This window comes from Vanellus vanellus (assembly GCF_965231255.1).
Source record: "Vanellus vanellus genome assembly, chromosome: 15".
NCBI lineage: Eukaryota > Metazoa > Chordata > Aves > Charadriiformes > Charadriidae > Vanellus > Vanellus vanellus.
In genome coordinates this window covers 8,048,999-8,302,224 of record NC_138920.1, presented here as the reverse complement: position 1 = coordinate 8,302,224, position 253,226 = coordinate 8,048,999, and the positions used below count along the sequence as shown (strand labels likewise).

General features: G+C 40.9%; 2 protein-coding genes across 4 annotated transcripts; one reads left to right on the top strand and one right to left on the bottom strand.

The window, feature by feature from the left end:
- Positions 1–15,024: 15,024 nt before the first annotated feature.
- ZMYND8 (zinc finger MYND-type containing 8) lies at positions 15,025–64,674 on the top strand. Of its 3 annotated transcripts, XM_082491363.1 has the most exons (21): positions 15,025–15,222; positions 29,300–29,448; positions 33,859–34,077; positions 34,958–35,071; positions 36,822–36,914; positions 38,084–38,171; positions 38,809–38,864; positions 39,642–39,719; positions 40,589–40,704; positions 41,805–42,286; positions 44,248–44,388; positions 47,331–47,483; positions 48,335–48,838; positions 51,194–51,568; positions 53,597–53,787; positions 54,847–54,927; positions 56,021–56,099; positions 57,880–58,119; positions 58,289–58,446; positions 59,871–59,960; positions 63,152–64,674. In XM_082491363.1, the coding sequence occupies exons 1-21, from the start codon at positions 15,099–15,101 to the stop codon at positions 63,251–63,253; spliced, it is 3,633 nt and encodes a 1,210-aa protein (XP_082347489.1). In that variant the 5' UTR covers positions 15,025–15,098; the 3' UTR covers positions 63,254–64,674. The 3 variants fall into 3 exon arrangements, with proteins under 3 accessions (XP_082347489.1, XP_082347491.1, XP_082347490.1); XM_082491365.1 differs by lacking the exon at positions 59,871–59,960; XM_082491364.1 differs by lacking the exon at positions 63,152–64,674 and having other exon boundaries at positions 59,871–62,228.
- A 7,768-nt stretch (positions 64,675–72,442) lies between these two features.
- Positions 72,443–198,515, bottom strand: EYA2 (EYA transcriptional coactivator and phosphatase 2). The gene is made up of 16 exons (XM_082491333.1): positions 198,434–198,515; positions 133,409–133,527; positions 129,252–129,300; positions 128,500–128,642; positions 125,509–125,625; positions 108,498–108,565; positions 106,377–106,554; positions 104,598–104,725; positions 104,013–104,096; positions 89,201–89,290; positions 82,372–82,430; positions 80,187–80,347; positions 79,019–79,133; positions 78,279–78,400; positions 77,335–77,435; positions 72,443–72,628 (listed from the first exon to the last, which is right to left on the bottom strand). The coding sequence occupies exons 2-16, from the start codon at positions 133,515–133,517 to the stop codon at positions 72,548–72,550; spliced, it is 1,605 nt and encodes a 534-aa protein (XP_082347459.1). The 5' UTR covers positions 133,518–133,527; positions 198,434–198,515; the 3' UTR covers positions 72,443–72,547.
- Positions 198,516–253,226: the final 54,711 nt, after the last annotated feature.

Here is a 253,226-nt window from a genome sequence, read left to right as displayed (position 1 = left end):
TCAGAGCCTTAAAAGTGAAGCCAAACTGCAAATTTAGTGCATAGAGGAGCAGGAAATAGGTTAAAAGTACGAGTGATACAATCTAAATCTGCAATGGGTTGTGATGAGATATAAGCCTAGGCGAGATGAAAAATCACTGTAATAACAGTATGTTTGTAATTCCATCACTTCACATATTTGGTGTGAGCTTTAGCTGGTGGAGTCTTCTGTGAAATAATCAGCTTTTATTAAAAAAACAAACAAACAAACAAAAAAACCCAAACAAACAAACAAACAACCAAAATAACAAAAAAAGTTATGAATCTCAGTACTGTTAACCAAGTGATTCCTGAATGTGACAAAATCAGAAGAGAAAAAGAAACCATAGTAATAGGACTAGAGTTTAGCATTAGCCAGACCTGGTCCTAAATAATTCTTCCCTAACAGTAGTGACTTTCTTCTATTTTCTTGGGAAGGACCTTGATGTTAGAATAAGTGCTGTAAGCAGGATGTCTCTCACTTGGGCATTAGAATCCCTTGGTGAAACACAGGATTTTCTACCTTGTTCTCATGCAGGGTATCTACATTCCCATAGCCACAGACCGTGCATGTGCAGTGAGTTGGACTCCGTACCGTGTTACCACAGAGTAGGCATGACAAATCCACTTGCTTGCTACACAGGTGCAGTTCAACTGCATGGTGGATATGCTTTAGGTCTGACATGCAGGGTAGTCGCATATGTCTCCCAGCTGGTTTCCGTGTAACTGAAAAAGTATTTGGCTGCATATGAAATATGAGATAAATTATATCTGTTGGGATTTTAATACAGAACATATAATTTAAATATATAATAATGAAAATCCTGTTTTATACAGGGTATCCAACAGCCCAGCTCCCAGCTGTTAAATTGTGAAGAGACTGGTTCAAACTGCAAGGGTAAGGGATGAAATATATGGGCTTATGCCTTAAGATAATACAGGCTGTAGCACCTCTTTTAAAAAGATAGAGCTGCTAAAGGAAAGGGCTCAAGGGTGCTTTTTTTTTTTCCAGGTATTTTTGGCAGATGACTGAACATGAATGGAGATTTCCTTTAGAAGGAAATGTACATAGGGCAGTTGCACAGCACACTAAAGATGGCTGTCAAGAGAAACTTTCATAATGCACCAGATATTCAGTGTATATTACAAACAAAATCAGCTTTTTAATCTGCAGACAATGAGTGACCATTGTGATTCATAACAAGCAACACAAACCAAAAGTATTCAAAGATATTGTTCAGAAGGACAAATGCATGCATGCATCTGGCCACAAAGCCTTTTAAGCTTATGGGCAAATCAGCTACCTACTGGGTACTGTTTATACACATTCTCCGGTAGTTTCTGATAATTTTCAAAATTACCATTCTTCTTAGGTCACTAATTTTATCACACAGGCTACTTTTAAAAATTCAGGAACTGCCTTTATAGACATTTATGGTTGGATTTTGTATCAATTGGAAGTCTTATCTTCTGGTCTTTAAGCAGTTACTGATAATTCGGCAGGTTCAGGGTAAAGGAGAAAAGGTGGAAAAAACTCTTAAAAGGAAAGACACTGAATTACAATGTTTCATGTTCTTATTCTAGAAATTAGTGTTGTCAATCAGTGACTTGGAATTTCAGGACTAACCTACAAACCCTTAATGCAACTTCTTTTCCTTGTTTCTTTGGTGGTTAGTTGTTGGTTGGGGTTTTTTTTTTTTTTTCATTTTTATTTATTTATTATTATCCTTGGAAAGTATGACATCCCCTTTCTTTTTGTATATCTATTCAAAATGCTATTTTTCAAGCTCTGTCTTCAGTCCATCACCTACTGTTCCCTCTCTGCCAGTGATGATTTACTCCCTATAGGGGTATATATCCAAACCCCTGTTTCTGTCATACAGGTAAATCTCTTCCTTACTAATATTTGTTTAATTTTGAGGCTTTCAGTATGTATTAAGTAGTATAGTTCCTTACAACACTGTGGTGCTTGGTGTGCGCACTTTCTGGAGATTCTGCACAGCGGGCAGAATTCTTTGCAAAGAACTCTAGATATAGTAGGTTGCACTTCTAACACTGTTGTCTTTCAATTTCCTTTTGACTGAATTCGTGCTTTCCATCCTTTGGTTTCTTCTCTTTAGCCCTTTTTTTTCCTGCTTCTCAGCCCTGTTTTCCCTTAACATCTCCAAAGCATTGAAAAGGACAAATACTATCTAATCTAATCTCTCTGCCCTCACTTCTGCTTTAACAAAGCTTTTAGCTTCCCTGTCTCTCTTTGTTTTCTTTACCTTTCTTTACCTTCCCCCTCCAAAAAATCACAACTCCTATGTAAAAGAATTGGTCAAGCTGCAGTAGGGCGTGCAATCAATCATTGTGATTTAACAGACAAAATCATCTGAATTTTCCAGATGTACCTGTGTGTCATTATACCAGACTTTTACCTCCTGTTGCAAAATATGTGTGTGGACAAGAAAATAAGGAGAAACATATTTCAAGCTTTCCTGATTCCTGACAGAATTCTTTTTTCTGTTTTAGCAGAGTAGCCTAGTGGCTGAATACAAATGCTATATTCTATCTGTTATGCTTTCTAGGCTTTTGCTCTTGCTAATGACTGAAGGTTTGTAATTGTTTCTTTTGAATTTGGGCCACTGTTTCCTTGAATCAAGAACATAGGACCTTAGGCCTTTTCTAAGGCTGCTTCTATCTATCTGCTGCACGCTGATTCTCTCTGATAGGTTCAAGTGTGTCAGTTTGGCAGTGTTCCCAGTCACCATCAACATTACTGCATTCCCAGAGTCGGGTCTTGGTTAGCACAAAGCATTGATAAATTCAGTGTATTTAGTTTTGCCCCCTTGCTGTACTTCATAGGGATTAGGATTTTTTTTTTTTAAATGAAAATATTAGAGTAGAGCAGTCAAACAATGAAAATAAGTGTTAATGACTGACAACCCTCGCATTTACTGCATGGAGGAATCCAAATTTGGATGTTTGTTGAGGGGGTGATCTCTCTGAGTGGCATAGGCCTTTAGGTATGAAATTAAAAAGAAACGTATCTTGAATGGTTTGAACTGTTAAAACTGATGCAAATATGCACTTGAATGTCATGCATTTCCAGTGTGTTCTTGCTGCTGTAGTGGGCTGTACAATTCCCTTTATAGCAGCACTCTCTCTAGTTTCTGCTACATTCCTAAAACAGAACAAACTGCCAGTGTAATCCATGAGCCTTCCTGCTCCCTGCCCTGAAAAACGTTGCCAAAGCTAAAAAGGGAAAATGCTTCCAGCAGGGACTCCAGAATTACTTATGAGATGAGAATTTATACTCTGGGCTGTTAATCCGCTGTTGCAGCCTAAAACGCAAGAACACAAAAATCGTAAGCACAGTGACAGGGTAGTTTGCCAGTTTTCCTGTGACAATGGTATCTCAGGAAATAATCTGAATGCAGGGTGGGACAACGCAGAGTAGGATTATTAATTTTACTGAGTTGCGTAGTTATGAGTTATGTCAGCTCTGTAGCAAAGAGGTTTGTGTGGTAAAGTAGTTATATCATGAAAGATGCTGGTTGGAGCAAAGGGAGGGCATTAGTTTTATTTGTGGCGATTGTTTCTGGGATCATTAGCACTTGAGTAAAGATAGAGCGAAGTGCGTATTCTGTTTGCAGCTGGCCTTGATTTATGGGAGAGGGTTTTCTATAGGTGGTTTTGCACAATCCTAGATCTTGCATGCTGTATTGGAAGAATGTTTATTTTGCTTTGGTTATTTTAGCTCATTATTTAATAACTATTGTTTTATTATTAAACCTCTCCCTCTTGTACTCTATTTGGGGTTGTTTTGGTTTTGTTTTGTTTTTTAATAAATAATCTCTTTGATTATATGTGATAAGCTTCAGAATCACCTTTACATCTGTGGTTTCCACTGCAATTTGTTGAAGACTATAGAATGATAATGCTGAGCTACCAAACAGGTGCAAAATTTTGCACAAAAATGTAAAGGCTTGTTGGGGCCTTTCTAAAGATTTGGCCTTTTAAATCTTCATCTGGAGTTAAGACTTTCTTCCTTCCTGGCATAGCGAGAAATCCGCCCACTTTCAATGCATTAGGGAAGAGAACTGAATCACGTTTTTTAATTGAATGCTTGGGAATTGGCCCGAGATCAAACTAGTTGCTTACATGCCGTTTTCTCGTTTTGTTTCATTTGTGAGATTTTAATAAAAGATGAAAGGTAAAGCAAAAACATCCGAGAAGCTATATTAATGTTTTTGTGAAAGCAGACAGATAACTTGCCACATAGAGAAATCTACATCTTTTTAGGGCCTGCCTCGTATCTTAAAAAGTGCCAAGTCCTACAGGGTTAATGGACAGGAAACTGCAGCTGCAGCCGGCTAACACGGAAGTCAGATTTTTGTGTAACAGACAGCCTGGGCAGGAGAAAGGTGGGGGCCGGGAGGGGGGGAATTTGAGAGTACAGTATCTGGTGGGGTACTGGTATTTTCGGTTATGCTCTGCAGCGTTTTTATAAACAGGGAGGGCACGCACTGAATGGCAGCAACCCTCTGTGATAATGCAATTTCCCTGGTATCATAGTTTTTGTGGAAATGGACATGGAAATTTTTCCTATTTAAGGCTCTGCTTATCATAGTGTCTAAAGAAACCACACTGTCGGTGTATGGTTGCTACGGTAGGTGTTAATATATTTAAATTCTGGAATAGGAGAGTTCTCTGTGAGTTTTCAGTTATTAATTTCAGTCCTTCCTGTGCATGTTCACTTTCGGAACGTTGTGCTCTATTTCGGTGGCCTTGCTTTCTCCATGCAACACATCGCAGAACACCAGCAAAGTGAAATTAGCGTTTTGTTTATAAAGAATAGCTTTTGTGACCTGGGTGAACTCTTCCTCCTTCAGGTTTAAAATATCCAAATGCCTTCAGCAGTGGCATGTTGAGACACATTTGCTCAGGCAGGCAGTTCGCGATCACCTCCCTCTGCCTGAAAATCTGTTTATTTTATACGGGGAGGGCACATTAGGGGTTTCTTTTCAAGTTTCTTTTGCTGAAACGGGCCTAGCTTAGCCTGTCTTCTCTATGCACAGGATGGCTCCTGCTTGCCAGAGCTGCACAAAGATAATCGCTCAGGAAGTGTTTCAGCCAATCCCCTGAAGCTTTACATTCAGATTTACCAAAGTAGCCAATCCGGGATTAGCTTTTATTAGGAAGACAGATCATCAAGCTGAAGTGCCAAGCCCTTTCTGCCTGAGTACTGAGAGCCTGTCCTCCATGTTTTATAAGTATTGACATAACACTGTGTTAACAATGCATCCACAGAGGTAAGCCTTACTTTTTACATTTTTTTTTCTCTAAGGCCTATGAGTTGTGGGTTGAGAGTGTGATTCTCTGTGATTTGTTGTGCAAAACTCACACCACAGCACTTTATTAAGTTGGAACTGTTTAAATTTGCTTTCTTGGGTCACATGGTTAGTAGCCATTAGCCACAGCTTTATTTTGCAGACTGGCAAAACCTTGGCATACCTACTTCTTCACAGGAGGACGGTGCTTTTAGAGTTTATCAAGATCCTGGTATTCCAAAGAAGCTTTCTCTCTCTGAGCAGTTTGCCAGCACTATTGTCTGTTGTGTCACATGCCTGCTGAAGAGAAAATGGAAGCTAGGGAGCAGATGCATTTAACTGCCCTACAGGGAGTCAAGCAGGGATAATGGCAGACAGAAGAACAGGCAAGTTTACCTTTCTAAACAGTGAATGGAATAGCTAAGATAAGTTATCTCTGAGAAAATACGGGATTTTTAAAAACCTAGACATCAGCAAAAAGTGCTAATGGCAGATTGTAGATATTGGGCCTAGGTGGTGGTGTGCTGTTGCATCATGTTTTTTATGCAGCTTATCTTAACTTAAAATGATTATTGAACCTTTTTTCTTGCAGGAATAATTAATCCAACGTGTTTCTCTTTCTGAGGGGCAATGTATGGTTAATATTTTGTTCCTTTAAAAGGGAGTTTTTGTGCTGCAGGTTTTGGAAATGGGCTGCTGCTCAATAAAATGCAGCAGTACATCTGTTTACAAATCTGATTCTTTATGGAAAATGTTTTTGAACTGTTAGATTTCTTGTTTTACATAGTTCAAATAAACTAATGTACCTTTTATCTGTGCCTTTTTGTTTTACACTGTATCAGCCACAGTTCTGTGTTGTGGAGTCCAGAGGATATAAAATCATGTGTGGTTCATGGCAGTAGTACATATTGTTCGTTCTTGGGTTTTTTTCCTTTTTTTTTTTTTTTTTTTTTTTAACTTTTGGTTTAATGCTGCGTAATTATTTCAAGAAATTCCTTTTTGATCAATTCCCAAATCTGCCAGCCTGTTGTATCTTCTTAACTGGAAAAATGAGATGGGTGCTTGAACAGTTGGTAAGTAAGCAGCATGCTACTCTGAACATTTTTAACAGTTTTCCAAACATTTTGTTTTTACTAGGTCAGTTAGTCCAGTAGATGAAGTAATGTTAGTGGTTAGTCACATAAAAAGTCAGATTTGCTTAACGTCCATTTTAAGGGGCTTGTATATGTAAACAGTTCCAATTTGAATGCACTATTTTTTTGATAATTTGCCTCTAAAGTTTGAACCTTATACTTCCTGTTTACCTTAGGCCAGTGAAAAATATTCTACTTGTTGTTTGTTCATAGATCATTAATTACCATGTTTGTAGGGTAAAGCGCATTTTCGTTGTTCCTTAGGCTTTTGAGGTGTGATGAAAGTGCTAGTACTCAGCAATGAAGTGACCTTATGAAGTAAAGTAAATAAAGCTTAATGAGCATACGTTTCTGATACTATACAAAGTATAATCTCAGACAAACTTGCTTGATTTATAACTAATTTAGAACATTTTGTGCCCTTTAAGATTTTAATTGTAGTGCTTGCATGTTTGTTTTAGCAAGCTGTTTTTCAGTGATCACCAGTATTGTTACAAAAGCAGTAGAAGGGTGCTCTTTTGTGCTTTTAATATGATTTTTGCACTTGTTTTAACAGTCCATACACATTAATGATTTTAGGAAAGAACTTAGAGCTAAACTAGATTTGCAAATGATTGCACCGAGGCACAGTTACATGCTAGCTTTTTATAGAAGGTTGCATGTATTTGATAACATTCTGTAACGTAGCAATTTACCTGTGGTTACTTGTTTGCCAGTATGAGTGTCTTACTTTGAATAGCTCACTTTGCTTAACAGCCCCCCCCCCCCCCCCCCCCGCCCCAAGGATTAGATTATAAGAATGTCTAGTTCAGTTTGCAACGTGAAACACTGCTGGGTTGTACCCCTGAGTTTCATGTGATAGCGTTTCTGTATGCAATTTTAATGCATTTTTCAGCATACATAAAAGTGCTAACACAGCTAAGAAGTTACTCTGGTTTTTGTTCTTCAGCTGCTAAATACAGAAATTACATTTGGACGTAATTTTCCTAGCAGTAGTTTATACACATTAGCAGTTTACTTTCAGTCTTAAATAGTGCACAACATAATATTTGTTTAATATGAGGAAGCAGGAGTAAGTGATCTGCAATCAGAAAGCTTGTATTAAAATGGCTCCCACAGGTTTTGTTAAACTAGGATCTGTTTCAAATCTGCACCTCCAGACACACGGCTGACAGTGAAGCATGTTTGTATAAGCTGCCCTTGTGCATGTAATGAAACATCGCATTGTGAGTCTGTTAAAGTTCACTATTTTTAATCACTCAAATATAATTCTTTTATAGTTCACAAAAAATAAATGTCTGCATTGCAGCAAGATGTCTGAGGCAAGGTAGAGACAGCAGTGTTGTTTTACAGATCAGCCCAATCGCGCTGCTCCATGGAGTACTTGAGCCAATAGAAGCAGAGGGTAGGTTAAAGATTGACAATTGCAGTGGCAAGACTGAGAAAGGCCTTCTGGAAATTTCTACCATCTTTGTTCCATCTAAGTAAAGCAAATTCAGCCAAGCTGAAGAATTTCATATATTTTTGGTGCTTTGTCAAGGTATGATGTTATCACTCACTTTCATAGATTGCATAATAAGCAGCACACCGTGCTGTTTTTTCTACTGTTCAGGACAGATGGAATGTGGGGTTTTGTTTAAGTGATAGATGTGGGGAAAAAGAACGTATTCCTTCTACCCAAGATTTTACAGGACTCGATCTTGTTAATATCACAATTAAACAGGACATGTATGAAGCAATGTAGCTGAGCTTTATTCGGCTTGTAGCAAATGGCCATTATTCTAATGTAACTAGCAGTTAATCGTATAATTGCAGTTTAAGTTTTCTAGCTACTAAAGAGTAATTTGAAGTGCCCAGGAAGAATATGATTAGCCATTATTATCTAGTGGCAACATCCAGGTACTTTTGTAGTTAACTGGACAAAAAATGCAGTGGGGGAAAAACAAAGGGGTGATCTGGATTATAAATTATGATGAAAACAGTAGCTTTTAAAAAGCTACATGCCTCTCATTCTTTGCAGGCAAACTGTTTTAGTTGGAAGCTAAATAGTGGTAGGGAAAAATTGAGTGATTTCTTTAAACAAATGACACTACTTGACATACTGAAAATTAAAAGAATGCAGAGTATAAACCACTCTAAACGTGACATTTTCCCCCCCTCACATCAGGCGGGAGTATTGAAATGTAGGGGAAAACCTACATTGCTCCTAAGGAAGCAGGTAATAAAAGGATCTCCATGGTCAAAAATCATAAATAGGTAAATTACATTGCAAATTTAGGCCTTTTTATCAATGTCCACAAACTTCACTTGGCTTGTCTTCCTGAGCTGTCTTCCATTTTGTGATACCACTTTTGCCTGGGTTTTTTTTGGTGGTGGTTGGAGTTTTTTGTTTATTTCTCCCCCCACCCCCTCACCCCCCCTCCCCGCTTGCTTTTGTTTTCAAGTGTATTTGCCATGTGGATCCAGTAGTTGAAAAGTGGTAGGTCATGGTTAGTTTTCCATAGCAATGGTGCCACTCCAGCATAATTGATTAAAGGCTGATAAATCTCAGTAAAAGCTCTCTTCTCCTCTGTCTGGAATTCCGAGTATTAATTTGAATCTCCTGAATATCTTGGAAGTTGAACATAACCCTTGTCCGTGTGGAATGTAGTAGACAGCAATTTTCAAATTTTCTTATTTGTGGATCCCTAATATTTTTCCCATGGGTGCATGAATCCCATTATAGTGAATTTAAGCCTGTTAGACTAGGTTTGATTTACTTAGTTATTGTTTCCAAACCCCTTAGTAGTAGTACACTGGCTTTGAGGGGTCTGCAAACCACAGACTGAAAGCCGTTGTAGTAGGCCATCAAGCTTGGCCCTTTAAATTGTATTTAGAAGGTATTTTAAATGTATCTGTTAATAAATGTGTCTTGTATTCATGGGCTAAAGTCTAATTTAGAAATAGCTACATAGGAACTGAGTTTTATTGATCTGAGGGTTGTCTGTCATTCTTACATTAACCCTTTATTGCTAGTTGTCATAGCATCTGTGTTTCATACTGTGAGATTAAAACCCTCCTGTAGCAAGATGTTAACATCCTTAATTTAGCCAGTATAAACCTTTACTTTCTAATATGATTGTTCTTAAATTATGTTTTTAGCATCTGAAATCTATAGCTATTCTGTTTGCCTTGCTTGGGCCTCAGCTCAATAGTTTATAGTCTTAAAGAAGACGCTGTGACACCGAGGATCTCCCTCCCTCCCCTGATTTTCTCATTTGTGGAGCTGTTTTTAATGCACACTGAGTAAAAGTAAGGTTTTAAAAATAATCTAAAAGTTCTTTAAATTAAATATATATACGTATTTACTTCACTTGTTACCAGAGGTAACTAGTTTAAACATTGCTGTATGTAGGTATCTGAACAAGCATTTTGTGTATGTTAATTGCTTAATACAAGTTGAGCATTTTGCAGGGAATTCTGTAAAAGGAAATGTAAAATATGAGGTGCTCAAACTGGAGAATCAATCTAAAATTGAGTGATTTCCTTAGTAACCTGTGACTTTACAAAACTCCCTATCTTCTGCCTTTTTAGTTAAACATTTGGATGTCAGGTGTTCCTTTGTCACACTTCACCATTTCTGATATTTAGATGCTTGCTTAGAATATATCACTGCTGTTTAAACAAGAGATACTGTTATTGAATAAACTGCTACCATTTTAGCTACAGTACAGGAATGAGGCAGTGCAGTGCTGTCAGACGCCATTTTAAGAATCCTGCATAAATAGCATAGCTACCGATGAGTAAGAGACTGTTATAGGTGAGTGCTTATACAAAGCTGCTATTTATTCAGCAATGGCATGCAAATATTTTTTCAAATTTTTATTGAATGCAGTTTTTTGAAATCATTATTTAGAATTGCTACTCACAAATGTGATATAGGAGAGGCAGGAATTATCTTAAGGATGAAATTCAGTTTTAGTGCTTATAGTCTTAAATCAGTTTTTTTTTGTTTTGTTTTCTATTAACTAAAAGGAAAAATTAATTCAATAAATATATAGTTCTTGGTTTTAAATTAATGTGTTTATTCCCTGATGTAGATCTAGGTTGTGTATGTGGGCATTAGTTGTTTTGAGGGGTTTTCCATATCTGTCAGTTTTTCTTGGTTAAATGTCAAGGTGCAGTAGTTCATCTGCAACTTTTAATTGCTCTTTGTAGTTAATATAGGTTAGAGCAGCTTTAAATATTTTTGTATATGTACATTTTTTCAGGTAAGTACAACTACTAGTACAGAAATTATTTACCTAAATTGAAAAGTCAGTATTTTATTTACTCTTCTGAAATTTTAAAAACTTAATTTCATATTAAAAAACCCCACCCTTTCTTCAGTTTAATAGAGAACATTTAAGAATTAGGCAGCTAAGGATTTTTTTGCATTTTTACCTAAGTATCAATGAATCTGGTATGTTTGCAATCCTTTTTTTTTTCCTGCCCTCAACTATCCCCAAAGGAATAACCTCCACCCCTTCTCCCCTCATTCAGACATGTTAAAATAATTTGTATGAAACAAATTAGTTTAACATTTTAGAAAACAATTTATTCTCTTTTTTTTTTTTTTGTAAGTTTTGGCAATACGAGTAGGGAAGTTTTAAATGATTAATTGGGGTTCTAGTCAATTGACAGTGAAACTGGCAAAGCTTAAATTTCTATTGTGTTCTTAAAATATGTTCCTGTGTTCATTCATCTTAATGAGGAAGTAAGAGTAGCTTTCAGTATGACATACTGTATTTATTGTATCTAGGTACTTAATTGAGTATATACCGGTATCATTTCTGATCCGCAACGTCAGAGCATCACATTCATAGTACACATGCATGGTAGTAATGTATGCTATCTGAAATAACAGCTCTAAGCCCTGCAAAAATGAATTCTCAAAATAAAACTCTCTTGAATAGTCTACTTGATCACATAGTTATTGTTTCTATAGAACTAGATGCTTGTTCATAATTATTTTGCTGCTGGTTTTAATTTTCTTTTTATTTTGTTGTGGGTAATAGTAAGTTACCTGTCATTAAGGACTTGTTTTTCTTGAATTATTTACTTTGAAATATTTCACCAATGAAACTTCTGTGTTTGGAAGTTTGTCCTTTATAAAGCCTTTTCAGAATATTGTTTATATTGATGGAAGATGCAAAGGTGGAAAAATCTGTCAGCTTTAGTACAGTTACTGTAAACTTGCTGTGAATTGCTAGCATGTATTTACAAACTTGAGTCTTAAAGATTACCACTACAATCATCACTGCCACCATTGAAACAATGTCATGTTGTGCAAGCAACATTACAGCAAATGAAACAATGGGAGATGCTTCTGAAGAGCTGTGAATTTTAAGCATCTTTTATAGCTATGTCTAATATGCTTATTTAACTCTTCCCCCAACATTTTAATTTTTTTTCAGAACAGTCTCAGTGATTTTTTTAAAGTAATTAAATGTTTGTGCCCTTAAAAGATTGAGCAAGATTAATTATAGTAGAGAATATGGAGATGCAATATGTTCCTCTAAGGCTCAGTTTTCATAACATAGATAATTGCTGAATTTTGTTTTGCTTGTGGGTGACGCACAGTGTGCATATGAGTATATAGGATATATGCACCTCCGTTGCTAAGAAAAATGAAGAACCTTTGTGTCAAGTGGTGAATGCATTTTTGACTGTTCATTTATACTTCAAATCTTCGGGAAAGCTGTCTTCAGGCATCTTTTATGTGATGTATCAGAGATGTGTCAAGTTGAGATACTTTGTTCATCTTGGAACTGCTTATGAAGAATGTTTTTCTTGTCTCTGTAGATTTATTGAAAGAACACTGAAAAGGTTGTTGGAGGAAACTGGCTGAATTCGCTAAATTTAAACTCATTAGATGGGGAGAGATAGATTAAAAGCTGAAGAAACCTCATATGCTGTAACTAATACATAGCAGTCCTGACCTGTAACCCCCACCCTGCAGTGGGAGGTTTGGGCCCAGAGGTGCAGAGCATCTTCACTCAGCTCTGACTTCCTCTGCTACTTCGGTCAGGGATGTAGGAACAGTTCCTGCTACTGTGTTGTTGTACTGATACCTTTCTCAACTCTGTGTTTTTTAATACTAACAACTGCTGTATCTTCTTGTACCATGTTCCCCTGAGGTTGTGATTTGAACAAAATGGCACCAGATGGATTTGGATGAGTCTGGAATGTTATGATTGCTTTAATGTAACTTATATGCGAGCCCCTCCTAAAAGGATATTACTCTTTTCCCCCCTTCCCCACATGTGGTACACTCCCGTTTCCTCTTTTCTGCCCATCTAGCTGCACAGTGAGCTAGATCATTTTAACTGAATCAGTTCTGGAACATGAGGTTAGGCATTGGGGAAACCATACCTTTTAGTAGCAACCTGTGTAAAATGATCTTACGACTTCAACCTGAGTCTTATAAAGACTTGGATGTCCTAGTCTGTGGCTGAAACTGGATCTATATTTTAAAACCAGGTAATGTGTGCTGCCAAGTTATTTCATTCTTGACAGAATTAGTGTGTATTGTTACATATTTACCTGTGTGCATTATTAATTGTATATACATTATATTTTAAAAATATGGGGTTTGTTACAGTTTGGTGATACTGAAATAGGATTTTATAAGGGGAGAAGGGAAGAAAAAGTCAATGCAACATGGGAAGAGAATGACAAACCCATCCGGTGGGGCCATCCCTTCCATTGCTTAGGGAAGAGAATGAGCAGAGGCAAGTGGTGCATGAAATGTTTTGGTGTCTGCAACACACTGCCAGCTCCTCTTTGCTGGAGGCCCTCTGGGAAAGGGTGTAACAAATGTGCAGTATAATTGGTCTGCCCATGCATAGTAAGTCGGTGAGCATTGTAGTATGGTCAACTGTATTATGCATTTAATCTGCCTATGCAAAATAAATCTGAGAAGAATTGTGCTACAGTCAAATGTGCTACACATTTACCATAATTCTGGTCACCTGTGCGCCTTTCCTTGCTACTGGTATTATCAGCGTCGTCCACGAGCTGGGAGACTGGATGCTGGTAGAATACAACTTCTCTTCAGTGTTTTTATGACTTTAAAGAGCTAATTTGTAAATTATTGATATATTCAAATGACAAGGAAAGAATAACGATTTCTGGAGTTCACGGATCTTCTCAGCTTTTGGTCTTCTATACATTGAGCTTAGTTAATTTATATTTAAAACTTTTGCTGGCATAACTGTCCTGTTTAGAAGTATGAAAGGAATTGCAACCCAACCCCCTGGTAGCTGATAGTTGATTAAAAGTAGTTTTGACAAATACCAGACTAAAAAGTCCTTCTGCTGGTAAGTTTTACTTTGTTTGGGAAGCTGTTTTAACTTACACCAGTAACAAAACTCCTGCTAATATAAACTGTTTGTCAGGCTGAAGAGTTTCTCTGATATAAATGTAACCAAGTCCTCAGTGTTGTTTCTGAGCTCTGATTAGCTGTCTCAGGCAGGTTTAACCACAGTTGCTAAAGCAAAGGTCTCTAGCTGTCCTCTTGGCCTCTGTGGTAGAAATAGCTGTCCCCAGAGCTGGGATGGCTGAATGGAATCTCAATCTGCTCCATCACAGCAGTAGTTCACGGTCTGCCATATCAGTGTAAACTGGTATCAACAACAACTTACATTAAGAGACTAGACAGTAAGCTCTCACTACAGAGGAAAAGATCTACATCCTGCTTTGCTGTTGTGCTCTGGTGATATTAGTGGACAACTCTGATACCTGCTTCAGGCACCGTAACCTTATTTGTCTAATTTGTGTATCATTTTGAATTTGGGCTTGCTTCAACATCATCTGTTTTCTTTTGCCTTTCATCTACAATAATCAGATCTCCAAAAATGGTGTGTAACACAATATTCATTCTAGTTCTTTTTTTCTTCTTCCTTCCACCTTCCTTCTCCAAACTGACTTAACTAGCCAAATTCATTGAGTTATTTTCTTGAATGGCCTCGCTATAAGAAAGCAGAATATCAGCAAGTCAAATATAGTTTGTCATCTACTTAACCATTTAATCCTGCCAGGAGTGAATTAAAACTGTGTAAGATTGAATTGTTGAATGATAGTAGCAAGTCTGTTCTGTTTACTTTTTGTTATAGTTAATAATTGGTGGAATTGTATTGCCAATAAATTATAAATATTCCATTTTCTGTTATATAGTCTAGTTTCAAAATCTTTTAAATTATGTATTTAATAGGTTTTTAAAATTGCATGTTACCTTCTAATTTTGCAAGCTGTTCTGTGTTGCAAACTCTGTTACTTCAGCTAATCTGTTCACTGATGCTGGTGAGTGTTTAAATGTTAGCAGGCATCTGTCCATATAGATCCACAAGGAACAGAATTCCTGTCTGTCAGTCACATACAGTTTATACATACAGTGACATAATCTTCAGTACATGTTACAAGACTGTCATTAGTATGAAAACATTACCTTTGTATTTGGTAATATGCAGCATACATGTGTACCTGGATGTTTCTCTGCATGTTTTGGTCAAACAGCTGTTGTCTGGCAAACAGCAAACCTTTCATTTCATCAGAAAATTTAATATAGTTGTATTTGACAGTGTTATGTTGAATTTCTATACACAAAGTTAGACATGGGAACAATGCAATCTATAACTGTTCTAATTCACCTTTTTGAATCCTTCAGCTTGGCTGAAGAGGAAATAAAGGCAGAGCAGGAGGTGGTGGAGGGGATGGATATCTCCACTCGATCCAAAGGTAAGAAGGTGTATTTCATCTATGTTCTACAACATACGAATATTTGTAAACCAGGATAGTGAAACTTTGTAATCTACTATGAAGTTGCTCTTGAGTGAAGACTCAAGACTTATTGTATTTTTACAATGACTATTGTATATTAGAAAGTGTTTTAATTTTTGCATGGTTTTCATTATATGTCAAACCTCCCTCCCTCCACCCCACCCCCCCTTGTTATTTCTGGTGTATGAATAACTAACTTAAGTTAAATGATGAAACAACATCAGCCCCTTGTATCACCTCACTTATCATGGCTTCCTTTAAAGTACTTTTAGATTTGCAATGCAGGAGAAAGAAGTAGTAGTAGTAATGATAATAATCATAAGGTAGTATTTCCTACAGTAATGAATACTAATTTTCTTAAGAATAAACACAGTAACATTTCTCTTTCCATGTCCCTTGAGCAGTATGTATTTCATGGACACTTATGTATCCCTATTACCTTGATATGAATTAAACTTGGTGGTGGAATTGCAGGTGACAGAATTTCTGTCCTCCTAGTTTCTGGAGTTTTCCCTATGAATGAGTTATTACAGGCAAATGATGTTATCTCTTGGTATAAGGAAAGCCAAATATGTAACAATCTATATCAGTGTAAATATTCCCACTGTCATGTGGAGTGCGGGGACAGAAATGCCCTTCAATCAGAAAACTCCAGTTCATTGTAATTGGCTGCCAGCTGCTGGCGCGTCTCCTTTTGTACTTGCAGATGACTTTGCAGCTCAGTTTACTTGAAAGCCATTTCTGTAAAATGGCAGCAATGGTTACTAAGATCCTTTTTAAATTCTGGTACATACCCACTTATTCTTCATGTTTCTACTCCAGGGGTCATAAGTCTAGTTAACTCTGAATGTGCAAATCTAATTATCTTGAATGCATGGCACAGATCATCTGCATTCCTTTGTTTTTTAATGAGGTAGCTTGGATAGGTAACATGGTTATAAAATTGCATTTGGGTCTTATTTGTGCTAACAGACAGTAAATTTCTTGTTTCAGTTGTCATGGCATGGTTAAATGAGACAGTACATATGATCTGACAGCTCGGAAGAGATTCACTTGCTCCTTTTGCTCCTTCTCCCTGTCCTTTTCTCCCTTCTCTGCTTCTGGTCTTGCATGTCAGTCTCCATCACTGGACTGCTTTTGATGTTTACTTATCTCTGTGTTTCAGTTTTCTAAACCAGCAGAAAGTAAACTATTCTTTGTTTTCTTTAATGATTGCTGCTGAATGGGGTAAGCTCTCAGCTTTGTATTCCCACTGCTTACTTCCTTTGTGGAGCTTGTCAGATTCCAGCCATTTGAACTTTCTAACCAGCTTAAAAGCTGAAACGTTTTTCTGCTGTTCTAGTGACCAGTTTGTGAAAACAGTATAAGAACTTGATACAAGAGACAGTGGGTTATTAAATACATTTAGCTGCCCATGAAATCTCACCTTCATTTCTCTTAGAAAGACTCTGGCCCACATATTAGTACTAATAAGAATGTCACATGCACCAAGTGAGCTAAACTATTACTTATGTCACTCTGACATAATCAATGTCTAAAAGTCATTTATGAATCTGATACCTATTTATGTAGGTGTCTGCGTTTCAGTGCTGTTGCTTTACTCAGCCCAGAAACAGGTGTAAGTTGTGATTCCCTTACATTAATTCTAGTGCTGGTCTGACCTCAAGATGTCAGTGAATTAAGCCCACAGAAGACTTTTTACTTTTTTTTTTTTTTTTTTTTAAAGGGTTAAGATGAAGTTTCCTAGGACAGTGAGCTGATTTAATGCCTCATGGTTATTGAAAGGGTCAGTCTTTCATCTCCCAACCTTCTCAGCCACATGATCTTGCAGCTCCCCTTGCTTTGTGGGCTCTGGTCAATTCAGAGGGAGCTAACCTGTCAGAAAAAGACCCATGGTTTTATACTGAGTGAGTTTACTGTTGATACAACTCCCTGAATCAGCTCATAGACAAGCTCTGGTAGTGATTGAAAGGAAAGTGGTCTGGAAGACAAAGACAGGATCACCACAGTGCTAGTTCAGATTTGCTCAACTGTGATTGTGTGGAAGTCACTGGTCTATACACAGTAGGACTCCTAGTGTTCTAAACACCAATGAGAGTGATCTGAACAGCCATAGTAAAGATAATACTTAAGAGAGGTTGAATTAATTGAATAATAATAATGGAATTTATATTTATTTAAGTAGATACTGATTTGCTTTAATTGGTGTTTTAAATTTGACATGTATGTTGACAAAACCCATGCCAGCACCTCTCTGAGGGCAAGAATAACAACCACCCATGCCAAGGCCTTACAGGTATGTATGTTTTCCAGTGAAGAAGTGATGCAGCGTGTAAGGAAAACATGGGACTTGCCAGTAAGCCATCTTGCTTTGTTGTATTCCCAACCTAATCTATGAATTAGTGGTAGAACTTTATACTAGCTGAATTTGTAGTTTTGCGTAGAAAGTAAAAGGATCGTAAATGTCATCTGCTTAGTAAAAAAGTTGGCAGTATTGCAGACCTGCTGAAATTAATCTTTCTGGACTTCTGTTATTTGGATTGAGACAAGTTTCTCTTAGTTCAGTGCAGTGTTTCTGCAGCAGAAAAGTCACAAACCAGAATTTTAAAACTGTTGTTATACTTGTGTAAGGTAGAAAAAGTGCAGCAAGGTTCTAAACTGATGGGATAGTGGTAACGTTTCCTCTTGAAACATTAATCTTGTTCAGAATTTTACTTTGTATGTTTTAGAAAGGATGTAGATGAGGAAATTGACCCTATATAGAAAAACCTGTAGGGGAAGCATACAGGTCTTGGCCATGTCTAAAGAAAGTTGTAGGGAAATAAATTAAATTGCTTTAACATTCTTGTTTTGGTATAAGCAGTTTGATTTTTAACTGCTATAAATCAGTTCTAGTTTAGATTAAGCTAAGCTGAAACATGCATTGTTTAATCAATCTGTAACAAGGGTGTTAACGTAGCCTTTTGAATTGCTTAAAGTAAGGTGGTAGTTTCAAAGCAGCCTAAGCTGGTCAAACTGCTCGATGCAGCAGTTTTATCCACTTCCTTCCATGCCTAAGCTGGCAGGAAACTAACTGAACCGTAAAACATGAATAGTTTTCTATCTGTGCTGAAATGGCTTGGTAGACTGCCAGAACTGATGTAAGAGAGAGGGCAGGAATATACCAGTTGGGTGCAGGAAGTACAGAGCTTTGTCAGCCAGCATTTAGGTAGGGTTAGGCGGTAATGAAACCAGAGCTTAAAACCATAGCTGACACTTCTTACTTATGCTTCATAATGTGATATCTAAGAGTGAGTCTATAGTTGTGGTCAGACCTCCACACTCATCTTCAGCTGCAGTTTTCTACCCTTCTCCTTAGCCTGGCACTGATACTTATGCTATTGCACAGTAAGCTATATCAAGCTGCTGATCTAGCCGTAAATTGATGATTTTTTTGTAGTACTAGTTTTTGCCTGAGTCGTGAACTGATTGACCTTACTATTATACGCAAGTGCCTGTCTGCAAAATATTGTGGGGACAGACATCTGGTGAGGTGAGGAAGTTACTGTAGCAGTTATGATTTAGATCTGCTTGTAAGCAGATCATGTTCAGCTTTACTAAAGACAAAGTTTTAAAATCCACTACTCTTGGTCAGAACAAGAAAGCGTAAGGCATTTGAGAACTGAAAATGGGAAATGACAGCTTAAGGAGAATAAAAGGAGTGCAAAATCAGAAAATGGAGTCAGAAGAGGATTGCTGTTTAGTAAAGGGGAAAAGCCATGGATTAGATTATTATAATATTTTGTCCTCTGCATATGACACATTAACATGTCTGATAGAAACATCTTGTTATATTTCTGTTCCAGACTTATGGCATACTTTTTGCTTGTTTATTAAATATTTCAAGATGGGCCTTGCAAGGCTTTCTGGCGAATTTTCTGAGTATTTCCAGGTTGTGGTTCCAGAGCAGCATAACCAGCCTAATTGTTTGGTGCAGTACTGTCTTCACATGTACTTGTTTTTTTTGGACAGCAGTGAACACTCTACTGGAGTTATTAACCTGGAAGAATTTTATTTTATTTTTTTAATTTTCAGGTTAGTTTTCTGCTAGTTTATCTTACCTGCCAACAGGAGTTAGCTGTGGTGGCAGATGGACTTCCATGTAGGTTTCATATGTTTCAGCTAATTCTGTAACCATTGCCTGTCAAAAGGAGCTCTTTAACTCTCTTTTTCCCATCATCAGTCATACATTCCTTATATTTCCATTGCATCTCTGCTGGCTCTTAGCCAGTCCTCTTCTGAGTCAGTTAAGGACTTGGGTATAGAATTAGTTTTCTACCTCCTTATCTCCCTGAACCAGGTTACTAGTGAGTTGGACAGATGTCATCACTTGGAACAGGCCTGCCCTCATCAATGACAGCTAGTCGTTAGATGGTCTTAGCTTGTCATAAAATCATATACTGAGACACTACTGCTTAATGGTGAGAATTCTGATTTTTACAGCTTTTGCATTGCTGCAGGTTTGTGTTGAAGGCTTTGGTCTCAGCGGTAAGGCTTCTCTCAGTGGTAAAAGGTTCAGTTATTATGAATATAAATGCAAAATTACTAGTAAAATAGAATTGCCAGGATACATTATGTGTTTTGTAACAGTTTCATAGTAGTATATTCTCTATCAACTTTCTGTGCAGTGTTACCAAGTATTTAATCACATAGAGATGAGATTCTCACTCCAATGTGAAAAGTAATTTGAGAATCCTCCAGTGAATGGTAATATAGCCTGGGGCTTTATCTCTAGTGCAGAGCCCTTGTTACTTAGTAATCAACAGGGGGTCTTCAGGAGTGGCTTGGGGCAACAAGTCCCCCTGCAGCCAGGCTCTAGTTTATAAACAGCTTACATCTCTTACTGGAAGTTGTTGGGAAGCGTTTCTTTTTCTTTATCTTTCAAAATTCTACAATGAAGAAACAAGTAACTCTCTTTTTGTACTTGTGTAAAATTGTAAAGTAGTAGGAGTTCATCAGGATTTACACAACCATTGCTAACCTCTGTTATTTATTACATTAAGCAACTGGATTGGGTTAATTATATCAGTTGAAGTTTCTGGAATGTAAACAGGGCTTCAGTGGTTGATTGCAACTGCATCGTATTTCAAAATTCTGACATAAGATTAAAATGCCTCAGACGTGAGTGTAAGTTCTAACAGATTTATCCATGATTTTGTTAAGTGTTTTGAAGATAATGAGGCTTGCTGTAGTATTGTAGGTAATGGATTTGAAAAATCATAAATCTGTTATCAACCGTTCAGGATGATAAATATAACTGGGAGACTTCACAGTTCTGGAATCCATATAAATTATTAATTGAAGCCTGTTCTATCAAACCGGACTGTAATGATGCTGACAATGGAGTTAGTGTTGCTCTTTTTTCTCAGAATTCTCCATTGATTTCCCTCAACACCATTTAAAGTACATGCATTCAGAATTTTGAGGAGGAGGGAAGAAGAGAGAAGTGACCGTCTAGGTGGAAGTCAGTTTTCTGGTTTTGTTCATGCTCCTTCTAAAGCCATAGTTACACATCTCTCTGGGGTAATGACATCTTAAGCAGTTTTCAGTCACCTTAGTATTCTTGCACCTTCTATCACACTGCTTTCTTGTTTAAGCTAGCCTAGCTGTTTCTTACAGCCACCAAATGAATTCTTCATGAAAATGCTTTTATGAAATTTTTGTTCTCTTGTTCTGTTACATTTAATCTAATTTAATTCCTTGATGTGGTTCACCAAATGTTGGCAGAACTATTTGTGTCATAATAAAAGGGATAGCATGGAATTGGGAATTAATGTTAACAAAAGTAGCCTTGGGCTGGGCCTGTTTAAGTAACATTTATGCCGAGTGTCTTACACAGAACAATTGACTGGGTTTCTGGTTAGAAACAGTATTCAGAATTTTGCACGTTTGACACACTTGCATTAAGATATCAAAAACCTATTTACATCACAGAAAACTTTTACTGGTGTAACTAAGTCTCAGTTTACTGATATCTGATGCTATACCTGGAAGACTAAAATAATGCTTTCACTGAAAAAAATACATTGCTGTTTCTGGCTTCTGAAAAAACAAAATTACTGCTAATTTTACCATCTTTATCACAACTCATGTTGAAAAGCTTTTTTTTTTGGGTTTTTTTTTTTTTTTTTTTACTGTTTAAACAAACATTTCTGAGTGTCCCCCTTGTCACTTTCTGAAAATTTCCAGAACAGAAAAGTTTTGTTTTACAAGCAGTAGATATTACCATTTTATAACAGCTCATTTTTCGTAGAACATGCATTTAAAATGTAAGAAAATTAGGTACAGAATTTGAATAACTAATACGTTTCATGAAAGTATAGTAAACTTGATGTAGTTAAGATCAAGATAAATTTTTTTATTGTCTGTGCTTTATTTTGAAATGCAAAACTTTTCTTCCCTTCCACACCAGCTCAGCAAAAGTGTAATGTCCTGGTTTGAGGTAATTCTTTGCTGATAGTAAAAAGCTTTTATCCTGCAACATCCACACTTTTTGGAAAGGCTTTTGTTTTGTTTGCGTAACCTTATTGTGAGGCTGAATTTGAAAATCATGTTGTATAGTAAGACTGATTTACTCAGGCTTTTCTTAATTGGCTTGCTATCCATTGCACTGAGGATGCAACACTAAGGCAACATATGTTGATTTAAGTCAAACCTGCCATGCTGGAATGCTCCTTCATGTCCACCACACTTCCATTTGTTTACTTTATACTGGCACTGCCAATTTTGGGATTTGTTGGTATGCTGATTTAGCTGAAATTAATTTTTCAGGTTTTTGTTGGTTTTGGCGGTATCAGTTATCTCGACCATCTTGCTTCCTGGATGAGCAAATAACAGTGCTAGAGAAAGGAAAAGGCCAGAAGGTCTATCTGTGGAAGGGTGCTGTGGAACCTTAACGTAGAGCTGTGTAATTTGCTGTGGATTTCAGCTCTCATTAAGGCTCATTGGTAGAGAAACTAATGCAAGTGTAATAGATGCTTAGAAATACATGTGTAGATGCCATTTAATTTTGGTTTTAGTCTGGAATTGCTTTGATTCAATTTAATCTAGTTTTTAAATTAAAGACAAAAAAGGTATATGGAAAAGAAGTCATAAGGGGATGTAAGACATCAGTGTCAATAAGTGTTTGGTACTGAACAGTTTATGCTGTGTTCTTAAAGTAAGGCATGTTGATTGTTTTCAGGAAGAATTACATTTGGGAGAAGCAAGGAGAACAACGTTTTACTTTTACACATTTTCTGAGTTGGCACCTGCTTCCATTGAGAAAAATGAGACTTCTCAATTAGTTGCTATTGAACGTTTGCAGTACAGCACTTGCCAATGTATAGAACATAGAAGATACGGTTCTGGTCTATGCTTCATGTGCTGCAGCAAGATAAGATCCCTGATATACAGTAATAACATACCTTTGTTTTTATATTTTTTTCTAAGCTAAACTGTATTGTCACTATCATAGTTTATCTGTGTAAAAGCTGCATTACTATCATGTAAAATTGGACTTCTAAAATAGTCATCAAGTGAAATTAAGTTGCTTTAGGGTTTAAGTGTGCCTTTAAGGTTTAGTCTGTCTCCTGGGAGCGCTAGTTACTAATCTTTAGTCACATGATGGTATATTGAAACAAAGATTTTTAAACTTTAGGTGAAGCTCACCTTAGCTTGTTCCCCAATGGATACTTTGTGAGAGCACTCATAGGTGCTTATGTCAGCCTTGGCAACGTTACAGAGCAATTAATAATAACCTAGTGATGTAAAACCAGGTAACTTCTAATGAGAATTTAAAGACTTATTTCAGGTGTCTTTTTTTTCACTTGCTCTGGAAACATGGTTTTGAAATAATGCTAAGAAAGCAAAATCACACACTCAAAAATCAAGAAATAAGTGGAGTAATGTTCCTTGGCAAATTAATTTGTTAGTACAATTGGTTTATCAATGAAATGTTAATTTATTATTTTACTGTAATGCCCTTCATTTAGTACACAGAACATTTCATTTCTTATCACCATTCTGAGTGCTGAGTAACTGCAAGTGATTTCAGCCTTTTCAGTTAGAAAAAGTGGGTGAGCAAATTGATGCCTATCTGAAAAGTTTGGTTCAGGTTGAATGCTCAATATATGATAGGAATTTTGTAGAAAAAGCAGGGAGATTTCAGGGGTATGTGCTAACTGGTGACAAAGTGGCAGGGTGAGATAGCCTCCATTGTGAGACTATTTTTGCTCAATAAACACCTTTTTTAAAAATATTTGCTTGACATAGAAGAGATCACACAAATTCTTGCTGTCCCCTTTTGGAACAGAAACTTGAATCCACCTCGTAAGTAATTGTCCTAGTCACCAAGTTACTGCATAGTTTAAATTTGGTCTTTTTTGTTCTTTCCTCTTGGATTTGTTTCACTTTGTTCAAGTAATAAATATTAAGTTAACCTACATTGGGGAAGTGATCCAGGTTAAAAATTAACTTTCCTCCTGACGGGTTATTTTAACAGGGATAAATTTCTTGATCTGGTTCACATCACAGCTACATGTACTCTGCTAACACAGCTGGAATAGCCGAGGAGGAGGAGGCAGTGTGTGCCAAACCAGGCACTGCTGCTGAAAGGAATTCACACAAAATGCAACTTGACAATTTTTATCTTAATTAGAATTGCAAACGATACCTCAAACAATTTAAGTGGGTGCTACCATTCTTCTTTTACTTGAACTGAATGAAAAGATGGTTCGTATTAGTAGGTCCCTCACAGACTGGTAAATTGGCAACATTTAGCGGTAGTTAAAGACATTATCCTATTCCACTAGCACAACTAAATGTGAAAGAAAATGCTTGTGCATTGCTCTTTTCCGGTCTATTCCTTAATTTTTCCAGTTACGTCTTAAACTTCCTTAAGAAAAATCTCTGTGCATTTCAAGAACTTGCCAATTGGAGAAAAAAAAAAAGGTGTATTTCAGGTTAGTTTTTGTATGTTGTCTGTGAGTCACCACTAGTTTATGTGGAAATCCATATTGTGCTCAGGCTGGAACAACAGAGGAAAATTACACTAGTTTAAGTAGTTTTTGAGATCACTTTACCAAGCATATGTGTCTGTGTGATCATTTGATTTAATCCATCATTTTGTGTGATCAGTTGGTTTGATTGTACCTTTTCTGTTGAAGTGTAGTTTGGATTTGGCTGTGACTGAACTGTAATTCAGTTCTGGTTTAGCTAATAAGTTTAACCCTTTTCCTGACCCTGAATCAGTTAGGTGAGTAAAAAACCACATTTAAAAGTGAGAAGCATCACATTATGGGGGCAGGCTGATGATGAAGAACTTTACATCTGATTTTCTTTTTTCATACTTGGAGCTGAAGCACAATGTGCAGTGTCACAGGCAGCTTCTTTGTAATCCCCACAATCTGAGGCTGAAGAGCTGAAAGGAAACTGGTGTGCTCCGCTGGTGGCAGTTTTGTGCCTGGGAGTAAGAAATGGAAGACAAAGGGCAGAAACCTGTACTCTTCTGTTGCTCTCCTGGTTTAAGCTGTGTCTGCTATGTACAGTCTAGAAATAAAAGCCTAAGTCTCTTCGGTGAGTTATGGTGAGGGTTTTATTTGCTGGATAGAAACTCAGCCTCAGAGATCCTCTCAAGTACTTTGAGGATGTTGTTTGCTATAGAGAGACAATTCTGCAGATCTCTCTGCACTGGGAAAACAAGGATTAAGGCGTGGCCAGCACTTCACAATAAGAGTAGTTTACTTATGACTTCCTTTAGGAATGTATGGAAAGTCTCTGTTGCAAACTACAAATCATAATAAAGAAACAAAGGCTTATATTGTACATGCTGTTCTTAAGCCATGTGGTGATGGCAAGATGAGAGAAGATATGGTATGATGCTGTTTTTGTTGATCACTCTGAATTCAAACAGTTCCCATTCTGAATAAGCTCTGTTGTACTTTAATGAAAAAAATAGAATTCAGAGCTTATTTTGGCTTTAGGTTTGATCGCTTTGGTTAAGTTGTAGGTTTTGATATAGCTGACACTGATGCTGCAGTGTTTCTCCCAGGATAGCTGTATTGGTTTAGCTCTCTCCAGATACATGAAGCATATACCAGCCAAAGGAGTTCTTCTGCCACCTTCTGTGCGTAATTAGCTAAACTGAAAAAAGCAACCCTAGTCTGTCAGCATAGTTGTACCTGTTTTAGGGGTTTTATTGTCATAATTGCTTAAGGAGGGGAGGAGGCAGATACTATATTTTTCACGCATTTAGGTGACATACCTGGCAATTCTTTGTATTGTCAATTCAATCTAAATCTTGACCTGAATGGAGTGGGAGGCAGATTCATTTGAGTTGAAACAAGTCAAGTAACAATAAGGGTCTCAGACACCTTGTACTGGTTTAGTTCAGCCTAGGCATGTTGGACTATAATGGGTCCTAAGCGCTGCCTACAAGTATAAAAGGTGAGGGGTGGAAAGAAAAATACCCACACGTTTCTTAGTGTCAAAGACAACTCAAAACATGAAAAGTTTTTGTTTATTTAAACCAGCTTAGCTACATTTTACCAAAATTTTATAACTTATGTCAACAGAAAAATTTCTCTGAGAGCTAACAGTACATATCTGCTAGGCACACTGCTGAAATAACTGTGCCTCTATAAATCTAGTGGCATCCACTTTTCCTAGGATTGTTGAAATTACACGTGTTGTTAGCATGGTGCAGCTATTCTAGATGAATAAAATACAGAATGGGCAAATGCTCCTACATTTCTCTTCCTTCCTTCAGTTATACCTTCTTCCTTCTATCTTTTATTGTGTTTTTCATATGTTTTTATAGTTCTCTTGATTGGTAATTATTATCTTGACATGTTACCAAGCTCTTGGTCAATCAGAAGTCACCATATAGCACCATGTTTTCCGTAGAATTGTGTAGAAAGAAGTCAAAACCACTGCTTTTTTTGTGCAGTTATATATTTTGTGAGAAAAAAATTTAAATGCTTCAGGAACCGAAAAAAATTGTAATATTCACAGCTGATTAGGTAACAATTACATCTTTTGTGTGTCTGGACCCATCTGAAAAAAGTGTGACGCTAATTATAGTAGGTAAGATTGGTATTTTCACAAACTAACGTGGACCGGTACAACTTTTCTTGCACAGAAGTTCTTCCACTATACCTTTCCCATCTTTCTTTATATTTTCTTCCATACTTGTAAATAGCATGTTCATGAAATGCAGTTTAGTCTAGAAATATCTTTTCAGATCACTTCTTGAGCTTGCATCATGAGTGAGTTTTAGTGGCATCATGTTTTTTTTGAGAATATTTTTTCAAAATGTGTTAATAATTGTGTGGATTCTTGACATTTCACTCTTTCCACTAAATAATATATGATTGTCAATGAACTTAAGCATATATGCAAGCATTCCAAGGTTAACATCAAGATTACATTGTATGTATCACTCTTATTTTTACATCAGTATTGTTTGCCCTTTTTCGTGACAGAAAAAAAGTCATTTGTTCATAGTCAGTTCATGCTCAACTATTGTTCCAAATTTAGAAAAAAGTGCATAGGTGGTTAATCTTTATCTCCCTTTGTGCAAATCATTCTTGTACCCAATTTTTATTTCTCCTTGTTAACTGTTTCTAATATCTATTAGAAATCTAATCCAGGCTTTTATTGTGCCATAGATCCTTTAAGATTTGTGCAAAGTGAAAAGTTACCTTACTTTTGAATGATATTCAGTGTAAATTTTCACTTTGACAGGGCATTATTCTGAACACAGTTTTAAGCTAAATTGTGTTTTACTAGCTCACTTGTGAGACTGTCTAATGAGAAAGTGTCCCTGGCCATATTGTGTGTGAGATTCCTTAAATGTGTTAAAATCATTCCCTGAGAGGAATGTTGTAGCTCAACAAAATTGTCTAATTCAATAAATAGTTAAGTCAGATTGGGAAGCATTTGTGGGAGAAAGGCGTTTGTCTACGGCCTATGTGAAATGGTCTAGTGCTGTGGTTTTCAGTATTTTTCCATTTGAGGAACTTTTAGTATTTTTCGGTGGATCTTTTTATAGGTAATTTAATTCTGTTGACAACAGACATGCTCTGATAAGGTGATCCAGTTATTGGTGGTTGTTCTGGTACCTCTGATGTTCATTGGAGTCTCAGGTGAAGTGTTTCAGTGAGGTTTTGGTGACTTGGCAACCTGAGACAGCTCAGCCCATCACCCAGTGAGCCCTGGAAGGCAAGAATACAGATCCAGGAGGGAAGCGATATAGGATCATGGCAACCAGCAGTCTGATTGCCTTGGCTTCTGTCAAATAGCTGCCAAAACCTGTTGTTTGACTGAAAAACCTTTAAGGTGGCATTAATACCAAAAGCAGCATTTCTCCTTCTAGCTACCTGTTCCTGTCCAGTATAACTGCTTTGCTGAGCACATTACAAGCATTTTTTACGAGGGTTTTTGTGGTTGTAGAAAAAAAATGGTCAGAAAAAAAGGTATTTTTTAGACAGGTTTTATTCCTCAATTGTTTAGTGTGCAGCCACAAAATATTTGCACTAACACATGTGACTAGGGGATTGAAAATACGGGAATAACTTTGGGGAGGGTTCAGTTGTTTCTCTATAATATAGATGACTTCTGATCCCTATGGTTTTATCTATAATTTTGTTGTGTTGCATGCATTAAAAGCTTAAGGGAAAATTAAACATGTTAAATCAACTCTGAACTTTCATTTTTATTTTGTCAGATTGTTTTACTGTTATATGAGTGTCTATTACAGCTGATTGCATGCTTGTTTCTTCTGAAAAATGGTAGTAAGTTCTTTGTAATTGAGCTGAGCATTCCATATTCATTAGGAATTATTTAAAATTTTGTTCTCAGAAAATGATGTTGCAAATGCTCTTATTTTTACCTACGATATTTCTGATGAGCTTGTCAGTGATTTTTTTGAGGTGTATTAACCCTTTTAAAGCTGTAAATAATACCTTCTGAAAATTCTAATGAATTTAAAAAAAAAAAATCTGAAGAATTCAAATTATTTAGCATAATTGGAGGGGTGAAGCAGACTTGAAGTTCATCGTAATAGATACTAATTTGATAGAGCTATGTCTCAATTTCCTTCTAATTTTCTTAATATTTTTGTGCAAGTTTCATAAAATGCAGTTCAGAGCCACCAGGGCTGCTTAAGTTGCTAGTGTGATGAGTTTACACCATGATGATAATCCATGAGCAACTGAGACACAGGCATGTGCTCCCTGCTGCCATCTTTGTTGCTTGGAATAGTAACTTCAGGCATAGATGAAAGCTGTGACTTATTAAATTGCTCTTGTAGTCTGCTTGATTGAATGTGACAGCTCTGACTGTGAGAGGCACTGAAAAGTTACGTAACTTTCTGTTTGTTGGTCTATCTTGCTGTCAAAACTTGCTACTTAACTGGGAGTCTTGACTTAATTTTATCTTTTTATGGTTCAATTTAGCAGGTACTACAAATGACTGTGTATTTGAGGTAGCATATTGATTTTCAGACTACAGGACAATTTCATTTTTTCTTGACATATTTCAATAAGTTTATTTAAACATGAGAAACAAATGATGAGGACTGACTTTCCTCTTACCATGTTTTAACTTGTGTTGCTTATGTTCCTAAATTACGTGAGTGAAGCTGTCAGGAACTGTTACTGTTGTTTCTCTGGTTTTAAAGTGTATGACATAAATTAGCATAGCATTCTGCTAAACTACAGAAATAATTGTTGTTATACTTTAAAAGATGCTGAAATTTGTCATGAGATGAATGGCCAGAATGCTGTGGGAAAAGAAAAAAATATTTATTGTTACTATAAATTACTATATTGAGAATTCACTTAACAGTGGCATTACTTAGCAAGTCTGTGCTTCCAGTTTTGTCAGTGACTGGGTGAAAGACAATTGAGAATTTTTATTCTATTGAGTAAAGGAGTGTGAATGGCAAACCATAACCTTGTTTGTATGTTTTTCATTGATATGCGCTCTTCAACCATATTGTTTGTATCTGTTACAGATCCTGGCTCTGCCGAACGCACAGCACAGAAAAGGAAATTCCCCAGCCCTCCACATTCCTCTAATGGCCACTCACCACAAGATGCATCAACAAGTCCTATAAAAAAGAAAAAGAAACCTGGTCTATTGAATAGTAATAATAAAGAGCAGGTAAGAGAAGTCATGGTATTGTTATGCTAGAATATGAAACAATGAAGGATGTAGAGCCAGCTGATCAAGAGCTCTCTTCTCTTTAGAAAGCTCAGGTTTTGTACTTTAAGAAGAGGGTGTTAATTTTTGAATGCAGAGGGTGTAGGAGTTGGCATTGTAAGTTGGATTTGGATGTTTTTATTTGTGTTTTACATCTGTATGAGAAAGACGACCTGTGTCCTGTTTTTTTGATTTCATAAAGCTAATAAAATGTGTAACCAGTAAGTACAATTTTGAACAAAAGGATTATGAAGGAGTATAATAACAATAACAACAACAATAATAGCTGTTATTAATTAAAACCATTAAAAGGAAATAAATGTTCGGTGGCGTGATATCCTAGATTAAGAAAGATGTTAGTAGAAGTCACTTATCTGCTTTCAGTCCTACTGCCAATTATTAACAAAAGTCCAGCTCCTTCCTTGGTACTCTGCAGATTCCCTCCCCTTCCTTTAAATTACTGGGCAGTGTACACTCCTACCCAACTAGTTAAATCAAAGGATCACACTGACAAGTGCTTTTCAGTCTTCATGCTTGAAATCTTATTTTCAGTGTCTTCTGAATACTGAATTTATAGCATTTGTTGTAGTTCTTGGAAGAACTTGACTCCTGAAGACTTTGACAATTTCTGTTCAATGTGTGATGCGTGTGAAAGAATTATATGAATTGTATTGAATAGCAAATGCTGTAAAGCACTTGCATCATCTTGGAGGAGATTACGTGAAAGCAGTCTTAAGCCTCCCTGAAAGTATTTCTCATCTAATTTAATAATGACATGCCTGTGTATTTTTCAAAGTGCTCTTGTGTGTCAGTGCTTTTTACCAGGATTATATAAACACAGGATTAAGTTCCGAGGGTATAAAGCACTTTTTCCTGGTGTAACAGCATCCACATTAAATATTATACTAGTACAATGGCACTGGTTAAGAAAGGAAATTAAATTCCTAATCACTGCAGTTGTCCTGGAACAAAGACTGTCAATAAATCAGGCCTTGCCAGAGAACAGTCTTACAGTGTCGAGCATATTTTATTTAAGGATAATTGGGAGGTCTAGTAATAGCATGTGTAGGCGTGCTTGTACTAGTTTAATATGGCCAGTGTGGCTTTTACTGAGCTTCAATGCAGGCTGTATAAATTCCTTTACATCTGGACTTTTACTGAAGAATTGTTGCTCCACTGAAGTCTGAGCTTCTAACTGTGCAGTGTAGAGATAATCTTACAAACAGTGGAATTGAATCTTAGGGTATTAATTTTCACATTTTATTCATGCATTTAAAAATACATGTGAAAACACGATCGCAGTTGTTGAACTTGATACATTCCCCTCAGTAAATCCTTTTCTGTTTTCTAGGTATCTCAGACCTGAGTACAGGGTAGAGTAAAGTTGTATATCTAATGAAGAAGCAATCAGACTTGCTTATTTTGCTGTATTTGTTACAAGATAGCAAGAAAATATCATCTGTTTAGTTTCATTTAGCTTTTACAAGTTGTTTTTAATTTAATATTGTCTTGCATGTCAAATTTGAAATGGGCATGCCTGAAGGTGATTGTTTCTAAAGTAGGTGCAAACCTCCGCTCTATATGGTAGCAGGAGTTGTTAAAGGTTCTTTTACTGCTGAACAGATAAGAGCTAAGCATACAGTTACTTGTTTTGCTCTCAGGTTAAGTTTCAAGTATAATGTAGCTGATAGCTATGGTTCTGATTGGCTGATAAATCCATTTTTAAGGTATGACATCATCACTGGAAACTTCCAACTTAATATTATACATTACAAAGTGTTTTGTAATATTTGAGTATTTCAAGATACCATTACTAAAGTTATAGTTGCATGAAGCTTTGTATTACATTTTGTATATGCAGTAACAAATCCTCAGAATGATGCCAGCAGGTATTTACAGTGTTGAAATATAAGCAAAGAATTATGGAATTGTAGAATGTAGCAGACAGGTTAAAAAATTAGGAACTTCTGATAGTTAGTCGGTCAGTTATAATGTAAGTGAAGTTGTTAGCTTGTTTTACTACTAATTGAAGCTAAATATAAATAGTGATCTTTTTTTCCCCAAAACAACGCTATGATACTGTTGTTTTTTCTTCAGTTTTCTATGTCATTCTACAGGTCTTAATGACTTTATTAAAGACTTTAAAACAAGCTGCCGGCTCTTTGAGTTGTGAAACAGTTGAGAAATCAAAGGTTTTCTTTTATAACTGTTACATTTTAAACTCTTAAAATATTTTACTCTGATTAGAACTAGTGAAAAGGTCCTTTGATGCAGTTGAATCAGTCATTTTCAGTCCTTTAGTTTTGTTCTTTGGGTCTTTTTTGAGTCTTAGAACCTTTTCTATTTTTTGTTTCTTAGACTTGGCTTAGAAAAAATAAGGTGATAGATGTCTGAAAGATACAAGTATCCTCTAACAGAAAATTAATTCCTCTCACGCTTTAGCGAAAATGGACTTCTCTTCAGTTTGGATGTTATGAGCTGATTTCTGTGGAATAATTTCACAGGTTTTATATTTGTCTTAAAGCAGTATCTTTGATTCTTAGGAAGCTAGTGTGGACATACTGCTTATACCCACTTCAAAGTCAGAATATGTATTAAGTTCTGGTAATTTCCTTTATCTGCAATTGAGGAAATGCCCCATAGCTGCATCTCCACGTATACACTGTTGAGATTTTGGTCTTGCAGCTGTGGTGCATATAGCTGCATACAAAACATGTTTCTGCACTGTAAATTGCAACTTTCCCTTTTTCACTCTGGGTTTCCTTATGCCTTTGTATCTGTTTGAATGATTGTAGTAGTAATACATTTGAAATGTAGTTAAGGCCTTATGATGTCCCTCTTATTCCACAGGGTGTCATAGAACCTTCCTTCTGAAAGTCTTGTCATGTTATATGATTAAATACAGATGCAGAGAGTACAGCAAATAGCATTTTGCCCATTTCCATGGTGGGAACAAAGTATCTTTTTAGTAGCTGTATCATCTGTACTCTGGTGTATCTTTTGAGATATAACATCTCCAGCTCGGTTGTTACTTCTGCATCATCTAAGTTGACCTTGAAGATCCTCTACGCATACAAATAATTAGACCTTATCCTTTGTGACTTTAAAAACCTAGAAATATCACGGTCCAAGCTGGCATGCTGGTTGTTTCTGGTGACATTAATTTATACCCTGTGTGACTAATTTTGTACAGGATCTGCAAAGATATGGAACATGCATATGGTTGCACTGTTCCGTGAGTCACGTGGGCATGTGACAGCTCAAGGGTCTAAGAACTTGCTATGTGTAAATGTGTAGGATGCATGCAAAATTACCTGAGAACCAAAGAAAATGGTTCTGCAAACTACAAGCAGCCATTTGCATAGTTACAAGCAATGTCATGAGCAAATGCTTTTACATCAAACAAATAAATCACGGTAAATAAACTACCTAAAACTCAAGATTGTTTCCCTCCATGCCCTCCTCAGCAAACCACCCCTATAATTAACACCAAACAGAAACCAAGTTCACTTGTCATTGATAAATAGAATGTAGTTTTCCAATAAATGTTAGCAGCTCTTCAAAGCTGATCTAACAAACTTTAGGTATCTGAGGACCCATTTTAGCCATCCCAGGCTCTTCACTTCTTGTCTTTTGGAATCAGCTGTATCATCTTTGGGCTGTCTGGGGCTCAAGTGGAGGACTAATTCACAAAGTTAACTGTTAACTGTTTTCTAGTGCAGGCAAACCAGTGGAGACTGTGAGTCTTAAATTCTGTTATGCATTTAAATGGTGGATTAAATCTCTCCCTGTGTTCCTGCTCCTGTAGCAGAAGTGGCTGTTCAGGATGTGAATTTGCTCCTTTGTCAGCCTACTGTACAGTTTGCCTTATTAATCAAAATCAGTGCTGGCTTGTTTAACAACATTGTACAAAGTTGTGAGCTGCTGCAACTTAGGACAGATTTGCATGGTGTTCAACTTTTTGTTTCAGGACTAACTTCTTCAGTTGTCCCAGGTTTAGCCGCCACTAAATATCTCAGTATTTAGCTTGCACAGCCCCATGGAATTCTGAGTTTAGAGGACCTAATAGCTTCCATACAAATAATTTTTTCTTGAAGATAAGTGTTTACTGACTTTTGTCATGTCTTGCACTCGATGCCCTCACTTGCCACGAAAATTTTTTTCAGTCTTGAGTGTAAACTGGCATTTGACATCTGAATAAGAAGTAAAACTCTTTATGAATGAATTTGTGCAATGAGTAAGATACTGTGCTTGCTTAAATGTTAATCAAACTTTGTAAACTGCTGTCTGCTTATATATTATGAATATTATTATTTGAAAAAATGCAAATTTGTTTTGAAACCAAACCTGTTTTTCTTGCCTACATTTCAGTCAGAACTAAGACATGGTCCGTTTTACTATATGAAGCAGCCACTCACCACAGACCCTGTTGATGTTGTACCGCAGGATGGACGGAATGATTTCTATTGCTGGGTTTGTCATCGGGAAGGCCAAGTCCTCTGCTGTGAACTCTGTCCTCGAGTTTATCATGCTAAGTGTCTGAAACTGACAGCGGAACCAGAGGGGGATTGGTTTTGCCCAGAATGTGAGGTTAGTTTAAGGAGCGGCTTTCTTGTTTGTGAGACATAAGCAGCTTTTTTGTGTTCTGAAATGTTTCTGGTTTGTTTGTATGTTGCCTCTTGGTAAAGGTGCCAGAAAAGTTTGTACAGGGAGGAGGCATTCATTGCTGATTCACCACGTTTTCTGTGTGTACCTGGATTGTGTTTGCCTTCTTACCATGAGTCTTCAACTTCCTTTGTGTTTCCATCTCTAGAGAAGGCACTGTTTCAAAGCGTGATGTCTTCATCAGGCACCTCTAGTTCTGAAAACACTCTGCGGTTTTGACTAGTTTAACTTGTGCTGCTTCTAGTGGGCTGATCAGCTTTGCAGCAGTGCAGAAAAAAAAATTGCACTGTAGGGTCTACATAAACAAGTGGGTATTTTATTAATTTTTTTTTTTTCTGCAGGGCTGGGGAAGAATTTAATCATTCCTCTCCAATGATTCCTGGGGAGGGAATACTTAGCATCAAAGTATCTTTCATTAAAGTAAATTGATTTATCGGATGTTTTCCTTTGATCACTTATTGTATTAGAGCCCAGGTGACCTCACTCATTCACATTGCTGTGGGCCTACATCGTACTTGGGAATTTTATGTATTCACACATTCACTTTGTGTGATCTTGAAGATGATGGATAACCTTCTGGTCTTTTCCCTTTTTTTCTTTTTCTCTTTTTTTTTTTTTAAATTAGCATAACCAGAACAAAAACCAAGTAAAACAAGCATCTGAAGTACTTACACTGCATCATCCGAAATGTTTTGTTTCTTAGAAGATAGTTGTTATCTTCCGTTTCAATGCTAGAATGTTTCAGTGGAGAAGAATTTACCTAGAAATGTTTGCTAATAAAATATTTTTTAATCTTAACTTTTAGAAAATCACAGTTGCAGAATGCATAGAAACACAGAGTAAAGCTATGACAATGCTCACCATTGAACAGCTATCATATTTACTGAAGTTTGCACTACAGAAAATGAAACAGCCAGGGGTAAGGAAGATTTTTTAATTTTTTTAAAAATGCTTGGATCATATGTTTGTCATAATCATGAGTTTTGCTTCCTTTTGTGGGTTATGAACCTAGCTTATTTTATCATATTGTATGTGACAGCTTCTGTGCTGTCTGCCAGCTGTCTAGTACAGACAGATCAGTTTAGGCTGTACATACTGTTTTGGGAGTGCATTTAAAATGTAGTTCCTTAATGTAACTTCTGGACATAGTTTCAGTAGGTGTAGTCAAAATATAATCTGGCTTTCCAGTGGGACGTGGTGACTTCTCACTCGCCGAAAGTGAACAATGCTGTCTCTAAGATACAAGGGGAATGGGGAGATATGATCTCTTACATACAGTTATATGGGTAGGAACCCTAGGCACAGAAACTGTTACATTTTTGATTATACTTGTTGAAAACCTAGCTTCTATCTGTTAGTTGAAATTATTCTTACCACTAAAGTTAGTTGTATAATATACTTCTAAAATACTGAAGTAATTTTTGTGAGTGTGGTGAAAACCTGTGCCATTAACGTTCATACAGTATAAGGCTGCTGTTCTATGAATTTAATCACGGACGTAAAGTACTGATTTTCCTCCAACATGTACCTATCTCCACGTGTCTGTCTTAAACTCACTTCTCAAAATCACCATGCCTCAAAATTTCAGCTATTCCAGTCACTCATTCTTGCTTCTAAGTTTCAACAGTTCTGGTCAGTTTTCTTCACCATGCAAGCATTGCCTAGTTTCACATGTGTGAAGAAAACAGTGAATTAAAATATTATGGGATGGTTTACCAAGGGTTGTCTTAAATCCTGTTGCCTTCTTCTTCCCATATGTAAGTTAGAGCAATGAGAGTGTCTCTGTGCCTGCACTGTTGTAGTAAAATATACTGGGAAAAACAGATGTGCAGAATCACGGCCTCTCTGCAACTCTGATCTCTCTATGATAAGTATTTTATCAGAACAATAGTGGCAATTTCTGAGAAGATTACTCTTAAGTACTGACAGATTTTTAGCTCTTGGAATTGTTTTACTCTGGAGTAGTAAATACTGTCCTATTAGATGGAGCCATTAGAAGCTTTAAGTGCTGCTTTTCAGAAGCAAGCGTCAGTGTTTGTTTATATTGCATTCACAAAGTGTTCTGAAAATGTTCTTAGAAAGCTACTGTTTAATGAATGCTATTGAGATATTTTGCCCTTTAGGCATTTTACTAATAACCTGTTGTTTTGGTACCTGAGTACTTTAATTGGTTGTGTTCAAAGAATTTGCAGTCCCTCCACATTAGCAGATAAAATGTAGAGTGCCACTGATAAAGGTGTGAATGTGTTTGCATTGCCAAGCCTCCATTGTTTTGAAAGTTATGATTCTAATGAGAGTCTGAAAAAGAAGTATTTGTGAGTCTAGTGAGTCAGAAATGTATTGTGTCTTTATTCTGCTGAAAACTATTCATTGAGCCTCATCCCATACTCCCCACCAAAAAAACCTACTGTAAATAATAACAGTATGTTGTACAAACCCCCTAACTTTTGCAATTCGTTACTTGAAGCATACGAAAAATCAGTTAAATGAGACTTTTTAGTTCCTTTTGTTCTGCCAGTACTTTATGACTTCACAAAATTTTATAATTACTTTTAAAGAATTTTCTCTGACATCACAGTTGGAAGTAGTATTAGAAAAAGAACGATTACTGTGTTATTGATGAAACTGTCAGTGTTGATAAGCACTGTAATTTTGTTTTTTTCTAACAGACAGAGCCATTTCAAAAGCCAGTTTCACTGGATCAACACCCAGATTATGCAGAATATATCTTTCATCCAATGGACCTTTGTACATTAGAGAAGGTTTGTATGAAGCTAAGTTCCTTGAGTTTGATTGCTGTCATTAAGATTTGTGGAGCGTTTGATGGGATGGGGAGAGAGGTTGCTTGAAATTATTTACATGCGTGGGTTTTTTCTGTTGTTATTATAAATGCCAGTTCAGTTATAGCATAAAAACAATCATATGCCAATGGAACGAGTCCACTGTTTTGTCTGAACCAGTAACAAATGCTCAGGAAAAACAGTATGAAAAAGACTAGCTTACACTGATGACCTCCTATATAAATTAATCTAATTCCAGGAATGATCCTGTGGGGAGACTTCATTAACCAGAGTTTGCATTTGATCATCATGTTTGTAAGCTATTAATGGATCACTGGTCCATTAATTTGTGACCATTTGAGCGTATATATCCAGGGGTCATTCCAGAGTCTTCTGCTGATCATTCAACAAAGTGTAATCCACTGCACCTGATGTGTGGAAGAAAAAAGAAACAGTCAAGAGATGGATGATGGGACTTTCATTCTCAGTTCAATTATAATTTAAAGGTTTCAAATTATTAAGTTCTCCGTTCTCTGCTTAATGAAGAATGAAGCATTGCAGAGCTTTGTTCTTCTAGGACCTGGTGAAGACACAGCAAGTTTTCATTCTCCATGTCCTTACAGTGGAGGTTGATGTCTTTATGGTATAAAGGTGTAACAAATCCACATGACTGATTTTATTTAATCTAATTACTTTACCCAGTGGGCAGACTGGAATATCAAACATATTGTCTTATGTACTATGACCAATATTTTTTTCTGGGTCTTGTAAAAATAGAAAAATAAAAATGCTGTGGAGTGATAATATGTCAGTAGAAGAAATCAAGGGCTCAGTTTTCTGAAGAGGCATCGAATAGAACACTGTTTCAGTAAATGAATACTTTTTTTTGAAATGTTGAAGATGCTGATCTAAATAATTCATTATTTAGAGTTAATTTAGACAGTTCATACATTTTCAGGGCAGTCAAAAGACACCCTGAATTTGACAGATTTTTAAGTATTTAGAATCATAATTCTTACAGTAAATACAGTCAGTTTTCTTGATTGTATAACTGATAAAAACTGATAAAAAACAATGTTCAGGAAGAAACTGAAGCTGTCACTTTTTACTCATTTCTATTTCCTGATATATTCTTAATTGTTTCTTTACAGAATGTTAAAAAGAAAATGTACGGTTGCACTGAAGCATTTTTGGCTGATGCCAAATGGATTTTGCACAACTGCATTATTTACAATGGGGGTGAGTATTAATATGTACTTATGTCCTAAAATATGAAGCTTTGAAATGGTATAAGTCATAGAGCAATTTGTAGACTTCTAGTTGGCAAACGCTGAAACTATTTTCCTGTTAAAGACCATAGTGCCTGAATCCAGCAGATTTTTTTTTTTTTTTTTAACAACTGTCATACATAAAACTGTAGGACCAAATACAAACCATGCTTATTCCACCTTAAAAAAAAAATTCAACTAATTTAGAATCATAGAATAGTTTGGGTTGGAAGGCACCTTAAAGATCATCTGGTTCTGACCCCTATCAACTGTTTCAAACTCCCAGGTTGCTTTTGCATTGTGCAGCACTTTATAGGAGACCTAATTGAGGAGATGATACAGCATGTCCCTCACTGAGTATATCAGTACCGGGCAGGGTGCAGTAAGCTTCAAAAAGGAACATTTGGCATTGTTACTATGTTCTGTTGAGAAGAAAAGCAGCTACCTTCTGCTTTTGCATGCATGTAGTTTATACATACGTGTTTTACATCATCTTTTTAGATGTTCTCTTTTGTCTTTAATGTAAACTTTTAAATGTAAAAACTGTTGATTTTATCAGAATTCTAACATAACAATTTTTTGGTTAAAGCATTTTATTTTTTCCTCAGGAAATCACAAATTGACACAAACAGCAAAAGTCATCATCAAAATCTGTGAGCACGAGGTATTTGTGCCCCAATTAACTTAATTGTTCGATATTTTTAAAGTGTTCCGTTTCATGTATTCGTGGGTGAAATAATACGTGTTTTCTAATGTGTGTATTGCTTGTGATTTTATTTCAGTGGCAATCCATAATGTTTAATACCACAAAAACTTGCTATTCTAAATTTAATGTATTTGAACACTATGTCATTGATATAAATTATCTAATGACCTGACCCTTAGTATTTATGGAATTGCTTTCTCAATCCCCAGGTTGACACAGCGATATCCCTGATCCACATAAATTCTGAGAATTTATCAATTCTTAATAGAACAAAATACATATGTAACTTGAGCCTGATATTCTAACTAGTTTATATAATAGGAGCATAAGGAGTAAAATATTTTATTTTTGGTTCTGCATAAATTATGAAATTAAATGCCCAGTTGAGGTTATATTTTTGCCACTGGAAAAAATTATGATAAATAATTCTTTATCACCAGAATAAATACAACATCAAACAAAGGATTATTTTTTTTGACTGAAAAAAATGACAGTACAATTTGAAGAGGGACGTAAAAATGTGACTGATTTATTAACTGTAATGCATGTGTTACAGGGGTTGAAAAAGATGGGTGTCTTTCAAAAGTGTTGATTTCACAGCATGTAAATGTTAATTTATTACCACAAATTTGTGTGAAAATGATGCTAGCAAACTAGACAGGCTAACAGAATAATACTGGTCACACTTTGGACTCTGTTTAAGCTCCCCAATAACTGTTTGCTTTTTCTTTTCAGATGAATGAAATTGAAGTATGTCCGGAATGTTATTTAGCTGCTTGCCAAAAACGAGAAAATTGGTTTTGTGAGCCTTGTGTAAGTTAAGGAATATGGTAGTCTAGCTAATACATGAAAATAGCAGTTCTGATTTGACTGTTGCTTGCTATCCTTCCATTGTTCTAAACATGGTGGTTTCTGAGTCAAGGAGGGCTGCTGTAGTTTACCAAGTAGCTTGTGCTTGCTCATCATGCTCTTTGTGAAGTCAGACTGTCTCAAGATCTTTAGCTGTAAGATTGCATGCTTTCACAGAAGGATTGGTTCCGTCAGAAATAACTGTAAAGGTGTCAGCAACTAGATCGCAACTTCTCTATCCTCAAATATGGTGTCTGCTCCTGAATCATCTGTGCTTGCATGTGGTACTTGCACTCAGAGTAAGATTTCTGAAATGTGAATGCCTCTTTCTCTAGGTGTGGATCTCAGAATTTAGACTTGATTTTTCTTTCATGACCGATTAATAGGTTGTCTGTTTTTGTTTAATACTGCACCGAACATGGGAAGACTCCTTAAGATTCTTAAGTAGAAACGTCACTTAAGTCACTTGGACTTAAGTGAAAAATGGAGAATTTGAAAGACTGACCCTAGCCTAACTTACGTTATGCTACATATTTGGAGGGGACTAATAAAAACCAAATTAATTAAAAAGCGCAATTATGATGTGTTTAATTGAGATGCTTAAGGTTTTATGTTTTTTTTAATTTTTTTTTTAACTAGTTTGTTCTCTCAGAATTTAGTATGTATAGATCAAGTATACAGTTAAGTGGAGTCTTGTATTTGGCAAGTGCTTTGTGCGTGTTGGGTCTTTATTGAATCGAAGTAACACATACAATTAAAAAATAATAATGTTATCAGATTTGAATGTAATACTGCTTGTGACTTCTTACTGTGTATTTTGCCTCTTCCTCCAGAGCAATCCCCACCCTTTGGTCTGGGCTAAACTCAAGGGCTTTCCATTCTGGCCTGCTAAAGCACTGAGGGATAAAGATGGGCAAGTTGATGCCCGTTTCTTTGGCCAACACGACAGGTGGGAATGTAACCGAAGGATGTCTTTGGCTGTACTTACAAAGTTCTTGTTGCAATTTTGTGCTCTTAGAGTTTTTGGATCCTGTCTTTTGAACCTTGACACTAATAAATTGTGTAATATTGTAGCATATACAGTTTTAGTTTCTTACATGACGTCTGTAGAATATAAATTGTGTTTGTAAGATGAATACATATATAATCTCAGTGAGTATGCAGGTTAATTCCTGTGTCTGGTGTTGCGCTGCAGAGAACTGTAGTTCTTAAGGGTGGAAGAGGCCAATAAAGTTGTTTATGTGGTCTAAACACTATGGGAATAAACACACAATTGTAGATTTAAAAAATATAGAAAATATAATCTGTGTTGAAGACGCCAGTTTTACTCTGAAAGCAGTTAAGTTTTCTGTACTTGTGAACCCTCTGCTTCGATGGAGAAAGCCGTGATGAATATAAGTTGATTTATCATGAATTGAAAATAAAAATCTATACAGTTATAAAAACATGTACTTTAAAAACATGTATAGGGGCATGAAATAATTAAGTCAAAGTTTCTGGAATTTTAGTATCATGGAAGGCATGGTTTTAGGGTCTGCTTCATTTCATGATAAGTAAAATCTGTCCAATACTTGTTGATAGAACTTTTCCTGGCATTGAGGAGTTTGGGCACCCTGACATGGGGTGTAAAATAGAATATTAAGCTTTAAAGAATATGTTTGTGAAGTCTTTTTCCTGACCTGCTTTTTGTGTTTTTCTGCTAACTGTGACAGATAGAAAGACTGTTTAGTAATTGTCATCTTACAGTTACGTAGAGTGTTCTAATTAGGAATATTTTGTCCTATTTGATCAGTGTTTATTCATGGTTTATGTGTTACTGGGTAGAGTAAAATAAGCTAGTGATAATCTAAGACATGCAATTCACTTACTTACCAGAGCTAAGCACTGAACTATTAAAAGAAGAAGGTAGAGAAGGTCCTTTGAAATCATCTGAGGTATATGTATCTTTGATTGGGCTAAAATAAATTATATGTGCACAAAAGTTGCCAATGCCAGTCCACAGTGTGAAATGTAGTTATATTATCTTTTATTTTTCTGTTTTATGTGTAGGGCCTGGGTTCCAATAAATAATTGCTACCTCATGTCTAAAGAAATTCCTTTTTCTGTGAAAAAGACTAAAAGCATCTTCAATAGTGCAATGCAAGAAATGGAGGTTTATGTTGATAACATTCGTAGAAAATTTGGAGTATTTAATTACGCACCTTTCCGGACACCATATACTCCCAACAATCAATACCAAATGTTATTAGACCCTGCAAACCCAACTGCTGGAACTGCAAAGACAGACAAACAAGAGAAAATCAAACTGAACTTTGATATGACAGCATCGCCCAAGATTCTAATGAGCAAGTCTATGCTGAGCAGTAGTACTGGTCGTAGGATTTCATTGACAGATATGCCACGGTCACCAATGAGTACAAACTCATCAGTTCACACTGGATCTGATGTTGAACAGGACGCGGAGAAAAAAGCAACTTCCAGTCATTTTAGTGCCAGTGAAGAATCCATGGACTTTATTGAGAAAAATACAGGTAAAAAAAAAAGGGGTGGGTGGGTGTACAGGACTCCGCATTTGGTTGATGCACTAGTACTTTTTAAAGACAGACTGCATTATGATTCGTTTTATGAAGAAATTTTAGGGAAAAAAAAAAAGGGTTTAACTTTTGGTATCACAGGTAAGAAATAACAATTGTTTCTGATGCATTGAGAAGGAATAAATAACCTTGAAAAGTGACCAAACCCCTTCAGTTTAAATAGCAGGAAATAGTTGTAACTATCAAAATGAATGGAGAGTAGAAGTAACTACAAAAAGAGTTAGAATTATCATGATTAAGACGTATTCTGTTTAAAATTTGATAGCTCGTTTTCAAGGCAATGAGCTTAATTTATGTGTTCCCAACTAAGTAGGTAAAATATGATAAAACTGCAGTTCTATAGGCAGAGTGGGTAAAAGAGTGTAGAATACAGAATTTGGACTTCTCAGACTTAAATGTAGTCAAACACCACATGCTAGCTAATTTTGTGGCACTCAGGCAAATTACTTGATCTTAGTTTTTTGTCATCTGTAAAGTAAGTTCATCACTATCTGAAAAAAAAAGATGCAGTATATTAATTAATGTGAGTATTTTAAAACCGTTTTTTTGTGTAGAAAACTAAATCAGTATGTTCCGTTGCAGTTTTTAGATAAAAGGCTGTTATTGATTTGTTTGTTATAATCTTATTCTTTCTAGCCAATTAAAGCTAGGCTGTGAAGCTGCCTTTGTGTACAGAAGTGTCTTGTCATATGATCTCGTCCATCTTAAGAAAGTGATGAAAAAGTAACTGTATGAATTTAAATATGTGAGAATACTTGGATTTTTCAGTAGAGTAACAGGTCAAAAGAAAGAATTTATTTTATACATAAATTATCATATATATATTTGTGTGTACAGCTTTTATACATAAGATGTAGCTAACAGGTACTGTTTTGTGTCAAAATATAGAGCTTTTACTATACTTATTATTATTGCTTTATAGTACTGGAGGTAATCATGGAAAGTCACGTTAAAGTTTTTTTGTGAGATAAAGATAAAGGAAGATGACAGATTTTATCGTATTACTGTGGGTTCTTCACTATCATAGCAAATCAGGGGAATTTTTCTAACTGTTCCTCAGGCCTTACTATCATTTATCCTAGTGCACGGAAATGCTGAATTGGTCTTAACAGCAGTTAAACTAGAATATTCAGTTTCCCACCTGGCATTTCTACCTGTATATTGTTACAAATGTTAACTTTTGTAATATTTACTATATGTATAAACTTAGCTGTCCTGTTAATGGAATCTGCGTGTTTCAATCAAATGTAAACAAAACTACCTGTTTGCTGTAAAAAATAATCCAAGTGGTATGAATGCACTATCCTTAGACAAGAACATTTTTATTTGGATGCCTCTGTTGTGTATTTTGAGTGATGTGTAGAAAGTAACTGGGAAACAGTTACTGAAACAGCAGATGTTGCTACTGTTTAGGAATCTGAAAACATATAGACAATCGTGGATGTACTGGGGAAGAAAAAGTGTCCAGTAGAGAATTTAGGATGATGTTTTCAGAGCATTAAGCAGAGATTTAACAGACAAAAATTAGTCTCTTGCTGACAGAAATTAGTCCTTTTTTTTTTTTTTCTTAGGTAATGGCCTGCAGATGCTTCCCTTTCTAGACTGGTTGGTTGTTTCCAAAAGTTTGGTTTTGAAACATTATTTCGTGGAGATTTTAAAGGCTCAGGGCATACGATTTTGCTGAAACTCTATGGCTGCAATAAAATTATTTTCCTTACAATTTCTTTCTTTATTAAACTAAAATTAAAGGGATAGTTGTAATTTACAATGGAGGTATAACAGTATTGAAATTATGAAACAAAAATACTTTCCCTTCTTGTGTAGGTTTAAAAGCCATTTTGTCCCATTGAATATGGCTTTATAGTGTTTATTTTTAAATCTGTCTTTAATTTTTTCAGCTTCTCCAGCTCCAACAAGAACGGGTCAAGCAGGGAGCTTATCAGGCAGCCCCAAACCTTTCTCTCCTCAAGCATCAACGCCAATTTCTGCTAAGCAAGAAAGAACCTCCACTCCAGGAAGCATTCTGAATCTTAATCTTGGTTAGTCTTGACCTTTGGAAGTCTAATACTGTTACAGATAAACAAATTACAGTGATGTCAATGCATAATATGAACAAACTTGCTTGTATGTGGCTTTGAATTAACAAAGGGCTTTAAAGGAGGCACGGGTGTAATTATTGTTTCATCAAATATGCTTTTTTTTTTAATAAATGAAAATTTCTGTTATTGCTTCTTGTTGATGAAAGGAAGTAGTTAAAGGGTGATTTTTTTTTTTAGCTGAATTGTACAAATGAATATTTCTAAACAGTAGGTAAGTTTCTAAAGGTTGTAATTACATGAATATTGCTGCTCTTCACCCCTCAGACTCTCAAGTGAATTGCTGGCAAGGTTTTCTTGTGGTCTTTAGGATTTAGGATTTACTAGGGGCTTCTCTCTTGCTGACTTCACATCATCTCCTCACTGCCCATCCCTCTGTAGGGAGATAGATGGATGAAAGGAATTAGCAGATGTCTTGAAACTCCTTAGAAGTAAATTTTGGGATTCTGGAATTTTGAAAGATGGTAAGTACTAAGTTGGTAAAGTAGTTCTGAAAGCCAAACAGATGTAAATCAGTTTCCTCAGTCATGCTTTGTTCCTGTGAGTATTCTGATTCAGTTCTGGCTACTTTTTACCTCCACATGATATTACATGGAGAAACAGGATTCTGCTGTGTGGTGTTAGCCAAATGCTTCAGGAAAGCTTGAGCTCAAATGCTGAATTCATGTTTTCAGTGAGTTACAGATACACTGATATTCTGGATACAAGCTCAAAAGTATATTTTCAGTGTGTTAATCAGTCTGTGTGGACATGACCATAGAATTAATATCTTTTGCTGCACTGCAGCTGTTTATCTTACCGGAGGTGACAATGCGTTTGGAAAAACATTAAGAAATATGTAGTGCTGCAGTAGTTTGGGCCACAGGTGGGCGACATCAGCTGGAGCATAGAATATTTTGAATAAATAGTGTGGATCAGAAAATCCATTGTTATGGTCCAGAAGCAATACTATAAAAGTACAGCTAATATGCTTTCAAATAGCGTATCAGTCATTTTTTCAGCTTTAGGGGAGTTTCCATTGCTAAATGTACTCTTTGGTGCTAGGAATGAAAATGGCAACCCTTATTCATTTAATAGTGTAACCAGTGCCAAACATAGATTAATCTGTGGGTCCTGTGGTTTTCAGAGATGACTTACAGTGTCTCATTGTCATACATAATGTGAACAGGGCTTCTGTCTGAAAAAACAAGACACTTGTTACTTTGACTCTATGATCATCCTCCAGTTCAGCAACAAGGAAGGAAAATTAACAGAAATGAGCCATCTGTTACTGGCAGACTGGCTAAATTGAAAAATGGGGGTGTGAATGACCAAGCTATCCCCAGATTGCTTGGAAAACATACAGATCGCAGAAAGTATAGGACTTGTCCTTGTCTAACAGAGGCAGAAAAGGTACAACAAGAAGTTTAACCCAGTAAGGAGTGAAAATTTTCAGATCTGTAATGAGGAAAAGTAACAACTTTGTAGATAAGCACTTGAAGATTTCTCCACAGTTGGCCTGTCTGCCCTTTGACTCTGTTTTCTTTTTACTAATGATTTGTCGTTAATGAGGCAGATTGGAAATCCAGATCTTCTCAGTGAGACCTCCTTGTAGGTTACATAGAGGTTACGTAGGCGTTGTGAAACTTCTTTCAGATAGTAAGATGTAGGGTCCCCTGGAGAGGTATTATAGTGTCTTGTCTTCATCTTCCCCCATTCTCCGTTTTTTCTTCTGTTTGTATCCTGTCACGTAGTTAAGTAAGGCTACAAAGGCCTTGAATCAAATTCTATACGAAGGGTGATATAAAACCATTACTGCTGTGGAATTAGCGTGGATTGGGTGACATAGTTAGCACAGGAAGAAGAAACCTAATTTAGTAAACATTTCCAATACAACAAACAAATTTTTCAAAAGTATTTAAGTGATTAGAACCTTCATTTTTATTTTCAAAAATTACACTGCACTGAAAGTGATAGTTTGTATTATGTTTAGGTCACTTCCAGTATGAATATGTGACATGAGGAGTGTGAAATACTTTTATGACCATTTCACTGGGACTAGAAAGCGAGATTGAGTGTTATTTAGACTGAATTTGTGTATGCTATAATGCATATGTATTACAAGCCAGGATGATCCAAATTATAGCCTGTATATTTGGCTTGTGGATTGCACCACACGAGTTGCTGCCTCTCTCTAGGAAGAGATGAGGAACTGCTATTTTAGCAGTAAACAAAAGCTGCATGAATACTTGAATGGTTCCTTCTGTACCTGCTTTATCTGTAATGTAGTTTCTATTTACAACCTGATAGGAAGTAGAGCGGCCAAGCCTGATTGAGACAACTGTGCTGCTGAAGTTGAGTCATTATGTGCTATGGCTCTAAAATTTTAAATGTGAAATGTACCTTGATACTGAGTTCAAACTTGTGAAGAATGTCTGGTCAGCAGAATCATTGGCTCAGCCCTTCATATTTATTTGACTTTTCTCCGAGTTGTACATCAACAAAAAATGTCTTGTAAATATGTGTGGTGGGGTTTTTGTTGTTGTTGGTTTGTTGTTTTGTTTGTTTTTTAAAGTAAAATAAGGCAATACTGTGACATCTTTAACTGCTGTGGAATGAAACTCTGAGGCACAAACACACATTGTGCCAGTGTTGCCTTTGTCTTCTTCATGGCCTCTGTCCTTTCCCCAGTATATGGCACTGGCTCTTTTGATCCTACCCTGAGCCAGTTCAAGGAGATAAACTGGCCAAATGTAATTCTCTCTGTTCCTTCCCACTTCGTCATGTTTCCTTCCTCCTCCCCCAGACAAGCAACTAACTCCAGAGCAGTAAAATTTCTCTTATCTGGACAATGATCTCTTTTCTTTTTGTAAAATATTTTTCTTAGTTCCTTTTTCTTTTTCTAGATCGTAGCAAAGCTGAGATGGATCTGAAAGAGTTGAGTGAGTCAGTCCAACAGCAGACTACTCCTGTGCAACTCATTTCACCAAAACGACAGATACGTAGTAGGTTCCAGCTTAATCTTGACAAGACAATAGAGAGTTGTAAAGCACAACTTGGTAAGTATATCTCAGAATACAATGGACATCTGAAGGATACACTTGAAGAAATTTTGAATTGGAGTTTAAAAGAGGTTTTCAAATAGTAAAACCTTAAATATTTTATGCATTAAAACAAGGGTAGAGGATATTTGAACTCTTTGAGGGAAGTAGAATGCACGGAACTAGTTTAAATTAAGGTACAGTGAGACCTGATGTTTCAATTTTTTGTCAAAAAGCTTTCATCTTTTAATCTATTGTTGTACCATTCTGATGTAGATAGTCTGACAGAATTAGTCTTACTATTTGATTTGTAAATTGAAAAATTCAAGGACTGTACTTAACTTATGTTGGTTGCACAAATTAGTATATCCAGTCACATAGGAGCTAAATACTGTTAGAAGTCTAAGTGTTGTCTAGCACTTAACTTTCTAAGCACTAAAAAAAAAAAGATATTCTCCTCATAAAACTTACGCAGTCTAAAATGGATTCTGCAAACATGCATGCAAATAGCTTTAATCAGGTGAATAGTGTTACTGTTTTCAAGGTGGTTTCTTGTGGACAAAAATAATTCCTTATTGTATTTGCCAGCATTGGTCCTAAGTTGAAAAAAACAGCTTGCAGGTTGTGGGGAAAAAAAGCAGTGAAAGGAGGGCCATTGAATGAAATAAAAGTATGAATTGGAATATGTGGAACGTAATTCTTCTGCATTCTGATATTGAGATAGGGCACTAAGGGAAGTGTTTACAGCTTAAGGACTGACAGTTAAGATAATAGTATGTATACACTTTGTTTCAGTATGTGGAGTATTTTTTTGGTAATGTCAGTCAGTCTGATGTCAGCATGGAATGTATTTTTCTCCCCACAATTAGGAATAAATGAAATATCTGAAGCTGTTTATACTGCAGTAGAACACACTGACTCTGAAGATTCTGAAAAATCCGACACCAGTGACAGTGAATATAGTGATGAGGATCAGAAATCAAAGAATGATCAAGAAGATGGAGAGGACAAGGAAGGTACAAGAAGTGACAAAGAATCATTGAGCTTGAAAAAAAAACCTAAGCCCCCAGCACAGAATGAAGACAAGGAAGAACTTAAAAGCACAAGTCCAGAAGTGGAGAAGACAGATGACCCAGTCAAAGAAAAGGCAATTACAGACACTGAAAAAGAATTTTCTGAAAAGGGAAAAAGTTTACAGCATCCTGCAAAAGAAAAACTGAAAGGTAAAGATGAAACAGACTCTCCAACTGTGCATCTAGGTCTGGACTCCGATTCCGAGAGTGAACTTGTCATCGATCTAGGAGATGATCATTGTGGCCGTGAAGGAAGGAAAACCAAAAAAGAATCTAAAGAACCTCCTCCTAAACATGATGGTAGGATGAAATTCTTTCCTTCCTCTTTCTCTTCTGTACTATAGGGCTGTTATCGAAGCCAGAGTTGTTAGCTTTATTTTTGCATTAAGATGTTAAAAATATCTGCAGTAAACCAATTTTTTGAATGATTTTTCATTCTTTTTGACTATGAAAAAAGTTTTCAGTCCCCATTATGGTTTCTTGTTTAAATAAAATATGTTTCATTGAATTCCCTTTCAGCAACATAGAACTATGAATATCCATAATATTTGTTCTGTCATAAATTTAGAATCTGTTTTGCAATTTTTATGACTTTCAGTTGAATCTTTACATTTCCATAGGTTTCCCAAAATAGCAGGTATAGAAGAAGTTGGACCTTCCCAAACATACAAATTGCACAACATCCCCTTGAAATCAATGTAAATGCTCTTGGTAATAATCAAAAGAACAGCTAAATCACATGATTTGTCCTTGAGATTGCTTTCCCCTTTTAACAACACATAGAAACACTGTCTCAATTAATGAGTAAAGTGCTTTTGCTGAGCTTGTTCTGATGATAGCCTTTTGACAAAATAAAATAGAAAACCAGATTTAAATGGCTATATTGAAAAATATTTTATTCTTCATATACCTTTATCTTCTTGTCTATATTTTATAGCATGTTGGCTCAATCATTTTATGTAAAAATGTTACCAATCAATTTACTAAGTGTACTTTAGAAGACAACTTAATGTTTCTAAATTTTGAATCTTAAAATGGAATTTCGTGGATAAATATTGTTATGAGATAATCAAGAAAATAGGCTTATTAACTAAAAACAGAATTGTAATTTTGGGGAGGTTTATATCGAATGATTCTTGTTTAATTTAAAAATTTATTAAGCAAGGCAGCTTTATGAATTTCAAAACCAGTGATTCATAGAATCATAGAATGTTTTAGGTTGGAAAGGACCTTGAAGATCATAGGGTTCCACTCCCCTTGCCATAGACAGGGACACCTCCCACTAGACCAGGTTGCCCAAGGCCACGTCCAGCCTGGCCTTGAACACCTCCAGGGATGGGGCCTCAACAACCTCTCTGGGCAATCTGTGCCAGTGCCTTACCACCCTCAAAGTGAAAAACTTCTTCCTTATGTTCAATCTGAACCTGCCCTCTTCCAGTTTAAAGCCATTCCCCCTCGTCCTATTGCTACATGCCCTAGTAAAAAGTCCTTCCCCAGCTCTCTGGAAGGCTGCAATAAGATCTCCCTGGAGCCTTCTCTTCTCCAGGCTGAACAGCCCCAACTCTCTCAGCCTCTCCTCATAGGAGAGGTGCTCCAGCCCTTGGATCATCCTCGTGGCCCTCCTCTGGACATGTTCCAGCAGGTCCATGTCCTTCTTATGTTGAGGACTCCAGAGCTGGATGCAGTACTCCAGGTGGGGTCTCACGAGAGTGGAGTAGAGGGGCAGAATCACCTCCTTTGACCTGCTGGCCACACTTCTTTTGATGCAGCCCAGGATACATGTATTACTAGTGGCCTAAACCAGTGATGGTTGAAATAATAAGTAATCTTAAAATTTTACTTTGCTGTAGAGTCAAAAGAATAATACATATTCTGAGTGAACATAAAAGTGGATTTAAATATTCATATATATAGACCTATATTAATATTTTCTAGACATAATATGTGTCCTGTCCATTATTCCAAGGCTCCTACCTTTTCTTGTGGCCATCGGATACTAAAATGCCTTGGTCCAGAAAAGGGATCTGATGTGTGCAGATCCGAAGGTCTTTGCCCTTTTTCCAGAAACCTGTCAATGCAGCAGCCTTCTCTTTCAGCCATGTTTTTTCTGGCCAGTTCCTAAATTGATCTGATATGTGGAACAGTCAACTATAAACTCTGGAAGATTTTCAAGTAAACATAGATATCTTAAATACACTGTATATTTGGTTGTCAGTGCCAGTTCACCTTTCTTTAGAAAGTTTCAGTGTGCTATTCCTTCAGTTTTTGTTCGGTCATTGTTCCTTTTGAATGTATTTTTCTCCTGAAAAAAATTGGGATGATGACAGGTGTAGGTGGTAACCCAGAAACATCTTAACAGATGCTAACCTCTCACGTATCTTCCAAAGGAGGTCAGGCTGGTTTTCTGGGTTTTGTACCTTCTGTTTTGTTTTACTTAATGGCTAGTGCTTCTGAATTGCTACCAATTTCAACTAGACTGAAATAAATTTACAAGTACACTCATTTCAATATTCTACAAGTAGAATATCAATTACCTTTTGAGGAAAATAATTAAAAGTAGACTGGAAGGTGCATATGGCTTTTCCAAAAGTTAGATTAAAGTTATGAATCGGATATGTTGGTGAAAAGCTGGCATTACATTTTATGTTTGTTTAGTTGTAGGTAAAACTCCACCTTCCTCCAGTGCAAGCACCCAGCCTCTACCAGAAACTCCCGTACTTACCCGCTCTGCAGCCCAGACTCCACCAGCTGGTGTAACAGCAACTACTAGTACTTCTTCTACTGTTAGTGCTCCATCTGCAGCAACTGGAAGCCCTGTGAAAAAACAGAGGCCTCTGCTGCCTAAGGAAACTGCCCCTGCTGTGCAGCGTGTAGTGTGGAATTCTTCAAATAAATTTCAGACATCTTCTCAGAAATGGCACATGCAGAAGATGCAGAGACAGCAGCAACAGCAGCAGAGCCAGCAGTCTCAGTCACAGCAACCTCAGTCCTCTCAAGGGACAAGATATCAGACAAGACAAGCAGTTAAAGGTATACCCTTTCTAACTCAATGTGCCTGTGATGCCATAATCCCCCAGTAGTGATCTCAGTGCTCCAAGGCTGCCCAACCAGGAGTTCTTCCATATAAACAAAATCTCAAAGTGTGGTTCTACTCTGATAAGTGACTTTAAAATACAACAACATACTCACGATACCTGCTCTTTCTGGTGTGTATTTAGAGTCATGTCTCCTTATTTTAATGACAAAAAGTTTGTGTGTGTATCTGTATAAATATTTTTGCTATTCTTAGCCATCACAGATTTGGGAGAGTGAACTGAATTATTTTCTGGATTATATGATAAAACCATTAACTCTATTCCACTTGCATGATTTCCACTTGTCACCTCAATATCTACAAACTGGATCCAGTTTTATCTGACAAGAAGCTGATCTGTGAGGTTTTTCATAGAGTATAATTTGATAACAATTAAATTACCCGGGCTGCATGTGTCTTGGAAAACCCTATTGCTTAACTCTTAACAAGATTTTGATGCTAGTTTACTGACCAAACAGCCATGGCATTTTAGAATTTTTCCATAACTGTTTTCTTACCAGCCCTTTGGCTGGAGGTTTTGCTAGTAGTAGGCACGTGGTAGTATAAGTCCATGTTTCTATTGCTTCAATTCACAGATCGGCAACTTTATGCAAATGTAGTTTTATTTGTAATTTCAAGTTGTTAAACTGTATTCTGCATTCTGCTAACAGTGCTGGCAAGCCAGTAATTTCGAACTGAGGAGAGGTTTCGGTAATGGGTCACATACAAACATTTACCAGAGGCATGTTTCTCTGGTCTCAAACTGCTTTTCTGACTGTCATTTAGGAAGTGTTGAAGAATCAGTATCTTTCTATTTGTAGGCTGCACAAATTTGATACAGAAATATTCATTGAGAAAAATAAATGTGAAACTTGGTGAAGTCTTATTTTTAATAGAGTCATACTTAATATGAGAGCTTAATAATATGGAATGAACTTTAAATGTTCAGCCTATGAGTTTGTTTTATCAATATGTTTACTATTGAGTGCATCATGTGATAGAAATAAAAAACCCTGAAAAACTGAAAACTATAAAATCTATAGATCTCTTATATACTGAATTGGCATAAACAAAAATATAGTACATACAAACAAATCTAATAACTTTTTCAGTAATTCCTGTTTTGAGGATAGTGGCGACAAAGACATCTTTTATAATATGGATCATTAAAAATAGATTGAAAAGTACTGTCCTTATAAATAAATAAATAATATTTAAGGCAGATAAGTCATTAGGTGAAGGTCTTTGCATTTAGACTTGTACTCTTATTTTTTAATTACCCATTGCTTAAGATTATTTGAAATACTGACCAAAGATGAGAATTCTTTTCTTACCCTGTTTGAGTTAACACTATGAATAGCTTCTTTGCTTTAATGAGTTAATGTTGCATTCTTTGCTCTGCAGCCAAACAAAGGCTAATGTTGATCTGGATGTATTTATATTAAACACACCACAACACTAGTAATAATTAGTAGCATTAATAAAAAAAGAACGGGAATAACACAATAACACCAGGAGGTATTACTAAAGTAGGCTTTCTTCAACAGTGACTCACTAAAACTTGTTTCAAAGGGAAATAAAAAAATTCAATAATATGTTTCAAAATTATGGCAAATAAAATTGTCAGTCTGTTACGTGCATATGTATGGTATTAGTTGGGAGTTCTCCAAGTTGAGAGGTTAGGAAGTCAATTCCTAGGAAGTGGGGTGGAAAAGTCTGAAAATGGGAGGAATATAGATCTGAGGGGGACTTTTGCATTGGCCAGTCTAAAATGATGTTTCAAAGATGTATTCGCTCCATTACCTTTAAGCCTTACAGTCATGTACAAGTTCAGTGGCTGGATGCTGTATAATTAATTGATTAAATGGCACCATTGTATAAAGAATGTAAGTCTTGGAAATGGTTAGGTGTACACACTTAAGTTAGAAGTTTACCTATTCATAATTGTTTATGCGATTGATCCGCTGTATGTTCTCTTTTCTTAGCTGTGCAGCAAAAAGAGATTACCCAGAGCACTTCCACTTCCACTATAACCTTGGTTACAAGTACTCAACCTATTTCTATGGTTACCAGTTCTGGATCTGCAAGTACACTTTCTTCCTCAGTTAATACAGACTTGCCAATCGCAACAGCTTCAGCTGATGTGGCTGCAGATATTGCTAAATATACTAGCAAAGTAAGTTATTGAGCAAGGTTTTCTTAAAATTTTATTTTAAAGTGAACTTTCAAATTTTTGACATTTCAAATTCTGAAATAACTTTATTTTCAGGTTGTCATATGTTGCGTATTCATTCTACTAGGTAGGAACTGCTAGATTTTGATGAGAGTGCTGAACCATTGTTTTAGAGCTGGTTAAATGCTGCCATTCCAAGCCAGAATGCGTATGTGATAGGCTCCAGCTGCTCAGACACTTCAGGCTTTTTCCTTCTCCTGTTCCCCCATTGCTGCTTCTTATTTACGTTGCGTTGTATTTCAGACCGTTTTCTGTGTTTTCTCCTAAAGGTGTAGATATCCCCTCGGCATCATATTTACAGTAAACTTTAATATTTCTTCATCAGTGTCCAGTAATACATATACAAAAATGTACTTTTGTTTTAAAACTGTATAGCTTTATCAGATGATAATTTGTCGTAAGTGTGTATTCATGTATTAAACAGAAGCTAAGTTACTAAAGAGAAGATGTGGTGTAATACTTGTATCGTAGTGACAGTGAGGGATGGGACATTAGCTTTTCATATACTCTCTTAGATCTTTAAATTAAAAAATCAAGGTTAATACTATCTAAGGAAATAAAGTTGAGTACCATCTTGACTGTCACCTTTCAATGTTCTCAACCATATGGTTTTGGTGAGTTTGTCAGTGGTCAGCAATGTCAGTAAATGCCTTTTTTTTTTTTTTTTTTTTTTTTTTAATTGAGTTTCTGCCCGATAGTCATGTGGTTTTTTTTATTTTTTTGTTTGTTTGTTCATAAATTATATCAATGGCAATTTCTTGGAAAAGTAGAAGGTCAAGCAGTTCACCAATTCAGGACACTTAAAAATCAGAGTCCTGATCAAAAGCGTTGTGTTCTACCTTCTAAATAGTCCTTTAAAAGTAGACCCAGATAAATAGGTAGAGAGATATAGGGCATTGTTGTTAGTAATATAAGTTCACATTAGAGTAGTTGAAAGGAAGTGAAAGTTGGTATGTGTTAAAAATATATATCTCAATTTTTTTTTTCATTTTGTCTTTCCAGATGATGGATGCCATCAAAGGAACAATGACTGAAATATATAATGATCTTTCAAAAAATACTACTGGCAGTACTATAGCAGAGGTTAGTGTAACATTAAAAAGTAAATAATACTGATTGTATTTTAACTTTGAAGTTGCAAAATAGTATTTTTATACATAAAAGTACCATATAACTATACCTACAATTTATTATATATTGAGCCTGTCTAGAGATCCTAATTCCAATGCTGTTTTAGAAGTAATGATTAGAGTGATGGAGAAAAACACTGAAAAAAATTTCAGATGGGCTCTATAACATAAGCAGAAAGAAGAGTAAGCCATCAAGCCCAGATCCTTAAAGCTTCTGTCGAGGATTTAATTTTGTGTCACATTGTTTAAAATCAGAAATAAAGTAGGTTTTTTTTTTTTTTTTGAAAGTATCATTTTTTCAAACCAAGTATTGTCCACCAGAGGAAGATTTTAATTTACTTGTAGTGCAGTAACTTATTCCAGTTATGTGATTATGACCATAGTTTTTAATAACTTAAATACTTTTTGCATTATTTTTAGGAAATACTATACATTGCTTTTAATTGTCTCCAAAGATAGTACTTAGTATCTTTCAAGTGTTTCCTTTAAACTTGGAAAAAGCAGATTAAGCAGTGTAAACTCAGTACAAATGTGAACAAATAAAGCTTGGAGTTAAAAGTGTGGTGATTTGCTTGCTTGTTTTAACCAACATAAAGAAGTCACAGTTTTGAGCAATGATACTTGTATTCCCAATCCACAGTGAAAAATTTGCTTTCCTAAGCCTCATCTAGTTAAAAAAAATCAAATAAATGAAATGTCATACTAAAAAATGCAAACAAAACTGAAGAATAGGTTGCTGGTTCAGTTCAGAGAAATTGGAGACTCAACTAATTTTAGAGGAAGCAAAAGCAAGTTTAATAGAGGTGCTTTTTGTTTTCAAACAATCCTGTACATTTTATGGTAAGCAAATCTAGCAAACAAATACTTAGAATACTTCAGACTTTGATTTGGTGTTTGCTATGGTCTGTCCTCCTGTTAATATGAGGGAGCCTTGATGTAAGTGATGATCAGGCTCTTTGCTTTGGGCATGTTTATCTGTATAATAATTATGTATTGTACGCTGCACCCTGTTTATTATTACTAACTATTAAACTTTTAATTTTTAGATTCGGCGTTTGAGGATTGAGATAGAAAAACTTCAATGGCTACATCAACAGGAACTCGCAGAAATGAAGCATAATCTAGGTATGAAAATGGCAGTCCAAAATAGTGTTGTTTTTGTGTCCTAAGTAGAAAATCCAAATGTTTGTAGTATGTATTACCTTCATCATATGATACTATAAATTGTCCAAGTGAAGGACAGAAAACCTTATATAATGTGCTGTGCTGATGTTAGCAGACACCTTTTGAGTATGTACACAAAGTTACTTTATCTGTGCGTATTAAACAACAGGTGTTCAGCCCTCTGAGACAAATTTAGGCTAAAAAGAGCTTTTGATAGGACAGAATAACTATTTTATGCATCATTGGATAATCCCTCTTCATGAGTTATTTTATGCTGATTATTTTGTACTCATTCTCATATGAATCAGGTTCTGTTAATATAGTCACCGGGGTAACCCGCTTCCTCTGGTATCTTTTTAGATTGTTGCTGACATTTTGGTTCAGATCGGCTGGTGGTGTAGATAGTTATTTATTTAAAGTGAATAGATGACCTTGACTCAATGCCGGTGCCAGACTGTCAGTGGAATAAAGTCAAAATACTACATTAAACAGACAAAAGAATATTCTTCCTAGGAGAGGATTTTCATCGCTACATTTACTCAACAATACGGGCAGGAAATGAAACCATGATTAAAATGTGATTCCTCTTAAATTATCTTTTAAATGCACTGACTGTGGGAAGAAAGTTGCAATTGTGTGATCAAGTCTCCTTTAAGCTAGATGCAGTCCAAACAGCCTTAGGACTGTGGCATACAGTGTCCTCGTCCACTTTTTGACTCTCTTTTTGCGGAGCACATCTGGAATCAAAGTGAATTAAGGGCTGAATAACTCCATATGCAGACTCATGTCTTCAGTTTGTTAGTAACATTTTGTTCTTTCAAGTCAGGGTAGACCAGTTTTTCCACCGCTGCAGTCCAGTTACAGCATTCTGCAGAATTACATGAGTATGGCAACAACTCGTCTGCAACTCACAGAACTGAATGCCTAGGTGTGCTCAGAAATAAAAGAAAAATCCTTTGTCACCAGTCTTAAGCTACTGATTTAAATAAATACCTTTAATGGTGTTTTGAAAGTATGCCAACTTCAGAGTTTTTCAGAAGACTCAAAGGTTCATCCTGAGTCAAGGTGGCCAGGATTGGACTGCTTTATTTGTATTTTCCCACTTCCTTGAAGATTCTGTCAAGCTCTTTCGCTCATAGTGACTGAAGTGTCAGTTTATAACTGCATTAATAGCAGGTGGCTTTCAGAGCAATCCTGAAGTAAGGCTCAAATTTACAGCTTTATTCACGTGGTTTTTCCAACTCTGTCAGCATCCCTCTTGGAACTTTCACATTTTTCTTTGCAAAGAAACCAAGATATAATGAACAATTGATTTCCTGTTACTTATTTCTGAGACAAGAAAAGAAATATAATTCTCTGTCTTTTCTGAATATTAGAGCAGAACAAAAGTTTGGGCTTGTAAAGGCTTAGTATGTTAGCAGTAGCTGCATATGTTCTTTTTGTCTTTATGCTGCACCCTAGTACACCTGGATTCTGATCTTGTGTGGGACATCTAGAATTAAAGTGTTAAACAAGTGGAAGGTAATGCTTAAGGGTAAAAATCATGGTGCCAGAATAAGAAAAGAAGATGGAAGACTTCATTTGTTGAGTAGGTATGAAACAGATGCCCGAACTCAGGGAATGTTTTGATTGTTAGTTTTAATTTCATGTTGTCTTTAAACTCCTAAAAGTTACTGGTTTGCACCTTGCTGTTGGGGTGCAGAAAATGCAAAACTCCTCTTTCTTTCTCCATTTTGAGTAGAACTGACAATGGCTGAAATGCGCCAGAGTCTAGAACAAGAACGAGATCGTTTGATTGCTGAGGTGAAGAAGCAGCTCGAGTTGGAAAAGCAGCAAGCAGTGGATGAAACTAAAAAGAAACAGTGGTGTGCCAACTGCAAGAAAGAGGCCATTTTTTATTGCTGCTGGAATACTAGCTACTGTGACTATCCCTGCCAACAAGCTCACTGGCCTGAGCATATGAAATCTTGCACACAGTCAGGTAATCTTGCTCCGGGTTGCCTGTTTCCCCACTGAGGGGGGTTAGGGTGGGTGCAGTACACAGTGACTCAATATTCTCCGTTTGTGTGGGTGCAGATGTGCCTGTGAAGAGTGACTGTGGACTGGTACACACGAGTAGCGGCTACTCACGCTTTTTTCCTTTATCTTAGCTACTGCAACACAGCAAGAAACAGATACTGAAATTAGCACAGAAACATTAAATAAATCATCTCAGCCCAGTTCAAGTGTGCAGTCTACACCCACAGAAACAGCCAGCACCCCTAAGGAAAAGGAAGGTTCAGCTGATAAAAGCAAAGAGAGTGTTACAGTGAGTATCATTGTGGTCACTTCAAACAGAAATAGTATGTAAGATTTCTCTGAAACCTACCCCTAAAGGCTTCCCTGGATCACCCAGGAATTTATGACCATTTGCATATTTCAGAGTGTGATTTGGGGAGTGAAATAGTGAGTTGTGGGGTATTTTTCTTCATCTTGGCAAAAAAAAAAAAAAAATCTCCTTCTGTCCTCTGGGAACACCCTTTCCCCTTCAGTCATTCCTAGTAAAACCTTGTGTTGGCTTGACTCATCCTTCCAGCCAAAGGGGACTGGACCTCTTTCTCTCTCTCTCTCCAGGACCCATCAGTGTAGCTTCTGGTCTGGATCTTTCGATACAAGTTGCCTTCTGATAAGCAATACTGACTGCAGCACTTCCAAGCCCTTCTTGCCTGGGGGTTCAGAGACCAAGCTCAAGACCTGCATTCAAATCAACTTACTTTATCACAACAGACTGCCACTAGGGTACCACAATGTTCCATAACACTGATACAACAATTCACCTGGATCTACAGTTAACGGAGCAGTGTGCAGTTACGAAATCCTCCATAGCATCTACTCTGATAGTATTCAGTAGGCAAGGATGAGCAAATGCTCTAATAAAAGGGACTTAACATTGCATATATAGAAAATGTTTATAGAGAAGATTCTGCTTTATAGGTAGGGCTTGAATATTAGCAATTTCAGCATCATTTTTCTTCTGCCCTTGCAAGATTTATTAAATGAAAAATTTTAGGGGGGTCTGATCCTTCAAACCCTTACACATGATCCCCCACATCAGTAGGAGCCGTGTTGTATTTTAAAATATTAAAAGCAAACTAATTTTGTAGTATTGTGATTCCAGCATGATGTCTCATTGAGATAGTCCTATAGAATTGGGAAGCATAGTAAACTAGAGAGCTGTGTTCATTTCTTGACACTTTTGCTACTGTCTGGTGTTAGATCTCTGGGCTTGACATGTCATCTAAGGGAGTAACTTGGGAAACAGATTTGAAGAGGGGAAAAAGGATGTGCTGTTCCACCTGAATGCTTTGGTGAAGTTAGTTAAACTCTGGCTCAGTCGATCTTCATACGCATTGCCTGTGGCAGCACAACCTTTGTATTACTGGGGAAATAGGGAATGGGAGAAAATCAATTACTTAAAACTTCTGCCAGGGAATATTCCAGTTATACAAATCTGGAATTGCTTTCACATAAATGTTCTACCTGAAACATCATGCTGTATACATTGATCATGTTCATAATTTGAATTTCATTTTATTAACAAAGAAGTAACCTGTGAATTCATTAAGATGCAAATTTTTAACACAAACAAAACATCCAACATAAATTTCATATTACAATAATAATAATAACAACTAGGTGGAATTTATGTAAAAGCTGAGACTTCTACTGAGGTTGCCTGTGCTGTCTCTGCAGATAGCAACAGGTGTGACAAGCAACCAGCCTATAAAACTGGTCCAGGTACCGCAGACCACCACCTATATTCCAACTACTCAACCCACAATTGTAAGTACAATATCGTCATTTAAAGTCTGCAGTAGTACTGTTCCTGGCATTAAAATTTCTCAGTGTTTCTGGGGGGTTGTCTCCTTCTGCTGTTCTATCAAGATATGAATTCACTGGTATAGTCTCAACTTGCAGTGCAAAATGTCCTATTTTGCTGTGCAACATTCCACCCTTTCATTTCATCGTTCATTATTACAAGGATTCGGAAGTTGTCATTAAGAATAGTGGAGGTATTGAGGACAGTCAGACTTCCATTTTACATTATTATGTTAGTTATTTGTCCGTTTCATGTATATACTTGACCACAACATCAGTGTAAATATATTGAAGTCATTTAAAATATCTTTCAAATATCTTTTTGTCTATGGTATACTGAAGAGATATAATTAATTCTGAGCTATGCTTGATATTCCTGTGACATCTCAGTAACTATGAAAGAAAATAGCCAGTGTATCTCCCATGCAGTCTTGCACATTAGCGTTAAGAAATTATGAAAAACAGCATTGATCAGACCTGTTTTTTCCATTAAAGACTTAACCAAGGACACTTGAATTCCCTAGTGTCAGTCACAGGAGAGGGGGACAGAAGTGAGCTCAATTTTTATATTTTATGCACCATAATATCCCATTCTTTCAACTGGTCACGTTCTGCAGTGCTCACTTCAGAGTCAGCATGGCATCTGAGCTGACATTCCTCTTACCAAAAGGAAATAAGCTGATGTTGCGCTGGTAACTGAACGACACGCTCTGTCTTGGTGGTGGGTTCAACAGAGAAGCCCATGTGTGGATAACTTCAGTTCATTTTCTGTCTGAAGTTAGATAATTTATAATAGTAACTATCTACTAATTTAACAGTGTACCTTAATCACACTGTGATTGTGAGGCCTAATTTGCATAGAAGTTGCTCTGTCTTTCTCTCTCCTTGCGTACACACACGCGTGCATGCACGCACACCCCCCAGCTGTAGGATACATGCCTCTGTGTGTGTGTGGCTGTGAGTGCACGCATGTGCACACATACATACAGTATTTCATAGCCATTATATTCCATGCAAATGTTGTTGCTCTTAGTGGGGATCATGACTTTTCACATTCCCAGCAGCGTTAGAACTCAACTCATTTTGTCTCAGCTGAGAGCACTGTGCACCTTTGCAGCATTGGCCCTAAGTTGCTTGGACTGAATTACCATAACAACAAGGTTTTGTATGTGTTTTAAAATCAAGTAGAAACAACAGAGACATTAGGCTCATTTGTGAATAGCTGAGAGGCTGTAAGATCATGAGGTGGTTTTGTGTAATGTTCAGAAAAATGGCAGTTACCTTCATTGGTTTTCTGTAATACAAAGTGTATTGAGTTATGTAAAGCATAATTGGAACGTCTGAAAGGTTTCAACCTTTATTTGTGCATGTTTAGGACTTTGTACACATTTGCATTAGTCTTGCACAGCTACAGACACCTCTGTATTCTAATGACTGCACGTGCAATTTAAATAATTTTAAACCTTAGTGCATGTTTAATATGTATGCAAAATGTACATATGTGTAAAACTGGCAGAGGTGGAAAATTTACCTCTCAGGGAATGATCTTACCACATTTCAGGAGTCTCACACATTCCATATCCTGATCACTATAAGAACTGAAACTTAATTTTTTCATTTGTGTAAGTGTGTATATTTAAAGGTGACTGTGGCAACCGGAATTTCCCCACCTGTAGTACCAACAGTGACTTACGTAATGGCTTATTTAGGGTTCAATTTGCACTTTGTTTCCAACTAGGAATTTCTTCCTCTGAACAACTTCCAGCATATCTTCTGGGTACCATTTCCATTGAACCTCTATACACATCTGAAATCATTACAAAAATGGCAGTAATCTTGAATTTATTTAGCAGATTAATTCCATGTTTGGTTTTTATTCTTTCTGCTGTTAAAATAATGTAAAAATATGAATTCAGTGTCTTTGCATTCCAGGGAATGGAATGAGTAGGCTTCTGGAAGGCACAGACTTTGTCACAAAGGAGCTGATAAACACTCTAGGCTGTAATCCATCTCAGTAGGGATACTCGTGATCTTTGCTGAATACCATTAAGACAATAATGTGGTTTCTTAAAACAGTGTGGGGAAACATTGGGCTTCAGTGAATTTGTATTTCTTCTTCCACGTTCTCTTTGGAATGTCACACTACCATCGGGGGAAGATCTGTGCATCCCTTTCAGGTTCCTCAAACTCTCGCTTCCTGTTTCTTCCACAAGCTATTGTGAACTGAAATGGATGCAGTTGTTTGATCACCAGTTGTGCATCACTGGAATTGTATCAAAATATACTTGCAGTTTGTATGGTATAGACATTTCTAGACTTTCTCACGTCTTTGGAGGAAGGTTAAGATACAGACTTAAGATTCAATAAATCCTTTTCCAGATCTTCCAGAGTGATGTGACCTTGACCAGATTGTTTAACATTCTTGTGCCTTTGTCTCTGCATCTGTAGAATCAATTACCACCTATAGAGATGTCCTGAAACTTCATTTGTCGAGATTTATAAATCATGATCTGTATGATGGAAGTGAAAAGTTTATTCTATAGTAATATTTTTACAGGGTGTAAAAGACAGTTCCCAGTAATGCTGATGTTTTTGTTATTGATTTGTGCAAAAATTAACTTAAGTACTTTTTTGTTCAAATGGATGTTCTTTGTTCTCTTCCGTGTAGACTGAATGCATGGGGGAGTTCCTTTTGGGGAAAAAGATTTGAGTAATGTGTAACAAGAATATACTTATAAACAAGGGTATTTTTGTACTCCAGTTTGATTTGTCAAAACTTTTTCAAATGACAAAGGATTTTCTTAGCCCTTTTACCTCTTCCCATGTATTAGTTTGGGGAAAATACGTAACTGGAAGTAACTATGAAAACCTAACTCTCCAAGCACAGACAGAGTGTGTGTACAGTACCTGTAGGACCACCTGTCCCTGTAATTATATAGTAGTAGTAATAATACAGAAACCCTCTTGGCTATAGGAAAGTAATACGCCACTTTCTGCGCTGGAATGAGGTAATATTGTGGGTAATAAAGGTATTAATTCTTGCATAAAATTGGAACTTGTTCTGGATTTTCCCTGGAAAAGAAATCGCTATTTCTGTGGTCATGTTTATGTGACCTTTAACATAACAATATGTTTCTCTTGGTTTTAATCCACAGACCATTCCTGTAGTGGTAAGTCCTTCTGCTGGGACAGTGGCAATGAGAACTGGAGTTCAGTATGTTCAGACCACAATGCCAGTCCAAGTACGAAGAGTCTAACTGCTAACAAGAAGTCCATACAATTGTTGGAATAAATAAATCTAATAGAAATGTGAAAAATAAACACAGTTCTTTGGATTAACCTCAAAGGTTCAGACTTTAGCTTTGTATATGTGTACAAAGCATTAACTACACTACATTAATGTAAAGCATTAGCGCTGGCTTAGAAAAGCTGAGGACAGGTAAGATCCATATTAAATCTATGCTTCTTTTGTAAATAATGTACAATTTGTGGATGTCATTAAAGTTAGAGTACCATCTCCTTTTTATATTTGTATTGACTTTAACTTATAAAGAGCGTCTGAAGTTGGAAAAGGAAGGTTTAAAACAGCCTTTATGCAAGCTAACACTGAAAACTGGTCTTGGGAAGTTGCAGTTCTGCATCAAACAATATAATCATGAGAATCTGAACAACTTGTTTTGCATTTGGATTGAAAAACTTTTCTGCACTTTGAAACTCTTGTAGAATTTCTTTGAGCAACCAAATGATGAAGGGTATCTTTTTTCAGTTGTGTTAGACAAATTATGACATTTCTAATCTGTGGACCTGAAATACATAAAGATTTACATTGTTTTTTACAATGATCAGACTGTTGAAATTGATATTGTTTACAGGTTACAATTAAGTTAAAATTTCCTTCAGTCTAATATCAGAGAAGTTGGGAAGTGTGATACCAGCTGGTTGTAGCGTGGTTTCTGATCATTGATATCAAAGATTGGGAAAAGTAAAGTTTTTTCCTGTGCTTCACAGTTCAGTTTTCTTAATTTTAAAATCCTCCAAAAAGGACTTTGAAAAGCTTTTTGAATGGAGCAAGAACTAGGTGTGGAGAAAAATATGGATCGGGAAACATGGGCAAAGGACTTCTGATGCTGGGCCAGAGCATGTATTATTTATATGATGGATTTTATGTTTTTATGTAAGCATGAAACAGTACAGTATGAGAGAAAGTAACCCCTGAAAATGCTGTCTGTTACACTTATACTGTAGTACCATTTTGTATGTTGTGTAAAACGAAAGCATTGAACAAAGCAAAGGTGATGTATGTATATGAGAAAATTAATTGTATGATATCATTCCAGTACATTCTGTTGTACATTTTAGTCATGTTGATTTCTCCCATTGTTTATAAAAGAATGCGGTTTGTACAGTCTCCAGCTAGTACCCGTATTAGAGGGAAAAATGTATTAGGAGAAAAAAAACGATAACAGAATATTTGTGAATTGCGGTTGTGTCAAAAATAGCCTAGCTGGCCTTATTTGTGAAGCATAATTGCTTTTAGCATATGGAAGTATTTTTTCACATTTTCTTTGTATAAAATTTGTATTAAACTTAAATATCTTTTTTGACAATTGTGTTTCTTTGTGACTAAGACAGGTGACACACACGATATGCTTTGGGTTTCTCTGGTTTTTCAAGAAACTTCACAATTTTTTAATTAAACTGTTTTAGAAAAATGTTCCGTGTTCCTGGGTTTCCAGTTTCGTTTCAATCTGGATGAGTGTTCATTTCTGCACAGTCTCCAGATCGTAGATAATTTCACTTATGTTGGGATCTTCCGTCTCAGAAATCTGGGACCTTTGAATCCAAGTCTGTCAAATTTGACAGAAAACAAAGCAGCGTTGGCAGTCTGTAAATAAGAAGCTGTTTATGTATAAAACTCCATAGCATCCATTTGGTCTCAGTTTTAAGAGCAGCAAAGGCCCACTGCTGCTTGTGTAACATTTATGCATTGGTTGGACTGATGTGCTTATTCTCGTGAGGTGCATTTTTGGTTAGAAATGGAGACTTTCATGGCGAGTACAGTTGTAGCCCTCTTAAAAGGGTGTGAACTGGGCAGGAGTTCTGTGTGTGTCTTAGTTATCTGTTAGAAGAACTGGAGTTAATGAAATTGCTCACTGTAAAATCTTACTAGGAATATGGTCTTGAAGTTCCTCCTCCTGTAGTTACCTTGTTACATGCATTTGTAAAACAACTACAGTTAATGTTCCCAGTGCCACTGTTTAAAGAAAAGCACAAATCTTGAAAGCTTGAAATCATGTTTTTGCCTTCCTTGTGTAATTTCAGTGCTGGTACTACTGACACAGGCTCTTGTGTTAGGAGGGAAAAGGAAAGATGAACAAGTCTTAAATTGTTATAGGAAACCGCACTGCTTTCTGAAGTCTGTTTCAACCTATGTGTTTTTCTTTCAATGGGAATTGTTTTTTTTCTATAAAAGTTTCCTTTTTTCAAGAGAAATGATAGGTGACGAAATCCTAGTAAAGATTTATATAAATAAAAAATAACAACTCCCAAGAAGAGTTACCAGGTCAAGATCCAAGTGCCACCTTGGATGTTCTGCTGACTGTATTTTTTCCACATTTTAGCTAGTTACAGTATGAAATTCATTGTTTTCCTGAAGATTATTTTGTGTTATCTAAAGTGTAGGAAGAACACATCTCTGGCTTGGACATTATGGGAGGAGATGACACTGGTGTGATACGAGTTTAAAAGATAGGCTGCAACTTTATTTGCTGTAGGATTGAATACCATGACGAGGCATAAGCTGCATCCATCGCTTATGTATAGAGTGTCCCTCTACCCTGTATAGTGTATCCCGTGTTTATTTCAGATCCAAGGATTTGGGGAAAAATTACTGTGCTGGGTCTGGAGCACCGGTTCTGGCTGGCGGTTCTGGCTGCAGAGAGGTGATGATGTTCTCGCTGGAACTTCATGCGCTGGCTGTGAATGCAGCGTTAAAGAATTTGCCATCAGTTGTGCTGTCGCCTTCTTGTGCTGGTGCTTGCTGAATTAGCTTATATTGCAGAGAACACGGAGCAGGGAAGAGGAATGTTGTCCAGAGCTGTGGGCTCCTAAGGTTTTTGTCCTCCTCAGTACAGATGTGCCAGTTCCGAGGGGGTGCTGTAGGTTCTGCTGCCCCTGCCCAGCCGAGGCTAATTATAGCCCACTGAAGGCCAGGTTTTTCATCCTTTACAGAGCTAGAATCGTGGGACCAAAGTCCCTCTGAATAGTTACCCTTCCTGAGCCACCGATGGGCAAGTTTTTAAAACGATTGTACAGCTGCACCTTAAAGGCACTTTAGAAACAATGAGATTTCTATTTTTCTTCCCTTTTAAAAAACCATTTTTATACAAAATACCACTCAACTACTCGCCCAGTGCCCAGCGTTAGCTCTGCCACGCTTGCCTTATCTGTCCAGTTGTGCCTCTCTAGGAAGTGGTTAAATCCTGAGAATTTTGTGTTTGTGTACCGAACGCTCCTCAGGTGAGACGGCAGGGACTCGGCGTTTGGGAAGGGACCCCACACGGGGAGGGTTTGGCATGGGGCTTCCCGTGGGGCCCGGCTGCCCTCGGGTGGCGGGACGGGAGAGCTGCAGGGAAAAGGCAGTACAGGAAATTGCCGAAATATCGCCAATCCCGTGGGGGTTTCCATCCCCCACGGGATGGAAAAAACCTGTGTTTTTGCAACTATTTTCTTTGCAGTTTTCTGGTTATTTGACCAAAATGGCATACTTTGTTGCTGCATCTGTACTATTCTAAGCTGGGCAAGGCCCAAGTGTGATTTTTGTCAAAGCTGTTTTCAGAAATGGTTTAGACCCAGGTTCTGGTTTAAAAGAATGACTGGAAGTTTGAAGATGGAGACCTATGGAGATACCCTCTTTTGTTGCGTGCGGTTTTTTTTGGTTGTTAAGAGCTGTATTTCCTGTGTTGCACTCCTCGACTTGCTACAATGGCAGTGACTTGCTACAATGGCAGTCGTGAGCAGATGGGTGGAGAGACCCTGAGGATAAGGTTAATGTGGGGGGAAAGCGTATTTTGTTTCAGTCCTGGCACAGCTCAGAGTTCGGCTTTTGCAAAAGGATCCCGTTATGTGCAGTGCGGCAAGTGATGCTGTATAGGCTCAAAGGATGGCTATATGGAGACTGCTCACCAGATAAGGTGCCCTGAGCTGGGAAACATACCCAGGCCCTCAGGGCAAAGCACAGGCACAACTGAGATTTGACATGCTGAGCAAAAGGCAGACTTAGAAAAAGGAGCAACAATACCTAAAGGGAGCCGACGGGAGAGCTGGGGAAGGACTTTTTACTAGGGCATGTAGCGATAGGACGAGGAGGAATGGTTTTAAGCTGGAAGAGGGCAGGTTCAGATTAAACATTAGGAAGAAATTTTTCTCTTTGAGGGCGGTGAGGCACTGGCGCAGGTTGCCCAGAGAGGCTGTTGAGGCCCCATCCCTGGAGATGTTCAAGGCCAGGCTGGACGTGGCCTTGGGCAACCTGGTCTAGTGGGAGGCGTCCCTGTCTATGGCAGGGGGGTTGGAACTTGATGATCTTCAAGGTCCTTTCCAACTCTAAACCATTCTATGATTCTAATAGCAACTCTGTTAAATCCCTCTGAGGCAGCACTTGTAGGGCCCCGAGGTGACGGGAAAAGCAACTGTGCCCAAGGGCCGTTTCCAATCCCTGGCTGCTGGGAGGATTCCTCAACTCCCAATTCCCAATGACAGCACAGGTCACGAATCCATCTTCATTTCTGAATGATCTCTGCGGTTGCAAGTTTTCCAGTAAGTGTGTTGCTTCTTTTGTTATTTCGCATTTTAAGTGTTCAGCAAGTTCCCTGTACCCAGGATAAGCAGCCTTCCCAACTGAGTTTGCTATTGCTCTTTGCTCATTTTTCAACATAGGTAGCAGAAACTTAGGAAAAGGTAAAGAATCTCCAGGTTTTGTTCTACTCACATTTTACATATTGAAATAAATGGTATGTTTTTTTATCAAATTTTGTCTGTTAAAAATAAAGTATTATCTTTTTATTTAGAATCCAAGAAAAGGCATGCAAGAAAACTTTACAGTGAAAAGTGGAAGAGGATACTGTGAATTATCATGACAAATTTTTGCACGATACCTTGTAAAGCTGTTGAGTATTATTAGATACGAAACTCTGGTCACGCTGGAGTTAATTAAAACTTCACGGATAAAACCTTGGCTCTGATGAAGCCTACAGTATATCACTCAAGAACTACAGTAAGTGAGGAAGGCCCTTACCTGACAGAGAAAAATGACGGAGAAATACCAGAAGCGAAGGAAAAGGTAACACAGCCACATTTAACACTCCTAGGAAAAGCGGGAAGAATTGCTCTGGCCCTTAGAACCCACTGCTTGGAATGACAGGTCATAGCATATATGCATGATGTAATTCATCTCCATGAAACCAGTTTCAAGTAACTGCAGCAGACCCTCAGCACTTGTGGTGCTTTTACAACAATAAATCCCACTGCATACTTAGAGTAAACTGGGATTTGAAGCTCCATTCTTTCTGAAAAGCATGGAACAAGCGAATGACCACCTTTAATTTCATAATTATAATAATGCAAGAATGAACTAGGTCAGGTATTTCTCCTGTCTCTGAGGAATGTCTGGCCCAAACAGGCAACCTGCATTATCCCAATTTTTCATTCATTGTTCTAGGAAATTACTGAAAATACAAACAGTAAACATGCTGAGAGTCTGCAATAGCCTTGAAAGTACCTTTAAAGTGCTGTAAAATATTTTACAAACAGTTTGCAGTGTATGCCTTTGCTGTTAACTTAAATCCAATTTCTATTATAACAGACAAAATAATCCATCTGCCTTGCACTATGGGGGTGGAAAAAAACCAAACAACCCCAAATCAGCAGCTGCTCCTGAGGAAAAACCAGGATCTGGTTTCTCTCCTTGATCGCATCCTTGCCAAATCAACAGGGGAGGATGCTCACAGTTTCTGATGGACTTTTTAGCACCTGTACATTGCACTCACTTGGCCAGACTCGCATGGAGGCCACACAGATGGCTGCAGGTAGCCCGGCACGAGGTGGCTGCTCTGATCAGCAGGTGCTACCTTGGTCCCAGCTGCTTTGGTGGCACTGTCCCATGCTGGTGCTTACAGCCAAAGGCTTATGCGCTCCCCAGTAACCCTTAGCTTTGCTCTGTTTTGCAGTACCTGATGGCTGCTTGAGAATGACTTAATTTTTCACCCTTCTGGAACAGGGTCCGATGTGACTCTTCTGCTCTGCTACAGCTGAACAAGAGTGGACATTTTTAAGAGGTTTGCATGATGAGATTTGAAGTGTAGATTGTTACCACGTAGAGTATTAAGTGTTTTCAGTCCGGATTTTTCAGAAATAAAATACGTATGTCTGGGGCCCAAGTGGTGGCAGAGGCTCAGACTAGCTGTGACGCGTCCACCCTGGCTGCCAGGTGAAACTCTGCTTCCTTTACAAAAGATTACAAAATCTTTAAAGATTATGGTGTGGAAACAAGCTGAACATGAAATTATGGGAACACTAGCAATCAGTAATTGGTAGTTTAAAAGACCCGATTTCTTTTATTTTGCAGCATTGTATTAATATTAGTTATCTGTAAGAAAATGTCAGAGCAAAGGATACTCTTGGAAACGTGATGAATGTCACGTCGGTGTGCACGTGGTGTTGTTTTCTTTCTTGTTTGGGAAAGTATTTTGGTCCTTGAAGTGTTAGAATGGAGCTGTGATGGCATCTACGGCACCCTCATGCTTACAGTCCTATTCACGACTTCAACCCGTATTATCTCACCAGACCTTTCATGTCCACTTTTCTACTTAAGATACAAAATGTCTCTATCAGAGGTTCAGACATGTACTAACACGCTAAACGTTTTATGACAGAACAGACTTTGGTATCAGCTATACATTTTAATAATGGTACTAACACGACTTGCCTGGTTTGTTCAGCTATACTGCAACTTATTTGGGCACCTTGTCATAGTAGTACTCCACTCTGGTTAGTGATGTGCTTAAGCAAGGATTTTATGCTGTAGCAATGTAGAAATACATAAACACACAGGTGAAAGAGCTGAGCAGGGCTTGTACGTGTGTGTGCGTGTGTTCCCAGCCCTTTTGTATGTTCGTGAGTAAGAAGTTATTATAGATGCCCATTTCCACCCATTGCAGATTCCCCGGAACAATAAATCCTGATACTCTTGCTGTAGTGAGAGATGAACATGTGTGACAATGACTGGAAGGAACTGGTACGCCTGTCTGACAAAGGAGCGTCTAACGCAGGTGTGCACCACCCTCATCAGCTGGGTTACCTGTGGGTAAGTAAAAAGCATTAGCTGGGAGGAATATGGAGAAATCACTTGTAGCAACGGTACCTGGAGCGTGAGCAGGCACTAACAGAGAACAGGCCCAAAGCTCTGCCAAGAACTTTGGAGATGGAAACAAGAGTACTTGAGAATCTTTACATTCAGAAAGCAAAATCATCTAAGAAGCTTTAGGAAAAAAAATCAGTACTCAGATAATTGACTCAAGACAGGTGTTAAATTTGGAATTTCAAGGAAGAGTGATTAGCTGATTGACAGGGTGTTAAAAGCTGAAGTTGTGCTTTCTTAGGAGTCTGCCATCCCTGGCATTTGTTCCTTTTCCAAAGGTTTTAGTTACAGTTGTGCTTATCTTGCAAGCATCAGTCATTTCTCCACTGAGTTTGATTTCCTTGACTTGTGATAAAACTTCCTATTTGTGGCAGTCTTACAGCTGGAAAACCTTGCGGGAAAAACTCTGCCAGACTTGCTTCCCAGCAGGCCCCAAGACAAGCAACACCTCTGCTAGAAAAATCACGTTTTATTTTGTTTTGTGTTGTACTCAGCACAGAGAGCAGCTCTTTGCAAACGCCTCCAAAGCATGTACTTTAAAGGATGACTTGTTCCTGCCTGCTGTTGACAAGTACAGCTAACATGTTTTACAGCTGCTGCACGGCTGCTACCTTTTGAGCCAAAGACTGAGACCGGATTATTCTGAGACCAGATTTTCTGTTTTAGTTCAGCAGAAAATCTTCCCTCAGATCTAGCAATGAATTGTTTCCTGAGGTGTATCTTTTTAGACCGCAGGAGTATCACACAGGCTTGTGCAGCACATGTGTGTCACACGTGTAATTTCTGTAACTTGTTTGACCTTGATTCACACATGAGAGATAAGGGGATTATATTACTTGCTGCATCTGTCTCTCTAACACCTTGTTCCAGTGAGGCTCTGATCCTTCTGAGGTTATTTGGTGCCACAGCAAGCGAGAATGAGCAGTTCTGAAAGTGAATTAGCGATTCATCCAGGCCCAGAGAACTGAAATATTTTGAGAGCAAGAATTAACAGGCCAGCTCAGCAGAAATCCTAAAGCTGAAGCTTACTTAGATGCATTTATTTACATAAAAATAAATATGCACAACTGCGGTATTTGCTTGCCCTTTATCTTCCTTTGCAGGACAAGTTCGATTTGTCGCACGCCCATGTTCTCTCTCAGTGGATGCAGTCACTGTCTTCAGTCTTTGCCCCACCGACAGCCGGAATCGCTGGCTACACTCTGTTCTGCACCTGAGGGGCTCCGTTCAGAGTCCTTCTAGCCTAACCCCACCTTGAAATGGGGAGCGTGTATTCTACACATACCTCTAGATCCAAGAGCAGCTGGAGAGAAGAGAAGGCAGGTAATCTAGTCCCCCAAAATGCAAACGTGTTTTTATTTAATGCCTTTCACTCATCACAAGGTACTTTTTCCCCACCCCCAGCCCCCAAAACCAAGATGGCAGCATAAGGCACCGTGTAGACACATGCACAGTCCACATACCATCTATGTAAGATTTAAAAACACAGCTATAGTTCTTACCAACAGTACCATGTGTCCTTATTATTAATGTACAATATGATTTTGCCCAGAGTGCGTTCTGGAGAAATGAAACTATTAATTTAGAATGGTAAGCCTTCCCCACCCACCCACCCCAAAAAGCCAGATTAAAAACACAGGTACAGAGCTTAATATCAGAATAATGAGATTAGTTCATAAATTAAAAAAATAAAAAACAAAAAAAAGTCAACAGTTTCACTCTTATTTTCAGAAGGTCCCATGTGATGTGATGTACTGTGCAGAGACTCCTTACTATGTCCTCTTCCCTTTTCAAAAGCAAGAAAACTGCAAGTAGACCCAAGACTTCTAGTGTTTGTCGTTGGTGGCAAAAAGGCAGTTACAGCTCTATGCTTCCGGCTTAACCAAATAACTGCAGGATCCCCAGCGAGTTCGCTGAAGGCTTTTCCTCTGTCCAAAGGAAGAAGGACTTGATACAATGTTCTTTGGCTGCAAGTTCTTAAAGGCTTCCACTGAAAGGGTTCTCCTTCAAAAAAAAGAAAAACTGCAGTTGCTGTGGGATTTTTTTTTTTTTTTTGACTAAGAAAATGTTGAGGAATAGGTGGAACCGATGTAACAGTTTGAGTGAAGCCCTCACAGTGCTAAGATGTTGGGGTCTGCTACAAATATTCAAGTTCCAAGGCGTGCCGAAGAGCTTCCAGGTCAGCGTGACAAGAGATTCTCCAGAATGGCATGTTGTGCTAGAGTGAAACCAAAAGAGGGTATTTTTTGGTTTTTGTTTAATACTGAGATCAAAACAACTTTCTTACTTTGCACCCTCAGGAACAGAGCTTTTTACTTGGGCCACCAGGTTGTCACGGTGTCACAGACAAGGAGGCTCATCTTAGAAAGGAAGGGAGGGAGTGGGAAGTGCTTATGTTCTCCTACGCCGAGAGGAAGACAGATCCTCCACAGTTTAGCAGTGTCCTGCTTCAGAGATGATGGACAATGCAGGCTGACTTTCTGAATGTACTAGCTACTAAACTTTACTCACCTATTTTTTTTTTCATGGATTAATTAGGAACAGTATTTCTAGAAAAAATTTAGGTGAACACTAGTGAAAGCTGTTGTCAGTGCTTCACAGACAAGTAAATGATAAGTATCATAAAAGGAAGTTATTAAAATTTATAAAAATATAAACAAAAGATTAAAATACCACACAGAGTCAAAATGCTTTCTAACAGTTCCTTTTCCAAGTTAACTGGTACAGTCGGTCATACTGCATTTTCTGTAAATGTAGGAACTGGCATCATTGCTCAGTAACACTGCTGCCTCAGGGAAAGGTGCAATAGGCTTATATGACAGCCTGTCCCCAAAAAACTTTCCTAATTCCTGTTTTTGAGAGACTATCCTACACTCTTCTGCCTCCCTGTTTTTCAATTTGTATTTACTATGATAAATCTGAAGTGATGTAAACAAATGTCTGCGTTCTAACCAGCCAGCTCCACTTGAAATCTTAGCATCTGGAAAAAATCTGGGAAGGTCAACTACCTGTGACCTTCTGTATCTTCCTTAAAATATCCTGATTAATCTCTTGAAATTTGTGAATATGCTCTAGGAAAACAAGACTTGTGTCTGAAAGAGGATGAAGTATCAGCTTTTGTAACTGCTGTGAAACAAGTGCAGTTCAATTACGCAGGGGACCGGAGATGGAAACTGTAATCTGGTAAGGTACAAATACTACTCTGAAAGCGTCATTGTAACAGCATAGTTCTCCAATCGTTAGCAATAGCTGGATCCATGGGTTGGCTCGCAGAGACAACCTCAAAATACTTCGAAATTGCTTTTAGATGTTAAATAGAACTTTTCTTGGTGTGTTCTGGTGAGCCTGAGGTTTGAGCTGGATTTGTTTCTTCTTCAAAACAGTTAAAGCAGTTTTACTTTAAATCAAAGACACAGCTCATTTTCATGCTTAGATTTTATAACAATATTTGGGATTGTGATTTTCTTAGTTTCCTCCCAAAATACCAGTCTCTGTACAGTTAGTGATATGTATGCAGTAACAAACGTATAGGAAGCCTTCAATGACAGAGCCTACTCCCTTTCCAGCATGGGAATAAAATTTCTGAGTATTTTATCACTGTAAATAATTCAACTGTAAACATACTGCTTCCGTTTAAATAGCTTAGCCAAAGCTTTAGAGAATATACTCTTCCTAGATAGATGATTCTGATGAAGGGAGATGCTCCTTTTCCAAGTGTACCTACCTGTGTAAAAAAACCTCCAGTGGTTCCAGAAGTCTATTTTACTGAGTGTCTATTTACACTCCTCTAATGTTTTAATACAACTCAAGCTTCCCTCTGGTATGTTGCCTATCAGTAAACAAACGTTTTCTTCTAGCTATTTATCAGTGTGCGTAGAGACAGCAAGCAAACACAGACAGCCGAAGTGACTGGAACCCATTGCTCTGCAATTTCACTTTAAGGGGAAAAGTTATTTCCTTCTCCCTCCCTCTTCCCTGGTTGTTATTAAACCCTTTCCATTAAATTACCTATTTTTCTTTCTTAAACAAGAAGAAACCTTGGCCTCCCAGCCACTCCTGTTGTTCAGCATTTACAGATTTATCACTCATCAGCCAGGTGAAGAAAAATGACCCACTAAAATGGAGATATCAGTGCTGTCAGCAAAACAGTGAAAGGCGCTCTGCCTGCCCCCCCCCCCCCCCCTTTTTTCCTTCTTTTTTTATAAAGCTGAGGTGTGTAGAAGCCTTGACTAATGATTGTCATCAATCAAAGGAGGCGACAGCCCAGCAAAGAATGTCTTCTACTAATGGGAGAGCTGCTTAGGCCAGGAGACACAAGCAAGAGGGCTCTTGAAATCCTGGCTATAGAAGACTGTTGAACCTTCCCACTTCTTCATGCGGCCAGGGAGCCCCTGCAGCCTTTGATGCAGTCATGTTCACTGACCCGCTACCTTTGAAGTAGGGCACTGGACTGTCAAAAGCAGCAGGCTATTATCACTTCATTCCCAGTCATGCATTTTGGACTCTTCTCTGACAATTCCTTAACCCTTCACGAACAAGAGGACCAGTTCCAGATTTAGCTAGTTTTCCAAGGTGGGGGCAGGTATTGTTGATTCCATTGCCCAGGGGAAATACGCTATAAAAAAAGGTTTTCTGCTGCTTCGAAAACAACCTGAGATACAATTCTGGGGACAGAACACGTGCCCATCACCTTACATGCTATGATCCTTTGTTCCTGGGCTTGTGTACCTAATGAGCTCAAACTTGCTTGGAAAAATCTTTGCAGGATCTTCATTCAGAATGAGATGTCAGGTCCTCCAGCACAAGGTCCAGCTGTATAGCTGAGTCCCTGTGATGTAATATTTTGTATATCACCTAAGCTACAACATTCATCTCTCTGTCCATTAAAAATTAACTAGTTTGCTGAAGATGGGACTCATGCAGTCAGTTCCTGCATCTCAACTCATGTGCAACTCAACTTCTGAAGCAAATGCAGCTCAATCATATTTCTGCCGTCACATCAGGAACACGAGACCCAGAATCACAGAATGGTAGGGGTTGGAAGGGATCTTTGGAGATCATCTAGTCCAGGTTCACCTAAAGCAGGTTGGACAGGAATGCATCCAGCTGGGTTTTGAATATCTCCAGAGAAGAAGACTTCACAACCTCTCTGGGCAGCCTCTATCAGTGCTCTGCCACCCTCAAGTAAAGAAGTTTTTCCTCATGTTCAGTTGGAATCTCCTGTGTTCCAGTTTGTGCCTGCTGCCCCTTGCCCTGTCACTGGGGCAGCAGTCTGGCCCCATCCTCTTGACACCTGCCCTTTAGATATTGATAAATATTGATGAAATCCCCTCTCAGCCTTCTCTTCTCCAGGCTAAACAGCCCCAGGGCTCTCAGCCTTTCCTCTCAGAGGTGTTCCAGTCCCCTGATCATCTTTGTAGCTCTCCACTGGACTCTCTCCAGTAGTTCCCTGACTTTCTTGAACTGGAGAGCCTGTAAATGGACACAGTGCTCCAGATGTGGCCTCACTAGGGCAGAGTAGAGGGGGAAGATGACCTCCCTTGTCCTGCAGGCCATGCTCTTTTTAACGCACACCAGGATACCACTGGCCACCTTAGCCACAAGGGCACATTGCTGCCTCATGGTCAACCTGCTGCACAAAGACATCTTATGAATGCTTGCCATTAAGAAATCCTATTCCTGTCCCTGTAAAGCCAAATAAATGGAGATTCCAGGCAGGTTTCTGTTCTAAAGATTAGGAAATGAAAACCTTAGCTCTTCAATTCTCACGTTGTACAATTCACTTGATGTACCTGACTGCTTTCCTCCAGGTCTTTGTTTGTTGTTCTCCATGTTTGTACCACTCCTGGCTTCTCTAATACACTGATATCCCTTGTACATGGCAGAAGGTATTCCTTGCTGGATCTCTAAATCTTCATCTCCCACACTAAATCACTATAAGTAGAATGTGGGCTTTGGTCTTCTCAAATTTTGCTTTTATCTCTTCCAAGCTCCGAGGTTCCGGCTTCTCTCTTCAGTCTATCCATAACAAAAACCCTTCAACTGGTCTCTAAAACTCCTGTTCTCATTTCCCAGTGACTGAACTGTGGATACTAATGACTGGAGGACTCAACTGGATGCATAGGTTGGCCCATTTAATTCTAATGCTACTTATGTCAACGGGCCACATCTCTGCTGTGAGCAAGAACTATTACCAAGGGCTTGTTATTCCTGACCGTACTGCTTTTGCATTTTCTGTTCTACTTTATATTCAGTATGCCTTCCCAATACCATTTTGCTTGTGAAATTAATCACATTGATCCGTAAATCATTAATAAAGGCAGCAACTCAGTACTAGTGTCTTTGGTATTCACCCCAATGACGTTCCACCCTATGATCTCAATAAGTCATAAATATAAATACATGTATGTATATATGCATATGCTAATAAGTAATTCAAAACTAATTTCAATAATTTGGAACTTACAAAAGCAACATGCGTAGAACAGAAATTCACCCTATGATCTCAATGAGTCATAAATACATGTATGTATATATGCATATTCTGATAAGTAATTCAAAACTAATTTCAGTAATTTGGAACTTACAAAAGCAACATGTGTAGAACAGAAATTCACCCTGCTTGCTCATCTGAGATCACACACTGGAGGTTTCCTTTTCGTGTGTTTAAAGCCACCTTTATTAAGCAAGAATGACTCCTGGAACATGTGACACAACGACTACCTGAAAAATTACACTAACTGCCAATGGGGGGGATTTACAGTAGGAAATTTCTCACAAGGTTGTTGAGTATTTTGCGTATTAAGAAATGAGACCAATAGTATACTGTTTCAAATGGACAGACCTTCATTAAATACTTAAGTAAAGAAAGGGTCATTGAAATGAAAACTTGGAAGAATCCAGCATGGCATCCACAAACTGTACCTTTTTTGCTCCCTGTTCCTCTTCAACACCATCTCCTATTACAATGTACACGGCCTTTCTTCCAAACCTTTGCATTATTCTTTCAAAACAGCTCTCTTTCCCTAAGCAACAGAAGAGAAGACATATTTTTATCTGGACACATAAGGCGGGTGGGGCCAACATTCTGGTACCAGAACTGGAGCTGGCACCTAACTGAACTTGCTGCTACATTCCTTGTTTTCTTTTGAAATTAGAACCTAACTGAATCTTCATCTGAGATGGATTCTCTCCATCTCATGTCAGCTACTAGCATTTTCTTTATCAGCCAAGGACTTCCAAATACTGCCAGTTTTGTGTAAGCTTTGGGACTTTAATGCACTGCTTCGACTGGCAGTTGGTAGACTGATGGTATTCAGTTTTAAGAGCCCTCTTATGTTCGTTCTGCTTGCAGTAAAAACATGAAAATACAAACCTCAGAGGTTCAGACACTTAAACCAGAAAGGACAGAACACAAAAATTGCCCCAAGCCAACCCCACCAGCATTTATTACTCACACAGCTTCATAAAGCTCATTCAGCATACCTGACCCCTCTGCAAGAATAAGAGGATCCAAACAGCATTTCTGTATGTAACAGGTCCAACCAGACTGTGTTCCTCCTAGCTGAGTGCAGCTGAACATCCCACATACAGTAGGTGCTTCATAGGGTGTGTATTTTTCTCGCTTACTCCTCCATGGAGACACTTGGGAAGACTTGGATTTTTTTAATTTTTTTTTTTTTTTTTTTTTCACTCCATACTAGCTTAAGTGTGGGCAGTCAGGATGTGAATTAGAGATGTATAAACAGGGAGCTAAAATTGAAGCTCATAGACTTCTTGTTGCGATCAGATTGAATTGGATGTGCCTGACTGAGGGATAAAAATTCAATCATCGATCTTTGGTGAGGCCTAAGTTAGTTTGCTCTTACCTGTTTTTGTTGCACTGTAAATGTTTTCAATGGGGAAGACAGTGCCCAGTCCATAGAGAAGCACTTTAGCTAGAGCTGGTATAAGCTGAGTTGTGGTGACCAACACATTCACACAGTTAGGCCTAGAAAACAAAAGTTAGCAGAAGTGGCAATCTGTGTTTCTCTCTTTTACTCCAGACTGAAAGACTGCAGGAAGCAAACTTCTCTTGCAACTGGAAGTTCCCAAGCCACTGGGAGATTATGCAGCTAGAGGCAAATAATGTGAATACTGGTAATGTCTTTTTATCAACTTAGTAGAATGAAAAAAAACCCACCATAAAACAAGCTAGCAGCAGCGATGCAGCCTTACTGCATGCATGCCAGGACCCATTTGGTGGGAATTTAAACACCATGTAGCAATGTCCGTGCTGGGCTCTTTGAGTGAACACGCTCAGGGACAGAAGGGCCCTTTTCTCCCTTTCCTACTCTTTTGTAAATCTGCTCACATGAAATGTGCCACAGATGAGGTAGCCAAGGAAACACAAGAAAAAGGACTGTTTTTTCTTTTGCTCAGTTTATCATCTCAAGCTTACCCCAACCCTTGAGAATACAAGTCTGGCAAACGTGTGCAGACTGGCCTCCCACAGGTTTGGCCAGCAAAGTCCTATAAATGTGCCTCCATTTGTTTAGAGGGGGGGAAAAAAGGGAAGCAAAGGAGATCCTGGATCAAGCCTGTAGGCAATTCTTCAAGCTGTTCTTACCGTGAATGTATCAAATTCAGCGCCTTCAGAGCATGTGTTAGCCAGAGATCAGTCAGCGCTTCAAGTTCTGCTCTTAACTGCAGCCAGGTTTCCCTCTTAGGAGCTCCTATTAAACCTGTAAGCAGGGAAAGCATCTTTGCAGAAGCGCAGAAAGGGAGCTGCACGGCTTTGTATATAGAATGCCAAAGGGCTCCTGTCTGTGTTCTGAACCCTATCTCTCCCACTACCCTTCTCTTGGCCTTGGTGCAGGCTGCATCCCTTTGCCCACTGCCATGTCACTCCAAGGCTCTTCCTTGAGGTACATGAGGCCTGACTGCAGTACGCTCCCATGCTGCTGCCACTCAGCTTCCGCCAGCGGAATGGTATCAGTCATCCGCACGCTGCAGGATCTCAGTAAAACACCTTCCTTTGAGTTAGCATAAAGCTTGCATGGGAAGTGAGCAAGAGGATGAAAGAGCTGTTGTGTGTAGTGGGTAGTGGCCTGAGCTGAGAGACATCCGAAACCAGAATGGTTTGGTTTCTCCTGAAAAGCTATGCACCATTTCCAGTAGATGTGGGTAGGCTATTCCTCCAACTGAAAAAAAAAAAAAAAAAAAAGTGGCGATATTCTAAGTTTTGCTTCTTTCTCTTTATAGTCAGAGACCTGGCACTGATGTTCTAAAAGATAAGCAGAGCAGCTGATTGGAAGAGCTGCCTGGAACTAGCTGAGATGAAGGAATCCAGGACATCCTGCTATCTGGTGGTATTGTTTTGTGGGAATTAAAAACAAGTAGTTAGGATACAAGAATGCCTTCAGACAGAGATCAGCCATATGTTCTGTAGAAAAAAAAAAGCACATTTAGTTTTGAACAGTTTGCCTGCTTACTACGCATTTTTGAAAATTGGAGAAGGTTGCTTTCCTGCCAAAGAAATTACAAAATAAAGCCCCGCTATCAGATTTTAGTCCTTCCTCCAACCACTAAACCAGATATCTAAGCCTATTTCCTGCAAATCCTGTACAGAATCTTATTTAAGGATGACTGCTGACACACTTGCTCAGCTCAGCATGAAGTATTCTTATCACAATGCTCTCTACACCTCTTCCATAGGTGTCCCCAGCAGGGTCAGAAGTATGGGGGAAGATGGGGAAGATGAAAGGCATGCTTGTTGCTTGGCCACAGACACTTACCCCCTACGTTGTTTTTGTAGGTGTTGTACATCTCTTTCACTCGACGGTAGCGGAATGCTAATTTCCTCATCCAGTCTACTCCCCCATGAACGCCTGAGCCCAGACACAGATTTGCACTGGCAGTTGAACTGTGGAAACCATCTGCAGAGAAGTTATATGTGCTGCGAAAAGGAGGAGGGAAGGGGAGAGGTCAGTATAATTCAGTCTATACAGTGCCAGCAAGGAGTGGAAACAACTGAAAGGAAACATGGAGACAAGTGGCAGCAGAGATGTAGGCAGGACACACTGTACAGAACTGGAGTGCACCTCTAGCACCATTTCTAGCACAGATTTAAAAAACGTTCTTACTGTAAACACAATGCAGGTTACTTATCTCTCCCTGCCAATTCTGAGGTTCTCTGGACAACATCTAACTGTCCTCAGGTCACTGAAACTCCTCACCTGCCTCTCATCCAGGCTGCTAAGGTAACTGCAGAAATACTCAAATCCTGAAGGAGAAAATTCTGGTGTTACCTTTCTGACTGCTTGGCTATATTGCTAAACAGGCTCTGAATGCACATTAGATAAAGAAAAAAGGTAAAGAAATTAACTCAAGGAGCATTAACTGCCTGCAACACGTAAAGGTTTTTGGTTTTGTTTTTACACTGAGTTAGTATTTCAAAGCAACTCTAGAGTAATTACCACAATGAATTGGGGTGAGTGACAGTTCCACAAACACCTGAAACAGGCAGTTTCTCTGAAAGGGGGTGCACGGAAAGAGGCAGTACCAGCTCATGGCATCTTAAATGTTTGCCAGATGACAGCATCAGGATGGGTTTCACAGTTTGAGCAGATCTCAGACTGAGCTGCAATAGAAGAGGGCAGCTGCACCTCATGGGGCACAGTTGGCTGGATGGACCCAGTGAATTTGGACAAACTGGGCTTAAACCAGAGCAAGGGAAGGGACAGAAAGGCTCAGTGACACAGACCTACCCTTCTCAGCTGCAGCTTGAAGTTAGCTCAGCTTATAGCGCTTCTGACACCTCACTGGGGGAGTGGCCAGTGCTGGTACATTCATATCCTGATTTACTGCACAGTGATTTCCCCTTCTAGAAAGCCCTGATGCCACTTTATTTCTGTATTAGAGCATCCACATAGGAGTTCAACATGCTCAACATACTTCAGTCAGCTCAGCTTCATTTCCCATATATACAAGCCATGAGGAGCTGAGAAGTATTTTTGAAGCAACTGAAATTACTCAGGCAGGGGCTTTTCACAGGATTCAAGATATGCTGTTAGCGTATGGATTATTTTTTTTTTTCTTCACTCAACGTGCGCAGATTGAGATAAAACCCAAATTAATGTTTTAATCAATGCCTGAAAAGGTATTCAGACTCGCCTGCTTACAGGCCACTGGAGCCAAAGGACCTAAACATACATGTGCCATTTCAGTACACTGCAAAGCACAAACTAGCATTTCAGTTACAGCAAAAAATCTTTCAAGTATTCTCTGCAGAAGGAAAAGTCTCTTCCCTAAAACACTTCATTGTTTTCTGTGCTGTTTCTGCACCAATTTCTCATAATAACCAGCCATAAAAACACAAATTACAAAGCTCTATATGAGCTCTGCACACTTCATTCTCGTGCCAACTACCATGACTCTGCAGGCAATACTTTGTGGAAGATAGATGTAATTGTACAGAAGTAGTTTTAAAGTACATGATGATCTAACTTATACAGATAATAATAACATTCAGGGCAGTTTTGGTACAAGTTTCTACCAGTAAAACAAGGCTCTTGCATGGCACGGTCCACAATCCTCACTAGTAAGCCCATTAATTACAGATTGGGCAGTGGGAAAGCTTTCAATCTGGTTTTGAAGCATTTTGGCCACACCTGGGCCAACTGGTTGGCCAAATCATATCAGAAACTTGCACAGTCTGATGGGAGTTCAACCTAATTTTAGATATATTTCCCAGAATGGTTCATAGCTCAGTATAGTCAGGGCCTGACAGGAGGCACAGGCGTATTAACGTGAGAAAGGAGACTCTGGCTCTGTGTGCTTAATAAAAGCAGCCAGCGTGGAGCCGGGGAGGGGAGAGGGCGCATGGCTGAGAATGTTATTTTACATCACTGACCAGCCCCCTGCTATTTCAAACAGCTGGGGACTACCTGACCTGCAGCTTCCAGCCTGGAGATCCCATACCTTAGATCTTGACCATTATCATCCGAGGATACATCATCTATGTGGATCTGGTCACAGTCCTGAGAAGTGTACAAAAGAAAATACAGCAGTAAGTAAATGCTTTGAAAAAAATTGAAAGAATGTAATGAAAAATTACTTTAAGGGTAATATTAAGGTGACAAAATCTTGCTAGTGTTGTATGGCATAGTCCAGCCAGTTAATTGTTAGGAACAGGCACCACAAAACACTTACACAAAATATGAATAGACAGAGAGCGTGTGTGATCTGCTGGTATCTAAGGGCACAACAGCTCTTGAATAATACAGTAAGTGAAACTCCTTCCTATGCAGACAGGAAAACTCTGTTTTTTAAACGTTTTATGCATGATAAGGCAGAGATTTGGCAGCCTCTCCCCCCGTGAGAATACTGCTTTAGACGGGAGGTGTATGACCACATAATTACAAGGGGAGAAGATCTCTCCCAAAGAAATTCCCAGAGATGCTTGTCCTGCTGGTGTTTTCCCAGTTCATTCTGAGGGGACTGAGCCTCCTTTGATGCGCAGGGAAGCTGGGCTGAAGCACTGAAGGCAGCACTCATTCATAGCCCAGACAGAGTTAAGGAATAATGTGTGTCAGTAATAAGGAAATCTACACACAGGAAATTTAATGAGAATATATACTTGGAGCTCAGCCTGCATGAAGTATGTACTCTAGATCTTATCTTCCAAAATCCTTCATTGTTTGAATGGTGGAGGCTCTGCCTCAAAAATTTGAGAAATGTTATTTCTTTGGTTTCTTTCCTAGTTTTAGCATTAAGATTAGAAAGAGAAAAATCAGGAAGTTTCTCCCACCACCTTAAATCTCCTTTCTCCATGACCCTTGCAGGTAAGAACAAACCAGAAAGCCTTCAAGCTGAACACTATCTTTTGTTCTGGTTGACTTTTCAACAGAGGTAAAAGCACTTGCTACAAGAGGACTCTGAAGTAAGAACAACCGCAGCTAACCAAGGTACAGTTGTTCTTCACCACTTCAGTATTCTGTAAACCACGGAATTTGTCTTAGCTTCCTTACACTATTATGAGTATTATTAATTACTTTAAACTAACCCCTTTCAAAAAAAGAAAAAAATCTCTAAACAAGTAACCAAACTTGCTATCAACGGCAAAATGTCACAGATAGTTCTTGTCCATAATAATGAGATTTTCTGCAGCATTTACTTTAGATAATTCTCAAAAAGACACAAGATTTTATCTTGTTCTTGTCTCATCAGTCCTCTTATCAACCTCCCACTGGGGTGTATATTTTCCGTATAGTTGGAGCCAAGTGGCTGAATAGCAGATCTCTGCTGACACCTCTTACTCTCCTGCACCCCCATAATTTTTAAGCTGTTGTGAGCCATGCTGGGATAATATTGATGTCAGACCACTCCACTTCAGTTGTAAGATTTGGGGCATTAAGTCAGGGGAAAGGTATTTGTGGAGGGATCTGTTTTTCTCATTTGTGAATGAATTGTTCTGTATGCTTAAGTGTGACAACAGTAGCTATCACATTTCTAACTTAATAAAATACCATGACACTTAGTGAGACGCTACCTCATAGTCCGCCGGCTGAGCCTATCGTATTACTGGGTGAAACACAGGGAAGCTGGTTAACACAAGAATGTGGACCATGTTTTACTACTTGGTTACGAGACTAATTTTTCATTCTTGCAGAATTTCCTTGAAATCTTAGTGAGTAGGGAATCAAGGCAGGATATCTGGGCTGCTGCAAAGAAGGTCCAGATTGTTCAAATGGAAGTCTGCAATGGGGATATATCCCAGTTTTTACATCTGCTGACTTTTTAAAATTATACTCTAGGATCTCAGAGGTATGGCATGTACAGCCTGTAACTGAGTCAAACATGTAAGACCTCAGTCAACCCTCGCGACTCTGGGAACTGAACTGTTTTGACTGTATGGTATCTCTAGGTCAGTCTGTGCTACACAACCTGCCTCCAGGTGGGACCAGACCTTTGTACCCACGTGTAAAGGAGCCTGAGCTAATGCAGCTTTGAAATGGTATTGCAGGCTCAGAGAAAGCCTCTGCTGCCTCCTTGTGAAACACAAGCTGTTCCTGAGGATGAATGGAGAAGCTCCTTCTGATCTCACTTACGCTCTCTCTGAACACTCTCAAGATATGTGTCATGCACGTATGAAAACAGCTTACAAATGCACAGGTTGTCTATTTGTGTATCAGGACTGTACTAGAGATTTTTAGACGTCTTGTGGATTCATTGATCAGTTGAGCTTGCATCCCTCATTATGCGGGGGTTAACAGTTCCCAGAACACAAAACCTCCAAGGGATGGCTCTGAAAGGCAGTAACTTGTAGACACACTAATCCCCTTGTTTGCTAATTCCTCATCCCCTTGTCAGTCCCCTGTCCCTCCATACCCGTTTTCCAGAGTGATAGACAGTAATATCTCCAGAGGGACTGAGGGTGAAAGGTACTATTCTTTAGCCAGCATTGCACTGTGAACAAAAGGCAGCTGGTAGAAAAAGCACAACTCTGGAAAGCCCAGAATTCGTATTTTAACTTCACTGTGATCTGTAACCTCGGACAACTCCTTTTCTCCCTGATCTCCCAGAAGGGGAACAGAGAGCGAGGATACCTCCTTTCAAGTGAATATTTGCTGATATATTCTGCAGTGTTATCAAAGCCCTTTGTACACAACACCTTGTATGGCCTACACTTGCAGACCATAGGGATGCAATCTGCCTACACTGTTGCAACTGCAAGCAGAGATGACCTGACTGACAGGCATGTAAGTGCTACATGAGTGGATGAATTAGTGTGGAAAAACCACACTTGTATAATTTCAACACGTGGCTCAGCAAACACAGGCCTTGCTTGCCTGGACTGTGTTGCTAACAACCTCCATAACAGGGCAATGGTGGTGTCACTGAATGCCCTGGAAATGCAATATACTGGCTGTTCTTGTCAAGGTTTTGGTGCCTTGATTCTTTGCTGCAGGGCAGACACACCACTAACCTGTGCTTCAACAAGCATTGACCTCTTCCTCTGCTTTGAATCAGCTGGAAAAAAGTCCAGCTTCTAAGATGTACAACTTAAGAGTTAACTTGCTGACAGAGAATCTATTTCTGTAAAAAGACCAAAAGTGTTTGGTAGAAGTGTTTGTCTAAGGCATCTCCAGTCACCCACCTGCCCTGGGGACCAGTGATCAGCCTCCTTCGATCCAAATAGCCTGAGGTTTGGGGTGAATTGAATGGGAAACTGGCCTCTCTGCTAGGCTACAGCACTAAGAGACGATGGGTTGAAGCAGGTTATCTGAATGGATCTGCTGATTTGCCTTTTCATACATCCAAGATTCCCACTCCCTAGCAAGCCAGGAAAAATACACTCAGACAATGCATCCAGGAAACAGTTGCCTGAATCCCTTCTTGGTAAACCCTGTAAACACATAAAGCCCTGGCTAACAACAGAGTCTCAGAATCATTTTTTGATAGAAAAAAGGGAGTATTCCAGTTCAGGCTCTTCACTCAGATTTTGAAGCCAGTTTTTTGCTTCGATGGGAAATCACATCCTCACCAAACTAAGGAAGATCACACAAATGCTAGTAAGGGCTGTGCAACCCTTGCTGTATCTATGGACAAATGTTTCATCCTCATCAGGCACTTTTATGGAGCGCTTCAAAAGCGCTTTATACCTTGGCAGCACCTTCTGCTCTGCACAGCGCTGAAAACTGCAGCCAGCAAAATAAACCATTCCCTTGTGCTAAAGCAAGGTAATAACTCATTTCCTTGTCCAACCTGCCTCTGTGGCAAGGATGGGCCACATTACCTCCACCTCTCACCCTGCTCCCATTGTCAGGAACGAGGCCAACCATAGTCCAGTTGGTTCAGTTTGCTGGGTCCCCCAAAATGCCAGAACTTGGCTATGGATTTGTGCCAGAGAAAAATTTTGCTATGATTAGCATTATCTACTAAGAATACTTTTGCTTTGGTCTTGAAAGGGGCAACTATCCTACTGCTTTCTCAGTTACAGCTTCTTTCACCTTGCCCCAACGCAAAAGATGCTCAGAAATAGTTTCAGCCCCATGTGGTTTTAGCTTATTTTGTCTTGTATAGGCCAGTGTTATACCACATGATGGTGCTAATGTATATGGTAATGTTTGTGGGTCTAGAACCAAATCAGCTTCTGTGCTTGTTTTTCATCAATTTCTTTTTTAACAATATAATTCACTGCATTTTTCTTAAGCCTAACACTTGGTGATGTACGATCCTTAAATATCACTTTGTGAATATCAAACCTGACTTTTATTTATCAACATAAGTGAAGGAGTAGGGTGGTTAACGAGCAGAGATGGATGACTCTGTTGTCAGAAGTTCATCCAAACTGACACGGCTTTTTCTGGAAAGTGAAATTTTGTAAAGAACATTTACATCTCACGAATTCTCCCTCATCCCTTGTTTTTTTCATTGAAAAGGCACGGCTAAAACCAAACCACCTTGGTATGGCTTTGAAAAAAGCTTTGGTTTGTTTCGCACTTCAAGCATGTGTGGAAAGGGAAAACTGGAAATTTTCAGTAGAAAATGACCTTCTCTTTCCAGCTACCTGGACCATGCATCATCATTCAGAATGCTTTGCATTTTTATCTTAGTGCTGGACCTAAGATAAAATTGATTCACAGTGCTATCTCTTCGCTTGTTTCTGCTCTGGGTAGCTGGAACACTACTTGTTTTCAAAAGCTTTTAACATTTTTCATGGTTTTGAGCCATTCAGGTACAGCAGCGAGTTGTTCTCACCTTTAGGGGGCCTATGCTGTCCCTTTACACCCTCTGGCAAGTCCATTAAGGTTATATTGACTCACTCATTCAGCTGCCCACCTTGGTGTTTCTCAATTTTTTAGTAAAAGCAGGTCAGCTGATAAGATAGCCTAGGAAATCAGCAAAAATCGCCTCTCTTTTCTCATGCAGCAACAAAATACCACTAGTAATACAATTTTTTTATTTATAATCTTTGTAGCGCAAGCTAATTAGGGACAACCTCCCTTAATATTTTGCTGAACAGATGTGTCCTGTAGCACCTGGCTCTTTTTCTGTGTTGGAGGTGGAGCCCAGGTATTTTGCAGAAGGTTTTGATTTCTATTTGGAGACGCAGTGCTAAACTTTAGCTCTTCACTGGACTAGTTCTTACTCAGTTACATAGTCCTTGTGGAATGAGAGAGTCCTATATCAGAGGGATTTTTGTTTAGCTTTTGATTCCTTAATGTCTAGAAACAACAAAAGAAAAGAAACACAAAATACTAACTTTTTATAATTAAAAACTTTGCTCTACCATGGCGGCTGAAGAAGAACTTGAGAGGCCATGCGAGACAAAACTGACCTAAAGGCTCTGCTTCTAGCAGCCAAAGCTGTTACTGACTGATAAACGTGCAGAATTTGATAGAGGTCAGACAACTTGCTACTTCGTTTCATGTTTTATAGCAGTGAGTGAAGCAAGGAGAAAACTTGTTTTAAAATGATTTGCCAACTTATATTCTTGCAAAGGTCTAGACAGGCAGAGGGTTTCTGGAAGGTGGCTTTGTGCAAGACATGCAGCTTTGTTGCACCTCATGTTGAGATCTGATGGGTGAAAAGTGCTGGTTGTGTATTAAATATTATCACTATTTATATAGCATCCTGGAATCCCAAACAGCAGCGCTCTTCTTTTTTAGTTCCTCTCCCCCTTCCCCCCCGGTAAGAGAAGGATTTTTTCACTTTGTACTTTCCATACCCTCATCACCAGCTCCCTCTTTGAAAAAAGCTGACAGAGGAAAAATCTGTCAGTTCAGGTGCTACCCACTACTTGTCTTTGAAAGGAAATGAAAATTCTCAGCAAGTGAAACCTCAGCTTGTAAGGAGACAGGTGGCAGGAAAGGATGTACCTCCTGTAATGCAGAGGACCACAGTGCAATTAAGCAGTGAAGGAACCAGAAGTTCTCTGTGAACTCATCAGGCACAGAAAAAGTTATGTCATTTCATACGGCACAGAAACAAATTCTTCGTTTTTCAAGTGAAGAAGACGACCACAGAAGTCTGCCCAGGGATGCCAGATTTTTTTCCTCCAAACACCTCCATGCAGTACTCTAACTCCAAGGTGCCCACAACTTACTCGCTTCGTATGTGACTCATTCAGACTTTTTCTACTGAGTGAAAATGCAAATAACTTTTCATTAGTGCTGTACAGCTGTTTCTCAGCTGGCGACAGAATTCTGCTAGCATCACTTTCCTTGAATTTTACCATACATATATACATACACACACACCTTCAAAAGGATTTTTGCTTTGTATAAGGCACGGTCAGATTCTAACCATGCCACAAACAGGAAGGATTTTTCCTCTTGGTCTTTTATGTTGAAACTCCCATAGTTTCATCCTGCAATGTTCCTGAGCTTGAGCAGACCTCCTGCTCTGTCTGTGTGTGCAAACAGAGCTTCCTCAAGAACAGAGACCGTTTTTAAAACCTCTGCATTGGCTCATAGCTAATTGCTACCTGCCCCATAGGATCTATGCTAATTTTGCTTAATAAAATTATTAAATAGCAAATTTCAGGAGAAGCAGCAGCAATGTCCTCATTATTAGATTTAGTAAAACTGCCAAAAGCCATCATTGTTACTGTGTATTTGGAAAAAAAATTCCTTAACAGAATGAAGATGTCTAAGGGACACAGTAAAGTATGCTTCCAATAAGCCATCTAAGGCCCATTTCTTTGGGGTCAGAAATGAAAGTTCTTTGGCCAGAAAAACAAGTTTGTAGACCAGATGCAAACGATTAGAAAGAGAGATGTTAAATAAAATAAGCAGCTACATACCTCCAGGTCATTAAAGAACAGATGTGTATCTGCAAGGTTGAAGATCATTTCTTCCATCATAAGACCTATCCGCACAGATGTTGTAGTGTCCTGTAAAAGGAAAATAAGGGTTTTATTCCATTCACTTTTGATTTTTTTTTCTTTTTTTTGGGGGGTGTGTGTGGGAGATCTTAGAGCGAACATAGGATGTACACGTTCCTGTATCTGAAGATATGTTCATTAAGGTCATTTTATTTCCCAAGTGTATCTTAACATGATTTTCCCATCCTTTCCTTTACTCTCCTAGATAATCAAATTCTGTTCTTTGAAGGATGTCTATGGCTCGCCTTGACCAATAACAGCCCACACACTTCAGATGATATAACAAGAACATTTAAATACCTGAGACTATATAAGAATTGCTTCAGTAGGTTAAACCAAGAATTGATTTCCAATAGCATTATTAGTGAACAGTTAGGGGATAGTTATGAGTAAGACAGCACTCTGTCCTTCAAACCAGCTACAGAAGGTCAGCATTATTCGCTTTTAATGTCAAACAGCAACTTGGTGAGCAAAATCTCAAAATAGAACCCAGGAGCTCAAGCATAAATTGAGTCTCTTTCTCCAAGTGGTGTAATCCATGTGTCTCAGCATGCTTGGCTTAGATCTTTACTGCCATGCTAACTCAGGTGATCAGCACAGAACAGGACAGAAAGGCAGACACGTTGTTCCCACATCAGAGCTCAGTGTGTGATACAGTATCTACTGTCAGGCAGGAGATGCAAGAGCAGTCACACTACTGCAAAGCTCTTCCATCCCTACTGAAGCCGCTTATTTATTTAACAGCAGAGTTAAACCAATCCCATCCTACCATGCAAACCCAATTACAGCACCATAAAATGCTTGTCCGAGTATGACTATTCCTGCTCAGGACACAGCATGCTTTGCAGTGGTATAAAGCATGCTTACAGAGCCAGAACCGTAGCCACAGAGGCAGTTACACATAAATAACTACATTGATTAAAAAAAAAAGATGAAACAAGACAAGACATGGGACATTAAAATGCTGGATGGGTTCATCTGTCATTCTAGTTAGTGTTAGAAATGGTGACACGCACCCGATACTCCTGTCTGTGTGGGCTGGCTGACTGTGATGGTTTGCTCATTCTGCCACTTTTTTGTATCAGTAGCCCCCTGGCTCGCCAGGTGTGGGTCTAACTCAGCCCTTCCCCAAGAGGGTCCCAAACTGCTTCCTAAAAGGGAAGGATATGAAGCAGAAGCTCTGGCTGCCTGCAGCATTTTTAAAACACACTTTTTTAGCAATTAAGAGAATGTGAAAATGCACATGCCAGCAGCTTTAAAACAGCTTCTACGCATTCTTAAGCACGTGTGAATTTTCTCGCGTCCAGATCCTGCTCCCACCACCATCAGGGACAAAACCTTAAGTAAATTCCCCTGGAGAAGGACTACACTACCTGGTTTAGTGGTTCTAGTTGATTAGTTTTAGAAAACTGTTTTTCCCTGCCCCTTGCTATCCAGCCAAGACACCGCAACCACCTGTGAGAGGGCTGTCACTTCATTTCCTCGCCAAGTCAGCAAGCGCAAGCTCAAATCAGCCCAAGCTGATGGGGCTTGGCCATAGAAGCCACCCACAGAGAATCCTGCATGGCAGAAGTGACTGCCGCTTTTGGCTGGGCATTTCCCTCTCTTCTGGCTTGGAGGGCTACATTAAGAGCTGACTGCACGTGCACAGCAGATCTACTTGGTCCTCCAAGGTGCCCCTTGGATGGGGGATGGCAGCCACAGGGCTCCTACCGCTCTTGGCTCACTGCTTGGAAGCTGCTCAGTGGGCACTGGATACAGCCTCTGCAGATCTGCTACTCTGAAACACAAACAAGCGACCTGCTGTACCCAGCCAGGTGCACTGCAATATTAAATGAGTCTCAATCATTTTTGCACGTCTCTTATGCCTAACGTCAACCAGTCCTCCCGCCCTCAAACAACTGACCTTGTTCCTAAACTCACAGCATAGAAACACACTGATGCAAACAAGGTCATCAGCAGAACATTTTCTTATTCATTAAATACTTCAAAAACACAAGCAAAAATAATCTGTGGTTAATCTGATAAACACTCATAGCTCAAAATCACTGTGCCTGTTCAAACTAAACAGCAACAGACAACCTGAAAAAAAAAAAAGAGCATTCACATAACAGGCTTTTATTTATAATTCATCTTCATTAGGACAGAGATCTCTCATCTTTATGTTTATGTGGGTGGTTTTCCTCCACTAAAGTTACAAGCCTTGCTAAACCACGGCAGATTTATATGTAGTCTTTACTATAATTTTCTGCAGATTTCTGTGGAGTCATGTTATTGTATGACAGGACAGAAATGAATTAGTTGAGGAGCTCTAACAAGGAGCACAATGTTTGGAGGATGGGTACATTTCAATCAACCTTTGTGGCAGATACTGTTGACATGGATGGTGTATTACACACTAACCTAATTATTACGCATTCTTGGTGTAGTTCTCTTTAATTAGAGCAGAATGGCTGCGGTTTCAGCCATGTGTGTGACTCACAAGCATTGTGCCCAATCTAAAGAAAAGCTCTGTCACTCATGTTTAAACATGTTTGTTGCTGTCCCAGAAAGAAGGGTACTTTCTCCTCTGGGCAAAAAGTAAACTTCAACAGACTTGCCTTGAACATGTCTCTAATTTTTAAGCCCCAAACCTGCTCCCCTGACGAGGCACAGCGACACAGGGGTAATCAGGGCATCTCACTGTGGCCCCATGCAAACAGCACTGAATCAAATTTTACTACCCAGGTGTAGTTACACGGGGGAACTGTTTTGAAGAAAATATGCTGCTAGGAAGAAATTATTTTTTAAAATAGTTTTTAATGAAGCAATTTATTTTTATACACTTCAAGGATCATTAGCTTTTAAAACTCTTTCAGGAAATCTCATTGGTTGGTATCTGTCATTTATCCTCTAAGTTTTGTCTTTAGCTTTATTGGTATTAATCACTAACGGGGAGAAGGAAACGTTTCCACAGTGTATGAAGTTACCCTCTCTTAAACTAAACAATATGGAAATTAAACTGTAGATGAGAGGAAAAAAAATCTTTCTCTTGAGATAGAGAATATGATGGAATGAAAATAAAACAGAAAAATGCACTTTACCACCCAGAGGGGAAGTCGTTTGGGGAAATGATTTGGCATCACTGCTTTCACAGTATGGACATTTCCTCTATAGCAAGGCATGCTTCCAAGTCTTAAAGAGGCTGATAAAGTTAAAAGGCAAATCAGCACTCCCAGTATGATATAGGTGTCTAGAGGCACCAGGCCAGGGTTCCACTGGCAGTTATTTATTTGCATTACTGTAGCATCTAGAAGCACTAGTCCCAAACTTGAACCCCACTGTGCTAGAGGTTGTATCCACACAGAGGAAAGACACAGTTGCTACAGCTTTCAATTCAAGTATGAAAAAACAGGAGAATCAGACTGACAGGAAAGCATCAAAATGAGATAGGTATATCAATCAACGTGTTGTCCAAATTCTCTATACAGCGTGTAAATAATCTGAAAGAGAATTAGGAAATTAATCTGAAGATTTTGATGGAGAGCTCCTCCTAAGCACAGAAATCCTGTACCACTAAAGGATATCTCTACGCTGCAGGGCATGCCCTGGTGGACAGCTAATGCCTATGTTAGAGTAGTGTAAGTTTAGCAAAGCAATGTGAAGTTGCTGCATTCACGCTGATGATCCCTGCTAACATGTCCTTCCATAGCAAAAGTGCACCCTGGAGCCCTGAGAACACGCTTCCTGGGTAACAGATCTAGCCAATGTTTTCTGATGCATATGAAGCCCAAGGAAGAATGGACCACTGAGAGCCTGAAATCAAATCTCCTCCAGGAACCACTTTTTACTGTGAAAACAGATTAATCTAAAAACTCAACCCTGAGTGCTTGTTTAGTAACTTTAGAAGAGCAAGGTCCTACCCCTCTGCTAATCTACGAGTCATGCTTTCACAAACAAGGACAATGAGAGGCAGGGATAGAAAACAGGTAATAAACTCCTTTTGTAAATAAAACCTCCAGCACCACAGTGTATCCCTACATGCCTCATCTCTGTCATGCACCAGTTGGATCTTCCTTCAGGGTCGAAATTAAACAGCACTACAAATTACTTTTGGTGCTTCTCTCTGGTGCTTGGACACAAGAGACAAGGCACTCCTGACCCTCCAACACAGCTTTAACAGTCATCTTCCCATCAGCTGGGGGAAATAAGCACCAAGGGAGTAGTGGTCATTTTGAAGTATTCATTCTCAAAGAGCTTGATATTCCCCCTCCTCAATACACCCTTCGCTCCTACTTTTAACGAACAGAGGGAGTAGTTTCACAGCTGCTCAGTGTGCATCTTAAGGGAACTGAGAGGTAAAATGCCCCCATTCTCTATTACTCCTTCATAAACAATAAAGGATCAATATATACAGAGTGTAAGATAAGCCCTTTTTTAACATTTTTTTTTTTGCCCTAAAGAGCATCCTTGGACATATGTCTCTGCTGCTTCTGCCACAGCTGTGACTTTCAGCTGGACTGATGTGCTATTGCCTACTGCTGACTATGCACACACCTTGGGAGCAACATGATTTCCACTGTGAGCGAGGCACTGCCAATTCCCAGCTCCGCATCTGCTTGTTTTGGGGTAATTTTGCTGCCCGTTCAGCAGATAGTCCTACTAGAGAAAACCATGGGCAACAGAAGACTGTGGAACATGCTGCAGAGGATGACAGAAGTGTCCATTCACCACAGGGAACGTTTTCCTTCATATCCCAATAGCATGAGCTGACACATTTTCTCTGAATGTTGCTTTTATGTTGGCTAGTTGCATGCGCTGTTCCTAATCCTTGAACTAGTTCTGTACATTTGAAGTGAATTGCATTTTAAAATTACAATTTGAGTTCAGTTATGTCCTCCAAGCTAATAACACCTTGCCTCAATTTAATTTCTGTTTCTGTTTTCATTCTATCCCCTCATTTTGAGTGGTAGGATGACAGAAGATGGCTTGTTGAACAGCCTTCAGTCTTTGCTTAAGGATGATTTCCACAAAATCTGGAGGCGAGCAAAGAACAAGTTTTTCCCTGTTACAGCAGTGGGTTGAAGTGGGAAGTTAGGTCTGCTCACTCCATGTGAAACTCCAACTAGTCTGTATTTTAGCAAAGCAAAGGGAATGCAGAATGTGGAGGCAGACCCAAATTAGCTTTAAGCTACCGAATGCAAGTACAAATAACTGCAGGTATGTTGCAGCATGCACTATATGTAGGTCCCTAGACCCTTTTTTGGGACCTAACCTACACAGAAGCCTGCATTGCCCTGTCTTCACTACAAAAGGCACTGGCATACCTACACAAAAGCTCATGTGCATTGCAGCCCCACTTCAAACTGCACCGTCAGCATTCTTCCAAATGTCTCTGTATTAAAACCTTTCTTACCACTGCTCTCCTGAAACACTGAGATTGATTTTTCATAAACTGCTTATACCTGCCCTAGAGTATGCATTAAAAAGACATGTATTTGTTAACACCTGCAGCTACTACTAATCCAGTTGGCTGGATGTCCACAGCCAGTTCTCCCCTCTTGTACACTGTCATTTTGAAAGGAAGAGAAAAGCAGACCTGTCTCTGGCAATCTCTCAAGTGCAAGTCACTCTCGCCTCCAATCCTGGCTCCAAAGCCCATTCCAAACCTCTGCCTTACAGGTACGCTGTTCAGACTTGCACGCCATTAGCAAAGGGGCAAAGCTGGCTCCTTTGAGACGGATAACAAATCAGTTTGTTGTCTGACTCTGCTTCTATTCAGCAATGTGGCAATTAACCCGACATTCAAAATGTTAGGACAAAGTCACTCTGAGCGTGGATCTTGGATTCAGACCTGCCCCCCCCCAGCTTTTAAAAAAAAAAACCAAAATAAAGCCCTAGTATTTAAAACTAATCAGTCTCTTTAAATCCCTGCCAAATACCTGTTTATGCCGTGAGCAAATAATTACTTTTCTACAAGGAAGAAAGTATTAATTAAGAGTTTTCATCAGACTCCTATTCTATAGGGTTTATCTGCCACAGGTGTCAGCCAGAGGTGAGAGACGGATTAGTATACAATCAAGGGCTTTCTAAGTTAAATCTCCTCCTTGTGGTTAGCTGTTAATAATGAAGTTGTCACCAAAAAAAAGAATTTAATACTTTTAATTGGGTTTAATTACTTGGAAATTCCTGGAAAATGGACCAGCTTGGTTGTATAATAAATACTACTACTACTACTACTACTACTAGTAAAAAAGTGAAGATGAAAATGCCTGGGCCACATGTTTGAAAAAAAGAGCCTGCAAGAATAATAATCTTTCTTTGGTTGTAACATTTTATACCTTGATCAGAATTTGAAAATTGTGAAAAGTCCACGCTAGATGGAAGCAAATATAATTTAATACCATTCCTTCAGATACCTTTTCATATTCACCCTTACTGTGACTTGAAAGGTACTTCCTAAGTATTGCTTATTATTTACGGAAGGACTCTTTTTACTGGCATGTACCTGTTCAGAAATGGTTGGGGACTACACCTTGGAAGTTATTCCAATAAGCAAACGTGCATGTCAGTCACTAAATCCTCACATTCAAGAGCCCATGGAGGTTGAAATGGTTCTCCTCCCTCTCTAAATAAACTACGCTTAGGGACAGGTAGTAATGACTATGTTAATTTATCCAGTGTCTGAACCCATGAATTCTGAAATGGATTCCAGTCCTGTGGGAATACTGTACTTAAATACAGGTTAAAAGCTGGTCCCTGATGCTTGAGAACAAATGGAAATTATTTTTATTTAGTAATACAAAAAGTTCATGACTAAAAATCTACAAATAATTTATTTTTACTATAGAGGGCATAAATGTCAAAAGAGGGAACAGAATTTAAGCCAGATATGTCTTCACTTCCTTCCCTTCCTCATAGGAAAATCACTGTATTTCTATATGTAAGCCCTTGATAGCTGTGTGAAAAATACAAAACTCCTGGAAAGCTTGCTGGAAACACATCACGGTGTGTAATCCTCAGCACAACTACGTATTTTGCACATGCAACTTCCTAACACAACTTATGTCACAGAATCACAGAATTTTCAGAGTTGGAAGGGAGCTCTAGAGATCATCTAGTCCAACTCCCCTGGCTAAAGCAGGATTCCCCAGAGCACATTACTCAGGACTGCATCCAGGCGGGTCTTGGAAATCTCCAGAGAAGGGGACTCCCCCCCTCCCTGGGCAGCCTGTGCCAGTGCTCTGTCACCCTCACCGTAAAGAAGTGTTTCCGTGTATTTGAACAGAACTTCCTGTGTTCTAACTTGTGCCCATTACCCCTCGTCCTGTCACTTGGAACCATCGAAAAGAGCCTGGCTCCATCCTCCTTCAACCCACCCTTTAGATACTTGTACGCCATAATAAGGTCTCCCCTCAGCCTTCTCTACTCCAGGCTAAAGAGTCCCAGCTCTCTCAGCCTTTCATCACAAGGGAGATGCTCCAAGCCCTTAATCATCTTAGTTGCCCTTTGCTGGACTCACTCCAGCAGTTCCCTGTCCCTCTTGAACTGGGGAGCCCAAAACTGGACACAGTATTCCAGTTGTGGCCTCACCAGTGCAGAGTAGAGGGGGAGAATGACCTCCCTCGACCTACTGGCCACACTCTTCCCTATGCAGCCCAGGATTCCATTGGCCTTTTTGGCAACAAGGGCACATTGCTGGGCCATGGATAATTTACTGTCTACCACAACCCCCAGATCCTTCTCCTCTGAGCTACTTCCCAGCAGGTCCGTCCCTAACCTGTACTGGTGCCTAGCATTCTTCCTCCCCAGGTGCAGGACCTTGCACTTGCTTTTGTTGAACCTCATTAGGTTCTTCTCTGCCCAGCTCTCCAGCCTGTCCAGGTCACGCTGGATGGCAGCACGGCCCTCTGGGGTGTCAGCCACCCCACCCAGTTTGGTATCATCAGCAAACTTGCTGAGGATACACTCCGTCCCCTCATCCAGGTCATTAATGAATATATTAAACAAAAGTGGACGGAGTATTGACCCCTGGGGGACACCACTGGTTACAGGCCTCCAACTAGACTCTGTGCCGCTGATCACAACCCTCTGAGTTCTGTCCCGCAGCCAACTCTCAATCCACCTCACTGTCACCTCATCTAGCCCATACTTCCTCAGCTTCCTAATGAGGATGTCATGGGAGACAGTGTCAAAAGCCTTGCTGAAGTCAAGGTAGATGACATCCACGACTCTCCCCTCATCCAGCCAACCAGTTATAACATCATAGAAAGCTATCAGATTGGTCAAGCATGATTTACCCTTGGTAAATCCATGTTGACCACTTCCAATAACTTCCTGTTCCTCAACATGTTTGGAGATGACATCCAGAATGAGTCGCTCCATTACCTTCCCAGGGACAGAGGTGAGACTAACTGGTCTGTAGTTCCCTGGGACCTTCTTCTTGCCTTTTTTGAAGATTGGAGTGATGTCAGCCTTCTTCCAGTCCTCAGGCACCTCTCCTGTTCTCCATGACCGTTCAAAGACGATGGAGAGAGGTCTAGCAATAACATCTGCCAGCTCTCTCAGCACTCGCGGATGCATGCCATCAGGGCCCAGAGTCTGTCTAAAGTAACAGACTTTTTTATTACTTGATGGCACGTCCCTTTAGTTTTTTTAAACTATTTTTCCCCTGAAAATTGAGTCACGATTCAGCGATACTGGAAAGCAGGTTCCCTTTACTCGTGTTTATTTGACAATCCAGCATTGTTTCTGATATATATTTTATGTCAAAAATAAGCCTTTAATACTTCCAAATGCCACACGTGCACTTTGCTTAGAAAACCCTCCGCTCACCTAAGCTCTAGTACAAGAGGTTACATCTACATGAGCTCAGAGCATCTCCCGTGCCTACCATCTAAGCTGTTGTGGATCTGGTTTTGCTGTTTCTGCTGCTGCTTCTCATCAACCAGTACAGATGATAAACACAGATGTTTGCTCCCGAAATACACATTTGAAATAATCAAGCGGCTGGAATTATTTACTCCCTTCTCTCCAATAATGAACTAATAATTGATATAGCAGCATGTCTAAAGTAACAGACTTTTTTATTACCTGCAGTGATTGAATGCTATTTTAATTTAACTTAAAAAGGCATTAAATACAAGGTTTAGCCTCCAGTGGGTAAAAAAATCTCCAACTTCCTCAGAAAATCCTTTCCAAATTGTATTCATCTTGACTTAATCCATGATCTACTGAGTGAATTAGACTCTATTTGTTTTGAAAATCTATTTTATGGAGTTCCAAGGACTGTGTTTTCCTTAGGAAGGGCTTATTCTGCCTTTCTGACCAGGATGCCTGCTAGCAGCCTTCAGCATAGGCCTCTGCAGGTTTTTAACGTCCCAAGGTGCCCCACACATATGACTAACAAAATGTAAATAAACACAGCTGAGCCAGTAAGAAATTGGAAGGTTTTCTCATTAAAGAAATAAAATAAACAGATGTCCTTAAGCACTTTGGCTCATGTTTGTCAAAGGAATGGAAAACTCTCAGATGTTTGAACAGCAGTAGTGATATAAGGCCATATCTCAAGCGAGAGAAGAAGAAAAAAAGCGACGCCATGGCACTTAGAATTAACTAATAGTTCTCAAGGGAGGGTGCTTTTGATTTGAACCTTAGCAACTTCTACAAATAGTTTTTAACAGCCCAGCAATAAAATGGGGTTTTATTCCTTCTCAGTTTGTAAAGTAGTAAAGGACAGATTCGGCCATTAGAAGCATGAATCACCATCACATTTGATTAAATCCCTATGGTGTTTCAATCAGGTCCTGGCTTTAGGGTCCTGTGAGAGAACAAAGCAGGGAAAAGCAAAAGCTACTTGAAGCATTCAGTGAAAGTGTGGGGGGGAGGGGGGGGAATCAACCCTAGGGTTTTACAAGGATCTTGAGTAGAGCCAAGCAGGAACTTTTCAATGATTTTTTTTTTTTTTTAAATGGAAATTATAATTCACTTAAAGGAAAGCTTTTTGTAAGAACATGTATGTGCCAGTGAAACTTTTGAGGAGTAAGATTTCTTAGATCCACAACATCATTTCTGTTGAGAACAAGACAGTCCAGTTCACAGAGAGCCAACATACAACAGCTACGATGCTTGAAATGTTGGATAAATCTCATGTTGCCACTTCTGAAATGCAAAAGCAATAAAAAAAAATAGCTATCATAGAAAAACAGCGCCTACATCAATTGAGCCTGTACATTAATCATGCAACTATGAGGCAAACTGCAAGTCCCCACCGAAAGCAGCCACAGTGGCCACGCCAGGCAAAGTGACCACATAGTCCACACTCACAGGGACGCAGTAATACAGGCAATCTAAACACCTTTCAGTTAAAGTTAACTAGAATCTAGAACATGACTTTGCATGACGCTGATTTAAAACTGGGACATAATGAGATCTATTATTTTTTGCAGTATGTTTTTCTTAATTCGAGCCAATTCAAGATGCTGAACAATCTCAGAAATTGCTATGCATCTTACAGGGAATTTTATAGATCGTAACTCCCAGGTACCAGCAGACATTGTCAAAGTACTGATAAAAGATCCAATACAGTTCAAGAATTTAGACTGTCCTATGTATTCAGTTCTTTAAGTCACTGCTAGAATAAAATCCTTTCCATTTGGTTCCACGATTTCAGAGTAACTTGCACGTAAAGATGAATTTTAACTCCAGATTTTACTTTACTCACAATTCATTTTGATACTAAAATCCCAAGGACTGTACCAAAAAAGAACAAGAATACACATTCTAGGAACAATACAAAATACTGAGAAAAGGTATTAGCTTCACACATGCCCCTCAGCTAGGGAAAACAATGCACCCAGTACCCCATTCTTTCTTGATACTAGTCCTTTGAAAAGCGTGAGAATGAATCTGCAATATAATACTTAAAATTTCTCAGACTGAAGGAGATGCAGAATTTTTTTTTTAAAGCTTTGACAATACACATTATCGAACAAGCTTCGAAATATCTCAGTCAGGGAAAGGGGAATAGACTCATGATTTTTTTTGCATGGGAGTGCTTACAATCTCTTTTTATTGTGTCTGAATTAATACCACCAAAAGAGTCTTTCTGTATTGTGCCCAGCTGCTTCAAACAAATGGCCAAAGCCCCTTGACTTTCACCTAACTCATGTGAAACCCCAGCAGCACTGTTATGGATTTTTGACCCGTTTTTCCCATTATGTTTAGGCAGTGATTTGGCAGGCAGATCTTTGCAGACATAGTAAAGACTGCAGCCATCTTCCTGTTCAATGGGAGCTCTATTATACATGCCTGAAGGGATTAAAAGGGCTGGGTGGACAGTACATTAAGCTGTAATGATGGTCTACATCTGTTGTGGTATCTAGGCACATGGTAAATATTCTACACCCATACAGTGATCAGAAGCCTGCAGAACAGGTTTCTAAACCCTCCTGAACATAATATCCAGGGTTAACTGGCTGTGGAACTCTTTCCCCCCCCTTTTCTTTGTCAGAGGGCCTCCTGCTGAAAACGAAAGGGTGGAGAGACTTCCTCGGGTTTGACAGCTTTGCTGCCCTGATCACTTAGACCGTGACTCCATAAGTTTGTGCAGGTATGCATCCATTCAACCATGGGCAAGAAAGCAAAAGGAGATGTGAATTTGCAGGCTGCTCTGACTGCCACAATAAAGGTTATACTGCAGTGACGGTATGGGAAAGACATTAAGACCAAATGTCTGATGACTGTGTAATACATGGAATAGAGCAAAGAGTTTGGGAAGAAGGGTTAAAAAAGGAACAACCTAGGCTGAGCTATTCATTCACGCTTCAAACTTGAGTAAATTTTGTGTTTTAACTTATACTGATGCTGTCAGCAAATTATTTTCTAAACACCTGAGAAGAACTGTCCATGCTCTGAGGAGGCCATATCTATGCCAGGGACCATAGAGGTTTCCCTCAGAAACCAAACAAAGAGAATTTCAGAGAAAATACCCTGAGCATTAATGATTAATAATATGACTACAATTGACAATCCTTTTTGTGAAATCTTCCCCCTCTTTTTTCCTTTTTTTTTTTTTTTTTTTCTTCTCTGGAAAATCAGACTTTTTTGGACAGTTCCGTATTGGTGCCATCATCAAGGAAGGGACAACACGCAGAACCATTTGAGATCTTGTAATTAAAGAACACAGGAGTTTAGACCTGAATCTCTGAAGCTATGGTTGATGTTCCTCCTTCCCTCTTCCCAGAAAAATCACCCCAGCAAGAGATGCTATTCTTCAGTTTGATCAACTTTACAGACTAATTTTTGGAGTGGCTGCACAGCAGGTCTACAAGTGCAACAGACAGGATGATACTGGGACATTAATGTTGGTCAGGGGAATGATGAAGATCATAGAAACTGACACTTTTTTCTGGAGGAAGACATACAGAACCAAGACTTCCATGTGTGAGATTTAATTCAAAGCATGTGCATGTCTAATTACAGGCACATGAGTCTTTTATGATCAATTATGGTCAAAAATAAGAATTTTAGGCCTTAATACTTAATTTACTTTGAGATTAACACTTCCTACATTATTCAAGTAAAAGATTTTGAAACTCTATTAACCTCTGACTCACTGCTTCACTTATACTTCATCATTCAGCTCACTTAAACATTTTTGAATTGTGTTACTATTTAACGGTTCCCAGGTCAGCCTGTCTGAGTGCACTATATTCCCCTCTTGGTTTAAGGTCTGCTCCGAAGCCCACCAAAGCCTCTGGTTGTCTTTGGATCAAGCCGTTAGCCTATAATACTTTTATAAAACAACCATTTCCCTTATAGGAAAGCCCTGAGGAATTTAATACTGATGAAACAAACGAAGAACTACAAAAAAATCCTTCTAGAGAAGTTTCTCAAGGAGCCTGCTGTAACTTAATAGAAAAGGTGATTCATTCATTCATTCATTCAGAAAAAAAAAATATTCCTGTTTGTATCATTCTTTACATTTGTATAAAAGAAACAGCCAACAGAAGTTTGTAATTTTGTATCTTTAAAGGCTTCCAAAGCAGACAATCCCCTGAGTTTCCACTTTCCTGTTTTCCTTTCTCTCTAGTCCCTTTTACAGGCTGCTGCTCATGAGTGCCCTGTCTTGGTGTAACTGCTCTCCCAGACAACAGGAACAGCTCGGCCACTGGTGAGTGCTTTTGATAAACCCTTTCTGGCTCCACTCCCTGACCCCACTTCAACCCCACATGAGCTGCTCTAGAGATGGCAGCTTCTGCCTTTATGGCAGCCCATCAGCAAGAGCTCACAGGACCTGCAGTGGCAGGGCTTCTCGCCTCCACTAGTCCATCACACCCCTCGGTCCACCACCCTCTGCCTCCATGCAGCAGATCCCAACCTCACACCCTCTAAACTTGTGCAGGAGGCAGCAGATGAAGGCATCAAAGGTTTTATGCTAGGACAAAGTCAGCCCATTAAGGGAATTCTCCATACGCATACTGTAGCCCCTACCCAATGCTAAGCATGACCACATATCAGATCTACGCAGCGTAGTTTATGTTTCCTGATCCTGCCTAATTCTTTCTATTTTTTGCAGGCAGTAGGCTTGAGCTTACACATGTATACCTCAGACTGCCTCGTTCATTATGTTCCCTGGGAAAAGTAACCGCTTCAATTACCTTGTACAACATAGGTCTGAATAAATCCCTGCTTGGAAACACGTGCTTGGTTTTCAGAGGGTGATGTTAGAAGTGTTAGCAGCGTTCCAAGTGCTGTAGTAGACTTCCACACCACAAACACCATTTTATATCCTTTACAACTGTGCACATCTAACAGCGAACAATAAATCTATCTTACTAATTACACATTCAGCTTGTTATAACCATCGTAAAACAAGTACAGCTGGTAAAGCCATGAAATGATGTCAAATCATATTTCTGCTTTCTAGAGAGAAGCAGGGTTATTTTCCAGTCTCCTGATGAAGCTGACTGTTCAAAGCCATGTGTGGAAACAGCTGCCAACTAGGTCATCCACCTTTAATTAGGCAATGATATTGTCTTTTTTCCTACCCATTTAAAAGTGTTTGACATTCTGTAATTCAAAGTGACTTAAGTGTTTATCATAAAAAGCTGCCTTAGGAAGAAACTGAAGCACATGGCACTAAATCCAAGAGCCAGCGTTTTCTCCTTAGCAGCCACGTTCAGTCTGTTCAGCCACATAGAAAGCCACCTAAAAATGGAATTGCCTGCATTTCAAAGGGGGTTTCTAAAATACGGATAGCTAAAGATACTGTTCCAAACACCCCTTAAAAATGTAAGCTTCAGCAGCTATGTGGGAAGAAGAGCCAGTATTCTTCATGGCAACCTACACTCATCAACACAAAATCTCTCTTAAAAAGTTGTCTGAGATTTGTAAGAAAACACCAGTCTAACAAAAAATGTGTTACCTCATTCAGGCTAGAATTAATGCTGTTTGGCTGCTTGATAGGCTCTTTCTTGCAGGAGACAGACGTTGAATAACATCCCAATGTCCTATCTAGCAGCAGCTGAACAATACAAGCTTTTGAAAAACAAGGGGCTACTTGCAACATGAAAGGGAGGTAAATTAAATTTTCACATGTTAGAAGGAAATGCCACAGGACATATTTATACAAATGTGTCTGAATAAAATCGGCAGCATCTGTTTGAAAAGACGTCTCATTAGCTGCCCCCACAGTTCCCGATGCAATTTGGCTGGACAAGCAGTTAATGCTAAAAAAATTAAATTTTACCTTCCCATATCTGGATGCAAAGGTTCCCGTGAGTAAGGAGTGAAAAATAATTATCGTCTCATCCAAATCCCACACAAACACACGCTGTGATGACAGACGGGGTGGAAAAAAGAAATACAGTTACATATTAAGCAATTGCAAGAATTTGTTCAGTCAGGAAATATGTCCTGTTGGACTAAAGGTTTTTAAGATCTCAAATCCATTTGGAGCACTGACTGTAGATGCTTTGTGAAAGCAGGCAAATGAAACATCAGGAATTTTGGAACTATGTGTGTGCTAGTCATCCTGAGAGTCTGCTCTCCTAACAAGCACAGAAATCCCCTGTTGCATGTCAAGTTAGGGGAACAAAACAGCAAACTTATAAAAAGCCCAAAGGAAAAAAATGTACATATGAAGAATAGTTTGAGACGCTGATAATATAGAAATTGAGCAATTATTTTGACTACCCACGTCTGTAGGCTCCAGTTATATTACTGCTTTTATTCTGGCTCTTACAACTCACTAGTCTGATGGTGGGATTTGCTAATAGAAGCAACTGTTTATCTTTGCTGGATTTACTAAAGGAATATAAATTAAAGTTATTACCTCAATCTCACTGTCAGCAGTAGGGGAAGGATCGTTGCTTCTTTTTGACCGGGCTCGTACCTTGCCATCTGACCCTCTGTGATGTCTGTCTGTTTCTATATCTTTTGCTGGTGTTGTTGAATATTCCCCTAATAGGAAAAAGAAATTACATTGTAAACTTAAATTTTGCACTGTATCATTATAATTAAAGCATGAAACCTTTTAATGGAGAGCACCAGAAATACTGGGAAAACACCATGAAAACACCATCAGAAAGTCCTACTCTTTTCATGTCAATAGCTGACATTGTTAGAGAAGTAACTTTTAACTCCTAAGGTTTATTAAAACAATTTCAAAAATCACCAAGACTTTATACATAACATTTTAAAATGGACGTTTCACTTCAAAAACCTTATCACATTTTTCATTGAAAAAAATAGCTTTTTTAATATTAGCCTCCCTCCCCCCCCTGCTTTTCAAGAGAGAATTTAGAAAGGCAATGGAAAAGGAAATGAAGCTCGATTAACTCCTGAAATGTTTTTTTCTTTTTTTAAATTTAGATGAATGCTTATGATTAAACATATACTTTCAACATCAACTTCTATTTAAAAAATACAGAACTAGCCTGTTCAGCCATATTCTATTTCACAGAGGGTAGTACTCTAGAAATAACTGAGAAGAGACAGTCAAAGGTGAACTTCCCTGTATAAAGAATCTGTTTTGATTGGCTTGAGTTTCATAAACCTGTCTAGATTTCACTTACCTTACATCACAAATCCTTTTCATATTTTTCTTTTCACCTTGCTAAGTTGTGGCCTTTCCAGCTTCCTAGAATAACCATATTCTTCTTGAGAGAAGCTTGGATTGTGCCTAACAAGCCTTTTTGAAATCACCCTTTCTCAAAAAGTCTGAGATAAGATCTAAGGAACAGAAAATCCTCCAACTGCTTTTAGAGCAATCTGTGATTGCTTCTTTTTAAAAACCAATATTAGTTTATTTTTCTTTTAGAGCAACCACAGATGTTCAGATTTGTTTCATAAGTCAGCAGACCTTCAATGGGCGTATACAGTGATCATCCACAAATTATGTGGTGTTTTATATAAATGTTATTGCATGCCAATGAAAACTTTAGTAGGGAAGTGATATCTGAAGATTGTACTTGAACAGTACATTGGAGGATCAAAATCCATCAGTAATTCCATAAACCATTTAAGCTTTGAGACTTTAAAAATCAAGCACTCAAAGAAAGGCCACAAATTTTGAAGCCTTTTTGTGTGGAATTAATCTTGAACTTTCAACTTAGACAAAGTTTGTGTTGATTTTTTAAAGAAGGACTTTCTTTTGATGTACTTATTTATGAATGCATATATTACATGTTGTTGTAAGAGGTGAATATAAACCTCGACAGAGATGTGGACTAAAAAGTCACCACAGAGTCAGGAATCTCTTGGGCTTTTTCGGAGCATGGCTGGCTGGTTTGAACCCTCTGCTACCCACATTAGCACTCAATACTGATCTGGGTTTTGTATGTAATTGTTTTGTATTTCGGTACTACCTTTAGAGGACAGCAAACCTCGCATACTCATAAAAATGACACAGGATGGTTTTACAGAGCTTGGATGTTCTAATCTCTTCCCAAAACCCTGTGTTGCACTGCATAAGCAGAACTGTTATGTCCTAGGAAATCTGATTTATCCATATAAATATACGTGTTTTAAAAAATGCCAGCAACAGTGTTATAATGTTTATGTCTACAGGTGGCTGAGACTGCCAAACTGAAAACAGAAGAGATGCACCTACCAGACAGCGATTCTGTGCTCTGACTGTTGATATTGTGAGAAGATTCCTGCAGAGAATAAGTGGAGGTTGGGATTGCTGAGGGGCTGATGCTGTTTGCAGACACATATGGAGAGTTGTAGGAAGAGCTGTAATACTGTGAGTACTGGCTTTGAGGAAAGCTTGGATATGATGAATATTCCTTTGAGGAAAAAAGAAACATCTAACTGGTTTTATCTTATAAATGAGAAAGGCACCACAAAGGCAGTGTTATCTTCACATGAAGCAAGCCATGGCTCACAAATATTTCACTAAAGAACCACGTGTCATTCACTTACAAAATTACATTTCTGCTTCTCCCAAATATACTCCTATTTTATTAGGATCAAGTAATCAACAAGAGGTCTGAAATCACGCAAATCCTGCTTTTTCTACAGGATGTTAGTTATCAGCACTGACACATTTTGTATTACAGAGTTTAACAATTTTATGTAGGAGTGAAGTACGGCAGCTTTTTGCTAAGGGCTGTGATGGAACACATAGTCTCTGTAAACAACAAAATTTGAGAAATTAGAAGAACAGAATGAATAACTAGGTGAGGGAAGGAGCAAAACAGGCTGCTTTTTCCCATGATCACCAACATTTTCTGATCAGTTGTTAGGTTACAAAAATGAAGAAAAAAGAAAAAGTAACAATTTTTTTGCAGGAATGTTCACAGTTGAGATTGTCCCAACTATCTCAGCAATAACTAAATGCCTGAGCGATCTTCCCTACCTACAAAAAAATTAACTAAAAATATGAGGCACAAGTGACCTTGGGGACCTGAGGTATCACAAAACCCTTTGCCTTGATTTTAAGGCTCCCAAACAAACTTCATACCATTATCCTTATATGTTCTTTTTTTTTTTTTTTGTGAGAAGCAGGACACCAGAGTAGATTATAAAACTTCTCTCTGGACAATTAAAACATGAAAGGTTTAATTTGTTTCTTTTTGTTTTAATTGCAACTCTTGCTCTTGTCCACCTACTTGCTTTTTCAGATAGAAAAAGGATCTCTGGGGATTGTCTTTCAGCAAAAGGTTTTTATTTCCTCAAAAATGCTAGTTAGTCTCTGGTATTAAAGAAAAATAAATAATAAATAATCTTTAGAAAGACTAAAAGCACTTTCCTCCTTAACAGCTTACATCTTTGTCTGTGACACAGCTATTTCATTAACTTTCAGTCACCAGAGAGCTCTCAAGATCAAAGACTCAAGTTGTTATAATAACAATTAAACTGAAAAATAAATGAGAGAATTTCATTGTTTTCTCTTAAAGAATATTACAAAATAATGGAAACAGCCCAATTATTTTTCCTCTTTTTAGTTAAACTCCATACTTCAATCAAATGCACTTCTGTCAGCAAATGCTGGTTTTAGCCAAAACTGAAGTAATAAACAGATTGTCCACTGTTGTCATTAAGAATACAAGTCAACAATCACCTTACAAACAAGGAATTAAAATTATTGGTCAACCAAAGTACATTTTTTGGGACAGTGTACTCATCTGTTCGGTCCAATCAAGAAGAACCATTTGCTACTGAAAAACATCTGCCCTGTGTATATATACATGCTGTTTATTTATACACATGCATTTATCACGGTATCTGAAGCATGAAGCCCACAGACAGGTGTATTCTCAAAGAAGGAAGCGCACAGACAGCTCAATATTCATCAGGGCCTGCCAATGCCTCTTTCAAATTGTTCATATTTATTACATAGTGCCAAGACAACAAGCAGGACCCTAGAGGCAGAGCTCTCTGTAGATGATGGAAAACATATCTGAAAGTTGTAAGATGGCAGAGGAATGATGAAACTCTTGGCACTGCTACAGCAGCATGGCAGAGGCTGCCAGGACATCCTCCGCCTGCAAGGACTGCACTCTGTGCAAGCATGTGTATTGATACACACATCTTAAAATTGATCGGGATACTTTGAAGTCCAGCAAATGGACAGGACATAGGAGTAGAGCAGAATGGTATTCACCGAAACACATGGCAGTACCTTCCTTAAATATATGTAACCACCAAAATAATCTCTCTGATCTACCAAGCTTCCAAGTGTTTAAAATAAACGACAAGGTTGCCAATAATAAATGCTGAACCGTACCTGATGCACAGCACTGAATCCTGCAGAATTTGTCAGGCCATTCGCTCCTTGGTAAATTCCCGTTGTGCCTAAGGGAAAGAATATCACGGTCATAAAGCATACCAGCCATCAAAGTACCAGGATATCTTAGTACAAATGATTTCCAACAGGAAGTAACTACTGTCTCACTAGAAAAAAGGTGTATCACATCTTGACAAATGTAGGCTGTACAGACTCAGGGCTACTACTGAGGTCTGCTTATTCACAGCTATTCAAAGACAACCATTACATACACTAAAACAAACACTTATAGAGCTGGGAAACAAAGCCGGAAAACAAGGATTCAACCCAAATTTAAAATTCAGTTACTTCTTTTTCCTATAAATAAGGGAAGAATATTTTTTTATCATCTTATTCTGTAGGAAAACCCCTCAGATTATGTATACAACCACACATACTCTTTCACGCATAGGTATGACCTGGAATCTGTCCTTATGGACCAGGTACCCGGGAATTTTTAGAAGACTTTGAAAATTTGTTCCCTGGTGTTGATATCCCAAACATAAAAACAATATTGCTGAGACTTCTGGAACAGCAGGAAGCAAAAACATTGCTTCATCCTGGGATGTTAGGAAGAAAAAGGATGGTCAGGTGATTTTTACATGGCTTTGTCCCAAACAAAGCAGCTGATGTCCAGCCAGGTCTCCTTAGCTGGAGGAAACATTACCACAAAGTTTTCATGGGTGGAGAAGTAAAGGTTCAGAAAAGATCTACAGGAACAGTCCTCTTTTGCCTCCCCATCAGGGAAGTGATAAGAGAGCTGCAAGTCTCCCATCCTCTGGATCCTGCATCCCTGGCAAGTTCTAGCCTTGATTTAACTCCAGTCTATGCCATTTTCTATTTCAAAATTTTGTATTTCACTTGGGTGGAGAACTTCCTCCTGAGTTTGTATGGTCTGATGAAAATCTATACTAAAAATCTTCTTCCAGTATTTTACAACAGTGCTTGCTCCAAGTGCTGGCTGTTCATGTACACAAGGCAAAAGCTGGACTATGCCATATTCCATCCTAATAGAAGGCAAAGGGCTTCAAAGAGCACTCGAACCCACTACTTCCACAGTGAAAGAGGTATGATCTTGGTATTGTGCAGCCACAGCAAGCTCTTGTCTGGGCTTCATTTTGTCACCTCGACGTACCATCAGACCAAGCCCTAATCAGGCACTCAGCTTTTTTTTCTTATCTGGTTTCTTACCATGTGAATGACTTTGAGCAGTGCAGTTTTAACCATGTGACTCTCTGCACATCTTCATGTGGCAACCTTTCTCCAAAGATCCACTTGCTTGTTTTTATTTTAAGACACCAGATTAGCTAGGGAATGGACAGCTGAACAAACTCCACTCTGCCAAGTGCAGCTACAAAGCACATGCACTGAGAAATAAATCTCAAGCCATAGAGAAACAAGAGGGAGGACTCTGCGCTCCAGAACAAATTTGCTGCCACATGTAGTCTTTAAAAAGAAAAGGGCAGAAAGGGGGAAAAGAGGGTCCAGATTACTGCCAGGTACCTGGAGGCCTGGGTCTGCCCAGGCTCCCTGCATATGCTGGCTGGGGAGCTGAGCCAGTGCTGGTGGGTTTGGGTGATGCCCCCTCCTGGCATTCACCCCTCAGAGGCAACTCTGGATGTATCCAATCTCTCCTCCTCCCCACAACCCATATGGGGAGACTGCCCAGAGAAGCATCCCGAAAGCGGCAACACATTCAACTATTGGCATTTCCCCACCTCCCGCCCACACTAGGCTTTGCTTTTCTGCAGAGTTTTTCCAAAAGTCACAATTATGCAGCAGGATGAATATATTCCTGTGGTAACTAAGCATTTCTCACCACTGTGAAGGGGAGTAATAGAGCCCCAGCGCTTACAGGCAAAAACAACTTTCACAGAACACAAAACAGCTCTTGTACACCAGAGCTCAAAACAATACAGGGGGGAATTTTTGATCTTCCTAAACTGTCATTTAGAAACAATCCATCATCCTTTATTAAAGCTGTCAAGAGGGGGATGAGTTACCTCGAGGGACTCGTGCTTTATGTGTAAATTGTGATGAGAACATGTTTATTACTGTGCTACCTGCACATGATACCATAGCTTTCTGATTTCCAAACAATCAGAAAGAATTATAAAAAGGAGAGATGTGCGCAACTGGAATGAACTTACTCTGAACTTTGTACCAGCTGTGCAAAGCAAGTATGTCCATGCACACACAGGGCAGGTGTGTGAGCAGTAGAGGGTAGAAATGTAGGGGTGAGAGGATGGGGAATGACTTGTGCTCCATAGCTTCCCACTCTACACTGTGACTAGACACTATGTGGTGGATTTTACACTGTGGTTTTGTAGAATATATTTTTACCATTTTAGATGAGCTACCCCAGGTCCAAGGCCAGGGGTCCCCACAGGCTGCTGCAGTCTGGCTTCCTCTGCCCAGAGGATTTTCAAAAAGAAGGACTGTGGTGCAGGGACAGAAACTAAACTTCCCAATTTTTTACCTGCATATTTAAATGCTTGTGAAAGTGATTAAGACTAGTATTTCCTATAACCTGAAGTTCAGCAGGCCTGGGAACAGATTTTGGCAATTCAGGTTTTTCACTTATTCCGAGCCCTGTCATTGTATCCTTACCAAGTAGGAGTACCATTTTAGAATAGTTTGTCTAAATTGAGATTAAACAGATTAAACACAAGTCTCTTTTTCTGCCCCTACAGCACTAAATTCAGAGAATGCAAGTCTCCCCCGGGGTATACCTTGAGAGCTACTAAGCTCAGTATCTCTTGGCAGCTCAGTACTGTTAGAGCAGAATAGTTACAGATAAGGACACTTGAGACAACCAAAGCTACTAAAAACTTGGAATTTCTTCCCAGCTGAACAAGGATGAAAAGGTGGGAGGAAAAAAAAATATCAATTATCTGCATGGAAAAGAAATTTCTTAAGATTCAGGTTGAGAAATATTTCATTTCAACGTCAACCTTTGTCTCGGGGACCAGAGCTGTCTCATGGCGACTACTACAGCTCAGTCCCTGTTTCACTTTACAGGCTAGACTGGTGAGACCACATTTTCAATGATGCACAATCAGTTCAAATGGAAGGAAAACAAACAAGCACCACAGGCAATGAAGGGAAGTATAAACTCTCTCTCTTCATGAGCAGAGAATGAGGCCTGCTAGTTACAGTTTCTGCGAGCAGCCTAGTAGAATTCAGCAGTTCAGAACACATATCGGAACTGGCCCCAAATGTTTGCTTTTCCTCCCTAAGTTGTTGATAAGAAATAAACATTACCATAGTAAAATGAATTCTGCCGCGTGCGACTTCAGTTTTGCATCAGTAAATTTTACACTCAGGGGATTTTCAAAGTTATCAACAGAACTTGCATACTAGCATTATCAATTTAGCCATATTCCTCGTGTAACCATTTTTTTTCAAATGCTTTCCCAGGTAACAGCATTTCTTGCAATATTCAGAGATAGACTGGGATGACATTAGAAAGTGGTGCTTATGTGGAATGGGACACGCCTAGGAAGCCTCTTGGTAAGCATTGTAAAGGAATGCCTGTCCCCCCTCCCTTTTCTGAGTGCATACAGCCCATTTCCACAGTACTTTTGCTTTCACATATCTTGGCTTTTTTTCCTGACCTCTGAAGACAGTACACTATCTCAAACTGCAGCTGATTTTACATTTGCAATACTGTAGATGTGCAAGCAAGTGATCTGTTTCCATCTATCTTGGTAACTCAATGTCAAGTAATTGCATTCAAACTCCTACTTGCAAATCAGAAACAAGCCTAGGATCTCTCCCTTTGGATCTTCTCCATATGGAATATGGTTCACATCTGTGTTCAATCAAACCAGTTGCTAAATGTCACAATGCCCTCATTCACAGGTAGCTTAAAGAACATTTAGCTGGTAATAAAACAATCTGGACTCTAGAGTGGAATCGTTCTTCAGATGTATGGTACTGTAAATGTTCCTGTAAAGTATGTATATCACAAACACACTTGCATGCAAAGACACTGCATAAAAGGCGTGCATATGCTGTACATACTCAGTGCCACAATTTCTGCTTGATAAGTTGATGCAGCCCTTCTCTATGTGAGTGTCCAAGGGCAACATATATACAGAAACTCTCTGTAAGCTGATTGATGGTATATTTCTGTTCTCATACAGATGGATTTCATTTGCTGTTTTCCCCTCGTTCCCTTGTTAATTCAAGTATTTTAAAATCTATGCCATGGTCAATGATAATTTCAATGGTGTGTGATCTGGACTGTGCTCCTGCAAAGACTTTCATGCCAGATTCTCTTTCCTCTCGGTTTCTCCCTTTCTGCCTTTTAGTCACTGCAATAACAAGCTGCATTTCTTCCCCTCCTTTCCAGGTAAGAGCAAGTAAAGAAAAGAATGGAATATTCATGGTTATTTTCAGTATCTTCAGAACTAAGCTCTGGCATTGCTAAAAAAAGTTTTCTTTCAGCTTATGAATACACAGTATGACATAGGAATACTGGTGTCTTAGGGAGTTGTGATTAGAGACAGGATGGGCTTGTGGTATAGTTCAGATCAATTCCACAGCAAGCTTTGAGAATCAGGTTTGTGTTCTTGCATTTCACAGGTCAGTGGGGCCCTGACATCAAGGGAGGTGTTCTCCAAGTCTCCTGTACTGCTCAAAAGAGAATAAGCTGCTATATTCAGAAGAACAGATGGTTTGCACTTCCAGTATTCAATGAAATACTCAACCATCAGAGGAGGACATAGCCAGCCTCAACACAGGTGGAAAGCAGGGCATTTATCACAGCTCTCCGGGTAGCCAGCAGCAACTGTGAATACATGAACACTCAAAAGATGGAACATTAGACTGAGATGAAGGTGTTCAGAGGGTGGCTTCCATACGCACTTCTGATTATGCTTGAAATAGAACAACGAAGCTTAGATCTAAGCGTTTCCTCTAACTTGTAGATGAATTGCACAGTGGTTCCAGGGAGAGTTCTCTCAAAGGATTATTTGATCACTTAGCACTGCTAAAATAAATGTCTACAGGGTTCAGCTGAATTGCATGGTATTTTACAAGCTTGCATATAATGGCTTGTGTATTCTTACATCAGCAAGCTGTTTTCCTACAGGAAACAATGTTGACTGTGAGTGATGCAAGGAAAGGCCTTAGTCTAACTCCCAGCAGAGTATGCATTACTCTATGCTATGAAGAACATCTGGCTGAAGACTTGCATGGTCATTCAGAAAGGTTCTTTGCAGTGCTTTAGCTCTTTGACAAGCTAATGTTTCCTGCAGTAAATATTGCCTTCTCCAAGCTGCTACTTTTTTAGTGAGAGGTTAAGCACTCATCAAAATTACCTCCCACCAGCTATACTCCAGTGCCTTGTAAGGTTCCAAATCCTACAACATCTGCCTGCATTTATTGGGCAAGAAAACTCATAAAATGTTGCATGGCTGTCAGCTGTGGAGGTATTTCAAGACTATCTGACCTGTTAAAGGAGAAGAAAAACTCAACCCATATGTACTTTGCAGCATATTGCTCAACTGTTTGCCATTAGGCATAATGAAACCTTCCCCCAAAACAGTCTTGTATTTCTGTCTGGAAGGGCTCAAGACAGCATAGGGAAGAGCACACAATATTAACCTAGATGAAAAGCATGATTCTGCAATGTTATAGCACTTGACATCAGCATTGTCTATTAAAGGACATTGCTCCCAGAAGCACATGAACACCTCCTGCAGATAATACTCTCAGACATGCAACCCATTTAAAATATGTCCATTTGTCTCCCACTACAATCCCATTCAGTCCTGCTAGCCTGACCAGGTGTTTGAGGGCACTTTCAATAGTGATATAAAACACATTTCACAATACAGTTTTTCTGAGTCAAAACTCTTCCCCTGCTGCCTGCTTCTGGGAGTACTCAACCCACGGAGCCTCAAAGAGCTTTAATAAGTGATGACCGAGGCAGTTTTAAGGGCCTGGCTTTTACCGTTCTTTTGAGCCTGGTCACCTGTATAGCTCAATCCAGCTCAACAATGGTGTTGAAAGTGCTGGGATAGTTTATACTTACTCTCAGGATTTGAACCATGGAAAAGCAATTACATTTTATTATATTTTGAGAAAGTGTTCCTTTTAACCACTCCTATCAAATGATGGTGCAGCTACAGAAGGAAATCGCACTGGATTGTCTTCAAAAACAAATCAGAAGGAAATGTTTTGGCCAAAAAGTGAACATCCTTACAACAACGATGTAGACTGTTTCTGTGCAATCCCTTGTTGAAAAAACAACCAGCAAAACTGACTTTATCTGGGTGACTCCCTGGACACCAGAGGTTAAAGTCTCCTCTGGCTGCAGTTGCATCCTGGAGACAATCCTCCATTGACAGACAACAAGACATGATAAAGGAAAGCTGGATTTGCCACCTCCTGTGCTGTTTAGTGGGTACGAGATTCCAGTTCCCAGGTCAGCGTTAAAATCTAACTAGCTCTATAACATCTGCTGTCATGCAATTGGTGATAAAAATCTGACTTGTGAGCATAGGCTGCCCAGAGAGGTTGTGGAGTGTCGCACACTGGAGACATTCAAAACCCGCCTAGACGCTGTCCCATGCAACCTGCTGTAGGTGACCCTGCTCTGGCAAGGGGGCTGGACTAAATGATCTCCAGAGGTCCCTTCCAACCCTAACCATTCTGTGACAGCCACATATTTAGCAATTCCCTTCCCCTTGAGCAAGGTGAATCTCTAAATACCAATGGAAAAGAGAAGAGCAAGCCAGGCAGCATGTCTCCACTCTTTGACCCAATAATTAGGATCATGGTAAGTCTTAACTGAACACTCTAGAGCCAGACATCTGCTCCAAGACTTTTCCAGCCCCTCTCTGCACTGCTTCAGTACTGCAGTCCCTCCAGGAAAAAACCTACAACAATGGCCAACAGTGGATGCTCAAAGAAAAGCATAAGAAACAGGAAAAAAGCAAAGTGATCTTTGTCCTGGTACTGCCTTGTCTGCTTCAATTCATCTCCCAGTTACAGACTTTTTAAGACAAATTTATATCCTCCTCTTTTTATCTTTAATAACTGTCAATGGACTCTTCTTCAGACAGTGCAGGTATTCTTGTAGTTCTAGAGGTCACAGTATTGTAGTGCAGAAGTTTCAGTGTTTAAACTCTGCCAATATAAATAGAAAGTGCATCCAAATTACACATAAAAAAGCCCATGCAAGAGCATTATCCAATGCCAGCACAGCAGTTAAGAAACTCCTGAGTTGCGCAGCCTGTGCTAACTGATGCAGGGTCAGATGTTATTTGTACACAAACTTCATCACTGTCTTTGATTGTATGACTGCATTCTATTTTTTCCACTAAAGCATTACCTTACACAGTGCCTGGAAATGAGATACAACAGAAAGCAGTATCAATACTGCACCAGCATCGTGAATCTGATGTTTTGTAACTTTCCAGTGCTTGACTATGCAGGTATGATGTTTCTTGATACAAACTTTTATGGGTAATTTTACACTAGCTCTTCTATTGCCTTCTAGATATTTTCAATAAAACTTTATTTGGTATACTGAATCAATTATTCAGTGAAGCTTCTATAACATCTTAGCATATTCTATGCCACCTACACTGTAAGATGAATAATCAAGGCCAAACTAATAATTTCTCAAGCTGTTACCAGCCTATAGTTGGGGTTTTTTTTTGACATTCTACAAAAGTGATGAAAATAAAATCCACAAGCAGGAGTCTCTGTGACATCCCACTTCCTTATCACACACAAACTGTATTTTCTTTATCCAGTCCCTTCACTATCGTCCCCCCTACCTTAAAACTTCTCTCTCATTCATGACCATCATGCCTGCTTCCATCTCCCTGATGCCATCCTCTGCAAGCCTGATAACAGACAAAGAAAACTCTCAAGCTTCCTCCCACACTGCTCTTCACACTAAGCAAAGAGTTCCTCCTAAGTATTCATAAAACTAATGTTTCAAAATACTAATTTTCTGCAATTCCTTTAAAACTTCTGACACTGGGTAGGAGGCCAAGATACCCAAGTTACTGCTTCTAATGCAGATTAGTATTATTATTAGTCGTCTTTTACACTTTTCCTAACTCTTTATCTACCCTTATCAATGAGCAAGGCTCATAGTTGCACAAACAGCATCACCACCACCAATGGGCAGCACTCAAACATTTTGTTTCAGTGTGAACACCCAGCCAGCTCGCTAGACTTTATGGATATCAAGCCTGATCTTTTTTACAGGACAACCACAGAATTTTATCCAACACTTCCTGCAGTGAACCAATGACTTGTCTTACGCTCAAACATATCCTTCTGAAACTACCTGTAATAGTTCTTAAGCACAGAGATTTGGACAGACGCTCTGAAACATAGGAAACAAGCTAGAAGAATGAAGCCTCGTGAAGTGCAAGCTGGCTCTTCACAGCAGGCAAGCTGGGTGCGGGCAGAGCCCTCCTCCACACATGCCTCTGGTGAAACCTCCTCTTGAACACCTCAGTAGACAGCGGATGCCAGATACCTCCAAAGCAAATGCTGTCTCAGAGAACGTTCCCAGTTTTGGCTGTACCCCCATCTTCTCTACAGTTAACATAATTTTGCCATTACTTCTGAGTTTCCATGGGTACTATTCAGCCATGAGAACCTGTGTCCCCACACATGCTTTAAGCCTTACCACAAACGCTGGTGTTCTCAAGGAACAAAGACATTGACAATAAACCCCTTATGAGCCCATACTGAGCAGAAGCTACAGATGATTTGTGTGTTTGTAAGAGAGAAATGGGCTGACATTTGCTCCCCTAGCTTCAGGACCATCTAATCTGGTACCTACTCCTTCCAATAGCATATAGTCTTCCCAAGTCCCTCCTTGTTTAATAATGAACAAGGAATGAGTTCAAAACAGAACCTCAAAAAAGCAGTAAATAGGAAAAGTTAGAGCAGGGGTTTCTCCTTGGGTAGCAGTAGCACAGATCCTTGCAGCTTACAGTGCATCGCTGTCAACACCTTTGACTCTCCCCTTGACTTCCCTCTCCTGTAAGATAGCTCGTTTTAAAACAAAGTAAATGTAGCGTGGTCAGCCCCTGGTGTTTAAAAATCTTTGAAAGGGAGACTGTACTGTTATTCTGAGGAACCTTGTATTTACACTGTAAAAAGTGAGGTCAGACCTCTCCTGAAGAGAGGCCTCTCCCTGCTGAACTCGCTATGAAGTGGAGCACAGCTTTACTGCCAGTTTTAGACTGCAACTAATGCAAACCAGCTGTGAAGCAGAAGTTTTTGAAAGAGACTACTCATTTTCTACTGAAGTTTTAGTTTTATGAATCTAAGGCATCTGAGTGACAGTTTGCTGAGAACACTCTTGCTCTCCTTTATTTTCTGGGACTTCAGATGGACTCACTATCTGTATGTCAAAGTGTGATCCACATTTCTCAAGTGTGGATTGAAATTTCCCCTTCTCACACATGCCATCACTAAGTACTTTAAAGAATCAAGCTTAAAATTAAACATGCCACTCTGCAAAATTCATGCATGCAGAGCTAACTATTGATGCCAAATAGATATTTATGGACTCATATTGTGCAAAGCATTTGACTCCGTTCCACACATCTTGGTCTCTAAATTGGAGAGACATGGATTTGACCAATGGACCATTTGGTGGATAAGGAACTGGCTGGACAGTTTTACTCAACGACCTTCAGTAAACAGCTCCATGTCCTAGTGGCGGCAGTAACAAGTGGTGTTCCTCAGGGGTCAGTACTGGGACCGGTGCTGTTTAACATCTTTGTTGGTGACACGGATCTTGGGATGGAGCACATCCTCAGCAAGTTTGCCAACACCACCAAGCTGTGTGGAGCGGTCGACACGCTGGAGAGAAGGGATGCCATCCAGAGGGACCTGTACAGGCTTGAGAGGCAGGCCTGTGCAAACCTCATGAAGTTCAACAAAGCCAAGTGCAAGGTCCTGCACACGGGCCAGGGCAATCCCACATACAAATACAGGCTGGGTAGAGAATGGATAGAGAGCAGCCCTGAGGAGAAGGAGTTGGGGCTGTTGGTTGATGAGAAACTCAACAGGAGCCAGCAGTGTGCGCTCACAGTCCAGGCCAATCGTATCTGCGGCTGCATCAAAAGAAGCATGGCCAGCAGGTCAGGGGAGGCGATTCTGCCCCTCTACTCTGCTCTTGTGAGACCCCACCTGGAATACTGCATCCAGCTCTGGAGCCCTCAACATAAGCAGCACATGGACCTGTTGGAGTGGGTCCAGAGGAGGGCCACGAAGATGATCAGAGCACCTCTCCTATGAAGACAGGCTGAGAGCTGGGGATGTTCAGCCTGGAGAAGAGATGACTCTGGGAAGACCTTATAGCAGCCTTCCAGTGCCTGAAGGGCACCTACAAGAAGACTGGAGAGGGCCTTTTTACAAAGGCACGTAGTGATTGGACAAGGGGTAATGGCTTAAAACTGAAAAAGGGTAGTTTTAGATTAGACATTAGGAAGAAATTCTTTACTGTAAGGGTGGTGAGGCACTGGCACAGGTTGCCCAGGGAAGTTGTGGATGCCCCATCCTTGGAGGTGTTCGAGGCCAGGCTGGATGGGGCTTTGAGCAACCTGGTCTAGTGGAAGGTGTCCCTGCCCACGGCAGGGGGGTTGGAACTAGATGATCTTTAAGGTCCCTTCCAACCTAAACCATTCTATGATTCCATGATATTAAATATGTAACACAAACTGGCACACAATTGAAAGAAATTCAGGCCTCTCTTGGAAAAAAAATTGACTAGATTATCCAGATATTAACAAGAGCCAAAATATTTCCAGCAGAAGAAAACATTTCAATTGATTAAATATTCAGATTTTACTTGGTCTCAGGCCAAGAGAACAATTCATAAGCAATTAATTCCACAAACATAAGCAACGTACATAATTAGTCCATTTCAAATCAGCATTGCACAAAAGAAATGCTGCTTTCTATTCATTCATTATTTGACAGCTGATCAGAATGGACTCTACAAAGAAAACAAACGCTCAGCAGTAGCAAAGAATTTCACTGCGTAGGTCTTTGGCCCCAAATTTATGTCTGTACTGAACTCAATACTGCTTTGCAAATCCTTGGCAAAGGAAAGTTATCCCAGTTACATAACTGAATTTTCCTTTGTAATGTAAAAAGTATTTTGTGGGTAGATGGATTTGGATATTAAAAAAAAAAAAAAAAAAAAAAGAGTGGTCAAATCTTTTCCTGCCCAATGACAGTATCCACAGTGGTCTCTGGCCACAGTTTTAACTGTTGTGCAACTTCATAGTTTCATACCAGCTGTCATTTTAGCAATAATAACTGAAGAGCAAGGCATTGTCTAAGAATTAATGACAAGCTGAGAAGAGATGGCCTGATGTGCAATAAAGGGTAACACATGCTCATGCGACCACAGGAAATGCTCTATAAGCTGGCTGCTATTGCTCCCTCTGCATAGCTGATGGTTTTCTATGTTAGCTAATGTGCTGGCACAGTTTTTTCTTTGTATTTTACATAGCTCATTAAATGACAAGTTTCTTATATTCTGAAGATTTCTCCCCCACCCTGAGCAACAGCAGTTTCCTCAACTGCAGTTAAGATGGCAAGCTGTTTTGGGCCAGAAGTTGAATATAATCTTTGTGTCTTATGTTCAATTTCTACTGAATAATACTTTGACCAAAAGTCTGAGCAAATCACTGAACTGCTAAATTGTCAGAAGACGTAAACTTAGAAAAACGTGTGCTTTTTACACAATACAATTCTAATATCTAGTCTAGGGTGCTGTTTGGGGATTTGGTGCTGTAACTGTACGCTTATATAAGGATGGACTAAGAAATGGCATAGACCTTGAAGCAACATTTATTTACCACCATTACAAACTTATCATTTTAAAGACAGAAGTCTAATGCAAGCTTTCACCTCCTCTTCCAATTCATAACTAAAAATTAATGGTATTCCCAGATTGGTCACATGCATCTCTCAAATATCTTCATTATGAAACAAACTAATTTTGTAAATGCAATAATGACATGAAACAACACTATAGACAGCACAGGTTAAAAAAAAAAAGAAAAAGTTACTCCTTCAGAGTAAATAAGTGAATACTAGATTTCAGTCTATTTGAATATTACTCAAAATCTGACAATATACTAGCATATCCACTGTTACATAGCAATTAAAATCATTATTTCAACCTATAGTACCTTTGTCATATAGCTTCATGTCATTTTTATGAGCTACGGAACTTGCCAATCCTATCTTTTGTATTTGTATATGTGTGCGACATTGCACTAGCTATTTGGCTTATAAGCCCTTCCACATTTAATTTATTTTCATGCTAGAAAAGCATGAAAATAGATTTCCCCTTATGGACGGCTGTTAAATATTTTTTTTTCTTTAGCACTTAATGACCAAAAGAATGTTCTATCTTTGTTCTTGCTTTTTAGTGGATTCTGTTCTCGCTCAAGAACCAGGACACCGTTGATAATTGGAGCTAAAGATGAAAAGCTGTATGCTACCTTGTTACACCTGCACCATCTGTGTTTGTAACAAAAACTAACAGACTTAAGAGAGCAGAATTTGGCTTCAGAAGTACCATGTTACTGACAACAGCCATCAGGGAGGTAAGGCTGCAACCCTACACATGTATCCCAGCCAGAGTCAGTGCTGGTACCAAAGACAGATGACAGCAACCAAACCATCATCAACTATGTTGGCACTTACTGAAGATGAACATTTTCCCCAGAGCCCTATGAGCCAAAGTATTTGTCACCCAAGACTTCATTTATTCCTTGGTGATTGGTGTAACGCACCTACAATGGGTGTCTATTTGCTGTTTGGACCATGTAACTCATAAATGAGGGGACAGCGAGGAGGAGTCACATACGCTGCACAATCTGCTCAAGGTTCACAGTCTGACCCACACATGCCCACCTGCAGATGTCTTCACTACGTTGCTCTGGGAGCTGGTTCTCAATGGAGGCAAAGAATAACTTAGTTATTTTATGTACTTGATCTATTACCATCTTACAATACTTGCAGATCTTAGATTAAGACAGTATTTTTTTTCCCCTCACACTTTAAAATATAAAACCAAGCAGCACATACTCCTGGAGATACCTTTACTTGCTGATCCCTTGCACGTCACCCTCTTCAAGATCTCTCTTTCAACATTTTGTCCTTGAAGTGGGGGTTAAGAGCTTGACTCTTAAAGTCCCCCTGAATTTGATTTTATAAAAATATGTAAATAAAAATTTGCCCGTTTCAGCTGGTTTAGCCCATCACCCAGAGTCCCTGCCTGGGTCAGCTATGGCGTGCCCAAAAGTACTGATGTGAACTTGGCAAAAGTCTCAATGGTTCTGGAGCTGGGTGGCATGAAGAGTTGCTTGCTCACATTAGGGAGACACAGCAATCACCTCCCCACCCCCACGTGCTGTGGCGTGGGAAAGCACTGAGCACACATTCCTCGGTAGCACTCAGCACAGGAAGGCTCCTGGCTTCTCACTCAAACCTTTCAATAGCACTCAGGAAGGTAAATAAACCGTATCGTCACGGAGCTTCAAACTGTTGCTCTCATAAGCAAGGAGAAGGGTGGAAATATTTGTTTACAAGAGGAAGACTCATTTACTCCTCCTCCCTTTGCCTTGGAGTAAGCACCTGCCACTTGCAGAAACTGTTTTCCTCTGTTTTCTTTTGCATTAAAGGCTTAGTGAGCTGGTTGAAATGAGCTTCCTGGCATAAAAATCTGAAGAGAAGTGTTTTCACCTAATACCATAGCATTGCCGTAGGGAACATTATCTGAAAGCACTTTGGGCACATTCATGCTCATACACACATGTATGAAGTTCCTCCCAGCCCGTTTTGGTACAACACATGGTTGTGTCACTACTGGTTGCAAGTGTAACATTTTCAAGTGCAGACACACAACATTTGCTTGTCTAAACCTCTTGATTGAACAAATGGGCCATCTTAAAAACTTCAGTCCCAAGTGAGTCAAGTTTGCCTTCTCAAACAGCTCAGATTCTTCTAAGCTAACACAAAGCACATGTGGAATCTGTGTTCTGGGGAAACAGAAAACAGCAGAAACCTAGACAGGAATACACCGAATTTCCATGGCAGCAAAAGAAAACACCAGTACTTTGTCAATAGTGGTGTTATAGCCATCAGTATCTAATCATATAGCGGTTAGTCAGGAGGCAGCACGGCTGCTATTGCTTCGGGAGAGGACAGACCTGGCACTTCAGCCTATTGACAAAGCTGTGACACTCCAGTACCTACAACTGTTGGTAACTGCAAGCCACAGTTTTACTAAAAAGAGAGCATTTCCACTGCTGACAGTGCAACACAATCTGAAGACAAGATTGATATGTTTAAGGAGCAAAATAGAAACCAAAAACTGAACTCCTGTTAGCAGTAGGACAGATGAAGCTCATAGGACTAAAGGTGACAAAAAAAAACCAAAACACAACCATAGCCTGTGGTTTTTTTTTTGTTTTTGTTTTGTTTTGGGTTTTTTTGTGCCACATTCAACCCAGGTGTCTCCAACATGTCCCATGAGGGATTCAAGCCATCAAAAAAACATTAGTATTAGAAATATGTGCTCTGACAAAACTGGCATGTGGAGTCTCAGCAGAGGGTCACCTCTCTGTCTTCAGCTTTCTTAAGTAATTTCTAGAATATAATGGGTTTTATCCTGTTTCCCAGTTTAGGATTTTATTTGCTCTCAGACTTAAAATTGAGGTGGATGTGTCTGTCCACCTCTCACACCTAGGGTGGAGAAGAATTGAGAGAATTGACAGTTTTGCCAGGAGGATATCTAAGTGTAATGACACAAAAGGGTATTTTGCCTAGAGGTTTTAGGTTTTTTTTTTACCCCCAGCAATATCAAAAAGCAAAGTGAGGGACCTGATGTCTCTCTACTTCCATGGCTTCTACAAGAACTTGGGAAAGCCACGCAATTCCTCTTTGATTTTCCAACTCTTCGAAAATTTGAGGGAAGGACAAAGCGAAGGCAGAGCTGTATCCTAGTGTGCATTCACCCTCCCTCCAGCGAAACAGCCTCTCAGGGAGGACATAGTACAGACAGATTAGCACTGCTGCTGGGAGAACTGCCACAGTTGTACCAGAGTCTGGACACTGTACTAGCGAGTCTGGATACGTATAGCCACAGCAGGAACGGGTGCAGCATGTTTAGCCTATGTGGCTGATGGGCTTCCTGACTCTTCCCATTCACCAGCACCTAAATTGGGCAATTTTAAACTACTTGAGGTATATTCATTTGTGCTACTGTCACATCTTTGACAGTAATGAAGCCATTTCCTAAGAAACAGCAAGAATATTTGCATTTTGATCTCTTGGAAATGTTTTTTTAATGCATGAGTTCATGCACTCAGGGCAATTCACGCTTAAACTTTCAAATGCAGGTGTGCTGAGGTTTAACAGAAGACAAAATCTGATCTTTACTTTTTACTATTGAAGTTTGATACAAACACCAAAGCAGACTCAGAACATGAGACCTACAGGTGAGGAATGAAACTGCACTCCCAGGGGACTCAAGGTGGAGGCACAGAGACGGAGTGACATTTTAAGGACATAATGTCTCAGAATATACTCATTATTCTTGTATGTAAAATGACAGATAAAGCTGAAATGGTTATGCGATGGTTCCTCTCGTCTGCTATTGTTGCACTAGAATTTATCATCATTCTTTGCAGGATTGCCTGGACAGGTGTGTTTACATTCAGATTACAGAGAGTACAACCAGATTTTAGTAATCATCCAATTCATGCTTAATGACTCAGCAATTCCCAGGAAGATATATAAATAAATAAAAATCAACAGAATTCACAGAGATCAGGAACAGTACACACTGGAGGAAAAAGCACATGGAATACCAGTCAAATAATGAAAACCTGCCATATGCAGTTCAAGTTTTTGACCAGCAGCACCAAAATGCTCAAAGAAATCAAATACCATGCTAGAAATGGACTAAAGGGAATCACAAATGAAATTCCACCATTTTAATTTACTTTACACTTCTTGGCAATTCAGATTTAAACCCTTTCTTGACTTGCTTGGAATTGGCAAGTCAACTTTCAGTCTCTTGAGAGTTGGTGTTTCATACAGCTTCTCAAATGGAATGACAAGAACTTTAAGTTTTATTTTTAGAAATAAAAGTATACTTTGGCCTTCCTGCTTGTACAACAAAACAAAGTGTTATAAAGCTACAAGCACAAGGCATGTCTTTGAATCCTTAAGGGAATCCAATTGATTATTTTATAATCAATTATTATTCTGACAACAACAAAACAGTTGTTCTAAACTTAATAAATCTTAGCTCAGTAACCTTGAGGAAAAAACAGCTGCTTTCAGCTCTGCTCTTCTGAACCTTACCTAGTCTGTAGGTAATTAATGATGTTGGTACTTTGGGACTTAAAACAGGCAGATGTATCTTTGCAGGTATTAGTTATATGTTACCACTAAAAAAAAAAATATTTTTTAGTATCAAGGCACCAGCATTTAAAAAAAAATAGTGGAGAGAACATATACCAGTTTAACCACAGGGACATGTTCAGGACAGCATATAGCAGAAGCATAATACTAACATTACTGGCTGCAGGAAGTGTAAAACCACCTTTGTTTTGCTTCCACTCAGAATCTAGGAATTCACACTAACGCAACAATCCCAGGTATGCAGTCAGAAAATTAATTAAAAAAAAGAAAACGGTTTCTGCAGAAAGGCAAAGCTTATACTGATCACATGTGAAGTTTTGCTAGGGTACACTAGCACTAAAACTAGTACCTCAGCCAGAAATTAACTCCTTGATGATCAAAACAGCTCTATGAAGACCTACCTCCTACTCTGACTGCCTATACCTAAGCTTTTCATTGTAATTACAAATGAAGAATTGGTCTGATATGGGGGTATAGGATTCTGACTTCTCACAGCACGTCCTGCAAGGCACCAAGCTGTACTCACCATGCATCTGGTATGTGTACGGTGTTTGTCCGGCGGTTGGAGTACTGAAGCTGGATCCATAGCTAAGAAACCCACTCTGTCCTGGGGAATGGCTCAGACTGTCCTCTGTTTTGATGCCTTTGGGGCACAGAGTAGGAACCAAGAGCAGAACGTGAGTGTTTGTCACATAAAGGTATAAAAAAGCAAGTTTAGGAATTAATAATTTTTCAGCTAGATTTTGACTTAAATTATTTTTTTCCTACACTTCCTTTTTTTTTTTTTTTAAACTATCTGCATTACCCGAACAGGAACAGGTCTCTCTAAAATAATAAAGTAAATTCATCACAAATAATATTTTTGTCAGCTACATCCTGTATCCACACCCAAATGAACTTTTGCTAAGATGGGGAAACAACCATAATACTGTTTTCAAAAACAACTTATGAACAAATAGTTTTGTTTTAGAATTAAACGAACTCTGACTCATGAACATTCTGAATGGTTATCAGATGCAAGCAATGATTAACAAAGCAACAGGACCTTCAGCAAAACAACATCAAGACTTCTGTTCTCAACAGAATTAGCTTTTACTTGCATTATATTTTCAGCTTTGGTAGCAAAATATTTATTGGCAAGTGATACAGGAGGGTTATCATCTATTCAGTGAGATATAACATACAGTTCAGGAACAATAGGTAAGCCCTGAAGCCACAAAAATCTTTTCATTACTAAAATCAGGCAATTAAACTGACAATTTACAGTGGGAACAGCAATAGTTGAATTAAACATTGCAAGATGAAACCTTTGCTGGTAGTGAAAGGGGTTGATATTTTATTCTGAGATGCTGCTGAAATCGTACAGCTGTATTATTAAAACAAACAGCTGAAAGGTGCGTCTTATTATGAACCCTTTGGGCATGATCCTTCCCTCCTTCGGATGCCTATTTGCACAAAACAAAAAATGGCCATTGGACACACCCCGAGTGCTGGGACTAAACAAAGACCCTGTTGATGTTCTGGCCTTGGATTTATACACTTCCCAGGCTGTTGTCATCTTCTAGCACTTGTAGACAAACCTGCCAAAATTGCCAAAGTTGAATTCACATGACTTTAACCAAATATGCTGTTTTCTAGCTTAATGACTTAAAAGCAGCAAGTCTGCATTTGCTCAGGTTGCGAATAAGTTCTCCCAGATAATGCTTTCTCTAATAAAAATCACTTTTAGCTTTAGGTGAGAATAACTGCAATGCAATTTGCGTACAAGTTAGCAGTAAGATGACAATGCTGCATTGTGAAACGCAGGACGTTTATTTGGATAGTGAATGAACATGTGCTGGTGCAAGAGTACGGCTCCACTACTGCTGGGGAAGCAAAGGGATTTGCGAGTGTGCGTAGAGAAGCTGCTTTTCATAACATCCCATGCTTTTCAATTACATCAGCACTCCGCATGCAAGCATTCAACCTACCCCAGCTACAATTAATCTTCATCGAATGGGCCTTTTTGGAAGTCTAAAAATTGTTGTCAGACAGCGAAATAACTTAGCACCAAATTAATTTCCACACAGTGTTCTGTTTTGTCTAGAAATTGGCCGAGTTTTATTTTTGTGCCTAAAAACAATACTGCTTCATTGTTCTTGGTTGTCAGCCAGGTGGAGTTTTTCACATGCTGTGTTGAGTATCTTAGAGAGGGTATATGGGCTGGGGGAGGGAAATCGCTGTTCAAGGATGCTAAGAGGTCATCCACAGGATTTATAAGCAGCATATGGGCCTGACACATGTATGCCCTAAAGACTCTAGGCAGTAGCAAATGGCTCTACTATCACCTGCTCTAACAGGACAACTGTTCAGAGTTTGCCTTGGAAATCAGCCAGCTGATGCAAACACACAAGTAGCTCCAGGAAAGGGTCGCAAAACATTCCTCTCATCATCCTGGTAGAGCTTCAGCTCTGCCAAGCCCAATTCCCTGGCCTTCCAGACTCTTGCATTGAATTTCCCTTCAGTAAAAGCCTTGTCAATGGCTGAGTGAAAGTTTATTGTTGGGAAGGGATACAGCGTTTGCCAAGCAAACAAAGGTGTTTAAGAGCACAATAGAAAACAGGACCGGAAACAGAACTAGGAAGCCATTTTAATGCTGCAAGACTCAGCACTCTCAGGATCAGCTGGGAATAAGGAGCCCAACGCTTTCTGTTAAAGAGCTATACCTAAGCAAGGGCAGTATCTCTTTGGAGTGGAAAGAGCTTCCCAGCTCCCTCAAGAGCTCAGTATTTCCACGCAGAGCTTGAGGAAACCCTTAACACTGGGTTTACCAGGCATTTTCCCCCTCAGGGGTGCTGGTTTAATTAGTCCCCTGCATGAATCCCCCAGTTGCTCCTGCCCAGCACCATCCTCCCACAGCTGCTGGAGAGGCTGTGCAGGAAAGCAGGAAACAAAGCTGACCGGGGTTAGAAACGTTTACTGCATCCACAGCTAATAAACATCCATTTAAATATGAACCATCTTCCAAAAGCAACATACTTTGTATCATTTCACCCATGCCTTACTCTGCCCTGTGTCTTGGTTCTTCCGTAATAACATACGAAAAAAGTTTTTCTTAAAGTAGCTTGTATCATTGAAAGTCCAGCAAGAATCAAGGAAGGCGAAGTGTAGTTTACCTAAATATCATATTTGCTACAAGAGACTTTGTCTTGGCAGTGAGTCACGGGAACACTCACCAGCTACAACTCCTAAGTGGCACATCCTACTGAACCTGAGTTTCTCATGCTGTCTCATACCCTACTACTGACTGGCTCCAAACGTACCTAATTGTAAGATCATACCCAGAATATCAAGAGCTGATAGACAGTTCAAAGTAATCCTAACATTTTTAACAAAGTCAGATATTCCAATAAGCCTAAGAAGAGAACATTGCCGAGACAGATATGACCTTTCATTCTAAAGCTTAAGACTTCAAATATGTTTTTCTAGGAGCAAGAGGAAGATGTCCTCAAAGGTAACATGACATCAGAATACTCACTGTAGGAGGGTATGCCATAGGGCTGCCCCGGAGGAGGATAGGCAGTGTATGCAGCAGCCTGCTGGATTCCCGCACTGTACTGAGTCTGTCCATATGTTGCCATTGTTGGGAAAGATGGAACTGTCACTATATGGGGATAATGTCTATTCAGAAAAAGAGAACAGAAGGTCTAAGGCAATAGTTACTGTTCGTGATCTTCTAGAGCACGCATAGAACATTTCTAGACATTTTGATAAAATAATATCTGAAGCATGACGGTGAATATTTTGGGAAATCAGAACTGACTGGGGCAAAATTTTGTTTCACTATATAGTTCCCGATACAAGCTATTAAGTTACCTAAATGTATGGGGGCTTTAAGACTGGAAAATATATGCAAGTTAAAAAAATAAAATAAAATCAACACCAACTTTTCATGTTTCATTTTGAGTTTGCCAAACAAGCGAGCATCATGGGAAGCCTCTGACATTTCAACATACTGTTCTGTGACCACTCATAAACACAACAACAATATTCAAACTGATAAGGTTTGGATTCTCAGGGGTAGGAAAGTACAGTGCATAGGACCTCAAACCTTCTTTCACTCTATACCTAATAAGATTAAGAACCAGTTACTTCATTGGGCCAGAGACATGCAGCGAAACAAGTGGATTGGCTTAAGGTGAATGCTTTTTAAGGTGACAGAAGTCTGCACAAAACGGCTGTTCAGCAAAACACAGTTTTTAAATTACAGCACTCGGCATGAGCACTCACTTTGTGGAGTACAGATGGAGAGGACACTGTGGTGCTGCTTTGCTGCTGCCTGGAAAACAAAATTAAAGGGTCTTAGATTTTCATCATGTTCTGTTCTACGGCCAAGCTGATACCACTGTTTTTACCACTACTGGTTTGAGAAAAATATACAGGAATTAGAAGACTTCGTTTTTAGTGAAATCTCCACAAACTGAAGTAGGTAAGAAGGCTATTCTCCACTTAAATACAAATACAGATTTAGTTTTTAACTGAGGGTGATACTGATTGATTGACCTACCAGTTTCTTCTTCTCATAGAACTGATATCAATCATGAAGCTGGACTTTGGTAGGATGACTCATATGCTAAAGGCTATAAAAGCAACTACTGTGATTATGGTGATTTAAGCTCACTGCACTTTTTCCCCTTTTGCTTTTTTTGGTACTCTCCTAGATCATGACTCACTTTCTTCAATGTTCACTAAAATATATCAAATAAAAATAAATATTAAAAATAGAACATTGTAAGTCTGCTTACTCTTGAATTTTTTGAGTTAACTATAAGCTACCTTATTGACCTGCCAGCAATGAAAATATTAAACCAGTAGAAAAATGTATCACACAGGTTATATGTGTAGGATGCCTTCCAATGTACCAAACAGCTGTGTCCTGCAACACTATCAAAGAAAAATGTGCCACCATCTTTATTTAGAGATAAATTTAGGTTTAATTGATTAAAATAGAAAGAAAAAAAAATTAAATTAAAACCTGCGAGTTGTACTGAAAACATCATACCTAAATGCTACCATGAATATTACGCAGGTTGCCTCCATAATGCCATCCAAATTTTGCTTCTTGGTTCCTGGCTGGAGCTGTTAGATGTTATTACAGCACTATAAATGCCAAAACACCCTCACAATCATCAATGACATTAGGCACAACAGATTCAGCCTCTATATTTGCTTCATCAATGAACACACCAGACTAACTGCACCCAGCTTTTCCACGCAGGGAGAACATCAACCATCATGTTGTCTGCTGATGGCAGCATCACCATTCTCGACATTGGCTGCTGGCATCTATAGTATAATTTGTTACACAGGATAGGAAATATCACACAATCTTATGAAGATGGTCTCTCAACTGCAGGTGTACATGCTGGGTGGAAAGGGAGATTCCTGCAGTGCCCCCGATGCCTGCACAGTGCTACCATCGGACAGGAAACATCTGCAGTGCTGTTCCATGCATTGACATGGACGTACCCGCAATGCTGTAGATGGATATCTTCAGTATGAAGTTGCCCAAAACAGCACCACTTCATTTCTTCAGCCGTTTGTAAATTGGTGAATTAAACAGTTAAAGCATCTTTTATTTAATGAAATATGCAAACACATATAAATCCTAAATACATGAAAATAGTCCTATGGGTTTGAGTAACTTGTTATGCCATAAACCTGGAATGTCCAAAAAGGTCCAACATGCTCCCATATGAAATGTTTGTTCTTCCCAATTTAACTCTGTTTTGAAATTGTTCTTTCCTACACAACCCTTTTCCACAATATTTACATGGCTTTATCATTTTACATTATAACATGGAGATTACACCAAACTTGCCCAAGTACAGCCACTGCATTCAAATACACTTTCATCACCCACTCTTTGCTCTTCGTCCGCCAAAGTGCTTTCCTGTGCTATATACCTCTCATTGCACCCTCCTCCACAACAAATTCAAACCTCATGCCCTTTCTGATCCCCCCTCTCCTAAGTTGTCTCCCAGTTGTGCCAGAGCTCTCCCTCTGGGTGAATGCAACCCCAAAACACCACAGAAGGGCAAACTGTGTCCTCTTCCAGGGTCCCCTGCAGACACTATGTGCTCTGAGCGCTGACCCATTTGCAAAAGACAGCTCAGGCAGGAAGAGGGTGTGCCAGGGGAGGGACTGTGCAACCTATACAGCCCTAATCACTAACAGAATCACCCTCACCACTGACAGAAACAAGACCATAATAAGGACTCCTCCTTCACGCTCTTACAACCCTGAGAAACACCTTAGAAAAGTAAAACCCACCAGCAACCCTGCCTTCGTTCCTTCACCTATAAAATGTGGGTAACAGTAACCTATTTCCCAAGAAACAGGCACAGAGGTCTAGTTTAAAAAAAAAAACAAACAAACCAACCCAAAATTTGACAAAGGATAGTGGTATACAAATGTACATATTCATTTACACATACAGATATAGAAAAAAATATTGTTTTTAAATCCAAAGCTCAGCTTACCTCACTCACCTTCAAACTCATTATGAAAAAATGTCTTTGACTTACCTGAAAGAAAACAGTTTAGAAAATTTTTAGACAGTGAAAATTTTTTGTCACACTGTTCCTCATTACCAAACAGAATTGCATTGAATACATTTTTTTAGCTTTTATTCATTTAAATCACAATGCCTTTTACATTTGAAAAACTGCAAAACAGACAGTTTGAGCATAAGCTTAATTTCTTTTCTCTGGAAAATATTACATTTTCAAATTTTTTATTTTTGAAATAGGCAAGTACAGAATAAATACATTTGCCAAGAATGCCAAGTGGGGATTTACTGTGTGTGAATATGCAATATGCTACTGTCATTGCCAAAAGAAGGCAAGTTAAACCTACATGTGTTTCTACCCAAAAAGTGTAGGATTACAGGCAAAATATGCATTTGGAAATTGTATTCGTATAATTGCACGTCATGATAAGCACCCATGAAAATAGCAAGCCAGGCATCTCCATGGACATCTACATCACTAAGTATTGCAACTAGACTTGCTAAAATTAAAACTATATGTGTAATACAGAGCATATATTTGTGTGCATATATGGCATTAAAAGCTCTGGCAGTCTGAGACTTGATAAACACACAAGCATTTTCCTGTTCGTCAAATTAACAAGAAGTATTTTCAAGGGAAAGAGCATAATCTTGGTAGCACAGGGGATCATTCTGTAGAAAAATAACCATAATATTTCTATAAGAAATGTATCAACATGAGCTGTCACTAGCAAACTGGTATCCAACAATACAAGTGCTATGTTGGCTCTTATTTATATCGCATAATAACAAATAGTTCCTGCACCAAGAAGTTTACAAAACGATGTATTTAAAAATCATTTCTAGCTCTAATCTTTTCTGCAAACACATACATTCAGAAGGATGTTTCCTTTAGATTGTTATCCCTTCGACTGTTCTTGTAAATAGGCAGTTATGATGTACATGATTTAATCATGCAATTTCTAATGCCTTAGCAAACATGCAAGCAAAACATGTCCTTGGCTTCTAAGAGCCTATAAACGAAGGGTTAAACATACTACTAAAACATAATAGCCAGTGCTTTTTGCTAACTCCCCTCCAACAGGAAGGCTGACAGATCCTGACCGCAGCAAACAATAGCTGGGATTGTACTAGCAAGAACTAGTTCAGCTGCATCACTTGCCAATAATTTTTTTAGCAGATTTAACATTCTTCTGTTTCCTTCACTTGACCAGTATGATGGGGGGAGAAGGAGGAGGAGAAGAGCAGATAAATTTCCATAAGAGCCTTAACCACTGAAGGAATTTGTCCTTGGTACCTGCCAAATGTGAAACTTCAGACCAGAGGCCAGCAGGGCTAACCATTTGGACGTGATAGCAATGATCTCAGAGCGATGTAAATTGGGGTGCGGGGCTGCTTTGGCAAAATGTTTTCTGGCTGCATGACACATTGTTGGGCCTGGGAGCCCCCATGCTCCCCAACAGTAGCAGGACAGCCATCGAAGCACAGGGCTCACGTTCATGCCACCACTGGGGCTCTAGTGTGGTTCAAACAAAAACTATCAGCTCTACACAAAACATTGTTTATACCTGTAATTATTCCAGTGGAGCAAACATATACATGCACATGCGCATATGTATGCACCTACTACTCACAGATATATATCTACATGTAGAACATTTCAATTCCATTTACATGCAAACCATTGCTGAACTAAAGGATTCAGACACAATTGGAGCATCCACAAAAAAATAGTCAAAAAATCTCAGCAGCTCACTATGCTGCAAAACTAATCGGCAGAGGTAGAGGCCTTGCATGTGGCCAGTTCCCTTTGGTTACATATATATTCACACATTATGTTAAAGCCAGTAAACAGTAAGCAAAAGAGGCAGCCTACCTTCTATGTCATCTGGAGCTGTGGCATAAATGTTAGAAAGGTTAAGCTTCAGTCTGTCAGGGCACTCTCTATTTACAGTCAGGCTGGGTGATATCACTAGATCTAGCATTTCCTTATACCTGAAGGAAAACAAAGGAAAAATATAATTTGTTCATTAATTATGCATGCTCACTAATGATTTAATTTTTTTCCCTAAGAGTATAAATATTAAAGCTGATTACCTAAACCCAGGCTTCATATAAATTCCACATAATAACATTCGCTAAATTTTTCATCAAAGGGAAATGCTGAATTAAAATGAAGTACGTGCTCCCTTGGAGATTACACCCATCTGATGAATGCTTTCCCTTTCTTCCTGGATTTTGGCATATGAAACTAAATTTCCTTACCTCATATCCCATCAGAGTGAGAATGTACACACCAGTGTCCAGTCTGCAGAACAGACTGTTAAGGGCTGAAAATGAAGTTGAGGGCAGTTAACAGCATCATCTAGTCTTACAAGATAATAAGGTTAATACTGGTGATAGGATCAGTTTTCCAGGGGACACCTGAACCAGGCACCTAACTACAATTTCCTGACCATTAGGTGGCAGTGAGACAAGGACAGTCCCTTTCACATAAATAACTTCATCTGATTTAACTGAAAATTTCAAACGAACAATATAAAGGACTTGAGTCTCCAAAGAAAAACATAATTGTTTGCGAGTGCACACAACCTACTCTATAATGAAAGCTTACAAACTCTGCATTACACAGACAGTTCAGAAAAGAGAATGACTAAATCATTATTTCAGACCCTATGCACAACATGAATAGGTCTATCCACCTAAATACCACCATTTTCGATATATGTGTCTAACTCCAGCTATACAGCTTTTCAGAAGTGGGATCCGAAGACAAATGCTTGAAATAGAGCTGCTTGCTTCCCTTGGAAGTGTTGGATGTTTTGGATGGGTACAAAATATGGTATTAAGTGCACAGATTTGCATACCTACATTTGCAAGTTTGGGTAAAGAAAACTGGGTGAGTACAGTAAGGAAACTGTTACATTAGATATCTGCACAATGGCTTTTATGCAAAGCAAGTTTCCTGGATACCCTTACCCCCATAATGTTCTGCCCTTGTTTCGTGTGCAACCAATTCCTGCAGCTGGAACTCTGAAGAACCCACTGGCCAAAGAAAATCTGGAGCTAAATTTGTCAATTAATTGTATTTATTTTTTTAAAATACACACAATGCCATGGAGACCTATTTGAATTTTCTAAGACTACACCAATGTATTTTGCAGCTTTGGTTTCAGGTCCAGAACAAATGATGAAAAGAGGAGGACTCAAAGATGCTATGTCCTTCACTTTCTGCAGCCGCATAGAGTACGTCTTCACTTCAGTCCCCCGGAGGCTATGGGGCGGAATTAGGGCTATTAGGGAAAAGCATAACTGTGCTCTTGGACAGAGCAGGGCCTGGGCAAAAGCAGATGGGAGAGAGGGCATACGGTGGTGAGTGGATCCAAGGCGCCTGGCTGCAGCCTGCATGGGCTCCCGTTTCTGCTCAGCACTGAACACGCTACCTGCAAAGGCAGCTGGCACACCCCTGCTCTCAGGCTGGGACCTATTTGAGCAGGACTACAAAGGTAGCAGATGGCACAGCAGCAACAGTCCAGTACCAATCCATAGCACACCTACAACATCATGAAATTAAAGACAGCAGCACATAAACCTGAAATCTTGACACTGAGTTTCTGCAATACTAATCTACACACTTCTGTGAGAAGCAAGAAGGTTTGTTTTGATCTTCTGTCTAAATACCGCTGTATGATTTTACCAGCTTTGAGAAATAGAGAACAATAAACCACATACTTTTTATATGAACCTCACTAATCAATTTTACAAAGCCTGCAAGTCCTCGTGAGGGAGAGCAAGTATCATTATGAACAGGCACAAACCAGATGAAATATTTTACCTGTGACTGAACAGCAAAGACCAAAGCTGAGTTCGTTTTCACTTTCCACACCTAACAGCTGGGAAGGCACTCTGCCCCAGTAGAAGCAGCATCCATCCTCTGTGAATTTGCAGAACTGCCAAAAATAGGTTTGAAGCAGTATAACCATGTACAACGTTCACAGCCCCAGTTTTCCTTTCTCCAAACAGTATCTGGGCTCCTCTTGTCTGCCTCTCTTTGAAATCCATGTGGGCATATGCATTTTCACCACCAGCATAGCCTCAAGTCTAGAGGCTGGTAAAGGCTTCCTGATTATGTGCCATGAAGGAGACCTTAAGTCAGCAGTAAATGACCAATGGGGTAGAAATACTGTACTCTGAACCCAACACTTGTGTGGTCCATGCTCCCCAAATGCTGTGTGTTATAGATTTGCTAAGAAAACAAGACTAGCATAAAAATCAGCATTGCTTTACAGCTGGAGGATCTTTGTCGCTAGTGGGCCTCAAAGGGCTCCACCTTCAGACGTATCCCTGTAAGACAAACACAACTACTGCCTCCCCCTCCCTGCCTTAGACAGAGACACAAAAGCACAGGAAGATGGAAGGAAGAATGCAGGTGCACAGGGGCCACCAACTGTGCCCGCAACCACTGTCCATACACGGAAACGCAACAAGGAGTCAGATTTGTACAAGGACACAAAACACAGTCCCAAGCTGTAAAAATTCCTCGCTAAGTGACTCAGTCTAATGGCAGATCCAAAACAGCAATCCTGGACTCCTGACCTAACCCTAAACAAAGTACAGCCCATGAGAAACTTTACTCAGTCCTAATAGCACTGGAGCAAGTTATGATCCAAACTGGTACCTGCAGACAGAGGCTTTACTGAAGCAAATGTGCATCCACTTCACAGGCAGTCTCAGGCATGGGGGATGCAGGCAGATGCCTCGGAGCCACAGGCTGTCAGGTAGTATGGGATGGTTATGGCCCTTCTGCACACTTTGCTTATGTCAGAGGAAAAAGATTTTTCTTCTGAAACAGCTAATCTCACTCCTTCCCTGGTACAGCCAGGCTGCCGCAGAGAAGGGGGTCAGGAAGGTTTTTGTGGTGCTTACTTCTCAGTGGGGAGGAACAAGGTCTCTCCTACAAGCAACTATGGCTCTAAAAGCTCTCTTAAAAGCAGCAGGCTGGGCATGGGCTCTTTTAACAGAGGAATTACTTTATTCAAATCCATCAGCACCAAATTAAATTTTGTTTGCATGGCTGAGAAGTCAGGGTTCAGTTTTATACCAGGTTTTCCTTTCCACTGTAAGCAATATCTGATTTTTTTCCTCCTTGTTTCCTTAATTCTATACCTGAATTGAGGAAAAGTACTGCTGTCTCAGATCCTGTCAAGCTGGGGATGTTCTACATTGTTTCTCAGATAACACATGCCCTTCAGCATAATCCAAAACCCCATCATTCATGACACTGCCCAGACTGTTGCCAAGTGAATGGGAGCAGATGTTCAAAGGGAAATGATCTTTTATAATGATTAATGCACTTTAGTTACATCATTGTTCAGAGATTTCATTAGCTACTCTCTTGACTGATGATTTTTCTACTGGTTTTGTTCTGTTCACTTATGTATTCACAAAGTCACAACACACTTCCCTGTATTTGTCCTATAACATTTTCCTGGTTTTTTGTTTTTGTTTTTTTTTTTTTTTTTTTTCTTTTTTTTTTCAGCTTCCATTTTTCTTTAGAGTATGTATTAGTTGCATGTACAAACAGGTAACTTTTCACAGAAATGCCTGGTTGTGCATGTCATGTATGTGTTTGCCTTGTTAGTGGCTTTGCCTGTTTTGCACGCACCATTTACTGATTTGTTCACGTGCATTTCTGGCTTATGTACCTCTTCACAAGAGTTTCTGAAATCCCAGTTTTAATGATGGCAATCTAGAGAAAATCTTCAGTAAAATAATGAAACTGGGATGGTATTTAGCACACGCTGGAGTGCAACTGATAAAAATATCAGGTATTTGTTGGCTTGCTTTTTAGAGCAAAAACATTTTCTGGTTTAAGTAATGTACAGTAAATCAGTAATAAAGTTTGCCAAATATGAGCTTTTATTAAAACCAGCGATGGCAGCATCTAGCACGTTGGGCTGACAGACATCTGGAAGAGCTTTTGGTTTCTATAATTAAGAAGAACCTTGTGTGAATTTGGTGCTCAGCTTTTCCATTAGAATCCCCTACTCAAACCCCAATATCTTGCCCTCAAGGGTGGCCCACAAAAGCTCTGTCAAGAGCAGAAACTTTTCTCTTTACTAATGTTTAGGAAGGAAAAAAGAAAGAGAAAATTCTTTTTCAGTCATTCTGGAGGTAGGAATGTCAAATTAAACATTTTAAGGTTTCAAATTTTTGATCGAGGTGTTAGGGTAACCTACAAATCACATCTTTATTACACTGATGTTTTGAAGGCACTCATCCCAACTCAACTCATCCCAACTCAACTCATCCCAACTCAACTCATCCCAACTCAACTCATCCCAACTCAACTCATCCCAACTCAACTCATCCCAACTCAACTCATCCCAACTCAACTCATCCCAACTCAACTCATCCCAACTCAACTCATCCCAACTCAACTCATCCCAACTCAACTCATCCCAACTCAACTCATCCCAACTCAACTCATCCCAACTCAACTCATCCCAACTCAAAACGCTCAAACCTGTGCTGAAGATCAAACTAGTGAGCAATACTATCTCTCTCCATCAAAGTACTCAAAGATGGGCTTAAGTGCAATGCTGAAGCAGGACCCAGTGTGCAGACTGAATCAACAAGGTGCTCTGGATACCGATGGTGTTGCGAACTGGCTGGATAATATTTTAAAAAGATAAACCAGGAAACCACCATGGTGTTGCGGTCACATGTAACCACACAACATCCCTGCCCAGCACAGCTGAAAGGCCAGAAGGCCTTTCAAGAGACGAAGACAACTCCTTCCAAAGCTTGGACCTCTGCTGCTCAGGTATAATCTAAAGCATCTCTCAGTCTGCTCTAGCTTGTTTTTAGCATCCTCCCCACAACACACTAAAGGCATCATCTCAGGAGAGTGGGCATTTCCATCCTCACTGTGGAGGTAGTGGACTTGTTCCTGGTAGTCAGTGCACTTCACTTGTGTCCACTCCATTTCTGGGTTGAGAAGATAGTATTCCGGCTTCAATACACACAAGTACATGAAGTGAAACCAACATTCAGAAGAGCACTTCCGGGGCACTTTCAGTAAATAAGACACTTGGGTAGTAAGTAGTGCCAGGGTAAACTCAATGGCCAAGTGATGAAGAGATTTCAGAGGGAATGTGTGCAAGGAAGAGCAGAGCATTCGCCCCGTAATGACAGTATTCTGTAGGAGAGCATTTGTGCAACAGGAGGTTGATGGTACAGTTCAGAAAGGACGTAACAGGAGTAAAAGACAGCATGGGTGAAAAAAGCTAGCACGGTTGTGGAAAAAATAAAGACAATGAGCTCTGCATCTGCCATCAGTGGAGGAATCGATGAGTTCGGAGCCCTGCAGAATGAAGTAGGTGAGAAATGAAAGACAAGACTCCTGCCCTTGGGAAAAACCTGCCAGATCTTACAATGGGAAAGACAAGTTACTTTAAGGGAGTAAAAAATTGCGAAGAAAGTTTGTCCATGAGGGGAGAGGCAAATCTAGAAATTGCTTTCTCTGCAACAACCCCATGCAATGATCTTCTCAAGAATTTTTACTCCTATCTGGCTAAAGGCCAAATACAAGCTTAAACCACTAGATCTTCCTAAACATATGCATATGCCAACACAGAGCCCTAGGCAGGAGTGGTACAAGCCAAGTCCTCTGCTTTCAGCTTTGCTGGGAAAGGGTGGAGTAGGGACAGAGATTGCAGCCGAATTGTAAGAGTAACATTTTTGTCTTGCTTCCATGACTTTATCTAGTTTTAATTACTTACTGCTTTCACCTTTATTCTTCTCAAAAAAACGGTGCAGATTACTAAGTAAAAATCTGCAACTTTATGACTCCAGTGCTACTCATCATAAAAAATAAGACAGTCTGACTCCCCACTTTGTTTCAGAAGTGAATTATTGAAAGGTAACTGCAAAAAAAGTGTGAAGATGGCTTTCTCAATCTCCAAATCAAAGAAACAAATGAAAAATCCCCCTAATCCTAAAACGTTTGTCTTTCCTTCATTCCTAGGGAATACAAGATTTGTTGTAGTTTCTGTCCACATGGGTAAGATTTTCAAAAGCACCTGCTATGTCTCATTAATTTTCATTGGGAATTAAGACTTCTACTGTTTTAATTTCTTGGGAAGCATGGCACCTTAGCCAGCTTTGCCAGGACTAACAGCTTGCAAAATTACGCTCCCCATTGTACTCCATTCCTGCACAAAAATTAGGAATAATTCATAAGCAGGGAAAACTCTATTATCTTGCAGCCACCTTCCAGGTGGTATAATAATAGGGAATCTCCCATACTGAAGATTTTGGCTACTTCTATCCACAGATTTCAAAAGCAGAGGAAAGTAATTTCATTTCCTCTCTCGGTACCTTCATCCTCGTGCTGTTAGGATGCTTTCTCGCCATCTATAATAGGTCCTTTGTTTCTTGCATTTCAAGAATGCTTCAGCAGGTGAAAACCACAATGCTATTTTCTCTTATAATGAATCTTAGCTCATTCACAAGTACATCTGACGGATGTATGCAGGAAAGGCCTGAACAGACATAAAGTTAAACCTGAGCTGGCATAAATGCTCATGTACAAGACTGACCATACAGCCGTGATGACAAGACACCCTTTGAAGGTGACCTGCAGGGCAGCATGCCTCAGGGTCAGGAAGAACTGCCTTTTGTTGACGTAATCGGACAATAAAAGCAGCAGTACTTGTCTGGATTTATCATTGCCGAGTTGATTCCAGTCAAAAAGTATGACGACTCATAGTAATGAAGCTTGTAGCACAGCACCTGGGCGTGGGCGAATATAGTTGCATTATGCTTCAGCACAGAATATGTCAGGCTAAAGATTAAACCAAGAGGACCAGAGAAAAGCTATGGGATAGATAGGCAAGGGACAAAGCACATCAGACTAAAATCAGAAATTAAATGAGGTGACAGTGAGGCTGCTCCAAATGACAGGCACACAGCTAACCCTTCTTGCAACTGCTGATCAGACTGGGTCAAGCATGAAAGATGAGAAAAAAGAGATATGTGAGACCAAGAAGGAGCTGCAAGGTGTGCTGGCTAAACTTGAGCCCACAGCAAGGAATATCTTCATTTCAAGTGAAGCAGGATGCCACTTGCTTTCCGAAAGAGCTGGGGAGAAAGCCCCATCTGAGCAGCACCTTTGTGTGGCTCAGAGAAGAGTGGGTGGAGGCCGCACACAGCATGCAGGGACACCAAAGCCCTCCCTGGCCAGAGGACAGCAGTCTCGAGCTGTGTTTCATCACATACCCTCATCACTCCCCATCTGTACATATTGTCACCCAGTTTTTAAATCTTACTGTTGGTCTTCTGAAACATTCATCTTTTGTTTAATCCAGCACTGAAATAGTTGACTATAAGGTTAAGTTAAAAAAAGCTACAACTCTAACAAAATAAGACAGATACACATATAGTGCTTCAGTCGAAACAAAACAAAACAAAAACAACAAAAACCACAACACAAAACCAACCCCAAAACTTGAAATAAGAGGACAAGCACCCAAGTAAGATCTGGATCAAAAATAGGCTTGTTAATTCAGTAGTCTAATGGAGACCTCTTCAAAGAAAAACAGCCCTTCCTTTTCCATATTAATTCCATGTACATCTAAAATGAGTCACTTCACAAATGTTTGGTTTGGGTTTACATTAAGATTTTCAAATTCCTTTTTCTTTTTAAAATGTGTTAATTCTAAACAATTTTAAGAAAAATAACTGAGAAAATAACAAAATAGACCATTTCTGTCACACTTCTGAAACCACTATTGTTTAAAAATACCCAAAGTATTCCAACAGCTTTAAAATCCTTCCCCACATGTTTTTTTTAGTTTTGTTTTTTAAATGAGACAGTCTTTTTGATCAAAACTTTACTTTCACTAGCAGTTTTACATTTGCTCCAACCCATAGACCAGACAGATGAAAAATCCTGTCTCATGAATTTTCTGTGCCAACTTCTTTTTTTTTTTTTTTTTTTTTTTTTTTGAGGAAAGCCCGCCTTAAGATTTTTTGATTTCTTGGGACTGACAAAAATTGCATGCCTTGTTTTCCTGGAAGACCTGAATTTCCAGAAGCATTGGCTTGCTTCACCAGGCTTCATCACCTGCTATTCCAAACCGCTTTTTTTTTTTTTATAACGTGCTGTTTCTTTTTTTTTTGTCTCAGACCTGTTGATTTAAAAAAAGCAGGCTGTCTTAATATAAATAAATGTTCTTCCTAGTCCTAGCAAGACTTCACTACTCCCTTCTCCAGGCGCTCTTTCCCCAGTCCCCACACTGCAGACACAAAGCAATACCGAGAAGAAAGATGGGGGCCGGGCTGGGCTGTCATCCCCCCCTGCACTTCCTGCAATTAACTCGGGAAGAGATTAAAGATAGACAGACCAGGGGAAGCATCAGCATTTTCTGCTTGAGCAATCCAAGGTAAAGGGAATTCAGCACACAAAAACAAACAAGCCGAGCTACCTTCACTCTTTGTTCTGAAGGCACGGTCTGAAAGGTAGCTTGAAATTTTGAAGTGAGCTAATAATGGGGTTCGTGCCACAGACTTTCAATCTGGCAGCCTAACCAGGAAATACATTATATAATTGCTTTGAGTCACTGGGTTTTTTAAAATTAATTTCAACACTACTATTTCACTTAAAATAAGTCAAAATGAGATAGGTGAATTTATCAGAATGCCTTTTTTTGTTTATTTGAACAGTTGGTAAAGAAACACTACAAGCTGATAGCCTAGAATCATTTGAAAAATACAATTCTATGTATATACATACATATATATGCCTACACACAAACATATATGCATATAACCTATTTCAGTTTCCACATTTTTCTTTGACATTCACAAGCTTTTTAATTGCATTACCCCTCTTCCTATTCAAATCCCCGAAGCACCAGGACTGCATGTGACTGCAGAAAAATCACTCTGGCAGCTCCAGCTGCAGAATCACAGCCCACAACAAAAAACAACTGCCTACAATGATGGGGCTTCACAAAGTAGGTACTGTAGGATCTGGTTCATGAGACTTACTTGTCACTACTTAGACACCTCTTTTCACTCTGAAGAACTTTGCTTTTTATCCCTTTTATTCAGAATCACAAAGGCTAAAAACTCAAATGTAAATCACAAAAATAAGATTTAAGAAAAATGATGAGATTTGGAACGAGGAAGTAACAGCTGATAACTTAGATATTCATGCTGAAATCATCTGGGTTGTGTTATAAGTGTGCAAGAACGTTTTATCTTGTAGCCTACTTGTTACTTTTATGTCAAGTCACTGATTTCATCTAGCTTTGAAATTTATAGGAAAAGGAGCTCTGAGAAACTAAGTCATCTACAATTCTCGAACAACAGTAACTTCCACAGAAAAGAAAACCAAAAGAAAACAAATAAAATAACTTCTTCCACAAATTCTGCAGTACTCAGAATCAGCAGAGTTGTGGGGTTTGTGGGATGCAACCACAGAAAGGATGGGTGCAGGCAGCAGTGTGCTCCCCCATGCACCCCATGCCCCACACAAGAACAGATGAAAGCAGTTACTCAGCCTGCTGCTACTGCAGGAACCATCTACATGCAATTGCAGAAAAACTATAAATTTAATTGCACTAAAAGCAGCACAATTCTGACATGGAATGAGGAAAAACTTTGATGTTCTAACATACCTTTTCACTAGGATAAATATGTATTTTGCACGGCCTTTAGCAGGCATGTGGCTAATTCACACAGGGAAGCAAAACAAAAGAGAAACATTAATAGGTTGCAACCAGAATAGTAATTTCTGTCAAAACTGTAAGAATATACCAGAATGTTCTCAACAATACTGGTTAGTAGGTGGGAGAAATGCTGAAAATATCATACTTGTTTCTTAAAATGTCAAAACTTTTCCAGCCACGAAGCTGTCTTCTCAGACAGAAAGACATGAAAGATTCTATCCATTGCCCACAATCCTCCTCTGAGCATGCTCTCCCACGTCCACACTAGTGGCTTATCTCTACCTTTGCCACCATGGGACTGAGGCTAGGACTTTTATGTTGTTTCCTCTTTCAATTTTTTTTTTTTTTTAATCGCTTCTTGCCAGTAGGGTTTGAACCTGTTTTTTTGTTTATTGTTTTTGGGGGTTTTTTTCCCCCCTCACTTTTCTGCTTTATACATGCCACAGCGAGGAAGGAGTAGCATCCATGTTTGGACATGAAACTCTGATCTTATCAGCAGAAAATTCATTCTCAGGAACGAACACTAGTGTGTGTGTTCGCAGAGCTGGAGCCTTATTTTGTAAAATACTCATATTAATACATTGTAACATAAAGCAATTACACAAGCAAAATTAAGTAGCCAGAAACTACTTCAGTTCTACCAGAGCAAGATAAAGCAGAGACGATAAAGCACTAAGCATTGCAGAAGAACATCTGCTTCAAAAGGTAGTGAAAAATCACAAGAGGAAAAAAGAGATTTCCTTTCCCACACGTGGAGCCTTGGGTACACCTACCCAGACTCCAGCGGCCAAGTTGCAGCATGGCATGAGAGAAAGTATTTTCAGGTAATAATTTGTGTAAAGCTCTATATTCAATGCACAGATAATAATTTCTATAAAACTACATTCACTGCAGCTGGACAAGCCAAAGAAGTCATCAAAAGTCACAGCAGGCCCAGGAGGGAAAGCATCGTGCAAAGAGCAGACAAAAGCCACCACCAGACAGGCCTGAAGCAGCAGAGAGCTGCTATGGCAGCTACAACTTCCGGTTGAATGCATCCATGAGTTACGGGGCAACATTAATTCTCTCACCACAAACACAACCTGTTTCGAGCCACGTATCCCACTCAGGAGCCTTTCACTGTTTCATTTTGAGCTGAACATTAGTAGCAATTTCATTCTTCCTTCTGCTACTTAGCAGTCAAAGGAAGGAGAAGAAGATCTGGATAGTTTCTTAACACCAAGAGAAATGAAGACGGTTTCACGCAGTGAAAGTTGGCCATTAGCTAGAACAAGTGCCAAAGAAAAACATTTTCCAGGAAGTTTAGGGCCGGACAGCTTTACCTTGGGGAGAGGAGCGCTGGCAGCTGTCTTTCTCCACAGATGGATGGCTTAATTTGTTGTGGATTTAAACCTGCATGGTTACCCATAAACATTTATACCAGCCAGATCCTAAGGAAGAACTCCTGATTCAAAGGGTAGCAATGCATCATTCACAAAGTTTCCACAGAAAAATACCAGAAAACACTTGTCCACAATAGCTGAGAGGTAACGCTCTTAATGAAACGTACAGGTAATTGTGTGCAGGAAAGGGTTGTGCTCACATGGGGGCAGTTCTCACAGAGGACACAGTGAGAACAAATTCGTTCTGCCACAGAGAAATAGCAGACCAAGCCCTAGTCTAAGACTCAGAAAACCTGGGGGTTTCTCCCCACTCTGACCCTGGTAAGTCAGCTGATCCCTAGGCAAGTCCTTTGTGCCACTACTGTGTTTTCTGACCTTTGTGCGTCTTCCCTACAGAGACTGCAGGACAAATGTTCCTCTTCTGCATGTGTGAAGCATTGACCACTGCAATGGGGTCCTACTCTCAGTGGAACCTCCAGGTACTGCTGTACTAAATAAACAGCAGTAACAAAAAAAAAAAAAAAATCCCTAGGGCTGCAGTTTGTTTTTAAGTAACACAAAGCAGCCCTTACGGAGTTCTTCCAATATGGAAAGCACTTTGTTTTATCCCCTGTGACTGGGCCACATCAGTCTCAGCACTGCTACCACCACCACATCAATAGCAGGAGATTTTAGAAAAATGTTCTTGGGCACCTTGAGCACATTAGCATCCACATTGTCCACAGGCAAGGTACCGCCAAAAACTTTCCTGCAAAAGCATCATTTTATGGACAGATAGGAAGAGACACGGACCTGTGCTAACCCTGGTATGAGCTAAGCATGGACTGACCCACAGTTTGTACTTGTTCAAACTTGGAATATCTTCACCAGTCATATTTACCTTTGCAGCTACATCATGCGAATGATCCATGGAAAACAAGATGAACCGAATAATCCAGACTCTCTTAGAAGGCCCTGACCAACCCCTGCCAGAAGGAAGTCATAGGCAGCCTCAGCTGCCCATATGCACTGGGGCCTTAGATGCTGTAGGGCTGGCAGCTGCCCCTACAAACAGCAATGTGGTGCAGCATAAAGGTGCAAGCTGTCACAAGGCTGAGTCTGACACCAGCTAGGGAGAACTGTGTCTCATTGTTGAAGGAGACAACCGAGAATTGCAGTTCTAATTTTGCTTCCAAGCTCTGTCACTAACTGGGCAAGTTTATCAGGACTCATTAAGGCCTCCATAAAACTGAGAAATACAGTATAAACTGCTAATTAAGCTCTTTTTAGGGGCTGGAAAGTGCTCTGAAATCTTCAGGTGAAATCTGTTACACCACTGCAGCATCAATATCCATGCTGATGAGTAATGACCACCCTGAACATGAGACAGCCAAGAAGGTGGTGAGGCACGAGAGCTGTCCTTCAGGGTATGTTCTCTCACTCATTTTTGGTCCAAAAGCTCTCCATTCCCAGACTATGAGAATTTCTTCACCCTTTTGATTTACTCCTTAAAACTGTCAGAGTCCTGCAATGGCTCCAACAACCCAGTGAGAAAGGTAAGGCTGCCCCTTTATAAGAGGCCCGTGTCAGCACCTCCATTCTCAGCCTGTAAAGGACTGGCATTCAGGGAATAATAATTCAAAAAGAGATATGGGAAAATAACTATGAAATGTAAGTGAGTAACAGGACCTTGGATGTGAGAGAAAAGTCTAGCATAACAGTACAGGTGAGGCTGGAGTGAGAACGACGTACCCTCTCTTTGGTTAAATCCCCCAAGTCAGACTTTCTCTGACCAGAGAAGACAGCAAAGAGGAAGGTCTGTTGTACATGCAGAAGTTTGAAAATATCTTTCTTTGATCAGGACTCTCTTCTCCTCCCCTCCCGCTCCCAGTGAAGGAAGGAAAGACTATCTCATCTGTCCATAGGAATAAACCAAGAAAGACCATTCTCAAGGATTCAAAAGCAATGAATGCCTCATGGTTTATATCTTTAGTACATTGTTTCATCTATTTACGAAGTATCTTGATGAAGGAAAACAAATGCGAGCCTCATTGTCCTAAATGCAATTGATGCCCTACATACCGGAAGGAAATGCAACAAAGTTTGTGATCTCTCTAAAACTGATGCCACTTTCTTAAGAAACTGGAAGTAAAATATAATTTAACAACACGTCTGAAAAATCTGCACTGCTTTGTCTCGGTCTCATAGTCTGAAAATTAAGCAGCCTCCCAACCATCCCTCAGCTCCTCATATTAAAAAAAAAAAGTAAAATCTTTGTTGTAGTCCATTACTACACATAAGGGAGAACAAAAAAAAGTCTAACACGACCAACACCCCCCTCCCCCCAAAGTTGGCTTCCCTAATTGCTTCTCTTTGCCCAATAGATTTTGATGTTAGGGTTTTCGGGGTGGGGGTGGGGTGGGTGTGTTCGTCTACATTTTTGATTTTCCTTGCTGTGGTCTTAATTAAAGCATCACTAAATCAGAACCAGTGGTTCCCAAGTAATTGCTGATTGAGCATGTCTGTGGCAGCAGTGGGATACAAATCCTGCTACCTGGTCTGAGGGTAGTCTGCCTACCAGGGCGATGGATTCACCCTGAGGCTCAACACTGTGTGGGTGCGAAGGACTCTTGTTCTGCTTCTGCAAAATTGGGACAGCACATTATTAAATCTCAAGTGGCCCATGTGCTCTCGCTAGGGAAAGCCACCCTTCAACCCTCCTGCCTTGCTCTCTTTATCAATAAAACAGGAATTATGGTGATAAGCCTAGGAGACTTCTGAATAACACTGTTCTATTAGTGCTAAGGTTTATGGAAATACCAGATTCACAAAGTTTAGACCATTCCACCAACAGTGAATTTCTGTCTGTATCATCTTCAAACACGTTGAGTCAAACTAGTTAAGCCTAATAACATAAAAAGAGCTGCTTCCCTCCTTTTGATCCTGCTTAACACACTCTTCTTCATAAATGCTGTAGGCAAAGCTTCTACATGCAGTAATGCAGTTGCTATGAAGAGTACTATGAATACACATGCTTCTTCATTACCACGTAACCCTGAAGCTGCTTTCCAAACCCACGGCCCAAACGTACAGCTGATTTGCTCCTGAATTATGAAATCCAACTGTACTCTGATATGCTTTCCCTGTTTTGATTTGAAGTAACTCAGGTTACCAATCTGGATTTAGTAAATATGGTGGTTAAATAAATCAAATTTATAAACTTCTAACATTCATTTAGTCACAATCCTTTCTCTTTGTTTGAAAAGAGCAGAGGGTGGTCTTGAAAGAAAGGCTATCACTCAGCTAAACTTCAAGAAGTTATCCTTCCCTCCTCTTATTCACCAACATAATTAAAACCATCTTTTCGCCCTCTTTTGACTCTTAATAAAATAAAAATCAAATGTCATTATTAATAATGACTATTGATCTCAAATACTTTATCTGAAGAAGGAACTATTTTCTAGAGGTTACAGCCAGGAAGTCAGAGGTTTTCATTCCCAGCTCTGACACTTACTCATTGGCCATACACAGCACACCTCCTCTGCCCATTCCCTATAATAGGGCTGTCAAAGGTTTATTTAACTTGAAAACAAGCAGAACACACACCAGTAATTCTTGGTCACTGGAACCTGTGTACCTCTATGTGCAAGCACTAGGTTTTCATCTGCCCATACAAATGCAGAAAGGTTCGCGCTGTCATTACTGGCAACTATATATGCACAACAGGTAGGCATTTTTACAGCATTAAGCTCCGCCTATGCTTTTAAAAACACAAGAAAAATTATTTAGGTTAAGGTCTTCAAGAATCCTTGTGAAATGTGTAGGAGTTACTCTGCTGGTAAACATTATTTCTGTAGTGAAAGTTGGTTACTTCATCAGTAGGAATAACAAATTGTGAATTTTTTTGTTCCTATAGCTCTAACTGGAAGGTTCGAAATGGATATTCTCAGTCAGGAGCCAGGCTAATGATGGTAGTTTATAGATAAAAGTTAAGTGGAGCAGACTTCTCATTTTAAAGAGCTACAGTCCAACAGTAGTGAGCAAAGTAACACAAGCTAATTGCTGCACATCTTGGGGATGTTAGGAGAAAAAAAGACAACTAATCAAAAGCAAAGCTTGAGCAATAATTGCACTTCGATTTGTCACTTGGGCAAATTCATATATGGAAAGAGCCAAGGGCAGAAGGAGTTTCCTCAGAGCAAATGTTCACGTGGTGTTTTCCATTAATATTCTGTTTCCGTAGATATTTGAAAGTCAGGCTAAAACAACACAGGAGTATCAAACAGGACAGTTTGATTCACTTTGTGGGTTCAGGTGGGCTGAGGTCTGATTTCCCAAGAGTTTGGGTGTGACAATATGCTGAAGCTTTATCTTTAAGCCCAGGTGAAAGCTAACCTGGGCCCCAGATCCCAAAGTTCTTTGAATCAAGTTTATTTTCAAGACAGAGGGAAGGGATTTTTACAGGGGTGACCAAAGGACATTATCAAACAAGAAAGAGTTATGGAGCACCTTTGCAGAGACCCTGCCATCCAGTGACTGATATACCACAGGGCAGCATGGAAATGAAAATACCAAATGACAAATGCACCAACCCAATGCCATTCACACAAACATCCTTGTTTTCCTTTGCAAAGTCTGATCTGATAAAGAAAAACATTTCCTGAAAGTGCCATTTTATGATATGAAACAGGCCTCCAATGACTTGCCAAAGTACAGAGGGACACTGACATTTGAACTGCAGGAGTTTTGTTTTCCGTCTTGTTTTTCCCCCCTGTGACTATTGCATTTGAATAACTGGAATTTTTAAAATCCCTTTTCCTCCTTTCACCATGATGTAATGCAACTGTTACACAAGACTAACAATGTAGAGCTACTGCTGCTGGAGCCAAGTTTGGCACCAAGAGAGATTAGGGTTGGCACCAAACACCATGATCTTTAAAATAAACTTGGCAGACACGCTGAAAAGGTTTGCCGTTGCTGCCATAAACAGCATACAGAGCAGTAAATGGAAAAGTGCTGAAAGAGACCATGGTTTTGTTACTGGAACAAAGACGCCAATTAGCTAACCACTTAATCTAGCACCCACTTATATATGAAAAATAAAGAGTTTTACAATGGCACGTCAAAGTTCAGGGCAGTAGCAGGGACCAAAATGTAACACAACAGTGCTTTTCATACGTCCATCATACCAAACTGAGGCTACAAAAAACACCAGCTAGCTACCTATTAGCCAGGAAAATCTCTGTGCACAACTGCAAGTTCCACTACATTATTCAAAGAAAAATTCTTGATCCATACAAGAACACATCTGTCTCAACAAATTTCTCTTTCCAATACTCTTCAGTTATGCTTTCCTGAGAGGGAATTTGCTCCTACCCCATGATGTTGGAGCAGTGCTCTGGATAGAGATGCATATCCTTATTTTTTCTTTTTTAAATGCAGATGGAACGGAGAAGAGAAATGCAAGTTTTCTTCACTGTATCCCTCTCTCCTGGCTTGAACTGAAAGAGCATAGGTTGATTTTCTCTGCTCTATATAAGGGTCTGATGATTTGTGATGTGGACATCTGCCTGCAACTGGACAGATGCCACCAGCTTATTTCACACAGACAACCAGACAGCCATGTAATAGTAGCTCTATAAGCACCAACTGTCAAACACGGAACCACCTTCACCAGGCAGCTAAAAGTCAGAAGCATTTGTGATGCCATAACAGCTTTGTGCCAGTATGGTTAGCACTAAAACCTGTAAGAACATTCAAAACATTTCAAGCGATTTACCTGATCCTCAGTAGTAATCATGCACTTTCATAAACAGTACTGACAAGCAATCCTAATGGAATATACAACACGGTGTTCGTGTGTGGAGGTATATAAAAGTTACAGCCTCCTATTGCAACTTACTTAAGCATAGTTGAAAAGCAAGAATTGGTTTAAAGGCAAAAACTTGACCCTTTTTTCCCCCCACCCCCAAAAATCAAACAAACTGAAAAAAATAGGATCTGATTACTTATGACCTAACTTTTCCTCTTCAAATTCTTCAAACAAAACTGTCAAATCTAAAAACAGAGGACAACTTTAAATGACCACAAATCACGGTATCTTTTACTGGAAGATGCTTACAGCTTCAATGCCAAAACTAGCAACTTAAAGCCCACTGTTTCACTAAAGAGCAGTTTCCTCCTATCATCATATAGACCACTTACCCTTGGGATCACCAGTCCAACTCTCAAGAGCTACTCTCCAATACAGCTCATCACCTCTGAGCCTGCCTCGTCAACAGTGACTGCTCAAGCACAATGCCAAATCAGGGGACTGCTGTAAACACAAGTGTGCTGGGATTCAAAACAGCAACAGAGATAACCACTTCATTTACAGGACTGCAAGGCAGCTCAAGAAAATTCCCTGCAGACACAGAAAATGTCAGCTACCTAGAATTCATTCAAATAATCTAAGAAGAGAGTTTCATCATCTGTACAGGTTAGGAAATCTGGCTGCAAGTAAAAGCCAACTTTAGTTTCTTGGATATTTGAGAACAAACTTACATGTGCCATTAAGAAGGTGACTGCCTTAGACTTAAAATTCAGATTTGATCTGCAATATCCCTAGCTTAAAGGCAAATTTCTCTCGCATGCATGGGACTTCAAAGGCCCTCACCCTTTCACAGCCCAGAAGAGCAGCCTGACAGCCCGGTTCAACAGTTGATGCATTTCCTGACACTGGATTAACTTCAGCTCATCGCCTTCAGCCCAGTTTCTCTCTTGACACTTTTATGGAATAACTTCTACAACAGGCAGAAGAATCAAAATAATTTCCTCCCTTGGGCTACTACAGGATGGCACGGATATGACCAACTCATTCATGAGCAGCATGCAAAGATGCTCTTGCTGACCCCATTGTTTACAGCAATGAGCTACCAAAAAAAAAGACCCCCAAAAAACCCCACCCCAAAAAACTGTGCAAAATACGTGAATGCAGTGCTTGGTTTCCAAAGGAAATACAACAGTTCACCTCTATTCCTTCCTCCTAGAAAAGCAGTGCTGGTAATTCTAGGGGTGGGTGGTGAGGGAAACGGAGAGCATGCCTAATTTCAGGGTTTTTTTTTTATTACTGCATACACAGGAGTAAAACAAAAATTGGAGTAAAGGGGTTTGAGCCCAGACAAATTACAGTATTACACTAATTAGTAGTTTAGGGAAATTCATGTATAGAGACACCTTAAAATACTAACACCAATAAAACCGCAATTAGGAAAAAAAAAATACATTTTCTCAAGTTGAATTGTCAGAAATGGCAAATTTGATGCCATAGTCCAGTGGCCAGGGGTCTCATTAGGGAGACTTGGATTGAGTTCTGTGTCAGCCGCAGGTTTCCTGTTACCAGAGTATTTTACACAGCTAACTCACATTTAATCTGCTTGCCTCTATTTCCCTTCTCTGTAAAGCAGGGATTACTGCTTTTTTTCCACATCTGAGCACACTGAGCTCAAAACCATGAAGATAATGTGCTTCACTCAGGTAAGTCAGCACAAGGGCATGAGGGGGACAACTATACAAATGCCAAAGACAGAAAAGCAACCCTACACCTACCAAAAATGCCATGAAACTGACATACTTTTGACTTTTCCTTACTGCTTTACAACCTTTCTCTGCTCTTCCGCCAATGCAGAGAGCAGACATTGCGTGCAGTTGTCAATACAGAACAGAAGCGCAAGTCTCACATTCCTATTTCCTCCTAGACCACATGACATCTCTCCTCCTTCCTACACCCAACTTTTGCATGACTAAATTCTCCCTTTAACTCACATTTGGCTGTGTAACGCTTCTATCCCAGTCATTCTACTCCAGTTGGTTTGTTTCTACCCTCAAGCAATAGGTGCTAGGTATGTCATGCATCTTCTGTTAGCACATGTCCTGCCATGGTTCACATTAAGCATAACCAATCTACTAACCCCTGGACAGCTGCTGGTTTTACAGGCTGTCATCACAAAGGCTGCCTGTGTGCTTGCTTGTGGGATTTTTGTTCTTTAGGAGCCCAGCAACTGAATTCATTTAGTTCAGCTGCAAATTATGCATAGAATTGAAATGCCACAATTAAGACAACCAGTTTGGCTTAGTTTAGCTTCTCTTCACAAACTAGCGTTGGGGCTCAGCTAACATCTTAAGATCCTGCATCTTCTAACATAGTTCCTGAAGCTTAATAGGGTGCATTTTCAGCAATAGATATTGCAGAGTAAATGGGTGTGAATATCCCAAACAGCAAGCTTTCACAAAGACAACAGACTGTACCAGAACTTCTCCCTCTAAAACTGGTCTAGGAACTACTTCTCTTAGCGTGCATGTGTCAGTAGAGTAGAAGCTGAGAGACACAAAAATCATTGAGAACATAACACAAACCCAGAAGAACGTGACACATGAAATTAAAAAAAGCTCTTGGGACACGGGCCTGAGAAAAGCCTTTTAAAATGTTAGAGTACTACTGAAAAACACAATCTCTGTTCCTTTCAGTGCACTGGATTTAAAAAAAAAAAAATAATCAAACCAAAACCTTTCAGTATAATTTATAAACAAACAGAACAAGTTTCTGCTAGAATTACTCTCCATTCCCTCTATCATAGGGCTGTCCGTAAGAAGTGAAGTTGCTGGCTTGTTGGGGAAAACATTAGCAATTTTTTCCTTGTCCTGTCACATACCACTTTGCCAGTAAATATGCTGGACAAATACTTTGAAAAGCATGTACACACACCTTAAGCAAAAATCCAAGTTTTAAAAGCAACAGTCTGACACCGAGAGGTGTAAGAGTTAAGATTTTTCTCAAAGCTAAGCATACATTTTTCCATACAAGCAGCTGAATCATGGATATTTTAAAGAGTATTAAGCACAGTACAGCATATCTCTAACTCAGCTGTATAAAATGTGTCCAGTGCTGTACAAAGCATTAAAAAGCATTTACATTTGGAACTTGCTGGCATCCACTGGCACAACAGAAGAATGGAGAGAACTAATCTAACAGTTGTCTTGAAGCACAGTGGATTTATACTGTGGGTTTAATCATTAACTGTAGTTATCTGACTTATACCAGAACACAAAATGAGTAGCTGTGGTTTCTGGACTAATGTAATGTATGGCAACACCTGAAATACACTCTTCTGACTCCAGGTTGTTGAAGTTAGTAGCATTCAATTTTGGTTAATACAAAAGTGTAGTCAAAGAAAAAAAGCCAAATCGAGGCTACATACAAGTCAGTTTATCAAATACCTAGATACAGAATGGTTCTGTTGGTCTTTTGCATTGCTATAGCACTGAATTTGCAGGCAACACCCAGAAACTGAAAACTGGCATGATTTAATAGTCCAACACTTCCCACCCACCCCCCATGGTATATGTTTATTTTTTAAAGGGAAGAGAAGATAACATCAGAGAAGCAGCGGTATAAACATTATCCTTAGCTGTATGGAAACATCAATCTAAGTATGTACTTGAAAGTGCAATGCATGGGAAATACTGCTAATTGGTTTTAGAATTCAAAATTGAAGCTAGTGAATTTAAGGCAAAAACAGTGTTACATGAATATCGCACAAATTTATGAATAACTGACTGCATAAATGAAATTCTAGAAAGGCTGGCAAAATTACCCTCAGTTACACCAAAACTTTGGGTTCATGCCAAGAAAAGCTCTACGGTTTTCAACAGGAGTACTCAGGTGGGCAGAACTTGAGGTTTAATTCTCACTCCAAAATGGGGTTTCCTATGTAAGAATACCGCACTTCCTACCATCTCTACGCTTCCTTACATTAGAGCAGCCTGATGAGTGTTTGCACTGCAGGGCTGGAGGATGGCAGAGACGTTACAGACTGAGAAGGCACTGAGCAAACTTTTGTGGATGATGCCTGTGAGGAAGGAAACTAAAGATGTCAGAACCAGAAATCACTCCTTCCTCATATTCTGCCAACAGCATAAGTCAAGCTGCTAAGAAGCTTTTCACTGTCATTTTGCTTAAATATTTTTAAAGACTGCTATCAAGGACAACACTGAGGTAATATGAAAGCTGAGCTGGCTTCTCCTCTCCACCTCCAATCCCCCAGGCTCCTCTCTGCAGTTTATTTGGCAGAAAGGCGTTGCACAGCGTCTCATCCAACATTGCTACGGGAGTGTTCCTGAACATGATTAATTTGTTAATGATACAAATCTCCAAACAGCACGTTAGAACTGCTGATGATTTATGAAATGCCAGAGAGCATTCTCTCACCAGTGATAAGCTCTTTCAAGCTGGTGATTTTGTATAAAACCTCTTTCAATTGCTAACACCATTCTCATCTCTTCTTCGCTCCCAGACAGTGCAGAGACAGAGAGCTGCAGCAAGGATCTCTTTAATGAATTGCAGGTTATGTATACACACAAATAACATAGAGGGTCAAATTATGAATTCTTGAATACTTTCATATGCAAAAAGCCCAGAATTTGCTTTGGAACAGAGACAAGCCGCACTGGGCAAACGCTCTGCTTGGTCTGCTCTCCTCCCAGGATGCAAGTGTGCACCAGCAATTGCAAACCTAGGGAACATGTTTCCTTTTCTCAACTGCTCACAATATTGCCTTTGGCACCCCAACGGCCCAAGATACATAAGTAGAGATTCCAAAAATAGTCTCAGAAAAATCAGTAGTTTTTCACGTTTCTTGGGCAGATATTCCCTATGCTGTACAATGCACCTGAAACCCATAATATGGCCCCACAAGTTACCCTAGTCCCAGCATCCTCTTCACCAGAAAACACTAGTGATAACCAAACTGACCTCAGTTATGATTAGATGACTTTGATCAATGACATACAGGATATGTTTTTCTTCTTCAAGCAAGATTTTCAGTCAGCTTGTGGTTTCCTTGTGTTTATTCAAATTTATACAGACTATCAGTTATTTTGGGGAATAATCACAGATAGCTGAAAATATTTAAGATGCGAGTTCTTCACTATGACCAGCCAAGAATCCTATGGCTGCTTTTTCTGTTCCAACAAGTTAGCCCCCACTTAAAAATATTTCAAAATTGGAATAGCAGGGATTTATAGGACAGTTTTGGAACTTTTCTGAATGATATGGGGTGGCATTAGCTACTAACTCCTATAAAACTAGGCCACTGCAAGATATCTTTGCTGAATGACATTTGAGCTTGTTTTTCAGTTGCTACCTTCCCACAAGTGTGCTATGCTTCTGAAGGGTGCGGTTAGCTCTCTCCCTAGTGCATTTACTTGTCTCCAATATGGGTGTGCTGAGACACAGTTGGAGCTCTATCCAGTTTCATTGTCTATAAAATAAGCCATTAACTGTGAGCATTAACAAGCATACCATCTATCAAGGTGTGCATGCCCAAGGTTAGCTGGGGGGATTTTCCACTAATCATGCCTCCAAAGACATTTGAACTACCTTGTACGCGACAAACATGGGGTCAATCTGGGCTTGCCCTGCATGCTTTCCTGGCACAGAAACAAGTTAATCTGGTCAGACTTCTAAGTGTAAACACATGATTTTTATATTGTTAAAAAAACCTCCTCAATCCTATCATTATTCCTCTATCCATTCATAGAATCACAGAATGGTTTAGGTTGGAAAGAACCTTAAAGATCATCTAGTTCCGATCCCCCTGCCATGGCCAAGAACACCTTCCATTAGACCAGGTTGCTCAAAGCCCCATCCAGCCTGGCCTTGAATGCTTCCAGGGATGGGGCCTCCACAACTTCCCTGGGCAACCTGTTCCAGTGCCTCACCACCCTCATTGTGAAAAATTTCTTCCTAATACCTATTCTAAATCTACCCTCTTCCAGTTTGAAGCTATTACCCCTTGTCCTATCACTACATGCCCTTGTAGTATCACTGTATAGTACAAGTATCACTTGTAGCATGTATCACTACATGCCCTTGTAAAAAGTCTATCTCCAGACTTTTTGTAGGCCCCCTTCAGATACTGGAAGGCTGCTATAAGGTCTTCCCAGAGTCTTCTCTTCTCCAAGCTGAACATTCCTCATGCACATTTACTTCACTGAAATATTTCAAAGAATCCCATTCAGCAATGCCATGTATTTCTCTTCACTGTAACAAGCATGGCATCTTCTCTAAGGTTCTCCAGATTACAACATCGCACTGAGACTATCTCAAATCACCTCCAAGTTACTATTCCAAGCCAGCGAGAAGTATAAAACCTGAATACAAAGAGAAGTAACAGGCAGAAGGACACAAGATTTGGGAACTCGGTAAGAAATCCAGCCCTTCCATTCATATAATAACTAAAAATGACAATCCAGAATTGAACTGCATATAGACTGTCTAATAACTGTTGTGGCTTTCTTTTTACCTCAGCACAACTGATTAATGTTTATGCATTTAACACTAGGGCACTCTCAGTTATAAACCAAGAATTGTACATTTGACAGAACAGCAGTTTTAAACCTGCAGTTTGTTTTGTAAATCAGTGTAATTCTGGTTGCATTTAATAGGCAGGAGAAAGACAGCACTTTACATGTAAACCTTTAAATGTACTTCTGTGCTCAGACAAGCCGCAGATTTTGTTGTTTCAACTCTACAGTTTTGTCCGCAATCTGGTAAAGCCATTATTGCCACAGAAACATCACAGGAGCAATAAAAAAAAAAAAAAAAAAAACACACACCAAAAAACCACACCCCAAAACCAAAACAACCTATCTTCATCTGCACACACACAGTCTTAAGTGAAAAATACACATGCAGTCAAGCTACAATCAGCTCCTAACACTAACAGCAATATACGATGCCACAGATCACCTGTCAGGCCATGCATTATGCTTTTAAAACTACCAAATGTTTCTTTTAACTCCAAATAGACTCCACCCTGGCACTCCGCTTCTAGCCTGAAATGAATTGTAACTTCAGTCACTGAAGTAAGGCTCTAGGACTAACACTGCTGCGCTCCTGGAAGCAGAAATGTTTGAGCAAAGGTGAGGAGGTCAGACAAGGGCAAAGTCCAAAGTAATTTTAAGTGGTTCAACTAAGTAGGGAAGGCTAATGGGAAACCATTTTAATTTATTACAGTTATCCCTAGTGAATAAAAGGACAACGTTTTTCTTCAGCAGCTTGATTACAAAGCAGTAAATCCCTCTGTGTACATAAAAGACCTATCAACGGTATAGATCAAATGTCAGAAAGGTTTGCTCTGTATCTTGGATGCGGGAGAAAATATCGGAGTTGGGAACAGTTTTAGATATTCAGTCACCCTAATATTTAAATATTTCCAACATATATTTTCTATCTAGGAACAGACACATGTACATAATTCTGCAATTTCCATCTACAAAGACACAAAGAAATGACAGTTTTGCAGCAAATGTTTTTGGACCTTCCCTTTCCAAAAAAAACTTCAGAAACATGCTCTTGAACATAGAAACATCTCTTCTTTCCCTCTTTCCCCACAAGGCTTTGACTTGCTGGCAACAAAAATTTATGCTGTTTCAAGGACTGGATGCAATCTCTACTTTATAGACCCTAAGGCAAGGAAACAGGCAAACAAAACACAGCTCGAGGTGACAATATACTTTGACAACATAAACATCTTAAAGTAAGAATTATGCCAGAAAATTATTTTCTCCAATTGCTGACAGGTTTTTTGTTCAGTGTATCGATTTCTTTTTCCCTGAACAATTGTTCTGATAGACCCATAGGCCTGCATACAAACAGTAACTCTTGTTTCATTGCGCTGATCTAAGACAAGATTGAAAAACATTTAGAACAGTGAAAGTTGCAGCTACTCAGCCCCAGGTTCTTCTTTTAAAATATTTTTTTTTTTTTACTCAGAAGTAGGATTTCTAGGCTTAGAAATAGAATGTTCAGTCATTAGGAATTATTGAACCTTCCCAAAGGTGTATAATACAGAGGCAAATCCCAAATATTTGGTTTACTTTGTAACAAAGTAATGACCTGGTCATTCGAATTTGTATGAGTCCATGCTGGTTTTCCACACATTTTTCTCTGGTCATGAGAAATAAATATTCTGAGGCAAGAAGCGCTTTAGTTACACCTACATACACAGTGGGGCTAGGACCTCTACCTGCTGCTTTAATACAAGAGCCACCAAATACTGTCTGAACCATAAAGCACCTTTTTTTAAAATAATTTCAGTAATGCTTGCTAAATAGTTTTGTCGACTCAAATTTTCAGAAACATTGTATTGGGTTGGACTTTGGATGAGGAACATCAACCAGTCCTATGACTCTGGAAACCCTTGGGGCATAAATCCTAACAGCCCCCAGAGACTACTTACAAGAGATGTTAGTCCGTGCTTGCAATAGGACAAGGGGCTTTTACAGAGATCTGGGGACACAATCACATTAGTAATAGCTCAGCTATAGGGCAGTAATGCTCCTTGTGAGCATTATTAACCTTTTCCTAAGGACAAAACACTTCTGCTGCTGGCACCTCTACTGAGTAATACATACCTGCTTCATCCGACACTCATCGACACTTCTCAATTTCACTGTCTTGAACTAATACTGTTAGTTGCATCCTCAACCAGGTTTTGGGAAGATCAGTGCTGTCTTCAAGAAACTTTTCCATAAGCAGCAAAGTTGTATGCCACAGGCACAGAGTAATTTTTTAAGATGTTGAATTTTTATCTTTCAATCCATTTATTGTCAATAAAGAACTTTACGGCAGTTTAGACAGGTTGATATGGACTCCTGGCCAAAGCAGGCTCTAGTGTTTGTGTTCTGTCTGCCCACAACACTTCCTGTCGTTTCTGCTGGCTAAAGTGTTCTTTTCTGTGGTTTTGCTAAGTGTCCCTCCCTGCTGTGGACTATACAACAGTCGGGTTTCATCTCATATATGGCTCTTTCGAGCTCATGGGGAGCAAGGGGAAGGAGTGAAAACAACAGGGGATGGGACCCAGAGCTAAACAAATCAATGTTTCTTTGATCCTTTGGGATCAGGATGTGGTAAAAACACAGGGTTATTAGAAATGTGAATTTATTGGTAAAGGAGTCGGTTACAGCACTGTATTTCAGGCTGAACTTACACCATGGTACCACGTACAAAGCATTCATTCTGTTTGTGGCTATGAGAATTAATCTCTTCCATGTGCAGAGAGGCTGTATGATAATTTAACTGAGATTCCCGTTGGTAGTCCGGGCAAGCACTCATCAGCTGCAGGACTTCCAACAATACACAACCAACAGCTCCAAGAGCAAATAATGTTAACCACCATCCCTCTAAGCACTACCATGCAGGACTAGAGTGGTCTGCTCATTTCAGGGTTTTCATCCAAGTAAGTTGTCAAAAGCCTGAAACTAGAAGGTGAGTTTCTCCCCAAACACTTCAATGCTTAACTTTGGACAGAATTCAATAACTAATGGACTTTGAATGAAATTGTATGTTTCTAATATCTTGCATTAGACTCAATAATAAGAAAAGGTCTGATCCTGATTATTAAAAATGAAAAAGTAATTTGAAATGTTTATGTGGATGGCAGCTTTATATGCAGGATAGAAATGCTCCAACTGCCTTTTCAATCCAGCTGGAACAAAGTTTTCATTTTTCTTTTTTCATGAAATTTCATTTATTATGAGTACTATGTCTTAGTAAGGCAGCTGTTGGCAGCAAGCTGTGAAATTAAAGTTGAGCTGCTTAGTATTAAGAGCCAAGATATAATACGCTTTTGTCAGACAGAAGTTTTTCTTGTAACCTACATTCAGTAATTAAAATAGCTAGTCAGTCAATCCTACCAACCCCACTTGAAGGGAGAGTTAATGCTACTTTAAAATACAATTGCCAAATTGTACAAATTGCAACCAAAAAATTGGGTTTGCTATAGCTCATTTCAGTGAAGTCTTTTAAGTAGCCAATGCACCAGTGACTTCAGAAACCCAGAAATTAAGGATTCCCGATTCTCATGACTGTCCTACTAACATGGTGTTAGATTTTGGGCAAGTCACTTCTGACAAGCTCCCAAATGGGAATGAAATCAGCATGTTACTATGTCACACACAGCGTGCACCTGGAGGAAATCATCCTGGGCTTCCTATGACTGGGGCAAGTGCTCTTATTATTCAATACACAACCACGATTTTCCTCCAGCTTCTCTGGCTGTCTTAAAAGAAAGCAGCAGTAAACTTCACATCTTATTGTGACCCTCCTTCGGAATGTGCTTAAGATGCACATTTCAAAAATACCTACCCAAAAGGGTCCCTGGGAACCAGATGAAGGAGCAGGATAGGACTTGGCACATGCTGTTGGAAGTCCAAGCCAGATAAGGGTTGGAATTTTATATATCAAATGTATAAATAAAATAAGAAACATAAAAAAATACCTAAACTAAAGCATCAGGCTGATTAATCCTCAATAACTAAGCTGACTGCACCTTGTAAATTGACTTCTTTCCCAAACTGTTGCCTGGCAGTGCAGTTATCAAAGGTAACAGCAAAACTGTATTGTCATCTATTTTGTGATTTGATTAGACTCAAATGACTGTAAAAATTCAAAGACCTTACTACTGACCAAAGATGCAACCCTGTCTTCACCCCAGCCCAGCCACAAGCTCCTGCAGCCACACGTCTGTTTACAGCCAGACTAACCAACTGATTTTTTTCTGGTTTTCTTCTCAGCTGGATCACCGCGTTGATCCAGTTCGTAGCATGTCCAATAGCACCAACACAGAGGAGGAGACAGGAAGATGCAGCCAGGCTGAGGAGGCCATTTCTTTTCATGTCAACACAGCTCTCAGTCCGCTTAATCCAGTCTTGAAACCATACCTGCATGTCTATCAACACAATTGCTGTAAGGAAGGTCCCACTGCTCACAGGGTGACTGTAGTTCTAATGCCAAGTAAGATAAGCAGTGGAGTTAATTTGGGCAGCCTAGGTAACAGCTACCTGTACTTCCCTGTAAACACAGGATTACAATTAAATACTCCAATACAGTTGGAGTTGGCACCACTTTCACTATTTTAATGTTAACTGACAAACAGATTAATTTAACATGGCTTTCAGGACTATGCCCACCCCACCTAATCCATAAACTACACTCATGAGCAGAGTTTGAGTCAGCAATTCTTACTTGACATCTACTTTAGGTATTTGCAGCACTGTCCTGTTTGCAGGGGTATCAAACTGCTTTGGGAGTTTACTTCATGTCATGCATATACTTTGACAGCCATCTACTGCAGTTAAAAACAGAGCCAAAAAGCTCTACTAGACAACTAAAAAATTAAATAGTATATAGAAATTGGTGGGAGGCTGCTCACTGGTGTTTAGTATCAGTGAACATAGTGGCTGGCTACAGGGTACTTGTAAGTGTTTTTAAGCAGAAGGCGGCTTGGCAGGCTCTTTCCTCCATGCAATTCTTTTTCTGAAGAGCTTTTTAAGGGATAAGCATAGGGTTTTACTCTTCTGAGATTACATGCATTGTTAAAGACAACTGCATCACATGTCTTTTCTATAAAAAAAAAAACAACAAAACAATTTGACTTGTCAGTATCTAGAGAGCCAAAATCCTCAGATCAAAAATGCATTTAGCGTGTCCCTGAAAGATGAGAGCTGGTGGCCATCACTCCACACGTATTGCCTCGAAATATGAACTCACAGATTCACAGCAGTATAAAATACAAGGCTGGCAAGAAATTGGAATGCGAATTAAAAAAAACGTATGAATCATACGTACAACTAATATAACATGAAAATTGACTTTACAGTCGCTTACCTTCACCATTGTAAGTTAACGTTCAGCAGAACAAATCTGAGCAGTGTATTTTGGACATTTACAATCTGGGAGAAATATTTCTTCTAAACTCGTGTCAGGATAACACAGCTTCCTTTCCAAGGACTGATTATTTCAGACCTTCCTAACTGAAGTGAAAAATGCTTAAGACTGAACACAAGCCTTGGTTGACAGCACTTAAATGAGCCTGGAAATCTTCAAATTTACAGTGTTGGGAACTGCTGTGTAACTTCTAGTCTAAAACCTCAGGGCAAAGCATACCTATATTCAGTCAACTTGCAAGTTAAAGTAGTCAGATTTTGGAAACTAAACACTGGCTTCCCTTTTGCATATGTAATACTCCCAACTTCTAAGTGCTTCACTGTTAGGGGACCATCTGAAAAATGCCCCCACAAGTCACATCCCAGCTATTTCTTCTTTACTAACATTTGATTTGTTGATTACAACCCAAACTGCACTTCCAAAGGTCACAAGGGTGTATCAACCATTTGAGGCACTACAAAAAGCCCATGACAACTCAGGGCTTAATTTTCAGTGACTCTGAAAAAAAGCCCAGTATGCACTAGCCTTTAAGGGTATATGCCAAGAATAATTACAGAATGTTAAGTTCCAGTGACCACAAGATTGCAGGTTCCATACTACTTCTTCTGGTAATGGTATTTGCATCAACATAGAACATCCATTTGAGGAAGGACAGAGAGCACCGTGTTGGCACAACAAAACCCTTTCATTAAGGAGACATCTGGGCCATTAATAGTATGTCTGGCTGGTGGAGGCAGCACCTCGCTAGATTGGGTTTCAAACCAAGTTCTGCATGAGGTGTTGAGGAAAAGAGAATTGACTGCAAGCAGTACAACACAGGCCTGGTGGGTTTTGTTTACCGTATAGTTAAAGGACCACTGAATGATTAATGAAAGACTGACAGTTTCTTTGTAGAGTGGCAAACAATATTTCCAGTCAAGACTTTGGCTTGTCAGGTTAAGCATAAAAATGCTAAGACAGAGCTCTCTCCTGAGCTGACTGCCATTAAAACGACTTTTCTAACTTGCTTTCCAGGACGAAAGCATAAATGTAAGGCTCTCTTGAGAAGGAGAAAGAAGCACAAGAAAACGTTACTTTGCCAACAGAGCATCTGGCACATTAGTATGTGTGATAACGCTAGCACCAGATAGTTATCTTCACTTGCCACCTTGTTAGCAGCTACAGGCAAATCTTTGGCCAGATCCCTCTCAAAGTAAACCTACTACCACTGAGAACAGCACGATCCTTTGGCCTCCTCAGCCAAACTCTCCCCTGCACACCCCAGGCTCTTCCTAGGCACAGAGCTGCCATCGCCATCAGGAATGGCAGGTGGCTCATAAGGAACTGAACACAGACCTTCCTTTGTAGCGTAAAACAGGTAGAAAAAAAATCATGCTATATGCTTATATATAAGCGTCAGGTTAATGGCTTGAAAAGCCCTGAAGCCCAACATCTGAAGGAAATTTAAGCCCTAGACACATGATTAAAATCAGAGGATTGCCACCATTTCATAGCAAGACCATCTCACCTGTTTCTACAATCGTGATGTGAATACTAATAGAACACATGCAAAAAACCCAAACATATAAAAAGACTCAGCCTCTGAACAGACAGGGAGGAGGACTGGTCCCCTACAGTAGCTTTTCCCATCTTCAGAGAGAGAACAAAATCACAAGCAACTTAAACCCCCCAAAAACCTCTCAAGAAAACAGATCTAGCAAATATAAGATCCTAAACATGGAAAAACCTAGTTCAGGTAGCCGTTTAAAAGACAACACCACATTTCAACAGCCAGCATGTTACTACAGAAGTGCAATGAGATTATTTTCAAAAAAATCAGTCCTTAAACATCAGTAAAGCACAAGTTCAATTTTCTGTGAAGGATCACTTGTGCCCACAAGATGCTCAAATAGCCTTTTCGCATCAACTCAGAGACTTTTGAAAAGGTGGATCTCATTTACACTTTCAGCAACCAGGGACCTCTCATTATCAGGCTTGTCTCTTACCTCAGGTGGGACGCAGGATAAGCAAAGCCGACCTTCTGTGTCACCCTTCCCTTTCCTTCCCTTGTTGTAAAATGCTCCAAAACCGGCAGCGATTCCCGCTTGATGGGATGTGCAATCGCTCCAGATCACAGTCCAATATAAATTAATAAAGTGCTGATTTTGTCATGCTGTATCGGGTGTCTGTAGCCAGGTGCTGGCGGGGGGGGGGGGGGGGGGGCTGCAGGGGCCTCTGTGAGGAGAGGTGAGGGGCTGCCCCGTGCCGGTTCCAGCCAGCTCCGCCAGCGACCCACAGCAGGACCCCACTGAGCCCACTGGAGAAGCCAGCAGCGCTTCTATGAAAATGCTTTTAAGAAAGGACAAACCTCAGCACGACAGAAAGGTAAAACGCGGGAGAAACAGCCCTGCAAGGCCCGCACCAAGGTCTGGGAGAAAGGCGGGAAGGAGGTGCTCCAGATGCCAGAGCAGATTCCCCTGGAGAGACCAGGCCGGAGCTGGTTCTCCTGACAGGAATTGTGGCCCACAGAGCACCCACACTGCAGCAGGGGAGAAGTGAGAGGAGGAGGAAAGAGTGATAGAAAGGAGATGTTATATACTGACTGCAATCCCCTGTTCCCCACCCCCCGAGCTGCTCTGTGGGAGTTGAAGGAATTGGGAATGAAGGGATGAAGTTGAGCTTGGGAAAGGGGGTGGGCAGAGGTGTTTTAGTTCTTCCCTTTGTTTCTCACCATCCAACGGTATTTTAATTGGCAATAAATTAATTTTCCCCAAGTCGAGACTGTTTTGCCTGTGATGGCAACTGGTAAGCCATCTCCCTGTCTTTATCTTGACCCAAGAGCTTTTTCATCTTCTTTTCTCCCCCAACCTGTTGAAGATGGGAGTGAGAGAGGAGCTGGGTGGGCATTTGGCCGCCGGCCAAGGTCAACCCACCATACATACAAAAATTTCTTATTCACCTCAGTGCTCTGACTGAAGAATACACTAAAACTGAAGGAAACATAGCAAACTAAATAAATTTCCTTTCCAATCATCTGCTTCTGACAGAACACAAAAATTTTCCTTTTCTCCAACTAACCATAGAATGGCTGAGATTAAATCTTATTCTCCAGTGAGAAACACAGAAGAGTGTTAACATGGCTTGGAGTCTGCAGGACATGCCAGGCCTTCTCCCTGATACGTAAACACTTTCACGACAAAGTTGTCACGCATGTTGTTTCTAACATGTGCATTGTTTAAAGCAGTACTCACTACTTCTTCCCAAACCTCTAACGTTGCTGCAGTCCTAACACCGAATCATTACTTCTGTCATAGGCATCTACTGTTAATGCACTTCCTAAGCGACTTTTTGGGTTGTACTAAAAAGTGAGGGAAGAGTAAACCAGAAAGCCCACAAGAAGCTACACTGTGGCTGCTACAGGGGTACAGGAGAGTGATATCTGCTCCACCTGACAGCATCCACTCCTGCAGTGGAAACCAGACCAGCTGTCGAGATTCTTCACGGAATCACAGGATCTTCAGAGTTGGAAGGGACCTCTAGAGATCACCTAGTCCAACTCCCCTGCTAAAGCAGAATTCCCCAGAGCACATTACTCAGGACTGCATCCAGGCGGGTCTTGAAAACCTCCAGAGAAGGGGACTCCACCACCTCCCTGGGCAGCCTGTGCCAGTGCTCTGTCACCCTCACCGTAAAGAAGTTTTTCCGTGTATTTGAACGGAACTTCCTGTGTTCTAACTTGTGCCCATTACCCCTCGTCCTGTTACTGGGAACCATTGAAAAGAGCCTGGCTCCATCCTCCTTCAACCCACCCTTTAGATACTTGTATGCCATAATAAGGTCTCCCCTCAGCCTTCTCTTCTCCAGGCTAAAGAGTCCCAGCTCTCTCAGCCTTTCCCCATAAGGGAGATGCTCCAAGCCCTTAATCATCTTAGTTGCCCTTTGCTGGACTCGCTCCAGCAGTTCGCTGTCCCTCTTGAACTGGGGAGCCCAAAACTGGACACAGTATTCCAGTTGTGGCCTCACCAGTGCAGAGTAGAGGGGGAGAATGACCTCCCTCGACCTACTGGCCACACTCTTCCCTATGCAGCCCAGGATTCCATTGGCCTTTTTGGCAACAAGGGCACATTGCTGGGCCATGAATAATTTACTGTCTACCACAACCCCCAGATCCTTCTCCTCAGAGCTACCTTGTATCAGTAAAGCAGACAACAGAGGCTGCCTGCAGATATTCTTCTGCCACAGGCCAAAATTTTGCTGCCATTGCCAGTTGCCTACTTCGCATTTCTAAAGCTGGTCATAAGCAGATGTCTTCGACTCAATGTTCAGATTTCATTGTGCCTGCTCACATATGCTTTGAGTGCAAAATTGGTTTCTTAAGGGAGGGAAACCGAAATCCTCATTCCGCTCTCTCCTGGTATTGCAACGGCTCATGCTCCCCCTCCTTTTACTGAGCTGTTGTGAAAACACAGTACTGGAAGGACAGGAGCAGAGTCAAAGTTTTGTTATTGCAGCAACAGGCAAACTGATGACACTACACAAGTGTCTGGACACTGGAATAGTTCTCTGCTGGGAAAATGCCTTGTCGAGACACTGATGTGGCAAAGACACTGTGATCTTTGCTGTCAGGTTCAAGCTCTCAGTAGCTGCAGATATCCTCTAGCAGCATTTTTATTTGAACTATAAGTCTTGGACCCAATTCATTTAATGTTGTGATAAAGTATAAAAGCACTCAGTAAGCAGAGTGTGACTTTTAACAATACAGTTCCTCCTCAAACAATTACCAGGATGCAGTACGCGCAGTTTGGAGGAGAACTGAGCGTCAGCCTGGGTATTACTGCATGTCAGAGCTCCTCCTCTGGAGTCGTATCGAGTGACTTTCCTCCTCGAACATGTCCTAATGAATTCCACTGAAGCCTGCAGGTAAAATCCTTCCTCAACCATTTTGCCTTGATTGATAGATTTAGAGCCTTCCTTCACACCACTTCGGCTGCTTTCCAGACCTTTATTTTTCTCCTTTTTGTAAGTGTCTGCAACAGGAAGTTGCACTCATTTTTTTCACTGTACGTTTCTCTTAAAACTGACATCTTTGCATTGTAATGAAGGAACCCCTGGGTATTAGTGACAAATTAGTCACCAGCTAAAGAGTATTTTCTTTTCATTTCTATACCAGGTGGAAGATATTAAAATCTCTAGAGGAATTTTGCCTATTCTGCTACAATAAATCATCACACAATTTTCTTTGAAAGTGACTTAATTTTACTACCTTTAAAACTTCACCACAAATAAAGAATCCCACAACTGTGTTAATGTAAGATTAAAATAGTCTTGTGAACTTGATCAGGGAGACACTATCATAAAAAACAGGTATATTATTTCACTTTGAAGATTAAGGTAATTTTACTTTTATTTTTAAAATGTTCTTTTTAAAATAATGAATTATTCCTTTCTAAGAACCAAAACCCATATGCCTACCATAGCTAGAAACATCACCTTCAAAAAGTTAGCACAAAATCTTTTCCCTTCTTTGTTTAATTATCTAACTTAGTAGGGAAGAACATTTTAAAAATCCGCAGAAGATACCACACAGTCTGTAAGAAGAGGTGAAGTCTTGCACTGACTATTCTTTGTTGAAGAACTTGTAAAGTAGCATCCAAAGAAGAGCAGAAAAAAAAATAATCAAAAAACCTCGGTAGTTTGCTGAAGTCACAGGCCATTGAAATACAGCAAAAACATTCCGTGAAGATGAGCTTTGCCTTTTTACTTTTTGTTTTTTTTTTTCTAGAAAGTGATAACATTTTAATCGTAATATGTTACTAAAAAGTTGATACTCACAATGTTAACTTCACAATTATGAAGACTTTGTGTCATTTAGTGGGGTCTTCTATTTTATAAGACAGATAAAAAACTTCTACAGTTTATAATTCATACTAAATATTATTTAAAGTGGCTCACAGCTTATGATTAAATGGCTTCAGATACAATTATGTGCTCTTAATCATCAATTAAGTCAATTTTCCGTGTTATAATAGGCCCATTAAGTAGCCTAGGCAGTGAAAGAGTTCATTTTACAACCGAAAGTAACACCAGGACCAAGACAGAAATTTAAGAGTCCTGCCCCACCAGCAAAGGGAGGGAAGGCGGCTACCTATCAATAAATACAGTACATGAAGTCTACATGCAATTGTTTCTTCCTTTATTCGCCAAGGAAAAATTGAGGAGCGGAAGATCAATTAAAAAGCAGACACGCAAAACCAAAGTGCTAAACGCAACTAGATATTTAAGATCCCACAGTGCTTCTTACAAGCACAGTGCATCATTCCCCCGCTTCTCCTGGGGGAGTTCCAGCTCCAATAATTACTTTCTGTCTGCTCACGAAGTTCAAGTTCAAAACAATATTCATTCTCCACTTCCTGTCCTAAACCAGGGCACAATGCTTCTGTGCATCGTAAAGCAACCACCCCACTCCACCACAGATATGGTTAAACTGCTGCTGTGATTGAATAATCCTGATTTGTGGCAGGGGAAACTCGGGGAGGAGAAGCACTGGGCTTTAAGAAGGAAAGTGCCAGGCTCCAACACCAATGCATCTGACTTTTAGCAGCAGCATCCTTTATTACTTTCAATTCCAAATCAAGCATTTGTCTCCATCCCCCGCCCCTACTTTGCAGGGGGGCATAAGTGGTGTTTCAAAACTAATCTAGCCCAGAAGTTTTGCTGGCTCTCAAATATTTTACAGAAGGCTCAGTTTGCTTCCCTAGTCCCCCTCCCCATCCGCTTCTCTTCCCCAAATTATATTCATCTGCTGCAGTGAACAGGAAGGATGGCTGCCAAACAAACAAAATTAAATCACACGTAATAGGCAGAATACACCTTCTTTCAAACTACAACTTAAAGTTTTCAGGTGCAGAAATACCGAACAGGGCAAAGTCATTTCAAGGAGAGACAGCAAAGGTCTGTCAAAGTTTTCATACAGAAGATATCTTACATTGCCTTGTACAGGCTTACACACATTTATAGTATTGCTGAACGATTACGTATTTTAGGTCAGAGACCTAAGCTTGCCTCTTATTCAGAGAGAACTGAATTTTATTAAATACAAGATTCTTATAAAGTAGATATTTACACAACAGGCTACCAAGGCTAAACAAAATGAGGATCTTTATTTTATTTCAACAAATAAAAAGAAAATTGGTGCCTGCCTTATTTCCTGCTACAAATGTGATTCCACCAGCACGCTAAAGAGTATTAGGTCAGAGATGTTATACCAAGCACTAAGTCACATCACTGCAAAGGTCTTTCAGTGCAGGAGGTTACATCCACTGTTACTGCAGGGGCTGCGGTACCTCCCTCGCAGGGACCTGTACTGGCTTCGCACCCGATCTGGATTTGTTAGCTTTTGCTAACTGCTGCTGAAAACCTTTGCCGAGTTGCAAATAGGGCCTACGAGCGTGGACAGCACAGAAAGAAAGCGATTCCCACTCCCATTTTGCAAGGCTCAGGCACTGTAAGAAGTCAACTGGACTTGCATTGGCAGTGGTTACGATGTGATTGGTTTTTTTTAAATGCACTTGTGCAACAAGTACAGAAAATTTAAAACTGCTTGCTCTCAAATAGGGACCAACCCTTACTTGAGTTAAATGATTGGGAACTGCAGTGGCAGCAGGACTGAATCTAATATATTGACCCACAGCTAAACACAAGGAATGCGAAAATGTGTCTATTTTGCTACAACCATTAAGGCTGACTTACTCTTAACTCTGTGTCTCAGTGGAGAGTAGTATCAACACAGCACTTACCAAGTGTAAGCTAGCAAAAACCCACACTTTTATAAAGTCAAAAAAATAAGCTTAGCCTACGAAAAATGGGAAAATTTGGACTTATAAAAGTGTCGTGTTACATAAAAAATGGTGCTTTTTAGTTTGTTAAAGGGTGGAAAAACAATGTCTCTTTTTCAAATAAAAAGTATTGCTCAATTCTAAACAAGATTTTGAGTTGTTTCAGACACAGAAATGGGAAAAAAATAATAAATTTGCATAGTTTACAAAACTGAAGTACACATTGTCAACATTTACTGTAAGTAAAGTATTTTGTAAATACATTTTGACTTGACTTACAATCAAAGAATTGTCAGATAGTTACAACTAAACTCTAAAGATGGTAATTTAGCACAGAAAAGCGGTCGCAAGGGGAATCAAAACTGGTGATACAGATCTATATTCAAAACTGATCAAAGTTATTTCAAAGTAGCTGTAGGACAATTACACGTCAAAAAGCTGAATCAAACGTGTCATCAAAAGACACAATTTGCAATAACTGCAAAACTTGCCTTTAAGACAGCTGATGAGGCTCTCTGTGTGGTGTGCAGACTAAGTTGTAAATAACTGGGGCCCCCAGACTGCTTTGCTTACTCAACCTATTTAAAAAACAAAAAAAAAATTCAGATGCCTGTCCCACTTTCCCCTCACTGTTTCTTGTGGGTGCCTGAGTAACCCTGGAGGCATTTCCAGTTTTTAAGGCATTTGCTGAGTTTAAGAAATTTTCCCCACGTCCCCTTGTCTTTGTTTGGAAGTACCAGGCTTTCCTACTCTGGTTGAGTTTCTCTGTGAAGTCTGCCCTGTCCAGCACAGAGAGAGGCGTCAACTCTCTAGTTACTATCTGGGCTGAGTAGTATTAAATTGTTCTTTTTATTTAGGATTTTTATTTATTTATTTAGCTCGGCTGTTTTCCTTCTCAAAGGCAGGGATGGTAAATGAGGATTTCTGCACCATGAGATTGAATGCCTAGAGTTAGGCACCAAACAGCATAAAATTACCTGTTTTCTTAAACCTTTCTGCACATCTAAGAAGAGGCAATTAAATCCGGACCTTCTTAGATAGCGCAGACCAGAAAAGTAGGAGCCCACTGCCAGGAATGGGCAAAGAGAAACTTTGTCTGCAGAATGACTTGGCTCTAGCCAGGCTTGCAGTCTGTAGCACTGGTTTGTTTAAAAACATTCCCAAAGAAGTCTATTATTGTTGAAATAATTCAAGACTTCTATTTCCCTGAATTATTAAGTGGTGTTGCAGCAAAGGCAAGTTGAGGTTCTACCGTGCATCAATTTCCTCTCCAAAAAGCAGAGGGGAGATGAATGACAACAGCATTTCATGCAGCACTCACACAAAGACACAGACGTGAAGAAATCTCAGGTTTGTAACCAAATACTTTAAACCTTCATTTCCTTAAGAGGAAACCAGCTGGGAATAAGTTAGAAATGGGCTAGCATCAAGGAAGTTTCTAACATCTGAAAAACAAACTTCAACCAATTTCTCCCAGTCTCTGTCCATCAATAACAAACCCTTCACCTGCTTTTTGAATTGCTAAGGCCCAAATCACATCCAGGCTCTCCCGGCCTCAATCCCATTCTCACTCTTTGTATTCAAACCTGGCAGCAACAACAAAAAAACCCCAGCAGTCTTTCAAACAACAAAAATCCCACACCCCAACAAAACACGCACTCTGCTTCTACAAAAAAATGTCAGTCAACAAATAGGCACAAATTTCACAATGGCTGAGGTCATTCCCTTTAAGTCATTAGGGTTTGTGGGTGAGTTTTCCTGGTGGTTTTAACATTGGTTTCTGTGATTGCAGTTATGCTTATTTATGCATTTAAGGCGTATGATCTAATACACTTAGGTTTAACTACTTCATTCTTTTGACATTCTTTCCAAATTATAAAAAGGATTCTTGGTGTTTTCACTGCCTTGGTAAAGAAACAAAATTGCTGTCCACATAATTTCTTAAAAATACAGAACAGAGTAAGTACTTGTTGAAAATAATTCAAAGAAAAAAAACTCCTACACCAGACGTTCCCCCCCAACATACCACTTATTTTTGTTCTCTCCCTTCTGAGGGAACCTACTCTTTTAGAAATAGCTGTTTCGCTGGCTTTTTTAAAACAATATTCAGGCCCTCGGTGTACTTCAGTTACAACTTATAATCAACACAGAAGTTCAGTTGTTTTTTTTTTTTTTTTTAAATACCTTCTATTTTTACTCTTATGCTTTTAAAAAACTGCACAGTTGTGGTATGCTTCATTCACATTGCTTCGTCCACAACCACTCTGATCTCTGCAATAATGCTCGTTTTATTCAATGCCTTTTGGTTATTATCTACCAGGGGTCCTTGCTTGATAAAAATGACAGAAGTCAATTTTCTATTTTTTTCTAACAGAAATTTAAACTGTCCTCCCTCTAAGGCAAAAAAAAAAGCCCAAACAGCCCCCACCATCCAAACAGAGCTGGGGAAATTCATCAACTTGTCAGAAACATTCAGAAACATTTTCAAAAAGCTGAAATAAAAAATGAAATCACGTATAGGTGTATGCGCACACATCTCTCCCTCAAGACTGAGTGCAGTGCCTGTCCATTCGCTTGTATACATAAATCACTGAACATTTTAAGTAACGTTTTCAAACTTGAGGCCGTGGTTACTTCTATACAAGGTATTTCCAGTATCCCTGATACAGTTTCATATATCCAAGCACATTTCTAGTCAACAAAAGAAAGAGCGGACAGCACCCCGCAAGGTCTGTTGAGACAGCAGGGTCCGTTCCTGCTCTGTCCCCTGCAGATCAAGGTGCCACCTCTCCTCTTGAGTCTCAGCTCAGCATCACCACCAGGTATAGCTGTCCCGAGTCCGACTGTGACTCAGCCACACCAACAAAACATTATTCACTGGCACACAAAATGCTCCGAACTTCCCAAGCCAACTTCCCAACTTCCCATCTCCCCAGTTCCGCAAAATACCACAATTTACGGCCATGGACTTTGTGGGCACCACAACAACGTCCTGGACTCCCCTCTCCCCTGCAACTCCTCCCTTTCCAAGCCACTTTTTCTAATCAAACCCCAACTAAAACAATCCTCCACAAATTACAACAAACCTGCCTTAAAATTCCCCATAAACCTTACCGCAACCCTGCAGCAGACTTCTGGCTTTACACAAAGCCTCTGTACATAAATATGAGGGAAATACCTTAGCACGGCACTAATGAAGTATTTCCCAGACGCAGCAGAGGTGAAAACCAGAATGAGAGCAAAGCCGAGATGCCATCTCGACTTCAGGCAAACAAGCGCCTCTGACCTCTGGCAGCTCCCACACACTATTAAACAAAAAGTATTCTCTCCATGTTAATGAACCATGTACGATCTAACAGATAACACTGATGTTAAATAAATGTGTTTATATGTGACTCCTAATGCTCGGACTTAAGCAGCTGCAGACAAATAATTTTAAATGGGAAGGATTATGCCCATGTAATCTTTCTCCTCCCATTTTACACACCTTTGAAAATAAATACATAATAATACATAAATAAATGAAATACATAATTAAAGCCCAAGTAAAAAGGCTGAGTGAAAAGAGGTTTGACTATTTTTAATTAAATATTCACTCTGTGACACACTCACTAGAACCATCTATGCAGCGACCACTATTTTGGACCCAATTTTCCTCTCACACCTCTCACAGCTGTAAATCAAGAGCAACTGAACAGCTTGCCAAAAAAGGGAACTGGATCAGGTTTTGTACAAAAAATATTTTGCAAGACAACTGCAGAATCCTAAATCTGTATTACTGCTTTCTCCTCTCTCCTGCTTCAATACTCTGGTAGCACCAAATCTACCTGCAAATTGCAACACCTCCAGGCCCCAAATGAGCAAACCAAGAAGAGCAATTATTTGCATCCTAATTGAGGGGCTTATCCTCACCTGATTAAAACAAGGTGTTTGTTAAACATCATTACTTGAGTTAAGATCTGCAAATAAAGATGAAGTATTGTTTTAAGAATTAGACTGCCATGAACAATTGTCTTCTGATGAGACCTCTTAACAAACAGCCCCAGCCAGGATGGTCCTGGCTTTTCAGTAGAAAAGGGAGGAAAAGAGATTTGCTGGGTTCTACCTGTTCATATCAAAGTTAATAATATGCCAAGATGTTTGAGTAGTTATATCTTTTTTTTTTTTTAGTAAATATACACTCAAAAAAATAATCTTGTACTTTTTACTGAAGTAAGCCACTGAAAAGGAGGGTGTATCTAAAACCTGCATGGCTTTACTTTTGTATACGCTATTGTTTGTAGCTCTGAACATATTTTTTATTCCTTCTTGGTATAACTGTTTTCTGTCTTGTGTAGCACAATGTGAAATTTAATGAAAAGAACTTGACTGTTAGTCCAGGAGACTACACCATGTACTCATCAAATTTATATTTCTATTGCTGCAAATAATACACATGCATACAGAAATGGCAGTACAAGATTTCCCTACTTGAACTACCAAATGACCCCTCCACTTACAGGATATATTTAAAATCTTCATATTAAGACTGCAGCATTCCATGGTTTATGAAAAGGATTTGAATTTGCAACTTCATTTAACAGTTCATCCCTAATAAAAGTTTCTCCAGCCAGGCAAAATTAATTAAAAAATACTTTCTTAGCATTCTAAGAACTTCTGCTAGCTTTCACAAAATTTTAAAAGCATTTTTCACTGCGCAAGTAATCTTAACAATCATTTCCACAGATTAAGTCTAACAACCTGTGAATTTATTGCAGAAGGAATTTACTGCAAGGAATAATTAGTCTTCAGCACTGTTCTTGCTTGTTCTGCAGTTGAAGACACCTTAAAACCATCTGGTTATTACAAAATTTGGCACGGAAGAAACAAATCTTATTGAAGAGAATTATAGCTGATTTCAGAATAGCTGTTTTACTACTACACATCATAAATAACAGTTGGGAAGACAGCAGAAAATTACTAACCTCTTTAATTGTTTTCTTTGTCAGCAATATGCACATATACACACTGACATACAAATACACCCACATCGACTTCAGCACGATGCCTTACAGGCTTGAAGTTAATCATGCAACTAATTTTTGCAGGATTAATAGTTAAATTATTACATTTTCAGAAAAATCTAGCACATCAACCAGCTAAGCACAGCAACATACGAGATTCTTCAAATGATATTCTGAGATCAAGTTCTTCATCTGAATACTTGAGTTTAATTCCTTTGTATAATCAAGGCGTATCCGCACACATCATGTAGTTGAATATGGGACTTATTGTTGGAGGGGGAATTATCAACAACATTTTTATTTCTCCCTAATGAAGCTTTTCCAATGAAATTTAAGACTGCCAAGGTTGTGAGATATTTGAAACAGGAGCCTATTTCAAACATTTCAACCAAATAATGGTGATAAGATTAGCGAGTCATGGGAATCATGTCTCTACATAGTATTTTAAAAGAAAATGAGCTGAGGGGAGCGGGCTAAACAAAGCAAAGCAAAACAAATCGATGAGCCTAAAACCAAAAGAATACAATGCTTGTTATTTAGCCAAATGTTTTGACCTGTTGGTGGGGGAGTAGAAGAGGCATGAGAATCGCGTGGACAATTGGACTTAATTTTACAATTTAATTTAGTATCACGTATTAAGATTTTTTTAATTAAGAGATATAAGCATAATTAAATCAAGTTATCAGCTGTTGTGCCATTTCAAGCAAATTTTCAAAACATGCTTGAAAAGTTTCTGGAATGTTTCCAAAGCTGCGAGCACTGATTATTTTCAAGCCACTTGTACTGCAAGACTTTCCTACTTGCATGTGTAACATTTGAGGCCACATGATACCTTGAATTTCAAAGTAGAAATAAAAATTCAGCTTTGTTTAAGAATAGAAATGGTTTATTCATGTCAAAAAGAATGAGAAGAAAGACTTTATCCTCTATCTAACAACAAGTAACACAAAACAATGCAACACTAAACGTATGAAAAGATCTAAGAAACGTTAGTTTAGACACGGAACAGCTAATTTAAATATATGTCATCTTTTGTGGACCAGACCGCCCTAATACACACAGATGCAGACAAGCAGAAAGAATTTAGACATGCTTTCTCAATATATTGGGGGGGGAACCCTTCTACGGATGGCACTGCAGAGATAAAACATTCTCAGTAAATTAGTAAAGTGCACGAGAAAGATTAAACAATAAACCATTCCTGCCATTGCCTTTAACAGCGCTAAGGGGTGCATGAATTTGATACTACGCTGAACAAAATTTATGTTAATAAATTTGATGTAGACCAATAAACTGTTTATTGGCTAACCATATGTATTTTAACAATTACAATTTTATACAACTGAATATATCATTATTTGAAGTGTCTGAAAAACAGTAGTTGTATAACGTGAACAATTTCCTTTAGAGGCCGTTCACTGGGCTCAAGCAGAATTTAAAACTAAAAAAAAAAAGTTTACTTAAACTGCATAAATCGCAGTACAAGTTCTCGCATAAGCAAGCGCGAAAAACAGCATTCACTCATTTTATTTCAGCGCGCGCTTCAGTTTTTAAAATAGTTACTAAACGAAGCCAGTTTTAAGGTAAACCCAACATCTGCCCATCGATTAACTAACCACCTCTGCTAATTCTTGGTCGCAGCTCCGCGGGAGGGACCCCAACGCGCTGCCGCGCTTCACGCCACGGCAGGCGCCGCGCTGCGCCCAGAGCCGCTCCGCGCCCGCGGAAGAGCGGCTCACCGCGCTCCCCCGACGGGCTTCGGGGCCAGCGCCTCGCTGCGCGCCAGCGCCCTTCCCCGCGCCCCCCGCCCCGCTCCGCACAGTCACGCTTCGGCTGGGAGCCGCGGGCGCGCAAAGCCCCGCGCGGATCCCCGCTGCCGCCGGGCCCCTCCGCGGGCGCGGGGAGAAGCCGCTCCGCGGCCGTGCCCCCCTGCCCGTACTCACCGGAGGCGCAGCGCGGAGCCGCAGCGCTGCGGAGTGTGCGCGCCCGCTGCGGGCGCAGTGAGCATGTGCGAAGCAGGCGCGCATGCCCGCGGAAAGGAGCGGAGCGGGGCGGCGGCTCCGCACCCCGCGCTGCGCCCGGGGCGCGCCCACCCTCCCCCCCGCCGCGCCTCCCGCCGTAGCCCGCGGGCTGCGGGGGGGCGGTGCGGTGCGGTCCGCCGGCACACGCAGCGGGAGGGACGGCGCGGGGATTTTTAACCGGTTCATCTGACCTGTTGCTTCCCCGGTAGCGAGGCAGGAACACCCGGCCCCTCCGCCCCCCGCGGACGCCTGTCACCGGGACCGCCGGCCCCTGACAGCGCGGCGGGGCTTTCCCCGGGCCGCCCGCCGTCGGGGGTGGCCGGCCCGCGCCGCACCTACCGCACGCGTGGGGCCGCGGCGTGTCGCAGCCTGCGCCCTCCGAGGTGTCCCGGCGCCCGCGGGGCTTGCGGTGCCGGGGCGGAGGAGGAGCCTCCCGCGTCTCCCGCACCCCGCGGGGCCCGGCCGGAGCGCGGGGACGCCCCGGCAGCCCCTCTGCTATTGTGACAAACCTGCCCCGTGCCGCCCAGCGCTGCCGGTTCGGCCGGAGGCAGAGCTGTCCCGGCCGCTTCCCCCGCGTTTCCTAACAAAAGCCAGTCAGTATTCTCACTGGTAGCAGGTACTCTCCTGACACGCTTCTTTGCTTTCGTAGCTACAGTTTTATCTTTGTCAGTGCTGTCAATGTACATTTAGCTGCAAGTTTTTAAGAGATTCGCGGTTTAAAGCGTGGCCGCTTGAATGCCACCTTATCTGTAGGCTCTGCTTCCAGGAAAGTAATCATTCTCACTACAGTCCTTGTGTTACCGATCCCTAGGGACAATTTTTAAATATCAATTTAAAAAGAAGAGCTTTTGTGGATGCCTGTTTTTCTTGCGCACACTGTGCCACAGAGCTGTAGGTCGTGCAGACCTGCAGAAATAGCGTCGCTGGCACAAGCCATCCCTCTGCGCTTGTAGACACAGAGCATTGCACAGCTCCTGGCTCCCCGCAGGGTGAAAACTCCCCAGGGTGATCTTGCTTCTAGCTCTGATGTCCTCAGGGGAACCAGGATGGATTTGTGGCCATATGGGGGTTCTTCCCCATCTCCCACGGCAGCACAAAATCAGAGGCAGTCTGTGCCATGTGCACCTTGAGGGGGACTTCTGCTCCTGCCTGATGACAGGCATCTCTGTGAGCTGTGTCATCTGCACATCCAAGAGAGGGGCAACAGGCACCTTCAGAGGGCTCATGCTGGGGAGATGGGACTGGGGCCTCCCACTGCGTGCACCCTCCCTGTGTCCCCTTGTGCTGCACACCATGCGCACAGCTTCGCCTTGCCCGTGCAGGCCTGTCCCCACAGACGGCACAGGTACCACACAGCTGCCCCTTCCCACCGGCATACCTGCTCGCTGGGGATGCAGCCCGGCCACAGCGGCATTGGGGCGTTTGGTTTCCGTACCCCACTCTTCCTCTTTATTCCCCCTTCTCACCAGCCTGAGGCAGGCTGCAGCTCTCCAGTTCTGTCCCTCCAGCACTGGGGAGGCATCGGAGCAGACCTGCAAGTCCTCGCCCCGACGGCTTTTATTACACCTAGCCCTTTCCTCAGGAAGGAGATATCCCATGAACCGCAGTGGAAAAGCCGAAGGAGCACAAAGGGTGTTGAGTTCAGGATTTGAACAAGCTGCAGCCCACTCATGGATTTGACTCAAAATTTTGACAATGGAACAAAAACATCATTGCAACGAGACAGCTGGTTTTACTATCAAAATCTCTCAGATCAGTTTGACTGCAAAGTGTGTTCCTACAATCCAAAGGAGACAAAGCTCCCAGCATCAGCTCGGAGCTGGCAGCCTTCCTAGCATGAGCTACCTCCCGCCGGCCTAGAAAAACCAAAGCTCTTTCAGTTGTTATTCCCCATCAGTTCTCGGCACTAACCCCCTGATTTCCCCACGGATTATCTGCAGTTCTGAGTTTACACCGCTCTCACATTAAACTCGGAGAGATCGCTGGTGTGGGGGACTTCCTTGCTGCCTTTCTTCCCTGCAATCGTGGTTCTTTCTGGTGAGGAGTCTCCAAAGTACAAGCAAGTCTTTAGATCTGTCTTGAAACAAATATTTTTCCTTCCCCCCCCGCCCTGCCCAAAAACCCGATTGCCACATTAGCTCCTTTTGAAGCTCGTCTTAACAAGTAAGTTCATATATACTAATCATCTAAAAATGCCTTGCATGCAAAATTCACTCGACCCCTGGTTTCACAACATATTTGAATATATGCTTAGTTTTATGCATGTGAATAGTCCTACGACAATCAATACAATTATTTACTTAAGTGCTTAAAGCCAGGCAGGTATTTAAGAATTAGTATTGTTTGTGGGAATGCCACAGAAAGCCAGTCAGAGACCAGGACCTCATTGTTTGTACAGCACCCTGCACACAAAAAGACACTCCTTGTCCCTTTCAGTATACGTAATTTTTGTAACTTGTGAATTGGTGCCAGAAACACCTTTCTTGAGCTGGTGGGTAAACATTATTTGTCTATTCTAATATCCTTTTTATTTACTAGAAACTTTGTATGCAATATTTAGAAAAGTAGATAAGGGCACAGTGGGAAAAGGGTGCAAAGAGGAAGATAAAGGATATTTTTCAAATAGGAATTGTAAGTATTTTCATCATTGTAAGTATCTGGCAAAATAACTGTAGATCTCAAAAGCAGTTGAGAAAGGCAGGGGCACAAAATGGATTCTGGCCCGTGGGGGCAGGGGTGGACAGGGCATCCAGCTGCATGGGTACCAGGCTGCAAGACAAGAGAGAGCAGGGGCAAGTGCTAGGAGTTGGCTCCATGAAAGTCTCCATGTCACCAAGCTGGGTCACCGTCAGTCACAGAATGCCGGGCATTTCTCAGAGCGGTGGATTGTTTTTATGTCAAAGACCAAGGCAGGTTTAGGAGGGGGTTTGCCTGACTTGTTACCCCGTGCTTGTTCCCATGTATCATAAACTTAAAGAACGAAGGGAAACTGTGCAGAAAGCTTATGTATTCACCAAAGGGAAATGCTCCCAAGTGCTTGGCTGGGTGGCAGTGTCCTGGACAGATTGAGGAGCTAATGGTCCTCCTTGGGCACCCTGGGGGACCTGAGCAGCCAGCCCATACTGGGAGCCGGAGACCTTACTCCGTAGTGTGGGTTAGCCCACAGCTACACCTCAGCCTCCCCTCTGGGGAGGCAAGGAGGTGGATCCCAAAGTCTAGTTACTATGGCAAGTGTGTTTCCCTGGAGGAGATATTTCCAGTTTCTGCTGTCCACCTGTCAAAACGAACAATTAGTTCAATTTTTAAAAGCAAAAAATAAGCCAATATTTAACTTTAGCATCCTCTCTGACAATTAATATCTCATCCTACCCTCTGGTACAAACCAAGGTGAGAAACCCTCAAAAAGGGTATAGAGGATTTATTGGGGCGCTGAATATCGTTAACCGCGTGCATGGAAACACCCCGAGTGTCATGAAGTTGCTTTAAAAAGTGTAAGATTTTAAAACCAATGCATTTCAGGCTCTTACTAATTGCTTTCTGGCCCTTCAGTTCATGTTTTCAATTCTCTTTGCAACCACAATGCTGAGTAACTTACTTGTCTTCTAAAATTAAAACTGAGAATCTCACATTTTCATGTTTTCACATGATGCCAGAGCTCAGGCTTTGTGAAAAAACGAAAAAAAAAATATCCAACAACAAAACAACGCACAACCAAAACAGCCCAACCCTCACATTTTAGAAGACTCAACAAAATTGCGAAAGTTGGCAGCCATAATATTTCCTAACACATTATTTTGTGGACTGCAGTGAAATTTCATTCTCAAGGCTCAAGAGGTTGCTTCCTCTCTGGTAAATGCCCAGAATTGCTGCTGCTGTTGTTGTTAGAACATCATTAATTTATGCAGTGCTTTAAAAACAGAGGAGAGGTACTCTTTCCTCAAGTAATTAGAGGATAAATAACACAAGCTACAGCAGACTATTTTGAATTTCTTTGTTGTACAGCTAAACAGAGTTGCTTAAAATAGAGATATTTCATGTATATGCTCAATCCTGCAAGGTACTAAGGGTCGGACTCTGGAAAGTCTTTAAACATACATTTAATTTTAATAGTGCCAGACAGACCTCAGTGCAAGAAAGCACTTAATAGGGGACCGGCTATTGAAGAGGAGTGCCATCCGAGGGGACTGAACAGTGCTATACTTGGTCGCACTTTTGATGCCAAAAGGCTCAGCACCTTGTGGGATGGATTCTTCCAGGGATGACAAGAGCTGTGTCAGGATCCCAGTGCTAACATCTCGCGTTCAGCGTTCAGAACCGGAGCCATCAATTTTAAAGTTATTCTTATTTCTAAGAAATACTTGTTTGCACAGTCACAGGCCACAATACTAAACAAATTGTTAGTTGGGTCTGTAGTACCGATGATAAACCAATATGTGTTGTTTAGTCCGCTTCATCAAAATTCAGAACATTTGTAACTGATAAACAAAGTGCATGTTAGCTATTAAAGCTCAAAATTAGGCAGGCAGTAAAAAGTAATCTGAGAGGAGGACTGTAGCTACTGATACTATTGAAGCTGGTCTTAAAACATATGGTTTCCAATCTTTGACACAATGCACAAAAATAAAACCCTGCAACTGAGGAGTGCCTGATCTTTTCACCACTAAATGATCAAATATGCCCGTTTGTTTTTCAGTTTTATGTCCCCTTCCTCTTTCTGGTTTTTAAAAGTAGATGCTTGCTATTTTATATTAACTGAAGATTTGGCCCTTTGTACCAGCTACAGACGGGCTTCATTAATCAATTTCCACTACTGGCTTGAAATGAAAAAAAAAAAACACAACCCAGAATTTGTTTACTTTTTTTTTTTAAACTCTCCCACTATTTTACTTGGAATTTCTCCTGTAGAAACAAAAGATCCTTCTACTCCATCCTTCCTGTTTCCTTGTGCTTTAACAGAAAAATGATTTGTACTATGACAACAACGAAATTTCACAAATAATACACCCATTGAGAAAAAATTTATGTTTCGTTGCAGGGTGGGATGCTGTTGCTCTTTACTACAGACAGCCATCTCTAACAATAGGAATAAAGCCAATGTCACCCGTGAGCACAACTGCACAATAATTCATTTCTATGGAAAGGCATTAAAATGGCAAATAAGTTTTGTGACCATAGTGATATTTTTTCTCCATGAGTTTTTTTTAAGAGCTCTTTTAATAACATAATGGGAGAGCAAAATTCTTGTGTCATCTGCCTTCTTTGCTTGGGATGGAGCATTATACGCAAATATATGCATCTTGCTGACTCACTTCAGCACATGCAGTTATGAACCCTGTTCTGTATATGGGAAACGGCCGTGGCTCTGCTGGTGGAAGGAATGATGATCTGCAGGAGAGATTTGAAAACCCAACCTGAGACAGAGCTAAAACAATATTTTAAAGTTAAGGTTTGATATGTTATTTCAATTACCAGTAATAAAAAATCACTAGGAAGAATTTGGACACTGATCCATTTGGAGAGGAGGTGCACGATAGTGAGGGTTTTTTACGCTAGAGCTGAGCTGGAAAATGGCCAGTTTTCAATTCTAATCAGTATGTGCTTTATAAGCTAGATTAAGAAAACTTGTATTAGGTTTTCATAAAAGAACATTCCCTTTGAAAATAGTATGTATTTGTGGACCAAAAGGAAGACACACGGTCCACTCATGTAGTTATGAAGGCAAACGGAAGGTATTTGTGCAGTTGTTTTCTCCTGGGTCGTTAGCTTTTTTTTTTGCTTTTTTTTTACGCTTCAGGTGAAGTATTTTGTAGCTATCAGCTTCCTCCTCAGGGAAGGCTTAGAAATTCCATAGACTGGCAAACCTACTCATAAATTACAACTTTTGGCTCTGTTTCTTTATGACTAGAGCAGCATGCATGAGGCAGAACGTAATTCAGGGACAACACTGAAGTTACTTCTGACCCATATAATGTTGCATCTGCCTCCAGGTAGTTATTACAGTAAGCCAAAAAAAGCTGAACTTTGGGTGGGCTCCAAATTAGGCACTGGTTAGCTTTTGATGCAAGAGCGTCAAAGTCCCTCAGTTGCTGCTGCGACAGCCGCTCAGCAGCACTGCTGGTACAGGGCGACTGACTGGTCTTCCAGAAATCTTCCATTTAATTTAGCTTGCAGACTTGGCAAGTATTTGGAAAGTTTATTCACACATGAATCAAAAGCTATCCTTCTTCCAACTTTAAATCGGGTTTTGACTGCAAGGAGGGGTTCGATTTTAGGAATCTGAATGCAAGCACTCTGGAACTTTTTTTTAATGTGTCTGTCCCCATGGGAATAAAATGTCATTATTATATACGTTAAAATTGATAATCCGAGGCGAATGGTTCAGTGTGTTATTTTAAACTTGGAGAATGTTTACCTAAATTCAATCTACTTTCGTTCAAGAAATCTCATCTGGCTTTCTAAACTGTACTCTAGCAAACTTTTCTTTAAGTCACATTATACTTGATGGAAAAACTAAGGACAAATCAGTTGTACTTTCAATGTAATTTAACTACACCACAGAAACAGGCTTTCAAACCTTTCATCGAACTGATTTACGAGCGGAACTAAGGTTTGCTTAGTACAACATTTTCACAGTAAGAGTTACATTCCCACAAAAGGGAATGCTGTCAGGTAGAATGAACAGGAGTCAGTTCTGCCAAACTAATTGCTCTGTTCAGATGAGTCAATCTGGCTGCCTCACAACTTTATTTAGAAAATTTAACATAATATTTAAAGAAATGCTCCAAAACGTGGTTGTTAACTATCTTAAAACAAACTGAGAATGCAATAGATGCGGAAGAGCATTTTGCTGTTTCCCACCATTAGTGTTCATTGTGCTTTTAAATTCGCTTTACAAGCTAATGAAAGGGCAGAATGTTATATGCTGAAGAACTGGAAAGTACCAAAGGAGATACACTTCCAGAGTACAATTTATACTACATTTAATGGGTGCATGTGATTACAAGCTGTAAAGATCCACCCCAAGTTAAAGGAATAAATGCTCTTTCCTAACTGCTATGCAAATACAGTGACATTTAAGAAGTTCAGATCTAGTCAGGTGGTGCTAGGAAATCACAAATAGTCTATTCTCATTTTTTGTCAAGAAACATAGTAATTGCCTTTCTGTTTATTACAACAGAGAGGTCATTTGGATCTCCCTAATCCATATTCAGGCAGGAATAAGCCACATCCTCAATCTGTGAGACTGAGGGCTCCATGCAGCCTTCTGATAACTCGTTGGTCACCCTTTAGAAGTGCAAAGCAAGTAAATCAATATGATTTATAGTTTTGGGAGCAATTCTCTGCAGATCAATTTACCTAGGATAATTCTTTTAAAAACTGACTCTGGTAAAATGTTTCCTTTTCTTTCTGTGCTCAAGAAGATAATTAGGTTAAAATGTTCCCTTATGCTCCAAAAATGTGACTTCTCCTGATCTAATTTTTGCTTTGTTTTTGTTTAAGCTGACACGCACCATCCACTACTGCGCACTAGTGCAGCGAGTGCTCAGGCAGGAGGCTGCACTTCGTGTCCATCCTTAGCAGAGGGAAGGGACAGGCAAATATCTGCTCTACGTGGCACAGTTCGGTCTTGACCCAGGAGATTTGCTCATCTGCTGTGCTACAAGCAGAATAACTTGGGGCTTTCAAGAAGAAGTTATTCTGAATTGTGGGAGGTAGCATGATAAGATCTCCATCTGGCTTGCAGCAATTTGAGTACTTCAACTGCCTTGTTTATACCATTTGAAATATCTAATGAATACAATATGCTGTCCCCAAAATAATATTGCATATATAAGGCCTGTAAATTTAGAGTAAAAAGTTTCATAAGAGAACTTAGCACACTACCTCTCTATAAACGTTAACTGAGTGTTCCTTACAATGCTTTTCTGAGCTTCTATTACACCTAACAAGCAGACGGGGAAGTACGGGAAGCAGGGATGCTGAAGCAGCGGTGGAGATCCAGTGGTCAAGCTTTCTCCTGTTCTATTGTAGCTTGTTGCTGATTTTCCATCCCCAATGACTTTTCACTTAAAGCTCATGTTTTTCAGGGAGCAACAAATGCCAATAGATTCCTAAGGGAAGGTGACCTGGGAAGCAAGTGTGACCCCGGGACGGGCAGTGATGGATGCTGGCAGTGGGGCCCATTGAGAGGCACGGGGGCAATGAACCAGGTCCAGGGTCCACCCAGGGAGCCCAGTCAGGTACAAAATCAGGAGGGGCCTGTTTGGGATTCCAGGTGGGGCTGGTTGGGGCAATTAAGGCCTCTCAGTACATTCAGGGCCCTGACAATGTCTGGAAATAGGTAAGGTCGAAATTCATCTGTTTGTTTGCTTGAGTTTGATACAGGGCAGGAGCAAACAAACCGGGGTAAATGGGGAGCCAACTGACAGCTTAGGCTTGAGTCCAATTTTTTGGAAGACGGTGGTTGTGCAACTGCAACCTTGGTGCGAGCAGACCCGGGGATCAGGCGCGTGGCGGCTGGAGACGGGCTTGGTGCAAACCAGAGAAGTGCCCCTCGGTGACCCGTGCGATTGTACACCGCAGGTGTCTTGTATCTGCTGGTCACCAGCATTTTACTGCGCCTCACGGGATTTTATTACTTAGGTGAATCTACCAACTCTTGACATAGATCAAGCTGTCTCCGAGGGTTGTGCTTATGGCTGGGGCTGCACCCGAAAGGGGCAGGAGCACGGGAAGGCCCCGGTGGAACGAGGCCTTTTTGAGCCTCTTTCTGCTGCACACAGTCTCGGAGAAGATCCAACACTTTTATGTTTCTCCCAGGCAAGCTGAGGTCCCTCTATGGCAAACTCTTGCACTGAATGAGATGGATCATTTTGCTGATAAAATGTTGTGTGGTATCCACGTTGCTCCTTAAAATACGCGTTTATAGACAATGATATATATTTATATATATTTACAGTCACTTCTTTTTTGCCTGTACGAACTGATGGAAAATAATATCTTGGTTTGGGAGAAAATGATTTTGCCGTCAGACTTTGTGAGCCTCTCTTCATTCCTTTCAAACATTGCCCGTTTTAACGTTAACTTCCAGAGGCCCCGTATGCCAGCACAATACAGATCAGAAATATTGAGTGCATTACAAGTAGCAGGTTACACTTCAAAACACTTGGTTCACAGTGTTCAAGACCATTAATCATTTTTATTATTCTAAAGGACTGAAAGGGCTTAGAAACTTTGCCTAGGAAGCAGTATAGATTCTGAACAGCTGCACTACGATTCCTGCTCACATTAGGTTTTGGACAGACCATTGATTTTCAGTAAATGTTCTTGGCGGCCAGGAAGTGCTGAAACTGGCAAACTTTCTCTCACAAACTTTTTTTTTTTTAGCTTCTGAAATGAAAAACATGCCGGTTATTCTGATTTAGATCATCAGTATGGCCCTGATTTACCACTACATCACACTGCCATAAAACTGGAGTATCAGGGGAATTTAGTTACAGACCAGACAAAATCAAATTCGCTGCAGGGAGCATATATACTATTTTTGCAAGTGTGGTTGGTTTTTTTTTTGAGGCTGTGTTAATAGGCACTGTATATGTAAACTTTTGCATCTGTTTTTTCTTTGCTGTTATGACAATAGTTAATAAGGAAGATACTCGGTGGAATTTGTCTCTGTGTGAGTTCAGATTTTCAGACCAGACTGAAAAACATTGCACTTAAGAGAAGTATGCCCACAAACTGACAAACAAAAGTATTGTTGTTACCCATACGATTGTATATGTACACTGAAATTACATTTAATGTCTGTGTATATTTTTGCATACTTAGTACTGCAAATGAATATACCAGCCACAGTACGGAAAGATGACAGGATACTTTATCCTGGGTTTCCTTCCTGGAAGTTACACTTTATTACTTGTAAACTGGAAAATACAGCCTGCATTGTTCCCAAAGCCCTGTAACTCTTTAGGAAGGCATATAGAGCTAGGTTACCTTTTTAAGAGGAAATAGGACTGTAGTTTTGGCTTGAATTTTGCACTTAAACGCATAGGAAAATCTCAATTCTATAAAAAAAGAGCAGCATCTGTATCTGAACATGGCATTCTAACTAAATCTTTTCAAGAGAGAAAGGGGGTAAACACACTGTTTACATCCCCTAGGCAAAGCTATATCACTTTTTTTACATTTTTCTTTCTCTTTTCATGCACCTTACAAGCCATATCGTTTTTTATAGAGAGGGAGAAAGTTAAGAAATTGGAAACCATCCTGCCCTGCCAGCAGAGGTGGAAAACAAAAAGGTTCAGTTGCCAAAACCTGAAATAATGTTCTGAAGGGATACAGCATAAAGCAGCAATATTTTGATATTTTCATTTGGTCCATTTAAATTGGAAATAAAATTATGTCATATTTGAAAACATTTCTGGAAAACAAAAAATGGCAGTCTTTCTAATGGGATTTTTCTTGAAAAAGGTTCTTATAAAGAGTACTTATACAAAAAAAAGTAGAAGTACTATAGGTCGGTTAGTGTGAAGTACTGCAGTCAGAGAAATAGAAACATTTTCTGTATTTGACATTTACAGTCCTATAGAAGTCTTCATGTAGCAAAGCAGGTGGAAAAGGAAATTCAAACGGAGCATTTGATGTGCTTTGTCAAATATTCAAGATAAAATGACCCCGGTTTCCTAGCTCAGTAAAAATAAATTTACTGTTCGTGGGCTTTTGTTTGTGAAGACAGGCAATTACACAAAAATCTCTTCTCTTTCTTTCTTTTTTTTTTTTATTTTTTTTTTCTGATAGAATAAGTTTCTAGTTTTCATTGCTTTTGTAGGTTGAAAACCCACTCATGCTGAGTGAAACAAATAAGATCTCTCAAACCTTGTAACTTTATAGATCTCGTGATTCTAAAATTAATGTCACCATCTTGAGTGTGCAGGCTGCTATGATTTAGTGCCCACGGGTTGGCACAGCTGCAGAAGGGTATCAGACAGTGAGCCCACTCTGTCTTATTTATAGACCCACACGTTTTTCATCTCTCTTTGGTATTTTTATTTCAGTAGCATTTGAGATACCATTTTCCTTCACTTTCACATGAGAAAATAGTGCTTGAGGAGCTGGGATTTTAACAGCAGACAGACAGAAGCGGGAAGAGCGAAGAGAAGGGCTCTCCCATCCTTTCTGCTCAGCTCCAGGTTCCCAATGGGAAAGTTCACTCAGTTCACTCGCAGGATACAGAGTCTGGCTGATCTCAAACTGTTTTTGTTTGTTTGTTTGTTTGTTTGTTTTGTTTGCTTGTTTGTTTGTTTTTGTTTTTTTTTTTAAAGGCAGTCATGCTTTGGGATTGCACAGAAAAACAATTTGATGCACAGTGCCACTTAGAAAGTAAACTCATGTCTTGACAATTTTCCACCAAAGCATGTCCAACTTCCCAAACTGCTCTCTTTTGTTGGTTTTGGGATGAACTTGACTTTCATCGCAGAGAGCCCTCTCCTTTGTTTTCAAAGGCTTTTCCTGCCAAGCAAAGTAACTGTGTTTCTCAAGCACAGTCCTCTGAAGGCACTGAAGCATGTTGAATAAAGAAGAGAGTAATTTGTTCCCTCAGGCTGTATATGTCTTGTATTAAAAATTACAAGATGAGAATCTACGGCTGTGCTGAGAGCACACACTGGATTTGTTGTACGGTGAGAAGAAAACAGGTTATGGCTGATCTTGTTCATTCGTTGCAGATAAGAGAGGCGCTGCCCTTTCTGCTTTTTGGTTTTCTTGGGTCAGGATCAAATCCCCATCTGTCTGTCAACGTGAACAATTGTGTCTGAGTCAAGAGTGCTTTGATTAAAAATGATATGGTTGGAAACACCCTCTTTGCTGAGAAGAAATGAATAAGGAAATGGCCCTCATGTGTGAGCTTCTGGAGAGAGACTGTCTGCTCAGCTCGTGGGCCAGTCAAAATATGCTTTCTGGCAGGGAAATTAATAAATAGACCAGCTTCAATAGATGGAGATTTAAGGGCAAGAGACTAATGTTGTTCTAAAATTCTTCTGGGTTGGAACTTAAATCCAATTTTAATGAGGTCATAGTAGAAAATTAATTTATTTTCTATCTTCCAAACAATATCTTCTTTGTTAAACAAGAAGATCGGAGAGGGTTTTTTTTAAATAATTATTATTGGTATATGCTTAAAAATGCGTAAAAGCTCTGGCCCCTTTCATTTCCTGAAGACAATCATGTGATAACCTTAAGCGGACCACATAAATGTATTAATCTCATACCCCTAAGTATTATGGAGAATTGAGAAACCTCCACACTTTGGCTTTCCTCTGTACGGGATGTCAAGAATGATATGAAAGGAGTGGTTTTGTAGTGAAAATACAAAACTGCTGAGTAACAGCAACATGAGTATACAGGGACCTGTTATGGAGTAGTCTCCAGTGGAAGCGGTGGAAACTCCATCATTCAAAACATCAAAGTCTTATGACCGTTGAGAGTCTCACAGTACCGGCTGTTTTTCTTAAATCTCTAGCTTCTGGAATGGATGAATTTGTCAGCACTTCCGTGTACCTTACATAAGCAAGCACACAGGCAAGCTACTGGCCTTCCTACTTGTGGAGAAAAGCTTAGAAGCCAGACTCTGAGAGATTCAAATAGTAAGAAATACAAAGAAGTAACAGTTCTCGACTTTGCAGATCTGGCACATCTTTGTATTTTGAAACTGCAAGTTTGCCTGTGCCTCAACGAATAAAAGCAGTGGCCTATGAAGTGTCCACAATAAAGAAATGTCGGTGGTAAGAGGTGGTGTGGGCATCCTAGGATACCAACATCCCTTAGACATTCCCTGCTCGTCCTTTGCCTGTGGCTCTTTGAAAAGGAAAATGTGTTTGGTGTGTGTTTGACAGAGCTGGTTGTGAGGCAGTGAAGAGTTACAATGACGTGTACAGAACTGCTGGGATCCACGCCTTGGTCTCGGCTTTGGGTCTGTCGTGACCAGGGTATGAATGTCACCATACTTCTTAATCACTCGTTTTATGAGTGCTTTCTGGGTTCTGTTTTCCACATGAAGTGTGAAAGTCCTCCTCATCAAAATAAGCTTTTCTTTTTTTTTTTTTTTTAACAACAGACTTGGCATCATATCCTCGAATGAGTGGATAACTGTCTGGTGGCAGAGTCACAGCTGACCCAGGGGAAGAGCAAAGGTAACAGATGGAAACAGAAGCCTCTCGAAGCAGATGACGTCTGATGCCTCATCACTGTGTGCAGACAGGTAACGCTTAATCGCATGTATGAGTCTCATCTGGATTTTGGAAGGAAATTAAATGAAGGCAAGGCAGATATTTGGAGTAAGAATGACTTGATGGAAGCGATAGTATAATAATGATGCATTAAATTACTCTATTGTGGTCAGGAAACAGTCTCTCTGTTCATCAGTTCCGGATAAATCTCAGTGTGCCTCCTTGCTGCAGACCCTATCGTGACTGATAGCTTCCAGCGAAGGCAGAAACACAGCGTAATGCAGCTCTGTTACTACAAGTGCTTTTCAAGCGGCTGCAGAGATGCCTGGAGTTCATTTATACACACCCTCTGCAAAATCCACCCAGGATTTTGTGCCAGTGACCACACAGCCAGGGCACCATTAACTCTCTGGTGGCTGTGCAAAGCACCGCCTTGGCACTGAAAGTGAAGGGTGCGCCCTGCCAGAGCATTTCATGCAAATTAAAATGCACTTACGAGTAGATTCCTTAAATTTCACCTCCCGAAGAGGCTGAGCTAGTCCTGCTGGGCTATGAAGCAGTGATTCCCAACCATGTTTCAACCTTGCTGCTTAGCTCCTTCAGCCATCACATGGCAACTGATGCCTGCACTAAATGGAAAAGGGTATTCTTTACATGCAGACGCCGTTTAATGTCTTTGCCAAAGTTTTTTCACCTCCTCTGCTACCCTGAGCCATCACCTGCTAGTGCTTGTGGCGTGCAAATTAGAGAGTTTTCTTTATGAGTTGCACATAAAATCCACACCTCTGGTCATGCATGAGAAACTGCCGAAAGAGCCCGGTAGAGCCCTGAATGTGTTCCACGTTTTATGGACAGGACCTTTAGATTGTTTGCTTTTCAGAACTGCACCATGTGTCACGCCTGACCCTGCTGGCACTCACAGATACTAAGTGACACGTTCTTGGCAGGGGACCCAGCTGGCTAATTATGCATGCAGTTTACCTACATAGTGGCTTTAAAAGGAGCCCAATTAAATGATCCAAGGCGTCAGAAGAAAAATGAAGGCATTACCAGAGGAGTGAAACCTTTTCTACCTTCTGAGGCAAAACCAACTCTTTTCACAGTGTTCAGGAAAAAACAAAACAGAGCAGATGTTTTTCCCTTTAAAAAGAAGCACACTTTGCTCCTTATTGGTGTTGATCCTCACCACCCTTGACATTCATTTTTGTTATTACAAAATGAGGGACTCTCCTGCTATTTTAATATTATTTTAATGCTGATCTTTTCCTCATTCAATAGCTGTCAGCTTCTGTGGGGTTAGTTTTACAGAAGTGTTAGTTTAGGTGAGTGAAGATAACAGAAGCTGTCTCTTCTGCTCTGCCTTGGTTGTTGACAGTTTTTCTAGTTGGGCTGGTATAACCCTGGTGTCATTTATGGAACAGAATGTGCTTCCCAAGTTAGTCTGTCTCCTACTTAAACAGTCATTTCCAAATCAAAGTTATCTGTCGAACAAAAGAACAAAAGAGCACTTATTACAACTTTTGACAACAGTGAGGGACCTTCTTGAGTATTTAGAAGACCCACCAAGGGGCTTTGCATGGGCTGCTGCCAGGCACACGATGCCGGAGGCAGCGCCAGTGCCCCATTGCAGTGCAAATGGCCAGACGCCAGCTGTGGTCCCGGCTCTGCCGGCCGGTGGTCACCAGGCAGTGCAGGAGCAGTGTGGGGATGTTTCCAACCTTAAAGAATTTGCCCTCTCAGTTTTGCTCCACAGCAGTGATGAGTTTCCTCTGGAGGTGTGCCCAGCCCTTTTGGGGAATATACCTCTTGCAAAATAGGACATGAGCTTGAGTTTCCTCGATTAAATCTTGTGGCATGCGCACTTCCAGAGTTGCCCAGCAAATGCCTTCTGCGTTTGACAGCGCGAATCCAAAGATAGCTTATGCTGCTGCTGCCTGGGCAAACTGTTTTTCCTTCTGGTGTCCATAAAATAGCTGGAAAAACTTCTTGGGGGAGAAAAAATTCTGGAAACTCTAAAGTGAGCCGAATTCCCCAAGTCATTACACTTGGTTAGTGTCTTTCACAACACTGCTAAGCTCTAGGTAATGGTATGCATAACCTCGAAAAGCAGAAACAGAAAGACAGGAAATTATGGCTGAACTAGTGTTTTTCTTAGGGCGGTTGTGCTCACTGTTAGAGCAGCCAGTGCCAGGTATTGTGAAACACAGTGAGAAGCCCCTTTTCAGCTAAGCCTCTGCTTAAAATTCAGCCAGATGATAGTGAGATATGAAAAGAAGACATATCCTGTAAAGGCAGGAAGCTGCTTCAAGAAGTGTCCCTTGCCTCTCTGGGAGTTTCATGTACACCCAGGTCGTAGTCCCTGGGAATCTGACAGTGCCGCTAATCCCACAGCTCCGTCATCACAGGGAGGTTCCCTCACTGCTGTAAGAAAAGGTCAGTTGACGCTTAAAACAACCGTGATGCGCTCTTGGAGCTTTTAAGAGTTTCGATTGTCCTCATAACTGTGATTTTCAGTATACTTCATATATTTCAGATGAAGTCATATCTCGTTATCAAGTAACATACCATTAGGGCTGTTGCTTTAAAGAGAACTTCAAATGCCGCAACTTTTGGGGCAAAGCTCTGCATATTCCAGTGGGTGCTTCTCTGGTTGTCTCTGACTGTCTTATGGGCCCCACCTAAAAATGCTCAATGTGCATGGCGATTCACAAAAATGCGAGTCTAACTGAGAAGCCTTGTTACCGTGAGTATGCAACCGTTCTGTTTCGGGACACCCAGAAGGTCTGATGAGGCCCTTGCTCGTGCTGATACCTGATGCACGTCGTGCAGTGTTTAATACAGCCTGAAGTCAGGCTAAGTCACCTGCCATCAGTTTTCCTGAGGGATATAATGCACAGTAGAGCAATATCTGCTGAAAGCCATGTTAAGGGCTTGAGGAGTTACTGATCTTCCGCTCTTCCCCAGCCTGGTTCCTCCCCACAGCCTCTCCCCACCCGAAACCTCGCAGTCTCTGCGACCGGCCAGCCAAACCCCGGCTTTCGGCAGGTTATTCAGGGCAGGGAATGGCTGTTGCTTTGGATAACAAGGAGGAGGGAAGGAGCAACAGCAGGAGCAGACCCTAAAGCTTCACAAGGGATGAAAAAATCAAATGCAGTTGTTGGGCAGCCACATGAAGGGATTAGAAGCAAGGACAGCAAATTGCTCCCAAGTACATATTGACAAACACAAGCTTGCAGCTTTAAACACCCCCCAATTAAAAGTGGCTTCTTTCAAATTTTGTCAGAGGAATGGCCGGGCCTTATTGCACCATTTGGCTCCAATTGTTTTTTAAGATCTTGATGTAGCAGCCAAATCTTTTTATTACAAAACAGACAAGCCTGGTGTGGCCCAGGGAGCTGTGCAGACAAATACCTGACACAGTCTAGCGAGCGCCATAAGGAACAGATCAAGCCTTGCGCACGCGTGTTGTTCATTTACACCTTGCATCGCACGCAGCCCAGTGCCTTCATCTCAGCTTTGTACTAAATCTAGACAATGAGCCTGATTCACCGCTGCATTCCTTCTTTTTTACCTCAGGATAATTCCATTTAAATCAGAGTATGGACTGGACTAACCCAGTGGTTTTTGTGCCAAAGAAATCAACGCTACAAGTCTTTGAGCTTCCTGACCTGCTGTTTTGCTTTAGCCTTCACTTTGGGGTTTTTTATCCTACTTGGGGATCTTGATGGGTTCATATTTGTTGGAGGCTCTTCTGTTGTCTCAAGAGAGCCAGTTAGGTGCTAGAATTAAATACTGAATGACAGATTTTTCATAGCATGGGAAGAGCAAAACAAAACAGCTGTCTGCATAAACCTGAAGGAGAAGGAACTAGACTGCTCTTTAAAAATAAACTTGGCATTGGAGATGGTGACTGAGATAAAGTTATAGCCAAAAATGGTGAATACTTAGGATGCTCAAAAATATTCTTATGTTAGTGGTTTGCAAATGTGGGAACAATATATTCAAGCTTTATTTTCTTTAACGTGTTCTTTGGCTTAAAGCAAAGTTTAACATTCAAAATGACCATGTAATAATGGAAGCGTTTCAGTTGATCTGCTGTTTTTCTGTATTCAGTCAGATCCACTGCCTCTAGTGCCAAAAATAAGTTCTTACTGATTTTTATTTCTGTCAGCCTGAAAGAACCAGAACAACGGAGGATCAGCAAACTAAGGATTCGATTATAGAAATCCAGGTTCACTAAATTCACCTGTTTAAACTCATTAAGACAGTGGGGTACCATGAATGTTGCTGAGATTCTAATTTGACCTGCATAATAGTGTGTGACGAAGCTGTAGGCCTGAAAGAACTCTCACACACAAAACAGACTTTGATCTTGGTAAGTTAAGTCTTAGTAAACAACATTTACTTGTAATATACATATATTTTTATATGGAAATCACAGTGAGGAGTAAATACTCCGTGATGGTCTTTTTACAAAGATACTCTTCAGAGCCAAACTACTTTTGCCCCCACTGCAGTACTGATGGGTTCTCATCCCTCATTCCTCCTCCCTATCGAAGTGCTTCAGCCCTGGCCCAGGCTGAGCTGCTCCATATGTGAAAGCACACGACAGTCCTTGCGGTGTGTTTGTCCCATCTCTGCCGGGGGATGGCAGGAGAAGGGACATTGCACCAGGGAGATGCTTTTTCTACCAGAGCTGGGAATGAATGACAAGAACGTTATTTGCCAGTGCTGCCATGTACGCATCAGCAAATGATAAGTTTGGTCACCATCTTCATGACCTGCTGAGCTGCTCATGTGAAAGGGGCTATACAGGTATCAGTGGCCATCTTCATGGAGATGTGGAGCAGGAATGAGTGAGAACGAAATTTCTTCAATTGAGACCTAATTTTTGCATGACCATAGCAAAATGCAGGGCCATTTCAACAGCTTATGGAGTCTGTTTGGAGGGCCATGTCCCAAAGCACAGTTTGACAGCCTTTGGGCAGGCACAGTTTTGACTGTTTGAGCATTGGGGATGTTAACTTCATTCTGGGGAAGATCTGGGAAGGCTCCATTTACAGCTCTGATATTTCGTTTCCCAGGACCTTGCAGAAACGTTTCCCAATTTTTATGTGTGAGAGAGTGTCTACTCTGGTTATCACTCAGCTGCAGAGCACAATGAGGCCCAAATCCAGAGGTTAAGCTTAGCTTGAACCGTCGTAATCAACTCATTTGTGTCTCTAAGCCATCTGTTCCCATCTTTGCTCAGTTTTCGGGGCAACACAAGAATGGGTCACAGGTACGCAAATCTTTCAGCAGGGAGGTACTTGGTTTGGAGGCTGTGACAGGATGTGAAACCAGATTAGTTTCACATAATATCGTTTTCCTACTGGCATTTTCTATGAGTTTTTTTGTCAGGGAAGCTGTGAAGAGCTGGAAAGCTGCTTGACAGGAACTTTGAAGCAGAGCTGAGGTCCAGCGTATTCCTCAATGCCATAGCTGGTACAAGAAATGGATGCCTGTTTGTCTCTATTTCACATGTATCTCTAGTTTCTCTCATGTGCAAGACCCAGTTGTCATGTAACTTAGAGAAAAGTGTCAGGGATACTATATACTGCCTAGCCATACCTACGTGCACTTCCATTGAAATCATTACAGTCTGCACAAAACTTGTTTATATTACGTTTCACAAAATATGTTGAAATTTTTAACTCAAGCACTCAAAAACTAGGATATTCAAGACTTAATGTTGTAACTTTAGTGCGGCTGCTTTTCTTTGTTTCTTTTTCCCTGTGCTTGATTCAGTTAAATCATAATTGCATTATCTTGTACTGCTTCATCCACTGGATGGTCGCTGGCTAGTCAGGATTTTTATATCCCCCTTTTAATATGTGGTCCCAGATGTTTTGTACTACGCATTATTCAAATGCTGCTGGAATATGAAGGTTAATCTACTTGTGTACATTTCCATGGTGGTATCACCATCATATCTGAATGCTTCTCAAAATCAATTACTTCACCTTTGCATTAATGCTGCAATAGTCAATTATATTAGTAGCCACCTTTTACAACTAAGTAGAGAAGATAGCTACTCAGCTTCCACCAGACTCCAGTGAGTGTTTGCAGACTAGCATTTCTGAACTGCATGAATCAGTCACAGGCAAAGGTGGAGTCACACTAGGGACTGCAAACGACACAGACACCGTGCTGATTCCCACAACACCAAATGTCAAGCCCATACTAAAAAGAAGGGAGGAGGCAAGAACTTCCCAGTGAAATGTGTGTGAGATTGTTATTTTTACAGTATTTCTAAGCTTCAGAGACATCACCCAGGTGGGTCAGGATGTCGGGATCTAAATAGCAACACTTTGAGCTGCCTAATGTGATGAAAACCTTACACAGACCCTCTGCTCCTTCTGCTGTTTTGCTTCCTTGTATAGGGGGCTTGTGACCAGGAGAGCCTTAATTACCTCTTGAACATGTCCTGAAACAGCAGGTGGAATTTATTCCCGTCGTTCTTCTGTGTATTCCTTTTTCCCTAAGCACAAAAGGAAATGTGGTGCTGTCTCGGAGGACACCCCAGCTGGTATTACTTGTGGATGATGCCCCATCTATTTTTGCTGCTGCTGAAAACATGCAGGTCAGTGCTGACAAACACCCCTGATGCTCTGCTTTCTGCAGTCCTAGGGAGGAGCTGGTCTGACTTTCTGGGTGAAATCTCTTTGCACTGCTCTGACTGGAGTATATCGCTGCTTGGGTGGCAGCCAGTTCCACAGCACATCTGTGAAATCTGGGGGCTGCCTGGTTTGAAGCAGTGTCGCTATTATATCGTGTCCAAACTATTTGTGAATGGGAACCGATGGTGATACTTTCAGCAAAGAAATACATTTTCTGAAGCTATATGCAATAGCTGGACTTGTAAATGTCTGGAGGCTTTTGAAGAATTTCAGTATATACCTGACTTTACGTATGTACACGAGTCTCTTATTATCATAGAGATTTCTGATTTTCCAAATAATGTTAACACTATACTATAGCATGCAAGTTGCACATAAATTAGCTACAATAAATTATAAAAATTAAAATGTTAAGAGGTCTGTAACATCATTTTCTCCTGCCAGTTTCTAAATGTTTCATATAATGCTTTTTCCTATGCGATGGCTTACTACCATTCACGAGAGCTTTAGTACGCTAATCAAGCATTAGCATTAATCAAAGAGATATTCAATCTTGCTCTGAACCTGTCAAGATGACAGAGGAGCCAAGATGCTGGCAGACACATATTCTTTACTTGTAAAAGCATCATTACTTGTAGATCTTATACAGCAGTGGCAGAGGAATTGTAAGAAAATAATTTTAAAACAGACAAAGTTTAATAGACCTGAGCAAAATGGGCTGATATCTGTCAAACTGAGCTACGTACCTCCCTTAAGCAATGGAGCTTCTGCTTTCTGGCAACTCGGATCACTGTGTTTTTTGAAAAGATTATTTTGCATATGTATTTTTTCCTCTTTTGCCTCTGTGACCTCATATGGATGATACAGATTTTGAGAGAGATTTGAGACTTGCTGACACTGTGATGCTGGAAATGGAGGCAGTATTTTGTCCGATTTCCCTGCAAGCCCCAGACTTACCCTCCTAACGCAGACGTTTCTCAGGCACCTACAACTTGGCCGATAGAAAAGGGACCGTATTATTTTTAACTGAACAGCTACGGATATAATAACGTCTGCAGTAAATTAAATGAGAAGGAAGGACACCTGTGTTACCCCCTTGCTCGCTACAGGGCAGCGTTCGGAGGTGAGCACAGGCACGGGGGAACATTTACGGTGCTGGAACAAAGACACAGTTGACCCCTGACATCATTTAAAGCTACTTGATGCCAAGGACTTCCTCACTTTTTACGGATATTGAAAGAAATAAGTCATGGAAATGATGACTGACCCCAACCATATGGGAGCAGAGAGATTAGCTGCTAATATGGAAAGTTACCTGGCCAGCGTTGAGATCAGTCACGAGGGAAGGGGAGATCAGAGGGAGGGCTGCCGAAATCGTGAGGTAATGTGGCTGCTGGTGAAGAGGAGCTGGAGCTTGGGACGACTGGAAGAGAAGAGGAAAAGGTTTTTTTCTCTGCTGAAGCCAAAAGTGTACGTCATAATGTGGCTGACTGACAAAGCTGTGTTTTCTAGGACGTGCTTGATATGATGGGAATAACAAGGACGAGGAAGTTACTGTGAAGTGCACGGGAGGAAAAGCAGTAAATCAAGGACCAGCACAAGGCTGGAAAGCCTCTGCCCAGTCCTTAGAAAAAATATAAGCGAGAACAAGGGCTTGGGGAACAGGAGAAAGTCCACAGGAGCTCGCTTACAGGAGAGTTTGAGAGGAGAAACACAGAGCAGTGTGGTGCAGGGACGCTGCTGCTGAGAGGAGTACTGCTCAGATGCTCTTCTGGGAGAGACCGAGTTAAAGAACAACATCGAGACAATTAAAAATGGAGAGCATATAAATAAAAAAAAGCAAATCTTTGTTGCAACTTGATTGCATGGGTTAATTAGATAATACCACTATTTAAATACACATCCCACTGAAACCCGACAGAAAAACCTCAGTGTGCTCTGACAGCACACAGGGAGAGGATACAGTCTCACTAGAGAGTGCTTTAGTCTGGAATTTCCACTCTCCCTGAGCATGAGATCTAAACCCTCGCTAAAATTGCTTAAATCGGTTACAAAGCTGAGGTGTGTAGACCTGAATAAACAACAGAAAGAGGACAGGTTTTAAAGCAAATTATGGGTGTTTCATTGTAGAGAGTCATCCAGTCCATATCTGAAATACGTAGATTTCACATTTAGCTAATGACCATTGATACGAATTGCCTTGGAAAAGACTGAAATACAGTTGCTAAGAAGATCAAAGCTTTAGAGGTCTATAGAACTGGAAATGCAATAAAGGTTGAGAGCAAGAGAAAACAAGAAGTAAGGCCAAAGTCAATTTTTTACCTTTCACACTTGGGATAATCATGATGTAATCCTGCTGAACCTGACCTGAGAAGAATATTCAACGTGAGAAGATGTTTCTCGCTGAAAGGGAGCAAAGGAAACATGCACATACTGGTGAAGGGTTGTGGCATGCAGACTCAAATCCAGGAAATGAGAAATTAGCACGGAGCCTTTCACGTGGAAGATCGGAAAATATATTGTGTGGGATAATATACGGCGAGAGGTCATTCCTACACTTGTTATGAATTATTTTAAGGCATAAAGAGACCATGTCTACATTTCTGTCTGTCTGTCTACCCATAGTGGGACTTCTGGTAAAATCAGATATCGGGTGTTTTATAGTGAGATTAAATGGAAGTTGAATTTCCTTTCCAAAATATTGTGAAATATCATGATTTTTTTTTAGAATGGGTATTTGCCTTAGGATTGCTTGAAAGACAGTGTGGATCACTGTACAGTGAACTATTTAGGTCTCATGAATTAGATCCATAGAGGAAAGTGATAAAGGACAGAAGTGGAACTAAGACATTAAAGCTTTACCTCACATGTTTTTCTTGTTTGTTTGCTATTCCGTCCTGATAATTCGCAGAGGGTTGGATAATTTTCTTTCTGAACACTGACTTACACAATTAGTACATAATGTATGCATTGTGTTAGCTTAAGGTTTTGCTAATCGTGGAAATCTGTCACCCTTAGAACTGTCTTCTGCTTCCATTCTTGTCTCTGACTTTGGTGGCTGAAATTTCTTTCAGTGTCATAAAATTTAGGGTTGTAAAATTCATATTGTAACTTTAACAGCCACATCTGTTTTAAACATTTTTGTTTTAAGAACCCAATGTGAATTTAATGACAAGGCAATAAAAGTAAAAGTTGAAGGAAATTATCACAGATTTGTAAAGCCATAAGATATGTTTCTGCACTTCTGTGGGCCATCAAATTACAAAGAAACAACCCAATTGCTTTTATTGTAGCAATTCTGCTCTTAAAGCATTTCATAGTTTAATCTATTAGCAAGAATTAACATTTCATTTACATCAGTATTAATAATGACAATTATACCCAGGTGTAGGATATTGGCATTAACATACAGACACCCACACCATGTTCAGAAAAAAAATAATTCTCTACAGTGCTGCCACTGTGTTTGACAGTCATAAATTTTAAATTATCAACAAATTTTGTGTGCTACCAGATCAGCGTACAGAATCAAGAGTGTAACAAAAATCACTTTTGCCTTCAGTATCTTGGTAGAGGTCCAACCTGTTGGATGGTGTAAGTCAAGATGAGGTGGCTGTTCATCGCTGCTCCGACCCCATCTGTACAGCAGGATCCCAGAAGTTCTGAGTGTGGAAAGGATCTCTGGAGATCACCTCTTCCAGCTCGCTGCTCAAAGCAGGGTCAGCCAGAGCGGGTTGCTCAAGGCCGTGTCGGGTTTTGAGCATCTTCACAACCTCTCTGGGCAACCTGGTCCAGCATCTGACCACCCTCACTGAAAAAAAAAAAAGTGTTTTCATATGTTTTAATGGAATTTTTCATTTGATTTTGTGCCCATTGCCTCTTGTCTTGTCACTAGATATCACTGATCCGTCTTCTCATCTGCCTCCTGTCAGATATTTGTACACATTAATAAGGTTCCCCAGGAGGCTTCTCTTCTCCAGGCTGAACAGTCCCAGCCCTCGGCCTTTCTTCATATGTCAGATGTTCCAGTCCCTTAATCGTCTTTCTTGCCCTTTGCTGGACTTGATCCAGTGTGTCCGTGTCTCTCTTGTACTGGGGATCCCAGAAAGCTTTTATAACAGCCCATCAGAAATGACAAACTTAATCTGATGTTTAGTACCTCTGAGACTAGGTCTCCTGGTCCTTCTCTGCCTCTCCTCCCGGGCCTTTTCTGTCTGATCTCTGTCGCTGCTGGTAAATGGAGACCAAATGGAAAGCTGTAAAAATCTGCCCTACAAATCCTTTAACGTTGCATGTAATGTTTATCAAATCAGAGTCACATAAACATTTATGTAAATCAATTAGGAGCGAGCAGCCAGCATTCAGGATTGCTTTCTGTATCACTTTCATACCTTCTAGGCAGACCTGGTTAACCCAGTCAATATGTTACAAGCTGTCTCAGTGCCATCTTTTATATATGTTTGCAAAACTCATTATGGCAGAGGAAAGGAAGGGTTTTTAAAGGAGAAGTTCAACAACTAGAAGAATTTCAGCAGCCTATCCTGCCAAACGTAACTGGTACCGTGGCCCGACTCTTGGCATCTGGTTGTGGCTCAGTTACGGCCGTCAGTTTGGAGAACTGTCAGTCTTCTGCAGTATTTAATAAAACGATTTTAAAGAACTCTTGATAAGAGTAAGACATACAACATAAGATGTTGCAAAGAAACATAGGCTCTAGCTCACTGACAACTATTTCGGATGAAGTGATTTGCTAAGTATTTACAAGCGAGTTGCTGCTCCTGGAATTCAGAGCTCACCACCAGTCCAACAGTTAAAAACTTTGTTGAAAACATGTCCACTCAGGACAGATTTAAAATTGCTTCGTACAGTAGATCAAAGATAAGGAAAATAGTAGCACTGCAGGTTTAAAACGTAATTTGATTCTGAGAGGGGCAACGCTGAGCTCAGAGGAGTTTCTGTTACACTGGAAAGCGATGCAGTAAGTTACCGTAATACAAGTTTAGCATGCTCAGAGCTGTTGTGTTTTCTTGCTCTATCATTTTGAGATTATCATCTTCAATGCGTAGATATGTCACGGAGCAAACGCATAAGGAATGCATATGTCGCCAGTTCTTTTTAATTGTTCGACATAACTTATGTATAGACAGGATATGGCTTTCCATTGGCAAATTGACATAAATTTGTGCAATTTGTCTGTTTTGTCTGCAAAATTCCATGGATTAAGTTAAAAGCATCTGCTGCAAATTTGATCCTAGTAGACCCGCTTGGATATAGAAAGGTGCTAATAACTTGCCAAAATTTATGGAGCCCAGCACTGTACTCTCTGACAGACTCTCTTAAGTCTTGGGCTGATGAAAAAGCTTTCAGAATTGATTTTTTTTTTTGTATTATAGACTTGAGTTCTGTATGATAATTTGTCTCATCCATGTAAGTTCACTGATGGCACACAAAGCAGGTAATTACTTTTAATGCAAGAGTGCACCCAATTTATCAGCTGTGTGCACAGATTCTTATTTTGCTCTTGCGATAATAATTAAGCACATCTCACACAGGAACTTCATATATTCATAATTTACTTTCTTTGATTTTTTTTTTTTTTTAAGATCTGGACTGGTAGACACTAAAAGAACACAGCCTATAATAGAAAATATTATCCCAATCCAACTAAAACCTTAGTCTTTATTTTCTATGAAATCACAGGTCAAAATTTACACAATAGTGGGTTGGCTGAATTGCAGGAGAAAAATTTAGGACAATCAACTAAATTTGTGCAAGGTACTGGATCTACTCCATTTCTCAAGAAAAGTGTCCTGAGATCACAGTGGAGACGGTAATTTAGTTATATGACTTGTAGATGTATAATTTTGTCATTCATAGTGCAGCAGTGTCATATTTAATAAAACTGAGAGTACATTAAGCACTTCTGCCTGATTAATACATTATTCTTCAGTTTGCCATGAACAAAACAAAAGATGTACAGAAAAAAATCCCTTTTTTCAATTATTTTTAGTGCAATTTTCTATCATCAGAAAGCCTGGGATGATACCTGCTGCATTTTAAGGTTGAGACAGTGAAAATGTGAATGCTGCTCTTTGATTTTAAGGAAGTCTGGGGCATTCAAAATGATTATTTTTTATTCTTTTGGTTGTAAAAGAAATACCCCAAAGGCCAATCTTTCCTTCACTGGCACTCATATTTACCTCCTGACTTCAATACTTTTTATTGCAGCTTGAAACTGAGATGATTGAATTTTTTAAATTTAAAACAACAACAAAAAAGTCTGAATATTGCTGAAAGAAAAAAAAAGCTTTGACATTTGTTCCACTTTTACCAGCAGCAGTAGGTTTTATGCAGTATTAATGAGAGAAGAATTTGGATCTAAAAATGTAATTTGGTTTCTTATTTCTCTTTTCTGTCACTTCCACTGAAGAAACAGACTTACAATACGTCTTCGCTTGCTTAATGCTATTGCTAATTGTCCAGATGGGACTCTGAGAGACCATTAAGTGTCTATTGATTGTAATCAGCTTGCCTATGACAGATGAAGTTGGCTCTGGTAGTTTTTTTTTTCTTTTTTTAAAAATCCTGTCTGGTGCTGTAAACTGAGGTCTTTATGCTCCTGCTGACCACGACTTTCCTGCATTGGTTCTCATAGCTTTTTCCAACTTTCCAAGTTACTTTTTGTTATTCAGACCGCTGAGTATGTCTGAAAGCAAGCGCTGTCCTGCCGGATCGGTGCACCTAACCCTGTGACTATTTAACTCCTGAGCATCCGTGCTGTGTGCTTGCTGGTATTTGCTGTTGCTGGGCTTCAACTGTTGAGCAATTGGATGTGTTGAAAATACTGTTTTGTAGAAGCGATGACTGCCTGGGGCTCTGCGCCTGTGCGTACCCACACCACCATAGCGGGATCCGGGGTCTGCTCCCATGGTCACTTTTTTCCCTGGTAAAATACGAAATTTTTGTTTTTCTCGAGAGTCATCACTAATTTTGTGGATGACGGTATGCCCGTCCAGTTTGGCTGTTAGCTAACATGAATTTGAGACTGCTTAGCAAGTCGTCCGTGTTTTGCTTGAAAAGCGTCTCACATTATCACTACCCCCGAGGAAGGGCAGAGGTCTGCTCAGCCTCCCTCTAGTTGGAAACCTAAATCTCTAGGCGGTGTTTTGTACATTGTCCAAAAGCTAAAGAAATTGCTGTGTTAAAAATAGAAGCTGTCTGCAAATAAAGAGGAAGAAGGAACTGGGGAAACGAACAGTTTCAAGAGCATAGCAGGTGGTAGGACGGAGTGGAAAAGAAAAATGAGAAACGCTGTGTAGGAAGAACAGATGCAGGGGAAAAAATGAGGAGAAAATTATCCTCTGGAAATGAAAACAAAGGTGGTGACAAAACTGTCAGAAATAGAAAAGAAAGTCCAGAGTCATAAAATGAGTAAAAATAGGTGTGATAATGGAGGTGGGGGAAGAGGTAGTGTTTCCCAGTAGCCCTTGTGCCTGCTTTGGGCAGGCTGTACAGGCTTCCCACAGCTGTCACTGGTGCGACTAGAGAACCCGGGATGGGGTGAAAGATGCCCAGCGAAGGGCAGGACTGGATCCCAGTTGCACACGTGAAAACAAGGCTGCTTGGTCTGCAAGGTGATAACCGGGGCATCCACAGGAGTGCTGCTCTTTAATGACGGGTCAATGAAATCGCCATAACAGGGAAACGTGTCGCGCCGATCACTCATGCTCTGACCACTGTCAGTCAACTGACTGGCATCAGGTTTTGTTGCTTCCCCCGTTCACAACTGTTACTTTCTGGTTTGGTCTGTTCAAATCCCGGTTTGATGATCGTGAACATGCCTCGTGTAAACCTCATCCTTTTCTGGCTATTTCCTCAGGAGAGACAACTGCTTGCCCCGTAGCCCCCTTGTTTTCAATGCACTTGAAAAATTGTTGTAACACATCGAGCTGTGCGATCAGGTTTCATCCCAGATCGGGGGCCTGCATGGGCTCTCGTGAGATGCCTCATTGATTCAAAGCACTTACAGTGACCTACTGGACTCTGTGTAATAGAGGTCTGTCTGTGTCGAGGAAATGTTCCATCTGCGTGCGCCGTCCTGCAAGCGGCTCGTCCACGCCAAGGTCAGTGCCACAGCTCAGCCTACAAAGCTGTTGCTCGTGGGTCTCGTACGATGATGTCTCTGGAGTTGTACGTGGAGTGGGCACAAATAGATGTGCGTGGGTCTATGCAGAGAGCATGAAACGTGTTAATGCCTGGCGGCCAAAGGGCAGGGAGAACTGGAGGCAGACCTGCATTTGTACAGCTGAGTGATTCAAATTTTGCTCTTAACTCAAGGACCATCCTTACCTTCACAGTGGCATTGACTTAGGGCTGAGTTTGGCCTCAGATGCTTGGTAGAGTCCAGGGTTTCCCTTGAAGTGTTGGGTTGGAAATATGTCATGTAAAAATAATGGCCAGCGTTCCACGAGAATCCGGCGTGGCTGGGTAAGCCCCACTCCACGCGTCAGTCAGGTCCGAGCCGTGGACCTGCTGACTGCTGACAGAGGACACGTTTCCCCGAGGCAGACACGCGTAGTCCCCGTAGGCCGCTCAGGGACCCAGGGCAAGGGCTGGGCTCTGCCTCCTGCAGCCGGCCAGGCCCGCCGGCATACCCGGGTCTAGATCCAAACGGAGACTCCGTGCTCTCCTCCCCTGCAATCCCCCAGCGGGACGGAGCACGTTCACCATCTGCACAGCACGGGCGTGGGTCCCCGTGCAAACGCCCCCCCCCCAACCTGGCAGAGCTCGCACACTGCCTCGCTTGTTCTGCCGGGCTGCCCCGTGCCGGCGCACAGCTGCGGGGAGACGGCCATCTGCACGAGCGGAGCCGCTGCGGCGCGGTGCGGGCAGGCCTTGGGCTTCAGTAGCAGCCATTCAAGAGCTGACATGAACTAATTTATGAGAAATTGCTTTTAGCAGGTGCTAACCTGTCTTGACCACGGATAATAGGATAGTTGCTATTGGGAATCAGACCAAAGAGCCATAAAAACCTGCGTATCGTTATGCAGTTTGCAAGCGAGCACAGCTGTTGCACTGTCATCATTTCTCTCTGTTGAAGACACACCAATTCCTGCTGAATTCTGGCCAACTAAATGCCAGGAATTAGAGCCACACAATCACAGAGTAGCAATTGCCACTTCAATATTATTCAATTCTATCTGTGTGCGCGCGTGTTTGTCTGGCTACCACGTTGCCAGACATGGTCTTGACACCTACTGCAAGTCTCTCTTCTCTGCTTACCCTCGCACTTCCATTTTTTTGCTAGAACTAAAACAAGTGAGTATTTTTTCCCCTTCAGTCTCACCATATACGTCACTAATAGGACTTTTCAAAACTTTGTCAATCACCTTCAGTAACAGCCTAAGGAATACTGCAGGGACATCTCTAGTAGCTGGATACAGGATATTGTATTTCTTAGTTTGTCCAGTTGAGTAATTGCTTGGAGTAGTTTTGTGGACTTGCACAACTGTTACTTGGAAGGAAGAGAAAAGCCAGTTGGGGAATCTAAATATTTCTAGGGTGACTTACAGAAGAATCAGGTTAAAATCAACAGGTGAGGATTTGATTTGAGATCATAAATTAGGTGCCTGGAGAGGATTTGTTGGGAGGAACAATGTTCAGCATATTGAATTCATTTGAAAAATCACTGTTTATTGATGCACCATTTTTCACCATTAAAATAAATTGTTGCTCCTGCTTTTTGCGTTTAATGCATTTTAGCTGCAAGGTACTGCTGAAGAAAAGGGTGAGAATCAAAACCATTAAACTCTCCCCTTGTCATCTCTCTTATTCTGGAGAACGCATTCCTGGAGGTGATACTCTTTGATAGTACCGTAGGGCTGGAGCAGAGAGCTCAGTTCTCACCCTGGAAATCATCCGGCTGCATCGGGTAGCAGCAGGGAGCTGAGCCTGGAGAGGGGCTCATTTGGGCAGCAGCCTGCACGGCGATCAGTGTACTCTGCTCCTCAGTCTGGCATCTCTCACTGACACCAAATTTGCTCTAAGGATAAAAAAAATGAAGGCAGAATGTGCTTGAGAGTGAACATATGTTGGAAGTTCAGCTTAGGTAATACAATAAGCTGTTCAAGAGTGGGTTCTCTTTCTTCTCAGTGTAAATAAATACTCATGATAGCCACAGACATATTCATTTTCTTGCGATTCTCTCCCTTTCTTATCGGAGGTGATATCCTGTGCGTTATTGATGTGGGCTCTTTTGCGAGACTGTGCTCTTGTCCATATGTGCAAGTCACTTAATAAGATGAGAAGCAATGTGTAAAATAACAGGAGCGTTGATGTAAAGTTCTCAAATGGCCAGCACTGGGATTAATAGTTAATGGCCTATTGACACAGAATATTTATTGATGAGCAACACAGGGTTCCAGTAACACCAATACAGGGTTGTTTTGGAAGGCTGCATCCTTTTTTTAAAAAAAGAAGTTCATCATTTAATTAGTAAAATTAGTATTACTGGTGTCTGTTACAGAGTCTTACCGTGGGTGTGGGAAAGTGTTCACTTTAAAGGAAACAATTTGAAGTAAAGAAAGACCCTCTAAAATCACAATAGATTTTTTGAAAGGCCTGATGAGATTGTTACGGCTAACAACTCTTTTAGAAATGCTTGATAAGATAATTAAGAAGAAAATAAAATTTTGTGCTTTGGGGTATAAATTGATCAAAAAAATCCTTCCCATGCACAGCTGTCTAGTTAGGTATTCAAAATGCAAATGCACGTACATGTGAGTGAGTGTGATTTTCCCATCCTTAGAAAAATTGGCAAGCGGGAGCAGCAGAGTGGACCAACACTATCCCCACCCCATGTCACCAGGGACAGGAGCAGCCCTCATCTAATGGAGTCAGTGGCTGGGTGATCAGGCTCTGATGGTTGTTCAGAGGAGGAGAAGGGATTAGGTCTGCCTTAGGTTCCTCCTGATCAGTCGGAGTCTGGTCATTGGGAACATGCGGTGACCCAGTGCACATGCTGTGGGTCTGTCTCTCTCGTGGAATAGACCTTAAGATGTGATAAACCGGTGGTGCTTCAGTGGGCCCAAATTTGTGTATGGACTAAGCATGGCTTTGCTCAGGAAAAGAAACCAAAAAACTCTGTACCTCTGCAGGACAGCTTCGGTTCAACATCAGGTCTGCTCTGCCACTGCCAGTGCCATCCCGCTGAGCTCTGCTCCCCATGCCGGCGTGTGCAGCCGGGGGCTTCACCTGCTCCAGACCTCCCGGCTCTCCGGAGCACCGGCACACCAGCATTACCGAGGACACCACGTGAGTGAGAAACAGCTGAGCTTGACTCTCCATTCCCAAACTGGAGACTAACCTGATTATGTTTTTATGGTAATTGAGCAGACTCCATGAAACAAGCTGGAGAAAATGGGTGAAGTTTTAGAATAACTCTTCCAAGGTCAGCAATTCTTTAGGAAAACCGTTCCCCTAGACTCAGTTTTTAATAGCAGTGTGCTTTACACAAATCTTCACAGAAAAATGCTCCCAGGATAAGTAGTCAGTGGAGTTACTGACTCCAGAACTAGCTCGGAGTAACTAAGGGAGCCTGGTCTATAAGAGGGCTTAGGGCTCTGCAGACTGCAGAGGGCTGATGGTCAATGGGACAGGAAACCTCAGTGAAAGGTCAGCTCCTTCCCCAAATTCCTCTGTGGGTGATGGTCAGAACTGCAGCAATGTGTGCTTGGTAGTCCCGTCCTGATCACTTCAGTAGGTACAAACTCATTATCTTTACAGCTCATGTATAATATTTCCTGACTGGTTCCTACAGGTTAGGTGTGCTATTGTTTTAAGGAGAACAAAAGTGAAAAAGGTAGTGGAATAAGACAAACTAGTTCACTGCAGTTAGAAAACTGTGCTGGCACACTGATGTATGCAGGAATGCCAGTGTTGATATATACCTGCATGGATATTTAAGCAAATATAACCTCATAGAGGTAGATGTGAAAAAGCTAACAGAAACAGACCTACACATACACAGATTTTATAAATCTACAAACATATACATACACCTACGTGGCAACATATAAATCTGTGATAAATACAGATTTTTGCTCACAGGCAGGAAGGCGGGTACCATGCTCTGGTACCTGTGTGCACAGCCATGCACACAGATGCCACCTGTAATTTTAGACCAGCTGACACACGCGCACACACATCTATTGGTGAGCGCTGGGCAAAACAGGTATCAATGAACTGACCTCTAAGTCTGGGCAAGTGAGTTGAAACCCAGAAGCAGCAAGGCTGGGGGCTTTTAATGAAGTGAATGAGAAATGAAAAAAGAGAGATTGAAAGTGCCTGGTGCTGTGATACATAATTGATGAGACTCCAAGCAGGGCTTCAGTGTCTAATAAATTATTAAACACTGACTCATTAGGGAAAGATTTCATTATAGGATAATTTAATTAAACGACAGGCAAAAAAAGGAAAGAGCTTTAAGGGACTGAGTCCTTCTGTTTCTTCCACTGATGATTTAAAGAGAGAGGAGCCCAGAAATGATCCTGGGGGTGGGGAAGTTGTTTACTGTGCACAAGAGGACTAATCCTCCGTTTCCCCAACGCTTACATTTTCATTTACCTGTTGCAGAGTGGATGTTGGCTTTTGTTGTTCCGGTTTAAAGGCATTTTGCAGCCACTTTTCCTGGGCGTGAAAGACAGCCCTCACTGCAGGGCAGCTGAGAACTTGCCCTGGCAATGCTGTCCCAACTGGGGACAGAAATGAGATTTACAGCTGTGGTCCCTAGGGAGCGCAGGGCTGGAGCTGTGGCCGAGGCCAGGCTTCGCTCCCAGGGGCTCCGGTGGGGCCAGGACTGGGGTGACCCTGGTCCATCACTCACCAGCCCCTGCCAGCCACCCTGCTCCAGGGGACAGGACGGCACCAGAGGGCGTCCAATCTCAATTTTCAATCTTGATGAGGCCAGAGGCCTTGGGCTGCGCCAGATCTCCATCCTGGCGGGGCAGAGGCTCCAGGTGCTTCTGGCTTTGGCTGACCTCTGTACCTGCCCAGGGCACCTACGTGTTGTCTTTCAGAGGAAGCAAAGTCCCTCTTAATATCACTGTCCAAGCAAATATGGAAGGCAGTGTACAAGACAAGGGCCACTCATGGTGTAGCTTACAGGTGGATGGTGTCACCAGCCTGGAGAACAAGAGCAGAAGGAAGAGCCAGGTCAACACTCCTCAGCAACTCGGGTGTGTTTGGATCCAAGGTGCTTTTTTTTTTGATCTGCTTTAAAGAGAATGAAGATACCATCTAGATTCCTGAAGGCAGGATGAAGGTACTGAGTCCTCTGGGGAATATTTGGCAGCAGCAAGAGGGCTCTCCGAGGCAGGACCAGTGTGCGTCGCCACAGCTCCCTCGGGTTCCCATGTTGTCTGGCCTGCATGGAGGGAAGGGCTCCCAAAAATCACCCTACAGACACTGTGGAGAGCAGGGGCAAGGAAAAGAGAAAAAGTGCTTGACATCTTCCCGTGACTGGAGGGGAGATATGTTTTCATTTGACATGTTCATCGTGAGGAAAGAAATTTGTACAAAGAGTGACTTTTTTCTTCCTTTTCCTACAGAGTGTTTTCTTACCCAGATGCGTTTATTGCTCCATCTCGGCTAGGTAAGGACATCGGAAGGGGCAGCTGGGAGGAAGGAGACAGGGTGGTGAGGTCAGAGAGAGCCACAGGACAGCAGCGATATCGAGCTGAGCAGCCCAGAGGGATTTCCTTCTAATCTGTCCTGGTGAAGGTTGGTGAACATCACTAAGTTCTTTTCCACCCTCTTTTTGCTTAAACAATATCCGATACAAACGTATCTACAAACCTGTTGGGTTATTTGATTGCTTGGGACTGTGAGCGGGACAGTTGCCCAGCTGCTGTCTCTGCACAAGGAGGTTTTCAAGATGGAACAGACAAGGTCAGGTGCATCCAAACTGATAAATAAAACAAGAACTTGCAAAATGACAAGCATAGCAGAAGCAGAAAATCCTCATTTCCAAGCAGCTACATTCAGTATCTGTTTTACTTTGGAAAGATGCATGCAGCTGTCTAACATTTGCTCAAGCCCTCAATTTTGGGCCCAATTCAATTCAATTCCTTCAGGCTTTCCTAGAACCAGAATGTATCTACAAAGGAGGCTAAATTAAGGCTGAACGGTAAACTGCAAAAACTGTGGGGTTATTGCAAAACCAATAACACCTAATTATTTTTTTTTTCAAAACGCAAAGATAAATAGCACATTAAAATTATCTTTGATTGAAGGAATCTGTTCATCTCTTCACAGGGAAAACAAGAAGAGGGAAGGAATGGTGCACACAAAGGCGATGAATGTACATCAGGCTGTGTTAAAAAAAGGGCAGCCAGCACGTTGGAGAAAATGGTGATTCCCCTCTGCTCCACAGTGGTCCGACCCCTCCTGGAGTGAAATGCTGGTTCTGGGCTCCCCAATTTAAGATGGCAATAAACTGGAGGGAGTCCAGTGAAGGGCCACAAAGACAGTCAGGAGGCTGGGCAGGCAGCTAGGTGAGAGCTGTGAAAGGCTAACGGGGATCTTAATTGCTTTTAATTGCCAGGCTCTTTGTAGGGATTGTAACAGGTAATTTCGTTCCTCCAAGGACATTTCTGGCTATCAGATTGTAATAAAACACTTAGCTGGATGTTATTCTTAAGTGTACAGTAAGTAGGAAAAATACTTTTGTCTTTTATTACGAGAAGGGAGTTCTTCATAAATACAAAATTGTACTTAACTGCAGTCATTTGCCAGCAGACTACCCACAGCCAATGCTGATCTTTTGGGGTGCTTGTTTACTAGTTGTGTCAGAAAAACAGGAAATGGCTGGGATTTTGTGCTGGAATGCAGCCCTGTGGTGAGTGTGGTCAGAAATTTGGGAAGTCCCGCAGGAATGCCAACTTTTTAATTATTGTTCAGAAAAGAGAGAGCCAAGGAAAAAAAAAAAGCCTGTCAGACAAAGGAGGAATCTGACGGCATCTGTCTCTTTAAAATCACCTATAATTGCCTGAGAGAAAGGAAACCAGTCCAAAAAGCACTTATGTGCACTGTGAGGAGAGATTATTCTGTCTGAGACCGACTGTGTCAGCTTCGGTTCAGAGCCTCATTAGATCCTGGCACAACGTTGTGAATATGCATGAAAGAAAAGACCTTTCCTAAGTCTTTTTCTGCAGAGAAAGCCAAAACCGGGCTATTTCAACTAAAAAAAATGCAAGAGATGATAGAAAGTATGAGTGCTTGGCTGTCTGGCAGAGCCTTTTCAGGTTAGCGTGGAAGCTAACCTGCTAAGACAGGGAGGCTCTAGAAAACTTGTGGCAGCCAGAAAGTCCGTCAGATGTAACTGCTGGCTGGGCAGGATAAATGTAGCTCTGCAATCATACCTGGACCTGTCTCACTGTTTGAAATTAAGGAACCTACTTAGTCACTTTAACAGGTAAAAGGTAAATCCCTTTAACTGGTGACCTAGGAAATGGAGCTGGGGTGCTTAATTTCAACAGATAAGCAAGTAAAAAACAATTAAGTAAAAAAGACAGTGAAACAGATAAAGCAGATCACAAAATTAACAGCAATTGACATATTCCAAATTGTACTCTTGAACTGTCTTGCAGCAGCCTGAGGCATGCTTGTTGCTCCCATTCCTTGTGGGCATAGTTCATTGTGAACTTAATGGGTTTAGTACCAGGCGGTTGGCACAGGAACAGTCTCCTCAGCCTCCAAAGAGCTCAATCTTTAGCACTTTATTTTCTTTTCAAGATCTCACTGAATGAGTTCAAAATTGCCTTCCTGCAAATATTCTTTGACAGATCTTAGTGCGTGAAGCAGAGAAGCCACTTCCCCTCCCCTTATAAAAACTTTCAGTCTGAGCATTTCTTGCTACTGCACACAAAATGCGTATGATAAGAATGTAGACTGATGCTGTGGTCACATCTTCCTTCCTCTGGCTGAGAATGAGCAACAGCTATTTCATTTCAGAAAGGATGCCATATGCTCACATTCCTATTGCTGTCAGAAGGTTTACTTTTTTGATTACTCCTACTTACTCTCAAGGACAGTTTTGGAAAGAAGACAATCAATGAAGCTGAAGAAAACTGTCTTAAGAATTAAAATTAGTATTTTGCATGACCGCACAAATGCAGTGCTTGCTCAGTTCTAAGAGTTCAGTAACAGAGCTAGGAAGAGCTCCCGAAATCTCCCAGTTTTATGCTGCAAATTTTGGACTGCCAAAGATTTAGAAGTTTGGCTTGGTTTGCATAGATGCTCAGAAGATGATGCACTGTTTGGTCTGCAGAGGGAGCAGATAATTTTCTAAGGAAAAGTGTTTCTGAGGAGAGTTTCAGGAAAATTTGAAATCATATGTGGATTGCCCGTTAGCTGATGGACCAGGCTTTTCCTCTGGGATGAGGAAGAAAAGAAGTATGAAACGGGTAAAGGGGGAAAGAGGTGAGGAGAAATACTTCCCCCGTGTTACTTGGTTTTTGCTTTTTTGGGTTTTCATTTTTGGCTGTCCATGCACAAGACCAAGTTTTTTCTCTCATTTATCCCAGAGTAAGTCTGGAGTGACTCTACTAGCGTTCACAGGTACCTTCCTGCCTCCAAACAAGTCCCTCCTTGCTTTTTTGACCTTTTCCTCAGCTGAGGCCATCCTTTGCATCCTTTGCACCACAGCTCAGTTAGGTCTTCAGCTACCACTTCTGCAGCTTCTAGTTACAGAAGAGCTAACATTCATCCTGGCGCTCCTCCCTAGGGCTCATCACTGCAGTGATGTTGGCATCACAGCCTGCAGGCTACATTTTTCCTGGCCCTGCTGATGGCAGGGGATTACTGCAGCAGAGCTGGACTTGGCACAAGCCTGCAGAGCCGGGCTGGCAGGAGCGCTGCGGTCACAGGCAGTCCTGGCAAGAGAGGTGTCACAGCTTCCAGGTCCGCTAACCCCTTCCACCCTGTCACTGAACCAGGGCTTGCATGAAGAAGGTTATCTGGGAATCCTGTTCACTGATGAAAATTGTTTCAGTTATAAATGTCCTTCTCTGCCTTCTGTTAGTGGGAGTGTTATGATATTTCCCGATCCTTAAGGGAAAAGGAGTGGAACGGGTCATTTGAAGAGTTGCTATCTGTACGCCTAGTTGCTGGCTCTCTCACAGTTTTGTTTGGTGACCTTTAGAAACTACGTAGCCTCCTGCCTCAGTTTCTCCAAATATAAAATGTAGAAGTCACCCGCATGTGCTGTGAAACTTACTGGTTGTCTAAAACTTGCCTGAGAATGAAAAGACTATTCTTTGCACCCACGGCATCTTTCGAGTCAAAAGTCTCAAACTGCTTTGCAGACATTACGTAGCCCCAAAGCCTGGACGTCAGGCAAACAAGATTGATTCAAATCGTGCAAGGGTGGGACAGAGAGACATCCATCTCAGCAGTACCATCATCTGACGTAAGTACTGGGGCATGTTATTGGGATTAACGTAGTGCTGGGGAGGGAAGGGTGGTGGGCTGCTGGCGCCTGTCAGTGTGCTTTGAGAACAGCCCAGAGCTGCATCCTCCGGCTCCAGCAGCCTCACCAGTGAAGCTCTTCTGAGTGCAGTGAGAAATGACTGCCCCACGTTGCGGAGGTGCTTGTTGTTGATGATGTTCCCCGGAGCTGGCTGCCCTGCACTGAGGTTCGACAAATAGTTTCTGCAAAGCCTTCAGAAACTTTCTGGTTGGAAGTCGTGGTGGCAGAGTAGTCTTTACCATTATTCTTCTTCTTTGTTATCATAATGATTGTTTTGAAAGATTTGACTTGCTGTTTTTCAAAGAGATTTTCTACCTGATATGCAGAAAACCACCCCGAGGGGGAGGAAGAACCCTCTCCAGTGAAAGGCTCCCAGTTACAGCCCAGAGCAGAGACAAGCCCCTCTTTTATTTTGCTACTCTACCTGCTTTACAGGCTGATGACTCAAAAGGATTTAAAACCTCTCTGTCTCTCCATTTTAGAGGTAAAACATTGGGCTAGTTCTCTTGCTGTGACCTCCGGGGAGTTTGGCACATTCCTTAAGTAAGATTGACCCCAAGTTCCTTTTTCTGATGTTTTTGGATTAAGGCAGACTTGGCATTTACGTGGGCTATGATACAGTCAGCGTTCCCCAACTGTGATAGTTTGTCATGGGTCAGCACAAGTGAAAGTCTGTTCAGCAGAAGGTCGCAGTGCTGCAGCAGGGCTTCCTGCAGATCAGTACTGAAATGTGCTAAAGCAAGAGGAGGGGAGCGTGCCCGAGAAGGTTGAAACCCTGTGGGTGCCACAGATCAGCCCTGATGTGCTGTGATTCTCAGACATTCTCAGAAATGGATTAAAAGCTGGTTTATGAACAGAATATCTGTTGGGTTTCTCAGGCTGCCTCACCCACTGTTGTCCCATGCTGGATTGTGCAGAGTGTATTTCTGTGAGACAGGCTGATGTTTCCAGAGCTCTTGAGGCCAGTTAGACACATCTTCCATTACTCACCTCAGTTCTTCTCAAAATGCCAACCATAGCTTCTTTGGCAACTGAAACCAGACAGAACTGGACGTCTGGGAATAAATGCAGCCTGGAGTACAGCAGGAGGCACTGCTGCCTCATTGAGGGAAGATCTGAGGTCTGAGATCTCCTCTCTTTATAGATAAACCAGGTATATGTCGTGTGAGACCCCAGGGAATGCGTTTGTGGCACTATGCCAGAGTCAGATAGTAAGCTTAGATCCGTGGCTCTTAATGCTTCCTTGGAGAGTGCTTGATTCTGCTTAGATATATGTATATCTAATATCATAGCATTGATAACTTCTTAGCATCCTGTACTCCAGCTGACAATAACCATGATTTCTACTTGTTATTGCTGAATGTGGTTGTATCTAAGGGTAGGGTTTTTTTTTTTCTTTTCCCTTTTTACAGTTGATTAAGAAGGCTTCAGGAGTATTCTGGGTTTAACTTATTTTCTGTCCATTGATATTTCTAAGTTAGGAAACACAAAACAATTGCAGGAACAGTCCTTTATAGCATGATGGTCAGATTTGGGAATAGATTTATGTTTCTTTTTTCTTTAGAGTACTTGGAGTGCTTACATCTTAACTGAGCAGTGAGGAGTGCTGGATCTTTAATAAAGAAATTCTTTCTTCATTCATCGCTGGAATGACTGCTGTTTTGAAATTGCAACATTCAAAATTTAGAAATGGTGAGTAAAAGTTAAATATTTCATATAGTTTCATTCCCCCTTCAGTGTTGCCTCCTCTTCCTGACTTCAGCAAGGCTTTCGACACTGTCTCCCACATCATCCTGCCAGGCAAGCTTAGGAAGTGTGGGTTAGCTGAATGGACAGTGGGGTGGACTGAGAACTGGCTGACAGGTAGAGCTCAGAGGGTTGTGGTTAGTGGTGCAGAGTATGGTTGGAGGTCAGTAACAAGTGGTGTCCCTCAGGGATCAGTACTGGGTCCAGTCCTGTTCAATGCATTCATCGATGAACTGGAGGAAGGGATAGAGTGTACCATCAGCAAGTTTGCTGATGGCATAAAACTGGGAGGAGTGGCTGACACGCCGGAAGGCTGTGCTGCTTTACAGCGTGACCTGGACAGGCTGGAGAGTTGGGCAGAGAGAAACCTTATGAAATTCAACAAGGGCAAGTGTAGGGTGCTGCACCTGGGGAGGAATAACCCTACGCATCAGTACAGGTTGGGGCTGACCTCCTGGGAGAGCAGCTCTGTGGAAAGGGACCTAGGAGTCCTGGTGGACAACAGGATGACCATGAGCCAGCAATGTGCCCTGGTGGCCAAGAAGGCCAATGGCATCCTGGGGTGCATCAAGAAGAGTGTGGCCAGCAGGTTGAGGGAGGTGGTCCTCCCCCTCTACTCTGCCCTGGTGAGGCCACGTCTGGAGCACTGTGTCCGGTTCTGGGCTCCCCGGTTCAAGAAAGACAGGGATCTGCTGGAGAGGGTCCAGCAAAGGGCTACAAAGATGATGAGGGGATTTGAACATCTTCTCTTATCAGGAAAGACTGAGGGACTTGGGTGTTTTTAGTCTAGAGAAAAGAAGGGGGGAGGGGGGAATCTTATCAATGCTTATAAATACTTAAAGGGAGGGTGCCAGGAGGTAGACCAGGGACCAGTCTTTTTTTCAGTGGTGCCCAGGGATAGGACAAGAGGTAACGGGCACAAACTGGCATGTGGGAAGTTCCATCTTAACATGAGGAGGAACTTTTTTTCTTTGAGAGTGGTAGAGCACTGGAACAGGCTGCCCAGACAGGTGGTGGAGTCTCCCACTCTGGAGACATTCAAAACCCACTTGGATGCCATCCTGTGCAACCTGCTGCAGGTGACCCTGCTCTGGCAGGGGGTTGGACTAGATGATCTCCAGAGGTCCCTTCCAACCCTGATCATTCTGTGATTCTGTAAACCCTTCCAGCACCTCCCATCCCAAAAGCAGCTCCGAAGTAGATCTGCTAGTGCTACTGACCACCGCGTTATGTATATCTACTCTGGTCAGCACTGGATTGCAGACGGTGAAGCACTTTGAGAGCTCATTTATTATAGTGTTTCAAGTGTGGTTACCGGAGGCAGAAAATATTGAGTCTGTGGCACAGATGCTGTAGCCTAATCTTGTTCCTGAGCAAAATCAAAAGCTCTGAACAGAGACTTAGGAGATGAGAACCAAGTTACCTTTCTTATAGACTTGCTGAGGCTGTGGGCAGTTCTGACAGCAAGTAAAGCATAAGCTCCACATTTGATGGCCGGAAAGCTTTGTGCATTTAAATGCAGGATTTGTGTATTTAGACACAGCATTAAGAAGAACCTTAAGCACCCACTTGCTGTGACCAAAGTTAGAGTTAGCTGTCTCTGGGAGACTGTGCCCTTCCAGGAGCCCTTCCTTTGCAGGCATCATGGGGGCATGAACAGTGGCTTTCTTGCTGTGGCTCCCTGCATCTTAATCACTGCAAGGTGCCTTTTGTGAATTTCTTCAGAGGTTTGGTTTTTTTTAAAATAAAATTCCAGGATAGGCTGTATTTTATATGAAAAAACCCTTCCCAAAAGAAGGAATGGAAGCAGTGGAGTAGACTGAGAAGAAAGCTCTAAAACTCCAGAGACCTTTCAGTTACTTTTAACTGTCCTAAGAGGCATTATAAATAACTATCACAAGACTAATTTTTCACCCTTCATTAGGTATTCCAAACCAGCTGTATGTACTGATGGTGATTCTCCAGCTGAGCAAAACTTCACCATTTGTAGTACCTGAGAAAGTCAGTGAAAGACTAAATGCAGAGCTGATATGTAGATACAGACCATAGCCAAGAAAGCTGCATTTCTGGCTCCAAATAATATTTTCCAACCCCCTCCATAGCCAGGGACTTGCCAGATCCCCATTTAACTTAAATTATTGTATGTAACACCTGAAATCAAATGTAGACATGACTTTGTCTTTAAGCAGGGAGTCAGGTTTAAAATTATGGCACCTAAGAGCCAAGGGAAATTTTCTAGGTGCTAAATTTGGCTCCAGAGCTGCCATTTCCCAGCACAGTAGAATAATTCACCCCAATCCAAGAGGTCACAGCAAAGCATGAATGAAGGTGTTAATGTAAAACCCCAAATCCACAGACTTCTTGATTTATGGAGTTGACTTTGCTTTCTAGGAACGAAGAACAAGATTCGTTAGAGATGAGGACAGAAAAACAGCTTTCATGGGTTTTTTGTGTCAGAAGGCTCAGATTTGCCACTTGTTCCTGCCACTGACAGTTCAGGATGCCGCAGACGAGCCGTGTTTCGTGGCAGTTTGTGAAGCCTCCGTGGGCTGTGGCCCTGGCAGGACTGACGGTGCTCTACCAGGCAGGGAGCAAGGAGAAAGAGGGACTAATGAAACTGAATATGTATATATGCTAATAGAGGCACACAGGCCTCTATGGAGCAAAAATAAATGGCGTAAAATCCTGTCATTGTTGACCTCCAGGACTAAAGTGCTCCTGTTCTCAGCCTCCTTTTCTGCAGAGGTCCCAGAGATATGTCTGTAGCTATGGCAGGGCAGGTGGACCTGCAGTTACCGGGAACTCCAGATCATGAAACTTCTCAGACGTGAATTTACTGAAAGGGAGGGTCAATGCAGGGGGAAGGAGGGACAGTTATTGTCACAGCTCCTCTTCTCCTTCCCACATTAACATCATTCATGTGCTGGGTGCTTTACGTTACGGGCATGGAAGAAGTTGTACCACTCCAAGGTCTCTTCCTATTGTTCCTATTAAAACCATTGCAGTCTCTACCCCTGAAGGCCTTTACCTACAGAAAGGCTCTGCTGATCCTGAAGTAATACAGACAAGTGGGAGAACACAGAGAAGAAAGCTTGCATTGAATCATGGCAGAGGAGGTAAATGGGATATTTAAGCATTCCCGCTATCACATAGGGTTGAGTCCCTCTGCATCTCCTGGGATGGCACCGGGGTGCTGTGGAGCCGCTGTAACTGCAAACTCCTGAGGCTCTGACATCAGCAAGAATGAAAAAAAAAAACAAAACAAACTGTCAGAAAGAGTTTTTCTCCAGTAGATCCTCCTCTGCCCTTGGTATCCATAAGCTACAGCGGGTGACCGCAGTGTGAAGGTAAACCTTGCATTGACATGGAGAGTGATGAATAGTTTCTATCCTGAAATCCAATCTCTGAAATTGATTGCACCGTCACAGTAAATCCATTACTGGAGCAACCCATTTTACCAATACCACATTTCAATAATTTATTTTAGAATAAAAGGCTTTTTAAAGTATCAGATGAAATTAAGACCAGTTCTTTGATATCTGTAAATACTGGAAGCCCCGCTTCAGATGGAAGTGTCATAGATACTTCCTGAAAGCAAAATTATATTTAATATAGATAACAGGCTAGAGAAGGGGGGAGGGCTAAGGAGAAGGGGAGGAATGTCATTAAATATATGCACGTCCATGTTTGGGATTGGCCGATTCTGTGGTGTTTAGGTAGGCAGAATTGCTCAATGGCTTATATTTTGAAAATCTGCAGAATAGTAGCTAATCAATGTAGAGAGCAACAGTTCTGTGAGTCACGTCTTTGCACCAACATTCAGACAGGCCAGCCTGCTTTTATTCAGAACTAATTGGGTGGCAGATGCAAACACCTAAAGCGAATCAGGCCATAAGTCCATCTAGCCTTGTACACTGTCTCTACCAGGGGCTGGCAGTGAGTAAGATAACAGGAGCAGCCTCACATAGAATCATAGAATGGTTTAGGTTGGAAAGAGCCTTGAAGATCATCGAGTTCCAACCCCCCTGCCATAGGCAAGGACACCTCCCACTAGACCAGGTTGCCCAAGGCCACATCCAGCCTGGCCTTGAACACCTCCAGGGATGGGGTCTCAACAGCCTCTCTGGGCAACCCGTTCCTGTCACAGCACCTGGCAAGCTAAGCTGCAGGGTGCTTGGTACCCCTTGGTAGACTTCTTTATTTCTTTTACATCTAGAACTGTATGAAAATCAGAGCATTAAATAAACGTTAAGTCAAAAGGAAGACACATTTTTCACAGTAAGGATAGCTAGCATTGGTATCAACTTCCTAATTCTCCTTGTTAAGGTTTTGAGTTGGTAGTTATCTATAGACATGGTTATTTCTCTCTGTTGTTATCTGTAGGTAGCTCTTAGGAGTCTCTGTATTTCTCAGGAAAGCATCATCTACAGACCCACTAGATTCGCACAATCAAAAGTTGCTTTCTGGTACTACATGCGTGCGTGTGTGTGCGCGCGTGCACGTGTTGACCTGGATGGAGTAACCCAGAGCCTACAACAGTGTGGAACAGCATCACACGAGCCTAGGCTTCAGAGACAGAAAGGCTGGACGGTCCACTTTGGCTGTAAGTACAGACTGTCTCTGGTGGTGTCTCCCAGGATTTTGTGCTTAGATGATACACCACCGAGTCGCGGGGATCTGAAAAAGGTAAAAATGAGGCAGTATTCTTCATTTATGGGTCATTTTAATCTTCCTTTGACCATTTTCACAAGTGCTACTCTCTCCTAGTTGATGAAATGAAGGTTTGTAGAGCTTTGTGCCTTTTCTTACAGGACTAATTTTACTTGAGATAACAAAACAATCTGAAAGGAGCAGCAGCACCCCCACGCCCTGCCTGCGCACACGCCTCCTGTCTTTGGCTGCAAACCCTACTGCAAAATAAATTCACAGACTGCTCAACATAGGCTCTTGCTTTTGATGAGACTGTCCTTTTTTAACAACTGGTCTCTGGTTACGACATGACACATTAAACAATACGTTGTGTTTATAACCACGGCGTTTCCCCCGCGCTATGTCCCGACTCTGTATTGCGTCCCCGCTCCCGGCAGAGCGCTGCTGACCTGTTGAAAAGCAGCCAGTGCTGCTTTTAAGGCACTTGGAGGGTTCCGTGGTCACTGTGCGATGCTCTGCAGCTATCAGAGCACTGAGTAATGGGATCTGGGTTTAGGAAGCTGAAAGAAGGGAAAAAGTCAAGCAGGGGTATATCCCCATATTTAATAAACATGTAACATTTTATCCTCCATCTTCCGCCTGTTTACAATACAAATAAAATGAGCTGCCCTTGGTGTGAGATTCCTGGCATTTTTACATCAGCTTAACCCTGGAAAAGCTTAATCCTGGTTTAATGGTCTTTTAATAGAAGTGGTCAGTAGTTTGGTAAATGTTTAAGTGACAGGTTGACAGACATGGAGTTAACACTTTAATCCTGGCTGCAGGCCAAATGGCTACCAAGCTGGTTTGTCTTTAAACCTGAGAGTGGGGCATTTATTTCCAGCTCAGCCTCAGGTTAGGAGTGGTGGCTTAGGCAGCAAAGTTTGCTCTGAATGTTTACAGGAGGAAAAAAGCTGTTGCACTAGGTTATCAAGAAGTACCTTTGGGTGGTGTGAAGCATTTCTGTCCCAAATCTTTGACAGACAATTTCCTTTTCCGCTGCAGCATACAATAACATTATTACAGGTGGGTCTGAATGTTCTGTGGAAAGATTGTCTTTCTCTTAAGTCCTATAGACTTTCTCTGTAAGTGATAGCTATAATACAGAATCATAGAATCACAGAATCATTTAGGTTGGAAAAGACCCTTAAGATCGTCAAGTCCAACCATAAACCTAACACTGCCAAGCCCACCACTAAACCATGCCTCTAAGTGCCACCTCTAAGCTATCAAGAATCCCAGAAGCAAAGTATTAGATGGAAATTTCTCAGAATCAGCAGGTACTGATAAATGCTGTAAAGAACAGCGTCTCTGTGCACTGGGCATCTTGAATGAATTTCTCACAAAATCAAGCATGGGTTTAGAGCTGAGATTTTGTGATAAAAACTGGACTATAGGGCTGATGCCCATGTAATCCAGGTGTGTTTTCCTCCCTGGATCATGCTGTCTCCTGAGCCAGCTCCTTCCCCACCTCTGGCAGTACACGTCCGGTGCCTGTCCATGTGCATCCCTCCCCGGTTGTGCCAGTGCAGGAAGAGCTCAGCGCTCAAGTAGCTAAGGACCAAAGTGGAACAAGAGTTAAAGAAAGAGACTGATGCCTCAGGCTGCCTGTGAGTCCAGTGTAGTTCTTGGAAAAGAGAGCGACATCATGGGGTCCTATAAGCCTCAGATATGCCATCATTTGATTTAATGTATTTCTTATGCCCATAGTTCTCTGAAAAGGACTGAAATAATTTCTTTTGTATTCCAGACAATATTTCGCTCAGGTCAATCTGTTAAACAGTGAGTTCTAGTTTTATGGGAACAGTCTTTCTTCCTTTACGGAGGAGGGGTTTAACAGATTCATTACTTGCTACCAGCTTACATGGGAAACAGCCAGTTTGAACATATTTCAACTAGTAAAAGAAACTTTATATTTGTTAAATTTACACACCATACTTTTAGCCATGCTTTATTTTCCCCTTCATTTTGGAATTCACCCTGCTAAGATTTTTGTACTATGTTCAGCGTGTGTGTGTATGTTTGAATATACGTCTGGATATAAAGCATATTCAGTTTGGAATGACCTATTCACAAAGGGACAGATTAGAAAAAGTCTCTCCCAGTGATTGGCAGTTGCACTCAGACCGTGGGGATTAGGGGGGATCAATGAGGATTATCTCATTTACTTTCATTAACCCTTGAGTTTACTTTGCCAGTTTTCTTCCACATGCCACTCAACTGAATGGTAACCGTTTCTTCTAACAGTCAGCTTTGCTGCCAAAGTCAAAGGCTGGTTTTTAAAGATATGTTTTAGTGCTCTAAAGTGGTTAGTGATAGAGAAATTTAATGTTAAATGTCAGTAAGCATTGATGCTCTGCACTGCTATAAAAAAACCTGTTTCAGAATGTATCCATTTTATCTAACTAACTCAGCTGAATGGAGACAGAAATTTAACTCCTGTAGGCCTTTTCTTCCTAACCTCCCACAATTTCTTTGTAGGAACTTTTGGGATAAAATTGAACAGAAAATTTAATTCCTTTCCCCTATGGCGACCAGTTCAATACCTGTCTGCTTAAATTTGGTACTTTCACGCATTACACATTGTAAAAAAATGCCTATTGGTGTTCAGGTTATACATCTAATTCCTGCTGGTGAGAGATACCAGCCTGAGACCTTCGGGAGCCGCCATTAAAAAACAGGTGGAGGAGATGGTCCTTAGAGGACCCTGCTTTGTCCTCAGCCTTTTTGTGTGGTTGCTAACAGGTGACGCTTTGTACTGGCAAGATGGTAGTTTTATTTATGTTGAGACATATCCAGCATACACAGGAGAGAAATCCTCTGTTGTATCACCATTGCCAAAGCCAGGTCAACTTCTGGCAGCTTTACAAGCATGGAAGGAGAAGTTTGGTGAAGGAGCTGGTTTTGCATTCAGGGTCCTGTTGGCAGGAAATAGTCCTTCACTCAGACTCGAAAGGAGGAAGATTTATCAAAATTTTTCTGATTCCAAATGTATGGTGTATGAATAACCTCCCGCTTCTTTTCCATCCCTTCTCTCCCAAGGCCAAGAACAAAATAAAGACGATACATGAAACGTGAAACCTTCTGGTGTCTTGGAAGAAATGAGATGATTGTGCAGCACAGTTGCCTGTGTGACTGCACATTACATGTGTAATACTAATAACAAAACATGGAGACAAAGCTACTTAATCCCACTTTTTCTCCCATGTGACTCTTGTCGGGGAATGTCCAGTTTTCGAGTATGTGGAACTAAATGCGGAGTGGATATGTATATCCACGGAGGCTGAGCTCAGCCCAGAATCCCCTGGATTAAAGGCTGGATATAATTTTCATTGTTCATGCTTTGCACAACTGTCTACTGTGTTTCAAATCCTGTGTTATCCACTTGCAGATCATGAGTGAAAGATACGGCTGGATATGTCCAGACAGATGCTCCACTGCACACTGCTCCACTGAAAAAACGGCTTTAACACTTGATGGTCAGGTTATAGGTGCTTTTTCAGATTATTATTTTAACAAGCACTAAAAACACCAGTTATATATAAGTAAGCAGAAGCTCAAAATTAGATTTCAATGTGCAAATTTACATAGTTCTAAAATGCTTTTGTAAAATACAAACAACATGTCAGTGATGCTAAGGGAAATGTGTATGAAAATTCATGGTAGTAAGTTATTTGATAAAATTAAAGATAATTACAGATAAAATTAATATTACTGACTAATATAAAATGGTAAGGAATATGAAGAATAATTTCTTTTAACAGAATCTTATTAACTAACTTTCTAGGAAAGTCTTTCACAGAACCTACTTGTATGTGCTCGGGATATGACTAGACCCTCAAGAAAGAATTATGAATAGCAATTCTTAATGTCATGGAAGCTGCTGAAGCCAATGAGATATCTTTACTTAAAGTTAAACAAATACATGTGTGCAGATTCATATATTCTGGCAAAACAAAGAAGATCCTTCCAGGCACACACGTTACTTCATAGTATTATGCAGAATTGTTTCTAAAATACGGATATATAATATGATCCTGTCAAATATACCTAAAAAAATAATTGGAAAATCCTGGTTAGCCACTTTGTGTGTCCTCTGCCAGTGCAGAGTCATACAGGCAGACGTGGACTTTCCAAGCTGTAGGAATTAGGGTGCTCCAGACTAACCTTATTTTTAGAAATCAAATTTCTATTCCAAAACTCATCTCCAGTCTCCAGATTTTATTTTTTTAATTATATTTGGAAGCAATTCCTTTCTTTGGTGTTTTCTTTGGTGTTTCAAACACTTCCAGCTGGAATTTCCAACTACCTTTATCTAAGAACTTAGCTGCAATCTGCTAGGGCATGTCCTTTGGCTAAACAAATAAACCCAGAAATGTTTGGGAATGCAGGAACGTCAGATGTCAACGGCAGCTTCATGCTCTCGAGAAACTTTTTGCGAGTGCCTTAAGGTGCCTAAAATAGGAGCGTGTCCTGCCAGAGGGGGGATGTTAGCAGAGGTCCTAATGAGCACAGGTGCCTGTGACTCCTCTGTAGTTAGGAAATTAAGAAACACGACAAAACCAAACCATTTTCTGCCTTAGCCACTCATCCCAAGTGCAAGCAGTAGAGATTTCCTTCAGGTTACACAGTTACTTATTCTCCAGTCAACCAATTAGTGCCAGACAAGGCAGTGACATCTGGATTTGGTTAGTAGAGCATTAGCTGTTCATTGGGATGTTTTGACTGGACTCTTCAATGGGATTTATTGTACTTTATAGTTGTTTATTTTCCAATCAGAGTCAGCCTTTAAGTCAAGATTGCTGCTTCAGCCCCTTCTGAGCAAAAAGAAACACAAAGAAAGAGTCTCCTCTGACTCTTAGGTAGAGAGGGTTTCTCAGCAATTATACATAGGCTTAAAGCACTACAGGGCGGACGAAGTCAGCAGAGAGCGCTTACTGCCCGCTGGCGAGCGGAGCGGAGAGGCAGGAGAGTGGGGCACGGCGGCAGCAGGGCAGGTATGTCTGAAAATACATCCGGCGCTTCTTCTTGCTTTGAAAATAAAAGTTATTCACCTGAAGCTGGAAAAAAATACAAGAATGGGTTTTCCTGAGTTTTGGCCTTGGCTAGCGGAAGCAAGAGGAGCGAGTGCTCGCTGCCGGGCTCACACCTCGCTGACCTGCAGACCCTACACCTCCGAGAGCCCAAGACAAGTATCTGCAAACCGCTCACGTGTCATCTGCTGAGGTGGCTTCCAAGGAAGCGTGCCTTACTAGTGAGATGATGTTTTCATCCTGGGATTGTCTCTTTGGGACTGGAATGAATTCTGAAGAGGTATTTTGCTTGCTAAGGCCAGTGAGTATCCAGCACCTGGAAACCACGCGTAATAGTTACGGACACAGACCAAGTTCACCTGACCCGAGGGAAAAAGGCTCCCTCTGATTTTTCACCTCTGCCCAGTGCCACGCTGGGCTGTTTGCGATAACAGCACACAAAGCCATTGTGTGGAAATGCACCCAAAACTGACTATGGACGTACTTCTTAAAAGTGCCTATGTAGGGAGCAGCCTGATTATTCCTCATGCATTGAAGCCTGAGTTTCACAGCCAGGTTTAGGTCCCTAACTTCAGAGCGGTTTGGGGAAAAATGTCACACATAGGCTCTGAGCCCAGTTAGGAGGTGGGAAGAGATGAAAGTCTGCAGCTCCTGGCCCTGGGAGACAACTTCCATGTGGAGCTCTGCCCTCCTCCTCCTCGCTTGCTCCCTGCACCATCACACCGGAGCACGGTGGTGGCATTTGGCTCAGTTGACCAGTTGGGCGAGCACTTGTGCTCTCCTGGGGATGCCGGTGGCAGGCGGAGGCCCACCCAGCCGGCTGGTCCGAGGGACCCAAGCGCAGCAGTCGTTCCCGACATGGAAATCGCTTTCTCTGACACACACCTGGTATTCCTCAAAATCCCAGCCGTACCTCATTGCCTGGCCATAAAACTGCTATGTGCAACCAAGGAGGGACCGCACAGTGTCCTCCGGCCTACACAAACAGCCCGTGCTCCCTGAGAAGACGTTGGTGCGCAGGTGAGGTGTCCCATGGTGCTAATGGATCGAGCAGCAGGTCCTCCGTAAAACTCCCACCCACTCGCCATGGCTGGCCTGCAGACCTCCACTGACGCTTCCCCTCTTTAAGCAAACCCCAGGAGCTGCGTCAGTCTCGTTCAGCACCGCTTGGCAGACCTTCAGCCTCATTCATTAAACCTCCAGCCAAAAACCTTGCAGTTGCAGACTCACCATGGCTACCTCTTTTATTACCCGGCTCTACATAATCTGTAATTTTTTTTATATGAGCTGGACTGAAGTCCAGCAAAAGTGCATGTTTCTATACTGGCCGCATTTCAGTTCCTAATCCTCACTGTACAGAAAGCTAGGATTTCTGGTTTTCCCTCTCTTTTTTTTTTTTTCTTTATCAGTGTTTCCTTTGGGCCTGCATTGAGCTGCTTCAGTGATATTCAGTCAAGATTAAATATTTTGCACTTAACATAATTTCTGCTACGTCTTTTTCCCTATTTATCCTAAGCAGAAGTGTAATTCACAGAGGAATACATCCTCAAATTGTACTTCAGCAGCAGCCTAGCTGGCCTTTTTCTAAGTCTCTTATGAAGTGAAAAAGACTTTGAGCTCACAAATGGAAAAACCCAACAACTTCATTTGAGAGCAGGTATTAAGACTTGACACACTACCAAATATGTCAAAAAAATAACGGAGGACCGAGAGTCCTGGGGGCATCGCATTGGCATTTGAAATTGGGTAATAGATAGGACGTTTGTTTTTCACTCACCGCTTCGCTGGTAATTGTTGGTTTTATACCACAAATTTGATCGTACGGAGCACACAGAATTTGACCTCTCCCTTCCCTTACCTCCAACCACTTGCACATGCTGTTCCAGCGCCTTGGCATTTGGGAGTGATGCTTAGAGAGACCGCACGGAGTGTTTCAGATTATAGGCAAGGGAGGTGATCTTAATTCGTTCTGATGTGCTCGTGCTTTCTATGTGTGTCTGTAATGTCATCAAGAGCTTCTGAGGGAAACTGCTAACCTTGCAGCCTGTCACTTTTAATGGAGGGAATAACAAGTAAAATCACCTAATTTGCTATGAACGTGAAGTGGCAAATTAAAAATGCCTGTGTCATCACATTTGTCTGGAGGTATTTCCTGGCCAAACAAAGGCCCAACTAATAAAGCGTACTCCAGATTTTCACAAAATCATGTGGGTTGTTACATAATAAAGTGTCCATGCTCCTGGCCCTGCTAGGATCCGTGGGGAAACCTCTGCAGCTCAACTGTTCGGAGACGCAGAAAGTATCAGGGCTTATTAGACCTTCATGCATGGAGGGGGTATACGTACAGTGAAAATTTTATAGATTTGTCTTGGCCAGACCTTTGCCATCGCTGTGGCGTGCTCATGGCTGCCAAGGTTTGGAAATCAGCACAGTGCCTGCCACAAGGAAAACTTTTGTCCCCTGGATTCTGACCCCCCCCACCATCCATATAAGATGAAAGTCTTTATATTTGAACTAAATATTTAAACGCTCTGTTATTCAGACAAATGAGAACATGATCTTGGGCCTGAGCTGTGGAATTAATGTCAATACACTGGAATATTTTAACTGACCTAATGTGTGTTCGTTGGGATTACGCCAATCATCAGGTATGTTTGCACATATGAGAAAATTCTTTGCTTTCACCAAAGTGGCTTGGAAATCTGCTATTAAGACTACTAAAGGCTTTAACTGAGCCTTTAGTGGACTGGGGAGCTGACTTGGGGAAACCCGGTTCATTCTCAGATGGACTTTGAAAAAGATGTGTGGGATTTCCTTTATCATATCTTCTGTGCATAATCAGGCTGAACCCGGCCCCACAGTTTTCTTCATGCAGCATACCTGTGCTACCACATGCTGTGGACTTTGCCAAATGGAGAACCAATTTACTGGAAGATAAAACAGATCTTTGCTCACAGCATGAACCCACCGGCAAATGCTGCTTGTAAAGCCCCGATGCATGTTCCGCAGCGGCCTTTCAGCCGGCTCTGGCTGTCTGCGGGCAGCAGCACGGTGCAGGAGGCAGAGCGAGCCCACCTTTGAAAGCTGAAGGGAGCAATTGCAAAAGCACATCAGTGAGATGGGATTCTTCCTCAAAAGTGACCTGAATCCACGGTGGAAAAAATTACTTTTGAAAACAGGAGGTAGGCTCCGAAACCACAGAGGCGCCTTATAAAAATGCTACCCCAGGATGGGTTTTGCTTTTTGATTATTTTTCACTTCTTATTTTAATTTCTGGGAAAGACCATCAGCAACTTATTTCTATTGATATACCTAAGGAAAAGCATATCAGAAACCACTAATATGCCTTCATTTTTTTTTTTTTTTTGATGAAATAACATACATGTCAAGCTGCAGACTTCAGGTGTCAGAACTTGGAGGTAATGTGAAGAACAAAGAACAAAGAGAGAAGCCAAACTGCCCCTGTGGCAGAAAGGAGCCTGGATTATCACCTGGGTCCTTCTGCTGAGGTTCAGCACGGTTTGGTAACCCTGCAAAAATCCCAGGAGAAAAGGGTGTTAAGGACTTAGACTGGTGATGGGAACACATGAAAACCATTGCAGCTCCCAGGGCATTCTGAAGCCTTGATTTGGAAGGAGGTTTCCCATGTAGATCCTGAAGGTGAGAGGTCCCCCTGCTTTGCCAAGGATGCCACCATTAACTTGGACAGGGTGGCTGCAGGGACAGCCTTGTGAAAATGGTGGCTTTTAAGAGGAAGATCAGGAGGCTGAAATAAAATTTCAAAAAACGCAAAACGAGGTGGTAAAATGGTAAAAGGCACAGAAGTCCTCAGTAAAAGATGAGCTGCTGTATCTCCGTGTGTCACCAGGGACTTTGGGCCACAGGGAAGTTCATTTGAGGGCGCTCTGCACAGTGTGAGAGCTATTGCTAATGGCAGCTTCACAGTCGCTGGAGTTTATCCATTACCATCTGTCTTTATTTTGCACATCCTACTCAGGGAGACGCCACAAATCAAAATGACTTGGTGCGTCATCCCCGCTCCTCCAGCCGGGCCGTGCGGTGTGTGTGGCTGGCAGCGCGGAGCAAAGCGCTCGGGGACAGGCGGAGGGCAGGAGCGGGGGCTCCCCAAAGAGGATGGAGCCGTATTGTTTGCTCAGTATCAGCTCTACGGCTCTAAAGGTCACAGCGAATTGAGAATAGGAGCCCCAGTGAGTCAAGATAGTTAGACATAATATCTGGCTGTTCTTGCCCTTTTCTGTGTTTTTTTTTTTTTTTCTGTGGTCTGGCACTGGGCTCCAAGTTGTGAACTTCAGAACGTTGCTGCAGGTGTGGTACCAGTATCTCCTCTGAGCGGCTGATAAGGAGAGACTTTCCCATCAGCTTGGCTGAAAAAATTCCCATTCAAGTGAGTGATCTCTGATGGCCAAGGAAGTGTGGCATAAATTTTTCCCTTTGAAAAATAACTTCTCTGCATGATGCTGCCAGCATAAATCCTCTTAGTCAGCAATTCTCCCTCTATACGTTAATTTTACTGTTCTGCAACTTCGCTTTTCTTAAGATAACAAAATAAAAATGTTTAAAAAGAGAAAGAAAACCATTGTAAGGAAGGTAGTAGGTGGTAACTAGGAGAAGCAGATGTGATAGCAAACGAAACAAATGACATCTTCTCTGAATAGTTTGATAATGCTTGATGGCTGTTTGCAGATTTAAGGCAAATGATTTTTGGGAGTTCTCACTTGTCTCTCTTTCCTGCAGCCACTTTTCAGTAGTTGTATTAGGCTGACTTTATTATGGTTGTAATTTCAATGTAGCTTTCCAATTTGTTGTAACATTTATCTAGGCAAAGGTGATAAAGATTCATGTTCTGAGTCAGGAGTGACTGGTGGGGTTGAGCTTGAAGCTCTCGCTGATGAAGGCAGGGAAATGCTGAGAACGAGGTAACTGATGGTGAAACCCTAGCTGTGAGCCCAACAGGCGGATGTACACACAACTCTGCAACCAGCAGCTATACAGCCTCTTCAGGGGTGTCAGTTCCCTAGCAGTGCTTTGTCTTTTCTCTAAAATGTTCATTTCATGAAACACCACTTGGGGAATGAGCCCGATTGCTGCATGCCATCCCTTGTCCCCTGTCACAAAATAACAAAAAGACCCCCCCAAACTTAAAAGAATTTTTGTCCTGCTTCCTGGTTTCCTCTTTTATGGGCAGCAGGGTGGGAAAAAAGTGCTCTTTCTCGTGTTGAAAACAACACGGAAAGAATAATCTGCAGCCAGGTCCCAACAGGGAAGAGGGAACATGATGTCGAGCTCCTGGCTGCAGTGAAATGGCAAATTCCAGCGGGGAAGACGGGGATGCCAGGCCGGACTGGGGAGAACACCGAACCGTGAACAATCTGTGACCACCGAGCCAGCGAGTACCCAGGGCCCCCGTTACGCAGGACTTTCATGCCGGCAGGAGAAGCGGCAGCGTGCTGCCGGGAGCAGCGCCAGGCCAGCCATGGGGCACCGTGGGGAGCGGGCTGGTCCGTGGAGCACCCTGGACATCAGCAAACGGTGTCTTGAAACAAAGTCTGTGCTGTGCCACTGCTGACCTGTGGTCCCTCATGTGATGGGGGGCTGATGGGGAGTGTCTCCAGGTCCGTGTTTCGGTAACCGTGTCTTGACGCATAGGAAATTAAGAGATAAAGCAATTGTTTTACCAAACCTGGAAACGTGAGTGGCTTCATAACTATCTCTTTTCCTTCACCCCCAGAAGTCTACTAAGCCTCGTAAAACGGTTTCCTGAGTAGCCTGGATAATAATTATGGAATTTAGCATTATCGCAAATCTGACAATTGCTAGCTTGAGTTTCATTATTTCTTTTTTCTTCCTTGAGCCTTCTCGCCTTCTTTCTTCCCCGGAGAGCTGAGTCTAGACGGTGAGCTGAGAACAGTGGGGAAAGCAAGGCAGAGAGAGTAACTTCCTAGTACATCTGCTTCATCCTGTAGGCCAAGCTTTGCAAATACGCTTTATTCACGATTATCTCTAATTAGTTTTCACAACTTGAGGCCTCCTAGACTGAGAACTAGGAGAGTTAGTCGCCTGTGTAGGAACAAAACCACCCCTTTTGTCTTTGCAATCAATGTCGCTCCATTAGAATGGAGCTGTTGGCTGCTGCTCATCCGGGGTAGAAGAGGGGAGTCCCGCACAGAGCCCAGGAACCTCCTGACCCTCACCTCTTCTTTTAGATCCTCAGGCTCGTTTTTTTCCCTTTACTCTTAGATATTACATAAGTAGCAAGAGAGCATTTCTAGACAAGACTCCCAAATATTTGATTTACAAGAAGTGAAAGACACAATAAGACGCTTGGACCATCTCCCGAGGATGGAGGGGAGCTGTTCCCCACGGCACGCTCCCTGGATTGGTCCGTATACATACATACATACGTGCACCAACACAAAGCAGCAAGAAAAATATGAAGTATGTAATGACTGTGTCACATTTCCTACTCTTGGTGAAAATTGTGTTCAGCTGGAGAAGAGGGTCCAGGACTAATGTAAGCATGCGAGCAATACAGAATGGAGTTATTCTTCCCAAAAGAAGGATTGCAAACCTGGAGAAGTCAGTACTGAAGTCAAAAAGCTTCTAATCGTGCCCAGACAGGGAATAACACCGCAATGCCAGCAAAACAGCCTCCAGTTTGAAGTGATGCCATTCAAACGTTATGAAAGCAGATCCACCTCAAAAGAATACTTTTAATCCAGATTAAATGGCACTGGCCCCAGAAGCTCATGGGGGGCTCCTGACACTGATGTCCCTGTGTCCTGAGGCTGTGCAGCACAAAGCAGGATCACATTGTCCCACCTTCCTCTGGTTCTTGTGCACAGCCTAACGCAGCTTTGCTGGAAGGAGTTGACCAACTGTCTGGCCACATGAAGCTCTACAGCAATGGTGGTTTTCTGGTAAGGACCGGTACAAATTGATAAATCGAAAGAATCAGAAAAAAATGAAGAGCAGCAATAGGCCCGAGGAACATTTTCCTTCCTAAACCCTTCCCTGTCTGAATTGCAAGGACCTTTTCCACCTGGATTAGTAACACGAAGGGACCTTGCAGAGGGGTTTATAAGGGTTTTCTCTATCCATCTCCAGTTTCAGCATCTTGGGGATATCGCTAGCCTCCAGCACTGGCCTCTCGCGGCAGAAACATGTGAACTCCGGAAGCTCTGCTCCAGGTCTCAGATAGGGAAGCTGAGTACTCGAGTCAACACTTCAAATTTATTGATGTCTTGCACAAATATTTATGGGGCCATTTCCTCCCCCAGTGGCAGGCGGAGTGCCAGCAAGCCCGCTAATTTATGGCATGGTATTTATTGACAGAAATGTATAATTGTTTTACGTTGAAGGAGAAAACTGGGTGCTGCAGCGTGGGGAAGGGATGTGTGAGCGGAGAGCTCAGTGAGAGAGGGGGGGCCTGAGGGGCTCGTGCAGCAATTGCCTAACAGAGCAAAGCGGGGGCACTGCGAGAGGTGCCAGCGCTGACGCCTGGGAGCACCCAGGTCCCTCGGCACTGGGCTCTGCTGTTGTTCCTCTTCATTGCCCTTCCTCCAGCAAACTTCACTGACTTTGAGAGGAGTTTAAGAAACGATTTCGGGATCTGGCTGGTAACCCTGTGAAACTCCAGCCCGCGTGGCACGGACACATGCAGCATCTCTTGGACCTGCTGTCCAGGTTATTTGATGGATATACTGATGTGTCCTGCAAGTTGCCTCGTACTGAATTTCTCAGATTTTGTATTCCCAGCCAAAATAGTCCTACACTGAAAACTAGTGACTCTCAGCTTTAGAAATATGTATTTAAAAAACAGAGGGGCTGCCTGCTTGCGGGCTCCTCGCTCTGAAGTGGTGCCGGGGAGTTCCCTCCTGTTACAGCCCGTGTGGCTGCAGCCAGGCTCCTTCCCAGCTCGACCCAGCATGGCATCAAGCACAGGCTCAGCGTTAGCTGGAGTCTCCCAGACCCACTCCTCGGCCTCCCCATGGGTCTATGAGTGAATGAGCAAAAAAAGATTGCGAGACCGTTTCCAACTCAGTATGTGTAAACTAGGAGAAGCAAGAAGGCTTTGCCAGACAGATGACACAAGCACATTGAGGTTTCCTCCCCTCTTTGCCCCTGGGGTGAGAGGATGGGCATTTTAAGCACAAGGTGTCTGTGCTTTCTCCTTGGCAAAGCTTCCTCGTGAGCTGTATCACCAGCGGAGGCTGGGAGGCGGAGGGGGGCAGTGGGAGAGCGAGGAGCCTGGCTTGCTTCACGGGGCTCCAGCAATGCAAATCCCAGCAGATTCGCACCAGGAAGGTACCAGCCCAGCATCAAGGCACAGCTAGAAGGATGCAAAGGTGACCAAAGGCCACCTTCATCCATCCTCCCCTTTCCCCTTCCATGACGGATCTCCCTGAAGCCCAGCACAGAGTCTAGTCAAAGTGTTGCCCTTTCATGTGTGCGTAATCACACAGAAGAAAAAAGTCACCAAAACTGTATGTCCCATAATTCCATTATAAAAAAGGCAATAAAGTAAAAACATCCTTACAATGCCACAATTGAAGTGGATTTTTAACTAGTTTTGTCACTGGCATGTAAAAAATAAAATAAAAAAGCACAGGCATTAATTTAAAACAGAAACGATATTACAGTAACTCTGTATAGTGAGAGTTTCAATTTTAATTTTAGTTCATTATCTTTTTCCTTATTAAGAAAGGTAAATCTGTTTTGTGTTTTCATTATTTCATTATCTCAAGAAACCTCATCAGTAACCATGAAAGCTGCCAGCATAAATAGCACAATTTTCATATGTGAGATGGAATAATTTGCTTAACCACCTATTCACCAGAGGCTGGAGCTAACAATTAGAGAAAGTAGCGTGATTCAAAAATAAGTTACAATTGATTGTGTTTCAGTGGAAATGAAGTTTGGAATGTGCTAATTGGATTTCACGTACACATCTGAGCCACAGTAAGTTGACATGAGACTTGGGACACCTCGTGAAAGAAGACTCTTCTTAGAAAATGTACAAAAATTTGTTTAATATAATATTTAAAATACAATTAAAGCAACATGCTAATGACACTCTCACTTCTCAGAACTGACTGGTGACATCTTCTTCTAGGATTTAGTCCCAGAAGGAGAACTTAAGAAGTGCTTTGCAGGATGAGACATCATGTGCCCTGGAAGTGCTTATGAACTGATTCACTTTGGAGCAAGTGTTTTAGAACATTCATAAGTTCAGTACTTTTTTGGCCAAAGTGTCCCATTCCAACAATGATCCTCATGGCCTAATTGATGATTAAAGCCAAGAGAGACAGAGTAATCTCTGAGAGTCCATACAGTGAACTATACACTAGAATCAGTTAATTTTCACCCTTCAAAGAACCATGGAGGAAGGAAAGAAAGTTTCAAGAGGCCCATTGGTCATTTCAGCTGAATTTTCGAAAGCCCTGTGAAAGGCAACATTTCTTTGTGGAAATGCAGAACGACACTGCTTGGTGTTTTTCTGCCCTGTCTTCTCATCACTGCTGGTCCCTGTTCACATACAGAAAAGTCCGGGCTGTGTCCAGGGGTGCGGTGGGTTTGGGGGATGCTGTGGTCACAGAGCTGGCAGCACATGTGGGTTAAAGCCTTCTCCCTCCCTCCCGGCTCTGCCCGGCAGGTGTGAGCCTTCATAGGCAGGCAGCTCCACTTCCTCCAGAAGCCCGTCATCTGCTTAGTTTTTTAAGCTTTTTCAAAATATCTTCCATTATATTCTCTTTAATGTGTAATTACCGTCGGAAAAGTGATACAGCAGTGAGCCAGCTCCTGGATCTGGGGATGATCAGCTCTTTATGAGTTGGCCAGAGGTGACCTATTCAAGCCATCACGTTATTAGGTAAGAGCTATAAACTAGCAGTGCTTTCTCAGGGAACGAGCGGAGCTTCTGCACCAAACTCTTTGCTACCCTTTACGCTGCCTAGTGATTTTTTTTCTGGTGTAAACGTGTCTGTATGGCAATAACAGCGGAGCTGGCAGCGTGATGTAGGCAGTTAACCATGCAGATGCTGGTAGCGGTCCAGCTAGCACAACAGAGAGCTCAGCGGAGGCTAATATGTCCTGGGTTTCAGTTTATCCATCAGCCCCTGCTGAGCGCAGTGCTGGTGATGACCAGCCCGTTGCTGAAACCTGAGCTCACTCACTCGAGGGGAACGGGTATCCCTGTGCCGTCCGGCCATCTGGTGCGTAGACATTGCCTTCGCGTGCCTTAGACCACCGTTAGCTAATCTCTCCTAAGAGTACACCTTTACATCTTAATTGCTCCCAACTCTCCCTGTTCCCAGGGTGTCTGCCAGAGGGATCAAGGGTGAAATAATTGGCGGTAACAGATTACTGTGCTCTAGGTCACAGTGCCAGTGGTGCATCTGCTCCCTCTGGCCAGGCTGCACGCAGTCCCTCAGCCTTTATTGCCTTAGCACCCTTTTTTTCCCCTTTCTGAAGGGTGCAGTTTGGTTCATCCTACTCATGGAGCAGGCTCGGGACTTGGGACCCCAAATTTTGACTTTCTTCTACGACTACGTTTGCTGCTAGTGGGTCTTCCTTCCCTCTCCGAGCCTTGGACCAAGAGTCACAGCGGCTTCCTTAAAACTCATGGTCTTCTGTGGTTGCTGGTCTTTCCTTAGCCTGACCTTGTCACTTAACAGCTCCCAAATGTTTGCTGAGAAGCGGCATATCCTAAGCCACACTTTTGTTTGTCTTTTAGTTTCTCAAAAAGTCTGTATTAAACTTAATACATGCATACAACACCAGTCATCCCAACAGCCAAGTAGTATACAGTATTCCTAAATTACTAGGCTGCTCCTGATAGTCGTAACACTTTTGAGAAGTCTTTGCCTTAACACTTTGATTAACAATGTGGGGAAGTCCAATTTCAGATTCCCTGCAGGTGTGGGAAGACAGACCCTCAGGGCATGGTTCCACGAAGCAATTTCTGCAGGTGCAAATCAGGTTTAAAAGGTTTCTGACCTCCCAGCAATCTTTTCCCTGTCCCTATCCTTTATGCTTCTCTCCACCTCAATATGCTTTATGCAACCGTTCCTCGGTACGTTGTCCAAATCAGAAGAGCAACATTGTTCAGGTTAAACTGGAACTGGGAAGTTCAAGGTGATATTTCATGGCCTTTTTGAAAGAAACCTTGGATGGAAGAGGCTCTGCACTGTGTCCATGGTCGAAGCTGGTAAGTCAAGCAGGCAACATCCAAATGGCTGCGTGTGTGTCTCCACGTACCTAAGGAAAAGGTGTTTTAACTACCCTTTTCCATCCTACCTGTTCTGGTCTGGCTTCATTTGGAAAATGTGCCACGTGAGCCCAGGGGGTGGGTCATATTTTGTTTATCATTTTACACTGATAAACTTTTACAAGTAGCTCTTTTTTGAGTGAAAATACTATTAGCCCTATCAGGGCTGCACAGGTAGGATTGCACAGTCTATAGAGCAAAGATACATGAACCGCTAATCTGTAGGCAGTGAATCCTCTGTGCGCTAACTCTTCTTCGTATGCAGAGGCTCCTGAGACAAGGAGGTGTTTGTTACTAATAGCTATATGTGCACTGTAGAAACCCATCTGCTAACCAGAGGACCACCCACAGATCATTGTTTTGGACACTTAAACTGTAATTTTCTTTTATAGATGTCCTGCAGTACAGACTCCACCAGGATTCTGGTCTCTGGCACATACATATGCATTGAGCACACTGACAGAAACCTAATGACTTACATGGCTCAGCCATTAAGAAAATATTTCAGAGGTTTTTAAAGGAGAAGTCCTGAATTGTTTATGGAAAACTCCTTGGATCTCCTTTTCCAGGAATGCATTATTTATTGTGGTGGTGCCACAAGGGGTAGGGAAGGCATATACCCTGAGGAGGAGAGGCTACGCTCCCTGTTGCGTTCACTGTCATAACAAAGCGCAAGGGCCTGGTTCCGATCTGATTCATGTCGATGTAAATCATGAGCAATGCGGGCTGTGGACTCGTGTCTTCTTGCTCAAGCGGTGCCAGTGCAGAAGTTGGCTGCTCTTTGCTGTTTTCTTGCTACATGTTCCCACCTTGCCAGCCACAGGGCACCATCCCGACGCCCTGCTCCTGGCAAGAAGATGACCTGGCTGGGTTCTGTGGGCTGCTGTTTCCTTCTGCAGCCTCCTGGTGCCCACTTTCCCCAGGAGGTGCACAGAGAAGGAAGGCAGGAACACCTACCTGTGAAACACACATTAATTTTGCTAAGCCCAGTGTGGAGGTTCCCTTTAAATAGGAGACTTGGGGCTCAAGCCTCCAAAACAGCTTTGAAAATCCATCTGTACCAAAAAATATTCATAGGATAGGGATCCATTCGGTGTGCCCATCAATGAACGACCCCAGCTTTCCCCCTTGCTTCCTCTTTGCTGTCTTGTTGCCCCTGTCTTTGCTTGGAGGCAGACTAGTTCTTCCTCAAAAAGGTGCAGGGAGATGGACTTTTTGGCAGCTGTCAGCAGCGCGGGCTGGCTGGTGGGCTCACCTCCTGGGAGAGGCAGCCTGGCCTCAGGAAGGGCAAGTAATTGTAGTAGGACTGACCTGGAGGCCAGTCGTCTCTAATCCGTCCTTGACTTGCTGTCTCACCTGAGAAATGTCTCTTCACCTTCTCAGACTGGATTGCAAGGATCTGCGATTATGGATCTCTACTGCAGCAGGGGGGTGTTCTAACACATTTTTATTATTGTTTATTCTTTCCAAAGTTTCTATGCAAGGTATTTGAACGGTGTCTAGCACGAAGCGTGCCACTGGCAGTCTGGATGTGAAATGAAAATAAAGAGTAATAGGAATGTTAATGGTAAATATGCGAGAGAAGGGCAAATCTTAGCCTTATTCTTTTCTGCCTGAAACAAGTACGATTGTTTCCTGTTCCTGTGTGCAGTGAGACCAGGTGGGCATTAATCCTTATTGGTAAGGGGCTCTTTAGGAGAGAGGTGGCCATTTTAGTCATAAGCTCATTAGTATTACTGGTTTAGTAAAATGTAATATTGCAGAGCTCTTAAGCTGCACGAAGACATGGATGGGGACAGAGGGGAAATGGTGTGACGTGCATCCTCAAGAATGCCAAGTCCAGTGACAGAAGAGACAGTGCTGGATGAAGCTGCTGCCTGGGATAGAAATTTTAGCAGCGTTGCGCTCTGCTCCGCGGCCGCTCTCCTGAGTGCGTCCCTGCAACCAGTGGGTGACCAGCTTGTGACCAGCTGTGCTGTCACCAGCGTCCCGGCACAGGAGACAGCAGTGGCAGCACACCATAAATACGCACAATGAGTTTGCTCAGGTGGATGAGCAAGAGGCCATGGCCAAGGGAAAGGGTTTCGTGCTCAGAGTGTGAGCCTCGACAGGTCTGCGTGCCGGGGGTGGGAGTGGTGCGTAGCAGGAATGCGCGCAAGGTGGTATCGCTCTACCAAAACCACCCTCTGGGGCCAGAAATTGGATTTCAGTCTCAGAAGCACTGTAGAGGCTATAAACTGTCCGCTTGCTTCATTGCACTGCTTTCTGGCTGCCTGGGTTATAAATTGCCATTATTTCTGCATTAGATTTATGTTAAGGGAACTGCAAGGAACTTCAGTCGAGGGGTCTAGCTCATTTCTTCTGCGTTTCTGATCCAGGGACAGGATTTTAGCAGGACAGACAGAAACGTTAGCAATGCTTTGCAGTTTATGGGGTGAATTTGAGCTTGTAGGAAATCCCGTCATTCTTCCAGCACGTGCATTCATTAGAACTAAGGGCAGTTACACAGATGTTGGGATGGGAGAGGTCAGCTTATAATGTCTATCACAGGGCATCCTTTTTCAGCGGGAGTAGCTCTAACTTGGCAGAAGGCTGAGGGTTTAATTAGACTGTGTCACTACAGAGTCACGGACATCAAAGGGAATTTGCCTTTTTTTTTTTTTCTTCACATGGTATTTTGTTTTTAAAATGTCATTGCTAAGTACTGTAGGGCTCTGTTTCGTCACTACATTATTTCTATTCTATGCCAGTGTCACCTCATTGATTTCTGGATGTAAGGCTGGAGGGTTCAACTCACCATGGAAATTCTGAGGTTGGCTTTGAAATGAAATCTGGGATTCAGCTCATTTGTCGTCTTGGGGAGTTTCCAGGCTGTGGTCACACTGTGTGTGTTCGTGTATGCAGAGAATGAAAATTCTGCCAGTTCGAGGTTTCTTCCTGGACTAATGACAAATATCACTGCTGAGCCAAGGGTCCCGTGGCTCGTCTAATGTCAGGTGCCTTCAGGATTAGCCAAGCCAGATGTGGGTTGTTAGGAAAAATGACTATTTTCATTAATATTACTTCAAAAATTGTTTTGTGAAAAAGAACTGGTTTTGGCATCTTCAGTAGAAAACATAAAAATAAGAAAAATGATTTTGAAATTATGGTTTTGATTCTGATTTTGGTTGTTTTTGTATCCTGTCTTTCCTGTTATCTTATTCCTCTCCTTTTTCATGTTTTTGCACTGAAGAGGTGAGGGAAGGCAGAGGAAAGGGTAGAGAGCTCATCACACTCAGAGTAAAAGCCGTACATTTTAACTTTGAAATCTGATTTATTTTTTTTAAGAAAAACTTAGTTATCTAAAAAATATTAGGAAAACAGCTTTCTCAGAAAAGTTTAGAAAATGTCCAGCTTGGGAAGTTGAAAATACAACAATCCAGGGTATGCTGGATTGATATTTCCAAATTAAGTGTTGTGTAGAGAACCATATATTGTAGAAAGTGGAGATTCCTCCTGTGGAGAAGCTTGGGCAGGCAGGGACCATCCAGACATCACAAACATGGCTCAGGGCTGTCCTCTTTCCTTCAACTTCCTGCAGCCCAAGGGATGGGGCGTGTTGTGCATCCTGGGATAGCCATACCATTCCTGGCTGCTCCGGCACTGTGTTGCCTTCCCTCCAGCAGTAGGGCAAGGGATCGCGTTATTTTTATTCTTATGCACTGCAAAGACCTTCTGCAACTGAAATGAGAGGCAGGAAAGCAAAGACAAACTTTATTGTTATTTTTACTATTATTGTTGTTATTATCTGGCTCATGATGAGCACAAGAGCAGACCGGGAGGATCTCCCAGTTAAATCTGGATGGTGTTACTCAGTGGCCCAAATAACTGATGTTTTGGAGTATGGGACGCCGCAACTGCTGCTGAGACAGTAGAAGTTCTCAGGCCAAGAGCAGTAAAAAAAGGAAAATAGACCTGTTAGTTTCAAATACACGTTGTGGGTACGAACCACTTGTATACCATGTGTCCGTGTGCTGTTATGCGAGTGCACATATTTGTGTAACGCATGTGCTTGCATTTAGGGTATCTCTGAGCGCTTGTGCGCAGGGTGTGAGTGTGCAGGTGCTGCACACGTGCTTCTGCCCCGCGTTTGTGTGGTTGGTTGTGAGGTTATGGCTGTGTGCACTGTAAGTATGTGGTGTAAGCGTATGGTTCTCTTTGAGGCTGCAGTGGATAGGTGGGAATGGCTAATCTGTATGGCAGAGAGGATATTAAAAAATATTTGCAAAGAATTCTGACAATTCCTCAGTTCAGCCTTCATTCTGGCTTCTACTGCTGAATTTGGTTTGGGAGATTATTCTTCATAGCATGTAAAGAAGGAAAAGATGTGGTAGTTAATCCATATATGCCTGCAGATCTTAAGTAAATACAAAAATGTTCCTCCTCTTCAGTTCTCCTTGTTCTTGATTGGGCATCGTTTTAAAGAAGTAAAAGATTTGGTTTTGTAAGTGATATTCTGACTCATCCCTGTGTTTTCTCTAGCGAGCCACTGAGAGGACCACCACTACAGGGACACTAGTCTTATAAAGTCTGATTTGTAGCTTCTACACGGCCACATTGCTCTTCACATCTTTAAAGCACAGGAACAGTTTTATATATGTCTTGTGAAAATTGTCTTGTTGAAAAAAATGCAAGCTGATGAACTGTGCCGTCGTGTCCCGTCCCCGTCCCCCCCCCCGCTGTAGACAGCATGAAGTGCTGTCTGAAGCTATCTAATAAGAAGATTAAAGATAAAGGTTCTGAATTCAATTCAAAGTGTCAATATGTAACTTTGTAACAAATGAAACATTTTTCAATTACTGGTAATATGAAACAAAATAGTGGGAAATAGAAATGGCAATCTTTTTAGGTAACCTGAAGGCCATTTCCAAGCGGCACTGTGCATTAACTAAGCGGTGAAAATTTTTACATCACTATTTTCCCCTGTGCCCATAATAGCATAAAATAAAAAGATTTTAGATAAGATTTCATTCAGTGAATCAATTGCAAAACCACACAGAGCCTTAGTGGGCATTCAGTCCTCAATCTAATGGAAATTTTTACGAGAATGTCAATGCTAAGTTGATTCCTATGGCGGAAAGCACATACAAAGGATCCAATTACAGATGGAAACCTTTTGCTTTCTAAGAGACTTTATTAACCCCTAAAGCACTGAATATGCAAAGGGTTAGAGAAAAGTTTGCTGATGAAGTGGATGATGGCTTATATCCGATTGCTTCCCCCACCATCAGGTCATTTTCCTTTTCCTTCTGCGAATAGAAAATAATACTCTGCACTTGTGGTAATTAACAGTCATACTGAAGCATGCAGTGAATGTGTCGGATCCTGGAGGAAAGTCAGAAGCTGGTTACACTAACTGTAGGGAGCATCTACCTAACAGATTTTAACCTTAAAAAGATATCATGCCATGAAAACGGTCAGTGAAGAATAAAGTCCTTGTTAGACCTTCTGCCAGGGAATCCTCAATGGTTGTGGAATTTGTAGTGCAGGAATGGGACCACCAGCAGCACAAAGCCAGGGGGAGAAAGAAAGGCGATGGCACCACCTCCCGAAACTGTTGCCGAAACACCATCGGGCTCTCTGGGCTCCCCACAGTCCAGGAGACAGTGTGTTGGTACTCCGAGCTCAGCGCTTCACAGTGGTTTAGTGGCAGACTGGGGAGCATCCTCCAGTTCAGGTTCTCCCCTCCATGGCGTCTGAGCAGCAGAAAAGCTTTACGGTAGTTTTTAAAGCAATATGCTTGGAGTCAGGATGTGCAGGTTTGGAGTTCTACTATTACAACCCCATAGGCAGCTTTTCTTAATTTATGTTAAAATGTTTATTGTTTCATTGACAGCACGGAAGCGCTTTGCCTGGTGAAATCTCAAACGTGTGACTCGTGCCTGCTCTGAGCGACAAGCAAAGCTCAGGAGCTGAATTTTCGGTGAGGAGCTCATGAGTGGGAACATTCTGAGGTGGATGTGCGCGGGGTTTGTAACAGGCAGTGGAGTCTGCAGTGTGTGCTTGCACCGATGCTGGTGGTGATCATTTGGTAGAAGAGGCAGATGAATTTTTACATTCACTTTTTGAGCACTTTCTGCTTGTGTGTTTCTGCCGAGTCTTTGTCCTGGGTGATTTCACGTCCTCCTACCATTGCACCGCCGTGCTTTATCCCAGGACTGTGTGCACTGTGCACATATATATGAGCCACTGTCCCTAACTGTGTACTACACCCAGAAATGAAAAAGCAAAAAAGTATGGCTGGTTATGTGAGTAAACTCTGTTCGGTTCCCACTTGTGGTCAGGTCTAACTTACTTTCATAGCAGTAACTCCTGATTCATGGCAGAGCGAAGCAGAAAAAGGCCATGGCAGAAGTGTTTATGAACTGAACTCCTCACTGAAACCCTAGAGATGGAAGTCCAACCACAAGCTTCAGATCTGGGTCCAGACTTCAAATGCCCCAAAGTTTCAGCGAGTTGGGATCCAGGCTTTTGTTCTGGGCCCGTAAGAGCCCAGTGAAAAGTCGAGCGTGGTGTTTGTTCAACACTCCTGACAGTGCTTAGTCACTGCTCTGTGGGGACTGCAGATACAAAAACAAGCACAACGTGTCCTGGGCAGCCCAGCCCGGCTCCAGGGGGAGTTTCATCCCTCTGGAAGAGATGAAAAGAGGGCCTAAGCCAGGGTGCTGGGTGAGTGCGTGTGCCTGCAAGCGTGTGGGGGGGCCTTGTGGCTTCTTTTTTTTTTTTGAAATTAAAAGCAAGAAGAATATAGGGTCAAGGTTCTTTCAATCTTTACTGATTTTGCTTGCGTTTAAGCTGTGGACATTTGAGACACGTGGGAATGTCAAAAATGCCTTGTGCAAGCCAAACTTTCTCACTTATCCCTTGCATATTTTGAAAGACTTTTATCTTTGTCCCTCAAGTCCAACCTTGGTTTCACATGATGGGTAGTGAAATCGCTTAGTGTTTATCCTTGCAGGGTGAGCTCCGTAGATAACCGTTGGTACGAGGGGACCCCTCTAGCTATTAGACAAAGATAGGCATCCTCTAAGGACAGACGCTTTCTATGTTTATACTACTGTAGCAGGAGAGAAAGGGAGGCCACAGGGAAGGAGCCTGTTGCTCAGACCCTGGTTGCCCCAGGCTGTAGGATGCTGGCAGACACCACTGGTTCTTCCCTGCGGGAAGATGGATCAGTCTCCCACTGTTGTGTTGCGACTTCCCAAACCAATAGACACCCCAAGAGTTTCTTATTCATAACATCTGTGTCTAAAAGTAGGCCAAGCTGGAATGCAGCTCTAGGGTTGGCGTCCCCACCACCCACTGCACTAGAGAGGAAGGGAGGCTTTTGGGGAAGCTGATTTGCTTCCATGGGGACTTGCCTAGATGTCATTTCCCAGCCCTGCATTTCTTTCCCTTGTCTATCTGGATCATACATTTCAGGCCAGCTTGTGCTCCTATGATTGCAATAAATGTAAACCAATCTTCAGTGGGGCGTATATCTCCGAGCCTAATTTTTCTGTTCAAAATGACTTGAGATTTTGTCGAGCCACTCATCCAGCTTTATTTGGCCCAACTTTGCTGTTTTAAGCTTAAAGAGTTCAAACAGTGCTGTCTTTACTTGGGTGTAGCAGCAGCATCAAAGTCTCTGTCAACGCTCAATAAATAAGACAGCACACAGGCTGTAACTTTTAATGATAAATACTGCCAGTGTCCTGTGATATGCTTTTTTTTTGGGGGGGGGGGGGGAGTGATGAAGCATATTGCCATTGTATACAAGGAGAAACTATTCTGTAACTAAGAGCAGCTATATTTAGAAGACGGACAACTGCAGCAGGCACTGGGGAGTGCTGAGGTGGCTGTAACTGATACCCCAAAACGGAGGTCAGTAATTTGACCTTTCTGCTTGGCAGCCGAGCAGCTGAGCCTTGTTGTTGTCTTTTTGGACAAATTACAAGAGCAGAAGAGCTGCTGCCTGTTCAGAAATGCTCTAATCAAATTTCTACAAATGAAAAAAGTATTTACAACAAATTTGGTAAGTTCGTCACATGCTAGGCTGCCTTCAGAGTTTCTGCTGAAGGGGCAGGCGCAGCTGTATTTTTCCCCACAACTTGAAAATAAGCACAAACATTGAAAAAACTTTACTGTGGGAAAACACTAAAAATAGACCTTTCCAAGTAAATCTTGTCCTTCAGATGTTCTTTGACTATTCTTTGTAATACCATGAAACAATCTATTTTAATCAAAACATGCTTTATGAAGTTTAACTGCTTTGATTTTTCTGCCCAGCTTTAAATTGAGAGATTGGATACATTCATTAGAATTAGCTTTTCAAGCTAAACAGCTGAAGTGGTTTTGGTGATAATAATAATTAATAACAGGAAAACATCCTCCTAACACGGCCCAGTCCCAAAAGCTCTCCAAGTGACTGGAAGGGTCCTTGGGCCCATAACAGATATAAACAGCAGTAAAATGTCCTTAGGAAGCCTCTTGCTGAGGATAGGCTGCAGCTGCACAGCCCAGGGGCTACTACAGCCACAGCTCGTGCCAGCAAAGCCAAAATGAGGGAAGAGTCATGCAGTGCTGGTGCCCAGTACAGCCCACTTGTCATTGAGGTGGCATGGTGTGTAAGGATCATGAATAGGTTCTCAGAAGAAATGTCTTCTCAGCTTCCATCGCATGACTAGACCATTGACTTTTCACACACATACCACTGCTGGATTTTTTTTTTTTTTTATCGGCCTTCTCTCTTGTGCTTTGAGTGAACTTCAGCTCTAATTTCTACAGTGCTCCTTATGCTGCAGCTAATGCCACTTCCCTGTCATTAATTGCTTGGTTCATGAGCCCTACATGAGTGTCACTTTGTTAAGCTGCCAAGGTATGTAGGATATAACGCATCCAGCTTGTTTTCCTTTCCTACCCTCCTGGCCCTGAGCCAAAGAAATGCCATCACCTCATCACCTGCAGCTCTCCCTTCTAATATCTCTCATTTTAAATTAAGTCTCACATTTTATTTCTCAGGCATGGCAAGAATTTTACAGCGCTAGCACTTTAAGGAGGTGGCTTTGACCATGCCAGGCAAGGACATGTCTGTCCAGATGTCCCCGGTCTCTTTCCTCCCTTTCTGCTGCATGTGCATAGGTGGACAAGCTGATTCCCTGTGGATTTTGCAGGGGCAAATACTGGGATAGGAGAAACCATACAGAGCAGTAGGCTGAACTGGCTAACCGAACTGGTGTCCAGCTCCAGGGGTGAGAAACAAGTCACACGTGCTGTACAGTTTCAGCACGTCTTCACTGTGATCTGACGAACGCTACTTAAGAGAACTTCAGGATATTTTTCTGCGATTCAAGGACCGCTGTGAACCTGCAGCGGGCAGAGTTGGTGCCACAGCTCAGCACTTCTCTCGCATATGCACACTGACTGCTCTCTGGGCATTTTACCTTCCTCCTTGATAACCTAAGGAGAAGTTCTGCAGCCATCTGAAGAGTAGACTACTGGGGGCTGAGTTGTGTTGTTAAATTTCTAATGCAGAGATCCAGGACTGGGCTAGATTGAACTTGGGTTTGGAAAGCTTTTCTGTACCATGCTGGGCAGATATATGTTTGGATTCTCTTCTTGTTTATATATTTTTCTTGGCCCCTGCAACTGCGTCTGCATTGTGATTAAAAAGTATTTAATTAACATACAAAAATAAAATTAAAAAGTGTAATAGTTATTGTAAAAATAAAACTGTACCAAACCACTCAGGCAAACAGCACCCTGGGGGGCTGGTAAGCTTGGAAAAGCTGGAAAAATACAACTACAACTGTAACAACTTCTCCCCAGAGGGGTACAACAGGCTAGAAAAATAAAACCCACCATTTGCTGGAGCCAACAACCACCCCGAGGGCACCAAGGCAAGGGAAATAAAACGGACACCCAAAGCTAAAGCAAGAAAAAGTGCCTTTCCCCATACTTGCTCCCAAGACTGCAGCATGACCAGCCAGCAAGGGCAACCGGGCTTTTCCCGGGATTGCCGTGTTAGGAGATGTAGCGGTGGAGTTACGGCCCTTTGAGCTGTGAAGCACGTGCCACTTGAGAGCCAGCTGCTTCTGTCATGTTGCGTTGTCCCTGGTTCGGTGTCTTGGCATCGGCCATTTTTTCTTGGTTCCTCTTGTCTTCGGGTCCAATGCAGCCCACCCCGTGCTGCAGCAGCGAGGAGCACTGCGGCGGTGGGACAGCCCTGTCCCCTGCAAGCAGCAGAAATAGGGTGCCCCAAATTCTTTGTCAGAGTGTCTGAAGGGATCTTAAGAGGTACGTGACACTGTGGAAGGCAGCTTGAACAGTTGTGGCGTTGACCTTACGCTGTGGAGAGGGGCAGGATTCCCCCAGGTACCTGAGGGCAACATGGGGAGTTCAGGTCAGGGGCTCTGAGACCCTCTAAAGCCAGAGATCACAGCTCTTGCACACCAGGAGCTCTTCCCTCACTGCATCGTTGTATTTTTACTAGCTTTATTTCCAAAGAGTAAGTTCTTACTTTTCTGTCCTGGTAGTAGGTGGGATTAAAATGCTTGAACAGAATTAGCAAGTGAATATGAGAAACAGAGAAGGGCTTAGAGTGGGAAACTCGGGTCAGGGAGATGGGCTTTGCAATTAGTCTTGCATGCTGTGAGGCCGGGGACTGTCATTATCTCTCAAAGACCCTGTCTTATCTTGAGCCCTTTGAAAGCGCTTTCCCTCCTGGGCCTCCCTGTCTTGGACGTTTCCGTTGGCCGAAGTCTCCTGGTTGTCCCAGGGGACCACAACTGTGCGGGGCAGGGGACCTCCCTGGTGCTGAGAGAGGGTGGGCGATGCGAGGGGCTGCTCAAAGGCAGCTGGGGCATCTGAGGGGCCCTGGACGGCCGCGTGTAGGGTGGAAGGGAAATGGAGAGAGCTGGGATGACTCTGAACATGGGGCGTGATAAGCTGGCGTCCACCACGCAGCTGAGTCGGAGCCCCCTTTTGTGGGCACAGCAAGCTTCAAAACACTCTCCTCTGCCCAGAAATGCTGCTGTCATATAACTTCTTCTGGCTCTTTGCATTGCTTGATGGCTCACTAATGCACCGATGCATCTTTCTTAACTGAGTGATTTAAAGCTCTCTAAGGCTTGAATACATAAACTCTTCTAAATTGCTATAGCCGCGTTTTTACTCCCTTTAAAAAACAAGTGTAAATTCCTCATGGCCAGCCACTTTTTATGGATCCCTTCAGTGCTTTCGTGAATTGCAAGGTCCTTGGGCCCCAGCCACGAATATCAGGTTTGCAGCAACTGAATTATTTTCATGATTAAAGATAGTAAAGGTTTTACAGGCTTTTTTTTTTTTTTTTTCCATAGAAATCTCTCTTGGTTGCAGTTGTCCTGAGCTCTGCTGTATTTCACAGAAAATGAGATGGGAATTCATGCCAAAGCAAAAGGTTCATTTCAAAACCACAGTAGAATTGTGAATATAATGGCATAGATTAGGCGACTTTTTTTTCTGCTGGTAGCTCTGGAAGCAGAGTCCCTATCTTCTGTGCTCAGAAACTCACCTTAACATGAACAATGAGGAAACAGATCTCCTCCTTCTGCCAGGGGAATTAAAATTAATGTGCATTTCCTCTGTCAAAAGGGACACCACCTGTCTACACCCAACCTTCTTCTCCCCACCATGCGCACTGGAAATTATGTTATATTTTGCACGTTCTTTCCCCACAGCCTTTGGACAGACCTTGTGTTATTAGTTTATTTTACAAACTCTTCTGCAGGCTGGGATGGTATCGCTGAAAGGCTCAAGGAGGCACCTGCCTGATGGTTGAGTACGGAGCAAGTTGGGATGGGTGAATCAGCCTTGATGAAATAAGAACCATCCTGAACTGCTGACTAAAGCAAAAATCAGGTGTTTGATGTGACAAAGCCGTTTGGTGGTTAATGTTGTCCCTGTTAGTATTTATTCCTGCAGCCTTAGGGATTTCCTGGTGCTGGTCCAGGCTGGAAGCCGGTGTACCAGGTGCTGGAAAGCTGGTGTAGAAATAGCCAAAGCCCTGCTGTCCCCTGGGGCTTGACATCAACATCACCCTGCGGGGACTGAGCCGGTTCTGGGAAGCTCTGGAAAAGCATCCTTCAGAGGACGTCGCATCCTTTCCAGACAGGTGCTAAACTTGGCCTTCCTACTATATGCTACTAGAAAGCAGAGATTTATGAGCCAGCTCCGTGATATATAGCACTTGATCCTGGTCCTGATGGCTTGCAAGATCTTGGACCTTGCATTGTTTCTGATCCCTTGGCCTAGCCATGCTGCGCTGGCACGGCTCCAGGGCAGAATTTAGCAAGCCCTGCAGCTCAGGCCAGTAAAGCTTTTTAACTGCTGACAAATGTGATCTTCCTTTGCTCCTTACCCTTGATTTGCCTCCATTTATTTTCCTGTCACTGAAATCCCTCATTACTCCCAGTTCAAGCTGTTCACGAACCTTGCTGAATTTCTGCAGCCATTTTCTTTTTTTTCTTCAGGCTGAAACTTTGGTCTGGCCTTATAATTACAGTATTATTAATGTATTTTTATCATTGTTAATTATTTTTACATGCTGAAATTGATTCAATATGCTTGGAGCTGCCATGCTGGAACATGCCTTGATTCTCTTCCAAGCTGGAGCCCTTGTGCACCAAACGTGGAGAGTTCCAATGGCTTTAAATCACTATAAACCTCACTGAGTGATTTAAGTTATTGGAGCGTATTCAAGTTTTTATAAGCCCTCGACTGTGAACCCTGCTCGGATTCTGGGTATGTACAGTGCAGCAGGATCTAAAATGATTTGAGTGCTCGACATATTTTCTAAGCCCCCGGCCGGCTGGGGAATAATCAGGCTTGTCGGGCAGTGCACCGTGCAGGGACTTCGTATGATGGGAACAGCCACATTTTAAAGATGCTTCTAATTCCTTTAAATTGAAACATTCCTACTTCGTTTAAGGGACTTTGGGTAGAGCTTTCTGTGTGGCTTGGAGGATCGGCAGTAGGAGGAAGTGCGTTTCATCCTGGGGTTGATGGATTGACTCCTGCACAAGGTCAGTCTCAAGGCAAGCCAGCACCACCCCATCCCTGGTGACAGCCCGGCGGAGCTGTGATCTGTGCCAGGACCCCAGGTGTCGGGTGAGTGGAGGGCTGAACCCTCCTCTGATCTCTGGGTCAGGTCCTAAGTCCGAGTCAGGTGATGTCCATCCTGCTCCTTGTGTAGCGATGTCCATGCAGGCGTACTTTCTAATCAGGAGAGCAGCAGCGGGGGCGTCAGACGCCGACAGCTGGATGTGCTGAAACTTTTCCGCTTCTTTTTATTTCAAAAGGTCCCAGGTCAAGACAAATTGTAAGAATGTAGGCCAGAGGGTGGTGGAAGCGGGAGACCAACACAAGTGTGAGAGAGCACGGCGGAATTGCCACCTCTCACCCTGGCTCTCCTCAATATTGCTCAGCGGTACTTACGCACCCTATTAAACCACCCCATCACCTGGGCCAAGTGCAGAGTCCCGAGATACCCGACAGACCTTGAATCCCCGCCTGAGCTCTCCAGGAAGAAGCTGCAGCCCCCAGCCGTGCCCAGCATGCTTTGTGGTGTCCCCCCCACTGCAGGGGCACAGCCAGGGAGAGCCACAGGTTCGGGGACGCTCAGCTGCCGTTCCAGCAGGCACAAAAGCAAGTGAAAAAGGAAAATCTTCTGAAAGCTAAAAAATGGTCTTGGAGTAGAGGTATCGCTGCAGAGCAGTGCGAGTGACAGCTCTGAGATGCTTCAAGGTCGGGTGGACTGGAGAGAGCAGAGAATCCACAGTCCTGCGAAATATTTACTCGTTTCGGATTTCAGTTTTTATGGACAACTGCATGACATCTCCACTATAATTCCTTGACCCTGCAATCAAATAGCAGGCTCTTTTTATATTCACAAGTGCAGCTGCTGAACACATTGCTGTACTTTGGAGTTTTGCCTTGACGAATTGTTTCATTTGGTTTGATATCATTAGGTATGTATTGTGTGTATGTGAACCTGTGCAGTAAAACATCTAAGGTTTGTACCCATAAGACTAATTCCTGCTGCTCCTACTCAGTACATAATGGCAGCCTTGAGACCTGTGAGTGCTGACGATCTTAGAAAATTCAGATGCTTTTAGTTATGTGCCTATTACGGATTTAATAGGCTCAGTTTATTAAAAATGTAGTTTTTTAATCCTAATGAACTGAATTCTGGCCTGAATTACTAAAATGTAAACCCAAAGTAACTTTAAATAAAACGGAGAAAACCTGACTTTACCCACCTATCGGTGAGGGCAGAATTAGGCCCATTATACTGCTTAAGTCTCATTTTAATAGCAAGAGATAGTTTTATTAGTCATCTTAATATTAATGACAGTGCAAACCCCAAACTACTGTACATTCAAGGAGCAGGTTCTTACATTTTAAACAACATATAATTCTCCTTAAAACCTCTTTTATTAAAAAGTTTTAAGAATAATATTAAATACATAAACAGCCATGTTAATTAGATTATATAGTTAATGTACATTGGAACTATGACTTACTGCAGAGTTACTAACCATGAAAGCACATTTTGATCATTCCAGGCTGTAATCCCCACTTAATCCATCCCCAGTCTGTCAATCAGTGGAATACAATCAGGATATTTATGATCACATCAGACCAGAGATCTGGAAGAATTTAGCAACTTTGCAGAGCTGAATCCAGAAAAGAAGGGGGAAAAATGTTTCCACTGGCAAAATGAACCGTTGCCAGGAAAAACATTATTGTTGACTTGGCCCATGTAATTGAATTTTCTACTCAGAAGTAACTTACAAACCAGCAACTAGGAGAAATTATCAATACTGGGAACTCTCATAATAACAAAGCAGAGGAGTTTTACCTGGCACAGCACTTTTTTAAATCATGTTTTTCTTTTTTCTTTTTTTTTTTAACATAGTGCTGTGGTTTTTTCCTCTCCTAGTTTTTGCCATCATGAAATAATTCAAATCACTAGAGCAGCAGGAAAAAGCATCCCTTTCATGGGCCCCCTACCTCCTGACATCCACCCCAGCCCCTGTTCCAGTGATTGCCAGTGCCTCCCAGCAAAAGCCGCATCTCTGGGGACAGGGGAGACCTGAACGTCGTTGGGACAGCCGATCCCCTGCCCAGGCTAGGGAACACTTCAGGATCCACACTACCCTTAAACACCTGATTTGTGTCCCAGGATTTCTGTAAGGATGTGCAATTCCACAGCAAAGACACGACAGTAGTGAAGGTGTCATATGGGTACATCATACCTCTTGTAACCTAAGAGACATGGGGACAGTCATCTTCTGGGGACCGCAATGATTGTCTCATGGGTTATCTCAATACCCTCCAAATTTTAAAACGTTTTCCATGGAAAGACATAGAGAAACAGAAACCTTTCGGGAGAAAGATGTATCAGAAAGGAGGCAGGGGACCCTGGGACACCAGATGCCCAGGAACCACCACTGTTTAGCTTGGGGTGGGGGAAACTGAATGGAGCTTTACAGATGGGGTGTACGCACCCTCTCCATGCTTTCCATCAAACCCAGGATAATTGTCCTTTATCTAGCTGTGATCCTACCTCTCAGTGACAGGATGTAATAAATAACATCCATTGTGGACACGTTACTCTCTTGCTTTCAAACAGCGAGAGAAACTGAGGTAGGAGGCTGTGCTGTCACCTTCCTTGCAGTGGTTCATAGCTGTACGTGGGGTGTGAGTTTCATGTCTGGTTAGACAGCAAAGTCTGGTAAATGGATATAAGACCTTGATGTGGCCACTT

Bases quoted from the DNA above. Each gene is read 5' to 3' on its own strand.
- ZMYND8 (XM_082491364.1), top strand. From the start codon at position 15,099: ATGGGAACAATGCAATCTATAACTGTTCTAATTCACCTTTTTGAATCC. The intron at 38,172-38,808 runs GTGAGTATTAAT...TTTTTTCCTCAG, and splicing joins CTGCATTATTTACAATGGGG to GAAATCACAAATTGACACAA. The intron at 51,569-53,596 runs GTATACCCTTTC...CTCTTTTCTTAG, and splicing joins GACAAGACAAGCAGTTAAAG to CTGTGCAGCAAAAAGAGATT.
- EYA2 (XM_082491333.1), bottom strand. From the start codon at position 133,517: ATGCTAGATCTAGTGATATCACCCAGCCTGACTGTAAATAGAGAGTGC. The intron at 129,301-133,408 runs GTAGGCTGCCTC...TTTGTTTTCCAG, and splicing joins AGCTCCAGATGACATAGAAG to GCAGCAGCAAAGCAGCACCA. The intron at 108,566-125,508 runs GTGAGTACAGCT...TCTTTCCCTTAG, and splicing joins GTACACATACCAGATGCATG to GCACAACGGGAATTTACCAA.